The sequence below is a fragment of the Cryptomeria japonica genome, chromosome 3 (genome assembly GCF_030272615.1).
Source record: "Cryptomeria japonica chromosome 3, Sugi_1.0, whole genome shotgun sequence".
Classification (NCBI taxonomy): domain Eukaryota; kingdom Viridiplantae; phylum Streptophyta; class Pinopsida; order Cupressales; family Cupressaceae; genus Cryptomeria; species Cryptomeria japonica.
In genome coordinates, this window is record NC_081407.1 from 996,871,184 (window position 1) to 997,159,541 (window position 288,358).

A 288,358-nucleotide genomic window follows, 5' to 3' on the forward strand; every position below is an offset into this window, starting at 1 on the left:
TTTTATAATTTAAAAATCCCATATAAAAAATGCAATTTTTTTTGAAACCCACATGGCGAAAATGTTAAAAATTGATTTTTTCTACAAATAGCTACATTTTTCAAAAATCAACTAAAAAATAAACAAAGTTGGGTTTTCTCGAAGTATGTATCGGTGGACAGTAGGTCGGAGGACGCTCGTGTCGCCGAACTCACTCGAACCTATCTTGATGGTATGGGTTCGCCATTCCTTCCTCCAGAGCAAATTTTCCAAACAACTGAAGTGCACAAATGAAGAGTGGTAAAAGAAATTCACCTTTTTAAAATCACAATGGGGCATTTAAGTGGGATTTTTATTCCACTAATTTTTAATCATCTAATCAACTTGGCAGGGCAGTGTTTTCAAATTTCTTATCGGGAAATGAATCGGATCGACTCAGAAAATCTCTAAAAATCTAAAAATTGTAAAAATTTCAAAAATATTAAAAAATCGCGAAAAAATTAAAACATTGCAAAAATTATCCGATTTATCTCTTGAGGGGGCATCCTCGCATCAATATCTATCAGTCAGTGTCTGGGGCATCATATCGAGATTTATCATCTCAAACATCGAAACTGCATCATATCGAGATTTATCATCTAAAAAATCGAATCAATATCATATCGAAACCAAATCCACATTAAATCAAGATCAAATATGCATCCTATCAAAAATCAATATCAACAACATCATCGATCGAGTTTCTTTGAACCAATGCGTCGTCACACATCGCTTCAAAGAGGGGCAAAATGTATACACCTAAAAATGGTCTGAAGATAGTTAATTAAATACACAATTATTTGATTAATCCCCCTTCCCAATTAATTGAATTCACAAGCAATTTGATTAATTTCTCTATTCATCTACTAGTAAATAAATCTACATGATGTATTTAAATAGTTAATTTCATATCCCCCTTTGATTAATTGAATTAATTAATTTTCCCTCATATAAATTAATTCTTCTAATCCCTAATTAAGATTAACAAACTCAAGTTTGTTGAGATTAATTATCATTTTCCAAATTATTTGAATTTGTAAATTCAAATGAGCACATGGCTCCTAGCTTTTAATCACCTAACCTAACCATCCCCTAGCCTAACCCATTCCACCTAACCTTGGGTTTAACTAACCCTATCCTATCTTGCACATTCTAACCTCCTTATCCTAGCCTCCCATGGTGTGGATATTCTCCCCTTGAGACACGTGACACTTTTGCCACATGTCTCCCCCCTTGGACACTTGCCCTCTCATGAGCAAGGCTCCTTGACACTTGTCACCACAGAGATGACAAATTTCCCTTCCTCCAAGCTCTTCGCCAACTTCCTCAATCTTAGCCCTTGATATCTTCAGATCAGATCTGGACCGTTGATTCCTACCACCTTAGCTTTGGCCTTGGAATTCCTATAAATATCCCCCATTTTAGAGCAATAAGGATCCCTTGCATTCATATTTTTAGCATCATTACTATAGGTAATTTCCATTTCAATTATCTAGTAATTAGCATTTTGGATTAATCATAGCACATTAATCTAGTTTCTTAGATTATGCATTTCATATCATTTGCATAATCAATCATGATCAAGTAGCTACTCAACTCTTGAGTTGCCACTTTGGAGGTCATTGCTCTGTTTAGAGCCAATCAATCCAACACCTTCAAGGTCCTCAAAAATAGAGGAAAATGAGACATTTCAAGGAAGGTTTATGGTTTTCATCTTAAATTTAGTTTTCAATTAAGCTTTCCATTATGTTTTATTGTCTCATTATATGTGTATGCCTTTCTTATATACCGCATTTTTAGCATCACAGTAGTGACATTGTTAGAGAAAACAATTATATCATCAATATAGACATCACAAAAATCTTTCAAGTGCTTGAGAGCCTATTCCATTCTCCTTTGAAAATATGTTTGTGTTGTACATAAACCAAATGGCATAACATTCCATCAAATAAACCTTGTTGTATTAAAAATGTGGTTTTATACTGTTGGCAAGGGTTTGCCTATATCCTAGATTTTGTTGTCATCTTTCAATTTTTGTGTTCTAGTTCATGTCATGATCAAGGTTCATTTTGGTCAAGTTAGTTATATGGTAATTTGTATCCTCGTCTTTAAGTGTAAGGTCGATATTTTGTAAAATGTGTACCTTATTGAACTTATGTGAACCTAGTTGAACTATCATGAACTACCTTGTACTTTTTGTTTTCGTTCAAGTCGGTTATTTCTCCTTTCTTTTCAATATAGTCGGGAGTCTTTCTTGATAAATACATAAACATGCTTGAACATGTGTGAACTGACTTGAACCTTTGTGTTCAATGGGTTCATGGGGTTCAATAAGGGAGTGTTATGATTCATTTTAAACACCCAGGACTCTTCTTTCAAAGATAACAGTTGGCGCCGACTTTCCCGAGGAACATGATTGGATGTTTGTAATCATGGAAAGTTAAGTTAATGACACACATCAAAGCAGTTGCAATGGGTGGAATGAGTGAGGTGACGAAAGTTAAGAGATTGCATTTAATGCTCGTCATATCAAAATCTCTGGCATGTGTGAGGCAGATTTATTTCTCAATGAATTTAAATTTGATATATGGCACCGTTATAAGCGATGATTTTACTAGCAATTCGGTTAGTTTTTGATAAGGTGCTGGAGGTGGCGAGAGGTAAACTTTTTCTGCAAGCATAGGGATTTTAGGAATTTATTGACACAAGGTGAGTTCAGTTCTTCCATTTTCCTATTGGCTTTTACTTCTGGTTTTGTTTTCCTACTTGAGGAATCGTATTTTAATGGCTGAGTTAATGAAAGTGAAGTCTGCATTTCATTTATTCGGAAATGCTGTTAGTCTAAAATGTGTGCATCTTGAATTTAGTGACACTGCCTTGAGAGATTTTAATATGGGTGACCTCTTAGAGAGGTTAAAAAGTCAAATGTCAGAATCATTCATGACTGAGATAGCAAATAGTGGTTTGGTGGAAGCGTCAACCTTTCCTTTAGTGGTCACTTGTCCAAAATTGGTGAGGGAATGCATCTATAGGTTTGATATTAGACACCAGTGTATAAGAAAAGATGATGGTCAGGTCTTGTTAATAGTGAACTGAGAAACAATCGTCTCAGTTTTTAGAATTCCTGAGAGGGATGCATACTCTGAATTTACCCCTTCTCTCTTTGTTACAAGATTTCATGAGAAGATAGACAAGCATAGAAATGTTATTACTAGAAGTTGGTTGATTAAACCTTAGAGAGGTCATTCTTGCTTACCAAAATCGTTGAATAGAGATCATGTGAAACCCTACATTAGGGATTTGATAGTTTTATTGCATAAGGTTAAGGGAGCGACTGATTCTTATCTGTTCGCGGAATGGATGTATCGTTTCATCCAAGTCATCTTAGACAGAACCTGCTACATTGATTGGGGAGAAGTTATTGCAGAAGAGCTCCAGGATCAATTGAAACAAGCACGGTTCGGGGATAGGGATTTCTACATGTCTTCATATCTTATATATTGAAGGAATTCGAGTTTTTTTAATTCTATCCCTGTTTTCAGAGTGAAAAGGCTTTGGAAAATTATAGGCGGGTTTATGATGTTTTTACTGGAAGAATGTTTGCAGAATTGATAGGAACTCTGGAAAGAAGGATTTATGAAGAGGCTCAACAATTAATCAGAGTATACGGGAGCTACTATATTTGATATCCCCACTTCACTTACCTTCGGGTGGGTGGTTTTGAGGAGGAACCCATGAAATTGCCTCGATATGCTTTTGATTGTTTTGTGCTAGCAGAGCTTTGTAGGCAATTGGACCATGTGATTAAAAAGTATGTAGATTTAAGTGATCGTGAAGCCCTCTTTCCCCTTGAATTAGGTTCTTTTTCTTGCAAGTCATTTGCAAATGCAGCCAGTGTAGGAGTTGATTTAAAGAATTTCAATTTTGGTTTCTATCAAGCTAGGAATAGTTTTGATAATAAACTCTTTGTTGTTCGGACCTTTGAATTAGGAAAAAGTTATGCTCCTTCTGCCCATTTGGAAGATTTTTGGGGGGACTATAGAGATGAGTTTGAAGTCTGGTTAAGAGACCATAGCAGATTGAGGATTCAACAAATTATTGATTGGAAGCTGGAGGTGAATGTTGAGGGAGTTACAGATCATGACGAAGATGTCCTTGATCCTGAATTTGATAGAATCAAATCAAAGCCTTTAGATGAGATAAGTTGGTTTGAGTATGAAAGGGATGACATCGATGTCAGGGCAATAACCATAATTTAAAGAACCGTACATTGGATTTCTAGGATGAGACGATTGGATGCTCAGAGTTCAGAATCACAAATGATTAAGCAAGTTGTTTTTAGGGCTCCCGATGCTAACATTTCTGAAAATACTTGTCTTTCAGGAACAAAAACAAAAACCAAAAAATATTCTCACCATAAGAAACCCACCTCTATAGCTAAAGAGGCTATCAGATCACCTGTTTCTGTTCGTGTGACTAGATGAAGGGCCAAAACTGGTAGGAGCAAACCGCAGGTTGCAGAACACTTTATTGATCTAGACCCGGGTGAAGAAGGTGAGAAGGATAAGTTGCCAGAAGTAAGTAATTTGTCAAAGATAGATCACTTCGAGGATAACATTGATCTGGATTTTGCTGAAAACCTTGACACTTCTCGTGGTTTTAAATAACAAATTCAGGAGAAGTCTTTAATCTTAAAGGATTATGTTGTTAGTTCTCCCCAATGGCTGGTGTCTTCTATAAAAAAAAAGGAAAAATATTCTTCCCATTGCTTTTCCAATCGGCGATGTTGTGAGTAAGTATGCGACGAAAACACCTCAGCCAAAAAGGGCAAAGGCAATGACAAGGTTAGGGATTGATGATAAAACAGGTAAATGTGTGGCGGAGGTTGCGAAGCCAAAGGTTGATGGAGAAGCATCTGAGCTTTCTGCCGATAATTACCACGTGGAGAAAGTAGAGCTTGGAGTTGCTGATAGGGATACAGATAATCATCACTTTGAAGTTTCTACAAAATGCATGCTAACTCGATCACAAAAGGACGGGAAGGATAAGAAGGAGCTGAAACAAACGATCAGAGTGCTGGCGGATTACATTGATGCGATCAGTGGTGTATCTTCTTCTCCTAAGCCATTAGCTCAGTTTCTCAATCTTTTGATCCCACATCACCTGCCAGTCAAAAGTTATTGAGTCGGATCCAAAGGGGAAAGGCCATCACAACTATTTTTGATGATTGGGTGAATGAAGTCATTAATGACGGTTGCAAATTTATTCGAGAATCCAGAAAAGTGTTTGATGAAACCTCACTATTAGTAGTAGACATTCAGTCACAGGTTAAAATGTGGGAGAGTGAATAAACCAAATGGACGTCTGCCTCTTTACAGATTTATGAAATTCAAAAGTATGGAGTGGCTAAGTTTTTGACTGAAAAACCACTTAAAACAATTGATGAATCACTCTTGTTCACTAGTAAGCGTAATATTGATTGGAGGAATGAAACACTCAAGACAAGATGTGTGGAATTCATCAAGTGGGAGAAAGAATTAAAGGGAATATGTCAGAATTTGGTAGCTGAATTAAGACATATTCATACCACTTATGTCTGGGGCGATGGTCAAGTAGAAAAGAGCATGAATGTGGTTGTAAAAAATTTATGTGATGCTATGAATGAAGTTAAGAAGAATGCAACACCCACGACAACTGATTTCACAAAGGTTGCCAGAGTTGAAGTTGTATTATACATTTACGCAGATCAGTTACCTAACTACGTGGATGAAATCAAGAAGATCCGAGTAGAGGTAGAGGTGTGGAAACAGAGGATGACATCTGTTAAAATTCCTAGTGTTCCATCTTTATAGGAGTTCATCGCGGCATGCAAGAAATGGAAGGCGACACTGAATGTGAATGTCAAGGATGGTGCAACTCAAATATCCCCAACGTGTAGTTAGGATTTGTTTTCATTTATGAGGATGTGTCCTCTTTATCTCGTTCAAAAGACTTTTTCTGTTATTTTATAGTTATGTTTTCAAAATGTTTCTGTTGGTAATTGTTTACCCCAGAAAATTACTCCGTAAGGGTAAAAGAAACAATTGTTGTTATTTAAGGGATGTTTTGAAACTGAAGAAGGGTTCGGATTTTTGGAGATATCCATAAGGTTTTGGGTTTATTACTTTTTGCTATATATTTCTTTCAGAAGGATAATCATGTTGAATCATTATTTATCTTTGAATGAATGAAGAAAATAGATATTGGCTGAAAGACTTGAATCTGTGTGTTCAATCTTGAGAATTTGCCTCTTTGTGAGTTTAATTATCACTGAATCATATCTGTTTATGTGAATGATTTATCTGAGAAAGAACATTATCTAGCAATATTGATTTGCCAATTCCTTGTTTATGTGAAGTTTGAAATCTGTGAAGCTGTGTTTTCATGATCAACAAAAATATTTACGTATGTTATGTTTGTTGCCCCCTTTTTATTTTTAGTTTATAGCCTATCAAAAAAAGGGTAATTATTTTCTAGGACTTAAGTCTTCATTAAATGAGTTTCGTACTCATGTGTCGAACCTTTTATAAAGTTCACAATTCGAGTTCAAGAGGAATGCGTTCCATAAAGTTCTAAGTTGTCATTAGCATAGTCATTGAACTTGAACTTTGAACCTTTTCGGTTCAAGGTTCAAGGTTCAAGGTTCAATCGATCTTTTGTCTTGTGTTTTGCGGTTGTTTTTTTTAGTACTAGTCTGCTGGTCGCTTTGAACTTGAACCATTGAACTTTTGTTTTGAAATGGTTCAAGGTTCAAGGTTCATTCCCTTGTTTTTAAACATTCCTTTTGTCTCTTTCTGCTTGTTCACAAATGTGACTTGTTGTTATTGAACTTTGAACCAATGAACTTCTTTTAAAAAGAGTTCAAGGTTCAAAGTGATGTTTTCAAATCAGCCGATGGTGTCTTGGAAGAAAAGGCGACGCAATCAAAACAAAATTTTCCTTGGTTTTCATGTTTTCAAATTGTAATTATGGAAACAATCATGAGAAGGCACGTCGACTGTGTGGAGTTGATTTCTAATTAATAAGCATGTCAAAATTATATCAAATCACAAGTGGTTTCACACGGATGAATGAGTTGGGCCGAAGCGTGTGTTGGTTCATTTCAGTCTTTTTCGTCTTTAAATATGGGGCCTCTCAGGTAAGGTAATTATTGTTGCCGTTGGCGAAGAGTGGAGACACAAAAGGTAATTTAGCTCAGCTCTTCCAAGGGTTTCACAGTTTGATGTGTAAGACAGGTGAGTTCAATTGCTTATTTTCCCCTGCTCTGTTTAGTTCTGAAAATTGGAAAGTGTAATTCTTTGCTTCGGAGTTGAATGCTGTCTGATTGACGCAATTTAAAGCAAAAATCAGACTGATTCTGCCCAAATTGGGTCGAACATCATGCTTGGTTAGTACCCTTCCAGAGTTAGATGATACAACCTTCATTCAAGATGAGTTAGATAACTTTTTAGAGAGGGCCAAGAATCCAACAACTAATTCCATGATGGAAAAGATAGTTCACAGTGGTCTTGCTGAGGCCGCTGCATTCCCAATTGCTGCTCCTTGCCCATAATTAGTATATGCATGCATGAACCGATATGATGCTGGTAATAGGTGTATTAGAGCCAATAATGGAGACATGCTAGTGCGGATTGACAGAGAAACTGTAATGGCTACAATTGGAATTCCTCACAAAGAGCCGTATGAAGATTGGTCCATAGGAACATCATACGCATTTTTCTCTGAGAAGAGAAGTGTTTATCAGAGAGTCATAGCTAGGAATTGGCTCCTTAAAATACAAAAGGGAGGTTCTAGGTTGCCCAAACCCTTAATAAGAGAGCATTTCATCACAGAAGTTAGGAATATCGTGATCCTTTTGAACAGGCTTAAGGGGAATTCACATGCCTTCTATTGGGAGGACTGGATGTATTTTTACATTCAGGTATCATTAGCTGGTGAAAAATACCTAGACTGGGCACAAGTGATTGCTGAGAGATTGCATGAAGGGTTGAGTAATTTTGTTGGAACAGCTAATTTTCACATGACTTCATACTTGTTCTATATTTTAGCATGTATCAGATAATGGTCAGGATTACATCAGGAACCTTGGGCTAATGGAATGAAGGTCTACGAGTGCTATCCACATTTGCAAATACAGAGAGACACAAAAAATTTCTTGAGATGGAATGATGTCTTTGCAGGAAGATTAACTTTTGAACTACAAGGAAATTTGAATAATAGGATGTCACCTGAGGCATTAAAGTTGGTCACCACATATGGGAGTTGTTTCATTCAATTTCCTAGATTCACTTATATCAGAATTGGAGGCTTTGAAGATGAACCTTTTAGATTACCCAGATATGCTCTCGACAGTTACGTACTTTTAGAAGTTAGCAGACAGCTAGCTCATGTGGATAAGAGATTTAGGATGAAAAGTGAATCTGAAGCAATTTTCCCAGTTGAGCTCGGACATTATAGTTGCCAAACTATTTCTGATGCATTGAACTTAGAATTGGAACTCAAGAAGATGAATTTGCCGCCATATGTTACTCGGCAGGGGTTCGACAACAAAGAATATGCAGTGAAGCACCTGAATGTTGATGTGAACTTTTCACATATGCCCTAGCTAGAAGACTATTGGGAAGATTGCTGTGATGAATTTGAAGTCCGGAGAAGGTTATGGTCAAGGTTCACTTTACAACAAATCATTACTTTGAAATTGCCCATGAACATTACAAGAATACAAGAAGTAGAAGATGAAGATGTATTGGACCCAGAGTTCAATAAAAGAGTTCATGTGCAACCTATTCCTGAAATTGATTGGGATAGGAAAGAAGAAGAAAATATTCAGTCAAGAACCTTTAATGTAATAAGGAGAACGGAGAAATGGTTAAGAGATCATAGGCCTGGAATAAAATTTACTGCCGGCTCAGTCGAGAAATCAGTTGAGCAATCTCATGCTGTTGTACCAATTTCTTCTTCTAACATTGTTGTTGATATTGCAGGTGTCACTAGTACTCAAAGTAAAAAGGTTCAAACCAAAAGACTTAAAGAACCACTGTTTGGCCCCTCAACGGTTCGAGTCACCCGTTCCAGAAGTAAAAGGAAAGGTGCAAACATCACAGGAAAAGAAACCATCATAGTTCTTGATACTGAGGAGGCGCAAGTGATAATGGGTGAACCAGAAACAGACATTCCTGTAGCTCAAGATGCAGGTGAAGAAAAGGAGCAGCCCAGGGAAAGCCCCAATCAAGTAACTACTTTGGCTACCATGGATTCATCTGAATATCAAACGCCACCAGCAAAGATATCGTCAAACGTTTCAAGGTGGTTGGGAGCATCAATAAGTAAGAAATGCAACGTAGTCCCTATCAGTGTACCCATGGAAGATATGGTGAGCAAATGCCTCAAAAAAACACCTAAGTCTAAAAAGCTAAAAGTCGAAGCTATGCTGGAGATGGATGAGAATACAGGGCACTGGGTAGCTGAAGTGGCTAGGCCTATTTCAGACAAAGATCCAAAAAATGCAACGGAGCAGGATTTTGTTGTTGAAAAGCTTGATTTAGGAATTGCTTCAAGGGCTGCTGATGCAAAACACCTAGAGTCCTCTGCTAAACAAATGTTATCCAGAACATGGAAGGATGAGAAAGACAAACGGGAGTTGAAACAGACCGTGAAGTAGATGGCGGAGTATATTAATGCCATTCATCATCCCAGCCCACAGCCCCTGTCATAGGTTCCTCAGAATTTTGATCCTAAATCTCCCATGAACCAGAATTTGTTGGATAAGGTTCAAAGAAATCACGTGCTGGCAGAAACCTTTGAAGAGTGGCTTGAGTTCATAATTTAGAAAGGAACAGAGTATATTGCTAATCTGGTAAAGGTGTACGAGGATGCTGTGACTGTAACTCAAGAGTTTGAAACAGAAGTGTCGGCATGGGAAAAGGAAAGGAAAAAATGGGCTGTAGTACTGGTTCAAATGAGAGATGTACAGAAGTATGGTGTCGTTAACTTCCTTACAGAAAAGGTAGTAAATGATTTGGATGGCAAGGTACTACATGTGGCCAAGGAAAACATTGAATGGAGAAATTCAATCATAAAACAAGGTCATGAAGAGTCCATTAAGTTGCTAAAAGAATTGAAAGAACTCATTGCCGTGATGTAGAAAGACTTGAAGTGCATCGATGTACAACTTCTAAAGGATGACAGACCGACCATTGAACAGGTAGTAGATATGGTGCAGAATTTCAAAGGGAAAATAAATTCTGTTAAAGAATCAAAATCTTTCACCCGAGATGACTTCACCAGAGTAGCTCGCATTGAATCCATGTTGGTTGTCTGTTCAGATCACTTAGAAGTGCATAAAACTAAAGTCATGCAAGTGGGTATGGATAAAGAAGTTTGGAAGCAACGCATCCTGGACATTGGGCTCCCACATTACCAAGTAGTTCATAACTTCTCCGTGGCTCATATGGAGTGGCGAAATATACGTGGCACCACGCACACATCAGAGACAATGTAGGCCGTTTTCTGTTCTTTTAGTTATGGCTCTATTTACGGCTTGTAGCCGTTTATTTAATTTCAGTTATAGACGGTTGTCTCTTGAATTTCATATTTGCATTTTGTTTAAAAAAAAGACAATTAAGCCTGGCAGCTATATATATTTGTAAGGATGTTTTTGCGTGATATAGAATTTTTGGTGTAAAATTTGGAGGACCAGACTAATCTCACTTGTAATTTCAGTGGAATACCCATCTTTGAGTGGAATGAAATATATGATACAACTTGAGAAACCTGTGTGTTTTGAATGCGTAAAATTTTTGTTGGAATGATTATGTGTTCGTGTATTAGTTTCTTTTCTCTGATTTTTCATTTGAAGTCTGCGAATCAATTTGGTAAATGAAACTAGCTGTAAGCTTTGAATTTTCTGATTCCCCTTGTCCTGTGAGACGTGAGTGAGTGTCAATCAGAGTTCAAACATTCTTTTATCATCCTGAGAGTTAATTTCCATTTGAGATCAAATTCTTATTATGAATTTCATTATCCATCATTAAGCATTCATATTGTGTTGACTAGTGGATGTTGAAGCCTTTTGTTTACTTTCTGGTTAAAAGTGAATCACATAAAGAAAAAAAATTATTCAAAATTCATTGAATATCATTTAGGGAGCTGTGCCTTAATGCAGAGGGTAAAAACAATAATTATTTACCCAACTGTTGGTTATCATTGGTTTTCTATTTGGGCAACAGGAGTATTTATTTGTAAATTTTGAGAAATCCAATCCGTTAACCAACAATGTTCATTGCATGTTTATGAATGAATGTATTGCCTTGTTGCTTTCTGGTTAAAAGTGGGCATAACTTTATATTGAATATTTCATTGAACATTATATAAGGGAGTTGTACCTATTTTAAAATTCAGAGGGAAAAGAACAACTATGTTTTCCCAATTTGTTAGTTTACAATTGTGACTTTGTGAGGGCGTGGAGTTTAATTGAATAAAAATCAAAGAAGCATAATATGTTAATTAACATATACCTATCTTCTTCTTTAACCTTAATTTGCAAAAACCTGATTTAAAATAAAACTTTGAAAAAATCTACTTATTTGTTGCTCTTGTAATTAAATCCGAGCTAAATGGAATGATATAATTGAATGGTAATATAATGTCATTAAGAGGTTTATAGTTTATGCAAAATATCTTTTTACCTCTTTCCCTTTTAGCTCTTTTATTTACCAAAAATGCGGGACATGCAAATGGACTTTTACTCTCTCTAATGAAATTTCCTTCTACCAGCTCATTTAAATGTTCATCTATTTCTTTGACTTTAGTGGGGCTTAGAAAATATGCAAGTTCATAGTGTTTAATGGACATGCATTTTGGTCTTATCTTAATTTCATATTCTTCTTGTTCTACAGACCAGAATTCTAGAGGATTCATGCTACAACAATCTTTCTCTAATTTGAGCTAATTCCTTTTCATTTTTATCTTCTGAAACCTCCTTTGCCCATTCTTTTGTAGAATTCTTCCCTATCCCTTCCAATCTATAAGTAACTACTTTCAAAATTGGAATTTTAATTTGTTCACCTTTATTATGTAAACAGATTTGTGTTCTTCTGAGAATGAAAGGTTCATATTTGACCAGGAACAAATATCCTAGTAAAATATCACTATCCATATCATTGAATTCTACAAAATCTATAATATTCTTTACCATGAATTTTGATATGGACATCTTGTGCATACCTACCCCATTTCAATTTTTCCCCTGTAATAGAATGTCCTTTTGGTAATTCTGGCTTTGACTTACAAAATTTTTCTTGGATTGCTTTTGTTTTGGCAAAAGATCGTGTTGATCCCGAGTCAATGAATGCATCAAACTCAATGGGCTTGTATCCTTCAAAACATAAAGAAATTAGAATATGCGTAGTATTATTTGCTAGTAGCATAACAACAAAAGATTTTTCTTTTTCTTGTTCTTCAGGTTCTGTGTAGACTCTATTTATTTCAGCCTTGAGCATAAGATCTCTGATTTCTCCCACAGACTGATTGAGGTTTCTTATTTATTTTTTGTTCTTTAACCATCCTGGTTATTTCTTCCACATCATTCCTTATTAGATCTAGTTTTTTGAAGACAACATTTTGGTCATTATCTTGGTTTTTTAATATTATTCCATTCCTTGGACCAAATTCTTCTTCTGAGTCTGATTTTTTATCAAGTTCAATAAACTTGCTAGTACTATTTTTTCTTCTATTATGATGTTCTTGTTGCCATGGTCGAATTTTGTAACCAACCATTTTCTTACCATATGTTGATAATTCCTCATTTATATGTTTCATTTCTTCTTTGAGATCATTTAATTTCTTTAAGTGTCTTTTTCCTACAGTCCTTCTTTCTTCTCTAGATTCAGTCTCTTTATATGGATCTCTACTTTTTTGTGTATCATATTTTTTCTGAGTTTCACTCAATTTTTCTCTTAGAAGGCTGACTAAATAATCTCATTTCTCTTCATTAGAAGAGCTTTCTTCAAAATATACCAGCTTTTGTTTTCCTTTCTTTTACCATATTGTAAGTTTCATATCTTGTAGGAAGAGGTTCAAAATAATTATCTTCCTCAAGAAATCCTTGATATCTTGGAATAACATCCCACTCTATGTTTTGTCCTGCATATACTTTAGCTGCTACATTCATTTTTCTTTTGTAATCTATTACATAGTGGGGTCCATTGCAAATGAAACATTTGACCTGTTTTGGATCCCTTTTTGATGCAATTTTCCTTTTAAGTATATATGGTGGAGGTCTCAAACCTTTTATTTTAAATTGGTTTCTTTTGATTGGAGAGACTCTAAATTTTCTCCAGCAGTGAAAGATTTCATTTCACTAGTACAGAATGAATCAGTAACAAAGTAAGATTTCTTCTTAGGCTTTTTGCAGGAACATTTCCTTTTAAATTCTTTAACTAAAGCAAACTCCTTGGAATCCTTATTTGGGGACTTATTGCAAAATTGCTTAAGATTGCATGTAGAATTAAACTCATTATCATTCTGGCTAATTGCTTTTAAGAGACAATTTTTTTGTAGCTTATTTGCTATAAAAATTTTGAGCTCAACAAATGTGCAATTTTGGACTTGAAAACCTTTTTTGTTCATCACATAGTCTTTTGCCCAGCTTCCTAATTGACAAGGCAAGGAATTTAGATAATGTCTTTTAGCTGGCTCATTATTTAGTAGGTGAGCTTAGAACAAATACTTTTCAAAAACCAAATTATATCTATGTAGCAAGCTTAAATTCCTCAATTTTAAAGTATATAAGATTCTCGTAGCTTGCCTAGTCTTATTTTTGGTGGCTATACAAAATTCATCAATCATTTTAAATTTTAATTGTGGAAACCCGATAGTAATTATATCTTATTTTCCAAGATTTAAATTTTTAATAAAAGCTTCCTCAAAATCTTTAGTCTGATCACCTATAGAATCTGCAGAGCCCTCATCTGGCAATCCTTCCTACCAATCTCTTAACTTTCCTAAGAATAATCTCACTACATAGGCTACCTTTTGTGATTTTGTCCAAGAAGTTCTAGTATCAAAGAATTTTTCTAAGGAATCACACCATACAACAATTGCATCATAAGGATCAATCAATTCATCTATATTTTAGATATACCCATTTGTGGCCCATGGCCTTAATTGTTCAGGATGAGTTTTTGGGTGAAAGGACTGAGTGAACTATTTTCTCCCATGCTTTCATCAAAAACATCATCAATTTTGGCAAATTGTTCCCATTCTTCTTCTTCTTCTAATGTAAGTTCTATGATTGGTTCTTTTTTCTGATGCTAGATCTGAAGTATTTTCATCAGTAATGTCCATTTCTATTGTTGTTTCTTGCACAGATTCTACTTTAGAGTCTTTATGTTGTTCAACATACACAGGTTCACTAATTTGTTTAGTTATCCCATTTTCTTGTAACCAATCTATTTCTACCATAGCATTGGTGTGTTCCTTTGTGCTATGAGATTTAAGAATCTTTTCAGGTTCATCATCATCTGAAAGCCCTTTTCTTCTCTGTATGATAACTTTTCTTGAAGGTTTCGTTTGGGTTTTCTTTTTATCTTCTTCTTCAGAACTATCATATTTGGCCTGAGTTACCCTGATCTTTTTGAGATAAGCTCTAATCTTATCTAGCTTTTTAGAGACTAAATCAACCAATGTTTTGTTTTCCGATATATCTTGCTTAGTTATTTGTTGGATATGGGTTACTGAAGAGATCGTTGTATACATAGCATTTATTTGGACATGGTTGCTTTCAAAAATCTGTAGATTTCTAGAGACATCAAAAGCTATATCATCAATATTTTCTTGGGCTGATATATTCCATTGGGAAAGCCAATTTCTTTGGGCCTCAGAGTTTTTTTGTGGTTGACCAATTTTGGTATGCAACCTGGACTCGTATCTACCCCAAATTTCAGAGTCCTAATTAAGTATGGTGAATGACTCAGGGGTTGGCCATCTAACTGGTTCATAGCTTGTAAGCTCTTATTTGTTCCCCTTCATATTTATTTGAAATCTTGTTCTCCTCTCCTCTCGTGCTCTTGGGAGATTGCTTTTTTTGGCATTTTACTTATCTTAATCCCTTTTCCCTTACTATCTTGCTCAGGTTTTTCTTTTTCTTTTGGGGTAAATGCAAGCTTTAGACTCACTTGTCTTGCCAAAGCATCCATAAGCTTAGGGTTGCTACTTAGATCAGAGAGTGTTCCCATAGCAGACCTAGAAGCATAAAGATTTAAAGATTTTCCGAAAGATAGTTATCGTTTCAGGGGATATTCTGTACATGAGGTAGAGGCTTCTTCAGGGTTGTAGTCAATATATGACTTCTTTATGGAACTTGGAATGTTACCAAAATTTTGAGCCTTAGAATGTTTTCTTTAAAATTATCATTTACTGGTTGTTCAAGAATGAATACTTCTGGATCCTTAACAAGGTTTACTACAGATAGCTTCCTTCTCTAGACCTTAGCATTTAAAAATAACACATGATGAGGGGGTGTATCTAAATCTTGAAATCTTGGCCCTCTATTATCTTGGATAAGTTTTTCTATAATAGGGAAAGCAACATGAAAACCTTCAGAATCAATGTGTTTGCCATAGTGTAACAACTTATTATTCCCTTCTAGGTAAGATACTCCTGATGGGAAATTTGATGGAGGAAAAATAATATTTAGTAGACGGTATATACATCTACCTCCAATAGTGGTATAAATTGATTCATGCTGTAAATCTATGCCTTTGACGTCAAGTAACAAATAGAAAGCAAAACAAATATATTTATTGTCAAGAGAAATTGTAAATTTTGGTTTTACAACCAATCTCCCATTGCCCCTTTCAGGATCTAAAACTCCTCTAAATTGTGCAACTACTGCTTGGTCCCAAATTCAACATCTTGTCTATTAGAGAAGCAAAATATTCAGCACCAATGTCATAATTAAACTGTGGATGAACAATGATATCCATATAAGAAAATGCATATGGAAGTCTCCCTCTTCTGTCCATCTTTTAAAATCTTTGGGATCAATAAAGGGTAAGTAAACTGGATGAATGCCTTGACCTTGGACTTGCAAGTTTAACTCAGTTTGTCTTACAATAGTCATTAGCCTAGCTTTTATTCCCTTTTCAGGACAAAGATCAGTAATATGAACCTTAGGAAATTAAAATTTTTCTTTTTCATCTATCTTAACACCCTTTTCTTCAATGATATCATGCAAGGGCGCAATTCCAGACATGCTAGTATTTAAGCTCTTACGATTTGCCATCTCTTAAAATACAAGAAAGTTTTAAGATCTTAGAATTTCAATCCGTGTTTGCTACTACAATTTCTCGACTTACGACTGCCCTTCACAACGGCTCTCTGACTTCAACAACAAGTCTTACTTTTGCGGGGTCCACAACTACTTGCAAGACTTATCCTCAACTTTTCAGACTTCAAATTCTCTCAATATTTTTCAACATGACATAGTGGCCAGAGATAAACAGAGACAAATCTAGAATAGACACTGCAGAATATTTTTATTATGCTTCAAAGATGATACAATGTTGATAAAGGATTACACACACACACACACACACACACACACACACACACACACACACACACACACACACACACACATGTATGTACATGTATGTATGTATATGTATATACACATACATATATGTATGCATATGTACCTACATATATGTATGTGTATATACATATATGTACATACATGTACATACATACATATGTTTATACACACACACACACATGTATGTACATGTATGTATGTATATGTATATACACATACATATATGTATGCATATGTACCTACATATATGTATGTGTATATACATATATGTACATACATGTACATACATATATATATATATATATCCGTGTGTGTGTGTATAAACATATATATATATATATATATATATATATATATCCGTGTGTGTGTGTATAAACATATATATGTATGTACATGTATGTACATATATGTATATACACATACATATATGTAGGTACATATGCATACATATATGTATGTGTATATACATATACATACATACATGTACATACATGTGTGTGTGTGTGTGTGTGTGTGTGTGTGTGTGTGTGTGCATGTGTGCTTATATATATGTGTGTGTGTGCGTGCGTATGTATATATATGTGCTTATATATATGTATGTATGTATGTATGTGTGTGTGTATACACACACACACACATATGTATGTATGTGTATACACACACACACACATACATACATACATATGTGTGTGTGTGTGTGTACATACATACGTAACATATATACATATATGTATGTATGTGTGTGTGTCCTTGGGTCTTTTTATTTTATTTTACTGAATATTTATTGTCTTTTCCATCTTTCTCTTCTTTTTAATCTTTTAGTTATTAGGTGTTTTTTGTTTCTTATATTGTTTTGGGTTATATTTTATTTATGTTTTTTATACTCGTTTTTTGTGCCCCTTCTTACCCTCCACCTTTTTTTATTCTTTGTTAAGTTTTCAACTTACTACCTTTCATCTCTTTGGTATTCTTGTTCATCCTATGATGAATCATGGAGTGTGATTCGAAACGTCGATGATAAAAAATTGGCATATACAATTGAATCGAGAAGCAATCATTGAATATTAGAATGGATTGTGAAAAACTGATAACATTAATATAAATAAATAATGTCTTCTTTGTACACATCAAAATGTTTTTTATAATTTTTGTTATAAATGCTAGTAAGCTTCTATTTTTTTAAGAAAAGGAGGTTTCATGAAGAAAAAAAATGTGCTACGGAATCATTTGAAATCTTTTCTTAGAAAACAGAAGCTCCTACGTTTTAGACTAATATATTTAAGCGAGTGAAAATTGGGTGAAACTATAAAACATCAAAAATTTAGATTTCTATTTAAAAAAAATAAAGAAAAAATAAATTTTTTATATTGATTTTTAAAGACAAAAGTATTATACACGAGACCACCTGCTTTCTTAAATATCATTTGGAATCAAAGCTTTGAAAACAATTCAACAATTGCAATCTCTAATTTTACTATATTAAAATAATCTCACAGGGAAGGAATGCATCATTTGTTCAATCTTCGTTTAGAACTTTCTCACCGAGTCTCCATTAATAAATCATTGAACTTTCATTAACAAGATTCTTTTCAAAATACGGGAACGATGCTCTCTGCTGTTTTAACCTCCTTCAATTTGTACAGTTCAGGTCTGTCTTTACAGTCAGCCATACCGTAAGATACATTTCCAAGGGAGGCATATTAGGGAAATTTTAGACGCGCTGTTTAAAGCTCAGCTTGCAGAGAATTATCGAAAGCTTGAACTGCAGATTTTGGTTGGTAGTTTCAAGGTGCGCAAAAATGGTGCTCGCGCAGTTAGGCGGGAGAATCTCCCGCGCCATCCAGCAGATGAGCAATGCCACCATTATTGATGAGAAAGTTTTGAATGAATGTCTGAACGAGATATCGAGGGCGTTGCTGCAGGCCGATGTGCAATTCAAGATGGTCCGCGACATGCAGATTAACATTAAAAAGATTGTCAATTTGGAAGATCTCGCTGCTGGCCACAACAAAAGACGGATCATTCAACAGGTATGCTAACCCATCGTGCATCTTCCTTTCTATTAAAATTAATTTTGAACTCTATCTGGTAGGGACAATTTTTAGCGGCCAACATTTGCCATTTGTCTATTTATCTATTTAGACCATTTTCTTCTTCACAAGAATTTATCATTTGATAATAATGATTCTACTCGATTTCGAATAACAAAATTTTATTTATTTTATAATTTTGTAAATTTTCCTGTATAGGATAATCTTGTAGCTGGTATCGCTGCAGCCAACACGTTGGATGCGGTAGGACTCCATTTTGGAAGCTTTAATGCTCTTACCAATCATGCCATTTAACACACACTTTTAGTTGAGAAGTTGACATTTTTTGGGTGTAAAAGAACAAAATCTCAAAGAACTATGAAGAACGGTTTTGTATTAGGATTCGACATAAGAGACTGAGATTCCAATATTAAAGAAACATTCACCAGGACGTTTAAATTCCTTAGAATGTATGCTTCCTTAAATCGTCTCTAACCCTAACCCGAGTTGGTGCATGGGAACCTAATTTTGGAGCCACTTGCATCTGCTTCTTTGTGGAAGGGATGACAGAATTGATGTGCTTTGCTGTACCTCCAAAGGGACCTATGTAATTGTTCTAGGAGATGAAAATTCTTAATCACAAGGAATGCTGTTTTACGAATGATGTTGCAATGGAGTTCTTTCCTAGTACTACTAATGATTGCTTGATAAAAAAAATGAAAAAATAGGTAAGGGTTTAGGAATGCTAAACTAACACTAAGAATGCAAGAGTAATGGACGATTTCAAGTGAGCTCAACTAAGCTTTGCTTTAATATGCGAGAACATCTCCACAAAGCTAGTGTGATCTTCTAGGGATAGCTGATAATTTTCAAATCACTACCACAAACATAGATACCATCAAGAGGAAACATATCAATGAGGAAGTAGTAATTGAAGTCAAACTTGGCTGAATTGAGTTCAGTTGACTACGCAAGATACTTCACCGTCGATGATTTATTAGTAGTATGAACAATGAGAGCTTTACTATCAATCATGCACATGAATCTTTCATTCATCTAAGTACTTAAGCAAGTTATATTCTATGTTTTTTTGTCCTTTTTTAGATATTAAGTTCTCTCATAAAAGGATGAAGAAACAAGCAAATGCTCCAAAACACAATAATTCACCAACACTAAAATGATTTTATTATTCCTGGCAGCATCAAAGCAACATCTCAACATCAAAGCACCTTCAATGATTTTATTATTTCTGGCTGACTTCTTGGAGTTTCTTGTGCAAACATCTCAACTTTTTGTACGCTAGATGAATTGGCTGGTGATTGTGCTTCTTCCACCCTTGGCCTTTTCTGTTGAGGCTCTTCTGGCTGAACTTCTTTCCTCTTCCTTGTTCTTGATTTCTTGGGAACATTCTTTTTTTTACTATGCTCAGCTCCTTCTTGCTGGATTTCTCCTTCTTCAGCTTGGGCCTGCGATGGTCCCTCCGTGGCCTCTCTATGGGAATCCAAGTTTCCCATCAGTTGGTAGCTGATGCAAACATTTCTTTCCTTCAACGTCCCGATGTGTCGATCAATCCAATGCCTTGTGAATTTCAAAACTGGTCTAGCCAAACTATCCAGATCATCAATTTTTGGTTTCGACCAATCTGGGACCTGAATAGGCCTATCCTTCAACTTTTCAAATTTTGGCTGAACCACATCCTGATCTTCTTTAACTTGATCTGGCACTTGAATAACTTCATCAATTTTGATCATGTCAAGGGGCAATTTGGAAAACATTCTTTTCCTGATTTCAAGATCATCCTTCGCACTAGCCCAAAAGTCTTCCAGGTCAAATATGTGTTTGAATTTCATTCCAACGACCATCCTGATTTTGTTATATGGATTAAAGTAGGATTTGGTCGTATGGAACGTTAAGTGATAAAATGCCAACCCTTCAATGGACTTTTCAGCCGTCGCCAATGTCAGACACATTTCCTATGACAATAAGGAATTCAATCGATAGCTTCTCCTTCCTCTTTTGAATCTTGTTGTAGGCGGTCAATTGCTTGGTGAGCTCTAGCAACACCATTTTGTCCGTTGGATACCTTGGTAGCTTGTGCAGTTGAAAGGAAAACCCTTGGATCCGGATGTAAGTAAACTTTGGAAACTGAATGTACCAGGCTCCGAAATTCTGTATTAGCGCTTTGGCTTCTAGTGACAACCTCATGTGGAGTTCATCTTGCAATAATCTGGTTAAGTACATTGTGAAAGTATCATTCACCAACTTGAAAGAATCAGTGTTGTACAAGTGCAACTGGGGATAGCATTTGTGGACTTTCAACTGTCTTGACCCACATCCCACCGGCCCTTTTCCTGGTAGGCGTTGAAGTTACCCATCCTTACTAGCGAATAAATCACATACGAGCTCATGTAAAAGGATTGGGTCTGTTTCTGCTTCAAATTCTTCAGTTGCTCATGCAAGTAATGACTGATCAATCTTGCCCAATTGACTATCTTGTTGGCATTCATAACTTCGTTGATGAAGAAGAACATCCAGGTTTCAAATTTGAAGGCATGCAAACATCCCATAATCCTACTCAACATCATCACGGGGTCGGCATATTTTTGCTTGAAGCCAAAACTGGTGATCTGCTTGGGCATTTTTGTAATACGAGGCCTTGACTTCACCATCTAGGTTTTGTTAATAATCTCGACACATCTTTCAACACCAGCCACATATATTGCTTCCACCCTATCCTTGGTTTTATGTGTCATAGAATGATACGCCGAAATTCCAAATGTCTCACCAATTGCTTCCGTGGTTAGGTTGGCTAGAAGCTTGTCATCTAATGTTAAAATTGCCCTTCTTTCAGGATTATAATGCTTTGCACATTCTAAGATCAGCTCTGGGCATTGGACGGCTGGAGGGAAACCGTCAGCTAAGACAATTCAGCTCTTAACAAATTTGACAGCAGTGGGTTATGGAGCACGTCTAGTTGTTCTGAAAATCCTGTTCCTAAAAGCTCCTAGTTGTAAAGTCCCCAAGTTGGTATCGTTAATTTCCTTCCACTTAGAAATAATCATGGACTCTTGGAAGGAATCCTTTCATCTCGTTCTTAATCTGCGCCTGTCAGGAAGTAGCTGCAGCCTTGTTGGATTCCGCCATTCCTACAAAACAAAATAAATTAACATTAAAATCATGATAGGCATTTAAATAAAATAATGGAGAAGAAATTCCAACATGTAAATTCCTAATGTGGAATAAAATAGAACCTCTGCGAACAAGAACTTCTGGAAAATAAATAAATTCTTTGAATCTGATTTTTCTCCAACTCTCTTGGACTTCAAATTTCTCCAAAACCTGTGTGAGAAATGAATTGCAATCCTTGGTTTAAGTAGAATTTCCTTGCCAAATTACCAAGTTGGCGAGAGGTTAAACTTAGCAACTGCATTTAAAAATGCATCATACTCTCCTTGACAACGCACCATGCAAATAGGTCTTGGCATTATCGTTGAGTTCAAAAATGGAAATTTCCATAATTCCTTAAGTCATGCGTCATAAATTCAAAATATTCCCTTTTGCATGTTGCCAACTCGTTGATTGTGAAAATCTTTCCATTTCAAATTCAGAAGGATATTTTGAAAGATTTTCCTTTCCACTTAGAATTTTGACGAATTTATCCATTTGGAAAGAAATCTTGTTCGTTTGGATTTTGGAAGGAGAAAATTTGTTATCTATGAAGAATTTTTTTTGTTTTTGAATTCATCTTGTTTAGAGGGAGATTTTTGATCAATTTGTCACTTTTCCTATTTTTTATGAATTTTTTGCATTTTGAGCTCCGAAATTCAGGAGAGAGAAATTCTCTCTTTTGACCAATTTTTTCTCCTGTGCCTTGGAATTCTTCATCTTTGAATTTGTCCTTGGGCAAATTTTTTTCATTGAGAAGGAATTTTGTTTGGGAAGGAAAATTCCTATTCCTTACACCATTCTCGCGATCTACCTCCCTACTAGGCGCCAAAACCACCTAGGAAGGAATAGGAATTTTGCCTTTGGAGGAAAATTTCTCCACAAGGCCATTTTGGCTCTATGCATCCATACTTGGGCGCTAAAGTCATATGATGTAGGATTTTTACTTTGGAAGGAAAATTCCTTACTTACCCCTTCCCAGCACTCTATACTCAACCTTGGGTGCTGAACCAATGGTGTGTAGGAATTTTGGTTTGAGGAAGAATTCCTGCATGACCTAGTTTTGGCGCTCTTTACCCCTACCTGGGCGCTAAAGTCACATGGTGAAGGAATTTTTCTTGAGGAGGAAAAATCCTCCACACCCTTCATTTGGCGCCCATTCTCCATGCTTGGGCGTGGATTTCATGTTGTGGAGGAATTTAGTCTTGGAAGGAAAATTCCTCCAAGACCCCTATCTAGCGCCCATCTTTTTTTGGAATACATTTCTGCCAAGGTAAAGGATTTTCTTGATTTTCTTCCTTGGCTCAGCCATTTTTCATGTTTCCAAATTGGGATGCCATTTTTGGATTAAAGTGAATTCCTCTTTACCTTAGGAGATTTTTCGAGCTTTTCCATTACAAGAAAGAATTCCACACTTGGGCATTTCGATGATCAACTGTCTTCTTTTTCAATTTTCCGGATTTGGACAAATATTCTCAGGAATGCTGTGCCTTCAATGTCGGGACCCTTGCTTGTGATGAACCTACCAAAAATAGTCTTACTAAAAATAGTAAGTACTTCAAAATGTCAAAATTAGGGCAAACCCGGGCAGGATGACACTAAAAATAGAAACTGCTAAAAATAGTTTATATTATAGTATCCACACTGCTATCTAGTTTATGAACATTCCAATCACATATGTTCGTCTGTTTTACTTTTAGTTTTCCTCAATTTCCTGTTGCATTCTCTATCCATTTTTTTTCCACATGCATTCTTCATTTCTTAGAGTTAGGTGAAAGATAAAATTATATCAAACAATATGGAAGGTCTGTTTTTATATAATCCCATTTTGTATTGTCTTCCCAACACTCTTGATTACCTCTTCATGTGGAATAAAAAATGGACACCTTTCAGTGCTATTTACCATATACTTAAGTAGGCAAATGATATTTTCTGTCCTCAATTGTTGTGAGGCTACTACTAGCTTATTGGAATCAGGAAATTTTTTAATTGTTATATATAAGGGTCAATACAAAATCAGAAATGTGCCACTGTGCAAAGGTTTCAAAGCAATAAGTAGATTATGTCACAGCTCAACCCCCTTTTACATATAAGTAACAATTGAAGAGCACTCGAATAAACTGAGAGGGGGTGGGGGGAGGTGAATCAGTTTATTAAATACCTTTTAATTATTTTTAAAATAATATTGAACTATGCTGCTACTTAAACAACCATACACATTGCAAGTAACATGAGTGTAATGTCCCTACTTTGAAATATAATTTAATAATAAATAATAAAAAAATTAAAATACAAAAGAATAAATATAAAAATTAAAATACAAAAGAATAAATATAAAAATTAAAATTAAAATATAAAAGAATATAATTAAATATTATTTAAATTTGATTAAACCTAATGAAAGGTCAAAAGGCATGAAATGATAAGTTGTGACTCCCTCAAACGTGAGATATAAAAGAGAGGAGAAACTCATTTGAGGGGGGGGAGAATTTGAAAAATGAGAAGTGCAGATCTGATTTAAATAAGAACTGCAGATCTGATTATGAAAGGTTGTGTCCCTTTCAAAGGGTAGAAATAATGAAGAGTTGCACTCTTTCAAAAGGTGCTAATGGTGAGAGGGTGCGTCTCTTGCCAAAAGGCATGCATGATGAAGAGGTGTGACCTCTCCCTCACATTGAGAGATATAAAAGAAAGGAATAAAAGCATTCAGTAAGAGCACCATCAAGCAGATCAGATTAGAATTGTTATTATTGAGTAATAGGAAGTAACATCCTTGTTCTTGGTGGTATGCATGGGGATATATTTAATAAGTATGCTTAATATATGAAGCCTGATAATGTTCTTATGTAGAACTAATAGTAACATTAATATGGACTGCAATATGTATGACAATCATACTTAATTTCATATATATTCATAATACATGAGAAATTAGTATACTTATAGTCTAAATCATGTTATTACTATCAGTATTTAAGAAGATGGGAAGGAGATGTTTCAAAGAGGGGTAGTCTAAATCCAAGCAATAGATTAAGTCCCAAGATAGGGTGGGGATCAGGGACCCATAAGCCTTGAGGGTATAGACCCAAGATAGGGAAGGGCTTGGATCTGTAAACTTTGAGGGAACCTATTGTATTTGGTCTCTAAGCGCTTTGGTAACGTACATAAACCCTTCTCCCTTAAAACTAAATTAGTAGCAAGGTCTGATAACTATATTAAGAACTGTGCATAATGAAATTAATCATGTAATGAGAAAAATAAATAAGCAATTATTAATAACTAATAAATTGAAGAATATCAATGATTGGCTTCATGATTAGTCTCTCAATCAATTTTAGTATGTTGAAATAGATCAGGTAGGGGACATTACAAATGGTATCAGAGCTTTGATCTTGCCATCCTGCAGGGTAAAGATGAATCAATGAACCATTCTAGTTAATAAGACAGAATCTAAAAATACGTGTATTCACGTGTATGCTCCGTGTTTGCATATATCCATGTGTATGCTTCATGTTTTTGATTCATATTGGTGGATGACTTTGTTTGAGAAAATTAAAATTTACATTGCTTGAGGACAAGCAAATTTGGGAAAGGGCGGACTGTAATGTCCCTACTTTGAAATATAATTTAATAATAAATAATAAAAAAATTAAAATACAAAAGAATAAATATAAAAATTAAAATGAAAATATAAAAGAATATAATTAAATATTATTTAAATTTGATTAAACCTAATGAAAGGTCAAAAGGCGTGAAATGCTAAGTTGTGACTCCCTCAAACGTGAGATATAAAAGGGTGAAGAGAAACTCATTTGAGGGGGGGGAGAATTTGAAAAATGAGAAGTGCAGATCTGATTTAAATAAGAACTGCAGATCTGATTATGAAAGGTTGTGTCCCTTTCAAAGGGTAGAAATAATGAAGAGTTGCACTCTTTCAAAAGGTGCTAATGGTGAGAGGGTGTGTCTCTTGCCAAAAGGCATGCATGATGAAGAGGTGTGACCTCTCCCTCACATTGAGAGATATAAAAGAAAGGAATAAAAGCATTCAGTAAGAGCACCATCAAGCAGATCAGATCAGAATTGTTATTATTGAGTAATAGGAAGTAACATCCTTGTTCTTGGTGGTATGCATGGGGATATGTTTAATAAGTATGCTTAATATATGAAGCCTGATAATGTTCTTATGCATAACTAATAGTAACATTAATATGGATTGCAATATGTATGACAATCATACTTAATTTCATATATATTCATAATACATGAGAAATTAGTATACTTATAGTCTAAATCATGTTATTACTTTTAGTATTTAAGAAGATGGGAAGGAGATGTTTCAAAGAGGGGCAGTCTAAATCCAAGCAATAGATTAAGTCCCAAGATAGGGTGGGGATCAACGACCCATAAGCCTTGAGGGTATAGACCCAAGATAGGTAAGGGCTTGGATCTGTAAACTTTGAGGGAACCTACTGTATTTGGTCTCTAAGCGCTTTGGTAACATACATAAACCCTTCTCCCTTAAAACTGAAGTAGTAGCAGGGCCTAATAACTATATTAAGAACTATAAATAATGAAATTAATCATCTAATGAGGAAAATAAATAAGAACTTGTTAATAACTAATTGAAGAATATCAATCAATTTTAGTATATTGAAATAGATCAAGTAGGGGACATTACAATAAGAGACAGAAGTTTCTCGTGGAAATTCAAATTGGGAGAAAACCATGGTAGATGAATGCTTAATAGATTTCTTTTACAAATTGGTAGAGGCACCAACCCCTTCTTTAATTTGTGGGCACCAACCCACAGGAAGCACCAACTCCCCAAACTGATTTAGTGAGCACCCACCCACAAGGATAAAGCACCAATTGAAGCACCAACTCCATCAAATGAGGCACCAACCTCAAAATCTTTCAATTCTGATATAATTCTTCTTTTAATCTGCTATAATACAGATTATAAGTCTGCCACAGTCTCCACTTTTAACTTTGCTGTGAACTCTTCATAACCTCCTTGATTTGATGTAACTTTCATACATATATAGGCTTCTCTTAATTAATATAATTTCCACATTGATTACCTTTTCTGATCATATATATATATATATATATATATATATATATATATATATATATATATATAATGGACCCTTGCTGGTTCAACTCTTCAACCTGTTGTAATTTGTAGATCTTCTTGGTAATTTTTAATTATTAAGATGGTCTTTCAGAAATAGACAGAAGTTGCAAAAGAGGGTTTCTTTAATTTGCAACACATATTGAAATGATACATGAATTTAATCAACTGAAACAATGAATTGGAGAATTTAGAAGCATACCCGTAGGTCCTTAGCCAATTTATTGAAAAGAAAGAATAAATCAGCTACTTACAAAGTTCTGATTTTTTATTCTGAAACAATTCAGATCTGCTCTTATTTAATACTAAGACATCCAAACTGTGGAAGATGGCGCCAATTAATGAGCAAGCTGTGTGTTTGGGAAAAGAAGCCTCCAAACCACAGAAGAATTAACAACAAAACAGTAAATAGGGAAACCTACAACAAATCTGCCTTGTAAGAAGCCAAATCTGCCCCAATTCAATTCAATTTGACTTCTGAATGAAGTCAACCAAGCTGCAACAATTCGATTGATCTTTCGCAATCTCAAAGCTACTGAATTTTGAAGAATGCACGCTCTCCAAAACAGGTCCAAACCCTAGCCGCCATAGCCAAGTGCTCAGAAGAAAATGTCAAATGCTCAATATCAATGAATGAGGTTTAATTTCCATCTTGGCTGCCTAAATACCCAAAAGGTGTGATTTTTGGCAATTAGGGATTTAAAAATTATAACTTGCTTTTAGGGTTTCCAACTTAACCCTAAAAGCAACGTCTAGCTTAGGAGATAATAAATTTTCACTTAAATAAATTTAAGTGATGCACTTTATGATTTTATATTAATATTTCATTAAAATATTAATTGCCTGTGGAACCACTTAAAAATTCATATCTCTCATTATTGGTCGGAAACTGAATCTGTCAAAAGCTAGGGCCACAATTCGCCATGCCAATGAAAATAGGACCATGTCTATTTTTAGCAATTTTTCCCTAAAAAATAGGAAATCCTCATAAAGTGTTAGAAACTGATGAAACGAAGACCAGAACTGAACTCAACACTGAACTAGAACAAATAGATAGACTACTCCTCAAGATACTGCATTACTGACCCCTTTATCCATACCCTGTTAGCCTACCAAAAATAGGCTAACTCCTCAAACCCAAGTCCCTGACTAGGATGGGGACATTACAGTCCACCCTCCCAAAATTTGCTTGTCCTCAAGCAAACTCAATGCCAGATGCTGTAAAATGCTATCACACTCCCAATTAGCATCCTCTATCGGCAGATCCTTCCATTTAATAAAAAATTCCCTGATGACACTTCTCCGCAAATGACGCTCTCTAAACTCCAAAATGTCCTCAGGTACTAGCACTAACTTCCCCTCATCATCTAAGGGTGGTAGAGCTGCAGAAGGAACTATCTGTTGTCCCAATGCCTTCTTAAGGTGTGACACATGGAACACATTATGAACTTTACTATCAGCCGGTAAATCTAACTCATAAGCCACCTGGCCAACTTGCCTAGAAATCCTGAAAGGACCATAGTAACGTGGCTTGAGTTTCTCTGAGCCCTTCTTCCTAAGAGAGGACTGTCTGTAGGGCTATAGCATCAAATACACCATATCCCCGATCTCAAAAGATCGCGCAACCCTCCTCTGATCAGCATATTGGTTTTGTTGATTCTGAGCCTTCTGAATATTATCACGAAGTGCTCTCATAATATCCTGGTTCTCCTATAGCAGATTCCCAACACTTGGTACTCGTCAATCGCTCATCAATAAATCTAGAAAACTAGGAGCATCATATCCATACAAAGCTCTGAAAGGTGTCATCTGAATAGTCATGTGGTGTAATGTCCCCTTCTCATTGATGACCTTCCAGTGGTCCATTAGCCTATCCCTGAGACCCGTAGGCTAGGTGGAATGAAGAATGAGGAGTCCAGCTTTGATGAAACGAGGACTTACTATTTTTAGTAAGTCAGGGAATGGCTATTTTGATGATATTGTCCTACTGAGCTCTCCATGCTCTATCTTTGGGCGCGAAGATCATCCTTTCCGGAGCATTAGTTCTTGACTTACTATTTTTAGTAAGTGACAGTGTGGCATAATTCTATTTTTGGCAGTAGACAGGGTCCTGATTCTGCAGCAGTACAGTGGTCTTCCTGACTCAGTTTCATCCTAGTTTTGTCAGAAAATCAGTACGGGAGTCATGTGACGCATTTAAATATTAATTCCTTATTCTAAGGTTTAATATTTAAATTATTTTGATTAATTGCTACTAATTTATGGAATTTGGAATTAATGTCCATTATTTCCTAAGTTTGGTGAAATTCATGTGTATTAAGGGATATCGAAATTATTTGGAGGAGTATCATTTTCATATTGCATCTCTAATTTCGCCAAAAGTGGTCAACGTGGGTCCATGTCTTGGGCGTGGGGTTTGACTCTTGTATTTGGCGCTACACTTGGGTCCACATGAAGATGAAATGTAATGCAAATGAAGGAAGTGGAATTTGCATTTGAATTTGGACAGTGAAGTTATAAATATGAGCCTTGGGCTCCCATTTCAGGATCTTGAAAAAATTGTAATGTTATGCTGCTGGTTTGGCGACAAAACCTAAGGCTTTGGAGTGCATCTCCCTAGTGCTTCCCGGTTTCGTACTTGAAATACAGTACCTAGCTGTGTGTTGTATTCATCTACATTCTCAGAGCTTGCCATAGACATTTTTGGTGTTGGAGTGATTCTGGAGACATGCTGGTTTGCCTGTGGCTGAAGTACCTTTTCATTCATATCTCTCTGCTGGAGCGACGGACAATTATGGGTATCATCTCCTTCTTTCTTCCCAGCATTGGCGATAAACTTTGTGAGTTTACAGCTTGTTTGATTTAGTTTTGAATTTATTATGCTAAATCGAAATTCCTAGGTATTGCGTGGGTTTCGGCTCTTGCATTGGGATGCGTGCCAAATTTATAAGGGGTTGTTTGGGTTGTAGTTTTGATTGGTTGCTGTTGTGAGTGATATATTGTGGGTTTGGGACTGGTTTGAAAATTGATTTAGATGTATAATGAGGGAGTTATGAGCATTTTGGCATTTCCATAGGCTGCTGATTTGTAATTTCAGCCTGCAGATTGGTTGTAACAGAAATTTATGTTCTTATTGTGGAAATCTGCATTACTCTCCTTCTCTCATCTCTATTATTGTAAGGTTAGGTAGTAGTACTACTAACCAGTTCTATTTTTGTAACTCTCATCCCACTGAATAAGTGGAAGAGGCTGGCTTGCCGTCTAATAGTCAACAGCTTCGTAATTTTCAGTCCTCCCACTAAATAAGTGGTCGAGTGATAGCTTGTGTAATGGTCCTCCTGCTGCATAAGCGGTTGAGTTGAGGTTATTATGTAATTGCAGTCCTCCCGCTGAAATATTGCGGTTGAGTGATTCTTATTTTGTGTATTTCACTTGGCTGGTTTACCGCCAAGTTTCCTTGTTCTCCTGCTGGATAAGCGGAAGGGGTTGGCTTGCCGCCCAAGCATTGCATTATGTTTCAGTTTTCTTAAGCTAATGATCCCCTCAACACCGTATGCTCTCACCTTCCCACATTGGGCACTTGGTGATCAGAAAGTGGAAGGGTTACTTTCCAGTATGGTTTTAGTTATGTTTTCTAACCTTAACGGGTTAATTTCTTGTTGATGAATTGCCAGTCTTAAAAATTCAAAAAAAAAATTACTGGGATATTACAGTGGTATCAAAGCTGGTTTTCTTGCCAGCCCGTGAGAGTCAGTGGGTTCAGAAGTCTCCATGAGTGACAGAGACGTCAGACACTACAACAGAGAGCAGAAGAGACAACAGTTTCAGATTCCGATAGTGCCGGAAGATGACACTTTCTTAGAAGTACTGAGAAACAGAGGGACGGATCTAGATACTTCAGATTCAGTAGATTCAATGGCAGACAAGACTACAGAACCAAATGAGGCACTCGATAAGAAGGCAGAAAGACAATTCAATGCCATGATGGATATGATGTCTCTACTGCTGGCCAAGCTCAACCAGAACGTTGTTGGGGTCCCTAATCAGCCCAACAATGGACCGGAAGCCAGCACTTCTAACGCTCCTGTAGGCAATGGAAACGGGAGTAATAACGGGAGTAACAATGAGGTTCAGCCCCAAGGCCTTTACAACCTATATTTCTGCCAAGAGAAGTACAAGAAGCTGAAACAGAGATACCCACAGTTGATGAAATAAGGAACAGCTACATGGAGTATGCTTCTCTTCCTAGTGAGATCCGAGATATCCTAACTCTGGATCAGTTTATGAATCAGAAAATGAAGAGAGGAAGGAGGAATGACTATAAGTCTGCTGCCCCAAGAGATTATCAGCAAGCTCTTCGAAGAGTGACCTTAGCCCACTTTGATGGAAGCGCCAAGAGTACAGCTAGAGCATGGGTACAGAAGTTGGACAATTACTTGTCCTTGAGGCCTATGCCGGAGGAGGATGCCATCAAGTTTGCTACCTTGCACTTGGATATAGTGGCCCACGAATGGTGGTACCATGGGTTAGTCACCCTTGGTCATAACTTAATCACCACCTATGCTGATTTCACCAACAAGCTGATTGAGAGATTCGACACCAGGGATCTAGAGGTGAAGTTTAGAGAACTTGCACAACTCAGGCAGCAAGGTTCATTGGACACTTACGTGACTGAATTCCAAAACCTGTCAGTCATGGTGAGTAGCATCTTAGAGAAGCTGTTGGTTGTCCTTTTCACTGAAGGACTTGAAGAACCTTTGAGAGGATGGGTCAAAGCTTTTGATCCGCCCACCCTGGCAGAAGCTATTTAAAAATCTAGAAGTATGGAGTTGGCTGCCCGAAAGAGTAAAAGTCAGTCCAAGCCTTTCCCTTTCAGAAAGAACAAGAAGAAGTTCACAAATCAGACCAAGAGGTTCCCTCTGCGTATGGATGATGGGCTCCGTCAAGAGTTCCGGAGAAAGAATCTTTGTTATTCTTGCAGAGAACCTTGGGTTCCCGGACATAAGTGCCATGGAAAAGGGAATTTGCATCAGATGGAATGCTATTCAAAAGATGGATCAGATTCTGAAATTTCAGAACTGCAAACTGAAGTGGAGGAGAACGAGTATGAAGAGGCTCCTGAAGGGCCTGAATTTGGGTCAGAAGATAGAGGGGTGGTTGCTCAACTCTCGAGCATTCACAAAAATGAATCCTTCAGAGTTCGGGGTGTGATTGGAGAGCATCGTGTCATTGCTCTCAATGATATAGGTGCAACACACAACTTCATTGATGAGAGGATTGTTGCAAAAAAGGGACTAGTGGCAGAGGAAGTTGAGGGCTTCAAAGTCATGGTAGCAGATGGCTCCACTATATCCTGTAACCAAATGATTTCCAACATGTCTCTGAAGTTGGGGAATCATGAAATCAGAGATGATTTCTTTGTGGTGAGCATTGGAGGGATTGATGATGCAGTCCTCGGGATTCAATGGCTGAGATCTCTTGGTGAGATCACACTAAACCTACAGACCATGGAGCTGAAATTCATGTCTGAATGGAAGAAGGTAGTGTTGAGAGGAATGTCGCATGGGGGACTTAAAGTGGTATCCTTGAAAAGAATGGAAAGGCTGATCCGCCATAATGAGGTGGAGTGGGCAGTAGAGTGTTTGATAATGCCTTCCAATCCATTGGTAGATAAGGGCAGCTATGCCTCAGATATTTCAACAATGATCAAGGATAGAAGCAAGATCATGGTCATGCCTTCAGAACCACAAAAAGAGCACAGGAATTATCCCCATTCAAGCTTTGATAACCAAGAGAAGCAAGGTGTTCGAAAACCCACCTCCTGGCAGACCTCCTGAAAGACGTGCCGAACACATTATTGAGCTTGAAGAAGGAGCTAAGCCAGTCATGACCACTCCTTACCGATATCCTAAGAAGCAGAAGGATGAGATTGAGAAAGCAATTCAGGAATTGCTTGACATGGGTTACATATGGCCTAGCAAAAGCCCCTTTGCTTTGGCTGTTGTTTTGGTGAAAAAGAAGGATGGGACCATGCATATGTGTGTGGATTACAGAGCCCTGAATCAGAAAACCATCAAGAATCGGTATCCTATTCCGAAGATTGATGAGCTCATTGACGAGCTACATGGGGCAGTGTTCTTTTCCAAGATTGACCTCAGGTCGGGGGTACCATCAGATTAGAATGAGAGCATCAGATGTGGAGAAGACCGCTTTTAGATGCCACTTTGGGCATTTTGAGTTCCTAGGCATGCCCTTTGGTTTGACTAATGCACCTGCTACATTCCAGTCATGCATGAACATAATCTTCCAAGAATAGTTAAGGACGTTTGTTTTGATATTTTTTGATGACATACTAATATTCAGCAAATCTTGGAAAGAACATTTACAGCAGTTGGATGAAGTGTTGAGCATATTAGAATCTGAATCCCTATTTGCCAAGGAGTCCAAATGTGAGTTTGGGATGGAAGAGTTGCTCTACCTCGGTCACATTATCAATGCAGGTGGTGTGAAGGTGGATTCTGAAAAGATTAGAGCCATCATTGATTGGCGTACTCCCGAAAACATAACACATTTGAGGGGATTTTTGGGATTGTGTGGATTTTATCGGAGGTTTGTGAGGGGATATTCTCAGTTGGCTGACCCTCTCACAGATCTTACTAAGAAAGGTGCTTTCGAATGGTCTGAAGGGGCACAGGCAGTATTTGAGCAGTTTAAAAGGATCATGAGTTCTTGCCCTGTTTTAGCATTGCCTGATTTCACCAAGCCATTTGAGCTATAGTGTGATGCATCTGGAGAAGGTGTTGGTGCGGTCCTCATGCAGGATAAGCATCCTATAGTCTTTGAGAGCAGAAAGTTGAGAGGTCCTGAGAGAGTGTATTCCATTTATGACAAGGAAATGCTTGCCATAATGCATGCCCTTGCAAAGTTCAGGCAGTATCTGGTGGGGAGTAAATTTATTGTTAAGACTGATCACAATAGTCTTAAACACTTCATGCATCAGAAAGATCTGAATGAGAGACAACAGAAATGAGTGAGTAAGCTGCAGGCTTACGGTTTCGATATTGAGTATGTTAAGGGTAAAAACAATGTTGTGGCAGATGCCTTATCCAGAAGATCCCATTTAAGCTCACTTTGCGAGCTTATTGTTGATTGGCGAGAGTTGTTGCTTGCTGATTATGCCAAAAATCAGTTTGCAACCAGCCTTATAGAAGCTACTTTTCATGATGAAAGGTACAAATTGGTTGAGGGATTGATCCTATACAAGGGAAGAATTTTCATAGTAGCTGAATCTAAGTTAAAAGAGAAGATTTTGAAGACTTTCCATGACATCCCCCTTGCTGGTCACCAAGGTTATTTCAAAACATACAGGCAGATCCGGGAGAGATTCTCTTGGAAGGGACTTAAAAGTGATGTTTTGAAGTACATTAAGGAGTGTCATACATGTCAGAGGAACAAAGATGAGCACACTCTACCAGCTGGTTTGTTACAACCCTTGCCTATTCCCGGTCAAAAATGGGAGAGTATCTCCATGGATTTCATCACGGGGTTGCCTCGGGCTCAAGGGAAGGATAGTATCTATGTGGTGGTGGACAGACTCACAAAGTTTGCTCATTTCTTCACCATCACCAGCTCTTTTACAGCAACACAAGTTGCTGAAGTGTTCTTCTGGGAGGTGTTCAGATTACATGGTTTACCGAAGAACATTGTAAGTGATAGGGATAGCAAGTTCTTAAGTGCTTTTTGGCAGGAGATTTTCAGATTGTGTGGTACTATGCTCACTCCAAGCACCAATTATCACCCTCAAACTGATGGGCAGACCGAGATAGTGAATAAGTGGTTGGAAGGTTATCTTAGAAACTATGTCTCGGAGCAGCAGAATACATGGGTGAGATGGCTTCACCTAGGGGAATATTGTTACAATTCCTCCTATCACATGTCCATCCAGATGTCACCATTCATGGCACTATATGGTTATGAAGCTCCTAGCTTCGCGGAGTTGGTATTTGGTGATAGCAGAACCCCTCAGGCAAAGGATATGATGCAGCAGAGTCAGGATATTATGAGGATTCTGAGGGACAATCTCCAGCATGCAGAGAATCAGTAGAAGTTGTATGTTGATCAGCAGTGAATTGAGCGCACCTTTGAGGTAGGCGACATGGTTTATTTGAGTCTCCAGCCCTACAGACAGTCTACTCTCAAGAAGAGTGGGGTTGAGAAGTTGAAGCCATGATTCTATGGACCTTTCAGAGTTAGCAGGAGGGTTGGAGAAGTGGCGTATGAGCTGGAATTGCCAGCAAGCAGCAGGATCCATAATGTATTTCATGTGTCTTGCCTTAAGAAGGCTCTCGGACATAATGTTGTTACTTCAGCTGAGTTACCTCCGCTTGATGAGGAGGGTGAGTTGGTTTTGGTTCCTGAAGCTATCCTTGAATTCAGGGAGCGATCTTTGAGGAGAAGAGTGATCAGGGAGTACTTGATCAAATGGAAGAACCTACCAGCAGAGGATGCTACATGGGAAAATGAGGAGATTTTACTGCATCCATCCTTACAATTGCTTGAGGACAAACAATTTTGGGGAGGATGGACTGTAATGTCCCCTTCTCATTGATGACCTTCTAGTGGTCCATTAGCCTATCCCTGAGACCCGTAGGCTAGGTGGAATTAAGAATGAGGGGTCCAGCTTTGATGAAACGAGGATAGTAAGTCAGGGAATGGCTATTCTGATGATACTGTCCTACTGAGCTCTCCATGCTCTGTCTTTGGACGCGAAGATCATGCTTTCCGGAGCATTAGTTCTTGACTTACTATTTTTAGTAAGTGATAGTGTGGCATAATTCTATTTTTGGCAGTAGACAGGGTCCTGATTCTGCAGCAGTACAGTGGTCTTCCTGACTCAGTTTCATCCTAGTTTTGTCAGAAAATCAGTACGGGAGTCATGTGACGCATTTAAATATTAATTCCTTATCCTAAATATTTAAATTATTTTGATTAATTGCTACTGATTTATGGAATTTGGAATTAATGTCCATTATTTCCTAAGTTTGGTGAAATTCATGTGTATTAAGGGATATGGAAATTATTTGGAGGAGTAACATTTTCATATTGCATCTCTAATTTCGCCAAAAGTGGTCAACGTGGGTCCATGTCTTGGGTGTGGGGTTTGACTCTTGTATTTGGCGCTACACTTGGGTCCACATGAAGATGAAATGTAATGCAAATGAAGGAAGTGGAATTTGCATTTGAATTTGGACAATGAGAAGTTATAAATATGAGCCTTGGGCTCCCATTTCAGGATCTTGAAAAAATTGTAATGTTATGTTGCCGGTTTGGCGACACAACCTAAGGCTTCGGAGTGCATCTCCCTAGTGCTTCCCGGTTTCGTACTTGAAATACAGTACCTAGCTGTGTGTTGTATTCATCTACATTCTCAGAGCTTGCCATAGACATTTTTGGTGTTGGAGTGATTCTGGAGACTTGCTGGTTTGCCTGTGGCTGAAGTACCTTTTCATTCATATCTCTCTGCTGGAGCGACGGACGATTATGGGTATCATCTCCTTCTTTCTTCCTAGCATTGGCGATAAACTTTGTGAGTTTACAGCTTGTCTGATTGAGTTTTGAATTTATTATGCTAAATCGAAATTCCTAGGTATGGCGTGGGTTTTGGCTCTTGCATTGGGATGCGTGCCAAATTTATAAGGGGTTGTTTGGGTTGTAGTTTTGATTGGTTGCTGTTGTGAGTGATATATTGTGGGTTTGGGACTGGTTTAAATTGATTCGGATGTATAATGAGGGAGTTATGAGCATTTTGGCATTTCCATAGGCTGCTAATTTGTAATTTCAGCCTGCAGATTGGTTGTAACAAAAATTTATGTTCTTATTGTGGAAATCTGCATTACTCTCCTTCTCTCATCTCTATTATTGTAAGGTTAGGTAGTAGTACTACTAACCAGTTCTATTTTTGTAACTCTCATCCCACTAAATAAGTGGAAGAGGCTGGCTTGTTGCCTAATATTCAACAACTTTTTAATTTTCAGTCCTCCCACTGAATAAGTGGTCGAGTGATAGCTTGTGTAATGGTCCTCCCGATGCATAAGCGGTCGAGTTGAGGTTATTATGTAATTGCAGTCCTCCCGCTAAAATATTGCGGTTGAGTGATTCTTATTTTGTGTATCTCACTTAGCTGGTTTACCGCCAAGTTTCCTTGTTCTCTCGCTGGATAAGCGGAAGGGGCTGGCTTGCCGCCCAAGCATTGCATTATGTTTCAGTTTTCTTAAGCTAATGATCCCCTCAACACCGTATGCTCTCACCTTCCCACATTGGGCACTTGGTGATCAGAAAGTGGAAGGGTTACTTTCCAGTATGGTTTTAGTTATGTTTTCTAACCTTAACGGGTTAATTTCTTGTTGATGTATTGCTGACCTTAAAAATTCATAAAAAAAATTACTCATTAATAAATCCAGAAAACTAGGAGCATCATATCCATACAAAGCTCAGAAAGGTGTCATCTGAGTGGTCATGTGGTGAGTGGAATTATAACAATACTCGCACAAATGTAACCACTTCACCCAAGCCTTCTGCTGCCTTGAGATGTAGTTCCGTAGGTATCCCTCCACCCATTTGTTGACAATCTCTGTCTGTCCATCAGTTTGGGGGTGGTATCTGGTACTCGGAGTGAGCTTTGTCTTGCAAAGTCTGAATAACTCCTGCCAGAAGTGACCCATGAACCTACTGTCCCTATCATTGACAATACTTCGAGGTAAACCGTGCAATCTAAATACCTCACAAAAGAAAAGATCAGCCACCTGACCAGCGGAATAAGTAGTCGTGATCAGAAAAAATTGTGCATACTTAGTCAATCGATCAACCACCACATAGATGTTGTCTCTCCCTTGGGATTTTGGCAAGCCCGTAATAAAGTTCATAGGCATGCATTCCCACTTCCTGTCAGGAATAGGAAGTGGCTGTAGTAACCCTGCAGGGAAGCTGTGCTCCTGCTTGTTCTGCTGGCAAACAAAACACTCTTTGACGTACTGAAGAACATTAGACTTGAGACCCTTCCAAGAGAATCTCTCTCGTACCTGCCTATAGGTCTTAAAGTACCTAGGATGTCCAGCCATAGGTGAATCATGGAAAGTTCTCAATACTATGCATTTCACCTCAGAACCTGGGACTAAAAATATCCTCTCTTTGTAAATGATGAGGTCATCCACAAGAGAGTATCTGCTGTCCTGTACTGTTCCATCAATAATACTAGATGCCCATAGATTCTTGGCATACTCTACTATAATCAAGTGTTTCCAATCTTCATACACAGCTGCCATGGAGCTCAATTGGGGGCGGCGAGATAAAGCATCAGTAACATTGTTCCGAGTCCCTTTGACATAGGAGATGTCAAAATCTCAAGACTGTAACTTGCTGACCTACTTCTATTGATGCTCATTTAGATCCCGCTGTCCAAGAAAATGCTTCAAACTATTATGATCAGTTTTGACACAAAACTTGCTGCCAACTAAATATTGCCTGAACTTGACCATTGCATGCATGATGGCCAATATTTCCTTATCATAAATACTATAGCTCCTCTCCGGACCCCGAAGCTTCTTGCTCTCATAAGCTATGGGATGATGATCCTGCATAATTACTGCACCAATACTGTGATGTCCCCTTCTAGCTAGTGACATCATGCTAGCCAATGATTAGCCTATAATTGGACCCTCGTAGGCTAATGTGGATGGTTAGAGGGTCTTCTGAGGATTGATTCTTCTCCAACATTCAGGGAATTGGCCTTTGTTCGATATCATTTAGACTTCATTTGCCATACTTACTATGTATAGTAAGTCAGGGGTAATAGAGATGGACCCTTTCTATTTTTAGAAAGTGTGTTTGGTCACATGGGGAATTATGAGGAGAGATTCCTATTTCAGACGGCATAGCAATTTGACAAGTATTTCAAGAGATATTAAAGTTTAAGTGACTTAAGTGATTTATTTAAATATTTTAATGTTATTATAAAGTTATAAGGTAACTTATAATAATAAAGTCACTTTAATATTATAATCCTCAAACCCAAGTCCCTGAATAGGATGGGGACGTTACAATCTATATACCACACATACACACAGTAGTATCTTCCTTTCTGTTACGATTATCTCTCCAGCATTATATTCTATATCACGCATTAAAAAATGACTTCACGTGCTTTTTATATCTCTCATTATTTCATTTCTCAACTGATGTGTCTCTTTATGACCCAAAGGTTGTAATAATAATATCTTTTCATAAGTGAAAAGTCGTGTTTGTTTGCTGACTAATTTACAGCTAAATTTATTTTATATTAATTTAGGACTTTGTATTACAATATTACAAGTAATGCAAGATTAGGTTAATACCTAATCTCCTCTCACATGGTAATACGTTCTGGGCGCAGACTATTTGACTTCTTTTCTACACGATCTTTCTTTGGTTTGCATGTAACGACACATATAGATGATTCAGATTGCCATTGTCATAAAATATAATCTGCTGATCACCTCCGGTCTGTTCCAGAGAATACGATCCATGGACTTCAATTATGTATTAATATATCTTTTGTAGACAAAACTCGATCTGCCATACAATACGTAACAGCAGATCAAACACGATCTGTCTTCAAATACGTAGGCAGTCTCAGCATGATAATAACTATTTAATCTGCGTGATGATTATAATCTGAATTATAATCTTCAAATAAATACGACTTCCCATATACATATCTGCATTGGATATCTCTGGAGTATGGTCTGCCAGAATATATATATCTGCATAGATTATCTCCGGAATATGATCTGCAATCATAAGGACGATTTACCAAAATAATATATATAGTTGTGTATATTACAGATATGTAGAGCTGTTACAAGACATGAACCAATAAAGTATATTGTCTATAGATTTGTATCTATATGGTGTAATGTTATACCGTGTGTATAATGTCACAACGTGATCATAGTTAATGTATATCACAGTGATATGTGTATCAACCTCAATAGCATGCACACTTCTTTGACATCAATGACAATTTTTTCATCAACAATGTTCTTGAGGGTTTTGAAGCGTGATAGAAGAAGTATTGCTCTAAAGACCTCCAAGAGGATACCTACAAAATGGCATTGCTGGGCAGCGAATTACTATGAATCACAAAGGGAGATGACTACTTATTATTTCCTAAGAATTATGTTAAACGCTCATGTATGAATTATGATAAACACTTATAGAAGAATTGTATGGCAAGTTGCTCAAGAAGAAATAAATAGAGAAATCATTTTGAATGTTCAAACTTTCAGGAATTACATTAATTTTTTTTTTTTTTTTTTTTTTGTGAAAACATGAGTAAAGACAAAGCCCTATGATATCAAAATTGCAAAAATAGAACAACACCGTTTGTACAAAGATCACATCTTTTTAAATCTCCAGATCTCATTGAACATGAAGTAATGAATCGCAAACCATCCTTGGCAAAATCCATGAAACAAAAGCTTGCCTGAAAATCTATAAAGCAATTACGCATCATGATTTTTCCATACGACAGGCAGTGGCTGCAGCAACCATAATTTGAACATGATTCATACCATATACAACTAATTTAAGCCAATTTCATAGAGGATACTTCTTCCAATGATTAATTAGAAGAAAGAATACAAAGTCATTTCGAGTATGAATGAAACAAAAGATAATAGAATTCCTGAAAATGTACTCACAGACATTTTAGGACAGAGCTTATCAAGAAGGGTGTACAGGCTATGCATCTATCATATGATAATACTGATAATTAAGTATAGTTTTGACTTGGTTACATATCTTGTTACATGCAAGAATCAAAATAAATGTATACAGATAACACATCCACCTTGCAATTATTCAATATATTATTAATTACTTTTATCATTATGAAAATTTACTAAGGTTGATACCTTAAAATACCTTAGGCAGTGCTAGAAGTAGAACCAACGCTTCTAGCTCCATATCCATTATATTCCATCCAAAATGCATATTGTTGGCACTATTTGTAAATGTACTGTTCTGTATGAATCAGGAAAATTTTAGAAATTTGATATTACATTAGTGTTTAGAAATTAGAATAAAATAGGTCAAGATTCCAATGTAGAGCTGGCAGAATAAATTAAAGGTGGAATATGCAGCGCTAGAAGAAACTACAAGCTACATAAAAGCTAAAATCATATTAATGATACCGAGATTTTGGACTGTAGCCTCGAGTTGATTGATCTGGTGGATGTGACCATGCCTCTGAGATCATATATATCATATATATCTGGTGGATGTGAACTATGCCTCTGGTGGACGTGATCTTCTGGCCCTCTGATAATCTCTTCTAACTAATCTCTGATTGACATGATGGAAGTAGTGCCGTTATGTTGAAGCTTTGTCGTGGCTTAGGTCTTCAGAAATTTCTATTGCCTGTGTCCTTCCTTACAGATACTTCTTAGATGCTACTTCCCAAACCATAAAATGAGGCCGGTTTACATCATGCTATTTTCCGACAACTTGATATTAAAAATATTGACTGCTACATCCAAAGTTCAAGTCCTCTGTGATTAGCCAATTGGTTGTCCTTCATCCTCATGATTATTTGATCTTGTGCAAGATTTCAGTGCTAGTTGTTCTAAACGTTATTGTGTATTTTGCTAACATACTATTACCTTCACAAGTTTTTTCCATCTTTTTGTTATTGACTCCATGCAAGGTGGATGACTCATGCCTTGAGTGTATTCTTGTGGATGATTCACATATTTTTCCATGTGTGATTTTCATGCTTTGTATGCTCTATGACTTAAGTGAATTCCTGCTACTTAACTTAAGCAGATATAAGTGTATACTCCATACCTTATGTACTTCATGTGTATGCTTGATGTATTGAGTTTGTATATAGAGTGTTTACGTTGTGTGTGTTTCATATACATGCTTTGTGTAATGTTCCCAAACTATTCAACACGAGCCGTACGGTGGTGCATCAGCAAGGCCGCACGAAGTGGAGTGGAGGGGGGCTGCTATACGGTGGAGAGGCCGTACGGTGAAGAGGCCGTATGGTGGTGTGAGGTTGGATGACTGTACGGTGAAGGGAAGTTGTACGGTGGTGTGGGGTGGAGGGCGTACGGTGGAGAGGAAGGGAGTGTACGGTGTGAGTGCCGTACGGGGAAGTGAGGGAGGGGCCGTACGGTGTAAGGGCCGTACGGTGATGCCAAACAGACCATACGGTGGAACACAAGAGGGCCGTACAGTGGTGGGGAAGGTGTGCGGTGTGGCCAAAAGGAGGCTGTACGGAGGTGACAAGAAGGTCTTTCGGTGGTGCAGAGGTACGGTGAGCTTGTGTGGTGACTTCCCGGAGAACCAGATCAACAGAGACACAGCGGTAGAAGTAAACAATGATAAAATTCTAGATTTGCCAGATCCGGAACGATTACAATGACAGAATAGGGCGAGCAGTGATCCTCACCGAAATTGCAAATACCAAATAGGGAGGATCTTTCACCTCCGAAATGGCAGAAACAGAACTCCAATAGGAATTCGCACAATAGAGAAAAGATACCAAAAATTCGCATATCCCCAACAATGACTAACACGGCCAAATATATGGGCTCCGGGAAACTTCTTGAAGGGTTACAAACAGGCCGACATGACCAACCAAAACTTGCCTAATCTAATTAAATAAAAGGGCCCGAAATTTTTGTTATTAAATTTGGGCCTTACAACAAAGTAATTAGATTTATTATTTAATTACATCGGGGATATCACAGTCCTCCCGGGCCAAAAATTGCTTACCCTCAAGCAATTGCAGACTTGGATGCTCCAGAATTTGTTCGCCTTCCTAGGTGGCATCCTCAATGGGTAGATTCTTCCAGCGCATAAGGAACTCTTTGATTGTGCGTGTTCTCAACCTCTTTTCTCTGACATTGACGATCTGCGCCGGTTCCAAAATTAGTTTCCCTTCTTCGTCGATGGGTGGCAGATCCCTGGACACTGTGACACGCTGCCCGACGGCTTTTTTCAGACATGACACGTGAAAAACATTGTGAATCCGACTTCCCTCAGGAAGCTCCAATTTGTAGGCAACTTCGCCCACTCTCCGAACCACCCTGTAGGGTCCATAGAAACGTGGCTTTAGCTTCTCTTTACCACTTGTCTTCAAGGAGGATTGTCTGTGCGGTTGAAGTCGGAGGTAAACCAGATCACCAACTTCAAAATTTCGCTCCATCCGGTGTCAGTCAGCATACATCTTTTGTTGGTTCTGTGCCCTCTGCAGGTTTTCTTTGAGAGATCTCACTCTCCTGAAGCCAATCTTTGGCCATTGGTGCACGACTATCTCCCAATGCTAGGTCAACAAATGAAGAAGGTTCATAACCGTACAGTGCTTTGAAAGGTGGCATGCCTATCGACATGTGATAAGTGGTGTTGTAACAGTGTTCACCCAAATGTAACCAGCGAACCCAAGCCCTCTGTTGCATTGAGACGTAGTTCCTGAGATAACCCTCCAGCCATTTGTTCACAATCTCGGTCTATCCGTCTATCTGCGGATGGTAGCTTGTGCTGGGCGACAGCTCGGTTCCAACCAACCGAAATAACTCCATCTAGAAGGTACTCAGGAAACGGCTATCCCTGTCACTGACTATGTTTCGCGGTAAACCATGTAGGCGGAACACCTCACGGAAGAACAACTCGGCTACTTGAACTGCTTGATATCTTGTGGAGATGGCAAAAAAATGTGCATACTTGGTCAATTGGTCAACTATGACAAAAATGCAATCCTTTCCTTGCACTCTGGGGAGTCCCGTAATGAAATCCATCGAGATGCTATCCCATTTCTGGTCGGGAATTGGCAGTGGTTGCAACAGTCCGGCCGGCAAGTTATGCTCAGATTTGTTCTGCTGACAGGTGGAGCATTCCCGCACATACTGCAGAACGTCGTCCTTAAGCCCCTTCTAGGAAAACCTTTCACGGATCTGTCTATAGGTTTTCAAGTATCCTGGGTGTCCAGCCAAGGGGGAGTCGTCCAATTCCTTCAGAACCTTTTCCTTCATCTTGGATTCGGGTACCAGATAAATTCTGTCCTTGTAATAAATGATGTTGTCAACCACCTTGTATCGGTCATCCTGTAGTTGACCATCCATTAGTTCGTAGGCAAAAGTGTTCTTAGAGTATTCAACCAACAGGTATTCCTTCCAGTCCGCCGAAATCTGAGATAAAGAACATATGGTGGGCCTTCTTGACAGGGCATCAACGACCACGTTATTCTTTCCCTTCACATATTCAATGTCGAAATGAAATGCCTGGACTTTGCTCACCCATTTTTGTTGTCGTTCATTCAGATCCCTCTACTCGAAGAAGTATCCAAGCTGTTGTGATCTGTTTGCACAACAAACTTTGCTCCGACGAGGTACTGCCGAAACTTCGTCAGTGCGTGTATGATGGCGAGCATCTCCTTGTCGTAGATGGAATATAACCGCTCAACTCCCGAGAGCTTCCGGCTCTCGAACGCAACGGGGTGACGGTCTTGCAACAACACTGCTTCGATGCCTTCACCCGAGACATCACACTCCAAGATGAAAGGGCAAGTGAAGTCTGGTAGTGCCAGAACCGGACACGTGCTCATCACTTCTTTTAGTTTGTCGAAGGTCTGTTGCGCCTGTGCATTCCAATGGAAGGATCCTTTCTTTGTCAGATTTGTCAGTGGTGCCCCAAGTTGTGAAAATCCTTTCACAAACCTTCTATAATAACTGCACAAACCAAAAAATCCGCGCAACTCCGAGAGAGTCTTTGGTGGAGGCCAATCCAAAATGGCCTGAATCTTTTCTTGGTGAACTTGTACCCCCTGGGCGCTGATGACGTGACCCAAGTATAGGACCTCGGTCATTCCAAATTCACATTTGGATCTTTTGGCATACAGTGATTGTGATTCCATAATCCCCAATACTTCATCTAAATGCCCCATATGTTCCTTCCAGGTCTTGCTGTAGATGAGTATGTCATCGAAGAATACCAATAGGAACTTACGCAGTTGCTTGTTGAAGATGTGGTTCATGCAAGACTGAAAAGTGGCCGGAGCATTGGTTAATCCAAACGGCAAAACTCATAGTGTCCGTAATGGCAACGAAAGGCCGTCTTTTGCACATCTTGCTCCCTCATACGGATCTGATGGTAGCCGGAACGAAGATCAATCTTGGAGAAATAGATTGCGCCATGTAGTTCGTCCAGTAGCTCATCGATCCTGGGAATGGGGTACCTATTCTTGATAGTCTTCTTGTTTAGTGCACGGTAATCGACACACATTCTGAGAGTCCCGTCCTTCTTCTTCACCAGTACCACTGAGGACGCAAAGGGGCTAGAACTTGGCTTGATCCATCCCTTATCGAGGAGTTCCTGGATCGTTTTCTCTATCTCATCTTTGAACTTCTTCGGGTGGCGATAGGGTGTGGTGATAACGGGTTTTGCTCCCTCCTCCAACTCGATGGTGTGCTCAAACCCTCTGTGTGGGGGTATACCAGGTGAAATATCAGTGAAGACCAAACTATGCTCATCCAGAACCGACTGAAATTCCCCATCCTGATAGTGAATCGGTTGCCCTTTCACAGGTTTTGTTGAGATCAAGCAATGTGTTGCCCAGACTACGTCGTCATGTTTGAAGATGGCTTCCATCCTTTTGGCAGAAATCTCCCTTGGGCCGCCATTCGACATTCCTGTGAGAACTACCTTCCTGCCATCAACCTCGAATGAGAACTCCATCCGTTTGAAGCTCTGTGTGTACTGGTCGAGGGTCTCCATCCATTGAATGCCCAATATGACATCCGTGTCATCCAGATCCACAACAAAGAAATCATCGGTCACCGTGTAATTTCCCATGGTGATACTCAGTTGCGGAACTAGGTGAGTGCATGATAGGAGATTGCCTCCTGCCACCTTGACACCGAACCCTTCATGTTCCTTCGTACACAAGCCCCTACGGTTGACGAGTTTATGAAGTTGAGCGAGGCTCCACCGTCGAGCATAACAAGAACTCGTTGCCCTTGGAGTGTACCACGTACTCTAAATACACTGCACCTCGGAGTACCCGCCAGTGTGGCGATGAGGCCCCCCCTCCGAACCAATGTGGAGATTCTCTCCGCCAGGCTGGTTTCTTCGGCCGATTCTTCCCTTGGGGTTTTGCTTTCTTCCTACTCCTCTTCTCCATCAGACATTACTTCAATATAGTGAATCTTTCCTTTGCCCAAACATCGGTGGCCTGGTTCCCATGGTTCTTTGTAGGTGAAACACAACTTCTTCCTTTTGAGTTCCTGTCTTGTGGCTTCATCGAGCGATGACCCCTTCGGATAAGGTTTATTATCCTTCTCCTTCGGAACGAAAGGTGGTTTGGTAGGTACAAAACTTCTGGAAGAAGAGGATGTTGCCATGTTGCGGGCCTTTTTTATTGCTTCTGTGAGCGTGCTGGGGTTGAACCCTTTCACCCAACCTTTCAGTGGTTCCATCAACCCGTCTATGAACAAGACCACCAATCTCCGCTTTGAGATGTCGGTCACCAACACAGATAGTCTCTGGAATTCTGTGATGTAACTGTCCATAGATCCCGACTGCTTTAGTTGCGCCAACTCCTTGAAATTGAGTTCTGGGTCCTTCCCGTCAAATCAATCTATGAGCTTCTCTGTGAATTCAACATAGGAAGTTATCTGGTCATGGCCAAGAGTGACCATTCCATGATGCCACCATTCATGCGCGACCCCTTCCAGGTGGAGTGCTGCAAACTTGATAGCTACATCTTCAGGCATCGGGTTGAGTTGGAAGTAAGTATCTGCCTTTTGAACCTAGGCACGTGCGAAGGTCGCTCCGGCCCCATCAAAGGATGACAGGTTGATCTTGCCAACCTTCCGTTTGATGCCATTGTTATAGTGTCCAGAATGGCCCCAACTTTTGCCGCCCGAGTATTTCATCCGGAGCTCTACATAATCCTTGAAGGATATGTCCCCTTCGAGATTTGCATCCCTCCAATCTTGACTCAACTGTGCTTGCATCTCCTGAAAGGTGGGTTCTGGCTCCCCCCGTGGCGCTTCGGATTTTTGAGGAAAAGTCGGCATCAGTGGCCGTGAATGTGAGCGTTGGACGTTTGACCTTCCCGTGACAGAATCATCGCCCTGTCCATTCTGTTCTCCATTTGTTTTTCCCAAGGCCAATTGTCGTAAGGTTTCCTCCATGATTTGTTGTCATTGCTCTCCTCTGGTTAGGGTGTCGTTCAGTTGAGCTTGGCTTTTGGTTAGCTCCCTTAATAGTGCCATGACTTCTCTTGTAGGGTCCTGTGGTTCGCCCATTCGATCGGCTGAAAAGTACCTCCTTCTGGTGTACACTTGCATCCGCTACACAACAGGCTGGCAAGATCACAAGCTTTGATACCACTGTAATGTTCCCAAACTATTCAACACGAGCTGTACGGTGGTGCATCAGCAAGGCCGCACGAAGTGGAGTGGAGGGGGGCTGCTGTATGGTGGAGAGGCCGGACGGTGAAGAGGCCGTACGGTGGTGTGAGGTTGGATGACCGTACGGTGAAGGGAAGTCGTACGGTGGTGTGGGGTGGAGGGCGTACGGTGGAGAGGAAGGGAGTGTACGGTGTGAGTGCCGTACGGGGAAGTGAGGGAGGTGCCATACGGTGTAAGGGCCGTATGGTGATGCCAAACAGATTGTACGGTGGAACACAAGAGGGCTGTACGGTGGTGGGGAAGGTGTGTAGTGTGGCCAAAAGGAGGCTGTACGGAGGTGACAAGAAGGTCTTTCGGTGGTGCAGAGGTACGGTGAGCTTGTGTGGTGACTTCCCGGAGAACCAGATCAACAGAGACGCAGCGGTAGAAGTAAACAATGATAAAATTCTAGATTTGCCAGATCTGGAACGATTACAATGACAGCATAGGGTGAGCGGTGATCCTCACCGAAACTGCAAATACCAAATAGGGAGGATCTTTCACCTCCGAAATGGCAGAAACAAAACTCCAACAGGAATTCGCACAATAGAGAAAAGATACCAAAAATTCGCATATCCCCAACAATGACTAACACGGCCAAATATATGGGCTCCGGGAAACTTCCTGAAGGGTTACAAATGGGCCGACATGACCAACCAAAACTTGCCTAATCTAATTAAATAAAAGGGCCCGAAATTTTTGTTATTAAATTTGGGCCTTACAACAAAGTTATTAGATTTATTATTTAATTACATCGGGGATATCACACTTTGCACCTCCATGTGGCGTGTACGCTTCTGTGAATACTGCTAGAGGTATTACTTTTGTGTATACTTTAAGCCTTGCATGTGTTTTAATGACTTTGTGTGTATTACTTCATGCTATCCATGTCTTACATACTCTTAAGGCCTCATGCTTCATGTGTACTAAGTGTATTCAGGCTTCATGCCTCATGACCTTATGTATATTGTGCATATACTCCACATATGCTTCATATCTTCATATATCAATACACATACCTTGTATTAGGAGGTCACTCAATTTGAGAAACTTGTCAATTGCTTGAGGACAAGCAATTTCGGGAAGGGCGGACTGTCATGTCCCTTCCTTGATCATTATGTGTAACCTAAATGAAGTAATTATTATTAATTAATATAATTATTATCAACAAATGATTATTTGGAATCATTAAATATTTATTTATTTATTAAAAATTATTATTTAATAAATATTCTTGAAATATTTAATAAATTATATTATATTTGAAAATAGTATAAATAAATATTACATATTAATAACACTCATCCTGATCAATAAATAAAGTAAGCAAATACTAAGTAGACTGCTGGTGTCAGATATTGTCCCCTCAACAAGAGACAGTGATATTAGAGAGAGTGGTATCATAAGATAGCAATATTAATATAAAAAGAGCTTATCCTAAAAACATCAATTAAAAGCATGACATATGAAGGTAACATACAAGTAAGAGAATAAAGAAAGCACGATATATTTTGCAAATAATATGCAGCATGAAAGTCAATAAGAAAAGAATTGCTTAAATAGAAGACTTGTTAAAGATACAGTGATATCATAAAGAACGATAAACAGCATTGGAATATTGACAAGTCAGCAATGTAATCCAAACTAATCAGATTGACTTAGTCAAAGAGACAAACAAGGAATTGATATCCAACCGATATATAATTAAGAGGTGCAATTAAGAGATATAATTTGATTAAGGAAAATATTCTCCAAAAGATGCAATATTAAGAATTATTAACAAATCATTGACAAAGGATACGTCTACTCCCAATAAGATGCAACCCTTCGATACCCAAAGGTATTTAGTGTGGATTGAAATCATTTCCAAGAGGGGGGGGGGAGGATACGTAATACGAATGCACCAGAAATCAGTGAATAAAGAATAAAGTGTAGACTAAGTAAAGAACTTGTTTCAGATTTATATAAAGAATTTATAACGGAATTGTGAGAAGTCAGTGATTTGGTTTACGATAGATTTAAGAGGAGAAATAATGGATAAGGAAATAAGAAAAGACAAGGCCTCTGTTATTATATTGTCTGGGAATCACATTGGGGTATGGTATCAGATTAGAACAGAATTGTTATTGAGTTCCAGGCAGTGACATTTGTTTCGGGCTGGTACGCATAGGGATGTGCTTAATATGTATGCTTAATATTTGAAGCCCGATAACATTCCTATGCAGAATTTAATGGTAATATAAATCTAGATAATAATAATAATATAATTATAATTATTATAACGTTTTATAAGTTCTGCATCTGCAGTAATATAATGATAATATCTGAGAATAAATAATGTATATAAATATATATAAAGCTATATGTATATTAATAATAAATATTAGTATATAAATCAGATAGAATGTTTAAGATTATATCAGGAAGAAGCCTATGTTCTTTATTATCACTGATTGGATTCATGTTAAAGATAGTTCTGTCTCCTAATCAATTTAGTTTAAGCCAAAGTATGTCGAGATGGATTAATTATGGTTAAAACAAGCCTAAACTTAGTAGGGGACATTACAAGTGATACGATAGGAAGGGAGACGGGAGGATAGCAAGCGGACTACGGTCTAGGAGCTTCAACAACAGATTGCAGACTGCGACAGGTAAGTGATGTCTGCGGTTCACAGAGGAACACGTCCACACACATATATAGTAATGAATATTTTAATACATGTTAATGAATAGTTCTAGATATATGTTAATGAATATTTGTGAATATATGTTAATGAATAGTTAGGAATATGTTAATGAATTTTCCTGAGAACATGTTAATGAATATTTTCTGAATATATGTTACCGAATACATGTGAATATAGGAATATGTAAATGTAGATTATGGAATGAAAATGATAATGAATTGTAGAATGTAATATGAATGATGTGGCTATATGATGGAGGCTGTTGGGAAGAAATTCCCTTTGTCTAATGCAGGGGTTATGATAATCCCTGGTAGGCGGTATATACTGAGTATCTATATGCATATATGTTATGGCTTGGTTGACAAAGTTCATCCAAGAAGAGACAGATCTGGCCGGTCCTCTCTGGTAGACTTGGATGATGAGATGCATCATCCAAGGCAAGGAATTGATCATATATGATGGTCTTCCTTGGTATGGCTTGGGTGTAAGAAATTACATCCAAGACAAGAATCGAATTAACCTTCGATTTCCTGGTATGGCTTGGGTGTAAGAAATTACATCCAAGACATGAATCGAATTAACCTTCGATTTACTGGTATGGCTTGGAACCAAGATGGGTTCCAAGAAGGCGAGCTTCACAGCCGCCTAAGGACATGTCCCAGTACTGCACTCGTATCCTTATTATTAAATAAGAATTGAGATTAGTGTTAATTAAGTAATTGAAGTTTAATTGCAAATTAGATTAGTTATATATATATTTGTTGTTTTTTAACAATTTGTGTTACAGGACAATGATCTCTATCTAGTAGGGACATTACATGCCCTTATGTGGGATATTTTGTGCCAAGCAATCATTCCACAGGCAATGCCATGCTTTTTTTGTTGGTAAACTTGAGCAATTGATGTTGAATGTGGTCTCACTTTGTGTTGGTTGATGTACTAAAGATTTTTTCTTACCAATCACCTTTGATTAATTATCATCTCAGTTTCATCGAGCCAAGGCGAAAATGTTATCTTTTACAGGAGAGCTTGTTAATTTCACATTCTTCAGTGAAATGCTGGTCCTCTTTTTTGCAGGCCATTTTCAATGAACTCTGTAATATGCTGGATCCTGGGAAACCTCCTTACACACCCAAAAAAGGAAAGCCAAACATTATTATGTTCGTTGGTTTACAAGGTAAGCCAATGATGTTTGTGAATGTTGACTGTTGAAATTAATTAACTTAAATATTCTGGGGTAATTTGAGATATAGCTAGGAATGCAGAAGTCAATCACTACAGTTAGTAATGATAATTCTTTTGTTCTTTGTACTTCTGTGCTATATCTGTTCAGAGTCCTCTGAAGTTGTGTGGACGTATACTTTTTGAGCTGCACGCTTTGTTGCTTGATAATTTGCTGCACTGAACAATCACTCCTTTTAATGAAGAGGACTAATGGTTTTGTTGCTTACAATATTTTTGTCATTTAGCCACTCCCAAGACTTAAATGCTATTCATTTGCTTAAAATTTTCTTCATTCTCATGTCATGGAAAACTGTATGTTGTCGTATTTGATTCTTCCTATATCCTCTATGCCATTGATGAGACTTTTATTTGATAGTTATTTTTGAATAACATCTCTTAACTGTATCTTGCTTTGCTGATACATGCAGGTTCTGGGAAAACTACTACTTGTACAAAGTATGCTCACTACTACCAAAAGAAAGGTTGGAAGCCAGCTCTTGTCTGTGCAGATACTTTTAGAGCTGGCGCATTTGATCAGCTGAAACAGAATGCAACAAAGGCCAAGATTCCCTTCTATGGCAGGTGCATTGGCAAATTCTGAGAATGTTTCTTCTTTTGTTGAATATTAATGAAATAGAAAACCAAAATATAGTCACAACCATAGTCTGCAGACTCGGACTCGGAGAGTACTCAGCAAGCCCCAAATTTTGAACTCGGCAAAAACTCGGCAACTTAGAAAGTACTAAAACATAAGATCTCTTAAAGAAACATATTATTTTTGTAAAATTGAATCACAAAATGTATTAAATTAAAGATTGACATCTCGAAAGAGAAAATGCATGGTTTTATAGCAAAAACAACATTTGAAAAATGCATTTTAATCAGTCTTTTACCTTCGTCGACATTTTTACCCATGTTTTTTTGCGTCTATAAAAATGCAAGAGTTAAACTTATGAAAACTCGCCCAGCGAAAAAAATAGAGAGTACTCGGCAGCTTGGAGGGTACTCGCAGAATTTGCAAACTATGGTCACAACAACAGTATTCTGCATGACAACCCAAGTTTAGAATGTTGATAAAAACATGATCATGGAAAGAATATAATTTGAATATTTTTTCCTGAATTCCTAACTATTTAACGAGATGACAACCAAGATGTTACAAAATTTGTGTGCTTCCCATTCAACGAACCCAGTACAGAATAAGTGATTTGTCACCAGGAAATCCAATAATGAGAGCATGGTCTGTCTGCAACCTCGCTCACTTATCCAAGTTTATTCATGTTCTAAGGGCCCTCACATCCAAGTCTGTTCTTGCTCTGAGGCCTGACTCATCCAAGTCTGTTCTTACTTTTGTCATGTCAATCTTGAGACTTGTAATCTGAGGAAGGTAGCAATTGGCTCATGTGGCAGCTGTGCAGACTTGTATGAAATTTTTGTTGGAGAATTGTAGACATTGTTCACGTCCAATACATATAAATTTTCAGTAGCTTTAAGTCAATGATGATAGTTGCAAGAAGTTTCTAATGGGCTCCCTTATTTCTAAACAGTCTCAAAGTAAGGATCGCTTAATTTGGCAAGAAGGCACAATCCATGCTAGATTTCTCTTGTTGCTTATTTGTTAAAACGGATTTTGTTACCTACTTCTCATTAGGATTCTGGATTTCTCTTTGTGACATTGGCAGCATCACTTGTAACTCTGAGGTTTACTTTCGCAGAAAAACTATTCCTGCTCAACCAACATCAGGACATGTCTGAGCTTTTGTGATTTCTTTACCTTTGAAGATCTCTGTTTCTTTAGACTGTCAAATTATTCATTGGGCTGGATAATGAATCATAGGTTTCAGTGCAAGTTCCACCAGCTATTCTAGCTCCAAGGTTTTCCTTTCACAGTTGGACTCCATCTCAAGCAACACCAGAACATGACCTAGCTTTGGTGATTCCATTGCCCTTTTGAGATTTCTTTTTTTTACCTGAATGAAGAATTCTTCACTAGGCCAGTGAATGTGATGGAGGTTCAACCAAAGATAAAAATTGAAATTAACTAAGGTGTCGACATCCAAGGCGTCAACCCTTCTCAAGTTTTCTTGCTACTTCCTTTCAGAGTGTGAACATGTATTATCTATCTTTAATACCAAAAATGTTTTGTGTTAAATAAAATGTCAGCTAATGACTTACCCCATTTCAACACGGAAATGTAGCACATGGTTAATTGTAGGATTCCTATTTGCACATCACCTGAGCAGCCACTCTCAGCAGTCATCTTCACCATTCAAAGTCATCAGTGTGTTGAGCATAAGCTGTATACATACAGGGAACTAGGTTCAAAACTATACATGCTTTCTTATACAATGAGTCACCCTTTTGGAAAATACAAAATAGAACTTGAGTAGCAAATCATTTGAAAAATCCTTAAAAGGTAATGATTTTACTGCCATTTAGTTTAAAGTTTAAACTGATCATGACATCCCTCATCAGCCCGGATCTGCTGTCTTTGCTCCTTCTAGGAGGCTTTAGGAGGTGTAGACTGAGTAACACTTGATTATCTGATGCCCCATTTACTATTAGATCTGGCGAAGATTTTACTATCTCTACAGGGACTCAGGTAAGTGTATATCTACTTTTTCAGATATTTAGACCAGCAGTACCTGGCTCTTTTCTTTTTGTGAGTTCATCACTCTGCAGCATAGATCCCTACAAGGGGGGAGTCTAGAGGTTCTAGAGCCCCCTTATTGATCAACTCTTTTTTCCAGCCCACCAAGGCAACAAGCAACATGAAATGGCCTTTGGATAGCGATTCATATATCAAAGGTGACCAATTAACTGGGTAGTGCTTCTTGCAGCACACCATTGCTACTAAAATTACTCAAATTTCCCAGCCTACTCTCTGTTGGCAAAATGACTCTACTCATTCTTGTTGGCATGACTCAGCCCATGCTAACAACATGGACCTACTACTTACTGGTCGCCTCCTAGATCACTGGGGCAGACTCATTATGAGCTTCTTTTCTACTGTGGGAGCTACACCAGCCTTGGATGTTATGGGAGTTTCTAGAGGAACTGCATTGGCTCCTCCTAGGCTATCCTAGCATGACCTTCCGACCATGGATACTCCCTGATGAGCATTATTTCTCACAGTAGCTGATGATGGCTCAGGTGCCTCCATTTTAGATGCAGATAGGGATATTTGGTGAAATTTCCTTCCTGTCTTCACCAGCACGTGCTTTGGAGGCTCCTGTTTGCCATTAATAGCTTTTTGTTAGTGGCATGATGCTTTATTTTGTCTTATGTAGTTTTATGAGATTTCCTTCCTATAACTTTTTATTGTTAACTGCTGTAACCTCCAGTCCCATTGACCTACTTTTGGTCATATGTGGGCATTAATGTAATTACTTAATTTTCTCTTTAGTGTTTCCACCAGAATTCATTGTTAAAGACACTAAAATTTAAGACATTTTTAAAATCTGTCTTAAGTATGTTTGCTTTTAAAGGATCATGTAGGGAGATGATAGGCCAAAGCGTGTTCATTTGACATTATATTATCAGACATCTGATTTAATTAATTGGAAAGTGGCAGTTGAATAGGTGCACCTATGACCTATCAAGATGTTAGCTTTTGTGATGGGTTATTCTATATTTCATACAGTTTAAATTTTTAGTAATGTTCTGGTTTGCTGCAATTGAACTCAAATTGAAACATTTAAGGATTTGGTAGTAGTGCTCTGGTTGATTAGCGTAAGCCTAAATGTCAAATAATTGGTTTTTGATGATATATTTCAGCATGATTTTTACTTCTTTTTGTTTCCTAAAATTTATTTGATGCTGGCAGCTACACAGAAACTGATCCTGTAAAAATTGCTGAAGAGGGTGTAGAAAGATTCAAGAAGGAAAATTGCGATCTCATAATTGTGGATACAAGTGGGCGGCACAAACAAGAAGCTGCACTTTTTGAAGAAATGCGCCAAGTGTCTGAAGCAACGGTATTAACATAATTTTAGCAATAACTTTGTTGTGTGACTATCTTTTTTTTCATATAGTTTAGGTTGTTTGTAAATTATTTCATTGGTTTTGAGCTTGCAGAAACCAGATCTTGTGATATTTGTGATGGACAGTAGTATTGGACAAGCTGCATTTGATCAAGCTCAGGCGTTCAAGCAAAGTGTTTCTGTAGGTGCTGTAATTATTACTAAAATGGATGGTCATGCAAAGGGTGGTGGTGCACTCAGTGCGTAAGTACTCTGGTACATGGTTTCATATACATAGAATTTACTTTTACATATTAATGATATCTCACACAAACGATGAATTTTTTTCACGTGATTCAATGCCTTTGTAGTCTCTTGTAATGATAGATAATTCTGTGTTTTTACTTCACTCTTATTTCTACAGACTTGCTCCTAATGTTTTTGTCTTGTCCATGATTTGACATAGTATGTGTACTTTAATGTACAAGTTTCTAAAGGAATTCACTATTCTTTATGATTTGAACCCAAAAATTGAATGCTACCAAGGGATTGGTAACAAAAGGACAAAGAATAGTGCAAGGGCAGCATATGCAGAGGAAGAACCTATTGGATCACCAAGTTTATTAGGAAAAACTAAGAAGGTAAATCATTTGTAATGAGGAGAGATTTGTTGTAGATAGAAACGCTAGGGAAATTGGTGCAAATTGGGATGTAAGTGTTGTAAAGATATCATTGATAGTGGTAGTACAAACAATTTGGTTTTTGAGGAAATGGTGAATAAGTTGAAGTTGAAAAACATCCAATCCCATATAGGATCTCATGGATTCAAGATGAACATAAGATTCTTGTAAGTGAACAATGTCTGGTGAAATTTCACATAGGATCATACAATGTTGAAGTATTGTGTGATATTATGCCAATGGATGTATGTCGTATATTGTTGGTTAGGCCATGGCAGCATGTTAGGAAAGCGATTCATGATGGGAGAAAGAATACTTACATTGTGACCTAAAATGGAAAAAGGCATATCCTCATACCTTTAGAAGAAGAAAGCAAAAGGTATGCAGTAACGCCATAATGTATTTGGTAGATGGAAGAAATTTTATGGATGGACTATTACATGAAAACATTATTGCAAGGTGTGCGCCCTTGGTCTCCTTGTGTTGTGTAGCACAACGCTTAGGTTTGCGACATGGCTTAATCGCCTCCCATGGATTCATTAAGTTTCGCAATTGTATCGAGCATTAACAGGTTGATCTTTTGGTGCAATGGCAACCGTATTTCCAACAAGTGGTATTAGAGCCTGGGTGACGGGTTCAAACTCCTTGCTTATGCTGGGGAGGGGATTGTTGGAAGGTGTATGCCCTTGGTCTCCTTGTGTTGTGCGACGCAGTGCCCTGGTTCGCAACATGGCTTAACCGCCTCCCGTGGGTTCATTAAGTCTCATGGTTGTATCGGGCATTAACAGGATGATCTTTTGGTGCAACGGCAACCGTGTTTCCAACAAACATGTGCTTTATATTGATTTCAAGGAAGTGCAACATCCAAAGTGCAAAAAATATTGTTGCAAAGGAAGAAGAACCAATGCAAAATGTGTTGGCTTGATGATGATTGTAATGTATTCATCTTATGTTGTCATTGATGAAACACTCACACACACACATCATTATATTGACTACCGGTGTAACTTCAATTGTTTACACTGTCAACCGGTATGTTAGAGGTTATACTAAGAGGTTTATCTCTAACCGGTACTTTGTGTCAACCGGTATGTGCATAAGAGACAACCTGTGGTTATACTAAGTCGGCATCAAGATGGAGATCAAGTGGAGATTCAAGGATGACGGTTCATATGTTTTACTCAAACCAGTATTTGATTGTTCCAACCGGTATTCGGTAATTTTGTGATGAGTTACTAGCACCGACTGCTTGGCGGTAATTTTTGTGATGAGTTATGATCACTTGTCCAGATACACTGCACCTAGGAAATTGTGTTATGATTTCTTTAGGCCGACATGAAATCATAAGGTCTATATATTGACATTGCAATGAATTATTTCATATAAGTAAAAGTGTTATGTTATGTGCGAAGGTAAAAAGAGTTAAGTTGCAGAGTATGCAGAAGAGCAGTGTTGAATATGTTTAGAAGGATCTGATCAAGCAAGTATTGTGCTATTCAGAATGGATCAAAGCAATCCTGTTGTTATCTAACAATTACAGCAGAATCAAATCCCCTAACCGGGTAAGCTCTAATAAGCTTCAATGTATAAATCCTCTTAACAGGGTGATCCATTAGTTTGGAATCATAAATCCTCCACCGAGGTTACTCCTAACAGGGTACTACCTTTAACAGGGTATAAGCTTCTAATCAAGCTTTGGGATCTCTAACAAGATTCGCTCCTAGCAAAACACTTTGTAGACCTTAACCGGTCAGTTATCTATTACTGTAGATAGTTAACTTGTGAGTTCCATCTCACCGTGGTTTTTACCTATTTGGGTTTTCCACGTACAAACACTTGTGTTATGGTGGATGCTTTACTTTTTCTGGATGCTGTTATATCATTTTGGATTGCATGCATTGTGTTTAAGAGTTTTGTTAAGTTCATCTACTAGCTAGTGTTTGAAGTAGTTTTATTTTTGGTGTCACTGATTCACCCCCCCCTCTCAGTGCTTTTCAAGTCCATCAAAGTGAAGTATTTAAATTGTTGACATAATATCAAGATAATGTGTTAGAGAATGTGCTAGAAGGATTACCACCAATTCTGAGCATCAATCATCATTTAACCCTGATACTAGGAGCTAGTTTGCTAAACAAAGTGGTGCACAAGATGACACAAACAAAAAATGTGGAGCTAAACAAAGTGCAGTAGTTGGTGAGGAAAGAATTGATTCGAGAAAGCTTAAGCCCATGTGTGGTACCAATGGTGTTAGCACCAAGGAAAGAACAAGAATGGAGGACGTGCATAGATTCAAGAGTGATCAACAAGATCATTATCAAATGCATATTTCCATTGCCAAGGATGGACGACATTATGGATTATATGAGTGGTTGAAAATACTTAACGAAGATTGATCTGTGAAGTGGGTATCATCATATCAAAATCAAAGAGGGTGATGAATGGAAGACCTCATTTAAAACAAATGAGGGCCTATATGAGTGGTTAGTCATGCCTTTTGGGTTAACTAATGCATCAAGTACTTTCATGTGGCTTGTGAATGTGGTATTGAAGGATTTCTTGCGTATGTTTGTCATTATCACTTGGATGATATTTTGATTTTTTAGTAGGACCAAAGAAGAACATTTGTGGCACATTAGGCAAGCATTTCTGAGATTGAGGGAAGAGAAGCTGCTCATAAACATACAGAAATGTAGTTTCACGAGTGAAAGGAAAAGACAAACCCAGAAGGGCATTTGAGATCCAATATGCATCTTTAGTATTTAATGTTACTTTTAATTTAGATTTCAACATCTCAATACAAGCACATACTACTATGCAAAGTCACCGCATTCAAATTCGAATTTGAGTTCGAGAACCATAAATTCAGATGAAATTCGGCGAAGGCAAAAATTTCGGAAAAAAATTCGACATTAAATTCACCTTATATATATATTTTTTAAATATAAGTAATACATCTAATAAATTATCAAAATAGTTTAAGATTGCAAAATAAATTGAAAGCATTATGAATAGATTAAAAATAAATTAAAATAATAATAAATAAAATATATTAAATATTATTTTTTTATAAAAATTTAATATAAATTAAAACTATAAAACAATAAATAAATCTAACTCTATTGAATATTAATAACTAAAACTATATTAAAATAATAGCATTAATGTTGGTTGAAAACAAAAGCTTTTCCGTTCACCTTTCAATAATAATATAGTAGTAATCGGTAGACTATAGAACATCTTTACGAAAAACACAAAGCAAAAACCTGATGGTGGTAGTGCACTATGAGAGGGGAAAATCGTGGCTGGGTTTGGTGTATGAATTTCTGTTGAATTTTTCTGAATTTTATTAAGTTTTTATACGTTCGTCGAATACCGAATCTGAAGGAAATTTGGAGAATGAGGTGACTAAGCTACTATGCCATTAAAGGAAAAATAGGCATAGTTAATTTCCCACACATTAACCTTTAGAAGAAAGGTAATGTAGTTTGCAGATCCAAACAAATTTCGGTAGCATAACGACATGTTAATCAACACTTCAAAAAAACGCAAGAGAATAGAAAAAAGATAGACAGAAGAGAAGAAACAATGATATACGTGGGCAAAACCCTTTGAAGTAAAAAATCTCACACTCCAAAGCATCAAACCAATGTATTAATTTGCAACAATCTGTTTCAATACACTTGTAGGCTCTAATCCTTTACATGGAGTCTACATTTAGTGTCTTCTGGAGGAAATTCGAGAACATATCCCTACAAAGAACAAATTTTCGCACTCCTCTCTTAAACCCTCACAGAAGACATAAAATATATAGATGATTACAAGTTTGAAGTAGCTTCTAGACCAATGCTTCCAAATTTGGGCGCTTCATTTATGCTAAAAATAGGTATGACAGATGTTACGCACTTTACAACTATCATATAATCTGTCATATATGACAACACTTATAGATGTAAGAGAATCTATCATAAATGACTATAATTAACTAATTCCCTTACAACACATTTGTTTAGTCCCCTTCTCAGTGAGGAGTAATCAGTGGTCCATTGGCCTATTCCGGAGACCCCTAGGCTGATTGAAATGAAGAGTTAGGGTTTCCTATTTTTGTGGAGCTTTGTTTGATCCAATTGGTGTTTATCCGGTAGGGCTTCTGCAACTTCATTTGTGGATTCCTTCTGGGTTTTTCGAGAGCTTCACAGTGATATAACCTACATTTAGTTTCAAGAGGAATTATTTTTAGTAAGTTGGTGGCAGCTGCTAGGGTTTTGAGATTATTTTGATTTTTCCGAGCTCCTTCTCATGGTTCGAAAAGCAGACTGTTGGGAGTTGGTTTCGAGACTTACTATTTTTAGTAAGTACCATTTCAGGCAACTCTATTTTTAGTAGTGCAGTTCAGAGCTCTGGTGCAGTCCATCTGATGGTTTTCTAGCACTTCAATCCACAGTGGCATTGTTGAGTACTTGGTCTGCAAAATGATTTATTAAATATTAATACTTTGTCCTAAAGTTAATATTTAATTATTAATTGGATGAGTTAGGAAAGAGGGAAAATATATTCTATTCATAAGATTTTATTATTTCTCCTAAGTCAGGTGTCAAAATGGGAAAAGTGTCTTAAGTTATTACTTGTGGACCTTGGACAAGTTCAAACTTGTCTATAAGAGGGAGATTACATCTCGGGCGTTCATATGCTGGTGAAATAAAATGGAAATGCAACGCCCATTTGGGTAAAATGAAATGTCATGTAATGTGGGCGAATTTGGGAGGAGTTAAATTTGAATTTGGGTGAGCAAATGTTATAAATAAGAGCTTTGGGCTCTCATTTGGGGATCTTGTAACATTTTCATAATGAAGTGCTGCCAAAATTGTGCCAGACCTTTGCTTCGAAGTTGCGTGCTTCCTAGCTTGTACTAGTTTCGTGCTTGGGAGATAGCACCTAGCTGTGGGAGAGTCTATTTCTCATTTAGAGGAGTAGAATGAGCATCAATGTGATTGAGTTTGCTGTAATATTTTCAGTTTTCTGAGTGTGCTGTGTTTTTGGTGTGTTGCTGGGCGTATAGTGGCTGAAGCAATCTTTCAATAGTACCTCCCTACCTGTTGAGTGTTTCAATATGGGTACTGGCTCTGATTTTCTCTATTCCATAGGCAATGAAGTACTCCAAATCACAGAAGATAGTTTGCTGATCTGATTTTCCTATTGCTGGTCGAACTTTCCTGCTGGGCTGCCCCTTCCATAGCTGCATTGGGATGCGTGCAGATGGTTTCAGACTTTGAAGTTTCAGGTTTGAGGCTCTAAAATGTTCGCTTATTTCAATTGTTCATTTGCTTTTGATTTGGTGTGATTCCGAGTAGATTTGAATTAGTTATGAGCATTTTGGTGGTTCCGGTAGTGGCTGGTCTGCATGTTATTGACTTTCAGAATAAGGATCAGTAGTAGTTGCTTTATGTTTGTGTTGAGTTTGGAAGTAGTTATCATTTGTGAATAGCATTATTCATCTACTCTAATCATTTATCTCTATATTGTAAGGTTGAACAATATTACTATCAACGACTTCTGGATTGTAAAGCATACCCCGTTGAAAAGTGGAAGAGGCTGGTTTGCCGCCTACATTTGATATTTGTAATTCTGTCCTCCCGCTGGATAAGCGGTCGAGTGATATTTGTTTGTAATGGTCCTCCCACTGCATAAGCGGTCGAGTGATTTTGTTTGTAATGGTCCTCCCGCTGCATAAGCAGTTGAGTTGAGCTTTGTTGTATGTGTTCATCCGCCCACTGAGATATGCGGTAGAGTGATTCGTGCTTGGTTATGTTCTTGTTTCTCCTTGGCTGGTTTACCGCTAGGCTTTCTTGTTTCTATCCCCTTGGAAAGTCGAAGGGGCTGGCTTGCCGCCCATTATTGTAATCAGTACTTTCAGCAGTTTGCGACTAACGATCCCTTGCTACTGTATACTCTCACCCTCCCAGTTTGGGTTCTCGGTGATCAAAAGGTGTAGGGTTCTTTCTAGTTGGTTTGGATTTCATTTCTCTAACCCTAACGGGTGTTGTTGTGCTTCTAATCTTGTTGAAAAATCAATTTTTTTTTGTTGTTGTTGGGGATATTACAACATCAGAATGCAACTTGGGCGCCCATATTCTCCATGGAAGATGCCTTCTAACACTTGTTCAACTTGTCATAGGAATCTATCATTCAATAATTAGTTACATAGGTTTCTAAGATGTAGACACATGGCGAATTATCTCTATTAAAGAGGGACACCTACTTTCCTATATATGGACAAAATGCATCCTTGTCATCTTCCATGTCACCTCCTAGCATGAAGATAATTCACTGTGTCACGTCACACTAGATGACAAAATATGATGAGCAAGGAATTACAATTTTAGGCATTATTCAAATAAATACAATCCTAGGAATGGCTAAGATTGAGATTCCTTAATTCCCAAGAATGAGGATAAAATTGGAATATTTGGGTTTTCTCATTTCTGTGGAAAGATTGAAGATGGATCTAGAGAAAGTAAGAGCAATTGTTGAATGGCCTACACCATCAGACATTAGAGAGGTAATATCTTTTCATGGATTGGCACGTTTCTATAGGAAGTTCAATAGGAATTTTAGTGCCATATGCACATTGTGACAAAAACAAGGGAGATTAAAAGGAGTTCATGTGGACGTCAAGTGTACAAAGTATTCTAGGCTGACTTTGATGCTAGTGGAAATGTCGTGGTGTGTTGAGTGAAGAAGGGAGACTAATAGCGTATTTTAGTGAAAATTTGAATGATGCACGTGTTGTGCCTTGCACACACTCCCTGTCGTCGACAGGGTCCCCCCTTCTTTGTTTTCTCGTCTTGTCCTCGCTCAGGTCTTGAGTAGGAAGTTTTGTTAAATTCACAAGAGGAGTTGTAACAATTAGAAATTTAAGGCATTAAGGAGATGATCCTTCTCAAGATTGAGCCAGCCTACGTCCTAAGTCCTAAGGAATTCACCTTGAAAATTGATCGCGATTTCGTTTGCAAAGGGAAAGATGAATGAAGAATCTTTAGGGTGAAATCACAAATATTGTCAAGTCAATGTTGCTCATCAGCAAGTTTAAAGCCTGAAGCAAGAATGCCTAAGGCAAATCAAAACATACCTTTTGACAGAATTGCAAAGTGACTAGGGTAAGTGAACATAACGTTTTTCAAAAATCGCCTTCATGAGCAAAAACGTAAGCCAAAGATTCAAAAGTCGGCCTAGAGGGCCGAAATTCAAGTCAAGATGCAACTAAAAGGTTAAAATTCGGTCTCTAAGGCGAAAATGCGATCTAAAACTCAAAACTCGGCCCTCAAAGCCGAAATTCAAAACAGGGAAGGCAAAGTCGGTTTAGAAGGTAAAAATGCTAGTTTAAAGAATGTTTTTCAAAGCCGAAATTCAAAAGTTCACAAATCGGCTTTCGGGGCTGAATTAAGAGACAAAGTTTGCAAAAAGGCCCTTTGGGCCGAAAGTAGGCGAAATCTCATAAAAGACCAATTTTAGCCGAAATTTGTCAATAAAAGGATGGCAAATCGTTTAAAACTCATGTTTTAATCAAATGACCCAATTTTCTTATTTCAAACTGGAGTGGCCAAACGTAAGACAAATCACCCTTTTTGACCATTTTGGCCCGAAATCAAAGCAAATCATTTTAACTTTAATGTTGAAATTCGCGCATTTTGAGCTCATTGACCCAAAATTGGTAAGGGATGAGTTTAAAATAAAGTCAAGTTGAATTCATGCAAAATTGCTTTTGGCTCGAAAAAGCGAGAAAGAAAACTTAAACTTGCAAAATCAGCTTGTAAGCCGAAAATGACTAACCGACTAAAATCGCGCAAAGTCCTCTTGTTTGCCGAAAAGGTTAATGAAATCAAAATGCGCAATATAAGCATTTAGCCCGAAAAGGTTAATGAAATGAAAATCGCGCAACATAAGCTCATGAGCCGTAAAAAGGAGTTCAAGTTCACGAAAATAACTTTCAAGCCGAAATTTTCTTCAAACTCGCGAAATCCGTTTTTCAAGGCATAATACTCTCAAAATCGTGTCGTGGCCGAAGTTTTATTCAATGGGTAGGGGCGTTAATACTTAGTAAAAGATGAAATCGAAACCTAGAGTTGTGCATTATCACTTGTAGACCCGAATTTCGCCGAGTGCATGGGTGGATACCAAAAATCGACTCTTTGGTTTGCAAATCGAAGGCAAATAAAAATCCCACATATCTCCCAAAATTCCTGAAATTACTAATAGCAAGGCGATTTTGGCGTCAAACAAATTGTGCATTCTGTTTAAGCGTCCTGAGTTTCGCAGGAAAGGAGTTGTCCAAGATAAACTTCGCCCTTCTTCATTACAAAACTTGAATTTCTCTTTGCAGAAGGCAAACAAAACCTGAAATCGCAAGAAACAATTAATTTGAGAATTCGAAGTCATTCAAAAGCTTGGTAATACATAGGGTCTTCTTTGTCGCCGATTTCATTGAAAGCCAGGGTTGCGCAAGGAGAATATAAGCTGCCTAAAAAGATCAGTTTGCTTGAGTTGCTTAAAGGAAAGGCGATATCATTTCTTCGAACTTCAAACAAAGGGGGCTATATTGTTTGAGGCTCTAGTTTCACAGTTTTCTTTCAAACCGAAAATGAAATAGTAAATCTCAGCCCACGTGCCTTCAAATCCACCACAGCAAGCTCCTCTCAATGCGAGCTCTCCTCAACAGTAGTATTTGGCAAAGTTCCTCCTCACTGCTGTCATGTAAGTCAAAATTTATCTTCCCCATGGTTAAATTTTGAAGGAATCATTTTTGTCTTGTTTGCCTAGGGATAGTATGTAACTGCATTGTAAAGAGTCTTGAAAATTATACCCAAGCAATGGCATTTAACTGCAATTTGTCAAAATCCCTCCCCCCCAGCCGAAAATTTGAGACTTCGGGCAAAATTTAGGAATTCTGGTCCGAAACTGCGTAAACTCATTTTTTTGAAATTGCAAACACAGAATCATCTTCGAAGCAATTAGCACTCTACAAATCTGAAAACTTAAAACGCTGAATCATGCAATCCAATAACGTTTGCAACAATTCCCCATCAACAAAATCAGGAGCAATGATATTTTTAAAATTCGCTCAAACCAACCAACTTGATTTCCGAAATCCAAATTACATTTATCTCCAAAATTCAGAATTAAAATTGTTTAAGTAGCTTGTTTTAAAACGCTTTCAAATTTTAAAATTATCTAGCTACTTAACAATTTTTATTCTAACGCCATCTTCTGGCGCTGCTAACCCATATTTTCGCATTAAGGCCTGTCTCGTAATTCGTGTCCAACTGTGCAGGATAAATGCGTGAATCAGCGATAGAGTCTTCAAAGGCACTTGACGCAACCGGAGCATCACAGACTTCCAAAGTTGACATTCCCCGCAAGTTCGAGAAAATGAAGTATCAGTACCAAGATGGAGGAATCAAAGAGTCAAAGGTCCAAAGTGTGTGGGACAATAAAGGAGATACAAACTTGGGACATATCAACATTTAGGATTTCACGAACAAAATATACTCTCCTAACGCCTATGGCAAGCCCAGACGGATGTTGGAGAGCGGTATTGCCCAGGTTGCTGGTTTCCCACTAGTCGTGCAGAATTATGAATTAGTGGTCGAAGCCGCTAGGCATTATTAGCCGGAAACCAGATTAGTGGTGCTGAGAGGGATGGTAATGGCCGACTTCACACCTGAAGCCATTGGGGAAGCATTTGATATTCCGCTTCCTGATAGTCCCACTGTTGTAACCATGGATGAAGCCCAAATTGCTTATGACAAGAATCCTACTCCGTGTAAAACATTGATAAATGAAGATTGGTTCAAGGAGAGAAGACCCTTGAGCACTAGGATCGGTAAGAAGACTCATAGAAGCGATTTCCACAATGAGTATGGCGAGATGGTTACCTTTCTTAGCCGGTTCATGGGACTTCCGCAATCCAATCTCTTTGAGGAATGGATGTTCTACTTTACCGAGCAAGTCTTCGCTGGGAAATCTAAGTTTGACTTGGCTCAAATCATCAGCGATAACATTCATACACAGCTGGTTGTGCTCGGTGAGAAAAAGTATTTTGCCATGACCTCCTACTTGGTCTACATGTTTGGTCGGCACCAACCACTCCCAGGATTAATCAAAAGAGGTGAGATTGGGAATGGGCCAAATCAGGTGAAAGTATACGACTGCTATCCTCAGTTGCATTACTATGACATAGCCCAAAGAGAAAAGAACAACATTGCATATGCGATTGGTGTGAATGATGCCTTTACAATGCGCATGGTCAGATTAATGCAAGGGGGGTTGCACGTAAGGTTGTCAAAGCAGGCTACCACCCTGATTCGGAAATACGGTGCATGGTTCCTCCAGTTCCCCAGATTCACCTACATCAGAATAGCAGGCTTTGAGGGAACACCGTATCGGCTTCCACGTTACCATTAGATAGATTAGTCCTCATGGAGGTAGCAATGCAGGCACACCCAGCAGGTAGCATACTTAGGGACAAAAAGCAGTGAAGATTTACCTTCCTTACGATCATAGGTAACCTTGATGTGCACTTCAAGAATTCGGTGCAGGTTGAGGAATCATTCGATGAATTGGCGTCCTATTGCTTACAAGAACATTTCCCCAGGAAATTCTTTGATCATGCTGGATTGGGAAGAAGGCCTACGACAAGCTTTACAGGGCCAAGGCATCAATAGAGGACTATTGGAGCAAGTGTACGGATGATTTTGAAGTCCGCTGGCGGGAATATTCAAGGTTGAGTGTTCAATAAATGCGACTTTATGAGTACCGGTAGGTCTCGGATCAGGAACAGACTATGGAAATTTCTTGCAAGTCCAGGAATTTGAGGCAGTCAAGGACTTCCTGCTAGCCATTGATTGGATTTAGGACCTGTTGTGACGTTTTCACACATCGCCCCATTGCAAATGGGGACCCCTGTTTTTTGGTTTTTAGGGTTTGTTTTTTTAGGTCTTTTAGGGTTTTGTCAGTTGGCTTTTGCATTTTTGAGTGTTGTCGGGGAGATCAATAGGATAGCAGGTCCTGCTGGAGTGAAGTCCTGATCCTTAAAATTTGGCTAAGTCTGAAAGTCCTGATCCTGAAATTTGGCTAAGTCTGGAATGTCCTGATCCTGAAATTTGACTAAGTCTGGAAACTGAAAAACCTCAAAAAACTAGATTTTGCAATATAACTCGTGGAGGTCTGAAACCACTCTCAAACATCCTGAAAGTATATATGGAATATAACTTAAAGTATAAGTTCTTATACTTAAATGTTATATTCCATAAAAATTATCCTGATAGAGAGTTCAAAAAGTCAAATTTCGCTCCTGTCCTTCTCTGAGGATCCAGAGCGAATTTCGCTCCTGTCCCTCTCCAAGGGACCAAGGCAAATCGCTCCTGTCCCTCACCAAGGGACTAGGGCGAAAAGACTTATTTGAGTCATTTCTGACCTTGTTTGGTCAAATTGGAACATCAAAGGCATGGTGAAGGACGAAATGAGCATGATAGAGCATCCAGACTTGATCAAAGACAATGAAATGATGGAGTTTTTGTCTACAAAGGTAAAAGCGCTCCTGTCCCTCACCAAGGGACCAGAGCGATTTTCTTTATATACACATTTTTAGACCTTTCTTAGACTTGAACTCTTATTCATGGTGTGTAACAAGATGATATCTTCCTTAGCCAAGACATTTCATGGAGAAAAGTGAAGCATTTTGGCCTAGAAGACACAATTTGCTCCTGTCTCTCACTGAAGGACCGGAGCTTGAATTTCAAAATTGCACTGTTCTTGCAGGATCAAGACAATTTTATGATTTGAAGAGACCAAGGAAAACATGATTTATCCATTGAATATAATTTGGAAGGCTAACAAAGGACGGATAAGCTTGGATTTGCAAAATCGCTCCTGTCCCTCTCCAAGGGACGAGGGCGAAAAACCTAATATCCAGTCCTTCTCGCCAAGTTTGGACGAACCTAAGCCAAGGCGCGAATTTGAAATGATGTTTAAAATGCCTTGAGGTTGATATGATCAAGAATTTGCGCAATGGATGCAAAAGGCGCTCCTGTCCCTCACTAAAGGACCAGGGCGATTTTTATAAAATCAACAATTTCCCTTCGAGATTATGTTAAGGCAAAGTTGAGCAAGATTGGAAAGGTCTTCTAAATCATGATGAACAAAGGTTTGACTCCAAAAACTTGATGATCCTAGGCCAAATGCAAAAGGCGCTCCTGTCCCTCACTGAAGGACCAGGGCGAAAATCTCTAGAACATCAATTTTGCCTTGCAAAAAACGAGTTGAACACGCATTGAAGGGACGAAGGGGATCATTGCTAGCCCCACAACGTGAATTGGCAATTAAAAAATGAAGGATTGAGGGCAAAAGTGAAAAGGCGCTCCTGTCCCTCTCCAGGGGACCAGAGCGAAGTTATTGGCATTCACTATTTTCTACTTGGGCGTTAATATCCTCCAAATCGCATGAAATGCCAAAATTGCTAACTTTGGAATATTAGAAAAAAAAATTAATTAAATTGGCATTTAATAAATTAATTTTGGGCCTCAAAAAAATCGAATTTCTATTATAAAGGCATTTAAAATTAATTTTTTTGAAATTAAATTTAAAAGATAGAGCGCTTGAGGTATCATTTTAATATTTTGTCAAGTCGGCCTTCTTCTTTTATTAATTTTTGTTTATTTTGGGTTCTATTTTACCAAGTCGGCCTATGGAAAATGAAGTGGTAAGCGCCTATATAGTAGGGCTGTTTTGAGCGATTTTAATCAATCATTCATTCATTACTTCAAGTGCGATTTGGAAGGACAAAGAAGAAGTGCGAAAGGTGGCCTATTTGGAGCAAATTTTCCTCAAGTGTTGAAGAATTAAGGTGGTGGAGTTGATGCTTGTGAAGACTAAACGAGGCGCATTTTGCTAAAGGGAGTCTTGATCTACATTTTGCCTAGCAAATTCACCTTATTTTTGCATCTTTTTTTAGAATTAATTCTCAAGTGGAGGTATGGCGAGATCATCCTAGTCCCAATGTTGAAATTTTGAATTTTGAACTTCAAGTTTTGAAAATTGCGTAGTTAATTAGGAAATGATAACTCAAGAATTATCATGAAGTTTCCTAATTAAAATCTTGAATATTCCTTTTAAAGTTTAATTTTTAGATTTCAAGATATATTACTAATTTTGTAATGCTGTGTAGGTATCAAGATGGCGACTCCCAAGCTCGAAAGATCTACAAGTCGGAAGACTCTCCTCAAGGAAAATCAAGCCAGATCAAGGATGATCAAGCAAGGACAAGGACGACCTTCTTCGATCCAGCCTAGCATTGACAAGGGCGACCTCTTCCAATCCAGCATTCCAAGGCGAGGTACATCAATCATCCTGCACATCAAGGACACAAGAAGTTAGAACAAGGGTTCATTGAAGAAGCAGATAGTTCCAGATGAATTAATTAAAGCTAGCTTCTCAACAACATCAAGTTGAATATTTACTAAGTTACAAGTGTCAGACGAGGTGGCATCCTAGTCATCACTTCTCCAGTCAGTGTGGTCCACTTCAGCATTTCCAGATTCAATGTACCTAACTCATGGAAGGTGGCACAAACTCCGATGTACCTACCCCAGCTATCCATTGGTGGAATTTTCTAGAGAGGACATGTGTCCAAGTGTAATGTCCCCACCTTTTTAGCATCTCAGTGGAGTTCTTAGCCTTTACATTCTCCGAAGGCTAAGTGGAGAAATAAGGAGAAATTGATTAAATTAATTTCTTATTAAGTCATTAAATAAAATAAAATAAAAAAAGGTGACTTTATATTTAATTAATTTAATTTAAAGTGACTTAAGTGATTTATTTAAATATTTTAATGTTATTATAAAGTTATAAAGTAACTTTATAATAATAAAGTCACTTTAATATTATAATGTGTGAATATGTCTTTAATCCCACATTGGCCAAGAAAGTGTTCGAGCTCTCATAAGAAAGAATAAAAAGGGACTTAAGAGCTCATTTTATATCATCCATCCAGAGAATTGATATTTGTTTGTTATGAACTTGGGAGAAGAAGCCAAGGGTTTTTGATCCAGTCAGCCATTGGAGAGCGACAATTCTTCAGTGTTGCAACCATTTGAGGTGGTGAAATATCCACTGAATTTGGCATTTCAGGAGAGCTTCATTCTGGAGTTCTATTTGGGCTTTAAAAAGAAGGGAAGACATCTAGGGTATGCAGATTTTCGAATATATATCAATTGCAGACCTACAATTTCATTTGGCAGCCATTAAAAATCAGAATTGAAGCAATCATTTCAAGATACAATTGCTGCTACAGTACCCGCGCTACAGTAGACGCTACAGTAACCGCGCTACAGTAGATGCTACAGTACTCGCGCTACAGTAATCCGTGAATAGTGAAACGCTACAGTGGTGTGAATAGTGACGTGCTACAGTACTAAGAAATCAGGCATTTAATTGGCAAATTATTCGTAGCTACAGCAGGAACGTGTTTAATTGGCAGTCCATTGAAGAGTGGAGACCATCATTTGGAGCAAGCATTTTACATATCAGGTTCTCTAGTTTTGCTGTCATAAGTTTTGGAAATTACATGTTATACCTTTGTAACTATTTGGTGTGAGAATAACTAATAAAAACTTCATTATGCTGCTGCCACATAATTTCTAGTTTGCATGCCAAGTGTTTGATGATTTGTCAAGCAGCTATAGTTGTTATTTTTAGTTACTTATATGCATCAAAATCAATTGGCATATCATTTCTATGACATTGTTATTCAATCTTTCATGGTTAGAGGCATTCAAAACATTAATTGCAATGTACAAGACCCAAACAATACAAACAGAAAACTCATAACAGCAAGTACAGACTTTGCAAGACAAGTGTTTGACAAAATTCCCAAGGGTAGAAATCAATGATTTAAGGGCAAAGTTAGTAAGGGTTCTTACACCAAGCAATACAATTTTATCATTGGTCAAGCATTAAATGTTATGTAATGGTTGTAACAAACCCTAATTAGGGTTTTCATTGTTGAATCTTGGCCATTGATCTCGAATTGATCTAAGCCATCGATTTGTATTGAGGGCACTATATAAGCCCTGGCATTTCATTTTGTGTAGACAGTTAGAATATAGTTGGAAGCAGTTTGAAGACAGATAGAGAGTAGTTAGAAGGTGATTAGCTAGTTGATAGAATAGCAATTAGAGTAGAGTAGAGAGAGAAGGCAAATATTGTTGCCAAGATGTTGTTGTAAAAGACTTGTAACTTCATTGAAGAAATGGTGGAATTTATGGGTCGATTCGACAATTTGCATGGTCTCTATACTTCTCGTATTTGATTTCATGTTATTAGATGAGTGGAAGAAATGTGCTTGATTGATGGTGGAATTCGTATATCCATACTACTAGCAGTTTGTTGATTGCAGACTTGCCTTGTGTAGTTAATTGGAATCATTCAGCTTAAGCTTAACTTCAATTGTCGCTTCTTCATTGATATGCATCAACTTGATGGTGTCTATGCCTGCAGGGATGATTTGAACATCATAAAGCTTTCCTTCGAAGATCGCACTAACCTTGTGGAGATGGTCCTGGGATGTCAAAACAAGACTTAGTTAGAATTTCATGAAAGATCATTCATTGCTCCTTCATTCTTAGTATTAGAATTAGATCCTTTCCTCACCCTCCTCGTCTTTTTTTCCTTTTTTCAAATCGAAGCTAGTAAGAGCCTGTGTTCCAACAATATTCAAAGCAGATCAGACGTTCAATCATCAAATGTAAGTCCCCTTGTGATTCTAGCAAATCACATCATACCACAGAGAGCTTGTCCACACGTAGATATCCTACAACGAAGAACCTTGGAGTCATCCTGATTGATCCTTTTCCGCGATATCTTCAGCAATCAGAGGCTTTATTCAAGAGAGGATAAGGTACCTTTAGGTATTTTATTCTGTGTTTGATAGTGTACAAAATACACGTCAACAGGACCCTATCATAGATTTTGAAGTTGTCATGGAGGGTCCAAGAATATACACAAATAGCTGGCTATCCCAACAGATAGAGAGGCTAACCCATGATGAAACCCAATTTACATATAATTTGATGGGTAGTCTCGATTCTCAGTCTTCAGAAGATGAAGGGACATCAAGCGCCCCAAAAGAAGAGGTCGAGAAACCTGAAAAAAAGAGAAAGAATGCAAGAGCCAATACGGGGACTTGGACATCAAAAATGACAAGAAGGGAAAAGATGCCGATTAGGAGGCTAGAGGTTACTTCCTCATCCAAGGACCCCAGTTCAAAGGATGATGTAGTTGAACTTGACCACCTACCAACTCCACCTTCGTAGGATGATCCTATTGCATCAGAAGCAAATGAACCGCAAATGCAAAGTCAACAAGAAGTGGAGGGAAGTATCATTGATTTGGATGGGCCTGAAAATCAGGTCGAGGAAGGAGAGATTGCACCAGATCAAGGAGCTGACAAACAAGATCCCACACAGGGGAGCAGGAATGAGTTGCAGCAGGAAGGCGGCGACAAGGATGACACCACAGTTGAGGGAGAAAGGGAAGAAGATAGAACCCAAGAACCCAACAAAATTGAAGAACAACCACTATTAGCGGATACCCAACAGTTGCTCAGTGAGGTGGGAGAGAACTCAATCGTGAGTAAAGGATTGGATACTGCACCCATTCCTCCTTCTGTGTCCGATCAGTTGCAGATAGGCAGTGAATCAACTGGTGCATCCAAAGAATAGAGTGGGGATTTAGTAGTAACATTTGGACAGACAATCCCTCATGACTGGTTAATAGCCCGGGCACAACGGAAAGCAGTTGTCAAGCCACCAATTAACCTGGAGGATATCTTCTCTCGGATAGGAGAAATAAAAGCTAAAGGAAAGAAAAAGCCAAAGACTTCCTCTAGGATTACGAAAGATGAGCAAAGGAATCGTACGTTTTATATTGCCGCCCCACCTACAGACAAACCAACAGATTAGGTTGCATTGGCTGACTATAGCATCACGTCCATTCCAATAGGGCGAGGAACCAAAGAGCAGGAGAGGGAAGAATTCAAGGATTCCGTACAAAATATGCTCAAACAGCTAGATGAAATGACTACTAAGAGAGATATGTACGGAGCTCGTGCTGAGCAAGTGAGGGGTACATAGATCACCTGTTGAGACTGCTGCAACATACCACTGAGTCCCATATTCCACCATTGGCGTTAGCACAAAGGACTACTGCTGAATTTGAGGGAGTGTGTGACACCGCCAAGGCCGTTAGAAAATGGATCCAGGACATTAAAAGAAAAGGAGAGAAAATCATTATGGATGTGTGAAAAATGACCCACGATCGAGAGATCATTCGCGTCAAGGTGATTGAAGTAAAGAGAGAATGTTTCAATGTCCATGAGATGGTTGGTATGGTTTTGCCAGGCTCTTTTTTGGACCCACACTCAAATTCCCACATTGCATACTATCCTAGATCCCTATGACATCGACACTTTCAAGGAGTGGTACTGGATTGCCAACATGAAAAATGATATGAGGGACACCATAAATAAAGAGCAAGATGAGTGCGATGAAGTTTTGTCAAGCATGAAGGATGTTGGTGAAAAGATCCTCAGCGGGTTAGTTCCTACTTGGAATAGTAACATGAAAGAGAACGGTATAAGATCACAGTGGGAAGATAAACTGAGAATTGATAAAAACACGTACTCCACAAAGGACCTGGAATTTGCCAATGAGCTGCATGCAAACATATTAGGTTTTGAAGCTCGTCGATCGTTCTGGAGCGAAGAGCTTAAACATGTGGATCGCCACCGAGAGGGTATGCAGTACAAAATACGCAATCCTCCTATGCCTCCCAACAAAGAATTGTTCCAATTGTGCATAAGATTTTAGGATTACGTTTGGGTAGAACGTGCAGCAGGTCAAGACATCTGGAAGGACTACTTGCAAGAAGTTGAATTCTTGGAGAAAGAGTCTACCTTGGGGAAAGAAAAAGTGTTTTCTTAAAATATTTGTTTCTCTTAAGTTCTAAATGCACTTTTTCAGGGTGCAGTTTCTTTCCAACTACCAAAATCATTGTAGATTTTTGAGCTCCGTGCAAGTGCACTTTTTGGAGCAACTTTATGTTTGGTAGTTGGTAGTTATTAGTTAGTTGATGGTTGGTGATGATATTTTGTTATCCATTAATGGGTATGGGTAGCCATGTTTTATAGGATGAATCTGCGTCACTTGTAAGATTAAATCTTGGCCATTCATCCATTTTTGAAAGTCTATATAAGGGATGGTTTCTCCCTTATTTTGTAAGAAGTATAAGATTGTTGCTGAAACTTTGGCGAAATCTATGTAGATTTAGTGGATATTAAAGTTGTCTGGTTTCTTTGTGAGTGCATGGTCTCCTTCTTCATCTTTCATTTTTTCTGTTATGTAGTTTAATTTCAGATGACATTTTTTAGAATTATATCTGATAGAAACCTTAAGTGTTCACACCATGAAAGATTGACTGATTGTCATTTCCTCTTGCATGGTTAATCTAAACCAGTTTTATGCTCTTGTTTGGTTATTAAATATTAAATGAATGAATATCTGATTCTGAATTTATGTTTAATAGCATGAAAATCCAACTCCCATTGAAGATTGCACTAGTTTTTACAGAGTTGTGCTTCATGATGATGTTTAATCTGGTTTTTTCAAGGTTTCCGTCTATTTTTCTGAACATGCTGTCTTAGGTAGATTAATTAGACATTCTCTCTCTTTCCCTTCCCCTTTTCCCCTTTTTTTTAAATCAAAAGTTGAAGTCCAAACAACATCATGTCAAAGATAAATTTGATGAAATCAAAACCGTAGAATCTTAGGGAACCTGTGCGAACAAAACCGATTCTGTCTAATCGTAAGTCCCCTTTGTGTTTCCAGCAAAACACATCAAACTATTGAGCCATCCTGCAGTCATGACCTGACAATTGAAATCTTGAGGTCGTCCCCATTGATCAACTAAAATAGCATTAGGGATTTCCTTATCTCAAGAGAGGATAGGATACTCAACATTCTATTTTGCATTGGCCGGAGAGAGTTTTAGTGATACGACTTTAGACATGTCAACATCACGGGGTTCTATGCCATAATCCAAGCCTTGAAGAAGTAGAGACATTACCTTTTGCTGAAGGAGTTTGTGTTGTACATTGACTATCAAGCCTTACAATATTTGAGCAGTCATGGAAAGTTGAATTAGACACACATGGGATGGATGTAGTTCATGTAGAGTTCCACACTTGTGTTTGTAATTTTCTAGTCTTGAGCCTAATCATCAAGGTTGATTGCTAGCCTATTCCCTAGGTTTTTGTAGGCTAATTGGTATTGGTAAGTAGACTCCTCAAAGCTTGGAGTGCACTATTCGATCTTTTTGGTTTTCATTGATGGATTTGAGCCTAGTTGATGTTATGGATTCAACGACGCCTTCAAAAGCGTTTTCAAACTCTCATGGTGCTCTTCAAACTTCTTGGAGAGAACGTCTATTTTTAGTACGTGTCTGGGTTGGCATCGTTTTTCATACCATTAACTTAGTTATATCTTGGCATGCTTAGATCTGGTTTCCAATGCCTCGCCAATGCTTTATACAACTTGGATGGGAGTATTTAAATATACATTTAAGTGTTAATGTTTAATGTTATATTGTTTCACTTAAGTGTTATATTTTTTATGTCCCCTTAAAGTGGACGCCCAGGGGATGGTGATTTGTACATAAGACATTTTGATATTTCGAAAAGTGCTTTTTGTGGGAAATGAATTATTTTTATATTCAAATTTGCCTATTTTCCCTCCAAATCTATAAAAGGAGTTATGGGCTCTCATTTTGAATATGCAAAAGAGTACACAATGAAATGTTGCCGGATTGTATCTGCATGTTCTTCCTTGGATCTTGTGATGACAAAAACCCTCATTAGATAATTGGTTTCAGATTTGAAAGACAATCCCTAGCCGTTTCTACTTGAAGAATCATGATTGATATTCACTAAGATTGCAGGTGTGGGGTTTTAGAAAATGAAGATCTTTAAGCTCTTTGTTAAGGCCATACATCATCTTTGGATAGTGTTGTCACGTTTTCACACATCGCCCCATTGCAAATGGGGACCCCCACTTTTTTGCTTGTAGCGTAGTTTTTTAGCTTAGTCGTCTAGCTTGGCAATAATTTTGGTATCTTTCACCTCTTGCTTGTGAGGGGATGGTATGCCTTTGTTGTCAGGATGTGATCAAGTTGAGCAGTTTAGCAGCAGTCAAGTCCTCCTCTAGACTAGTTTGGAGTCTTCTCAGCTCTTAATGCTCAAGTGATAGGCGAGAGTCAAGGTATTCATCAAATGAGGCTTCACAATGTAGCTTCTAAGTCGAGTTGAGGTGTTGGTCTCAAGATAGAAGAATAGTCAAGCAAGTAGGGTACTCTAGGGTCAGGATGAGGGAGACAAGGATTGATGAAGTCTAGGTGGGTAGAGAATGGATTTCAAGAAGATTATGAGTGAAGATGAGGAAGGTATGAAAAAGAGTATAAGTTGATTTCCAAGGATAAAATCCTCACCAAAGGCAAAATTGACATCACGATGAGGATAAGTGTGGATGAAACTAAAAACTCCATGAGGTGGAGAAATCCATGACGTGCCAAAATCCACGACTTGGTGGAATCCTCGACCTAGAGGTAGGGTGCAACAATTTGTCCATAGCTTGCTCAAATCCATGACTTGAAAGGCTCAATGCTCAAGGCAAGTGAGAGGTGGGACGATCAATCAATCCGTGACCTAAGGAAATCCACAACTTGGATGCCTTTGATCAATGTGAGTCAGTGATGATCAGATGCAACGTTTATCTTTCAAATCCACACTCAGGATGATGTGCTCAACCATTCAATAAATAAGGTGAAGTGCTTGGTGAAAGTGATTTTGTACTTAGAATAATTTTGGAGAAGCAATGCAACATGAAGTCAATCGTGTAACAATACTATCTTTCACTTGGTGGAATCAATGGACTTGAGAGATGAAAATGAGTTTTGTCCACCACCTCATGAAATCCACACCTAGGCAAAATCCATGACTTGGTGACCTTGAGGTAATGGTGAACAAAGGTTGTACTTAATTGAATTTAGCCCTAGAATCCTCCAAGTTTGCAAGCAAAGGCATTGAAATGATCAACTTGAGCAAGGAATGACGGAATCAACTTGAAGTGGAAGTCATTGGGTTTGCCCTTGAGTCACCAAAATCCATGACTCATGGAATTCCACAACCTATGGAAGGCAATGATGAAGGTAAGTTGCATGGTCCCAATGTCTTGATGGACGATAATGAAAATACCTTGAGGTGAGTTGAATGAAGAAATCTTAACGATAAGGGTGAGTGATGACGATCAATCCATGACTTCCTAAAATCCATTCCTCAAGCAAGAAGATGCCAAGGTTGATGTAATGTCCCCTACCTGATCTATTTCAACATACTAAAATTGATTGAGAGACTAATCATGAAGCCAATCATTGATATTCTTCAATTTATTAGTTATTAATAATTGCTTATTTATTTTCCTCATTACATGATTAATTTCATTATGCACAGTTCTTAATATAGTTATCAGACCTTGCTACTAATTTAGTTTTAAGGGAGAAAGGTCTATGTATGTTACCAAAGCGCTTAGAGACCAAATACAATAGGCTCCCTCAAAGTTTACAGATCCAAGCCCTAACCTATCTTGGGTCTATACCCTCAAGGCTTATGGGTCGATGATCCCCACCCTATCTTGGGACTGAACCAATTGCTTGGATTTAGACTGCTCCTCTTTGGAACATCTCATCCCCATCTTCTTCAATACTGACAGTAATAACATGATTTAGACTGTAAGTATACTAACTTCTCATGTATTATGAATATATATCAAATTAAGTATGACTGTCATACATATTCCAGTCTATATTAATATTACTATTAAAATTTGCATAAGAACATTATCAGGCATCAATATTAAGCTCATCCTCATGCATACCACCAAGAGCAAGGATGTTACTGCATGTAACTTAATAACAGCTCTGATGTGCTTTGATCTGATCTAATCGATGGTGATCTCATTGGATCCTTTTGATTCCTTTCCTTTATATCTCTCAATGTGAGGGAGAGGTCACACCTCTTCATCATGCATGCCTTTTGGCAAGAGACACACCCTCTCACCATTAGCACCTTTTGAAAGAGTGCAACTCTTCATTATTTCTACCCTTTGAAAGGGACACAACCTTTCATGATCAGATCTGCAGTTCTTATTTAAATCAGATCTGCACTTCTCATTTTTCAAATTCTCCCCCGCCTCAAATGAGTTTCTCTTCTTCCTTTTATATCTCACGTTTGAGGGAGTCACAACTTATCATTTCATGCCTTTTGACCTTTCATTAGGTTTAATCAAATTTAAATAATAGTTAATTATATTCTTTTATATTTTAATTTTAATTTTTATATTTATTCTTTTGTATTTTAATTTTTTTATTATTTATTATTAAATTATATTTCAAAGTAGGGACATTACAGTCCGCCCTTATACATAAACCCTTCTCCCTTAAAACTGAAGTAGTAGCAGGGCCTAATAACTATATTAAGAACTATAAATAATGAAATTAATCATCTAATGAGGAAAATAAATAAGAACTTGCTAATAACTAATTGAAGAATATCAATCAATTTTAGTATATTGAAATAGATCAAGTAGGGGACATTACAAATGGTATCAGAGCTTTGATCTTGCCATCCTGTAGGGTAAAGATGAATCAATGAACCATTCTAGTTAGTAAGACAGAATCTAAAAATACGTGTATTCACGTGTATGCTCCGTGTTTGCATATATCCATGTGTATGCTTCGTGTTTTTGATTCATATTGGTGGATGACTTTGTTTGAGAAAATTAAAATTTACATTGCTTGAGGACAAGCAAATTTGGGAAGGGCCGACTGTAATGTCCCTACTTTGAAATATAATTTAATAATAAATAATAAAAAAATTAAAATACAAAAGAAAAAATATAAAAATTAAAATGAAAATATAAAAGAATATAATTAAATATTATTTAAATTTGATTAAACCTAATGAAAGGTCAAAAGGCCTGAAATGATAAGTTGTGACTCCCTCAAACGTGAGATATAAAAGGGAGAAGAGAAACTCATTTGAGCAGGGGGAGAATTTGAAAAATGAGAAGTGCAGATCTGATTTAAATAAGAAGTGCAGATCTGATTATGAAAGGTTGTGTCGCTTTCAAAGGGTAGAAATAATGAAGAGTTGCACTCTTTCAAAAGGTGCTAATGGTGAGAGGGTGTGTCTCTTGCCAAAAGGCATGCATGATGAAGAGGTGTGACCTCTCCCTCACATTGAGAGATATAAAAGAAAGGAATAAAAGCATTCAGTAAGAGCACCATCAAGCAGATCAGATCAGAATTGTTATTATTGAGTAATAGGAAGTAAAATCCTTGTTCTTGGTGGTATGCATGGGGATATGTTTAATAAGTATGCTTAATATATGAAGCCTGATAATGTTCTTATGTAGAACTAATAGTAACATTAATATGGACTGCAATATGTATGACAATCATACTTAATTTCATATATATTCATAATACATGAGAAATTAGTATACTTATAGTCTAAATCATGTTATTACTGTCAGTATTTAAGAAGATGGGAAGGAGATGTTTCAAAGAGGGGCAGTCTAAATCCAAGCAATAGATTAAGTCCCAAGATAGGGTGGGGATCAGCGACCCATAAGCCTTGAGGTTATAAACCCAAGATAGGTAAGGGATTGGATCTGTAAACTTTGAGGGAACCTATTGTATTTGGTCTCTAAGCGCTTTGGTAACATACATAAACCCTTCTCCCTTAAAACTGAAGTAGTAGCAGGGCCTAATAACTATAAATAATGAAATTAATCATCTAATGAGGAAAATAAAGAAGAACTTGTTAATAACTAATTGAAGAATATCAATCGATTTTAGTATATTGAAATAGTTCAAGTAGGGGACATTACAGTTGATCCATGCAGTGAAGGGGAAACAATGAACTTACTCAATCCTTGACTTGGAGAATGAAGATCAACAACATGATGAAGGTGAAGTAATTGACGAAGTGTTGGAGTTGGCAAGATTGAATGATGATGACTTTTATCCTTGAGTTGATAAAATCCACGACTTGATAAGGGTGACTCTAACATCATAATGTTTGATCAAATGAGTGACTATGTTTGGTGAAGAGTAAAGCGATCAAAGCAACCAATGACTTGAGGAAGGTTAGTAAATTATCCATGGGTCTCCAGAATCCACGACCCTCCAAAATCCACGATCAAGCAAAATCCACGACCAAGAGCAGATCAAAGTGAAATCAGACTTGCAAAACTGAGAAATCAGACTTATAAAGTGGATAATGGACCTGATTCGCACCTGAAAATCAGAAATCAGAACATCTAGAGTGTATACTAGATAAAATGTTTTTTGAAATCAAGATATATCTTTTGTATTTGATCCAAGAATTCCTTTATTTTTCAGGTCAAGAGCCAGCAGTTGGATGTATGGTGCGGGGAGGTGAACTTATCAATGACGGGGGCAAAATTTACAAGTCAAGGCGTAAGAGGCTTGAAGCAGCATCCCTTTACATCAAGGTATCACTCCAAGGATTTAATCACTACATGGGGATAGCTCTACGAACTACATGGAGGAGTTCAAGTCAAAGGCAAGTGAGATAAGGTGCAAGGGGCTGATATCACGACATGAAGAAAGACATCTCAGCAGGTTGCGGAGGTCAACGTTCATGGAAGGATATCAGCGTAGTTAATGAAGAGGTCAGCTCCAAGATAACAATAGGCATCACTGAATGAAAGATGAAGAAGAGAACAATGAGCATACAAGATCAAGAGTTAAGATATTCGAAGACATCAGAATAATGATTGTTAATGCATGATAGCTTCAGTAAGATAAATGATTGAATGAGAGATAAATGAAGTCTCTCATTCAATCATTTATCCTATCGATAAACCATCAAGATAAGTTCAAGCTATTTCATTTGATAATCATTCCTCATTTATATATATGCAATCTACTTAGTCGATCAATATCGATAATCATATTATAGCATGGCATATCAGTGATCACCGATGGTTATCGGGTTAACCATGTATCGGATGTGTTCCCAGCAATAAACAAACAATGATTATCTAAGTTGCTTTCGGGTGGCAAAGTATGCACCGCTTGACATATATAACCTTTAGTTAGTGATCGATGCTTATTAACTTAGACACCGATTCACATCGGTTAATATGCCATGCCAACATCGTTTGGCATACTTCATGAAATACCGATTGACATATACACTAAGTTACGTGGACCCTGATTAGTATCGGGCTGGTAATTAATTAAACATCGGTTGATAATATACATCAAAGGGTGCGATCAAGTAGTGTCCATATGACATGACTGGTCAAGGCACTGCTTGATCCTCCCCTCTTGCATATATATATCATTTGATATTTGTGAAGAGGATATTGAAATCGGTAAATATTCCTCTCACTTGCCAAACAAAGAAGATAGTCAGAAGTATAATAGAGATAGATAATACATAGATAATACAAATTAGAATACATCTTGCATATTGAATTGAAAATTGAACCACATTTACAATGATGAAGGAAACGTTATAACAATCGTGAATTTCCTCCGAAAATCCAAGATCACAGTTAGTATGTCAAGGAAATTCTAAGACTAGGTATACATTCCAAGGTTGAATGGTGAAACACATCATAGGGCGGAATTCCCAAGTATGATGAAGGACAAGTGAAAGTGATCAAGCCAGATAAGATGATGCAATTTGGGAATATCTCCCATCATCATCTCATTCATCGGCAATTGAAAACGTTGAGTATGAAGAGATATTGCCCAACCACAAACACTTGTGATGACTTACAAGGAATAGGCTGAGGTGGCAACAACTCACCTTCTTTCATCAATCAAAGTCAACAAGTCTAGATACATTGAACCTGATGCATCCAAGAGTGGAGCAAGTGACACATGTCACTTTATCAAATATTGTTTATCTTACCTAACCTTGATTCCTATTGGTTAGAATTCAATGATGGACATGTGTCCAAAATATGTAATCAAATCGTTGGTCAAGTATTAAATGTAATGCCAAGTTAGTTATAACTAACCCTAATTAGGGTTTTATCTTGTAATTTTGGCCATTGATATGGATTTGATCTTGGCGATTCATTTGTAAAGGGAAGTCTATAAAAGGCTTGCTCTCCTCATTTGTTAAGGTTAAGAGACATTAGATAGCAAGTAGCTAGAGGTAGAGTAGGAGAAGGCAGAAATTGTTGCCAAGGCATGCAAATAAACATACTTTTCATTGAATTTATGGTGGATAGTGGTATTTCTTCTACATATTGCATGTTTTCTTGTTATATCCTCAAATTTTAAGATAAAGTTCATTGATTATGATGGATAAGTGTGATGATATTTGATGAATCCTTCAATTCATACCATTGACACCTTGTTGATTGCAAGTTGTTTTGCATGGTTAGCCTGAAACTTATTATTATTGTGGCTAAGTTCGATTGTGAATACTTCATTTAGATTGCGCCAATATTGGGTATTTGAATGGATTGTTTACACTATGAAGATCTTTCACTACCTTATGAGCTCGCACTCTTTCATTTTCGTCATTGTCCTTAGGAATTAGGAGCTAGCATAGATTCTCTAAACCCTCTCCCCTTTTGTCCTTTTTTCATTTGAGTTCAAGTTAGGAGAAAGCATCACAAGATTGCAATATTAGATGATCAAGTTCTAGTCATATTGAAAGAGTTTCAATTGAAGTTCAAGTATAAATTTAAGTCCCATTTGTGATTATAGCAATATCACATCAACAACTAAGTCTATCCACTATATAAAGTCAAGACCCAACTATCAGAACCTTGGAGTCGTCTCATTTGATTGAACATAGTTTAGCATCTGAGAGTTCTTTGTCCAAGAGATAATAGAATACTTAGTATTTTGTTCTGTGTTGCATGAGGTCATAAAAAACACGTCAACAAATAGGTCGATATGGATGCTTGCCATGATGGAGGGAAAAAGGGTTTGCTGTGAAGGGTTTCAAAAGGTATTTTGCTCTTATTTAAGGAGTTTTTGACGTTGTTGCAGATATTGCGTTGACTTGTACCATTGCATGGGCACTTAAGATACTTGGTTTGAGGGTTTTAGGGCCAAGCACTACCTTTTCTAAGCAATGCCAAGGCTGTTTGGAGGTGTTTGGGGGTTAGGTATCATTTCCATGCGCTTTAATAGTGGATTTTCAGGAGCTATGAAGAGATTTGAATTTTTTTATGGAATCGCTCCTATTTAACCAACACCTAGTTAGTGACATAAAGGCCTCAAATTTTATATCATACCTGCAATGGTCACTATTTGTGCTATTTGGCGGCTGCTTGGCATAAGAGGAATCGCTTGACCCTCTTGGGCAATGGATATGGAAGATTGGCTTAGGTATTGTTGTTTCACACTCGCGGTTCATTATATATGTGAGACCTGCAATACATTTTAGTGTAGCTGGGTTTGATTGGAGGTTGATTTGTTAGCGCTTGGTATACTCCTTTGTAATGTCCCCTTCTCAATGATGTGCTTCGAGTGGTCCATTGGCCTATTCTGGAGACCTGTAGGCTATGTGGAATGGAGAATTAGGATTTCAAACATTGAAGAAGCGAGAACTTACTATTTTTAGTAAGTTAGGGGGTGGCTGTTTGGATGATGCTGTCTTACGGAGCTTGCCAAGCTCTATCTCTGGGTGCGAAGATCATGCTTTTCGGAGAAGTAATTCATGACTTACTATTTTTAGTAAGTGGCAGTATGGAGCATTTCTATTTTTGGCAATGGACAGGGTTCTGATCCTGCAGCAGTTCGATGGTCTTCTTTACTTCGCTTCATCCTAGTTTTGTTGATGATTAGTATGGGAGTCATAAGTGATTTAATTAAATATTATTTCCTTGTTCTAAGGTTTAATATTTAAATATTTGTATTGACTGATTAAATGTATTGAAGATGACTTAGGGAAAAATAATTATCTGATATCAATGTGTTATTTTCCTAAGTCAATGGCGTAATTTTTGGTGGCAATTTGGGATGATAAAACATCTCATGTTTTATATTTTTATGTTGCAAAAAAATGTCACCAAAGGTAAAGTTCGAACTTTGCCTAGGAAGAAGGGAAGTGGGCGCCATGTTGGGTGGAGACTTGAAATGAAATGAAAGGAGTTTGAGTTGAGTTTGGGTGCCATTTGCATTTGAATTTGGGGAAGCATGAAGTTATAAATATGAGCCTTGGGCTCTCATTTTGGCATCTTGAAAAATTGCATCGTTATGCTGCCGGATTGGCATATGAACTTGAAGCTTCGGAGTGTGGCTCCCTAGTATTACCAGTTTCGTACTTGAGACATAGTACCTAGCTGAGTGGTGTATTCTTGTGACATTTTCAGTGTGTATTTTCAGTATTTTGGAGTGTGGTGTGTTTTCTGGAGTTGCTGGTTTCCTGTGGCTGAAGCAAGTTTTCAATCATACCTCCTTGCCTGAGCGACTGGTCATTCTGGGTACTGGCTCAAACCTTCTTTATGCTATTGGCGATGTATCTTGTAAGTTTGCAACACCATATTTAGAGTTTTAGATTTTATAATGCAAATCAAAATTATCTAGCTAGGCGTGGGTTTTGATGAGTGCATTGGGTTGCGTGTAGGGTGTTTTGGGGTGTTTGGTAGCTCTTCTTTGGTTTGTTCTTAGTTGCAGCTTGTCTAGTGTTAGTTTGGGAGTGATTTGGGGTGAATTGAAGGAGATTTGAGTGAGATATGAGCAATTTAGTGAGTTTATGGGTTGCTGGTTATGCATTTCCAGCCTGCTGTTTTTTGTGTTGAGTTAGTTTGATGATCATTATCTCATGTGTTCAGCATAGTACTTCTACTCACTCTTTCCTCTCTATTGTAAAGTTAAGTAGTAGTACTACTAACCGTTCTGGATTGTATTCTTCATATCCTGCTGAAAAGTGGAAGAGGTTGGCTTGCCGCCTATATCTGATATTTTGTAACTCAGTCCTCCCGCAGCATAAGTGGTTGAGTGATATTGGTTGTAATGATCCTCCCGCTGCATAAGCGGTCGAGTTGAGTTCGTTTTGTAATTCAGTCCTCTTGCTGAAATTTTGTGGTAGAGTGATTTGTGTTGAAGTATTGTTCTCTTGGCTGGTTTACCGCCAAATTCCTTGCTTTCTCGCTGGATAAGCGGAAGGGGCCGTTTTGCCGCCCGTTATTGTATTCAACAATTCAGCAGATTATCTCTAACGATCCCTTGCTACTGTATGCTCTCACCTTCTCAGTCTGGGCTTTCGGTGATCAAAAAGTGTAGGGTTCCTTCCAGTTGTTTAGATTTCATTATTCTAACCCTAACAGGTGATTGGTGTGATTGTGATATTGCTCTGAAAAAACAAAAAAAAATTAGTGGGAATATTACATCCTTGCATCTTGGCTTTGCTTGGTGGCAAGTTTGGTTACATTGGGTGTGCGTTGGAGGGGGTAAGTGACAAATTTTGCAATAGTGGTGGGACAGTCCCACAGCTCTTATTTCTGTTACAACAGACCTGCAATGGTTTCCTTCATGCTCACTTTTGAAGGTACTTTGATGTATTTCAATGTGTTTAATCCAGCTAGTTGGTGTTGAGTTTGAAGTGAATGTGCCATTGTATTGCCCAAATTTTGTGATCAGCATTGTTAAAATTATTATATCAGCTGTTTATTTCAGTCGTTAATCATTTATTGGTGTTTCTATGTTGAAGTTCAACATTAGTAAAATCCAAAAAAAAACTAGGGTGGTTAGTACAATGTTGAAGCCAAGGAATGACAAATCGAAAAGGTTGCAGATGCATTGAGTAGAAGAAGGAACTTGTTGACAAAATTGAGGGTAGCAACAATGGGTTTTGAAGAACTCAAACACATGTATGAAGATGACCTAGACTTAGTAGAAGCTTGAAAAGAAAGTAGGGATCTAGTTGCAATAGACAAGAGTAAGTGGTTGGATTATTTCATTCAAGATGGCATGTTATTCAAAGGAAGTCAATTGTGCATTCCTAAGAGCTCAATGAGAGAGAACTTGATCAAGGAGAAACATAGTGGTGGATTTACAGGACACTTGCATTGATACAGAAGTGGCTTTGGTAGGTGAACATTATTTTTGGCCTCAAATGTACAAGGATTTTAGGAAATTTGTCGAAGAGTGTAGGACTTGACAAGTTACGAAGGGGAGTAGTCAAACTACCATATTGTATCAACCTCAAATATTACCTGAGAGACCTTGGGAGGATATCAACATGGATTTCGTATCGGGACTGCCAAAAACAAAGGGTACATGACTATTTTTTGTAGTAGTAGACAAATTTTCCAAGATGGTGCATTTTAGTCCTTGCAAGAAAACACATGATGTAGTACATGTTGCTCACTTATTTTTTAGGGAGATTGTGAGATATCATGGATGGCTGTGGAGCATGGTCTCATATAGGGACACAAAGTTCGTAGGATATTTTTGGAAAACATTATGGAAGAAGATGAAGACCAATCTAAAATTGAGTTTAGCGTTTCACCCATAGATTGATGGACAAACACATTTGGTAAACATGAGTTTTGGCAATTTCTTGCAATGCTTAGTAGGAGATATGCTAGGAAATTGGATATAATTATACTGCAAGTAGAGTTTGCATACAATTTAGTGAATTTAAGTACAAGGAAGACACCATTTGAAATTGTGACTGAATTGCAACCTAGAGTAGTAACAATTCTTAGAGACATCAGTAAGGAAGCCGAAAGAAGTGCAGAGATAGAAGAAATATGCATGGTACATGGAAACAATACACAATTAGGTAAGGGAACGCTCGGAGATAATGAACAATTACAAGGGATAGGTTGATGAATGGAGACATAAAGAATATGTTGTTGAGGATGAAGTCATGGTATATCTCAAAAAATAAAGATTTCCAAAAGGCACACACACCAAGCTAAAGATGAGGAAGTTTTGTCCATTTAAGATTTTCATAAAGTTTGATTCGAATAATGTTTATGAGGCTGAGTTGTTAGAAGCTCTTGGTATACAACAACTATTGCAGGAACCATAGGAGCAGAGAGTAGATTTTAGTAGTAGTTTTGAGCGTAGCACTAGAAACAAGCAATACGAAGAATACCTATTTGAGTGGAAAGGAAGACTAGTAGAAGACTCATCATGGATTTCACAAGCCAAGGTGGAATCCTTAGTTACTCTCTAGAATTGTTAAATTGTGGAACTCACTTTTCAAATGACCCTAGGTGTGATGCAAGAACATCCTTGTACAACTTACCGCATTTAACCATATAATCTTATTTCAGCTCACGACAGAGAATTAGAGTTGTACAATATCTCACCTATATCATATCCATATCGCATAAGTTTTGAATCAAATTATATAAAGTTATCATTGTTAGAAGATCATAGTTCAGAATAGTCAGCATTCTGTTCATCTAGTGAGGTTTGCGGAACCTTTCTATTCCTTGTGACACTCACCCAACATAGCTCAAGTTAGTATAAGACCATAGGGGCATCCAACTAGAACCACATCAAGTTTCTTCAAGACCCAATGCTTCACCAATGGATTTTGGCTGACTTATGTGTTTCATAGGACATCAAGTTTAGAACACCTTGTTGCCGATGTGACTCATTGTTAAAGCTTGGAGCTGATATATTAATGTAATCACCTCAAAAATTCATTTGGAGGACAACTAACGAAGAATTTAGCTAATCCATGAGTTGATCTTAGGAGAATAGTATTTAGCGAGTTAGCTAGTGATAGTAGTTCTTATTGTCATATCTTTGCATAGAAGCTTGTAATAAGCCTGCGAGGGCTTGTGAGCCAATCTATATTTGTAATTTGCATGTGATAGGTTGGTTAACCAAGTGTAATCATTCTATGTTATTGAATCAATGAGAAGCTATTTTAATATTCTATTTGAATTCCGCTTTGTCAAATCTAAGATGCATTGTTGGATAAGCTTTTGTTTGGGCTCTCTATTTGTGATTGCATCAAATTTGATCTCTCAAGTTATCACTAGTTGACAAAGAATTTGCTGAATTTTTAATCTATATGAAAGAGTTCTCCAAGTAACCACATGGTCCAGTCATCATGAACATACAAGAGAAGTTCGACAAATGGTTTGAGAATGGACATACATAATGAATTGTGTATGGTACGATTGCACAAACATATAAATGGGCCAAGAATGAACATACCCAATAAGTTGTTGATAGTTTGATTGTACAAACATAAAAATGCACCAAGAATGAACATGCTCAATGATTTGTGTATTGTTTGATTTTACACTGTGGAAGATGCTTATCAATTTTTCATTAAAAGTAAATTTTTTCGCCAAGAAGACAACAAAATATGGCAAGAGGTAGATTCAGATTTTTTGGAGGACAAGGCCAATCAAATGCTAGAAAAGGATGACATAACCATTGAGGTGAATGGAGCATTTCTAATGATCACTATCATGCACAAGGAGGTAGGTCATAGTCATAACCTTCAAGAGGAAGAGAATGAAGGTTCTTTGAAATATGCTTTTGGTGTGGACAGCCTAGACATAGGGATTATGAATGCTCTTACACATAAATGATAGCTATAGGAGGAATGAGGCAAACACTCACATTGTTCATGTGCATGATGAATCAATAGCATCCGCCAAGTATGGTGAAGAACTAGAACATGGAGAAGCTCTCATGATGAAGAGGGTATTGTTGTAATCTGATCCAGAAACCATCTCAGGAGCCACCACAATATAGTGGTTAAATCAATAACTGAAGCAAAGTAGATTGCAATGTGGGATGCTTCAAGAGAGATTGTACATCCTTGTAGAATTCCTGAACAATTGGAGGATGGTTAGAATGGTCCCATAATGTTGAATATTGGTAATCAAACTGCCATCCAAATTACAAAGAATGCTGGAGCAAAGTTAAAACACATGGATTTGAAATATGACTATCAGAGAATGTTGACAAGATAGAAGATTGATGATCCTAATTATTGCCACACATGTTAGAATGGTCCTACAATGTTGAATATCGGCAATCAAAGTGCCATCAAAATTGCAAAGAACTTTGGAGCAAAGTTAAAACACATGGATGAAATATCAGTATCAAAGAATGTTGACAACATATAAGATTGATGATCCTATTTATTGCCACAAATATGAACAAATAAATAGGAGAAATTCACAAATTCGTTGGATTGAGTCAAGAAATTCACACGAATTTTTGAAATGAAGGAAAAGTGAAGAAAAATCAAATTTACTTTGGATTGCAAGAGAGGTATGCTAGCATTATTGATCCAAGTACAATATGTTTGTATGTTTTATCCACCTCATTTTTGTTTAAAGTGTACGAGGTTTGTTTTGTACATTAGATAATTTTTGTTTGGTTTTAGTTTACGCATGAGATGGAAGGTGAAAGATCATTCACCTCATTTTTATCTCGTGTATGTTAGTAGAATACTAAATGTGAAGAGTCAAGCTCTTCCCCTTCCCTTAGTTCTTGTATGTAATGCTATATAATGCTATCATCTGTTACATACCAAAAAGGCTTCATATAGATTGATGCACAAGTTTATTATAGTTTCGTGGAGGTATACATCCAATGAATGCAATCAGACAAAGGGGATCACAATTGTTGAAACATGTGCAACATGAAATAAGTGTCTGAAATGCCCAAAGCAGTGAATTAAATTCAACATTGTTTGCCGGTTGCCCTGTTGGGAAAAGGTTGTCATTGATGTCAAAGGTGCTGGTCAGTTTTGTCATTGATGTCAAGGTATCTGGAAGAGTTCAATTACTGTCATGTCTATGTCTAAGCATTTTAGTTCCGGAAGGACAATGACAAGTTTTGTTGATGTGATTTGTTGCTGTATGTTTATAATATCATCGTGCATCTATTGCTGTTGAATAAGGTGATCCAGAATGTTTTGCAGAATGCTACTGAGGTTTGTCTCTCAGACTTGGTGTTCACGCTGGTAATTTGTTATGATCTGTATTCTATTGCAGTTGAGAGTTATGGCCTGTGGTTTGGAACCAAAAAAAAGTTGGTTCCAAAGTTTGAAGAGTTGAGGTTCTGTAGACAGAAATTTGAAGTGCAAGAGTGTTCACTGTGCTAAGTTGGTTGATTGGGTTGATGTTCCGGTTTGATGCGCTAGAGGAATGTAACATGTGCTCACTGGAGATTGTTGATTTTATGGTATTAGACTGAAAATAAATAGCAAAGACAAGAATTACAACACATAACAGCATAACACACAAGAACACAGTAGTACCCTGGGAAAACCTCCCTCTTGGAGGTGAAAAACCCAGCAAGAAATCTCTGATTATATTATATTAATCACATTCAGCAGATAATTACAATGGCAGGCGCTTAGGACAACTTATCTTGCACAGTATGATAACAGATCTGTCCTTAGCAGGTTCAGCAGTCTGCAACACAAGATCACCAGCTCAATATGGAGTTCACTCAGCAAAAAGAAGAGATTCGCTTCTCCTGAATGATGTTTGCACAACATAGAATGGATTCGCCTGTCCTTGATCAGGTTCGCTGACTTCAAGATCTCAATCTGCTGTTATAGGCTAATGTCCTAATGCAAATATACTTTGCTGAAGATAAGAACAAATTCGCTGAAGTATTGTAGAGATGGTTCACTGAAAGGATGATATGAACAATGATAAATACTTTGTACTTATAGGCGACTTAAGCTTTAATTCTTCAAGCCGGCTAGCATATATTAAATTACAATCAAATGTATTAGAGGTGGCGCCAAACTGAATTAGGTCCACACGTTATACATTAATATAGGTCATGCCCTATATGCAAGACACATTTGGGTTGGCCCTTATAACACGTTATATTTGTACATAACCCAAGTCACACAAGTAAGGCCTGACCCAAATCATATTACTAGTTACATTAATTTGTCGAAATGGGGCCACACGTTACATGAAGTCCTTTACATGTTACAATTATAGGGCTGACCTATAACCTGCTCAAATAGAGCCCGATACAAAGGCAAATTGCTAAGGTCAAAGACCCATTAGCAATTCGGTTGACTAGGTCGGCCCACCCAAGGGATCCGACCTAGCTATACATCAATAGAGATAGCGTGTGGATGACAGTTGAGACTAGATAAGTGTAATGTCCCCACTTTAGCAGTTGACCAAGTGTATGTGCGTTAGCCTAGCTCTACATGGTCCGAGGGCTAACGAAGGGTTTAAGGGGATCCTGGAGTGTTTTGGCCTAGTCATTTCCAGTTTGGGCCAAAACGGAGTTGATTTACTTAGTTTTAGGCATAGTTACTATTTTTAGTAAGTCAACAGGACACAACGGAGGCTAGTTTTTGTGATTGGATTCGATACTCCTCGGCGAGAGCTTTTTGACGAGCTATCACTCGCGCTATTCGGAGTCCGATTGCTAATATATTTTAATGCCTGAAGTGTTATTAAAGTAACATTTAATTTAATTGTAAAATATTAAAGTGTTACTTTAATATTTATTTTATGGGGATGTATGCAAATCAAAGGGGCACCCAAGGGAGACATAAGTGAATATTTTAATATGTTTTATATTGCACATCTTTTATCCCACATTGCTCAGGTGAGTTGGGTCGACCCTTGGAGAAAGAATAAAAGGAAGCTTTTGTGGCTTCATTCAGCAGGTTGAATATGAGAAGAAATTGATGTGTGAGTTGCAGATCCGTTCTTGGCATTAGGGGATGTCTATCCTCTCTTGTGACATTCTAGATGTCATTACTTTGGGGTTTGGCCTTTGGAATCCATTGCTATCAGCTTCATTAGCAGGCAGATTGGGTGCATCTCCAGCTACAGCAGCACTGTAGCACAGCACTATTCACGTTACTATAGCACGACACTATTCACGCCACTGTAGCACAACACTATTCACGTTACTGTAGCAGCAAGATGGGAAGTCATTGTTGGAACATTATGTCAAAAATGCTGGAGTATTTAGTGAGTTGAAAAAATTTGCTATGTATTTGATTTTATTAATTCTGGAAATAATATCATATCAGCAGTAGTTCAATCTTCATGTTGCATATTATTGTAATTTCCTTCTAGTTCATGTTATGTGATTTCAAATCTATGCAAAGACTTAAAAACAAACAAACATTTCATTTCCGAAGCTATAAGGGGATTTAAACATTAAACGGTTAAATAAGGAGTTGGATGCAAACTGTTTGACTAAATTTCTATCAGCAGTTGGTTTAGTTTCTGGGCATTCTAAGGTGTCCATTACAGTGGTATCACAGCTTGTTTTTCCGGCCATCCTGTGAGGGTTTCATGTGTCCAGCACATCAGTTTTACTTGAGGAGAAACAGGTCAAACACAAATTTACAGAATTCACCAGAGATTGAAGAGGAGGGTGACCCTTTTTGAGCACCAGCCATGGGTGACAGAGATGGGGAAAGGGGAGAACTCAGCACTAGGGAGATGCTCAGTGATTTTGCTAGGGGTCAGAGGGAGCTCCAGGCTACATTGCAGCAGATGGCTATAGCCATTACACAACATTTGACGAGAGCAGATCAAGGCAATAATGCCAACCAAGGTAATAATGGCAACCGAGGTAATAATGGCAACCAAGGTAATAATACCAATCAGGGTAATAATGCTAACCAGGGAGGTGAACAGGGTAATGAAGGTAATGGAGACGCATCGGTTAACATGGGAACCAGGACATATGCTAGAGCAGGTTCTTCTACTACGAGACCACTGATGCCACAGTTTCCTCCGAGACAGAATGACCAGAATAATGTCTGTCCTACACAACAAGAAATTCAAGATATGATTATGGATGATTGGAGGGACTCTAGCCCTGAGTTACAGGCTAAGATGATATTTAGGGAATATATGGATGTTAGACTCAAGAATATGCACATGAGAGGAAATCGACAACAAAACTATGAGATGAGGAAGAAGTTGGGAAAGTTGTCTATTCCATACTATGATGGTACAGGGAAGGCTTCAGCACGAACATGGGTCCAGAAATTAGATACTTATTTCTAGCTTAATCCCATGCTTGAGGAGGATGCGATTAAGTATGCTGCATTGCAGTTGGATGGGAGTGCACACGAGTGGTGGCACCATGGTATGGTCACATTGGGCCATAACCAGATAGACACATACGCAGAGTTCACTGAGAGGTTGATTGACAGGTTTGATACGAAGGATCCAGAACTCCATTTCAAGGAGTTAGCCCAGTTGAGACAGTGGGGTCCTATCGATAGTTACATCTCAGATTTCCAGAGTCTATCAGTGTTGGTTACAGACATTTCGGAGAGGAGGTTGATTGTACTATTTGTGGATGGATTGTCAGAGCCACTTCGTGGTTGGGTGAAGGGACATGATCCCCTCACATTGCAGGATGCCATTTGGAAGGCGAGAGATCTTGCACCTTCCGCTTCTAGTAGTAAGTTCACTCCTAAGGATCCACACTTCAAGAAGGATAAGGATAAGAAACCTCTACATAGGGATTCTCAGCCTCAGAAAAAAAGAATCAAAGAGGTTAGACAATGAGACATTGAACGAGTTGAGGCGGAAAAAACTATGTTTTCAGTGTAGGGAACCGTGGGATTTATCTCACAAGTGTCCTCTGAAGGCTAAGGCCAACCAGATGGAGTACTTCTCTCCTGAGGAGTCACAGTCAGAGGATGAGGAGCAGCAGTCAGAGTTTGATGGTGAGAGCAGTGCCACTGAGGAGGGTTCAGGGGATGAGAAGTCCCTATCTAGATTGACATGTGCTCAAAAGGTAATTACTTTTAAGGTGCGTGGCATCATACAGGGACAAAGGGTGGTTGCTTTGTTGGACACTGGGGCCACACATAATTTCATAGATTCACAGTTAGTGGCTAGGAGAGGGTGGCAAATTGAAGAACATTCAGGATTTTGAGTCATGGTAGCTAGTGGTCACAAGTTACTATGCACACAAAAGATTACAAATCTTCGCATCAGATTGGGAGATGGTTATGAGCTCTAGGATGAGTTCTATGTTGTGGACATGGGTGATTATGACGTTAGCTTAGGGATGACTTGGATGGTATCGTTGAGAGAGTTTCTCTCAACATGGAGAGAGTTGAGATGAGGTTCCAGCATGAGGGCAGGACCGTGGTACTCAGAGGATTATCAGATGGCAGTTGTAGGGTAGTTTCTTTGAGGAGGATGGAGAGGTTGTTCAGACATGATGATGTTGAGTGGGCAGCGGAGTGCTTGATTATGCCAACATCACCAGAGCCACAGGTTAAGAGTCATCTGCCTGATATGCAGGACATCCTTGATAGACATGCCAAGGTATTTGGCAGTATTCCACATGGTGTTCCTCCAGATAGGGGGATAGAGCACTTCATTGAGTTAGAAGAGAGGGCTAAGCCCATTATGATCACGCCCTATCGTCATCCAAAAAAACACAAGGATGAGATAGAGAAAGCCATCAAGGAGTTGTTGGAGATGGGGGACATTAGGCCAAGCAAAAGCCCTTTTGCTTCAGCAGTTGTTTTGGTTAAGAAGGATGGAACAAAGCACATGTGCATTGACTACAGGGCCTTGAACAAGAAAACCATTAAGAACAGGTACCCCATTCCGAGGATAGATGAGCTGATAGATGAGCTACATGGGGCATGCTTCTTCACAAAGATAGATTTGAGATCAGAGTATCATTAGATCAGTATGAGGGCAGAGGACATTGAGAAGACAACTTTTCGGTGTCACTATGGTCATTTCGAGTTTCTGGTTATGCCATTTGGGCTAACCAATGCTCCTGCTACTTTTCAGAGTTGCATGAACCATGTGTTCAGGGGGCAATTGAGGAGATTCGTTTTGATTTTATTTGACGATATTTTGGTCTTTAGCAAGTTATGGGAGGAACATTTGTAGCATCTTGAGGAGGTGCTATCTATCTTGGAGAGAGAGTCACTGTATGCCAAGGAGTCTAAGTGTGAGTCCGGGATGACAGAGCTTTTGTACCTTTGTCATATTATCAGTGAAAAGATTAGAGCTATTGTTGATTGGCCCAAGCCTACGAACCTTTCTCAGCTTAAGGGGTTCTTTGGCTTATGTGGTTTTTATAGGAGGTTTGTTAAGGGGTTTTCTCAGACAGTTGCTCCCTTGACAGATCTTACTAAGAAGGGGGCCTTCATGTGGACAGGGGCAGCATAGAGGTGTTTTGAGCATTTCAAGCAGGTGATGTCTTCATGTCCAGTCCTAGCTCTACCAAACTTCACGAAGCCTTTTGAGCTTCATTGTGATGCGTCGGGTGATGGGGTTGGAGCAGTATTGATGCAGGAGAAGCACCCCATCGCTTTTGAGAGTAGGAAGCTCCGAGGTGTGGAGAGGAGCTATTCTATTTATGATCGTGAGATGTTGGCCATCATGCATGCCTTGGCCAAATTCCGATCCTACTTGGTTGGAGGGAAGTTTGTGATCAAGACGGATCACAGCAGCATAAAGTATTTCATGAGCCAGCGAGACTTGAATGACAGGCAACAAAAGTGGGTCACTAAATTGCAGGCTTATGACTTTGACATTGAGTTTGTCAAAGGGAAGAAGAATGTAGTAGCTGATGCCTTATCCAGAAGACCTCACATTTGTGCTCTTGTAGAGATTACAGGAGATTGGAGGGATAAGATTATAGCAGAATATGTTGGAGATACTTGGGCTTCTGGTTTGATTTTAGGTACTAAACAGGATGATCGCTATGAGGTGATAGATGGATTGATCAGATTTCGGGACAGGGTTTATTTGATTCCGTCATCACAGTTGAGAGAGGTGATACTGAGGGCATTTCATGATGCGCCTCCAGCTGGGCATCCGGGGGTCTTCAAGACCTACAGGTAGATCCGAGAGCGGTTCTCATGCAGAGGGGTCAAGGATGATGTTCAAAGGTATGTCAGGGAGTGTGCAGTTTATCAGCAGAATAAGGGAGAGCACACGTTTCCTGCAGGTTTACTATAGCCGTTGCCCATTCCAGACAGGAAATGGGAAAGCATTTCTATGGACTTCATCACTGGTTTACCACGAGTGCAGGGAAGAGATGGCATTTATGTGGTGGTAGACAGATTGACGAAGTTTGCTCACTTCTTTGCTATTCCTTCTACTTACACAGCATCTCAGGGGGCAGATTTGTTCTTCAGAGAGATTTTTAGGTTGCATGGGCTACCAAGATTTATTGTTAGTGACAGGGATAGCAAGTTCATGAGCGCCTTTTGGTAGGAGTTGTTCAGGCTGTGCGGTACAGATCTTACACCTAGTACGAGCTACCATCCTCAGACAGATGGGCAGACCGAGATAGTAAATAAATGGGTGGAAGATTATATACAGAACTATGTGACTGCGCAATAGAGAGCTTGGGTCAAGTGGTTACACATGGGGAAGTATTGTTACAATACCACATATCACATGACCATCAGGATGACTCCATTTATGGCATTGTATGGGTATGAAGCACCAAGCTTCATGGATTTGGCTTTGGGGGACAACAGAGTGCCCAAAGCCAAGGATCTGTCGCAGGATAGTTAGGATATCTTGAGAGCGCTCAAGGAGAATATACATCAGGCTCAAAATCAGGAGAAGTTGTATGCTGACCAACATAGGGTAGAGCGCAATTTCGAGGTGGGGGACATGGTGTATTTGAGGCTATAGCCATATAGGTAGTCATCGCTCAAGAGGAGCGGAGAAGAGAAGCTGAAGCCTAGATTTTATGGTCCCTATAGGGTGATTCGCAGAGTGGGCAAAGTCGCCTATGAGCTTGAGCTTTCAGAGGGCAGTCGGGTACACAATGTATTTCATGTGTCTAGGCTTAAGAAAGCCATTGGTCAGAGTGTAGTACCTTTTGCAGATTTACCCCCTTTGGATGAGGAGGGGAAACTCGTGTTAGTACCTGAGGCTATTCTAGACACCAGAGAGAGGAAACTCAGAAACAGGATAGTGAAGGAGTATTTGGTCAGATGGAGAGACCTGCCGGAGGAAGATGCTACATGGGAGAATGAGCAGGTGATACAGCAGGCTAGACTGAGATTGCTTGAGGACAAGCAATTCCAAGGGGGGCGGACTGTAATGTCCCCACTTTAGCAGTTGACCAAGTGTATGTCCGTTAGCCTAGCTCTACATGGTCCGAGGGCTAACGAAGGGTTTAAGGGGATCTTGGAGTGTTTTGGCCTAGTCCTTTCCAGTTTGGGCCAAAACGGAGTTGATATACTTAGTTTCAGGCATACTTACTATTTTTAGTAAGTCAACAAGACACAACGAAGGCTAGTTTTGGTGATTGGATTCGATACTCCTCGGCGAGAGCTTTTCGACGAGCTATCACTCGCGCTATTCAGAGTCCGATTGCTAATATATTTTAATGCCTGAAGTGTTATTAAAGTAACATCTAATTTAATTGTAAAATATTAAAGTGTTACTTAAATATTTATTTTATGGGGATGTGTGCAAATCAAAGGGGCACCCAAGGGAGACATAAGTGAATATTTTAATATGTTTTATATTGCACATCTTTTATCCCACATTGCTCAGGTGAGTTGGGTCGACCCTTGGGGAAAGAATAAAAGGAAGCTTTTGTGGCTTCATTCAGCAGGTTGAATATGAGAAGAAATTGATGTGTGAGTTGCAGATACGTTCTTGGCATTAGGGGACGTCTATCCTCTCTTGTGACATTCTAGACGTCATTCCTTTGGGGTTTGGTCTTTGGAATCCATTGCTATCAGCTTCATTAGCAAGCAGATTGGGTGCTACTCCAGCTATAGCAGCATTGTAGCGCAGCACTATTCATGTTACTGTAGCACGACACTATTCACGCCACTGTAGCGCAACACTATTCACGTTACTGTAGCACGACACTATTGATGCCACTGTAGCGTGACACTATTCACGTTACTGTAGCATGACACTATTCATGTTACTGTAGTAGCAAGATGGGAAGTTATTGTTGGAACATTATGTCAAAAATGCTGGAGTATTTAGTGAGTTGAAAAAATCTGCTATGTATTTGATTTTATTAATTCTGGAAATAATATCATATCAGCAGTAGTTCAATATTCATGTTGCATATTATTGTAATTTCCTTCTAGTTCATGTTATGTGATTTCAAATCTATGCAAAGACTTTAAAACAAACAAACATTTCATTTCCAAAGCTATAAGGGGATTTAAACATTAAACGGAGAAATAAGGAGTTGGATGCAAACTGTTTGACTAAATTCCTATCAGCAATTGGTTTAGTTTTTGGGCATTCTAGGGTGTCCATTACAAAGATAGCGTGTGGATGATAGTTGAGACTAGATAAGTCTACATTGGGTAAGACATAGCATGTTCTTTCTTTTGGAGTAACATGTGGCCTTTTCGAACTAGCCCATTACATGTTTAGTTAAGGAATTTGTTTATGGCCGACTTGCAGATTATAATTATGTTTTCGGGCGACATGTGAATGTAATTATCATTGTAATTCATATATATATACTCTTGGTTCGTTTCTAGTGTGTCCGTAATTGTAAGATCCATAAGGAGAAGTTAATGTGCGAGTATATGGGTGTTGCAATGTGAGTAGCATCCCAATCATTGTGCGGTTTTATCAGAAGATGATATGTACTATGTGAGAGTGTTATGAAATTGTTCACATCAAAAGCAAGTTGTGTATTCAGTTTGAAGGTCCCTAATTCATATCTTTTGTATTTGGGTGAGATTGGTGTCTCACATGCTAAGTTGGTGCTTAGATCTTGAATTAGGTGATTGGTGTTCCCTATAGATTGGTGCTTGCATATGTATTTGGTGACTGGTGTCTCTTGTAGGTTGGTGCCTGGAAATGTATTTGGGGATTGGCATCTCTTGTAGGTTGGTGCCTACTTCATATTGTAAGTGATCTTTCATTTTGTGACATTGGATTTAGACAATAGATCCAAGAAACTATTCTCACCGTGGTTTTTCCCTTAAGGGTTTCCACGTTGTAATGTTCCCATTTGGTACCTTCCTAAGCATCAGCTATTTTTAGAGGTTAGCCTATTATTTGTGGTCCTTGTAGGCTAATGTGGTATTTAGGGGGACCTTATGGGGTAATTCAAGGTTCTTCAGCTGACACTTTGATGTCTTTTCCAGTGTTCTCTAACTCAGTTCATCAGTTGGTTTATGGTTTGCCTTCCAAGGATCATTCAAAGCTATTTGATAGACACTATTTTTAGTAAGTCATTTGGACGTTTTGGTCCCATACTTACTATTTATAGTATGTGATTTGGACGGTTGGAGGGTACCACGGCTATTATTGGGTAGTTGGTAGAATTAATTAAATGTTTCGGTATTTGCATTTATTGGAGTTAATGATTACTATTAATTTATTAAAGTTTTGACTTTAATAATCTTAAATTAATGACTTTATATCAAGGGGATAAGGAGTATTAATTGCATAAGTTATTTTAATGATTATAATTTATTAAACCTTTATGGGGGCACCAACTACATTAAATGATTAATCGAGATGACATGAAATTATAAAAGTGCATTTCATTTCCTCCAAGTCGTGGGTTTTTGAGAAGGTTATATAAGAACTTTTGAGATCTCATTAATTCATTCTTGTTTTGCAAGTTTATGAGGAGAGCTGAGAAGGGTTTGCTAGTCGTGTTGAGAGCAATGGCTTTTCGAAGACGAAGTCCCTCAAAAGGAATGATATTTGCAGGTGTGAAAGATCACCCAAGAATATCTCGCTGATAACTCCATTTCAGGGGTTGTGCTTGTGCTTCATTGGAATTCAGGGTGATAAATTTTTGTCTAGTCATATAGGAGGAATACAGAGGGCAGATCAGAAGAGGACGAATTGCAGATTAGTGGTGTTGAGCATTCATTTTGCTGGCTGTACCAATTCAAGGGCCGTCCGATTCATCTCAAGGACCTAGTGTAGGGTTTCTAGGTTTAAATGAAAACAGATTTGGATTAGAATTATCGGCAAACCCAAAGGGAACAAAATTGCAGATTTTTAGTTTGAACCTGTTGACGTGTCTGTCACGAACCCATAAATTGATGTATGAACTGATATATTAATACATATATACTTGTTAATTATTGCAAATATCGACATCAATTAATCAATTAATTAATAATCTATTTCAATTAATAAAATAAACTAGTATAATATAAATATAATATTAATATTAATATAATTAATATTAACATAATATAATCAATTTAATACTAATATAATCAATTAAGCAAAAGAATAAAATACCATATTCCAAATTGATCGTTATAATATATACCTTGTTAAAACCATTTTATTTTCCTCACTTGTAATTTATATAAATACCTTGTCCTTTTAATTTGCTTTCTTTTTGTGTGTAACTATGTGCATTACATATTCTTACACTAAAATTATTTTTAATGCATTTAGTTGTAAATTTATTTTTAATTAATAATAATTTATATATTTATACTATATTATACTTGTTTATTATTTTACTTACATACAAACTTATCTTTATATTGAAAATAATTTTTGCTTCCTTTATTTTAAATCCATCAAATATACAATTAACATTGATTAGTAATTAATGTAATTAATAAAATATTATTTATTTAAAAACATCGATCAAATATATAATAATAAACGCTATGATATGTTAGTAAATAAAATATGCGATAACATAATAATAATCGCCATAGTGTAAAAACGAAAGCATAAGCCATAATACGAATAAACTTAGGGAAGCATATTAAAATGATTTTTTTGGCAAACAATAATTTTATTTCCGAAGCGGCAACAATTATGAACAGTCACGGCTCAAAGCTGACATATAAATACGGGAAGGAGGTATAAGTAAAGCACAAGAAATAGAGGAAGGAAGTTTGGAGATAATCGCCAAAACAGGTACGCACCATAATGGTCTTGAACAACTGCTTGCAAAGTATTTCATGTCTTTGGTTATGCATACTTACGGTTCACTGAACTGGACCAAGGATTATGGGAAGTCATAACCTGGGCAAATTTCCTATCATTTCTTAGACAACAGAGTATATAAATCACAATTAATTCTTTATGCATTTCTATTTACACAGAAAGATGTTTGCAAATTCCATTTACTATGCATTCACAGTAGGGTACAACAGTAATATAATATTAATTAAACAGTGAACATCTCTGAATATGGTAGCCATATTCAGAGACATTGCGTAATGATATTTAGCAATATATGTTGATTTACTTTAGTATTGGGTAATATGTTGCTAGTTACCCTTGTAGGATGATATCTCCATAATATACCATTGCCTATAATGGACTGGGAGTTTGCTAGTGGACAGGGCAACCATCTTGGGGCTAGACCAACCATGGGAGCCTGTGGGTTGTTGCCATCCTAAGGGCAGTAATTCTACCGTCCACTATAGGAATGGGATAGGACTTGGAAATACGATCCCAACAAGAGTTTAGTCTGTATATTGCCAAAAGCTTGTATTAACAATTCAGAATTAGGAAATCTAATCTATAGTCAGTGATGTATAATCTTCTCTCTTATAGAACACAACACTAATCAAGACTACTGAAATTCCGTGACTTAGGTTCATTACAGTGTCTAAAATTGCTGGACTTGTGACTTCATTTGGCTAACGCATAATAGAATGTACTCGCTGAGTATCCTATCCTCTTTTGAGCTAAGGAAATCCCTAATGCTGTTTTTTGTTTGATCAAAGGGGATGACCTCAAGGTTTTGATTGTCAGGTCTTGACTGCGGGATTACTCAGTGGTTGATGTGATTTGCTGGGAGCATAAGGGGACTTACGATTTGCAACAAGCTGGTCTGCTGTGATTCTCGAATTACGTAATAAAGAGCAAACGGAAAGGGTTAGGAGATCTAAAACTAACAACACGGGTATGCGGGTAGACGGATTCAACATAACCAATTCCTGCTTGGCCAGAATAGCTCACAACCTTGCAGGAACGGTGAAATCTTCAAAGGGACTTGGAATATTTTCAGACTGGAGACGCACGGCTAAGCACCCAATTCTGGCGCAGCTCAGACGGACACCTGCAATTAAACTAAGCACAATTAAAGGCTCAGGTTAACCATACAAAAGGATACGCAATCAGTATATCCTCAATGGTATGAGCCTGAATCTATCAAATACTTGCATGCCCAAAATAGAAAGATCTATCTAAAATGCTGAGAGAAACCATGCATACAGGATGAAAACAAGACAATAAACACCAAATCAATGTCTATATATTGATTTCAGCTGCCTATTACAACAATTTCTGCAGTATCTCTATGCTACTGCTTAAAATCTAACCTATTCTAACTCTAAAATCTAACTCTCTCACCAGAGTCTAACTATTTAACAAAAATCTCTAACTATCTAACCCTTTACAAAAGAAAGGCCTCTGCCTTTTATAGATTTTACAATACGAACCAAAGGCTAGGATTAACTGCATCCAAGGGTCCTGATCTGCCTTCTAGAAACTAGCAGCCCTAACCCATGCCCATTAAATTCTCACTCATCCATTCAACCACAATCTCAACTACCTGCCACTATTTGGCTTCAATTTGAGTCTATCCTGTAGTTGGACATAACCGTCCACAATTGACTTGTTTCCCCTTTCTTTCAAAATATCTGATTGGGACCTATAAGCAGTTTTACAATAAAACAATTTCAGCTTTGTAGAAATTGAATTCCTGGAATTAAATCCACCTGTGTTCTTTTTCCCGAGAAGGCATACACTGGCAACATTTAGAGTGTTCTTTGGTCTTTGGTCCTGGTGGTGGACTTCATCTTTGTTCAGCGGCATGGTTCCCAATGTTTGGTTGCTCTCGCGCTCCTGCAGCGCGTTCCCACATCTTTTTTCTTTTCCAGTCTGCAGCGCCTGGCCTTGATTGCGATCCTTCTTCGATTTGCGTTTCAGGTTTTTCTCTTGGTTCTTCGATGACGTCCTGTGACCTGCGAACAACAATTTTACTTTAATAAATTAATTTGAAAAATTAAAATTAATTTAATTAATCAAACATCAAATTTTAACGTCTGGCTTCGATTTGTGGGGTTCGGGCCTTGAGAAGCTCTCTGTGAGATGTATCTTGGAATGTCGTTTTCTCTTCGAAGGTGAAATCTGATCCTTGGTCTTGATGGTGTTTGGACGATCTGAATCCACTAAAGCTTCTTGGCTGATTGGCGAAAAATTGTTCTTGCCTCCTGCGTGATTTTTGCCTTGGTTGGAATTGAAAACCTCGCGACTTCTCCTTAGTTCGGGACTTCGGCATTCTGGAGGAGTTTTATGCAAACTTTCATGTTTTCGCACTTTTACGCTTCTAATGCAAACTTCAGAGTTTTGGGAGGCTTTTCAAACTTTATACTTAAACACCCTTTGTCGAATTTCGGCATTGTAGAGTATTATTTCACAAGGTTTTTACCTTTTCGCACTTTCTTGGTTTATCACCTAAGTTCGGCGTTTTTAGTTGTTTTGCAAGCCTTTTTAAAACTTTGCGATTTTCCTCCAGATTGCGGACTTCGTGGTTTGGGGGGGATTTTCAAACTTAAAACATTTTGTACCTTTACCCTCTAATGCGAATTTCGGGCTTTTGGTTGATTTCGCAAGTTGATGAGAATTGCGATTTTCCTAGATGGCGAATTTCGGCTATTTGATTACTTTTGAAAGCTTACTTTCGAAACTTCTTACCTTTTGTATTTACCCCATAGTGCGATTTTCGGTGATTGGGAGGAGTTTGGAAACTTTATCCTTTTTTTGCACTTATACCTATCAACGCGATTTCGGCATTCAGATGGCTTTTGCGAACTTTTTAGCTTTTTAACACTTCTCGCCCATATGGCGAAAATCGAGATTTCATGTGCTTTTGAAAACCTTTTTTTTTTGACAATTTTCGCTCATATGGCGAATTTCGGGGATTGGAGAGGGTTTGAAAACTTATAAACTTTTCGCACTTTTCCCTAAAATGCAATTTTCAGCATTTTGGAGGCTTTTGCCAATTTCGGCACTTTGGGTCATTTTGCAAACTTCAGGATTTTTAGGCCTTTTGCCAATTTCAGACTTTTAAACCAGTTTGCCAATTTCTGACCTTTTAGCCAGTTTGCAAACCCTTAAAAAAAAAAATTGCAAATTACCCATTACTGGCGAATTTCACAAGACTTGGTCTTATTTCTCCCGCACAGGCAGACAAAATTTAGGGGGGGGTCCCCTGTCAACTGACGGGGTGTGTGTGCAATACGCACGACAGAACCCCAGGCCATAGAGATTTGCTGTCACTGCTGATTATTGGCTGAAGTTAAATAATTTCTAGCAATGTTATTCCTTGATGATCCTTTGTACCAGACAGAGCACAAAAACTGGGTATGTAATCATTGCAGATTTAAGCAAATATTAAGTTCTGATTTTTGGGGTGATTATTTATGAAAAAGTCTAGGAGTTGTAATTTCAATATTTTCATTATTATTTTTTGTATTTCCATTAGATGCAAAAATATCCAAAAAATCAGAAATTGTAAAACACAAAAATATCATAAAGACAAACTTCAAAATAAAATATCCAGATCAGGGTGGGATATTTCACACATACATCTGGTGTTCTTTTCTTGTGTGTTGATGTGTAATTGTGTTTACTACTTGCTTAGCTGCACTAATTATAAAGTAAGATCCCGTAATTGTTCTGATGATTTGGATTTGAGATTGGTTGTGATGCTTGGAGAAGTTATTAATGGTACTTAATGCTGATTGAGTTTGAAATTTGCATATATCAATTCAGCCCACCCCCCTGAGTATATCAGTGTGTCTAATACTCACTACAAACAAATGCTTAAAAATACTTGTATGCTAAGTGGGTTCCTTGCCTTGTAATGATTAGGAAAAATATCTTTAGTGTAATGATTGTTCTTGGAGATGATATTGAATGACTAAAAAAACATATAGGTTACTTCCCACCAGAAAGTAAAATCCAAACATGAAGCTACTCGTATGCAAGGCCGACTTTTGGAGCATAGCTGAATAAAGGAGGTAATTATTGGTCAAAATTAGATTATTGATTTCTGTGTAGAGCATAATAAGGAATTTGGTGTGGAAATTTTAAAAAAGGAAGTAAAGGAGGAGATTCAAAAGAAATTAGATAACATTCACTAAAAGAACATGATGAGGGAGGTCAAAATAAGTAAGTACAAAGCAAAAATTGCAGCTTTAGAAGAGAAGTGGAAAAAGTTAAGTGGTATCTATGGATTGGGGATGGTAGTAGGCTTGTGAGAGGCCTAGACTAAGTGATAAGTGAGAGATCACTGAGAGGGATTGAAGACACTATCTTGGGGCACGAGTACCCTTCTTGGCAACTTTGGCCCTTATTTAGTGTTAAAAGGCAAATCTAAACTCTTTCAGACGGATCTACCTACTGAGTCGCCTTATCTATGAGTACACATTACAACTGCTTGCTACCTAGCTTCGAAGGTCCTTTTGGTTTCCATTTATACTTAAAAGATTGTTATTTTTGTTGGCTTTGTTTTGTTTTGGGATGGTGGTTATTTTATTGTGTGATGCTATAGAAGGTAATTTGACCTTCCTATTTTTGCTCAAGAGAGGATTAGACTGACATAATTTAAAGAATAATCCATAAATAAGAAAGTACTTAAGGAAATGCAAGCCCCGAATTCAAATTATTTCACTCTTCGACAGATGATGAGTGTCTCCTGTATGCAACTCTTGTGTGTCTTGGGCTCTGTAATGCAATTGCAACCTCCAAGATTGGTCCCTGAAGCTCAAATCCTTGAAAAGGCCAAGTTCTATTCAAAACTCCACACTTCAAACAATTACAACCATGCACTATGAATAATCACTCAAAAAAAAAATTCTAATCTCTTTTTTATCCGTTTTTGGTTTTAGTTTATTTACACTTTCATAATTATTTGCAATGTGTTGTCACACATTTTGAAAATTTATTTGATTATGTATACTTAGAAGGAAAATAGAAGTTCAATTTGGATGAAGTAGGTGCTTTATGTTTTCTAATTTGCTTTTAATAGGTAAATTAGTTGCAGATTCTTGAATTTAGGCTTGTTCTGTGTTGAAACAAAACTTTGCACATCTTGAAAATTCATTGAATTGTGTGCATACTTAGAAGGAAAATAAAAAGTTTAGTTTGGATGAATATGATCTTCAATTCTGGTTTTGTCTTTCCATAATTAAGATTAGTTTTCATTGCTGCAGTTTTAGTTTAGCTTGATGTATTTTCTTTTAGTTAAATAGCTTAGTTTGAGGTTGTCTTGTTCTCCCTGGAGCAAAATTCCACATTGTGTTTCAGTGCGTAAAGGTGTAAAAAATGACCAAGCAATCACAATATCGGGAGAAACTGGAGCTGTTTCAAAGTAAATTATCAGGCTAAAATTAGTCATTCCCACAAGCTCAGAAATTATCTTGATGTCTAGAACCACCCTTTGAGATGAAGTGCCATTTTGAGATGGCCAGAATAGGTCAATGTCAATTCCAAATGATGTTATTTATTGCATTTTCTATTTTAGGCCATTTACTTGGAAGCAATAGACAAATGTTCTATGCCTATTAAATAGGTTTAGGATGGTAAGGTGTGATTCAAGGTTAATTAATACCGAGAGGCATTCTATAATGGCAGTAAGGGGTAGAGTGTAATGACGTGAGTGCTTTAACAAAAATTGTTATCTGTCATCTTAAATTTGACAGCTATTGACATATCAAAATACTAATATTTAATAATAAACATAATATTTGCAAAATAAGCAGCATAGAAAATTTATGTTTCCACACATATAGTAAATAAAATAGTTCTAAAGTAAAATAAAATAATATAGCTCCAAATTGATATCTTGCAGCATTTTTTTAGATAGATGTATTTAAGATATCTATACTAAATTTTTCTATGCACTCACTTTTCCTTGTGTTTGAGCAACCATTTGATTTGTTGCTTGCATGTAATGATGGGCTAGTTGCAATGTTACTTGGTTGTGGGCAACACAAAAGCAAACCTCTTACCCATACAGCAGGCTATAGTCATATTTACATGGTTGATATAGTTTGTTAGTAATGAGTAATGTAGAAGTTAAAAGTTCAAAATTTTCTTTGTTATTTTGCATTACACTACCTTCGTTTAGATACAACGTAATACCGGTGGTTCATAAAGAACTTTAATACATTGTTAGATTTCTTCAGAGGCATTTTTTATTATATGCTTATTAGTTAATGTTCTTGTACAATTATGTACCTTCTTATACAAGGGGGAGCTGAGGTCTATAATATTTGCACAAGGAGTTGCCTCATACAACAAGAGAGGATCAGCCAATGACTGAGTAAACTAAATTCCATTTGTGCAGTGTTGCAGCAACAAAGAGTCCTATTATATTTATTGGGACTGGCGAACACATGGATGAATTTGAAGTTTTCGATGTCAAGCCATTTGTTAGTCGGCTTTTAGGCAAGCATGATTGTTATTTTTAAAGATCTTTGCTTAGTAGTATTTTGATTTTTGGTGGTATTCTGTTCTTCAAAAGTAGCAATTTTGATAGGATCTCCAAATTATGTAATTTATTATCACCAGGCACAAAATTTGCTCTCCTACTTTTAAATTATTCTTTCGTGTGTAGGCATGGGAGACTGGTCTGGTTTTATGGATAAAATTCAAGAAGTTGTTCCTAAGGATCAACAGCCTGAACTCCTGCAAAAATTGTCAGAAGGCAACTTCACCCTACGAATCATGTATGAGCAGTTCCAAAACATCCTTAAAATGGGACCCATTGGTCAGGTGTGTTAGCTAGATTTGCTTCCTTTTGATTTTTCCATTTTGGCAGTTGAGTTTAATTAGTTGAAACGTCTGTTTATAAAAAGTCTAATTGCTGAATTCCTTTATTTTTAGGAGCACTAAATTGTAATTGAGTGAATTGACTTTAAAGAAACTTATGAGAAAAAAAAGGAAATATATGAGACAAACTCAGATACTGAAGTGAGAAAGGCTTGCCATGATATTTTTTTTTAATCAGAAAATGAAATGGGTGAGGCCATAAAGTGAGGGATAGCAAACCTATCATAAACTAACCTTTAATTACTATGTTAATTAAATGAATCCTCTATGTCGGTAAACTTATATACAATGCACAACATTTTATTTTTATGTCAATGTAGTTGTATAAAATAAGTACATATGACTTACATTTATGAACATTATATTAAGTATTTTAACAACTTAAATAGTGAAAATTTTGCTTGTTTTTGGATTTTAGTACATAGAAGTAGAAAGTGGTAAAAAAATGCCAAAATTGTGAAATGATAATTCGATGTTGTTATTAACAAAGGAGACAAAGGCTCCTTAAATAAGCAATTACAAGCAAAGTTTCTAAAACAGAAACTAAATACTGAAAAGAAACATTCTAAATAAGAACTAACTGTGAAAAGAAAAGATCCTAAACTAACTAATTGAATGACCATTATAGAAACATTACATAATAACTTTAATACCTCTACTAATTACCCTACAAAAGACTTGACATAATCTGCACATTTGGTCACAAATGCATAGAAGGCTGCCTCCTCCTCCTCATAACGCTCTGCGACATGAGCCTATTGCTGAGACCCTCCCTGGTTTTGCAGAACTTCTGGATATGACCAAGTTTACCAAAAATCCTGTGAACCTTCCAACATGATGTTGGATAATGAAGCCATCTCTCCCTTCATCCAGAGTAACTGAGATTAACTTCTCAAAAAACTTAGATTTTTGTTGAAAAAATCGTGCAAAAAACCCATCACGATTTTGTTTGGAAAAAAATCAGAAAACCCAGAAAAGAACAACACCCTTAATGATTTTTTTGTGGAAAAATTCTAGGTTGCCGGTTCGGGTTTGGGCACCGGTTCAGGTTTGAAGAACCGGTATGCCGGTACGACAAAATTTAAAAAGGGGTTTGGGTTCGTTAGTACAAAAACATGTAAATTTTATATATATATATATATTTTAATATTTAGCAGCCTATAAGCATGAATTAAGATTAGCATGTCACATAGCATCATATAAACAACAAAACAAACATAAAATTTTAATCATAGCATCATGATCATACCATAATAGCATCACATACATCAAGTTCAATATCAAAATGACAAAATATTCAAGTATCATTGTTTCAACTTTCAACAATTTAATGTTTAATCATCAAATGGATTATCTAAATTTCTAATTCATCCTCCTCCTCCTCCTCCTCCTCTTCCTCATCCTTCTCATCATTGGCATTGACATTGGATGAGCCAATGCCACTTGCATGTTAAGTTTGGATCAGATTTAGAAAAGCTGATGATTTTAATTTTATATGTATTCTAGATGTATAATTCAATTTGCAGAATGTTATTCTATAACTGATATCTTAATAAATTTTTGACTGCAGGAAAATATCAAACTATACACAGTTCGAATTTATCAGATTCTTGACGATGTGTGCACAGTATTTTGTCACAGGGTTATCGCTCAGAGTATTCTCACAATATTATCGATTTTCATTTGTCACATTTCAAATGAAACATGTGCGATAATATATGTATATGTTTGACGGTCACATAGGGTCATGACTCTATGTGAGTCCACAATAATCTTTGATTAGCGATAACAAATTGATTGATTATAATGCAATAACAATCGGTATAACAATTGACCGATTATATATGTAATCAATAATGGTACATAACAGTAATAATCGATCATGATATTACATTATGATTATAATGCAACTCAATAATAATCATAATGTAATATTGTCATCGATAATCAAAATACTGATCTGCAGTAGGTAGAGGATATGGATAATAATACAAATGTCCAAGGCCACTTGGACATTTGATTAGATCGGTCAAAGGAATCCAACTGAAGTTACATATCTTCAACACTCCCTCTTAGCTAGGGAGGAATCCTTCTATCCTTTACTAAGAAGCATCACCTTATGGTGATGGTATGAGTAGCCTCACTGTATGTGTAAGAGGAAGATATCACCTCACTGTGATATCAAGTATTTATGGCATGTCCATGGATATCAAGTCACATGATATCCACCATAATGTCTCTTTAGATCATATTCACCATTATGGCTTGTCCATGGATATCACGTCTCATGATATCCACCATCATGGTATATCTAAAGAAATTACTACATGGCATGTCCACGGATTTCACGTCACATGAAATCCACCATGAATATCTCTTTATGTAATATCCACCATTATGGCTTGTCCACAGATATCACGTCTCATGATATCCACCATTATGGCATATCCATAGCTATTACTACTAGAGATATTATGGCATATCCACCATAATGGTATGATCTATCAATATTGTAAAATCGTCACCTTACGATAATTATCAGAAGTACAAGTGTTCATCATTGAGAGATCGTCACCTCACAATAATGTTCACAGGGGCTCATCAAGCACTGAACCAAAGTAGTCATGGAGTCACACACATGACACTAATTATGAACCATATCAGATTAATAAGATTGCATTAATAAGAGTTTACACTTTAAACATCTTAGAGAATACATTAATACCATTAAAACAAATCAATGTTGCTGAGACTCAATCTCAACTAAGGCTACATTTTCTACCATAACAAGCTTACCTTGAAAGTATGCAAACTTTATTCTAGAAAGAGGCTTGGTGAGGATATTTGCAGTTTGTTCATCTGTACTAACATATCTCAACTGAATAACATTCCTTTCCACCATGTCTCTAACATAATGATAAGGAATCTCCATATGCTTTGTTCTGTCATGAAACACAGGATTGACGGAAAGCTTTATTCAACTCTGATTGTCACAATGGATGATAGTAGGGTCTAAGGATTGTTCAAACAATCCTACAAGAAGTTTTCTGGGCCACACAGCTTCTCAAGCCCCCATGGATGCTGCAATATACTCTGCTTCTGTGGAGTTGAGTGCAACTGAAGATTGCTTCCTACTGAACTAGGAAATCATAGCCAAACCCAAACTGAAACAACACCCTGATGTGCTTTTCCGATCAATTACACTCCCAACCCAATCAAAATCAGTATACTTTGTGAAGGTTTAGGTCCACATCATTATATTTTAAACCATATCCAATTGTGCCACGCAGGTATCTCAGAATATGCTTTGCCGCAACTAGATGTATTTGTCTTGGTTCACTCATGAACCGACTAAGTGCACTCACTTCATAACAAATATCTGGTCTAGTGTTGACCAAGTACATCAAGAACCCAATCATTTGCCTGTAAAGAGTGGGATCTGCTAAGTCTGAATAAGCTGCATCTTCTCTTAACTTATGCAAGTTTGTTTCCATAGGTGTAACCATGGACTTACAATCCATCGTTCCAAACCTTTTCAAAATGTCAATGATATACTTTCTTTGACTTAGAATGATTCCATCAGATTTCTGCCATACTTCTAAACCAAGGAAATAGTGTAATAGACCTAGATCTTTCATATCAAATTCAGATGCTAACTCTTGCTTACATTTGATAATAAGATGATCTTCTCCTGTAATTAATAAGTCGTCAACATAAAGAATTAGGATCGATATTTCTCCATTAGTTACCTTGAAATATAGGTTTGAATCTGCATCATTCTTGGAGAAACCCAAGCCCAAAAGGTAATAGTCAATCCTCTCATACCAAGCACGAGGAGCCTGTTTAAGACTATACAATGCTTTCTTTAATTTACAAACATGAGTTTCCTTTCCATGTATTACAAAACCTTCAGGTTGCTCAAGGTATACTTCTTCCTCAATTACACCATTAAGAAAGGCAGTCTTTACATCCATTTGATGGATCTTCCACCCCTTTGATGTAGCAATAGCAATCACGGTTCTAACAAAAGTATTTTGGGCAACATTGTAATGTCCCTTACTAGGTTTAGACATGTTTTAACCATAAATAATCTATTTCAATATACTTATGACTCAAGCTAAATATATTAGGTGACATCTCCACCTTAACATGAATCCAAACAGTGATATTCCACTACTCAATCAATTATCTATTAACAAATAAATTGTTCATCTATCATACATCCATAACTCTTAATGCAAGTGTCAAACCAATTGTAATATCCCCTACATGGAAACATCTCCTTTCCCAACTTCTTAAACACTAGCGGTAGTAACAAAGATAAACATATTCTCCTTCCGTTTATTGTTTTATGAACTCTTACTGATCACAATCTAATATTATCATTTGTCTGATTAAGACACTATATATATATATGAATGGATGTGTTTACAACCCTATTGATATTACATCACATATATATATATATATATATACTAACTTGATTATATACACATAAATAAATAAATTAGTTAAATAATATAATCAATTATTGATATGTTAGCTTAATGACCTGTAATATACCTTATTGGTATTAGTTATTAATATATTTAATGGGTAGTAAAGGGCAGACAGATCTGACGCAAAACAGATCTGGTCTGCCACCATTATGAATTTAAGTATTACTATTATACCAACTGCAGTCTATGTTAATATTATAATTAAATTCTGCATACAACATCATATATATATATATATAAACAATTATGCATACCACAAAGAATAAGAAGGTTACTGCAATTCTGATCTCATCACTGATCTAATGTTACTAGATGCTTCTTGTTTCCTTCCCTTGATCAATGCCTAAAAACCAATAATTATATTTAGTGGGGTGTAAGGGCAGACAGATCTGACATGCGTAAGATCTGGTCTGCCACTATATAAGAAATTAAGCAGTCTATATTAACATTACTATTAAATTCTGCATTCAAAGATTATTAGACTTCATATGTTAAACATACGTATTAAGCCATCCTCGTGCATACCACTGAGAACAAGGTGTTTGTTGTCGATGACTTCCTAATCCTTTTCCCTCCCCTCGTTGAATGATGGAAATGTCCTCTTATATCGTATGAAATGGAACGACATGTCTTATGCCCATTTCAATGTCTCCCTTCCTTCATTAATCACATCCTTCCATGACTAATTAATCGGTGTTGACTGTTGTAACCTCTTAATTATCATCGTGTTTCCTAACTCAACCACAAATGCTGACAACAATATTGTTTATTATTTGCCCTTCTAATCATCGAAGCGCTGCCTAGCAATATCGATGATTAATCTTTTGCTTGGTTAAGTTGTTATGACTTTATCGTTGTCATCTGCATATTCCAAACTTTGCCTAATATGGATGACTCTTATAACCATCGATTAGATACATTGATGATCTGGTCAAGGATGTTGAATTATTAGTCAAGGATCTCCAATAATATTATCGATGTCTCAACAAGAATAATCTTAGTCTTCTCCTTAAGTCGATAATGATGGCTGTGATTATCATGGCTTACTTAACCAATTTATTATTAATATTCTTGATTAATTATCATTGTCTACAGCTAAGGGAACGGCTCTGATACCTGTAGACCCCTTAGTCTTTATTTATTTCTCAGGTTATTGATGAGGATGAAGGCAGTTTTTATATTATTTTTGTTACATATATTTTCTGAATTTATTTATTATTATATTTGTTTATAATATTTCTAAATGTTCATAATATAATATTAATTTACTTTTATTTGAATATTTATTAGTAATAAATATTAATTTAATAAATAAATAGGTTTCAAATAATCATTCTTTGGTAATTAATTAAAAATAATAATTATTTCATTTAGGATCAAGGAGGGGACATGACAAACATGAGCAAAGGTTTCTTCGTAGTCAATTCCCTCCTTTTGAGAAAATCCTCTAGCTACAAATCTGGCTTTATATTTTTCAATACTACCATCAGCAACATGTTTAATTTTGAAGAGACATTTAGAGGAAACAACTAATTTACCTTCTGGTCTAGGTACAATGTCCCATCTTTCCAAACTTGAAGACTAGAAGCTTCTCAACACTAGTGGGTTCTGACTCAATGATTTCACTCATTAATGCAACATAGCTGGAGAATTTGTGTGGTCTTTTACTTTCCCTGAAGGTTCCTTTTGGTGCTGCAAAACCTTCAGTCTCTTGCGTCATTTTTATTGCCCAAAGAGTTCTTTTCTGGTTTACAACAATGTCTCTAGGCCCATTAGTAGGATCCAAGGGTTCATTTGGATTAACATCTTCCAGTTGTCCTCATTTTTGTTTTAAAAAATGAAGGACCATTACATGAAATTTTTGTGAAAAAAATGAAAAAATTTACTCTATGGCACACTTCCCGAGGCAAAATTTCGACTAATTCTTGGACTGGCTTAATCCTCAGTCCATCCTCGAACTACGTTTCGAATTTTGTCGAATTTTGGGTTCGTTTGCTATGTCTTTCCTTCAATTGGGTTTTAAAATCCCGACTGCAGGTGGAGAATTTTTCTTGAACTGCAAGTTTAATGATTTCCATTGTTTTGGTCTTTGTAGGGAAATTTTTAGCTTATTACATGTGGACTTTATTAAAAAATGAAAACTTGTAATTTGTTTTAAATTTCCCTTTTATTGTTTGTATTATTTTTATTGTTTTTTGGTCTTTTTTAGTTAAAATAGGGATTTTTTGGTTAAGTTACAAGTAAACTTGTAGTTCTCTCCAAAAACCCCTACTTTAATGGTTTTCACATGTAATAGGGATTTTAAACCCCCATTACATGTGTGCAAGCAATTCTAACTTGTTGTAGGGATTTTATTTCCCCTTTACAAGTGATTTTAAACTTGCATAGCTCTCCAAAAAACCCGATTTTGCTCATAAAGTGCATTTTTGAGGATTTTAAACTTGTAATTGCATTTTTAAAACCCGATTTTGCCTTGTTGATGAAAAAGTGACAATTTAAAACTCGCACTTTGTTTCCAAAAACCCGATTTTGCTTATAAAGTACATTTTTGACATTTTAAACTTGCTATTTGGTCAAAAAATCCCGATTTTGCCTAACATGTTGAAAAAGTGAAATTTTAAACTTGTTATTTCCTCCAAAAAACCTGATTTTCATTGGTTCATGCAAATTAAAACTTGTTATTGGTTCCAAAAACCCCGAATTGCAAGAGAAAACTTTTTTTGAGGATTTTAGGCAAATTTTTGTGGAGATAGAAGGCGTTTTGGATTCCTCCCTATTTTCATGCATTGGTAGACACCTTTCACGCCACATGGAGGCTAAGATTGCTGGTTTTTAGGTTTATAACAGCAAACACGTTTTTGCCAAAAAACCACGTTTTTCTTCATTAAAGATGTGCCACGAATCAGCAATCTTATGAATCGTTTTGGCTTGGTATGCTAAGGCGTTGAGGTTAGAAAGAGTCTTGGCCATTTTCCATGCCATTTCTCATGCATTTGGTGCTACGTTTTTCAGTTTTGGGCATTTTTTCAAAAACGTGGCTAGGGTTTTAGAATATGGTTAATTTCTTTTTAAGAGATTTTCTTCTTTATTTCAAAGATTAATCATCTTTTGGAGAGACATTTTCAGATTGGAGCAAAGTAAGATTTCTTTTCTTCTTGTTTCATTTTTCTTGTTTTCTTGTTTTTCCTTTCTAGTTGTAAATTTGTAAATATGTTGGTTCTTCCCCAAAAATTGGTTTTGTGAGAGAGATTTTCCCCTTTGTAAAGCAATTTTAGAATTGTATTGTTCTTACCCATTTTCCCTCTTTACTTGTATTCGGGATTTTAAATCCCGATTACAAGTTGGATGAAAATAATTGTTCTTCGCTTACGGATAAAAGATTTAACCATCTTTTGTTGAAATTCCAAGTTGCAAAGATGAGAAATACCCATTCTTTCAAAATGGGGTTTTTAGAACCAGATTACATGTTGAAAGTTCTTCCCATTTTTTTGAAGATGATCTTCCCAAAATCTTTTCATATTCATTTCCATCATCCGTACATACCATTTCATCCACTCATTTCACACCTTCATTCATTTTCCCCATTTAAAAGTCTACCTGCGGTTAGCCATCCAGAACCCGAAATTGGTCCAAAATGCATTAAAAAAACACTTGAAAATGAGTTCTAAATGTCTGATTACAAGTGCAAACTTGTAGTTACCCATTACGCATATGAGGTTGCATGTTTGTTCCCACACTTGCAAGTTAATGCTCTTGTTTTCCCCACACATGTAATGCAACTTCCAAAACCCGAAATTCACTTGTGAGCCCATTTTTGCATCAATTTATCCCTTCCCTTGTCAGTCCGGTTTGCACACACGATCTAACAAATCACTGGATTAAGGCATGGGCCTTATTTTGCAAGCAAATTTCAAGAATGAAGGATGATACAAAGAAGAAATACAACAACAATTCAAGGTTGAGAGCATAAAATGCTTTCAAGACAAAGATGGTCATGACATGAAAAGAGGAAGGCCGCCCTTTCCCTCTTGAAAATCTAGTACTACCCCAAGCAAGAAGATACGGATGCAAGTTCCCGTTTCGGTTCAAGATGTCTTTACCAATCCAGAATACTTCAACTTCTAGCATCCTGAAGTGACATGAAGATCATCACAGACAAAGAATGATGCAGTTAGAGTCGTGTCTTTAGACACATGGAATAGTTTTAGTTATGCATTTGTAATTTTGTTTTGACAAGTTACATGTAAAAGTATTTTTTGTAAAATGCGAGTTACACATTACTTGCACTTTTGTAATTACATGTAAGGCAAATACAAGTTGTGTCCGATTAGGACTGTAGTTGGAATAAGTCTTAGTTAGTTAATGAAGTGTTAGTTAGTTATTGAATAAGTCTTGGTGGTTGAGAGAATCTCTCAAGTTAGTTAAGATCCTCCCACCTTTTTCTCAAGGCTCCTCTTCTATAAATACTTGAGGGGTCTATTGTAATATCTATCTTTGGGAAAGCAAGCAAAAACTCTACCAAATTTACAGCAAGAAGTCTTTGAGCTTATGTATGTGAATTGAAAGTTTTGAAGAATAATAAGGAAGGATTACTCAAGTTTTGAGTCTTTGAGCTACATGTTTGAGTTTGAATCTTTTTATTTCTTCCATGCAGAGTGTTTCTAAAGGAGCTTAGTCTAATCTAATTTGAAGTCTTTGAGTTGCAAGTAGAGAAGATTAATTAAAATAGGAAAATCTCTAGAAGGAGCAGCAAGTCTTTGAGCTTGCGTCTATTCTTGAGGAAAAAATATTGTTTGATAATAAATAGCAGCAAGTCTTTGAGTTTGCATTTGTTCTTGTCTTTGTGTTGAAAGAATAGATTATTCCAGTCTTTGAGCTGTTGTCTTTTATTCGTTGTAAAATTTAGTATAGCAAAGGGTAGATAGGACTTCCAATAGTCAAGTCTTTGAGCTTGATATTGCTGTCCTGTCCCGAAGGAAGTGACGGGAGTCTTTGAGCTTTTAGGTAACTTCATTTCCTTTCTCTCGTTTTCATTTGAAGTTGTGACCATTATTATACATTTTCTTGCTATCACTTTTCTAAGGAGAGAAAAGGATATAGGCTTCCTTGAAGAAAGAAGGAAGACTGTTGTCCCAGCCTGTTTTTATTTCAGTTTTAGATAGATAGGGGGAGCCTTCCCTTAAATAGGAGAGTTTCATACTCACACACTATAGTTGAAGCCACAATTTTGTTTGCTTTCACGAGTGTACAAAATTTTCAACCAACAGTTTTTGGTGACTCTGCTGGGGAGAGAGAGATTTGAAGTACCTTGTTAATTTTGTCTCTAGATCTCTGGTATAAATTTGTTTGGCCTATCCGAGACACCAACACTTCCACATGTTCACGAGTCTCCCTCTAAATCTCAAGAGTATGGTCTTTTTTCATACTTTGAGGAGGCCCTTGATCTTCAATGACTATCTCATGGATATCCTTGGATTTTCTGAATGCAACATCTTCTGCAAAGATTACATCCCTACTTAACTCAATCAATTTTTGTCGTGGAATATAGATCCGATAGGCTTTAGATGTTTCACTGTAGCCTACAAAAATTCCCTTCCTGGCTGAAGGTTCTAGTTTTGGTCTTTTATCTTTTGGTATGTGTATGTATACTGGGCAACCAAAGATTCTCAAGTGGCTTATATCAGGTTTTACTCATGTGAATGCTTCTTCGGGTGTTTTGTTTCCCAAAATGCCGTGAGGGCATCTATTTTGAATATAAACAACAGTTCTAGAAGCTTCAGCCCAAAAGGAAGTATGAAGATTTTGGTCATGTATCATGGCTTTGGCTGATTCTACAATGGTCCTATTTTTCCTTTTTGCCACACCATTTTGTTGAGGGTTATAGGGAACACTAAACTCCCTCTTAATCCCAGTATCACTACAAAAGTTTCTAAAGTTATTAGAGGTATACTGTCCTCCATTATCTGATCTTAAGGTTTTGATTCTTTTTTCTGACATATTTTCTACTAGGGCTTTGAATTCCTTAAATCTCATTAGTACTTCATCAGATTCTTTACTTTTCAAAAAATGTATCCAAGTTTTCCTAGAATAGTCATCAATGAAAATAACAAAGTACAAGAACCCACCTAAGGAAGCTACTGTCATGGGGCCTCATAAGTCTGAATGAGTAAGTTCTAAAACATATTTAGATCTACTTTCACTGTTATGAAAAGTACCTTTAGTATTCTTCCCCAAGGCACATCCTTTGCAAGTTCCTTCACGTTCTTGGTTAAACTTGGGAAGTCCTATCACCATCTTTTCCATCGAAGGTAGAGCACGAAAATGAAGATGCCCCAATCTTCTATGCCAAATCTCACATGTGTTTGAAGAATCATGAATTAGTGCTTGAGAAGAAGTAGTGTAAAGTTGATAGAGACATCCATGGCAAACTCCTATAATTTGAGCCTTCTTGATGTTTGTCTTCTTGGGCCATGCTAGGACCTTGCCATCCATGAAAGCAATTTGGTAGCCTTTGTCTTCCAAGGCTGATATGGAGACCAAGTTTCGCTTAATCCTTGGTATGAATAATACATCAGTCAATTGTATGGAGATGCCTGAATTTAGTTGTAGAGTAGAGGTCCCAACTCCTTTCACTGAATAGCTAGAGTCATCTCCAATGGTAACTTTCTCATTTGATGTTTTCTCCACCAAGTTATCTAGATGTTCTCTAAATCCCGTGATGTGGCGTGATGCCCCACTATCAATTATCCAGGTGTTGTGACTGGTAGCCACATGACTTGAAAGAGCCAAATAGAAGATGAATCCATCTGAATCTCCTCGAGGAAGGGTTTCGCCAACATGTGCAATGGAAGCTTGAGGCATGGTCCTAGTAGGACATTTGATGGCATAGTGACCATATTTGTCACATATAAAACATTGTACTTCTGACATATCCTTCCTTCTCTTGGACGTAGAAACACCATTTGGTTCTTTGTCTTTCTTTCTTTTGAAGTATCCTTTCTTTCCCTTCTTCTTGGTGGAGTGTGTGGCTGGAACATGAATGTCATCATTCATGGAGCTTTGTCCAATCTCTCTTGTGATTAGTCTCGACTCTTCTTGAATGCAATCAATTTTTAGACGATCAAACTTAGGAAGTTTAGATTGTGCACTTATCCCTTGAAAGAATGATTCCCAAGAAGAAGGGAGACCATTGAGGGCCAACATGGTTAACTCTTTACTTTCAATTGTGTGACCAATGGTGGAGAGTTGGTCTTTTAGTTTTGTTATCCTCCTGAAGTATGAGTTGATAGATTCGCCCTTGATCATTTTTACATGATGGAGCTGTTGCTTTAATGCAAGAGCTCTACCAGTGTTTTTTATCTCATACATACTTTCTAATGATTTGAACATATCATAGTGTTGTGCTCGCACACACACCCCTGGTTCAGGGGATCCCCTTTTTTTTGTCTGCCTGTGTTGGAGAAATGGATGCTTCTGCAAATACCTTTTATACCTGAAAGCCAAATCACCCGAGTTTGCTATGGCTAAAATCAAATCATTCAAGGCTTTCCTAAAACTCGCGTACCCCCCCCCCTCCCCCCTCTACCCCCCCAATCCACCCGAAACTTGCAAAATGACCTCCCAAGCTGAGCTTGCAAAATGCTCTAAACCCCCGAAGTTTTCAAAGGACTCTATTTCGCCAAAGTTTGCAAATTGAGGCGTAAAGTGCTAAAAGTTAAAGTTTGCAAACCATCCTAAAAACCCAAAGATCATAACCTAGGGGAAAGTCGCGGTTTTATTAAGTTTAAAAAGAGCCAAAATCGCCGAAGTTCTCGATGCATGAAGAGGGTGAAATCTTTTAAAGTTTGCAAAGTGGCTGAGATCGCCGAAATTCGCGATCCAGAGGGTAAATCGCGAAGTTTTGTAAGGCTTGCAAAACCCGCCTAACCTCCGAAGTTCGCGATGTGTGGAAAGGCAAAATCGCAATGTTTGGAGTTTGAAAAAGCCTCTCATTTGCTGAAGTTTGCATTAGTGTTAAAATCACCGAGGTTTTCAACTGAGGCAAAAATCGCGATTTTCTAAAAAGGCTTGCAAAACCCGCCTAACCTCCGAAGTTTGCAACCTAGAGAGAGATCGCAAAGAGTTAAAGTTTGCAAACCATCGTAAAACCCCGAAGTTCGTAAAAGCCGAAATTTTAAAGTTTGCAAAAAGTCTAATCGCCGAACTTCGGCCAAGGCTCTAAAAAATAGCGAAGTTTTAAAGGGTTTGTAAACTCCGTTTTCGACGCCAAAGTTCGCGTAAGACGGAAAATCGTGAAGGAGTTTTTAAACATTGCAATCCCCCCCAAAATCCCGAAGTCTGGCATATAGCGTGGATTTTTGTGAGAGTGGCAAAAGATATAAAAGTGCCGAAATTCGCGTAAAGCTAAAATCGCAGAGCCTATAAACCCTGCGAAATGTCATAAACCCATTTTCAACGTATAACAGGTAAAATCGCAATGCCTAAGGCATGCAAGGGAAAATCACGAAGTTCATAGTTTGCAAACCTCGCTCATTTTCCAAAATTTGCAAAAGATATTAAATCGCCGAAGTTTGAAATCGCCCCCAAAGCCCCGAACTTTGTCATGAACTTTGCAAGAAGTCTAAAATTCCCGAAATTCGCATTACAAGGGTAAATTGCAAAATTTATAAAGTTTGCACGAAGTGTAAAAACGCAGAAGTTTGCATAAGGATGTTCAACTTAAAGCAAAGTTCGCTCATATCACTTCATGGCCAAGATGATAATCTCGCAAAAAGCTTCCAAAGGGCCCGAAAGGCTAAGTTGGGCATTAACACTTAAATAAAATAAAATCTCTCAAAGGTTTGATTCGCCTGAATTTCGTTCAAGAGAGCAAATTAAAGATCGGGTTTCAAGATACATCTCACAAACAGCTTCGCCAAGACTAAGCTTGACATTTAGAAATTTAATGTTTGATTTATTAAATTAATTAATTTTTCAAATTGATTTATTGAAGTAAGGTTGATTGTTTGCAGGCCACGAAACGTCTTCAGAAGGAACCAGGAAAAAGGCCTGAAACGACAGAGCCAGGCGCTGAGAGCTGAAAAAGATTCAGCATAGGATCAAAGCGATGAAGCATTGGGAACCTTGCTGCTAAACAACGATGAAGTCCACCACCGGGACGAAAGACCAAAGAACACTCCGAGTACAACAATCATGCGTTCTCAAGAAAAGTGCACAAGCTGGATTTAATTCCAGGAATTCAGTTTTAAAAACTGAAACTGTTTTAAACCTGCCTATGGGTCCCGCGCAAGATATTTTTTTGGACAATTGTGTCCAACTGCCAGATTGACCGAATTAAATCCAAATAGTGGCAGGTAGTTGGAATTGTGGTTGAATGGATGAGTGAGAATTTAATGGGCATGGGTTAAGGCTGCTAGTTTGTGGAAGGCAGATTAGCACCCTTTGATGCAGTCCATCCTAGCTTTCGATTCAATTTTGTAAATTCTATAAAAGGCAGAGGCCTTTCTTTTGTAAAGGGTTAGAGATTTTTGTTAGATAGTTAGACTCTGGTGAGAGAGTTAGATTTTAGAAGTTAGAATAGGTTAGATCTTAGCAGTAGCATAGGGATGCTGCAAAAATTGTTGTAATAGGCAATTGAACTCAATATATAGACATTGATTTGGTGTTTATTGTCTTGTTTTCATCCTGTTTGCATGGTTGCTCTCAACATTTTAGATAGATCTTTCAACAACTGAACACAATATAGCTTACACAATGATATTATGAACATTGAAAATTAAAAAAATCAGAAAATGTAAAATTAAATTACTATTTCACTTACATTCAATAGCTCCAAATTCAAAATTGATCTAAAAATCCCTTGAGACGTGGTGGTTTGTGATGAACATCTGGATGTCCTCAGCCTCTGCATACACATCTTTGGTCCATTTTATTTTAGTCCCAATCCTTTTTAGTGTATGATTGAGTGAATGTACTGCACAAGGTGTCCAAAAGATGTGATCATAGCGTTCCTCAACCAACAAACCAGCAACTCTACAATTTTTTGCATTGTCCGTTATGACTTGGACAACATTGCTGGGTCCCACTGACTCAATGGTGAAGATGAGAATATCTGCAATAAATTGGCCATCTTTTACTTGGCCCTCACAATCCACAACTTTAAAAAAAATGCCCCTTTAGGGGACACCGCTATGACATTGATCAAGGGACGATTTTTAGAATCTTTCCACCCATCTGTAACAATTGATACACCTATCTTAGCCCATGAATCCCTTATGGGTTTCAATGCATCTTCAACCCCCTTCACCTCTTTCTCCAATAATGGTCCACTTACCTTCTCATTAACACTTTTCAACATTTGCTTCCAATATGGGGAGCGAACAACATTGAAAGCCAACCCTTTTGCATATATGCACCTTGCTACATCTTGGTCAACAATGTCTCAACTCTCATTTTGAAATGCAGTTTCTAAAGGCCCCTTTGTTCTTTTGCGTGTCAGGGGTGCGTCACTTTGAGGTTCAACTATGGAAAAGAAGGGGTGGTTTTCTACTACAACATCGGGATTAGATGGGGCTTGCATTCCATTTGTTTTCTTTGGTGCGGTTTGATTCAATCTGCGGGCTTCTCTCTTTTGCCTCTTCATGCTCCCTAATATATTTCATCACCGTCTCATTTGGTATAGGTTTACCATCTTTTCTAGGACATTTTTTTATGCCTCTTCCTTTTATTCCACACAAATGGCCTACCACTTGATAATATGAACTATTACGTTCCATACCACATCCTTGGCATCTCCAACAAAATCCCCCACCTCCTGGAAGTGGTTTTATAATGTCAACATACTTCCATAGGGGATAATTTGGATCATTTCTTTGTTTTGATTGTTCATTGCCAATGGAGGAAGAGGTAGATGCCATTCTAGTTCCTATGGCAAGAAATAATATGAACATATTCAATATCAAAAACAAAAATGAATTAATGAAAAACAATTAATGTTTCATGTTTGACAATTTGTGAAACAAAAATAGTTGAAAAAAAATGTTAAAAAAACTACCTCTTGTAGCCAATGGGTGTTTGCAAATGTGTGGAAATGATGCTGCAACACTTGTTGATGCTTCAAAAATCAATCTTCAACTCCTCCTATTTGATCTTGGAAGCCAAATTTTGTTCACCCTTTCTTCAACCTGCTAGCAAAAAACTTTGTTTGCAACACAAATGAGGAGAAATGAGCCAAGTTTATGTTTTAGAAGTCACTTTTAGGGTTTATTTTTCACTTTTTCACTGGCGGATTTAAAAAAAAATAAAAATTTTGCACATAAAATGTCTTTTTGGGTCGGCCGACTATTCGACCGCCCATGTTTGACCTGGTTCGAACTGGGTCCACCCAGATTTGACCTAGCTCGAATCCGGCTTGTGGAAAATGGACCCTATCCAAACCACAGCCGGACTAGACCTGGACTAGACTGGACCAGGACTAGGGGTTTGAGGGGGCGAACTCGGTAAGCTATGAAAAAACCAGAAAACCCTCCAATTGAGAAAGAACCCATGATTTTCGTGTGAAAAATTGAGCAAAAAGCGAACATAGAAACCACAATTTTTGAAGAGAAAATCGTGCAAAACCCTCCATGATTTTTGGTGGAGAAAAATCAGAAAACCCATCCATGATTTTTGAGAAGAAAATCATACAAAACCCCCGTCTGTTCAAAAATGTTATTCGCGTCCATTATGAGTAGTAAATAGAAATAAAACTCCTTGATTTTTGTGGAGTAAATCAAGCAAAACCCTTCCATGATTTTTTGTGGATTTTTTTTTGAAAACACGAATTTTTTACGAAAAAAAATTGCCAAAAAGAACCTATGCTCTAATACCATGAAATGATAATTCGATGTTGTTATTAATAAAGGAGACAAAGGATTCTTAAATAAGCAATTACAAGCAAAGTTTCTATAACAGAAACGAAAGATCGAAAAGAATCATTGTAAATAAGAACTAACTACAAAAAGGAAAGATCCTAAACTAACTAACTAAATGGCCATTATAAAAACACTACAAAATAACTTTAACAAATGGCCTACACTATTGATTTTTTCCCCAAAAAGTGTCACAAATCGTTGAACCGTGGTCACCAACTTTTTGACGATTAAATCAGCCAAAAACACATATAAATCGCGATTAGATCAGCAAAAAAGGGGTATGAAATCTTCCCCGCAAACCATCTGCTCTGGAAACCCTAAAAAACACAAAAAATTATTAAAGGTTGTTGCACGATGTGTTAACCATCATTAGCCAACATGGGATGTGAATAAATTTGTTTGAAGGACCAAGCAGATGTACAGAAGTCAATTTATCAATAGTTTGATTTAACCATCGACAACTATAAGGAGTCAACGACTTGGCACAAGCAGTGCTACGTGAGGTAGGTGATTTAGCATTAATTTCGTTTCACATAATTTATAAAGAATGATGATACATATTTGAATGGAATTATATTGAATTATTAGTTCTATTTATATTTGATTCTCTGCTTCAAATAGTGAATATTTAAAAAGAAATTGATTAAAGGACCTCCTCTTTTAGACTGATATAGAGATGAGTACGGATATATATAACACAGTAGATCAATATCTTTTATTTTTGATCGGTAGATAACAAATTTGGGGCCTGCACACTTTATATTAATATGCTAACTAAAGATTTTACATTGAAGTTATGCTTTTCAATAAGAAAAAACAAAATGACTGTATGATTTGTTATCTCCTATTTTGCTTCATTTCTTAGTCGTGGCATCTCCAATGTAACAATGCTTGATGATTCCCATACCTGCTTCACTTCTATAGCGGTTCCTCAAGCATCTCTTTGACAAACTCCCATCTTGCCTAGGCTTGTTCCCGTTGTTGATCTTTGTTGAAATTGGTGCCCCATAATATGAAGGGTTGCATGGGGGGGTTGAGCCTGTAATAAACTTGCATCCAACAGCCCTCTTGAGAACGAAAGCCAGTGTCTGACTCAACCATTGCAATGTAAAACTCCATCCCACCTCTCTGTTTCTCCCGAACACATTCCATCATCGTCCATCCGACTTCCTCTTTTGTTCCTGATTCCATAATCTATGTTAAGAACTAAGAAGCAATGTCAACATTCGTTTTGTATTTACAATCCAAATTAAGATAATCATCACTTAGCATCATCTTTATTGCCTGCAACAACATTGGATCATTTCGTTTGAAAATATTCTCTAACCATTCATTGATCATTCTGAAAAGCACACAAAAAATATTGAGAGGTGTGGGGGGGGGGGGGGGGGGAATTAGTATTTTAGAACTTTTAAAAGCATTAAACTTTATAAAACATAGAGAGTGCAAACATCAAGACACAATCACCAATTTTCTTGTGGAAAACCCTTTTGGGTAAAAAACCAGAACACACAATCACTTTCATTACAAAATGGGCACAAACCCAGATTACACAAGTTTGAGCACCAACCCTCCTAGAAGCACCAACTCTGTCTAGCTGAAGCACCAACTTCAGTTTTAACATCAAATGCAGAACTTAAAAAAAAACTTTTTAAAAATCCACTAATCCACCTTTTACTCAGCATCAAATCAACCATCACACAGAATATGATAATCTGATGTACCAATTAGCTCGTATTTTCGCTACATTGACATATATTCTCCATGAAGTTTCACCAAGTAAAAACACGATAATCAGAACAACACGTCTAGCAGGGGCTGCACTTAATAGTTTAAAAAAAAAATTCACTAGATGCAATTGCCAAAACTTCATAAAATATTTGTTTAGAGCTTTAACACATAGAAGCTATATTCACGATTTTTAATGACTACATCCCAGAAAACTTTAATACATACGTATTTTCCTCCCTGTAAAACAAGATCCCACAAAATAGAAAATAATCACCCTTATAAATCCTCATATCGAATTGTAAATGACTGCGCTGTTTCAAGAAGGGAATAATTGCTAAATAGGGAGAAATGTTACAAAAAAAAAAGAAGCTGAAATTAGCTGCTCCATTTCACAAAACACTAAAAGGGTGAATAAATTAAAGAATCAGCTCCATAGAAAACACTAATCATTAATTTCTGATGCAGCCAAAAAGCACTAAGGAAATATGTGTACCATGTTTAGCCACTATTTTCAAAACTATCGCAGCCCATAATAAAAGTAATCATGCCTCTTTTTATCGGCTGTTTTAAAGAGTCAACCTTGAAAAAAATGACGAGGTAGATACTGCTGATTTGGCACAAGAAAGTAGATAGGCAGGCAGGAGAAGTGGACAAGCAACCAGCTCAAACACACACCCAAGCAGCTCAAGCACACACCCAAGTAGCTCAACCAGGCAACCAAGTAGCTCAAACACACAGCTATGTAGCTCAACTAGGTAGCCAAGTAGCTCAAACACACAACCAAGCAGCTCATTCCAATTCTCTATTACTTTGAGTAATCCACAAAATTTATACAACCTTTGACATCAGTGACAACATATTCAAGATACTTACCCTGAAACAATTTGGCAATCTCTCACTATCAAACTAAAATTCACCTCCATCATTTGTTGCTTTTTTCCATTGCTATGTTCCATTTATTGTCTTCACCACCATCTTACACCTCTTGCTAGTGCAACCTACCTCCCCAATGAGTACTTTCTTGTCCTTTCAATGCTTTGGCATCCGGTTGATTTAATGCTCTTAAATTCGCGTGATGCCTATTCATCATTTGTTTGCAAAATCTTGTGCCAATGATCTTCCCATATCAACTCTCCTTCACTGGTCTCTATCTTCAATACCCACCTAGCCATCTCATTGGCTAAGGAATTCGCTTCTCTATAAACGTGTGATAATTGAAATTCTTCAAATTTCTCTAATAATTCTTGAATAGGCAATAAGAACTTATTTAATTTCCAATTTGGCATCTTGTTATGCTTAATCAATTTGATACCTTTTGTGAGTTGCCTTCCAAGTGTAGTTTCATCAACTCCATTTTGCTCAATAGATTACCTTCCCAATCTCTAATTGCACAACCGGCTCGAGATGGTCCTAGATTGCCACTTAAAGCCCCATCAAAATTAGGTTTTATCCATCCTCCTATGGGTTTCCATCTAATTTCCATTTTGTTGATTTTACATGGATGAACCTGACCAAACGCACTAACGGGTGTAGTAGATATTTATCTTTTTTTCTCTGCTTCTAATGTAGAATTAACGTTATGACTTATGACACAAAGATATTTATCATTTATTCATTCGATGTTTCGGAAGGTTCTTATTTGAAATAAAATAGAACATATATTTAACTAAGTAATGACTCTATTTCATACAAAGATCAAGTGAAGAAGATATGTGTAAGCATATAAAAAGATGCGAACCATACTTCTGTAGAATGTAGGCCACTATCCAGATATTAGCCTAACAGACCAGTTCTTGACCGAGCTTTAGAAATGATAGCATTAGAGATATATATGAAACCCTCTATGGATAAACTTTTATTATTTTCACAAAGAACAAGGTATATATTAAACCATATGACGAAACCTTTCTGAAATGCTCATACAAAACCACAAGAGTTAGAATCATTTAAAGCTTCTAATATTAAAGTCATGAGTTATAGCAGAACAAGAAAGTAGTATTTATTATGATTATGAATGGTAAAATAGTAAAATGAAGTAGTTATCGAAAGTGGATGACATAAATCACTTGGATATCAATAATCAGACCTACAAGCACTGAACAGTTTTTCCAAGGCACCAATGCAGTATTTAAAGCTATGACTTAGTACATGGGAAGCCATCTGGTCAAACCCAATCCTGCAACAGTGCCCTAAATGACACCAAACCAAAGGCATCACTAAGCAAGTAACCTGTCAGTTAGTGCAAGATGGATTCAATTGGTCAAACAATTGGCAGCCAGACTCAAACTATTCATTGTAGTCATTTCTAAGTTTCCAACAAAGAAATGAATGGGAAGTTTTAGCAGGATGAATTCAAAGGCCAACTAACCCTAGAGCTAGCAGGCAATAGGTATTATAATCTGTTCAATTTTGCATTTCATCTTAAACCTAATATTAATTCTGTAGAGTTGTCTTTAATGGTAGATTTGTTGTACTTGCATATAAGTACTTGATTGTTAATGCGATTGTGTGCACACACTTCATCTAATTTTAAACTGGCATATAATATGGGCTGAACTTCTTGACTGATTACCTCAACTAAAAACAACCCCAGTAGCCAAATTTGATCTTTTTGGGGGCTTCTAGAGGCCTGAACAAAATTTTACACATATTTAGAGAATTGAACTGAAATTTGTAATTTTTACCAGAAAAGTCTTCATGCTTTAAAACTTTCTTGTGGCCTTTGATATCAAACTAAACTATAAAATCACTCAGATGACATAAATCCAACCATTAAAAACTGAATTGAAATGCTTCTGCAGATTTGATCATAATGTCAGGTTAGAAAGACTTTTCATGGACACATTGCACAACAGTTCGGGTACAACAAAGGTTAAATGCAACTGGTGTTTGAAAAAAATAACGGATTGCATTTTTTCGCTTCAAATGGCATTTGACAAAGGTAGCAGGACATGATACCACTAGTTGCACAAAATGGCCTGCAGATGTCACCAAGCTCTTCCAGGTATATCTGAGGATAGGGCAAAAAAGGAAAGAATTGGGATAGAAGTAGCTTCTAATTCTAATGATGTAAGGAGCAATCATTTAGATGAACAATGTGGTGCAAAACAATATTCAGGGAATTTGGGCAATGCATTATTCTACAACAAGTGGTCCAAACATAGGTGGAGGAAATATAAATTCTTCATTAGGACCAGGTCACGGCACAAGGGATTTCTTTAGGGAAAGCTGGAATGGATAACAGTAAAGGAAAATAAATAACTTAGTAGTCAAGGCAACCAAATACTTTCTTATGTTTTAAGTTAAATTTTATGTAATGTGACTTTTGTCACCATTTTGTAATAAGGTTAGAAAATGGACTTTGATCCGGGAAAGTTGAGTGAATCCTATCCAAAATGAAGTTTGTTTTATATTCTTAAATTTTTTAAGGTAGTTATCTAGGTAGTTACGTAGGTAGTTGTTGACGTGTCTGAAATCGCATTGCTGCAAATTCCATACGGCCAACGCAGAATAGAATAACCAGCTGAGTATCCTATCCTCTCTTGAGATAAGGAAGTCCCTAATGCTGTTTTTGGTTTGATCAAAGGGGACGACCTCAAGGTTTTGATTGTCAGGTTTTGACTGCGGAACTACTCAGTGGTTTGATGTGTTTTTGCTGGAAACACAAGGGGACTTACGATTTGCAACAAACTGATCTGCTGTGATTCTCGAATTACGCAATAAAGAGCAAAAGGAAAGGGTTAGGAGATCTAAAACTAACAACACGGGTATGCGGGTAGACGAATTGAACATAACCAATTCCTGCTTGGCCAGGATAGCTCACAACCTTGCAGGAACGGTGCAATCTTCAAAGGGACTTGGAAGATTTTCAGACTGGAGGCGCACGGCTAAGCACCCAATTCTGGCGCAGCTCAGATGGACACCTGCAATTGAACCAAGCACAATTAAAGGCTCAGGTTAACCATACAAAAGGATACACAATCAGTATATCCTCAATGGTATGAGCTTGAATCTATCAAGTACCTGCACACCCAAAATAGAAAGATCTATCTAAAATGCTAAGAGAAACCATGCAAACAGGATGAAAACAAGACAATAAACACCAAATCAATGTTTATATATTGATTTCAGCTGCCTATTACAACAATTTCTGCAGCATCTCTATGATACTGCTTAAAATCTAACCTATTCTAACTCTAAAATCTAACTCTCTCATTAGAGTCTAACTATTTAACAATCTCTAACTATCTAATCATCTAACCATCTAACCATTTACAAAAGAAAGGCCTCTGCCTTTTATAGATATTACAATTTTGAATCGAAGGCTAGGATGGACTGCATCCAAGGGTCCTGATTTGCCTTCCAGAAGCTGGCAGCTTTAACCCATGCCGAATTAATTCTCAGTTATCCAACCAGCAACTATCTCAACTACTTGCCACTATTTGGCTTTAATTCAGGTCTATCCAATCTTCTTGGTGGTTGGGAATAGTTATCCACAAAAATATCTTGTGCGGGACCCATAGGCAGTTTACAATAAAGCAGTTTCAATTTTAAAACTGAATTTCTGGACTTAAATCCAACTGTGCACTTTCTTGAGAATGCATAGACTTGCGGCATTAAGAGTGTTCTTTGGTCTTTGGTCCCGGTGGTGGACTTCAGCTTTGTGGTCTGGTGGCATGCTTCCCAATGCTTGGTTGTTCTTGCGCTCTTGCATCTTTTCTTTTCCAGTCTTCAGCGCCTGGCCTTGATTGTGATCCTTCTTCGATTTGCGTTTCAGGTCTTTCTCCTGGTTCTCCAATGACGTCCTGCGATCAATCAACCAATTTCATTTCATTAAATCAATTTGAAAAATTAAATAATTTAAATGAACAAACATTAAATTTAATTACGACGTCTGGCTTGAGAAGCTCTTTGTGAGATGTATCTTGAAAATGCTTCTCCTTACTCTTCGAATGTGAAATTTGATCCTTGGTCTTGATAGTGTTTGGGGGATTTACTTCTGCGTGATTTTACCTTTGGAGTCTTGGGCATTTTGAATGGGTTTACGACGTTTTGAAAACTTCTTATAGCGCGATTCTGGAGGTTTCAAGAGCTTCTGCAAATTTTAAAATCCTAACACTCGTGCCGTTTGGGATTTTGGAGTGTTTTGCCAACTTTCACTTTTTAACATTTTGGCTTAAAGGTCTGAATTTGGCCATTTGGGGCATTTTTGCCAACTTTTCACTTTTCAGATTTTCACTTAAAGGCCCAAATTCGGCCCTTTGGGCACTTTTTGCAACTTTTTCACTTTTCAAATTTTCACTTAAAGGCCCAAATTCGGCCCTTTGGGCACTTTTTGCAACTTAAGTGAATTTTGGACCTTTTGGGCATTTTTGCAACTTTTTAACAATTTCGGACCTCTAGCCAGTTTTTGCAACTTTTTGTAATTTCGGACCTCTAGCCGATTTTTGCAACTTTTAGCATTTTCGAACCTTATGGGCATTTTTGCAACTTAAGTGAATTTCATACCTTTTGGCACTTTTTGCAACTTTTTGCAATTTCGGACCTTTTGGCACTTTTTGCAACTTTTTCTCACAATTTCGGACCTTTTGGGCATTTTTGCAACTTACGTGAATTTCGAACCTTTTGGCACTTTTTGCAACTTTTGTGAATTTCGGACCTTATGGCACTTTTTGCAACTTTTTGCAATTTTCGGACCTTTTGGCACTTTTTGCAACTTAAGTGAATTTCGGACCTTATGGGCATTTTTGCAACTTTTTGCAATTTCGGACCTTAAGCCAGTTTTTGCAACTTTTTGCAATTTCGGACCTTTCGGGCATTTTGGCGATTTTAAACTTTTTCCTCAAGAAGTGCGAGCTTGGGCACTTGGACGAGTTTGTCAAGATCTCGCCGAAGGATCATTTTATGGAATATAACATTTAAGTATAACTTATACTTAAGTTATATTCCATATATACTTTCAGGATGTTTGAGAGTGGTTTCGGACCTCCAGGAGTTATATTGCAAATTCTAGTTTTTGGAGGATTCCAAAGTTTTCCAGACTTAGTCAAATTTCAGGATCAGGACATTCCAGACTTAGCCAAATTTCAGGGCATTTGGAGATCAAGATGACATTCCAGACTCCATCACTCACCAACTTGACCTAACTCAGACCTTCAAGGATGATATTCACTCACCAAGCAAGACACAATGAGCAACAAGAGCAAAACCAGGCCCTAAGGAAGACTCTCAAAGAAACCCTAATTGTGGGGCCCTATTGACTCACCCTGGCTCAAGCAGAGCCTGCCATCCCAGCGACTCCCCTAACAGCACTCATCATGGAAAGGCTAACAGACAAAACCTTAAAAAAAAACTAGAAAAACAAACTCCAGAAAGCAAAAAGCAGGGGTCCCATTTATGGGGCGATGTGTGAATATGTCACAACAGCCCCTAGAGGCCGAATTTGGTTTAGCGGCACTTGACCCTTCATATCCCCTTCCTCTTCCGCAAAGACAGAAAGGCACAAACCGGGGGGTCCCTGTCCAAGACGGGGATGGGTGTGTGATTCGCACAACAGTAGTTACTAGGTAGTTACAAATGTAGTTATGAAATCTCAAAGCTTATAAATAGAGCTTTAGTCTTTGTAAAAAGGGCTTAGCACTTTTCACAAAAAAATTGTACAAGGGATTTTGAATGTTATTGTTCAACAAAGTAATAGAAAGCAATTTTGGATGTGGATTCGATTTGTTCTCTAAATGTCATTGCTTATTTGTCGTATGTCTTATAAATGATGATCTTTCCTCTCCTAAGTATTATTTGTGGAAGCAACTAGTAATATTGTTAAATTCATTTATTCTGAACATATCAGTTTCTTGGTAACTTGATTCAGATATGGTGAAGCTCAAAGGTTTCTTTAAATTCCCTTGTTAAGTTAGTGCCTTTCTTTTCCTTGAGTACTTTTTGGTTAAAAGTACCACTAAAACCCAAAATTATTAATCATACGAGGGAGCTGACCCTCTCAAACGAAGAGGAAGATTGCAATTTCATAGCAATCTCTCCAACTGTTTTCATGTTTTGTCACTTTCCAATGGGAGTGAAAGAAAACTTTTAAGTGAAAAATCTGTTTACCAACAAGTCTACATACCAACTTATCAGTGCGATTTTCAGAATTTCATTAGTGGAATGAATTTTATGCATTTTACATTACAAATAGAACTGAAGTCTGTACAATTTCAGAACAATTACTTCAGGTTTTATTTAAGAATAATATAGATTTTCGGTTGAAAATTACTTTGTAAATTCTATTATGCACTGTATTATAGGAATGATGTATGCATTCTATGCTAGTAATTATTTTCTATACATTGAGTAAATGATTCTTTAGTCAAGTTGGCCAACATCGTGGGATTGTGTAGTGGTTAGCTGTCAAGGATATCTTGATTCTCTGGCCTACTACTGTTCTACTGTTTTGAGTCCTGGTCGGAACGGCCTGCTTTGGAGGTATACAGCAGTAAATTTTTGTAACACTGATGTAAACTTCTATGCCAAGCCTTAGTAATACTTGGTAAAAATACCTACTTTGCCCAAAAACCTATAGATAAACAATTATGCTACACTCACAAACAATAACATCAATTAATCACAAATCTTGTAAGGACCATCTAGTTCCAAGGAATATTTTAGTCCTGAAATCTTTTAATCTTTTTTAATAGTAAATTCTCAATTTTAAAAGTTTTGAAGAATTTTCCAAACCTTTTCCTATTGTCCTCATATTTCATTCTACCAGGGTTCAATAACACTTGTTAGTTTATAGTTGGTTGGGGTGTTTTATGTTTTATTATGTATGAGTTGCCGAGAGGTTCCCATGGGGTAGTTGGTAGTTAGTGATGGTTGGCAACCTGGCCAACTATCGGGTCTATATAATGTATGGATGGAACCTCGGCAAGTTAGCATTGTACTGGCATATTTGGAATCCAATAAATATATCATCATTCTGCCATAGCTGTTCTGTAATTGTTATCTATGCTTTAATATACATGAATGTTCTTGTTATATGAGTTGTTGGTACGTGTGGAATATCTCCGTTTACCTGTGAGTTTACCAACCTCACCGTAGGGACTAAACATTTTGGCGCCATTGCCTGTACGAACCTAGAGATAACCATGGCTGTAGGCGGAAGGAATTAATGGGCCGCCCATTCAACCAGCAATTAATTGTCATAGACAGTGACACACACGAAGAAAGTACCGAGGAAGAGGCACAAGAGGATCAGTTGACGACAGACTTGGTAGAGTTGTGGGACGTGTCAGTCACGCAGTACGTGTAGAGGGAGGCTCAGGAGAGAGCCATCTCTGAAGGCACGGTACGTGGTGAACTCACCGTCAACACTCCTGTCTTTGATCTGCTCAGGAGCATTCCAAGGTTGCTCGCCAGAAATTTGATTGCACTCCAAGACCGAAGGGAGGAAACTACACGGGAACTCCGTTGGCAACAAGTATTGCAAAGGTACAAAGAGCGGAACCGTAGGGAGGAAGAGAAAAGGGATACAAGCCGACGCCTTACCACGGACACTTAATGCCCCTACGGCCAAACAAAGACAAACGTACCACTACCACCGAAGGAGAAGACGAGGGAACCGTACGGAGATCCCTCCGCATAAAAGAATAGGCCGAGCGGAGACGACGACTAAGGGAAGTTGCTGACTCAAAGAGTCCTGAGAAATGTAGCAGAAGTCAGAGTGTGAGTCGGATTCGTAGTCGGGAGAGATAGAGACCGTGTACATGGAAGGAGTTGGAGGAGGTCGACAGGAACCTGCCACTTCCAAACGTAGCGGAGGAGGATCTCGTTGACTAGGCCACACACTCGGCATCGAGTGAAGACTCCGGAGCCGAGTCGCAGAGCAGTCCATCAGAGTATTCTGATCAAGGAGAGGAGGTGGTACGAGATTTGCACAAAGAGATCGCCAATATCTTTGAAACGACATTATCCCGCATCGGGAATTCGTCCTTGATAGAGGAAAACAAAATAGGAGGGTCAGACCCAGAAACCCCGGGAAGGAGGGACTATAGGAGTGAGGGTGACCAAAGCCCTGAGGAGAGGAGTGGATGCGTAGAAGGCTCGTGGACGGAGCAATATGGTCCAACCCGGTCAAACGCGTATGGTATCTTCTAGGCACATAATACCTTCTAGGCATATAATAACTTCCAGGCGCTACATAAAACCCTCTAGACGAAGACAATGGCAGACACTCTAGAGAAACAGAAGCTCCCAAAGTTCATGGGCGACGGGTTGGATGACCCTGTAGAACATTGTAAGACATGCGTGACCATTTGGGAGGCAAATGGCCAAGACGACCGGGATTACTGGTTGAAGGCATTTTCGGCCACCCTGCGAGGAATAGCTATTGATTGGTATACGGACCGGATGCCCAGTATAAAACATCATGGAACAACTTGAAGAAGGCTTTCTAGGAGGAGTTTAAACTCCTACGGGATGACAATGAAATCGTGGCGGAGATTTACAATACCAAGCAGGGAAAAAGTGAAAGTGTGCGGGCTTACAACAGAAGGCTGAGGGAACTGCTCAACAAAATGGAGAACCAGTCGGATGATGGCTTGAAGAAGAGATGGTTTGTTAAAGGACTGGTACCGTCCCTCAGACGAAAGATGAAGGTGGTCCCTCTGCCCTCATATGACGAAGCATACAACCATGCGATGGATATTGAACGTGAAAATAAGACATCCCGAGGGAAGCGCCGGGTGAGTGATGGTGATAGTATGGATGAAGACAACGACCGGGAATCTAAGACAGTGCAAGCACTTCGAAGGGATATGATGAGAATAATGAAAGAACTGAAGGCTGACAAAGAAAATGGCAAGGAGGGAAATGAACTGTGGTGCACTGACTGTAAGACAGAAGGGCACACTAAGGCCGCAGTTGAGGATGGCCTTGACAAATGCAGCCGGTGACACCACTGCCAACTAGGAACCCCGAACGGTGACATAACCATCTAGTACGGCTCCAGTGACGGAACCTGGTATGGATGCCATAGACCCTATGCTGCTCACAGTAAGCATTGGACGAAAACCTGTCGTGGTAGAGATGGAGATAATGGGGCAAAAGCTCACAAACACCATTGTGGATGGCGGGTCTGGCGTCAACGTGCTACCGGAAGAAACTTGGAGGGGTCTTGGCAAGCCTACCCTTTGGCCACCAACATTCCACCTTGTCGGTGCGAATCAACACGTCATTAAACTCCTCGGGACACTCATGGCACAAAAGGTGGTGATTGGTACACATCAATTCTTTCTGGACTTTGTGGTCATTCCACTGGATAGGAAAGCGTACGACGCCCTCCTCTGAAGGGGATGGCTGATCATGGCCAAAGCCAATCATAATTGGAAAAAGAATACACTCTCGATTGAGAGTGAGGGCCATAAGTATGTGATTGACCTGAGGAACTAGGCCGTCAGTGAAGAGCTTGCATCATCCGACTCCGACTTGGATGACTCAAATAAATGGGAGTGGGGTTTTGAAGGAGACAGAGGAGGGATGGAACCCAACGAGGAAGGAGTGTTGGAACTGGATGGATGCTCTGAAGATGAAACTAGTTCATTGGCCATACTCTTCCATTGGTAGATGGAGGACTACGAGGTATTCTAGTCGGAGTGCCACATGCTGCAGATATGCGAGATTGGGGAATCAAGTGGAAGTACGAAAGAGCAGTCATTTCCCCCGGAGTACGGTAGGTACTAAGAAGGGGTGGCACGGGTGGATGACACACCAGCCCACCGGTTTGAACGGGACATACCTATCAAGTACGAGGAAACTAATGTGAAAAAGTCAATCTAGGCAAGGACAAGGACCCGCAGGTGATACTCATAGGGGATGATTGGAACCTCGTACTGAAGGCGACGACTTTTAGGATATTCCTGGAGTACAAGGATGTCTTTGCTTGGACTTACAAGGACTTGAAGGGGGTACCTCCGGAACTGTGCGTACACCACATATCCCTCATACCAAAAGCCCAACCCGTACAGGATGAACAAGAACTATGCGACCAAGGTGAATGAGGAAATCAACAAAATGCTGGAGGCTGGGATCATATTTAAGGTAGAGACAAGTGACTGGGTCTCCCCAATCGTTATTTCCCTCAAGGAGGCTAACTAGATAAGGATATGCATAGATTTCAGATACCTAAACGCAGTAACAATCAAAGATACATTTCCAATCCCGTTCACGGACAACATCTTGGAAGAACTAGCCGGGCACGAGATATACACGTTTTTGGATGGGTTCTCGGGATACAATCAAATAAGTATTGCGAAAGAAGATAAGCTAAAGACTACCTTCGTGGTGGAAGAGGGGGTGTACGCCTACAATCGCATGCCCTTCGGGCTATGTAATGCACCGGCAACCTTCCAGAGAATAATTTTACACATCATTGACAAAATGTCAGTAGGGAATTTCAAAGCGTTCTTGGATGACTGGTCTATTTTCAGTGAACAGGACACTCATCTGAAGGCACTCGGAGAATGTATGGAAAGGTGTCGGAGAGCTAGGCTAGCTCTCAACTTGAAGAAGTGCAGGTTTATGGTATCGCAGGGAAAGCTCCTTGGCCACATTGTTTGTAAAGGACTAAAGACAAACCCGGACAAGATAGGGGTGATTATCAATATGGAGAGTCCGATGAATGTAACAGGGGTGAAGTCATTCTTAGGCCAAGTTGGCTACTATCAGAGATTCATCAAAGGCTTTGCGCAAGTTTCCTGGCCCCTAGACAAACTGACAAGGAAGGGGGAGACGTTCATATGGGGTATGGAGCAGGAAGGAGCCTTCAAGGAATTGAAGGATCGGCTGGTGAGTGCACTAATCTTGGTGTACCCGGATTGGAATAAAGAGTTACACATACACGTGGATGCCTCCAACTTTGCCATTGGTGCCACCCCCACACAAGTGGGGACATAGGGACTGGATCACCCCATCTTCTTCGCTAGCTGACTTTTGTCGAGGGCTGAATGGAACTACAGTTTAATGGAGAGGGAGGCACTCAGGATGGTGTATGTCATTAAGAAGTTTCGCCACTACCTGCTGGCTACCTCGTTCAAGTTTTATGTGGACCACTAGGCATTAATGTACTTGGTAAATGTACCGATCATTTAGGGTCGGGTAAGTAGATGGCTGCTACTTTTGCAAGAATTCACCTTCACCATTATTGTGCGGCTAGGGAAGTCACATGTGATAGCCGATCAACTGTTACGGATCAGGTCAGGGGAGCCGGCCGAAGGGGTAAACGAGGACTTTTCGGATGTGCACTTATTCTAGATTGCAGTACTACCATCGTGGTATGAGAAGATCTGCCAGTACCTCGCTACTTCCACATTTCCGCGGGGGATGCCACCAGGGGAACAACGGAAACTGGCACGAAAGAGTAAGACCTTCAACTGATCAATGGTCTTCTGTATAAAATGGGACCTGATCAAATCTTGAGGAGATGTGTCATGGAGGAGGAAATCCCCAATGTCTTGAAGGAAGCACATGACGGATTAGCAGGGGGACACATGGGACCTCATGCAACCGTGCGGAAAGTACTTCTGGCTGGTTTGTGGTGGCCAACTCTACACACTGATGCTCAAGAGTGGGTGGTTGGGTGTGACACTTTCTAACGTGCGGGGAAACCACTCAAATGGGACTTCATGCCCCTTTTTCCCTCCTAGTCGTAGGAGCTATTTGAAAGGTGGGGTCTAGATTTTGTGGGACCTTTGAAGGCAAGCAGTATGCATAGGTGCAAATATATTGTGGTGGCCACGGAATACCTCACTAAGTGGGCAGAAGCGAGAGCCCTACCAGATAACATTGCTCTTAGTACGACACGGTTCTTGTATGAACAAATTGTCACTAGGTACGAGATACCCCTTGTTTAGTCCTTAATGTAGGTTGGTAAAACTCACAGATAACATAATGTTTTCCACACGTACCAATTATTCATGTACCAGTACATTCATATGTCACAACATAAGTAATAATGATAACAACTTAGACCAGAAGAGTTATATCTTTATTGATTTATCCAAAATATATCCATACATAATCTCCCTTGCCGAGGTTCCATCCAAACAATATATAGACCCGACTGTTGGCCAAGTTGCCAACTGTCACCAACTCCCAACTACCCGACGGGAACCTCTCGGCGACGCAACACAACCATAAACACAACATAAACACAATTATAATTATTCTTACTAACATAAGTTATTTACCGCTAACATTAGCCCCCCCCAAAACGTAGTCGTCTGGAAGACGACTAAGACAATAAGAGCTGAAATATAAAACATAGACTAGGACCGAGAAGAGGGAGGAGGCGTCCCTGTAGTGGCCGGAGAAGAAGGTTGTTGTCCAGTGTGAAGTCTTAGGTTCTTTTCTGCCAGCAGCTGCCGTTCCCGTGCCTTCTTTACCATGTGGGCAGCTTCCAACAATTTCTTATCTTTTTGCTCCATCTATGAGGTACCGTACTGGCACCTCACATCCCCTGCCTCATCTTTTTCCGTTGGTACCGTACTGGCACATGGCGTACCAGTACATGTTGGTATCGTACCAGTTCTTGTTGGTATCGTACTAGTTCTTGTTGGTACCAGTACCTGTTGGTATCGTACCGTACCAATGTCTGTCGTATCAGAACCTGAGTCTGTCGTACCAATTCCCTGCTCCTTCGTTATGTCTTTTCCTAGTACGGCCTTTCCTGCCATTGTCTGGTCTACCGTATTGGTACCCTCCGTGGCTTCTGCTGCAAGTATAGCTAAGCTGATTTGTGGTAATGATACCCGCCGCTGTGCCAGTGGTTCTCCTTCGTTGATTTTTCAAAACAACACCCCTACTGGTCGTACGTCCCCCATGGGGCCAGCCACCGTAAGCGCTTCCTGCGGTACCAAGTGTGCCGATGATAATTTTGGAGGTGTGAACTTTACCCTCGTACTCTTCCATTGTTCCTCTGTGAGGTCATCCCTGCATACCAAATCCATCAGCCATTTCTTTTTTTCCTTGGTGAGCTTCTTGGTTGGTTTCCCTGTAGATGCCCCCTTCTCCGGTATGCCAAATACCCTCCTGAAGTCCTCTAGTTTGAATGAAACTCATATCGTGCATCCCTGGAACTGAATAATGGAAGCCCTTTCGTGTGGGTTGTATCCGGATACCATAGTCTGCAGCACTAGCTCAAAATCCTTGATGTTAAATGTGGGCATCTAGATGGCATGGTTCACCTGAGCTTTTCTGAGGGAATCCTTTATCACATGGTCGGGGAAAGTTTCCTCCCGCCAGGTGCGACATTCACTGCCAGTCACACTCTCAAAGGCTACATTCTCGGTTGTGATTCCTTCTGGATCCTTCTGCACTTTTGGCCCGATTTTGGCCTTCTTCCTGTTGCTGGTTGGATCTGTAGCTGTCATGGTTGCACTGCAACTATTTTGCCCTGTTTCCCTACCTTTCTCCCGTCCTTGGCCGTTATTATCACGGTCTGCCAGTGTGACTCGCCAATTGGTACGAACCATTATACTAGCTGCTGCCTCTCCACCATACGGATTGGTCCGTACACTTCCCTCTCCTGACCGTACAACCTCTTCAACTTTCGCAAACACTGCAGATAACTCTGTATGGATGGCACAAATTTTCCAACAAATGCTTTCAATTTTTATATGTGCATGTTCCCTTCGTGTACGAACTTCCCTGTGTCGGCCTTTGTACGGTACCGTACGGTCTTCTTCTTCATGTCCGTACATTCTTCTCCTTTGCGTCGGCAACCGTACGTTGCTGTTCAGACTTCTCAACTCGCTGTACGGTTTGCAATGTACCCCGTACGAACTATTCTGCTGTGATTATAGTACACTGTGGTGTAAATATCGTACGTCGTACAGACTGGTTCGTTGTGATCGACACAAATCGTATGGGTTAGGTGTGATCGTCGTACATCGTACGGTGCATTGTTATGTTGTCTTTGTACACCGTACACCGTATGAGATGTTTCGTTGTACCTTGCTCGCCTCGACTTCTGCTACGTTTGTACGCACAATCCGTACGGATTCGATGCTTGGTCCTCACGTGCCTTTGTTTAAGCAATCCGTACGTCGTACGGATCAACCACTAGTTCCTTCCATGCCTCCCCGCACTCGTCCGTACGGTTAGTCCGTACGTTGTACGAATTTAATCTCTCCTTTGTGCCTGGTCGTGCGGATCCTTGTCTTCTTCTTGATTTCGTCATGCTGCCAAGTCTGCTTCGATTTCTTCTCTTCAATTTGCTAAGGTGCCTCCTTAACTTCCTCTTTGCAGTAGGTTTATCTTGTTCAAACCGGTGTGTTGGTGTGACATCCACCTGTGCCATCCCTTCCTGGTACCTACCGTACTCCGGGGGAAATGATTGCTCTTCCATACCACCGCTTGATTCCCTAATCTTGCATATTTGCAGCATGTGGCACTCCGGGTGGAAGACCTCGTAGTCCTCCATCTGCCAATGGAAGAGTTCGGCCAATGAACTAGTTCCATCTTCAGAGCATCCGTCCAATTCTAGCACTCCTTCGTCGTTGGGTTCCCTCCCTCCTCCGTCTTCTTCGGAACCCCACTCCCATTTGTTTGAGTCCTCCGAGTCAAAGTCAGACGACGCAAGCTCTTCATTGACGGACTGATTCCTCAAGTCAATCACATACTTATGGCCTTCACTTTCGATTGAGAGTGTATTCTTCTTCCAGTTATGATTGGCTCTAGCCATGATCAGCCACCCCCTTCCCAGGAGGGCGTCGTACGCTTTTCTTTCCAGTGGAATGACTACGAAATCCAGAATGAATTGTTGTGTCCCGATCACTACCTTTTGTGCCATGAGAGTACCGAGAGGTTTGATACTGTGTTGGTTTGCACCGACGAGATGGAATGTTGGTGGCCAGAGAGTAGGCTTGCCAAGGCTTCTCCATGTTTCTTCTGGTAGTATGTTGACTTTGGACCCACCATCCACAATGGTGTTTATGAGCTTTTGTCCGATTATGTCCATCTCCACCATGGCAGGTTTCCGTCCAATGCTAACTGTGAGTAGCATAGGGTCCATGGCGTTCGTACCATGTTCCTTCACCGGAGTCGTACTATGTGGTTCTGTCATCGTCCGGTGTTCCTGGCCGACGGTAGTGTCACCGGCTGCATTCGTTAGGGCCATCCTCAACTGTGGCATGGTTTGTAGAAGGTCAGATAACCGTACGGGTATTGTGGTCTGTAACATCTGCTTAATGATAGTTTTCTCCGGTCCTGATTGGAGTGGTGTACTGGTAGCCGGGTGCAAGGCCCTCCGCTCTTCTGCCATCGCATGCTCGATATCCGCCCTGGGTTCCTGGAGTCTTTCCTTCTCGGTGTGAGGGTAAGGATACATGGCTTTTTTGTTTTGCAATCTTGTGGTTGCCAATACGCCTTTCCTCAGTCCTTCCACCTCCAACATATTTACCCCTTTTTGCCTTGGACAGTCTATGTCCTCATGATTCCCTGGACCGCACCATTTGGACAACAAACTTCCTGGTTCTCCCCCGTTTTGACATTCCCATGCAAAGTGACCCCATTCATTGCACTTTCTGCATTGAATCATGGGTCGTCCCTTCGCGTCGTATTGAATTCTAGTCCTTGGCGTGTTATTATTAGACCTGTTGTTACCTCGCCAATTGTTTCTATACCCTCTAGGAGAGGTGTCAGAGTTTGCTGCCGGCTTCGGAGGTGTCGCTGGCAGTGTGACTTGGTCGGGTTGGGCGTAGAGCACTTGTGTGCTCTGTGTTTTCAAGTTGTACGGGCATTCCTTAATGGAATGTCCCATTACTTGGCAGATGTCACAGAAGGCCTTGCGGGGACAACTCCCCTTAATGTGTCCTTCCGACTTGCAGTCGGTGCACCATAGGTCCTTTCCTTCCCTGTGTGACCCCTATGGTGTCACCTAATGTACACTTTATTCAACACACCAATAATAATAAAAGCATATATTAAAATAATGTTAATAAATTAAACAATGTTAAAATATTGCAAAAAGAAATAAATCATTAAAATTTATATATTAAATAAGGTTATTATAAATGTAATGTATTTAATATATTTAATACATTAAACCATGTAATGAATTTAATATATTTAATAATGGAATGTATTATCGAATGAATATAGTTAAATGCAATTAAAGATGTATAGGACAGCGGCTACCTTCCGGTCACACCCCTCCCACGGGAAGTGATGGGACGGTAGTCGCAGCCCAAGCTGCGACCACCGTCACACCCCTTCCTGCGAAGGGACCCGTGGAGGGACGCAACCCTTCCCCTCCACAGGGTATAAGGTTAACAACCACAGCAAGGGAGTCGGGAGGAGGTGACGAAGAGAGGAAGTCTACAAACTACCACGGCGGACTGCGAACAGCAAACGACAAACTACAGACTGGGAACTGCTACTGTGGGCTGCGAACAGGTAAGTGTTATCTACTAGCCACAAGGGTAAATATATGTGTGTGGACGTGTGTGCCACACACACACATATATATTACTAAATAGTCTTCCATACATAAATACATACCATTCCTTTAACAAGAATTATAGTAGGATAGTAATATTATCTCATGTGTATGTAGCAATGAATATAGGTATGTATGCAAAATATTTATATGTAGGATCATGTAAATGTAGACTTAATTTATGAATTGAAAAATGGTAATGAATTGTAGAATGTTATATGAATAATGTGGCTATATGATGGAGGCTATTGGGAGGAAATTCCCTTAGCCAAATTCAGGGATTATGATAATCCCTGGTAGGCAGTATATACTGAGTATCTATATGCATATATGTTATGGCTTGGGTGACAAAAGTTCATCCAAGAAGAGACGGATCTAGCCTGTCCTCTCTGGTAGACTTGGATGATGAGATGCATCATCTAAGGCAAGGAATTGATCATATATGATGGTTTTCCTTGGTAGGCTTGGATGTAAGATGTTACATCCAAGACAGGAATCGAATTATCCTTCGATTTCCCAAGAAGGCGAGCTTCACAGCCGCCTAAGGACATGTCCCAACACTGCACTCGTATCTTTTTTATTAAATAAGAATTGAGATTAGTTTTAATTAAATAATTGAAGTTTAATTACAAATTAGATTAGTTACATATATATATTTGTTGCATTCTAACAGTCTATTTTGCAGGTCAGTGATCTCTAACTAGTAGGGACATTACACCCTGCCACCTTCTTTGTCAGCCTTTAGTTCTTTCATCATTCTCATCATATCCCTTCAGAGTGCTTGCACGGTTTTGGACTCTCCATCACTGTCTTCATCCGTACTATCACATCGCTCACCCATCGCTTCCCTCGGGATGTCTTATTTTCGCTTTCAATATCCATCGCATGGTTGTACGCCTCATCATACGAGGGCGGGGGGACCACCTTCATCTTTCGTCTGAGGGATGGTACCAATCCTTCAACAAACCATCTCTTCTTGAGACCATCAGTCGGCAAGCTCTCCATTTTATTGAGCAGTTCCCTCAACCTTCTACTATATGCCCGCACACTTTCACTCTTTTCCTGCTTGGTATTGTAAATCTCCGCCACAATTTAATTGTCGTCCCGTAGGAGTTTGAACTCCTCTTCGAAAGCCTTTTTCAGACTGTTCCAGGACGTTTTATACTGGGCATCCAGGTCCATATACCAGTCGATGGCTATTCCTCGCAGAGTGGCTGGAAATGCCTTAAACCAGTAATCCCGATTGTCCTGGCCATTTGCCTCCCAAACGGTCACGCATGTCTTACAATGTCGTACGGGGTCCTCCGACCCGTCACCCGTGAATTTTGGAAGCTTTTGTTTCTCCGGGGTGTGTGCCATTGTTCTTGTCCGGAGGGTTTTATGTAGCGCTTGGAAATGACTATATGTCGGAAAGGTACTATGTGTCCGGGAGGTACCGTACGCTCTTGGTCTAGTTGGGCCCCTATCCGCAGGGCTTTGGTCACCCTCGCTCCTATAGTCCCTCCTTCCCAGGGTTTCTGGATCTGACCCTCTTATTTTGATGCCCTCTGACAAGGACAAATTCCTGATGCCAGATAATGTTGCTTCAAAAATAGTGGCGATCTCTTCGTGCAGGTCCCGTACCGCCTCCTCTCCTTGTTCAGAATATTCCGACGGGTTGCTCTGCGACTCGGCTCCAGAGTCCTCTTCACTTGATGTCGAGTGTGGGGCCTGGTCGGCGAGATCTTCCTCCGCTACGTCTGGAAGTGGCAGGTTCCTGGCGACCTCGACCAACTCTTTCCACGTACACGGCCTTTGTCTCTCCCGACTATGACTCCGACTCACACTTCGACTTCTGTTGTGTTTCTCCGGGCTCTTCTAGTCAGCAACCTCCCTTAGCCGTCGTCTCCTTTCGGCCTGTTCTTGTATGCAGAGAGATCTCCGTACCATTCCATCGTCTACTCCTTCGGTGGCAGTAGTACGTTTGTCTTTGTTTGGCCGTAGGGGCATCAAGTACCAGAGGTACAACGTCGGCTAGCCTCCCTCTCCTCTTCCTCCCTACAGCTCCGCTCCTCGTACCTTCAGAGTACTTGTTGTCGACAGAGTTCTCGTGCAGTTTCCTCCCTTCGGTCTTGAAGTGTAATCAGATTTTTGGAGAGTAACGTTGGAATACTTCCGAGCAGGTCAAAGACGGGAGTGCTGACAATGAGTTCACCACGTATCGTGCCTTCCGAGACGACTCTCTTCGGAGCCTCTCTTTGCACGTATTGCGTGACCGACACGTCCCACAACTCTACCAAGTCTGTTGTCAATTGATCCTCTCGTGCCTCTTCTGCGGTGCTCCCGTTGTGCGTGTCGCCGTCCACGACAATTAATTGCTGGTTGAATGGCCGAACCATTAATTCCTTCCGCCTGCCGTCATAGTTATCTCCAAGTTCGTTTAGGCAATGGCGCCAAAATGTTTAGTCCTTAATGTAGGTTGGTAAAACTCACAGATAACACAGTGTTTTCCACATGTACCAATTATTCATGTACTAGTACACTCATATGTCACAGCATAAGTAATAATGATAACAACTTAGACCAGAAGAGTTATATCTTTATTGATTTATCCAAAATATATCCATACATAATCTCCCTTGCCGAGGTTCCATCCAAACAATATATAGACCCGACGATTGGCCAATTTGCCAACTGTCACCAACTCCCAACTACCCGACAGAACCTCTCGGCGACGCAACATAACCATAAACACAACATAAACACAATTATAATTATTCTTACTAACATAAGTTATTTACCCCTAACACCCCTTCAAATCACAAGTGATCAGGGAGTGCATTTCATCAACCAAGTGATCCGTACCATGACCGTTGAGTTTAAAATTTTCCACAATCTCTCTAGCCCGTACTACCCCTGAGCAAACGGACAAGCGGAGGTGACCAACAAGGTATTGGTGTCAATAATCTATAAGTCGTGAAGGGTGGAATAGGAGTATTGGGAAGAAAGACTGCCGGTAGTACTATGGGCTTACCGCACGACCTACAAAGTCACTACAAGGCATACCCCGTTCCAGGTCATGTATAGGCATGAGGTCGTGGTACCTGCGGAAAACACTGTACCAAGCCTGTGGGTGGTAGTGGACAATAGACTTGGTGACGAAGAGAGTTCGAGTGCCAGGCTTGATAGCCTGGTAAAACTGGACGAACGAAGGGTAATGGCACTATGGGCGACGAAGGTAGCGCAACGGCGGCGGAAGTTCTGGCATGATGAACACTAGCGGCGAGTCAACTTCCGACCGGGGCAGTTGGTTTTGAAGTATAACGGCCGTAATGAACTGCGACCATGGAAGTTTAAACTTCGATCGCTTGGACCCTGTAAGATCAGGGAGGTCGGGAAGAACGGAGCAGTGAAGCTATCTACCTTAGACGACAATCCAATCAGGGACCCAGTGAATGGTTCGAAACTGAAAGTTTATAGAGAATGAAACAAACCTATAATAGTGATCAACATGCTGTGATATGCTACACAGGGAGATTGGACCATCAGGCAAAGTAGGGAAGTGGAAGAAGACCTGGTGGTGAAAGCAGAGCCTTATTGAAGGGATGAAGATTGGGCCAAACCGCTTACATTCATGGAAGAGCGACTTGTGTCGAGGCGGGTGGAAGGTGTTGCGGTTCCAAGGATCCATAAACACCCGACAATTGCGTATTTTGGGGACCCTGCTGTGTGGGTACGGATTTCAGGTCATTGGAAGAAGTGGGCCCCATATGAGGGTCTTCGAGAGGGGTATGTAGCATATGATATCGATGAAGGAGCCGAAGCCAAGAGGAAAGACGAGAATGCAAATAAGGAGGAACCTGCAAACGTGGAGGAAGAACTTGACCTAGAGGAGTACGGGGCAACCCTAGGTCCCTGCTTGAAGATGGTGCTGAAAATAGAAGACTTGTTCATGATAGCCTCTCAGCCCGACGAATTGGAAGTCGGACCAAATTCATTATATTGGGTGATATGTAACCCCGCAAGATCCCTGGAGGTGAACGGAGAAAGGGTAACATGGTACCAACAGTACTGAGGCAGGTACGTTGATGGGCCGTATAAGGGAGTGGGACCCACTCTGTGGGTGGATAAGATATGGGATCTGGAGTATGTGGAGACATGTTGTGCTAAAGAATGCTATAGGAGGATGCCGCACGTATGTATGTGGTTGCATGATTCGGAGATTAAGTTAAGGCCTCGGGATGACCCTTCAGGAGTGAAGAGGAATATAGAAGACAAGGATGCCGACCAAGGACCAAATAAAAGGTGGAAGGAAATCACAATGAATGGCAAGGGAAAAGCGAGGAAAAAATCAACTATCCACACAACGAAGAGGAAACTAAGGGGGCGAAAAGATCATTTAGAGGTGTCCAAAAAGGTGATAAGATATCCTTCAGGTCAAAAAGGGCGAACTGAACGACGGAAACAGACCCCAGGATACCTTAGTAAATTGAAGGTACGAAAAGTTGAAATTAAGAAATATTGTCGCATGAAGATTTTAAAACAGTTGTTAAAGAAGGGAGTATTACAAGTTGAAAAAGAAAAGTACGTGGAAAAATTAAAGAGGATAGGGTTAGTAAGCATTAAAAAATTAAAATGTAAAGCAAAAGTAATGGAAGTAAGGGAAAAATACATTTAATAAAAAGGCACTTATTTTATAAAAAAATAATGAAGTATTTATGCCTAACCCTAACCCTAGAAAGAGCAAGTGATTATAAAGACCCCCAAGGAGCCCATTTGTACACATCTCACGAAATAAATCGAAGCAGAAGTAGACTTGGCAGCAGGACAAAATCGAGAAGAAGAAGTCAAGGATCCGTATGACCACGCACAGAGGAGAGGTCTAATCCGTATAGCGTACGGTTTGCACGTACGGGTGGAAAAGTAGAGACACTGTACAGTGTACAGATTACCTGTACAGACGGGACAAAGGCACAATCTGAGAAAGTGAATTCGTACAGCGTACGGATTGACTGTACGGGCGGGGAAGACAGAGCGAGCAAGACATGGCGAAGTCATTCGTACGGTGTACGACCGGACCAAGCAGGCACACTGTATGGCGTACGGCGAAGGCAGGCAACCCACATGGACGACATAACGTACGGTGTACGCCAAGCAACAACAGAAAATCGTACAGCCATATCGTACGTTGCACAACGCATGATGCAAGAAATCTGTACGGGGGTTGTACCGTACAGTGCACTAGGGGATGTTAGTAAATCGTACGATCCCGTACGGATATCAGCAGGGGAAGGAACAAGGTCATACGACATCCGAACATGCAGGGACCAGTCGCATAAAAAATTTGAAGGCATATGTGTAGACATCTGTGCCATCCGTACAGAGTTGTGGGCAAAGTTCGCACAAGTTGGCAGGGAAATTGGTACGATGGTCCGTACTAGTTGGGGTGACCCTAGTCGCGCAGAAAATTCGGACTGTTATGATAACGTCGAGGAAGTAGAAAAAGACAAAGGGAAAAATCAGCATGGCAAACATAGTGCCACGATGACAGCTATGGAGCCTGGCAGCACCAACAAGAAGGCGAAGATCAGGCCAAAAGTACAAAAGGACCCGAAAGGAATTACTGTAGAAAATGTGGCCTTTGAGAGCGTGACCGACAGTGAATGCTGTGTGGGAAGAAACCCCTTCCGACCTGTTGGTGTCTGTTTTATCATCTACCAAACATTAGGATAGGATACCCGAAGGCATTCTATCCTCTCCTGAAAAATCACTACTGATTCCAAGGTCTATATGTGCGAACAAGCGACTTTAGTGGAATAGCTTCTTGGGTAGTGTATGCTGAAAATCTCAAGGGGACTTACGTTTAACAACTGCCTTTGAATTGTTGGACTTAGACGGATTTAGCAATTTTAGGCTCTTTCTTTTTTAGATTTTCTGGGATTTAGACTTTCAAAAAAGGGGAAAAGTGATAGAGCTTGAAAAGGCTAATCTAATCCTACGAACTCCAGAGACGGTATCAATTGAGTGATCTCGAGAAACCAAGCTTTAGTTCGCCACACTAGGGACAACTACACAAAGCCGGTGCAATCTTCAATAGATTGTGCTTATGATTAATACATTGGGATGCACGAAGGATGGGCTCAGACTAACTTTGGACGGTAAAATGGAAATCATCCATTTACCAAAAGTATGAGCGGAGATACACCATCAATTGACACTTATCAAATCCTTCATTCAAATTAACAACAATGAAAGCAAATCTAGATTAATTTTAACTAAGTGTTGAGGAAATTGAAACCATGCAAATCATTCAAACAATAGGGATTACAAAGCAAGCGCACATGCAATATATTATTTGGAAATGAGCTTACGCAACAATACATCAAAAACCTCACACTCTCCAAATGAGAGGAGGTAGCCTTATATAGTTTTTCAAAAATAAATGAACGGCCGAGATCAAACAGTGATCAAGGGCCCAGATTGAAAGCTACAAACCCTAATTAAGGTTTCCCAAAACTAACTCCCCTCGACCTATGAGAAAATTACATTTGGGACACTTGTCCTTCTTGTTAAATATGAACCATCAATGAAAATAGAAGGTTGTTGCATTGTGAAGTGTGCCCTTCTAGAAGCTTCTGGATAAGTCAGGTTCATCGAACCTGGACATGTTGACTTGGAACGATCTGATTGGTTGAAAGATGACGAGGCGCCACCTCAACGTGTTGGATGTCTTCCTTGAATTTTTCAATTTGTGTCAAGAAATTGTCCAAGTATGGAAATTTGATTCCTTCTTGTCACCATTTGATTCTGCTTGGGAGCTTGTCTTTTTTAATTTCTTCAGGAGATGAAATCCTTCAAGAAGTTGGAAATTTATTTAACTTTTCCATATTTTCACCAAGTCTAAGAACTTTTTCTTTCTTGATGCCTTGAGATTCTTTCAAGTGCCTCGAATTTGGAGAAGAAATCTCTTCGCAAAGTATTTCTCATACTTTGCCAAATTTTGGCCCTCTCTATACTCGGACGAACCTTGCTCGTGGTCCCGTCTTCAATTCTGAATTTGGCTTGAAGCTCCATTTGTGTTTTTTGTGACGATCCTGCCTTCAATTGCCAATTTATGTTGCGCGGGAGGAGGGTAAAAGCTCTAGATAACCCCTTGCAAATATGAAATGATGGGATCAAGTTGTTCAGGCATTCGCTATGATCATGCCCTCCCTCTCAATACCCTGACATTTGGAGAAGAATTTCTCCATGCCTTCATCATAATTGAGGAAATTGGAATTTTCTCATACTTAGCCAAATTTTGGCTATCTCCACGCTTGGATAAACTTTGCTTGTGAACTTGTCCTCAATCCTCTGTTTGGCTTGAAATTCCAGCTGCGATCTCTATGATGATCCCGCTTTTATTTCCTCCAACGACCTATAAAACCAAAGGAAAATAAGTATGAAATCTATCTTTGATTAAAGAAAATCGAGGCTGCGAACGGCTAAGTGTTTGGAGATTTTATTTCATTTTCATACTTAGCCACAAAAATGGATTTTTGTATATAAATTCTTCAATCCTAAGGATGACTGTGATCACAATCCAACACCAAGTGTTATAACTTCAAAACTCTCTTTTACTTAGTCAATAAAATGATTTTCCTTCACTAAGAATTCGAATAAATCCAGTAAAATCATTTTCAAGGACACTGAAAAAAACTTAGAAAATGCACAAATCTGCATTGTAAATTCAACTTCACCTTCGAATAGATTGAAATAAGGCTGGAAGTTTCCCAGAAAACTCAGAAAGAATTAACAATTCTTCCTTATACCAGTTGGCTTCACTCCAAAATCTGTAAAACCTTAGTCAAGAAGCTCACCCAATTGCAAGCAATATCAAGATTTTCTCCAGGTGAACTCCAATCTGCAAACACTTCACTATGCTCTCCTTAAGAATTTCAAACTTCTTGGTGTAAAAATGAAGTTACAAATGATGTATTTGTAAATGAAGTTACAAATGATGTATTTGTAAATGAAGTTGAATTCCCAATTAGAAACATGCAAAATCATCCAACTCACATTTCTAAATCTAACTCAAATCTTTTGGAAAGTGTTGTCATCTTCTTTAGTTCGAAAATCCTTTACTTATGCAAGTTTCTACATTATTTTTAGTTTATTAATTCGAACTAGGCTCATAAAATAGTATCTTCCAAAAAGTTTCTAATCTAGAACTTAGTATGAAAATCCTTCTCTTTCCAATTTTAATCGAGTTTCCATTTTGGCTTTTCAACTCAATGATCTTTGAAAATCTCTTTTTCCAACTTTCTAATTTGATTAGGAGTTCAATTTTTGAGAAGATTTGATGACATCACTCACATTCTTGTTGACTTTATTTGACTTCCAAGAGTAGGGCGGAGTTTTGAATGTTCAACTTCATGCTTGGGCGGAGTTTTATGACTTCTATCATCATGTTTGTTTGCTTGCCTTAAACTTCATTCATCCCATTCATAGGGCGGACTTTTGGAGGCTCTCTCCTTGGGCGGACTTTAGACACCTCACAACATCTTGCATGTCCAAGCGTAGGGCGGACTTCTACTTGGCACCAAGTATCACTTCATACTTAGCTAAATTTTTGTCATCACTTCTCTTTCATATTGCATCATATTAACCTCTCCATTTACTGACTTCCAATCTTCATGTTACCATCATTGATGTCTTTACATAGGGCGGAGGTTTTAGGTTCTTTGACACTATACTTGGAAGTGTTTACTAGGTAGGGTGGACTTTCTAGCTCATGGAAGGCGGACTTTCTTTCTTGTTCACTTCACATGCCTTCCTCCTAGGGCGGACTTTGAAGCACCTCCATCAAGGCGGACTTTCCTACTCCCTCTTCAAGGTGGACTTTAGGAGGGTCCCCATGATAGGGCGGACTTTTGAACTTACTATCCAAGGCGGAGTTTTAGGAACTACCCCTACATGGCGGAGTTTTGAAAGGCATCAAGGAGGGCGGACTTCGATGACATCTCCACCATAGGGCGGAGTTTGAAGGCATGACTACCAAGGCGGACTTTAGATACCTTCTCAAGGCATGGCGGAGTTTGAAGAGACAACCTCTAAGGCAGAGTTTGAGCATTCCCCATGATAGGGCGGACTTCTATGACATCTCCACCATAGGGCGGACTTTTGAGACATGGTTACTGTTGTGCGTTGCACACGCCCCCTGTCGCCGACAGGGTCCCCCTTTCCGTGGTTTGAGTTTTTTGATCGTCATCCCGAGAATCGAATCAGAGTTTCTCGTGTCTCCTCGAGCGAGTTCGTGATCAGCCCGTAAGCTGATCAACGTTGGAGTAATGAACCAATGAGCCCTTTTGACTGATCTGGCTTTCGGGCGTAAATACCGAGAGTTTGTTCCAAAATTTCAAAACTTAACATAATGCATCTCCTTTTCGGACCCCAGGTCCGAACTTGGCGAAAGTCAAGTTAAGGTAAAAAAAACGTTATGCGCTCCTCTTTTTGGATTTAAGTGTCCGAAAGTGAAAATTCAAAATTTAAAAGCGTAAGGTGGAATACCATTTTCGGACCCCAGGTCCGAAATGTCCAAAATCAAGTTAAAACGTAATGCTGCGCGACCATTTCGGACCTTAGGTCCGAACTTCAACAAAGTGAAGTTTTAAAACATTGTGCAAACATCCACTTCGGACCTTAGGTCCGAACTTCAACAAAGTGAAGTTTTAAAACATTGTGCAAACATCCACTTCGGACCTTAGGTCCGAACTTCAACAAAGTGAAGTTTTAAAACATTGTGCAAACATCCATTTCGGACCTCAGGTCCGAACTCCAACAAAGTGAAGTTTTAAAACATTGTGCAAACATCGCATTTCGGACCCTAAATGACAAAGTTAAAGTTTTTTTTTTAAAAAAAAAAGCTGCATAAACACCGTTTTCGGACCCTAAGCCCCGAAAAGGCAAAGTGAAGTTTTAAAACACTGTTCAAAAAACCGCGTTTTCGGACCCCCGCGTCCGAATGAAAAGGGCGAAGTGTAAGTTTTAAAACACATCAAATAACATACTTCGGACCCTAAGCTCCGAAAAGGGCGAAGTAAGTTTAAAAAAAAAAAAAAACGCATACCATGCATACTTCGGACCCTAGGCTCCGAAAAGGGACAAAGTTAAAGTTTTGTTTTAAGCAACATAAGCAGCGTTTTCGGACCCCCGCGTCCGAATAAAAAGGGCGAAGTGTAAGTTTTAAAACACATCAAATAACATTCTTCGGACCCTAAGCTCCGAAAGGGAAAGTGTGGTGTTTCAAAAACAACATCGAGACGCACTTCGGACCCCCGCGTCCGAATGACCAAGGGCGAAGTAAGTTTTAAAGGCATTTCTCCAGCATCGAAATGCATACTTCGGGCCCTAAGCTCCGAATGAAAAGGGCGAACTGAGGTTTTAAAAATGCAGCGCATGGCACACTTCGGACCCCCGCGTCCGAACGAAAAAGGCGAAGTGTAAGTTTTAAAACATATCAAATAACATTCTTCGGACCCTAAGCTCCGAAAGGGAAAGTGTGGTGTTTCGAAAGCAACATCGAGACGCACTTCGGACCCCCGCATTCAAGCTTCAACATCATCGGGCAAACAGCGTTTTCGGACCCTAAGCGTCCGAAATTCCAAGGTGAAAGTTTAAAAACGAAGTCCAAAAGCAAGCAAAACATTAAACGCAGAAGGCACAGTGTGTAACGCGGAGGTCAGGACGAGCAAACCCACGAAGGTTAGATTCGAACACCTCCAATTCAAAATTCGAAAGGAACTCTTAAATCCGAAAACAAGGAGGTAAGACACTGCATCATCCTCCCATCAACCATTTAAAATTCAGGTTGCTAGGCACAGAACCATGTGAAATTGATAAATCCTCTTTCATCCTCCAAACCGCGAAAATTTAAACAGGAAGGATAACCGTTGGGATTCAAATTTTGCAGGATCATCCGCTCGCCCCGCGCAACAAGGTCGGGCAATCACCCATCATTCGCTCCAATCAGGTAAGTACGCCTTATCGCGTACGGTCATTTAAAATGTGTGAATCAAATACGCAAATACGCAAAATTTGAAATGCTTAGAGTCTGCATCTCCATCATTCGAGCATCCAAAATTTAGGACTTATTCCCGGAGTTTGGCCGAAAACTGCATCTCTTTTCAAAATTCTCATGTTTTGCCTTTGTTAAAATTAATCCAAAATTCGAGAGTAAGAATGCTTAGTCATAAATCTTCAGGAATATGATGCTGTAGAAGTTAATCAGATTGTTAGCCCAGAGTGACATTTAAGCTAATCTCGGTCTGTTGAAACACTTCTGTTATTATCTAACCCGCATCATCATTCTCGTGTCACCTTGTAATCCGTGTCTGGCTGTGCAGGATAAATGCCTAAATCAGCGGCAGAATCATCAAAAACACCCGCTGCAGCAGAAACCTCACGAGCATCCAAATCAGACATCCCACGGAAGGTTGAAAGAATGAAGTATCAGTATCAGAGGGGAGGGTTAAGAGAGTCAAAGGTCCAGAGTATCTGGGACAACATTGGTGACACCGACCTTGGCCACATTGATATTCAGGATTTTAGGGATCGGGTCTTCTCACCCAATGCATATGGCAGGCCTAGGCAAATGCTGGAAAGTGGCATCGCCCAAGCAGCAGGTTTTCCTCCAGCAATCCAGAACTATGAGTTAGTAGTGGAAGCTGCTCGGCATTACGAGCCAAAGTCCAGATTAGTGCTTCTGGAAGATATCACTATTGCCGACTTCTCCCCTGAGGCTATCGGCGATGCATTTGATATCCCCTTTCCAAATAATCCCATAGCTACAACAATGGACGAGGCACAGGGGGCGTATGATATGAACCCAGCTCGATGCAGGGCACTAATTAACGAAGAATGGTTCAAAGAAAAAAGGCCTTCAAGCACCAGGATTGTGAAAAAGACCCCCAGAAGTGACTTTCATAATGAACATGGTGATATGGTCACCTTACTTAGCCGAGTCATGGGACTCCCTAAGTCCAACTACTTTGAAGAATGGATGTTCTATTTTACAGAACAGGTCTTTGCCGGAAAGTCTAAGTTTGACTGGGCTCAGATCATAAGTGATAACATCCACGCTCAGCTGATTGATCTTGAGACAAAGAAGTATTTCGCCATGACCTCCTATTTGGTCTATATGTTCGCAAAGAACCAGCCACTGCCAGGATTAATAATGAAAGGTGAGATCGGGAATGGGCCTGGTCAGGTAAAGGTTTATGATTGCTACCCGCAGCTGCACTACCAGGATATAGCTCAAAGGGAAAAGAGCAGCCCGGCTTACGCGGTTGGACAGTACGAACGTGTCAACGACGCCTTCACAATGCGCCTAGTCAGGCTAATGCAGGGAGGGTTACACATAAGGCTCTCGGAGCAAGCTACCATTTTAGTGCAGAGGTATGGGGCCTGGTTTATTCAGTTCCCAAGATTCTCCTACATCCGAATTGCTGGCTTCGAAGGTGCCCCCCTTCGACTTCCGCGGTACCCAACCGATAAAGTAGTCCTCATGGAAGTGGCAAGGCAATCACGCCCTGCCGGCATATTATTACGAGAAAGCAAGCAGGCTGGATTCGCATTTCCAATGATCATAGGCAACCATGATGTCCAATTGAGAACTCCCACCCTAGCAGAAGAGTCCCTTGCAGAGCTAGCCTCTTATGGCCTACAGGAACATTTCCCAAGAAAATGTTTCGATCATGACAATTTGGCAAAGAGAGCTTACGGTAGGCGCTACAGAGCAAAGGAGTCAATTGAAGATTACTGGAAAAATTGCTCCGATGACTACGAAGTCAGGCGACGGGAATATTCTAGATTGAGTGTGCAGCAAATGCGACTCTTTGAGTACCGTCGGGTCCCGGATCAGCTCACAGACTCGGGGAATTGTCTCCAAGTCCGGGAATTCGAAGCAGTGAGGCATCTCTTGCCAGGCGTTGATTGGTCTCAAGACCCAATCACGGATTTCGAAGCAGTCATGGCAGCCCCGGCAAGATACACAGATCAATGGTTACAACACCAGATCGAGAGGCTAGTCCATGAAGGGGTCCAGTTTACTTACCATCTGATGGGCAATTTCGACTCTCAGTCTTCCGAAGATGAAAGGACATCAGCTGAAAAACCAGAGAAAAGGAAGAAAACTAAGGCTTGCAGAGGGACTCGGACGTCCAAGAGAACAAGGAGGGAGAAGATTCCCATAAGAAGGCCAGAGACCACTTCATCTTCAGACCCCAGTTCGCTCGATGGTGCCATAGATTTGGATTGCATACCTGCTCCGCCTTCCCAGAGCGACATAGAGGCATTCCAAGCCAATGATCCTCCTGCTCCAGATATGCCGGACACCGAGCAAAAGGGCCCCAATCCGACTAAGCCGGGTGACCAGATAGAGGAAGGAGAAATCCCATCCACCCAGGGGATCGAAGTGCATGAACCTACCCAGCAGAGCCGCCATGAATTACTACTCCTCCATGCAGCCAAGGACGACTCAACTGTCGAAGGGGAACAAAGAACAGACGAGATCCATGAGCTCGAGGGAACCAAGGAGCCACCATCACAGGAAGATATCAGACAATTATTCAGTGAGATAGGGGAGAACTCAGATGCAAACAAAGAGCTTCCTCCTTCTTCCACCCCTCCGATGGCGGGACAGCTGTTAATTTGTGATCAGCCAGTTGAAAGTATGGGAGCACAAGGTGCTAACTTAACCCTATCCTCAACCCAGACAGTGCCTCAAGAGTGGCTGATCGCCAGGGCTCAGCGTAGGGCCGCCACCAAGGCGCCCATCGACCTTGAAGACATCTTCTCACGAATGGATCAAACAAAAGCAAAAGGGAAGAAGAAACCGAGAACATACTCTAAGATAACCAAGGATGGGCAAAGGAACCGCACTCTTCATATTGCTACCCCGCCCGTAAACAAGCTAGCAGATCAAATAACCCTGGCAGATTATAGCATTACGACTGTCCCCATCGGACGAGCTACAAAAGAGCAAGAAAAGGAGGAATTTAAGGACTCGGTGCAAAACATACTCAGACAGCTCGAGGAAATCACGGCTGAAAAGGACATGTATCGGGCCCGTGCTGAACAAGCCGAGGGATACATCGATAAGCTCCTACGGCCACTACACAACCCCTTTGAATCCCATATTCCCCCAATGGCATTGGCGCAGAGGACCACAACTGAATTTGAAGGAATCCTGGATACCGCAAAGGCCGTTAAGGAATGGGTGCAAGACATCAAGAAAAAAGGAGAACAGATCCTCAAAGAAGTAAAGGAAATGGCTCTCCATCGAGAGCTCACTCTCGTCAGGTTGTTAGAAGTAAAGAGAGAATCCCTCCACATGCATGAAGTAGCGGCCTCTACCCTTCCCCTCCTAAGAGCTCTTTTCTGGACACATACACAAATTCCCACACTGCCTGACATCTTGAGTCCCCATAGCATCAGTGTTCTCAAGGAATGGTATTGGACCGTCACCATGAAGAACGATGCCCAGGAAATTATTGACAAAGAAAATGACGCGTGTGAGGCGATTCTGGGGAACATGCAAGAACTAGGCAAGACCATCCTCCGATCAATGGTTTCGGGGTGGATAAATGACCTGTCCGACAGTGTAATCCGGCCGGATTGGGAGGGAAGATTGGGAGCAGATAAGGCTTCTTATTCCATTGAAGACTTAAGTTTTGCTGGTCAGTTCCATTCAGACATATTATGCTTCGAGCGTAATCGCTCCAGCTGGAAGGACGGTTTAAGGCACGTGGACCAGTATCTCGAAGGCATGCAATACAAAATTCGCCACCCTCCCATGCCACCTTTTAATCCCCTCTTCCAATTATGCATCAAGTTTCAGGAATATGTCCGCGAGGAACGAGCAGCAGGTCGTGATTTATGGCGAGAATACCTGCATGGCGAAGACCAGTTTCTGCAAAAGGAATGTGAAACCAGAATAGAGAAAGCAGTTTCTCAAAAATGCTTTTTTCCCTCCAAGTCTTAAAAAGTGCACTTTTGTCCCAAAAGGGTGACAGTTGACTTTTGGTCAACATATTGTAAAGTTTTTTGTGCACCTCCCCTTTTTGGATTATTTCAAAGTTGTAATTATCCTTTGGTAGTTATTGCTCCTTTTGAGTAGCTGTAGATATTTATCTCCCTATTTATGAGTGTGGGTCCCTCTTTTTGTAAGGATGAATCTGGGCCACTTGTTTAGATTAGATCTTGGCCATTCATCCATTTTTGGAAACCTATTTAAGGGGACTGGTTTTCCCTCATTTAGGAGGAAGTTCTTGAATTGTTGCGAAAGCTCTGAAGAAATTTTGCAGGAATTAATACAATGGATTGAAATTACCTTCAAATTTCCTTGTGAGTGCATGGTCTCCTTCTTCATTTAAATTAGAAAGCTTTTAATTATGTCTGTTCATTTTACACAGCAGTTCTTACCAAGCATCTGATAGAATCTCCACAGTCCATACCATTAGAGGATAGCTGATTGCTTTTTTTTCCTTTCTGCATGGTTAATCTGGGCTATTTTATGATTCAGTTCGATTATCAAAAGTACACGTATCATGAATATAGAAGTTCTAATATTGTATTTGGTAATATGAAAATCTGGTTTCTCCTTTGAAGATTGCACTAAGTTTATGCAAACATTGTGTCTGAATGACTGATGATGCTTAACCTGGTTTCCTGGAGTTGTCTGTCTGCTTGGGTAAATCTGTTGTCCTAGTTAATATTTACTGTTCTCTCTCGCTACCCTTCCTTTCTTTCCTCCCAATTTTATCCTTTTTTTAGGAATCCAGTCTTGCTAAATCAGCTTCAAATAAATCAACATCACCTGAAAGAAAACCAAAAGAGGTCCCTGGGAATTCGCATATGAAATTACTAATCAAACGTAAGCCCCCTTGTGTTTCCAGCATAAACACATAAAGCCACTGAGAGATCCCGCAGTCAAGACCTGACAAAAGAAACCTTGAGGTAGTCTCCTTTGATCAAACTTAGAAAACAGCATTAGAGACTTCCTTATCTCAAGAGAGAGTAGGATAATCAGTCGGCTATTCTATTCTGCGTTGGCCGTATGGAGTTTGAGCATTCACCATGATAGGGCGGACTTCTATGACATCTCCACCATAGGGCGGACTTTTGAGACATGGTTACCAAGGGCGGAGTTTGAAGGCTTCAACTTCACTATGCATGGCGGACTTTTGATGACCTTACCATCTTCACCAACAAGTTTGGGCGGACTTTGGAGAGTCCAGAAGACATGGCGGAGTTTTGAACATATCACCAAGGGCGGAGTTTCAACTACCTTCTCTAGGCATAGGGCGAAGTTTTGAAGCCTCTCAAGGCGGACTTTAGGAAGGTCTCCTTGAGGGCGGAGTTTGACGTTACCTCAAGCAAGGCATAGGGCGGAGTTCGATGCTCCCTCTTCTAAGCCTCTTTAACATACATGGCGGACTTTAGACACCTCTCAACATGGCGGACTTTTGGTCTACCTCCCAACATGGCAGACTTTTAGTCTACCTCCTCAAGCATGGCAGACTTTGAGCACCTCTCCATCATGGGGCGGAATTTAGAGCTCTCTCTTCAAGGCGGACTTTTAAAGGCTCTCAAGAGGGTGGATTATATATGAAATATAACATTTAATTATAAGTGGTATTTCAATATGTCTTTTCTCTTTCTTATACTTTAAGTTATATTTCATATATATTGTCAGGATGTTTGAGAGTAGTTTCAAATCTCTAGGACTTATAATGCAAAACCTAGTTTTTGGAGGATTCTTAAATTTTCCAGACAGTCAAATTTTAGGATCAGGATGACATTCCAGACTTAGCCAAATTTCAGGACATTTGAGGATCAGGATGATTTTTCGAGCTGATTATCCTTTGAATGTGTCATGACCCCCTAAAATATAGGAACTTAGCTTCTTGGGTCAAAACTTGAAAATTTTGGATCGCGGTCGAAGCAGGTTAGTGGTATCAATGCAAACCCTAGGTCCTGTTGACGTGTATTTTGTACACAATCATACACAGAATAAAATACCCAAGGGTACCTTATCCTCTCTTGAATAAAGTCTCTGATTGCTGAAGATGTCGCAAAAAAAGGATCAATCAGGGTGACTCCAATGTTCTTTTATGTAGGGTCTCTACGTGTGGATAAGCACCAGTGGTCGTTGTGATTGCTGTTTCATCAAGGGGGCCTTACGTATCCAAATTGCAGGAACAAGATTTCCTAATACTAATGAATTCCAAAAAAAAAAAGATCAAAAGGGTAGGGTTTGCAAGAGATAAATTCTAATCTAACCTTAAGAATGACTCAATGCGGGCAGGACTTGGTAAGATTCTACCAACTTCAATATTGCCATGAAATAACAACTCAACTGAAATTGATGCGATCTTTTAAGGTAACAAATGATCTTTCAATTCATCAAGGATCATGGACATTACCACGAAGGCACATATCCAAAGCTCAATGACGATTGAAGGTTTAAGTAATTCAAGTCTCTCCAGTTGACCACACAAGGCGTTCCTACAATCAGTAAGAAGCTAGTGGTTTGGAATGTGAATCTCACCAAAGATCAAGCCCAACACTTAGTCCTTCAAACTTAAATACTACTTTGACTAAGAATGATTCAAGAAAGTAAACAACCATGAAGATAACCACAAGAATTGCAATAAAACACCATAACCTCAATATTTTATTGATCTCAAAGCCATCATAAACAACAATTGTTTGAAATTCCTTCTTCAAAGCTCAATCTTGCTACAAAATAACTTGCTTCTCTAAAAAACTCTAAACTCTAACTATTTCTTATTGCTCTCTCTTGATTCTATATCTATATATCAAAATGAAAATGAATGAGGGTATATATAGCATCCTCAATTACAATGAATGGTCCATATCAAAAGAAGATCAATGGCCAAGATTATGACACCTAAAGCCTAATTAGGGTTTATTACAAATAGCCCCCTTTTTTTTGAACAATATTAAATGCATAGCCAAATATTAAATTTGGCACAAAAACCTAGGAGACATAGACCAATGATAATTAAGGTGCCACATCATCTATAACAACCTTTCTTCTAGAATCTTATTCCCTTTCCAATGCTCTTTCTTAGCATATGCAATGAATTTAGACACGATTCCTTCGATCTCAGCAATTGGAATCTTGGGAAGATTCCTCATTCGTTCCTCCAAGTGGATGACCTGATCGAAAGCCTTGAGAAGAGCAGTGTCCCATCCAGGTTCAAGTTCTTTGATTTTCTCAATCAGGAGCATGGTAGCAAACATCTGATCCCGTTGCTCATCTGTAATAACATTCTCATCTTTGCAAAAGATGACCTTGACTCTTTCTTCTAATTCTTGCAAATCCACATCTGTCTCAACTGCAATCCTCCTGCCAAGAATAGTACATAATACTTCAAACACTTTGTCCTGGATCGGATGGATAATCTCTTCAACTTGATTGCATTTGTTACTGATGTCCTCAAAAAGAACTTCCTTCATCTGGAGTAAAGTTGACCATTGGAGTAAACTATGAGGTCCTCCATCCATTATTTTTTTTTGTGCTAGGACCTTCCTTGATGTTTGTCTGATTACTTGCAGGACAGGAATGATAACATCTTTAGTATGAGCAAAGGCGGCTACCGTTATCATTAGGTTGTGGATGATCTCAAGAACCTGGATAGCTCGATGAATGGTCTGTATCATTCTTGTTGCAAATTCAATAGCAACTGTATGGGATTTGTCAATCCAAGAGCTCATAAGCTGGACCAAACTCCTGACTCTCTCTGCTCACTAACTGATTCAAGGGGAAGTGCCTGCGCAGGAGATACTGCTGGATCCTGACGCCTCAAAGGCTGATTGAAATGGCTAAAGTAGCCTCTCCAAGCACCGACCTCTCGCTCAAGCTTTCTATTCTTCTCCATTTCTTCTCTAAGCTTGTCCTTAAGTGCCTCAAATGAATCAGTGGCCTCATCCAACGTTTGCTCGGCTGTGAGTGGACCAAGCTCAAATGTCTCTACATCATATTCCTCCGCGAGGATCTCACCTTCATACTTGTCCACTGCTGGTGTAGCTATCTGCAATTTCCAGGATCCTGTCTCATCTCTGATCATCTTGGACATCTTAGTGGCCTTCCTCTTTTCTGTCACTTCCTGAGAATTTCCAACAAGGCTTTCTAAATCAATCACATTATCTTCGTCCTCGATCACAATCACCCTTGTCAGTCTCTCCTTTAACCAATCCGGAATGGCAAATCTTGTTTCTCTAACCTGTATCTCCTTAGGCAATGTTTCTTCTTCTCTGAGAGGAGATGTCACTTCGTCATCATTCTTGTCTTCATGTAGCTCATTAACTTGGAGAGATCGACTTGATGAACGTTGAGGTGCCTGTCCTTCTTCATGTTTATCATTCTGTACCATTGATTCCATAGATTCCTCCATTTCAAGTGTCCTCTTCTCTTGTCGAGAAGATGTGCCGGATGAATGATCTCGATTGGCCTCTTGCTTCTTCTTGGAGGATTCTCTTTTCTCAGGTCTCTCTTTTCTCTTTGAGCCTCTAGGATGGGGATTGCCTTCACTGGCGCTTCGAAGATTGCCTTCGCTCGTGCCTCTGGGATGAAGATTACCTTCACTTACACTTGCTCCTCCTTCTCCTGGCCTTTCCTCCAAAGTAAAAGTCATAGATATGCCCTGCTCTCTCAACTTTTGATGTTGCACATCAACCCATCTGCGAGTACAAGACAAAACTGGAGCCATCAAGGCATCTAGATCCAAAATTTCAGGTTCATTCCAATCTAGCCTCACTGCTTTGCTTTCTCGGTCATAAGATGATTGGAGATGTCTGCCACTGTCCTGAGCTTGGTCGGCCACTCTGTAAATTTTGCATTTCCTGATGAAGTCTAAAGGCAATCTGGAATGCATCTTTCTTTTTACTTCAAGATCATCTGAGAGATTCATCACAAAGTCCTCTACCTGAGGTTCATGTCTGTATTTCCTTCCGACTGTCTCCTCTATATACCCATAAGGATCAAAACTCTCTCTCAGGGCAAAGAATGAAAATGAATATAAGGCCAACTCCTTTTCTGCATCATCCATGGCTAGAGCATTAGGACATACCTCAACTGAATTTCCTAGTATGATAGGAACAAGAACTCCATTTCCATGCCTGTGTCTAAATGCCTTCGCATAAGCTGCCAACTGTCTAGTTACCTCAAGTAAAACTATTCTGTCTGTCTGATATCTCGGCAACATGTAGGGAGGTGAAGGACATCCATGAACTCTAATATATGTAAACTTCTGAAATTGGATGAACCAAGCACTGTACCTCTTTACAAGCTCTTGTGCATCTTGGGATAGCCGATTGTGAATCCCGCCTTGCAATGTCTTGGTGATGTTCATCGTGAAGGTATCATTGACTAACTTGTAGTCACTTCCTGGAGGATGATGCAAATGAACATAGGAATCACAAACTCTGACTTCCCTTGGCCCTCTTCCGATCACTCCTCTGTGAGGTAATCCTGCATATTCAAAACTCCTTATCAAGGCATATATGATGTATGAACTCATGTGGAAGGACTTGGTAGCCTTCAGTCTTCTTAACTGCACGTCGAAGCAATGGCTAATCATTCTAGCCCAATGAATTGTTCCTTTTCCTTGAACTATCACTTGGATGAAGTAGAACATACACTTCTCAAAATAGAAGGCTTGAGGAGCCCCTGTAACTCGGTTGAGTAGTGTTATCAAATCTCTGTACTCCTCCTGGGAGTCGATCCTGTGTGGTGTGTTCGGAATCTTGCTCAGGCGAGGACGACTCTTGAGTATCCAATTCTTGTTGATGATGCTCAAGCAAGTGTCTGGATCATCTTCGTACATGGACCTGGCTCCTTCTAAGCTTTTATAAATCATATCGTTATGTTCTGGCAGGTGAAGAGCTTCACTGATAGCCTCCTCTGAAAGATAAGCCAAAGTGTTTCCTTCCTTGGACACGATCGACCTTGATTGTGGATCATAATGGCGAGCACACTCGATCATTAACTCATGGCACTGGATTGCTGGAGGGAAGCCGACCGCCTTGATAATGCCACTTTCAATTATTCTCCTTGCGACAGGTGATGGCTTGCCAATGTAAGGGACTTCTCAAAACTTCTTCACACTAAAGTTTCCCAGGTTGGTATCTCCAATGTTGCTCCACTTTGACACGATCTTGGTCTCCAATTCTTCGTTCTTTTGATCTTCCTTCATGAGGGCTGGACGACTGGTAGATGCTCCTGCCTTCGGGGTCGCCATCGTGACACCTACACAACATTTCATAATGAGTAACAGATTTTGCAATATAGAAATATAGATTAAAATTTAAATTTAGGAAACTTCATGATAAATCCTTGAATTATCATTTCCTAAATATAACGATGCAATTTTGGAATTCAAGATTCAAAATTTAAAATTCAAGATCGAGGCTAGGACGATTCAAAATTCAAAATTTGGACAAGGGAGTTCTTGCCATACCTTTCTTGAGAACTAACTCTAAAAAGATGCAAAATTAGGAAATTCGCCTAGGCAAAATGAAGATTGGAGTCTTCAACGTGAGCTTCTCCTAGCAAATGCGCCTGCTTTATCAACTTCACCACCCTTGGGGTCTTCAACGCCTTAAGGGAAAATTCGCTCCAACTCTAACCACAAACAAAGTTTGCACTCCACCTTGGATGGAAATTTCGCTCCTCTATTGCTTCTCCAAAATCGCATGTAACAATGATTGAATGATGTTTAAAAATGCTTCAAAGTACCCTTCTTATATAGGCGCTCATCTCCTTATTCTCACATAGGCCGACTTTTGGAAATAAGGCAAATAATAAACAAAATTTAAATAAAAAGGAGGCCGACTTTTGGAAAAATATAAAAATATAACCCCAAGCGCTCTCCCTTTTTATTTAAATTAATAATTAATTAATTTAAATGCCTTTGTAATTAATAATTTCGATTTTTTAAAAGGCTAAATTAATTATTAAATGCCTTTTGCGCTATTTTTAAATGCCAATTTAATTAAATATTTCAAAGTTTTTATCGAATTTAGCATTTAATGTAATTCAAAAATTATTGGCGCCTAAACATGGGAGGAATTTGGGACATTAATCAATATCGCTCTGGTCCCTGGGAGAGGGACAGGAGCACCCATGCATTTTGGTCCTCCATTTTTCATTTTTCACGTTTGAAACTTCATCCTCTACGTCCAAAATGGGGTTCTTGCTTGGTATTTTGAGTTTAACCTATTCCATATTTGGAATGAATACCTTTTAAACCATTTTCGCCCTGGTCCCTTGGTGAGGGACAGGAGCGATTTTTTGCTTTTACTCCTTGGTCCTTGTTTTTTACATCGTCAAATCAACTTGCGAGGTAGGCAATGATCATCCTTGTTTGCTCTACGCATGCTAAACTCGTCTTTTGCAAAGCAAACTTGATATTTTGGAGATTTTCGCCCTGGTCGCTTGGTGAGGGACAGGAGCGATTTTTACATTTTAGCCAAAATTTGTCGAGTCTTGGGGTCAATTCCTTGTTTATCATCTTCCTAAAGACATTTGGGATCTTGCATGACCTTGCCTTGACGTAGTTTTTGAAGGGAACGGTTGACTTTATTGAAATCGCTTTGGTCCTTGACTGAGGGACAGGAGTGTCATTTTGTTCTTTGTGCGAACCCTTGATCATATCAACTTCCAATTGCCTTCAAAGTGAAAAATGTTGTTTCTTATTCCTTCTTGAGTCTTGCAAACGATAGTAGTACTCCAAAATACTAGGCAATAAGGCAAATTTGAGGATTTCGCTCTGGTCCCTGGGAGAGGGACAGGAGCGCCTTGGGCAATTTCATCAAGTTCCCGGGTTATTTACAACTTCGTTCTTCTTTGAGGCATTCCAAACATCTTTACCATCATGTGCCTTGGCCTGGACTCAACCAAATTCGGAAGGGAATGCTAGATAACCAAGATTTCGCCCTGGTCCCTTGGAGAGGGACAGGAGCGAACTTGCATTTATAAGCTCATTTGTGTTTCGCCAACTTTCAAAATCATCTTTGATGGATTGGTTGGGTTGCCTTTCCTTCATCCCAAGCTTGAAATTCGCCTTTCCTTGGTCCAAAACTTGTCCTTTGAGAAAATCGCTCTGGTCCCTTGGAGAGGGACAAGAGCTTCATTTGAAAATCGCCCTGGTCCCTGGGAGAGGGACAGGAGCGAACTTGTACCTTGGGTCGATTTTCTCCTTCTTGGTCTATTCAAGTTATATTCAATGGGCAAAACGTACTTTACTTGATCTCTTCCAAATCGCGAAATCATTTAATCTTGCAAGAATAAGGCAAACTTGGTGTTAAAGCTCCGGTCCTTCAGTGAGGGACAGGAGCGATTTTGTCATCTTAGCGTATTTCCTTGTTTGCAAATTACTTCAAATTATATTCAATGGACAAAACATGCCCTCCTTGATCTCTTCCAATCCAAAAATTGTCTTGGCCCTGCAAGGACAGTGCAACTTTGAGAAACAAGCTCCGGTCCTTCAGTGAGGGACAGGAGCGATTTTTGTCCTTAAGGTCAAATGTTCAACTTTTCATTGCAAACGACTAAGTCTGGGTGCTCCATTATGTTGATTTCATCCCTTATTGCGTTCTTGATGCTCCAGTTTGATTAACTAAGGCCAAAAATGATCTAAGTAAGCCATTTCGCCCTGGTCCCTGGGAGAGGGACAGGAGCGATTTGGCCTTAAACCTTAAAAAACTTGCCATTTTGAGTCTCAAAAAATCTTCAAAACCTTCAATCCATGCTCGATTGTATCTCCTGGCAACCCTGCACAAGACAAATGAAACAAGTCAATAACCAAGATGCATAAAATACCAATTTCGCCCTGGTCCCTGGGTGAGGGACAGGGGCGATTTTACCTTTATAGGCCAAAATATCAAGAATTTAGGCTTTCAGTCACTTCACAAGGCATAATCAGGTCATCTCTAAGGCCAGGGGTCAATTATCAAACTTTCCAAAATTTGGTCCAAATTCACCCGGACAAGATTGCACAATTCCATCATTAACACTTAGGTAAAATTTGAACTTGCTTTCAAAATTCCGACTGGACCTAGACAGACACACCTGACATCCTGACAGACTCATCCTATTTCAAAATTGCAATCCACGCGAGGATGCTCAATAATCTTTCAAAATTTGACTGGACTGCGGCCTGAAAATATCAAAAAAAAAGGAAACCCTAAGGCTTAGCCCTAGTCCAGACGACTCACTCACTTACCCAAAACCCTAAAAGCAGAGAGAAGAACAAGCAAAACCGAGCAAAAAAAAAAGGGTCCCCATTTTAATGGGGCGATGTGTGAAATGGTCACAACAGGTCCCCATTCCGAAAAAGCAAAAAGCAGACATCCCTAAAAAATAGGGAAAACTTTCTAAAGATAGCCATACTGGGAATTGGGCTAAAAATGCCAAAAACGAAACTTCCTATAAAAAAGGAAAAAGCAAAAAAGCAAACTTTCTAAAAATAGAAAGTTGTTCAAATTCGTCCAAATTAATTGCGATCTTCGTCCTTTGGCCCTTCTAGGCACTTTGACGGTATCTAGACTTTGGAATCACTTGGTTTGCAAAAACTAACTTTCAATCCTTAGGACGTGAATTATTCAAAACTGAGCAAGGCTTGACAAAACTGAAGCGGAAGGCCACGGGACACTAACAAAACCCTAGAAAGCAGGAAAAGAGAAGGTCCCCATTTGCAATGGGGCGATGTGTGAAAAAGGTCACAACACGACCATGTGATAAAAGATTCCCTTCGTAAATCACAGGTGGATCACGCCATTGAAATGCCGACATTCAATATCAAGGATTTCGAACCTGTGCTTCGGACTATGGTGTCTGGATACAACCGCCACAAAAGAGCCTCCATTATTCAATTCCAAGGCTGCACAGAATGGGTTTCCTTCAAGGCTGAGGACATCAAGAGGGTATTTGGTATACCCGAGAAGGGAGCATCTGCAGCAAAATCGGCCAAGAATCTCACCAAGGAGAAAAAGAAATGGTTGTTGGACTTGGTGTGCAGAGATGACCTGATGGAAGAACAATGGAAGAGTGTCTGGTCTAATAGTAGGGGACTGAAGCGTGCTTTCATTGCACCCGGGGAGTGGAGGATGTTGATGGACTTGGTGAAAAGTCGACTCACAGGGGCCAGCCGCGCATCTGATATAGCCATTTGGATGATAGGACTGCTGAATGGCATCAAGTGTGGTAAAGTTTATAACTAGGGGCAGATTTTATCTGAGAGGATTCAAGATTTCTTCAAACTGGAGCATAAAACGTTCTTTATGTCCCACCATGCCATTAGTCTGTTTTTGGATTTAGTACGTTTACAGGTACCTCCAGAGATGTGGGGTACTTTTGAACCACGCGGTAGGGTGGAACCCAACAAACCATCCATGTACTATTATGTTCACCTGGACACTCTTGGTGATGCCATACAGCCAACGAAGAGGAGGAAGCTGGACGTAGCAGTTGAGGTGGAAGAAGATAGCGGCATGGAATACTCAAATGAGGAGGCAGAGGAGGAAACAGAGGAACAGGAGAGTGGAGATGAAGGATTCCGCATGGCACCACATAATGTTGGAGAAGAAGAAGAAGCGGAGTCACAGCAACCAAAAGGGGAGGAGGAAGAGGAGCAGCTAGAGCATGGAGGATTGCGAGCACAGTGGAGAAGCACTTGGGTGAAATTTACACCCCCCAAATTACCTCCTTCAGCACACTTGGTACCAAAGGAAGCACTCACAGTGGCTAGCCCGGTAGGCGATGTGAGACCAGTTGGAGTACTGTTCAGGAAAATTGACGAAGGGGAGCCTCCAGCACAAAGACTCGTGTCGCTGCCACAAATTGGCCTGGTCGTACTCTTATCATGAACTGTACCAGCAGCAGAGCATACTACTAGACCAACAAACCGTACGGGTAGTGACTTAGGCGGCACAGGAAGGATGGACCGTACCATGGCAAAGGGACGTGCAGCATAACCCGGAGGGAGGGGTACAAGAGGTAGCCATACCAGAGGAAGCTGCACCGAAGGTAGCCATACAGGAGACAAGTACTGGTATGACATGTACTAGTACGGAGGGAGCCGTAGCAATTGAGGGCAGTACGACAATAGTAGGAGGGAAGGAGTCCGTGGATGTACTAATGGCAGACAGGGAAGGAGGGGATGGCCAAAGGGAGTTGCAGTGTTGGACACACTGGCGGATGATGAGATAGATGCATCCTTGGATGGGTGGCTCGGGTAGTTTGCACTTGCACCTCACTTGCCCACTTCGCCTTCACCCCATGACATGGCAGTTGGCCAAGGTGAGACACAGCATAGGGCCACACCTATCATCGATTAGGTCCAGGATGAGATGGCGTCTGCTGAGGAGCAGGACGACGCGACTGGGGAAAGTAGGCATGACCCGAAATTTATTGATGTAGAGGATAGTGGGCCTGGAGGACCACTGGCGGGTCTTCACATTACTCCACCAGACCCTAGAGATCTAGTAGGCTCCCTCCAGCGGTTCTTTGGAGAGTTACGAGCGATATCGGACATAGCCCGAGGTATGGCACAGTTGACTGGACAGATGGATGTCGGCAATTCAGTTGCTGCTGAAAAGCTCTTGCACTTCATGACTTCAAGATGTGAGGAGGAGTTTACATGTCACTTTGAGCAGAGGGGGTAGCCGAACAGTGTTACGCTAGAGATGGTACAGGAGTGGAAGCACATACGATTGGTGGAGGGAGTTGGCAACTTGGGGGCTAACTTGCGTAGTATGGAGGGGTTGTTCCAAGATGTCTACCTGTAGATGAGACAAAGCAAGATGGAACAACAGGCGCAACAACTGTACATAGAGAAATTGGAGAAGGAAGGGGAAAAGCGTGCGCAGTTGGCCATAGTAGAGAAGAACTTGAGGGTCGAGTTGGAGACAAAGGTGACCACTTATGAAGCCCTTTGCAGCAGGCAGGAGAAGGAAGCACAAGCACTTGCAGCACAAGTGGCTGATCTAACTCTGCAGACGGAGCAGAAGAACAAGAAACTATTGGAGGCTGCACACATGGTCAAGAAGGCACGCAAGCGGCAGCTGATTGCGGAGAAGAACCTTTGGCTCCACACAGGACGACAAACTTCTTCTTCGGCCACGGCAGGGACGCCTCCTCCCTCTCATATGTCTTAGTTTTTCTTTATGTTTTGTCATTCCAGCTCCTGTTTGTTTAGTTGTCTGGAAGACGACTACTTTTTTGGGGGAGCTGATGTTAGGGGTCAATAACACATGTTAGTTTATAGTTGGTTGGGGTGTTTTATGTTTTGTTATGTATGAGTTGCCTAGAGGTTCCCGTGGGGTAGTTGGTAGTTAGTGACGGTTGGCAACCTGACCAACTATCGGGTCTATATAATCTATGGATGGAACCTCGGCAAGTTAGCATTGTACTGGCATTTTTGGAATGCAATAAAGATCATCATTCTGCCATAGCTGTTCTATAATTGTCATCTATGCTTTAATATACATGAATGTTCTTGTTATATGAGTTGTTGGTACATGTGGAATTTCTTTGTTTACCCGTGAGTTTACCAACCTCACCGTAGGGATTAAACACATTCATTTTATACCAAAATAGGCAAATTCCTAGAGGCCAAAAAGTTATTTGATAGAGAACACACACAAGTTAATTAAGTGTTGTGTAAATTGATTTTTTTGTAACACTGATGTAAACTTGTATGGCAAGCCTTAGTAATACGTGGTAAAAAAAAGCCACTTAGCCCAAAAACCTATAGATAAACAATTAAGCTACACTCACAAACACTAACATCAATTAATTATAAATCTTGTAAGGACCATCTAGTTGCAAGGAATATTTTAGTCCTGAAATCTTTTAATCTTTTTTAGTAGTGAATTCTCAATTTTACAAGCTTTGAAGAATTTTCTAAACATTTTTCTTTTGTCCTCATATTTCATTCATTTTATACGAAAACAGGGAAATTTCTGGAGGCCAAAAAGTTATTTGATAGAGAACTAACACAAGTTGATTAATTGTTGGGTAAATTGATGTGGGTGGTAAAACACCCAGAATGTGGTAAATTTTTGTTTATTTTGGTGTCCTTGTGTTTTACAGACGGTCAATTGACAATGTGTTTTGCAGGTTTTTTCAATGATACCTGGATTTAGTGCTGAGTTAATGCCTAAAGGTCGTGAAAAAGAAAGCCAAGCACGCATTAAAAGGTTCATGACAATGATGGATTCCATGACTAATGAAGGTTTCACCCTAAACTTTTTCTCACCCTAAATTACATATTGATGAAAGAAGATTTTGGAGTATGTTATTCTATTTTACTTTAGACTGTACTTTGTGAATGTGTTATTCTATTTTACTTTAGACTGTACTTTGTGAATGGTTGTTTCTTGGTTCAAACAAGAAAGTTTCATGCTAGGGCGTAACATATTTTTTGGAGATGTCCATTTAAAAAAAATGAAAATCAGATGCTGTATATCAGTTTTTTCTCTTGTGAAAAACGGCCATTATGTTACACATTCATGGGGATAGAATTTATAATTGGCACATGGCCAAAGAATAAGGTAGGGAAACCTACAGATGGAATAATATACCAACTCCAACTTCAGTTGAATCGCTTGCCAAAGAAACACCATAATCAGGGTAGTTATCATAAGCCAGAGTCTGATAATAATTTCTAACTCGAGATGAGACCTGATAGATTTCAATAGAAACATATGATAGCACACTTGTTGGATTTTTTTGAATGTCTTTAAATATGGAATGACGCAGTCTTTCTTCTTCATCATCTCCTTCCTTTAGTCTCTATTGTAATGTGCATGCTTTCAGAAATATTAAGATACAAATATTTACATGAATTAGAAAATAATTTTTCTCAAACCCTCAACTTGAGATTCACCTCACACTTATGTGCTCCTCTACTGATTTCTTTGCAATCCTAGTCTTTGTTAGTTCCCTATCTTCTCATAGTTTTAGTGTCTATAAATACATATTCAATGCTGCTTCCTTAATCATATGGCTTGCCCCCTTGTTCTTCTTGCAATGGAAATAAACATCATTAAAATATTTGTAGTTTCAGTCTCGCTGACATCCTAACGCTTGTTACCAGTGCCTAAAGTGATCTACGTAAATTTTTTGCAGTTATTATCATCTTCCCAAATGCAACAATCTGGTCTCTTTTCTTCAAGCTTTCGTTTCTATACATGAAAAACATGAGTCCCATTCAATAATTTATATAATCACTTGAAAGAATCTTTTGTTTATTTTCTGTCATGTCTTCTTGTGATTGAATTATTTTGTTTATGATTGATATTCCAATTTTAGCAAATACATCTCTGCATTTATAACCCGTAAAATAAACAAAAACCAGTTCTTATTTTTTGTCAATTATATGGCAAGCAAGGTGTCAATTTTTTTTGTCGAGATCATGCTTGTATGTTAGTATTACATCTTCCATTGTTCTTTCCATTTAACTATACATGTCCTAACATGGGTGGCATTATCCATTGTATTTTTAGTCCTCCTTGGACTTGCTAGTTACATCTTTGAAAGATTGTTAAATTTAAATTGTCGGGAAAGGTGTTGTATAACTTGCATATAGGAATATTGAATATTTTGTAAAGTTGTAGTTCCAAACACTTCAGGTTCGAGGACTTGTAGCATGGCTCGCAATGAGGTAAATTTAGCCTTGATGACTTCAGTTGTTGATAATTTAGCTTGAAGGTATGACAAATAAATCACCATATTTTTGCTAAGTTGTTGATTCAGGTTCAGGCACTGGTTCAGGTTCAGAGAACCGGTACGGCAAAATTTTGAAAAGGGGTTTGGGTTCGCATGGCTCGCAATGAGGTAAATTTAGCCTTGGTGACTTCAGTTGATGAACCCAGGCCAAACCCACAGGCGAACAGGACCAGGACTGGTACCAGGCCCTCAGACCAGCAAACCCTGCAACTGAGTATTTTTGTATCACAAAGAAAATATGCCAAGACACTGCTTGAGAAATTTAGAATGATGGATTTCAAACCCATGTCAACACCTATGGAATCGGGATTGCAATTATCTACATCTGATACATCTCCTTAGGTGAATGCAACTCTCTATTGTCAAATGATTGGAGGTTTGATTTACTTAACATATACTAGACCAGATACCAGTTTTGCTGTTAATTATCTATCAAGATTTATGCAAGAGCCAAAAATGTGTCATTGGAAAGTAGCAAAACAGGTACTAAGGTATATACAAGGTACAATGAATCATAGTTTGGAATATAAGATGAGTGATCAATTCTTCTTGATAGAGTACACAGATGTAGATTATGCAAGTTCTATTGATGATAGGAGATCCACTTTTGGATTTTGTTTTCTTTGTGTGTTCAGGATCTATTTCATGGGGAAGTAAGAAGCAAGCCATAGTTGCTCGTTCTTCAATAGAGGCAGAATATTGTGTAGCAGTTTGTGAAGTAGTTTGATTGTGTTGCATATTAGAAGGATTGGGGGTACCACAAAACCAACCTAGAGTCCTGTATTGTGATAATTAGAGTGTTCTCAAGCTTGTTCGTAATCCAGTGTTCCGTGTAATATCCCCAACAATTTTTCAATTTGTTTCCAGTTACAATCACAACAAGAACCCATTAAGGTTAGGAATCAAGATACAATAATGCTGAAGTTGTAACCCTTCCACTTTCTGATCACCAAGTGCCCAATATGGGAAGGTGAGAGCATACGGTGTTGAGGGGATCGTTCGCTTCAAATAACTAGAAATAATACAATGCTTGGGTGGCAAGCCAGCCCCTTCCACTTTTCAGCGGGATATGGAGAATATTGAAGATCACTTGGCGGTGAACCAGCCAAGGATAATACAAGAAACTGAAGAAACAATCACTCAACCGCTTATGCAGCAGCAGGACTAGAAATGAAATTTACTATCAACTCCACCGCTTATGCAGCGGGAGGACTAGAAATGAAATTTACTATCAACTCCACCGCTTATTCAGCGGGAGGACAACATTACAAAATATTCAAAATAGGCGGCTAAGCTAGCCTCTTCCACTTACGCAGTGGGGCTCCAAACAATAATCCAAAAGATAGTTGTTAGTACTACTAACTAGCTTTACAATACACATTATGGATTATCAATACATGAAATATCACTATCCCAAAGATAGGCGGCATAGCTAGCCTCTTCCACTTATGCAGTGGGACTAACAAATAACATAACTTTGTTGTTAGTACTACTAACCAGCATTACAAATCATATAGAATGAAGAATAAAGTGCTGATAACAAGTCCAACAACTGCAACAATAATTGATACTCACTCCCAAACCAACTTAGACTACTCACACCGAAAAGCTCTTCTAACACACAACTATGAAATTCTGAAAATCAATAACACACAGAAAACACGCAGACCAGCAAGCTATGAACACCCCAAAATGCTCATAACTTCTCCAAATCAACTCCAAATAACACAAAAACGGGAGCAAATGAAAGCTATGACTAAGGCGATGCAACCGGAGACTCAAACCTGCACCGCGAACACCACAAACAGCCAACACGCAACCCAAGGTAGCCAAGAGATGGTATGGCCCAGCTGGAAAGTTCAATTTGCTGCCAAAAATCAGAAAGAACACCAAATGAAACGCCAAGGTGGAAGAATGATCGCCCTCCAGATACACTTCCAACGAGCTATTACCCAAAATAATCGATTGCACAGGCAAAGAGATACGATCGAATCTTCGCTTCAGCCACACCAAAAACCAGCAACATTGAAATCCACACCACACTGAAAATCTGAAAATGCACGCTAAAATCGAACCACACATTCAGAAGATCCAATCACAGCTAGGAGTGATGTCTCACACTCGAAGTCTGTCAAGAGCCCTAGGAGGTATTCACCCTCGAAGATTGTCTGGAGTTAATCCGACAACATAACAGTGCAAATTGTCTGAGATACCAAATGAGAAGCCCAACACTCTCATTTATAGATTTTGAGGGCTCAAATTCAAATTCACATTCCCTCCAAATGAACGCCAAATCCAAATGCACATTATTTTGAAATTACATTTCATTTCTCCTTTCTCCAAATCGACCTTCTCATAGGAGCAAATATTCTTTATAAAAATGACAATAAAATCATAATGTGGCATCCAAGGTAGATAAGTGAAATATATTATAAAATTAACTTATTTCTCCATAAGGCGTCCATCTTGCCATATTAATATTTCACTTTATAAAGTATTTTTCCTCAACAATAAATCACCCAATAAATAATTAAGGAAATGACTTATATATCAATATAACTTAAGCAATCCCTTTTAAAATAAATCGTCTAACCTTTGCCTTAAGCTATAATTTAATTTAAAACACCATTTTTCATCAAATACTGAACTTGCCAAAACAAGCTCCAAGGATATGGGGAAACAAGCTGAGAGAATTGCCCTGCCAGAAATAGTCACTGAATTGAGCTGAGGAACCATTGCCAAGAATAGCACCAAAAAATGAGGGAAGACCAACTGCTCAAACTGACCTGCCGGAAATAGCCATCTGAACAAGCTTGTTGACATCTTGCTAAAAATATAACTACTAAAAATAGTACTTACTAAAAATAGCATACTGCTAAAAATAGTAAGTGTTTCCAAAGTGATTTTAACCACATTCTGAGTAGTCGTCGCACTTACTAAAAATAGTAAGTCCAGAAAAAGTAACCCGATGCAGATGCATGTCGAACCATCTTGAAGCTCTCTGAAAACCCAGAAGGAATCCAGAATCCAAACTATCAAACTCTCACATACACCCCTTGAAAACACCAAAGAATCCTCCTAGAAAATAGGAAACCCTAATTTCTGCTCCTGACTAGCCTACGGGCCTCCGAAATAGGCTAACGGCTAGCTGAACTAATCACTGCGGAGAAGGGGACATTACATTCCGTGAACAAACCAAGCATATTGAAGTTGATTGTCACTTCATACGAGAACATGTTCAACAAAACAACATTCAACTTCAATTTTGCTCCACGCAGGAATAGCGTGTTGATATCTTCACCAAACCTCTAGCACGTTTGAAGTTTGAAACTTTCTAGGATTCTCTTATTAGTACATTAACACAATGATGTAATAAGGGGGGAATGTTGGATATTCCATCATTCGTACTCTTATAGTTTGTTTGATTGTTTATAGTTTGCTAGTATGGTATAGAATATGGTTGCATATTTTGTTACATGGTTGGACTTGTAAATGCTATTTTAAAGCATACAATTCATTGATATTATTCCTATATATTTGTAGACCTTGAGTCAAAATGGTAGGAAAAATATTATTTGTTTAATTCTTTGATAGAGAACACCATTTTTACGCGGAAAAACCACAATGAGAATCAATTTACAATATATGAAAAGATTACAATTTTGTTTTAGGCTCACTGCCAAGGAAGTACACTGCATCCAAGGACTTGCAAGCTGAAATGCACAATCCTAGGGCAAGATACAAAGGACTTGCAGATCGAGACGCACTGCCTCAAGGCAAGATACAAGATTTCTTGAGAAGATTCATAGTCTCTGAGCAAGGAACATGAAATATATGAATCAAAATGAATAGACCTTCAACAACACAGCCTATAGTAGTCTCCAAGTATGAAGCTGTCCTTGAATCTTTGTCTCAAGCAATCAACATTACAACAATCCCCACACACTTCTTCTGTCACAACTTTGCACCATTGATTCTACAAATGATATGACCATATAAGTACAATACTTACACTGATGCACACACATCTTCACAGTCATCATCAATTTGATCTTCTATACATACCATCTTCTTCATTGCAAACATCAATTAGGTCGGCCAAAACAGAGGAGAAACATAGGTCCTATCAAGTCGACCACCAAAACATAATTGTGGTAAATGCAGTCCAATATAGGAGATATAGAGGACCTAAACATCATATCACTTCTTTCTAGACAATTCACATGCAATCACATATCCTCTATGGTCGGCAACAAGGTAACCTGTAGATACACCAAGTAACACACCACTAATCGGCCCAAAACATATCTTCCAAATGAACAAGTCCAATGCGGATCCCCACACACCAAAATCAATGCAACACTATTTTCAAAGCAAGCAGAGACATCCAAGGATTCATTGCAGGGAGAAGAACACCTTATGTCACCCGAACTAGAGCAAGTACCTTAAAATACATAATTCCAATTATAATGCATCATCAAACAAACCTTCCAACATTATGCGGGGCACATAAGGATGTTCCCTGAACATCCAAAAAATTCTCAAATCCTCTTTCATCTTTCCACATCACGATCATACTAGCACAAAACAACTAATACTAAGCACTTCATTCCAGAGCGCTAGTCAAAGACAAAACACCATTATGCTTGCAGACTACCAACTTCTGAAAATTGAACTGAGACATAGCATAGACGTTGTAAACATGTCTTCCATACCACAACACTTGAAACATCAATGCGGAAAAATGTAGAGCATTTTCCGGACCAAATCTAACAGATAGCCAGATTATCAACCAACTGCGATCACCAACCATATCAGTTGCAACACCAAGGACTTGAAAAGATAGGAATGCAATGTCCACAAAGCATAAACATTATGTTCAAGTAGCATAAAATGTTTTTGGTATTTGGTTGTGCCCGCCTATAGGAGGTGAAGATAATCTCAACACCGTAGACCACCTGTAAAAACACAAGAAACCTTCCACAAGAGAGTATGCAAGAAATGAGCTTACTTGATATTACGATCTATGAGATATGATCAAATGAAATGATGTAGGTAACTAAAAGTAAATGAGATACATGACCCCATTATAACTAATTTCAAGACGTAACACCTAGGAACTAAGTTAAGTTGATTTGTGAATAGGTCCATGTTGACGTGTTTTTTATGATGGCGTCCAACACAGAATAAAGTTGCCTAACGGTTACTTCACTCTCTCTTGATCAAAGTACGGTTGCATGCTGATATAGTAGGAGAAACAGACAACCGACTCCAAGGTTCCTTTTATGTTGCAGATGTGACTCGGTTGGCCGATGTGATTGCTGGTAATCCAAGGGGCCTTACGTATGTTGAAGAAATCTATGCAAGCTCGAGAATTTATTGACACGGATGATTTGCAATGAAGCTCTAAGTTTTAGATTTTCGGATTATGAAATATGCAGAAAGTAAAAGGAATAGGGTAGAGGGAAACTAAACTAAAGGTAATCTAATCCTAGGAACAAGGAGACAGGATAAACTTGTGCAAAATCCGACCGCGCTTCGCTTCGCCAGCAAAGCACAACTTACACGAAGGCAGTGCAATCTTCAGGGGGAGTGCTAAGGATTTTCAAATCGTCAAGAGAAACCATCAGATAGAACAATCTCTTCTAACAATCGAAGTTGAACATACACATATGACGAGGCTCAGGCTAACTTTGCATGGTATGCAACAATCAGCTGCACACCAAAAGTATGAGCAGGAATTTGGCAACAAGTGATCCTATCAAATCCAATTCATCTAATTGCATGAAAACAAATCTAATCTATGAAGAGAACGAGACCATGCAAGTTCTGAAACAACACAAGAACACACCAACATTTGAACAATGTATTAAGTGTTTGCTTCAAAAACTCTTAGCAACAATCTTTGACTATAGTCTCTCCTCCATACAAATGAGGGGGTCACCCCCTTATATAGGTCTCAGCCCAGATTACATGCAAAACCCTAATTAGGGTTTGCCCAAAAGATTCTCCACACATGATGCAACAAGGTGGGAATCTGCATTAACTAACCCACTATGCCCACTTACAATAAATTTAAAAGGGCCTAAAATAGCGCCCATGATGATGATCATGCCCAAAATATAACTAACGTCGTCATAAATACCCATCACTCTTCAAGCGACGGCGACATGCAAAAAGAATCCGTCATAAAACCATTATGAGGGGACGACATGCAAGAAGATTCCCTTATCCTGTGGTGGCATGCGTTGACCGGTCCCGCGCCTAGTCAATGTTCTCTTTAGCCATAAATACGCCATCATGGTTCAGTCAAAAGACTTTCGTCCAAAAACGGACGACCATTATCTCGCTCATTAATGGCGTAAGTAATGAACCTACCGACGACGGCTTCCAATTCTCCGATGGAGACACTTGGCACAATCTCAATGTTGAATTCCATCAAGGCAATCTCCTCTTCGCTTCTGGAAAAGAAACCTTCCCAATCTACCATGGCCTCCTGTGTTTTCTTCATCATACCGGAGAATGAAGAAACATTTGCAAAATGTTCCTTGAGAAACGAACCGACGAAGAAGAAATAATGTAATTGGGATTTCAAGGAATTCACTGTTATTCCCCCATCGCTGAGTTTCCTTGAAAATAAAGCTTCCATGGCACTGAGGATTTCTTCCTGTATCCCTCTGATGGATTCCTTCAAGGTGACGGAATCAATGCTGAATTTATCAAGGGTGTTCTTCCCTGAATAGATGGTGTAGAACCATCGGGGAAAGTCGTAGGCTTCATTCTCCTGGATTACTTTCCCGTCTACCAGTGTTTGCCTTGGAGTCCTCATCAGAGCCCTGAGTCGGGAAATGGTTAAGTCTTGGTAGACATCAACATCTTCCCATAGTCCTTCCGCCGTTTCCAACCTACTTTGGAGGGCTACGAACCTCGAATGGAGCTGAGCTAGATCTTCTACAAATTTCCCTGCCTCAGCATAAACATCCTCTACCCATTCTCGGGAATTTTGTGCCATTGCCTTTGTAAGTTCCGCATCATCAATTACTTCCTTAGGAAGGAAGGGAGGGGGAGTGGATGAAGGACCTGCTTCCCTGAGGGGTTTCTTGAAACTCCTGACATACTTGCATAGAAGTTCGTTTTCCTCCTTCAGCCGCTTACACTTTGCTTTTGTTTTCAGCAATTCTCCTTCATGGCAAAGGAAGAATCGTTGAAATCTCCCATTACTTGACCGGTAGAAGCATGGCCGAGATCCACTTGTCTGATGACGTAATCTTCCTGCTTGATCTCACTCCTATCCCTATCCACAGTAGGTTCAACAATTTGCAAGGTCCGGGCTTCGGATTCTTCCCTGACTACCTTGGAAAACTTCCGGGGGGCCTTCCTTTCCGGTGGCTGATCCATCCTCTTCAATAATTCTTCTAATTCCTGAGCAGGATTGGGTTCCCCTCTTGCTTCATTTCCCAATCTGCCTACCAACCAATCCGGTGCGGGGATGGAATGGCTATACTCCCCTGCATGCTCCTGTTCTTGAGATTCCTCTTCCATTTCGCCAGGAATAGTCTCTATGAAATTATCCTGGCGAACTTCTTCCAGGCGCGGGGAAACTTCTTGCCTCTGTCTTCCTGGCTAATGATGGCCCTGTAAAGCATTGATGTTGAGTATATCAGGTGTTGGAACGTTTCCTGGAAGTGGGCCTGTGGGATGTGGGAACATTTCTACTTCTTGTACACTCGCGGAGCTGACTGGTGAATGTTCCCTTGCTGTCCTCGTTCTCTTTTGTGGAGGCTCCTCCTACTGAACCTCACGCGGGATTTCCTGTTGAGCATCCTTCGTCTTTGTTATCCTTGGCCTCTTTGGGGCACCTTTTCCTTTGTCTATCCGGGCCTCTCTTCTTGCCTGACCTTGTAAAGAGTCTTCAGTTGCCTCGCTGTGAGAATCCAAATTTCCCATCAGCTGGTATGTCAGTGGGACATGGTTTTCAACCAACTTTCTTGTCTGCTTGTCAATCCAGTGCTTAGTGAATTTTAGCACTGGCCTAGCCAAAATGTTCAAATCATCTACTTCAGGTTCCAACCAATCTGGCAACAGGATAGGTTGATCTTTTATCCTCTCGAATTCCGGTTGCATCAGATCTGAGTCTTCCTTCACCTGGTCTGGCACCTGATGGATCTCACTTATTCTGATGGTGTCGAGGGGCAGTCTGGAGTGCATTCTTCTCTGGACCTCAAAGTCATCCTCGGCACTGGCCCAATAATCCTCCAAGTGAAATCTATGTATGAATTTGACACCGGCAACCTTCCTGATCTGGCTGTAAGGATCATATTGGGCCCTGGAAGTGTAAAATGGTAGTCGGTAGAATGCCAACTCGCTTGCTGCACTTTCAGCGGCTTCCAATCCTGGGCATATCTCCATGAAATCCCCGAAGACAACTGGAAATTCAATAGATTGCTTCTTCTTCTTCTTCTGCAGTTGATCGTAGGCAGTCAATTGCCTCATGAGCTCGAGCAATATAAGCTTATCTGACGGATATCTGGGCAATTTGTAAGATTGGAAGGAAAAACCCTGTGTCCTGATGTAGGTGAACTTGGGAACTGCAGGAATGCGGCGCCATACTTCTGGACCAAAGCACTTGCTTGCGGAGACAACCTCATGTGCAACTTATTTTGCATAAGTCGTGTCAGGTACATGGTGAAGGTGTCATTCGCCAACTTGTAAGAATTCACGTTGTGGAGATGCAGCTGAGGATAGCGTTCATGTACCTTTAGCTGAGCTGGCCCGCAGCCCATGATTCCTCTTGCTAGCAGCCCATCGAATCCACCCCTTCGTGCCAGCATATAGAATAGGTAGGAACTCATGAAGAAGGACTGAGATTTTTTCTCCTACAGGGTCTTCAATTGTTCGTGCAAGTAGTGGCTGATCAATCTAGCCCAGTCAATCAATGTATTAGAATTCATGATCTCGCCAATGTAGAAGAACATCCAAGGCTCGAAGTTTACCGTGTGCGAGCATCCCATTACTCTGCTCAGCATTTTTATCATGTCCACATATTCCTGCTTGAACTCGAAGATTGTGAGAGTTTTGGGCATCTTGGAAACGTACACTCTAGGTTTCAGCAACCATTGCTTGTTGATCAAATCAGCACACCTGGTGGGGCTTGCTTCATAGACTGCTTGGGCTCCGCTGCTGGTCCTGTATGTCATGGAGTAATGTGAAGGGATTCTGAAGGCTTCACCAATCGCCTCTGGAGTCAATGTTGCCAGTAACTTGCCGTCTGGCATTGAGATTGTCTTCTGCTCCAGATTGTAACGTGCTGCGCATTCCAAGACTAGATCTGGGCACTGAATGGTGGGAGGAAAGCTAGCTGCTGCAACTATTCCGCTTCTCACAATCTTGACATCTGTCGGAGATAAATTGTGTCCTGCAGTTCCGAACATTCTTATCTTGAACGCAGCCCAGTTGAACGTGCCGAAGTTGGTATCACTGATCTCTTCCCATCTTGAATTCAACCGAGAATGGGGGAGAAAACCCTTCGTCTCTGCTTTGATCATTGCTTGCTTGGAGATAGTAGCTGTCCTGCTAGGTTCCGCCATCCTGGGAATATTTCAAAATGATGAAATAGAGACTAAGTATAGAAAACTTTTCACTTCTTTACTCTTCCTTTCCTGAATCTCGCTCGTGAAAAATAAATGTTTTATCCAACTTATATAGAATTCCCAAGAGGCATCAAACTAGTAACTGTATTTATGGTGTGTCATATTTTCCTTAATTACTATGACATGCAAGGCAGTTTCCCATGCATGTGAGTTTGAATTTAGAACCTTCCTTAAATGCTCGCAGTCATGCATCATGCTTTGGAAGATTCCTCCCGCCTACTCGTTGATTCCGTACTTTCCAATTTTGGAGGGAGACTGCAGGATCTTTCTCGGGATTTGCTCAATTCCACTTTGACTTGTCATCTCGTGCCGTCGAAGGAACTTTCCCGGCTTTTCTCCATATCCCTATTTTTTAGGGATCTTCCTAAATTTTAGGAGTCAAGTTCATTAGATGGGGAATTTCGTCCCGATTCGGAATCTATAAAAATTTCTATATTTGGTCGGGATTTGGTGTCTAAAAACAGCATAATTGAAAAATCGCTTGAGGGGAATTTTTGCTTTTATTCTTCCTTGACTCCTTGGAATCCGTGCCTTGGGCAAAAATTTCAGATTTTCTGTTTGGGTGAAATTTTACCACGCCGAGGATTCATGAATTTTCCACTTGTGAATGCCTTCATGATTTCAACGCCCCAGGCCTAACCTGGGCGCATTTTCACCCTGTCCATGGAGGCGGAAAATTGCACCTGCGAATGCCTCCTTGGTTTCAGCACCCCAAGGTTGACCTGGGCGCATTTTTGCTCTGTCCATGGAGAGGCGGAAAATTGTACCTGTGAATGCCTCCTTGGTTTCAGTGCCCCAGGCCTGACCTGGGTGCATTTTTGCTCTGTCCATGGAGAGGCGGAAAATTGTGCCTGTGAATGACTTCTTGATTTTAGCGCCCCAGGCCTGACCTGGGCACATTTTTGCTCTGCCCATGGAGAGGCGGAAAATTGCACCTGTGAATGCCTCCTTGGTTTCAGTGCCCCAGGCTTGACCTGGGCGCATTTTCGCCATGTCCGTGGAGAAGCGGAAAATCGCACCTGTGAATGCCTCCTTGGTTTCAGCGCCCTAGGCCTGACTTGGGCGCATTTTTGCTTTGTCCATGGAGAGGCGGAAAATTGTGCCTGTGAATGACTTCTTGATTTTAGCGCCCCAGGCCTGACCTGGGCGCATTTTTGCCATGTCCGTGGAGAGGCGGAATTTCCTGCTTGTGAACGACTTCCAGACTTAGAATATTTTGACCTTCCACTTCAGGGATGACTCTTCAGATTTAGCCATTTTAGACCCCTGCCTGTCTGCTTTCAACTTTCCAGATTTAGAAGTGATTGTGCATGTTGACTCTCCGTCGTCTGCTAGCCTGACCTTGCCACAAATAGACTTTCTCGAAATAGAAACTTTCCAAAATGTCAGAGTTAGAGCCCAAGACAGGGCGCAGGATGACTTACTAAAAATAGAAATTTACTAAAAATAGAAATTACTAAAAATAGTAAGTTTGATTTTTGGCAAAATGGCGACATTCTGGGACTCGGAAAAATCCCTAAAAATAGGGACTTTCTAAAAATAGAAAGTTACTCCGTTTGGGCTCAAATTTCGCTGGGAGGTCCCCTGAAGGGTCCCGACTCCAGTCGTATGCTTAGTTTTTCCGAAACCCTAACAGGAACCCCTAAAATCTAGGACAGAAGGCAAAACCCTAGAAAAAGGACAAAACAGGCCCTAGACCTCACAAAATTTGTTTGACAGAGAAGCAGATTAACCCCAACTGATTCCCAAACACCCGTAACGCGGAGAGATTGAAGAGATTGCCACTAACACACGCAAAACGAAAGCCAAACGATCGAAAAGGCCTAAAAGCAAAGGGGGGTCCCTATCTGGGATGGGGTGATGTGTGATTAGGTCACAACAGTCCACACTAGGGAATTAGTTAGGACATGACCTTATTCAGTCTAATTGCCCCCATTAAGTGCAACTTAGGAAGTAGTAGATTAGTATGCAAATGATGCAAAGATGAAGATGAATATGGGTCCCGGCTACTAGGGCATTTTATTTACCCATATACAAAAGATCTTTTACAAATGGAGTAAAGGAGACAAACCACTTGGGGAAAAACCCCTCTCCAAAAGAGAGAATGAAATATGATCAAATGATGATCAATAAGATATATTACAAAGTGTACATGAACCTTGCTTATATAGGCAAGATGAGTAGTAGGATTAAACGAGTTGTTGACATGTGTCTTAATCCTATGTCATGTAACAACCACTTAGAACAAATATTAATTGACTTAGGACACAAGAAGTAAATGAGGTACATGACCCCATTATAAGTAACTTTTTGAAATAACACCTAGGACCTAAGTTAATTTCTCAATAGGTCAATACTAAGTAATTAATTAGGAATGACCTTATTCACTATAACTCACCCCATTAAGTGCAACTTAGGTAGTAGTAGATTATTATGCAAATGATGCAAAGATGAAGATGAATATGGGTCCTGGCTACTAGGGCATTTTACGTACCCATGTAGAAAAGATCTTTCACAAACAAAGTAAAGGAGAAAAACTACTTGGGAAAAAACCCCTCTAAAAGAGAGAATGAGATATGATCAAATGATGATCAATGAGATATATTACAAAGTGTACATGAGCCTTGCTTTTATAGGGAAGATGAGTGGTAGGATTAAACGAGATGTTGACATGCATCTTAATCCCATGTCATGTGACAACCACTTAGAACAAATATTAATTGACCTAGGACACAATAATTAAATGAGGTACATGACCCCATTATAGCTAACTTCTAGAAATAATACCTAGGACCTAAGTTAACTTGTGAATAGGTTCATACTAAGTAATTAATTAGGACATGACCTTATTCACTCTAACACCCTTCCTTAAGGACCTAAGTTATTATGCAAAGATGCAAGATTATTATGGGTTCCGACTTCTAGGCCATGTAAGGTACCCATTTACAATGCAATTTCTCACAAATGAAATAAAGGAGATACCATTTGGGAAAAAAACCCCATCCAAAAGAGAGAAAAGATACAATCAAGTGATGATATATGGAAGACTCAATGATACCCTTCAACAACTAAATACATCATAAATTGATCCATCAAAAATACAATCAACCTCCCCTTCATATGAGGCATACAAGAGAGGCCATACAGCCCCACCATATAAGATAACTTGGTGCAAAAAATCATTGGAATCACTCGGTTGGAGTAAACTCTAGAGCCCTCATCTTGACAACAAATACAACATACATCTTGTGCAAAAACATTGGAAACTCTTGATCTGGAGTATCTCCGGAATCATATTAAGTAAACAAAAAAGTCGTGTTGCAAAGGAACAATTGAAAAACTCTCGGTTGGCATGACTCTAGAATTTGATTGAAGCGCAAGTTGATTGAATGATGATCTGGAACTGAAATGAAGTGCAACAATCAAAACAACACTTTCTCAAGTGACGGGATGTCCAAGTAACCCTTTAGGACACCCATCGGATAAGAACTGAAACAAAATGTACTTGGGGTCGAAACTAGAAGAAGTGTATGGATGGCTAGATAGAGCTCCCCAATACCTTTCCAACATCACAAGAATTGGGAAAATCAAAGATCGTGGCAAAAAGTAATGAACTTGAGAGCTAAAAACAAATATCTAGCTTCAAACAGCAATAAATGGCACCAAACAACAGAACTTGTAAAAATAATTCGCTCTACTGGAAAGTACAATGAACTAGCTTTTCGATGATATCTCATTTTCGAAAACCGACTCCATATTCATTAGTTATGACGATTTTACTAATTGGGGTAAAATTGCCAAAAATGGAAAAAAAGTTTAGGCCCCAAGGGGCTAGCTCCTAGGCATCCATATGACCGACCGCTATGCTATAAGAAAAAAAGACCCACCACCTGCCTATGGTGGAGAGATTGGGGGCGGTGGGCTGGTGGTAGCACCTCCCAGGCCTTTCAAGCCCCTCGTTGGTAGGTGATTGCGAGTTAAATTGCTATAAGACCAAGTGCTAGGGCTCACCTAAACCATCGATAAAAATAAACAAATTTATAAATAAAAAATGCTTTAAAAACATGTTCGTGCCATCGGCATATATAGACCAAGAACCATGTGACATGAGAAGTATGGCATAGACAGCGAGCAAAGGTACAACTGTCCAAAGCTTATGCAGGTAGAGAGGACAATGACAGCAGAATATGGCAAACAATTGCAAAGGATATTCTATTGCATGCAAGGGGAGCATTTTTTCTGCGATATGTCTGTACAGTCATACAGTATGACCAAGTACAAATCCATATGGTCATACAAAAGCTGATTTTATTCTAATGCCTTGTATGATAGTGATGGATTTTGGGCCTTTCAGATGTGATAGCAAAGTGTGTTTTGGGCCAAAGTGCTCCAAAAATTCGTTACATCCTAGGTCTAGCAACCTCCTCCCAACTTGAAACTCTCATAGATCTAGCAAAATATGTCAGAATTTGACGAAATGAAAGTGAATCCTAACTTACTTTGACACCCTAGATTGAATGCTGAGCTCAAATTTCCTTCAACACGCGCCAAGAATAACTTGCAATAGAAACCCACAAAGAGGCAAACCCCAAATTTGGTTTTTTTTCCAGCTTTTGTGATTTTCCAAGTCACCATACAATGCAAGAGAAGAGCATACTCAACTTTACTAAAAAAAACCAATATCACTCTGATACCACTGAAATATCCCCTGCTGTTTTGAGACTGAAAATGCATAGGAAATATCGTCTAACAAGTTTTATTGATCTGCTGTTCAAGTTTAAGACAGAGAATTCTGCGTGTTATGCGTTTTTGACAACTGTTATGCCTTTGCGTGTTATGCTGTTCTGCTGTCTCAGAGTCTGCAGACTTATTCAAAAGATATAAACCATACATATGCACCAAATAATGACTATTAATAACTTCTAATTGACAGCAAAATCATTAATGCAAGATGTTATGGCATTCATTTGGATACATAGGCATACACATTGACATTTCATGGAACAATTGTCACAAATCCTTAAACAACATTCAACTGAGATTTTCAACCTTATTTCCCCTTTATTTCAAAAGGTAGTAATCCAATAGGTTCATATAATTAATGACCAAGACTCTTGACATTTAGTACTCAGAATTTCTGAGAACAAAGGGCAGCCATGAACATTCAACTGTCTTAAAGGACATAAAATGATGGACAAATGAACCTGATCTGGAGTCGCCCAGCTGGATAATTGAAGAAGCAAGCAATATCTCTCCAGTTTGAGCCTTCCTCTTGCCAAATCGGATATTTCTTCAAAATTGCCCCTGTTGCTGATGCAGATGAAATATAAAATAATTCCAGCAGTCCTCAGTGCCGAATATGTGATGAAAATGATTGTCTCGAGGAAACAAATCCAAAGCACCAATACCCACAAAAATCTGCCTCTTGAATCAAGAGATATGAATGAAAATCTGAGGTTCAGTAGGTCTGTTCAACCCCCGTGGCAGACCTGATATATGTCTGAAAACTCCTTCCAATCTTCTCGAAATCACCTCCAAAATGCTTTTACATAAATCGCCTAATTTCTCCCATGCAAGTGCTGACTTCCAATGAAGGTTATGTAGCTCCAGCAAGGTAATAATAGCAAATCGTAGGTGTCAGGCCAGCCATGTACCGAAGGGACAAGAGGAAGACGGGCACGAGGCAGCAGCAAGGGCACTAAGGTCGGAGCAACAAGCCGAACGAAGTAGACGACTGAAGAAAATTGCTGAGGAAGGAAGTGGAGGGAATGGCAATGATGGCTCCACTGGTGAGGGCCAAGTTTCTATATTGATAGAAACCACGAGGAAGTGGTTGGGGGACCTTTCCCTCACGTTGGAGTAGATCGGCGACGGGAGTACAGTAGAGCCGTACACGCCATTTAGAGGTGACGAGACCAAGAGAGAAAAGGAGACCGAGACCGAGAACAGAGAAGTGGGAGATACCGGTGCGGCCGAAGGTGTCAGGAGGACACAAGGGCACGGTAGTAGAAGCAATCTGTTCGGTTCAGGCTCATCAGACCCTGGTAGCCAGAGTAACCTGGTGGGACCCAACATACCAAATTCCAGAGGGTCGAGTTCTAGAGGGCAGAGTGGGCCAAAGCCAAGGATCATAATGGTGAACAAGCAAAAGTTGCTTAAATTCACTGGAGACAGGAAGGAAGATCCTGTACGACACTGTCGTACATGTGAGACGATCTGGTCGGCCAATGGCGTGATCGACAAAGATGAATGGGTGGTGCAGTGTCCCGCCACCCTACGCGGGGTAGCCATCAATTGGTACTCCGATACAGACAAGACGAAGGTAGGTACTTGGGACGAGTTAAAGAAAGCCTTCGAGACGGAGTTTCGACTCCTTCGAGACAACAATGAAATCATCGCCAAAATCTTGTGCACAAAGTAGGGGAAGAACGATACAGTATGAGCATACAGTCGGCGACTCAAAGAGTTGCTCGAAAAGATGGATAATCAACCCGCTAACGGATTGAAAAAGCGGTGGTTCGTGGAAGGACTAAGATCCTCCCTTAGGAAGAAAATGAAGATTGTCCCTCCCACCTCGTACAAGGACGCATACAATCGAGCCATGGACGTCGAGAGTGAAGGCAAGACCTTGACGAAGAAGGATAAATCATCAGGTGATGATGTTTCCTCTGAGAGTAGCAGTGACGAGGACTCAAGCAAGAAAGTTCACGCTCTACAGAAGGACATGCATAGAATGATGAGGGAATTCAAAGCAATGAAGGGGAGCAGCAGTAAGAACGAAGGGGACTTGTGGTGCACAAATTGCAAGGAGGAAGGCCACACTAAGGGTACGTGCCCGAAGAAAGCTTTCAGTGACATTTGTCAAGTACTGGGAAACTCCACCAAGGAGTGCCCGTACAATATGAAAACAAGAAGCGCCCAAGTGCTTCTGACTCAGGAGCAACCTTCCATAGCCATGACAACCGCTAACCCACAGCAATCGATCAATACCACAGCATCTTCTGGCGGGTACAGAAACGATAGACAAGGAAGAAAAAATAACAACAATAGAAACCGTCGAGTGCAGTATGATGCAAAAGGCCGCCTGATGATACAGTGTCGATCCTGTAATGAATGGGGACACTATGCATGCGATTGTCCCAAGGGAGACACCCCTCAGCATATGTGTCGGTGGTGCGGGCCAGGAGATCATGACGACGGGAGTTGCCCGAAGTTTGGAATAAATTTGTTAACAATTGAAAAGTCCAATGAAAGGGAGACACTTGCCATCACTAGAGCACAAACGAAGAAGGCTACTTATCCTGACCCCCATATAGAGAAGGAACAAGTACAGGCAGCCAAGGCCAATATTGAGTGGGAAATGAGGAAGGAGCCCAATAAACCCCGACAAGTACATCTACTGAATCTGAACAGAACATCCTTCGACAAGTGTTGCTAACTGAGGTACCCATCAAACTCCAGGACCTCCTCAACACCATGCCTAGACTAAGAGAAGCCATCACTAATGCTATAGAAGTGTCGATTCGTACAGCAACACTTCGCACAGAGGTGTCGGTCAGCCCCTCAGCTGACCCCATGTTGTTGGCAGTGAATAGCGGGAGACACCTAGCAGTGGTGGAAATGGGGATATTGGGTACAATCCTCACTGACTCCATCATAGACGGAGGGTCTGAGGTGAATGTACTTCTTGAGGAGACTTGGCGGAAATTGGGCAAGCCAACACTATGGCCGTTGACCTTCAACCTGGTGGGTGTCGACCAACACGGTATCAAACCCATCGGGACACTCATGGCTCAACGGGTGATGATCGGCACTCAGCCCTTCATTCTCAACTTTGTGGTGATCCCCTTAAAGAAAAAGGGCTATGACGCAATCCTTGGAAGAGGTTGGCTGATTAAAGCCAAAGTAAACCACAACTGGAAGTGGAACATGCTGACCATGAAGAATGGGGGCCGGAAATTTATCCTTGACCTCCGGACATAGATGGTGAGTGAAGAAATGGCCTCTTCTTTAGATTCGGACTTCGACGGGGATTCCGAGGTGGATGAGAACAAAAAGGAGCCGAACAACGAAGGTGTCTTAGAATTGGAAGATTGTTCTAAGGATGAGGTAGGCTCGTTGAATGGGCTATTCCACTGGCAGATGGAGGACTATGAAGTCTTCCATCCTGCGTGCCATATGCTGCAAATTGAAGAGGAGCCAGGCGAGAAAGATGAGTTCCCGCCAAAATACAGGGATTATAAGGAGGGAGATGCCAGAGTGAATGACGTTCTGATGTACGAGTTTGCAAAGGATAAACCGATGTGGTACAAACACCCCACCCTGAAGGAGATGAACCTAGGGGATATTGCAACCCCTCGAAATATCTGGGTGGGAGACGATTGGAATCCCGTGCTGAAGACGACAACCTTCAAAAATTTTATGGAATACAAGTACGTGTTCGCTTGGACCTACAAAGATCTGAAAGGAGTCTCGCCCGAACTATGTGTCCATCGGATACCGTTGGCCCTTGGAGCCCAGCCGGTACAGAAGAGGCCGTACCGCATGAATAAAACCTATGCAGCTAAGGTAAACGAAGAAATCGAACGGATGTTGGAGGCTGACATCATATTTCGGGTGGAGACAAGTGAGTGGGTCTCGCCAATCGTGATCTCGCTAAAGGAGGCGGCCAACCAAATCGGCATCTACGTGGATTTTAGGTGCCTCAACGTTGTCACCATCAAGGATCCGTTCCCTATACCTTTCACAGATATCATCCTGGAGGAGGTGGCTGGCCATGAAATGTACTCATTTTTGGACAGCTTCTCGAGATACAATCAACTTTCGATAGCTGAGGAGGACAAGTTAAAGACCACCTTTGTGGTGGAGGATGGAGTATATGTGTACAACTGAATGTTGTTCGGTTTGTGCAATGCTCCAACAACATTTCAGAGGATAGTTCTCCACATCTTCGACAAAATGTTTGTGGAAACTTTAAGGCCTTCTTGGATGACTGGTCTATTTTTAGTAGCGAAGACACTCATTTGGTGGCACTGCAGGAATGCATGGAGAGATGTCGTAGGGTCAGACTGGCCTTGAATTCGAAGAAATGCAGATTTATGGTGCCGCAAGGGAAGCTGCTAGGCCACATTGTTTGCAAGGCTGGATTAAAAACTGATTCAGATAAGGTACGAGTAATTGTGGAGATGGAGTTGCCCATTGACGTGATAGGAGTAAAGTCCTTCGAAGCTCATTAAGAACTTTGCTCAACTTTTATTCTCATTGGACAAGCTGACACGGAAGGGTGAACCATACGTGTGGGGACCGACACAGGGGGAAGCATTTGATGAACTCAAGAGGAGACTGGTGGCCGCACCCATTCTGGCCTATCCAAATTGGGACCGAGAATACCACGTACATGTGGATGCCTCAAACTATGCCATTGGGGCTACACTAGCATAGAAAGGAGGACATGGGTTGGACCACCCCATATATTTTGCTAGTCGCTTGCTGTCAAAAGCCGAGAAGAATTATAGTACCACCGAGAGGGAAGCCCTCAGAATGGTCTATGTCGTACAAAAATTTTGGCACTACTTGTTGGCAACACCTTTCACTTTTTATGTGGATCACTAGGCATTGATGTACTTGGTAAATAAACCCATTATTCAAGGCAGAATAAGCAGGTGGCTACTACTCCTTCAAGAGTTCACATTCACAATAATTGTACGGCTAGGTAGGAACCATGTGATCGCAGATCAATTGTCCCGGATCAAGTCAAGAGAGCCACCTGAGGGAGTCAATGATGACTTTCCCGACACACATCTGTTCCAAATTGCCGCACTACATTCGTAGTATGCAAACATCAGGGAATATTTGTCCACTTCTCGGTTCCCAGCCGATATATATGTTACCGGGAGAGACGGAAATTGGTCCTGAGAAGTAGGACATTCCAGCTGATTAATGGGTTGTTGTACAAAATGGGACCCGGCCAAGTCCTCAGAAGGTGTGTGATGGAAGAAGAGATTTCAGGAGTGCTACGGGAAGCACACAAAGGGCCCGAAGGAGGCCACATGGGTCTAGACACCACTGCACACAAAGTATTGCTGGCAAGACAATAGTGGCCCACCCTGTATAATGATGCGCGGGAATGGGTGGTGAGTTGTGATACTTGCCAGAGGGTAGGAAAACCATTGAAGTGGGACTTTATGCCCCTCAACCCGTTCCATGCCCAAGAATTGTTTGAGCGATGGGGTCAAGATTTCATCGGACCACTGAAGGCCAGTCGTGCACGACGGTGTGGGTATATTGTGGTAGCCACTGAATATTTGACAAAGTGGGCAGAGGCACGGGCACTGCCAGATAACTCCGCTTTGAGCACTGCAAGGTTCATTTATGAACAAATCATTACGAGGTATGGCATTCCTATTCAATTGACAAGTGATCGAGGTGGGCACTTTATGGATAACGTAGTTAAGTTGCTCACTGCGAAGTTCGAGATCTTCCATTCACTGTCGAGCCCATACTATCCTAGGGCCAACGGTCAGGTAGAGGCCACTAATGAAATATTTGTATCAGTAATCTATAAATCATGCGGGGTTGAACAAGAAGACTGGGAAGAAAAGCTACCATCTGTACTATGGGCATACAGGACCATGTACAAAGTGACAACAGGGCAGACACCCTTTCAGTTGATGTACGGATAGGAGGACATTGTACCGACAGAGTTCATGGTCCCGAGTCTAAGGATAGCAATTGATAACCGGCTAGGAGACATGGAAAGCCTGCGGGAGCGACTGTATGCGTTGGGCAAGTTGGATGAACGAAAGATGATGGCCCAATGGGCCACCGAAGACCGCCCAACGACGGATAGTTTGGCATGATAAGCATATACGACGCATGGAGTTCCGTCCAGGTCAGTGGGTGTTGAAGTACAACAGGCGGAAGGAGATCAAACCTGGAAAATTCAAAGTCAGATGGTTGGGCCCATATAAAATTCACGAAGTAGCTGCGAATGGAGCCATTAAGTTGTCCACACTGGACGACCAACCAATAAAGGAGACGGTGAACGGGTCGAAATTAAAAGTCTACCATCACAGGCAACAGCGGAATGACCCAGTTCGTCCAGAGGCGGGGCCTAGCCAGACAATTTAAAAAGGTAATGATTTAAAAAAAATAAAAATGGAGAATTCACTGTACGGTCTTATCATTGAAACCATAGGGACACTGCATAAGTCGAAGAATCACACATGATGAAATTCATACGGCTCCAAAGCAAATAGTACGGTTGTCAAGAAAGGAAGACTTTCGTACGGCCATAGCTAAATCAAATTCCGTACTATCAAAGGAAGATGGAGTTGAAATTCGTACTATGGCGGGAGAGCAAATCAGAGCAAAGCGAACTCCGTACGGCCGAAGGGGTGACGAAGCGGACCGTACGGCCACAAGAGGAACATCGTACAGCTGAAGGACGTACGGAGACATCAAATCCAATTTGCAAGGGTCATACACTAAACCTGTACGGTTGAGCAATAATTCCGTACAACATAACGAAGGTTGACAGGAGCAATTGTTCGTACATTTTGAAGGATGCAATCCGTACACCGGCGGCAAATAAAGGAAGAAGACCATACATAGCAATATAGTGAGCGTGGGAGGCCCTACAACGTGACGTACAGGGTATAAGGTATAGAATAATAGGGAGAAGAATAGATCCATACCTGGCAATCCGTACAACAGGGAGAAGTCGCTATACAAGGTATAGAATAACGGAATTCAAAAGTTTATTTTGTTGGTACTAGCAATTAAAACAAATTGATGGAGTTAGGAAAACCAAGACTAGGGAAGCTGGACTGGCGAAAACGGTTGCAGCAGTTAGAGCAACCGTCTAAGTCAGGAAAGATGGCGGAAGGAAGCACGACAGGCATGGACAAGGGAAAGAGAGTATTGCAATCTAGAGAAAAAGTTGTAGGGCCAACAGACACAACAAAGGGTAAAAAGAAGACAATGTCGGTAAAGATTACATCCGACACCATTGCATTTGAAGGACTAAGTGGCAGTGTATGCAGATGTTGGTGGCTGGAGACCCCAAATAATAATTTGATTAAGTAGTCTCTCAGAAAAGCACAGGTGCACTGGGAAATTCAAATGCTTATCTTTGTGATCAGGGATTTTGAGCCCTGTCTGCGAATGATGGTGGCCACATACGACAGCGCAACAAGGGCATCAACATTCTCTTATTAATAGAGCACTGTGACAGAATCATTTGCACCTAAGGATTTTGCTAGGGTCTTTGGCATACCAGATGAGGGGAAGAAAGTAGACAAGAACGCCACTAAAATGTCGCCAGAGAGGAAGGAGCAACTGCTATAGCTGATATCTCTCAAAACAGGAATGGGCAGCGATTAAGGCACCTAAGGGCAGAGGATTGAAAAAAGCGTACATCGTTCCAAGAGAATGGCAGTGCCTGCTAGATGTCATGAAAAGCAGACTTACTGGAGCCAGCAGAGCATTGGACATGGCGGTACCCATGATTGCACTCATGAATGGACTGAGGAATGGGACGGTGTACAACTGGGCTGTCGTCTTGTCCGACAGAATTCATGAATTTCTAACCTTACGGCACAGAGCCTTTTATATGTCATTCCATGCCATTGGGTTATTCCTGGATGCTATACGCACACAAGTCTCTCCGGAGAGGCATGTTTGGAAACCTTGGGAGACGTTGGAATCTTCGTAGCCAGCTATATTCTATTGGACTCACCTGGATACCGTCACAGGCAGTAGGGAAGCCCATTCCAACAGGAAGCAAAGAAGACCACCGCAAGTAGTAGTGGTAGACAATGAGCAGGAGACAGAGACAGTTGAAGGAGATGCAGAGGAAGAGGATGATAGTAGTGCAGAGGAAGGGGAAGATTCCGATGATACTTCTAGGAGCATGCAGAGTAACAACGCATTTTGCCTTGCTAGTCGAAAAGAAGTAGAGAAAATCCTTGGTACCGAGGAGAGGTCAGGGAGTAGTGGCCACGTGGTATCTTTTGGGCACATGAAGAGAGGTATCTGTGGATTACCGGCGGGTGGAGTGCGACTTGCGGGAGTGGGTCGACTGGTGTTTGCACCAACAGTATTGACTTCGGATGGATGATTGACACCCCTCCCGGCTTCGGGGGTGACGGTGGGAGCAATACCTGTCGTGCCCATTCCAAGATTTGAGCAGTTGAGACCCCAACCTCCATTGCCGACACCCTTTAGTGTCGCCACAACAGTTCTGACGGGAGACATACTAGTGGTTCAGGCACAGAATGTGGTAGAGGGAGCTCCACCAATATCATCGGTTCACAGCGAATCTCCTTGCACTGAGTCTGTTGCATCGAGGGAGCTTGTACACAAAGAGGTGACTCCAGCGAAGGGCATGATGACCGGAATGGACATAGATGATGATGCCATCATGGATGAGTGGTTGGGTCGCTATGGGATGCCTCCTATGTCACCAGTGGGACCCCCGCCTGCCTCACCCCAGCCACGTCCTTTTCTCAAGATTGTGGACCTAGATGAGGGTAGTTCTCATCAAGAGGAGGGGCGGCAGGAGTTGGTGATGGACTTCCTGCAGGACACCGTTGGGTTTGGGGAGGAGACGAGAGATGCAGCAGTAGATGAGAGCCAGTATAGAGAGCTAGCTAGGGATCATGGAGATGTTTCTGGTGGATATGGGAGCCAGTATGGAGAGAATGGCAGCAGAGGTAAAGGCCAGTGCACGGAGATTGGCAGTCTCTATTTAGTAGTAGGCTCTCGGGCAGCCTGCAGTTGAGGGTCTCCTGGCCTTTGCCACGAGAGGGTGTGCTAAGGAGTTTGGGAGATGATTTGAGGCCAGGGGTTGGCCTGCCATGGAGACTCCGGAGATGTTGGCAGGATGGAGGTGTGAGGCACCAACTAGGGCTAGTGGAGTACACTTGTTGCTACAGAGGGTAGAGAAAGCATTTCGGGATGGCTACTACCAACTCAGGCGTACCCAGCATAGTGCATATGCAGCAGAGACAGAGCGGATGGCGGCCATCATAGCTTGGGAGGAGCTAGTCACTCGCCTGCACACGATGGAGATGGAGTTGGCACAGCAGAGGGCCTAAGCGACCAGTCTGGAGTTGGCTCATGCCAAGGTAGAAATGGCCCAAGAGACGACAGGGCAAGCACAGGAGTGGCAGAGCAAACAATCTTTGAGACCTGTCTCACATCTACCCTAGAGGAGCTGGACGGAAAGCAAAAGGAGCTCACGGAAGCGGTTGTTATGGTGAAGAAATCCAGGGAGCGAGAGTTGGTGGCTGAGCGAGATCTGAGGCATCAAACACAACAGGTGCACTAGCTAAGGGAGTAGTTGACAATGACAGCATCGTTGGCCCCTTCATCATCAGGGACACCCTCTATACCCCCTCAGCTTTGATTTTTCTTGTTTTGTCTTGGTGTCATTCACCTTTTTGTTTATAATTCATCAGGAGACGACCTTTTTGGGGAGGGGGATGATGTTTTTGGGTAATTATGTCATGTCGTAATTAGAATGTTAAGTGTGTTAAGGATCGGTGGTTACCTAACGGTTGCTGACAATTGGCACTGGGCAACTTGTACCGACACCTATATATATGTACTTGTCTCTCTATTTCAAGATGTGGATATTGCTTAAGGAAACTTTGTTTTGAATGTACTGGCATTTTGGAAGATGCCATTTTGCATTTTGCATTTTGGAATCAATGATTACAGACATATGAGTTCTTCTCACTTATATCTTTGTGTACTGTTACATTTCCTAAAGCAATATCCATGTCCTGAAATAGAGAAACAAGTACATATAAATAGGTGTCGGTACAGGTTGCCCGATGCCAACTGCCGGCAACCGTCAGGTAACCACCGACCCTTAACACACTTAACATTCTAATTACTACATGACATAATTACCCGACATCACCCCCCCAAAAAAGGTCGTCTCCTAACGACTAACAAACAAAATGGGGAATGACACCGAGACAAAACAAGAAAAATCAAAGCTGAGGGGGTACAAAGGGCGTCCCTGATGACGAAGGGGCCGACGGTGTTGCTGCCAACTACTCCCTCAGCTGGTGGACTTGTTGTGTCCGATAGCTCAAATCTCGCTCAGCCACCAACTGCCGCTCCCTTGATTTCTTCACCATAAAAACCGCTTCCATGAGCTCCTACTTTCCGTCCAACTCCTCTAGGGTAGATGTGAGATGGGTCTCAAGGGCTATCTGCTTTGCCACCTCCTGTGCTTGCCCCGCCATCTCTTGGTCGATTCTACCTTGGCACGAGCCAACTCCTCCAGACTGGTTGCTCTGGCCCTCTGTTGTGCCAACTCCATCTTCATCGTGTGCAAGCGAGTGACTAGCTCCTCCTGAGCTGTGATGGCCATAACCGCTCTGTCTCTGCTGCAGATGAACTATGCTGGGTACGCCTGAGTTGGTAGTACTCGTCCTGAAATGCTTGCTCTAGCCTCTGAAGAAGTAAGTGTACTTCACTAGCTCCAGTTGGCGCCTAGCACCTCCATCCTACCAACATCTCCGGAGTCTCCACGACAGGCCAACCCCTAGCCTCAAAACATCTCCCAAACTCCTCAGCACACCCTCCTGTGGCAAAGGCGAGGAGACCCTCAACTGCGGGTTTCCTGAGAGCCTACTCCTGAATAGAGGCTGCCAATCTCCGTGCATTGGCCTCTACCTCCGCTACCATTCTCTGCGTACTGGCTCCCATCTCCGCCAGAAACATCTCTGTGATCCCTGGCTGGCTCTCTGTAGTGGTCATCATTTGTTGCTGCATCTCTCTTGTCTCCTCCCCAAACCCAACAGTGTCCTACAGGAAGTCCATCGCCAACTCCTACCACCCCTCCTCATGATGAGAACTACCCTCATCTAGGTCCACAATCAGGGGAAAAGGACGTGGTTGGGGTGAGGCAGGCGGGGGTCCCACTGGTGACATAGGAGGCATCTCATAGCGACCAAGCCACTCATCCATGGTGGCATCATCATCATCAGTGCAAGGAGGTTCGCTGTCAACCGATGATAATGTTGGAACTCCCTTTGCCACATTCTGTGCTTGAACCATTGGTATGCCTCCTGTCGGAACTATTGTGGCGACACTAAAGGGTGTTGGCAATGGAGGTCGGGGTCTCAATTGCCCAAATCCTGGAATGGGCACGGTTGGTATTGCTCCCACCGTCACCCCCGAAGTTCGGAGGGGTGTCAATCCTCCATCCGAAGTCAATACTGCTGGTGCAAACACCAGTCGGCCCACTCCCTTAGGTTGCACTCCACCCGCCGGTAATCCACGGATACCTCTCGTCACGTGCCCAAAAGACACCACGCGGCCACTACTACCCGATCTCTCCTCTATACCAGGTGTTTTCTCTACTTTTCGACTAGCAAGGCGGAATGTGTCATTACTCTGGCTGCTCCTAGAAGAAGTATCATCGGAATCTTCCCCTTCTTCTGCACTACTATCATCCTCTTCTTGAGCCTCTTCCTCTGCATCTCCTTCAACTGTCTCTGTCTCCTGCTCATTTTCCTGACAGTACTACTTGTGGTGGTCTCCTTTGCTTCCTGTTGGAGTGGGCTTCCCCACTGCCTATGACGGTAGCCAGGTGGGTCTAATAGAATATAGTTGGCTGCGAAGATTCCAACGTCTCCCTAGGTTTTCAGACATGCCTCTCCGGAGTGACTTGTGTGTACAGCATCCAGGAATAACCCAATGGCATGGAACGACATATAAAAGGCTTTGTGCCATAAGGTCAGAAATTCATGAGTTCTGTTGGACAAGACAGCAGCCCAGTTGTACACCGTCTCATTCCTCAATCCATTCATGAGGGCAAAACACCTCCCTCCAAACAAAGCACTATCATCCAATGGAAGGTTCAAATGCACAAACAAGGAGGACCAAGCAAAATCATGGTATTAGGGTTGAAATTCTAATTTGCTTCAGACCTGAATTTTTACCAGCAACTTCATTAATTCACAATCAATTGTTCCTAGGATGAATAGCTCTCTGTCTTCAAAAGAATCGATGCAATTAGGAATCCCAAACTGCAATGCTGAAGACACCATGAACTATGCACCATGAAAATGCAACAAAACTCGATAAGCTCAATATGGAAGACTGAATTGTCTCCCACTCTCAGCAGCAACCCCTCAGAAGGTCTTTCACCCCCTCAGTTATGCTATCAGTGGGATTTTTCGTTCCCAAAGACAACTATCTGCAGAAACCCTTAGGTTCTACAAGTCCCAATCAATTCAATTCTCAACTCCTGGCTGCTTTGAAGCTCAACTTGATTGTCATGTCCCCATCCTTGAGCTAATAAACAACAAACAGGTTATCTGTTGCAAGCAGCACATATTGAGGAGATAATCTTACTCCCATAAGGACTAAGACAAGTAAATATATTGTCTTCGCATCAAGGCATAAAGACTTGCAAGCATCCAAGTTCTCATAGTTGAACAACTCTCTCACAGACTCATCGATCAGCATAACCAATAATGGATTCACATTCAGATTAATGAAGGACTGGAGACTCTCATACAAAATACTTAGCCACATGACGTCCACCCATCATACTCATTAAGGGAACATTAAGAAAGCACGACTGCCTATATCAATGCCACACTCAAACATCACTATCACACACCAACAAAGGATCAATGCCAAGATACGTCAATATGTATACCTACTTAGAGGAACGAAGACGGATATGATTAGTACGTCAATATGTCCCCACTCTTTATACCATGGCAACCCAACACCGCAATTTTGTGACGTCTCTAAAAGAGACAAAATTGTGAATGAATATTGGAAGATCATTAATTTAGAAGATTCAAGTGTGATGCTTACCATGGACCATCATTCAGGAACATTAATCATATAATCAGCAATTACAATTAAAGACCGTATCAGGCACTCTAAGGAGACTCGTGAGATAGCTTTCTGCTTAGTTGTCATATTTCATCCTCAAGGGTTCGATAATCAAAATAATATGACTTGCACTTGGAATGAAAGACAACGTATTCCCATATACAATGAATGAATAATAAGATTAGTCAAAGGTCGACAACCTAGATGATAGAACATTAATGACAAGAGGTTGTGATAGGGAGGATCTCACAAAAGAGTTGCACCTTTATTCGTAGGTAGGTAAAAGATGTTATAGTGGGCTTCCATACTTGTTCACACCCTGCTCTTGCCTAGTATCAAGTCAAACAACTAAACTCCTTTGGAATGCTCCCTAACAACTTGTTTGCTCCTATTACTCAAAAATCATGGCTGGGATTCACTAGAGTAAATCCAACCATCAAGTTGTCAAAATCTCCCACATTCACTTGCAGGGGTTTAAGATGATGTTGAGAAGGTGTTTCAATTCCCTTCATGTGGTTCTGTGACCGGTTTCTCTCCATTTCCCCATCGCTTTCTCTTGTTCCTATTTTCTAGGCCTAGTAGCCCTAAGAGCCCCTTTTAGCCCTACCTTCCCGATTTTTGCCCAATTACTCAAAAATCTTCCAAATGACTGTTTAGTCCTAAAGGTATAGTGGTGAATAATCAATAACACAGTACTACCTGCATGTACCAAGCATTCATAGAACAGAGCAATTGTACATCATAATATAAATGACAGATGATAATAATTAGACCAGAAAGTTATATCTTTATTCCGATGTCTCCAATTGTCCATACATGATCCCCTGCCAAGGTTCCAACCAAACAATATATAAACCTGACGGTTGGCCAAGTTGCCAACCGTCACCGACTCCCAACTACCCGACGGGAACCTCTCGGCAATAGCAAAACATAAACACACATAACACGCTTATAATTAATATTCGCACTAACATACGTTTTTACCCCTAACATTATCCCCCCCAAAAAACGTAGTCGTCTTCCAGACGACTTAGACAAGAGAAACTGAAATAAAACATAGCTAAGACTGAGAAGAGGGAGGAGGCATCCCTGTAGTGGTAGTAGGAGGAGGTCGTTGTCCGGCCTGAGTTTTCAGGTTCTTTTCTGCCATTAACTGTCGTTCCCGCGCTTTCTTTACCATGTGAGCTGCTTCCATTAGCTTTTTATCCTTTTGCTCCAGCTGTGAAGTGAGCGCCGCCACCGGGGCTGCCAATGCCTGTGCCTCCTTCTCTTGCATACTGCAGCGGGCTTCACATGTAGTCATCTTCAGTTCCATCTCCTTCCTCAAGCCCTTCTCTACTGTGGCCAACTTCGTCTGCTTCCTGCTCTCTTTTTCTAGGGTTACTATGTAGATCTGTTGGGCCTCTTTCTCTACTTGATGTTGCCGCATCTGTAAGTACACCTCTCGAAAAGTTCCCTCCATACTGCGGAAAGTAGTGCCTAAGGTGCCTGAACCTTCTATCAAGTGCCTGTGGGTCCAGTTCTGAATCATCTCCGGTGTACTATTATCCGGCCATCCCTGCTACTCAAGGTACTGCGTGAACTCATCTTTGCACCCGTGGGCCATAAATTGACACAGTTGTGTTGCGTCGGCTGAATTACCAACCTCCATCTATCCAGTAAGTTGAGCCATGCCGCGTGCAACATCCAAGAGTCCTTGCAGCTCCATCAGGAATCGTCTGAGTGAGCTTGCTGGGTCACTCGGATCAGGTAGTGTGATATGGAGTCCAGTGAGAGTCCCTTTCAGGCCACTGCTCTGCTCGTCCCTTCTCTGTTGCTTCTGATCAGTGGGTCTCTCATCTGGAATAGTGACCTCGGTATCTGGAGTCACGCCTTGCCTGATAGCCATGTTATGTGGTGCGGGGGAAGGGGGCAGGTGTGGGGCGAGCGCGAACTGTCGTAGCCACCCATCTAGCGACGCGTCTATATCCTCATCTGTCATAGTACCCAATGTTGCCTCTAAGTTAGCCGATGTCGTACCGGTCTTTGTTGCCATCGCACCAGCTTCCGTTACCGCTGTACTAGTTCCTGCTGCCGCCGTACCAATTTCGGTTGCCATCGTACCAGTTTCTGCAGTACCAATTTCTCCTGCCGTCGTACCAGTTTCTGCTGCCAGAACGGCCAAACCGATCTGTGGCAACGATACTCATCGTTGTGCCGGTGGCTCCCCTTCGCTAATCTTCTAAAATAGGACCCCCACTGATCGTACATCTCCTATTGGGCTGGCGACTGCAAGCGCCTCCTGAGGTACCGGGTGTGTCGAAGATAATTTTGAGGGTGTAAATTTTACCCTCGTACTCTTCCATTGTGCCTGCAATCCCCCTTGTTGCTCCTCTTCTTCATCTTCTTCCTGTTGGCACGACTCTGTTTCTTCCTCCTCTACAGTGGTGTGTTCCGACAGATGGAACCCTTCATCCCCACTTTCCTGTTCTTTCGTTTCTTCCGCTTCCTCGGAATCCTCGGCATTGCTAACCTCTTCAATTTCCACAGATGTATCTAGCCTCCTCTTCCGTGTGTGTTGTGCTATGTCGCCAAGGATGTCCAGGTGAATGTAGTAGTACATAGTGGGTTTATTTGGTTCGACCCGTCCGTGAGGTTCAAATGTCCCCCAATCCTCTGGCGATACCTGTAGGCGTACGGCATTTGGGAACAAGTTGATGGCATGATGGCACATGTAGAATGCTTTGTGTTCTAATCTCAGGAAGTCGTGAATGCGTTCTGCCAGAAGTTGCCCCCAGTTGTACACTTTCCCGTATCTAATCCCGTTCATTAACCCAATCATCCATATGGCGATGCCTGAGGCCTGGCTGGCTCCTATCAGGCGGCTTTTAACCAAGTCCATCAACATCCTCCACTCTCCTGGTGCGATAAAACTAAGCTTCATTCCCCTGCTATCGACCCAGACGCTCTTCCACTGTTCTTCTATGAGGTCGTCTTTGCACACCAGGTCTATCAACCATTTTTTCTTTTCTCTGGTAAGGTTTTTGGTTGGTTTGGCGGCAGATGCTCCTCTACCCGGTATGCCAAATACGCGGCTGGAATCCTCAAGTTTGAATGAAACCCGCACTGTGCACCCTTGGAACTGGATGACCGAAGTCCATTCGTGAGGGTTATAACCAGATACCATGGTCCGTAGGACTGGCTCAAACTCCTTAATGTTAAATATGGGCATCTGCACAGCGTGGTCAACCTGTGCTTTTTTCAGCAATTCCTTCATCACATGGTCTAGGGGGTTTTTCTCCCACCAAGTATGGCATTTACTGCCAGTCAGACTCTCAAATGCTACGTTCGCTGTCGTGAGCTCCTCTGAGTCCTTTGTTGCCTTCGATCTGCACCTGGTTTTCCTACTGCTAGCAGGCTCTGTGGCAGTCATGGTTGGACTGCAACTGCCTTTCTCTGCCCTTCTGCCCATACCCCTTCCTGAGTCGTTATTATAACCGTCTGCCAGACTGTCTCGCCATTTGGTATGGCCCATTATGTCACTTCCAGTTTCCCCGCTGTACGGTCCCTTCCTTGTGTTCTGCCTTTCGCCTCTTATACCCTTCGCCAAATGCTTGTCATACCAGTCAGTTGTTCCCGTCGTACTTCCCTGTCTGTCGCCATACGGACTTCTCCTGCCTCTGCTGGTGCTGGGTTGCACTGACCGTACACCGTATGGTGGAGATATGCCCCTTCTTCGTGTCTTGTTCGTACGACCAAGCTGTACACCGTACGGTCTTTTACTCTGGTCTTTGCAACGTTTTCCGTACGCACAAGCAATGTGTATTGAACGTCGTACACGTATGGACACACAAGCAATATGCCGTACACGTTTGGTGGATGGAAGTCGTATGCCATACGGTGGTCTTTTCTCATGCCTAATGCTTTGTACGCCATACAAGTACGGTGATCTCACGTTTTTTATTGTGCTTTGGGTGGCGTACATCGTACGGTGGTTCTTACTTAACTCCCTGGTACCCTGAATCCGTATGTCGGAAAGTATAACCTGTTGCTCACCACCTGAAATTTGTACACCGTACGACTTAGCTTGCCTTCCGTGGTTTTTGCTTGATTCCCCTGTGCTCTGAATCTGTACGTCGTACGGTATACCCTGTTGAGCAATACGTACGCTGTACAGCCCAGCTTCCTGGCACTCTTGTCTTCCAAACTGCGTACTCCGCACCCCGTACGAATTGGTCAATTCCCTCGCGCTTCCTTCTGCGTCAGTACCAGCAGTTTTGTTCAATGTTGTCTGGCTATCAGGTTTATCCCTGTCAAACTAGTGTGTTGGCGTGTCATCCACTCTTGCCATTCCTTCTTGATATCTACCATACTCTGGGGGGAAGGATTGTTCCTCCATCCCCCCGCTTGATTCTCCTAACTCGCATATTTGTAGCATGTGACATTCCAGGTGGAAGACCTCATAGTCCTCCATTTGCCAATGAAAAAGTCCTGCCATCGAACTGGCTCCATCCTCCAAACACCCGTCTAACTCTAGCACTCCTTCCTCGTCGAGTTCTTTCCCGCCTCTACCTCCTTCAGAGCCCCACTCCCATCGATTGGAATCTTTTGAATCGGAGCCTGATGACGCGAGCTCTTCGTTGACGGACTGGTTCTTGAGATCAATTATATACTTATGACCGTCACTCTCGATTGAGAGCGTATTCCTTTTCCGGTTGTGATTAGCTTTGGCCATGATCAGCCACCCCCTTCCTAGAAGAGCATTGTACGCTTTCCTTTCCAGCGGAATGACTACAAAATCCAGGAGGAACTGTTGCGTCCCAATTACCACCTTTTGTGCCATGAGGGTGCCGAGGGGTTTGATACCGTGTTGGTCGGCACCGACTAGGTGGAAGGTTGGTGGCCATAGGGTAGGCTTGCCCAGGCTTTGCCAAGTTCCCTCCGGTAGTACGTTGACTCCGGACCCGCCATCAACAATGGTGTTAGTAAGCTTCTGCCCCATTACATCCATCTCTACTACTACTGGTTTCCGCCCAGCGCCTAGCGCGAGTAGCATAGGATTCATGGCATCCGTACCAGGTTCCTTCACTGGGTCCGTACTACATGGGTCCGCCACCGTTTGGTGTTCCTGTCCAAGGGTAATGTCCATGGTTACATTTGTCAAAGCCATCCTTATCTGTGGCATGGTCTGCAGAAGGTCATACACCCGTACGGTATTGTGGTTTGTAACATCTGCTTGATGATAGTTTTTTCTGGTTCCGGCCAGACCAGCGTATCGGTGGCCAGGTGCAAGGCTCTCCGTTCTCTAGCCATCGCCCACTGGATATCTGTCCTTGCCTCCTGAAGTCTTTCTTTTTCTGTGCGAGGATCCAGGTACATGGCTTTCTTGTTTTGCAACCTTGTGATTGCCAGTACGTCTTCCTTTGATCCCTCTACATCGAGCATGTTCACCCCTTTTTGCTTTGGACAATCTATGTCCTCGTGATTCCCTGGACCGCACCATCTGCACAACAAACTTCCTACCTCACCTCCGTTTTGGCATTCTCAGGCAAATTGACCCCATCCGTTGCACTTCCTGCACTGAATCATGGGTCGCCCCTTCTCGTCGTATTGAACTCTGCTCCTTGGTGTGTTATTATTGGATCTGTTGTTCCCCCGCCGATTGTTTCTGTATCCTCCAGGTGAGGCGTTAGGGTTTGCTGTTGGCCTTGGAGGTGTTGTTGGTGGTGTGGTTTTGTCGGGTTGGACATAGAGCACTTGTGTGCTCCGTGCCTTCAAGTTGTATGGGCATTCCTTGGTGGAATGTCTCGTTATTTGGCAGATGTCACATAAGACTTTATGGGGACAACCTCCTTTAGTGTGCCCTTCCGTCTTGCAGTCAGTTCACCATAGTTCTTTTCCTTCCCTGCCACTTTCTTTGTCACCTTTTAACTCCATCATCCTCATCATATCTTTGCGGAGTGCTTGCACTGTTTTTGATCCTCCGTCGCTGTCGTCATCCGTACTCACCATCGCTGCTCCGTCGCTTCCCCCATGATGTCTTGTTTTCACTTTCAATATCCATGGCGCAATTGTATGCTTCATCGTACGATGGCAGAGGTACTACTTTCATCGTCCTTCTCAAGGATGGTACCAATCCCTCCACGAACCACCGCTTCTTGAGGCCATCTGCCGGCTGGTTCTCCATTTTGTTCAGTAGTTCCCTCAGCCGTCTGTTATATGCGCGTACGCTTTCATTTTTTCCTTGTTTGGTGTTGTAAATTTCCGCCACAATCTCGTTGTCATCCCGTAGGACTTTGAATTCTTCCTCGAAGGCCTTCTTCAGATTGCTTCAGGATGTTTCATGCTGCGCATCAAGGTCTGTGTACCAGTCAATAGCTATTCCTTGCAAAGTGGCTGGAAATGCCTTCACCCAGTAGTCTCGATCGTCCTGGCCATTTGCTTCCCAGATGGTGACACATGTCTTGCAATGCCGTACGGGATCCTCTGATCCGTCGCCCATGAATTTTGGAAATTTTTGTTTCTCCGGGGTGTGTGTCATCGTTCTTTTCTGTGTGGTTTTATGTAGTGCCTACAAATGGCTATATGCCGGGAAGGTACTATGTGTCCGGGTGGTGCCGTACGCTCCTAGTCTGGTTGGGTTCCTGCCAACCGGGCTTTGGTCACCTTCACTTCTATAGTCCCTCCTTCTCGGGGTTTTCGAATCCGATCTTCCTATTTTGATGCCCTCTGACAAGGACAAGTTTTTAATGCCGGACAACGTTGCTTCGAAAATAGTGGCGATTTCCTCGTGCAGGTCTCGTACCACCTCCTCTCCTTGTTCGGAAAATTCTGATTGGGTACTTTGTGATTTGGTTTCGGAGTCTTCTTCACTTGACGTCGAGTGTGGGGCCTGGTCGGCGAGATCTTCCTCCGCTACGTCTAGAAGTGGCAGGTTCCTGGCGACCTCGGCCAACTCCTTCCACGTACATGGTTTTTGCCTCTCCCGACTACGACTCCGACTTTTGTTGTGTTTCTCCAGACTCCTTGAGTCGGCAACCTCTCTTAGTCGCCGTCTCTTGTTGGCCTGTTCTTTTATGCGGAGGGTATCGCCGTACAGTTCCCTCGTTTACTCCTTCGGTAGTAGTGGTACGTCTGTCTTTGTTCGGCCGTAGGGGCATCAAGTGCCAGAGGTACGACGCTGACTGGCCTCCCTCTCCTCTTCCTCCCTACGACTCCGTTCCTCGTACCGTCGGAGAACTTGTTGCTGCTGAAGTTCCTTTGCTGTTCCTTCTCTTTGGTTTTGTCGTGCAATCAAGTTTCTGGCAAGTAACCTTGGAATGCTCCCGAGGAGGTCAAAGACGGGGGTGCTGATGGTGAGTTCACCACGTACCGTGCCTTTTGAGACGGCTCTCTCCTGAGCCTCTCGCTGCACGTACTGCGTGACCGACACGTCCCACAACTCTAGCAAGTCTGTTGTCAACTGATCCGCTCGTTCCTCTTCCGCGGTATTCTCCTCGTATGTGTCGCTGTCCATGACAATTAATTGCTGGTCGAATGGCCAGCCCATTAATTGCTTCCGCCTGCCGCCATAGTTATGTCCAAGTTCGTTCAAGCAACGGCGCCAAAATGTTTAGTCCTAAAGGTATAGTGGTGAATAATCAATAACACAGTACTACCTGCACGTACCAAGCATTCATAGAACAGAGCAATTGTACATCATAATATAAATGACAGATGATAATAATTAGACCAAAAAGTTATATCTTTATTCCGATGTCTCCAATTGTCCATACATGATCCCCTGTCGAGGTTCCAACCAAACAATATATAGACCCGACGGTTGGCCAAGTTGCCAACTGTCACCGACTCCCAACTACCCGACTAGAACCTCTCGGCAATAGCAAAACATAAACACACATAACACGCTTATAATTAATATTCACACTAACATACGTTTTTACCCCTAACAAGGACCCCCTAAGAGCTTTTGTGATTCGAACACCCTTTTGGACACTCTTTGAGAATCAGGAGGTAAGGTTGTCTGATACGACCGTACCAGTACGGACCTGTTGACGTGTATTTTGACCACCATCATACACAGAATAAAATACCAATAGGCATCTTATCCTCTCTTGAGAAAATAGTCTCTAACTGCTGAAGATACGCATAAAGGATCAGTTAGGTAGACTCCAAGGTTCTTTTAGTAGGGTCTCTACGTGTGGACAAGCTTCCAGCGGTATGATGTGATTTGCTGTTTCCTCCAAGGGGCCTTACGTATTCCGAAAGCTCAAGATTTTACTAAACTTAAGAAACTTTTCAAAAATAACAAAAGAGTAGGGTTTGAAAGAGGTCTAATCTAGTCTGACCCTATGAATGACTTAGTATGGACAAGACTTGGCAAGATTCAACCAACTTCAATTTTGCCATAAGATAACAACTCAATTGAAATTAGTGCGATCTTCTAAGGTAATAAAATGATATTCAATGCATCAAAGATCAAGGACACTACCACGAAGGTACATACCCAAGATGCAATAATGATTGAAGATTAAGGGATTCAAAGTATTCTCTAGTCGACCACGCAAGGCGTTCCTACAATCAGCAAGAAGCTAGTGGTTTGGATTACGAATCCTACCAAAGATCAAGTCTCACACAATGTCCTTCAAACTAACAAGCTACTTTGATTGAGCATGATTCAAGTAATTTAAACAACCATGAAGATAACTTAAGAAAGTTGCAACAAAACACCATAACTTCAATATTTTATTGAATTCCAAGTCATCATATACAACAATTGCTTGAATTCCTCTCTTCAAACTCAATCTTGCTACAAAATAAAATTGCTTCTAGCTCTAATCTCTCTTACATCAACTATTGACTATTACACTATTAACTATTACCAAATGAAATGAAAAATGGAGGTATAAATAGCATCCCCAGTTACAATGAAAGGTCCAGATCGAAAGTAGATCAACGGTCAAGATCATGACACCTAAACCCTAATTAGGGTTTGTTACAAATGGCCTCCTTTTTACTGAACAATATTAAATGCATAGCCAAATATTAAATTTTGGCACAAAAACCTAGGAGACATAAACCAATGAGAAATAAGATGTCATGTCATATGTAACAACCTTTCATCTAGAATCTTATTCCCTTTCCAATTCTCTTTCTTAGCATATGCAATGAATCTTGAAACGATTCCTTCGATTTCTGCGATTGGAATCTCGGGAAGATTCTTCATACTCTCTTCTAAGTGGATGACCTGATCGAATGCATCTAGAAGAGCTGCGTCCCATGAAGGTTCAAGTTCCTTCGTCTTTTCAATCAGGAGCATGGTGGCAAACATCTGATCATACTGCTCATCTGTAACATTTGCGTCCTTGCAAAAGATGATCTTGATTCTATCCTCTAGTTCCTGCATATCCACATCTGTCTCGACCTCGATCCTTCTGCCAAGAATGGTACGAAGTACCTCAAATACTCTGTCCTGGATCGGATTGATCACCTCCTCAACTTGGCTACATCTAGTACTGATGTCTTCAAAGAAAACATTCTTCATATGGAGTAAGGTTGACCAATGAAACAAACTGTGAGGTTCTCCATCCAAGATCTTCTCGTGCGCTAAAATCTTCCTTGATGTGTGTCTAATAACTTTCAAGACAGGAATGATAACGTCCTTGGTATGGGCGAATGCAGCTACTGTTATCATCAAATTGTGGATCATTTCAAGAACCTGGATAGCTTGATGAATAATCTTCATCATCCTTGTTACAAACTCTATAGCCACTGTATGAGATCTATCCATCCAATTACTTGTACGTTGGACCATGTTCCTGAATCTTTCTGCTTCATTGATTGATTGAAGCGGCAATGCTTGTACTGGTGATCTAACTGGATCCTGACGTCCCAAAGGTTCATTGATGTGACTGAAATATGTCCTCCATGCACCGACCTCTCGCTCAAGCTTCCTATTCTTCTCCATTTCTTCTCTAAGCTTGTCTTTCAATGCTTCAAATGAATCGGTAGCATCATCTAAAGTCTGTTTTGCAGTAGATGGTCCTAACTCAAAAGTCTGTATATCATATTCTTCTGCTAGGATCTCACCTTCATATTTGTCTACTGCCGGTGTAGCTATCTGCAGTTTTCTGGATCCAGTCTCATCTCGAATCATCTTGGACATCTTGGTAGCCTTCTTCTTTTCTGTTACTTCATGTGAGCGTCCAACAAGGCTCTCTAAATCAATTGCATTGTCCTCGTCCTCTACTACGATCACCTTGGTTAATCTTTCTTTCAACCAATCTGGGATAATCGATCTGGTTTCTTGAACTTGAATCTCTTTATGCACTATTTCTTCTTGTCTGGGAGGAGATGTTATTTCATTGTCTTCTTTGTCTTCATCTAACTCATAGTCTTGGAGAGATCCATCTGGCGAACCATGTTGTGCCTGTCCTTCTTCCTGCCTATCGTTCTGTACCATCGACTCCATGGATTCTTCCACTTGAATTGTTCTCTTCTTAGGTCTAGAAGAAGTACCGGATGATCGATCTCTGTTAGCCTCTTGTTTCTTCTTGGAAGACTCTCTCTTTCCAGGTCTCTCTTTCCTCTTCGAACCTCTTGAATGGAGATTGCCCTCACTGGCACATCGAAGGTTACCTTCACCTGAATTCCTAGGATTAGGATTGCCTTCACTCACACTAGCTCCACCTTCGGCTGGTTTTTCTTCCAAAGTGAAAGTCATGGCTATGCCTTGCTCTCTCAACTTCTGATGCTGAATGTCAACCCATCTGCGAGTACAAGACAAGACTGGTGCCATCAAAGTATCTAAATCCACAACTTCGGGCTCATTCCAATCTAACCTTATTGTTTTGCTTTCTCGATTATAGGAAGACTGAATATGTCTGCCACTGTCCTGAGCTTGGTCGGCCACTCTATAAATCTTGCATTTCCTGATGAAATCCAAAGGTAATCTAGAATGCATTTTTCGTTTCACTTCAAGATCATCTAAGAGATTCATCATAAAATCTTCAATCTGATATTCATGTCTAAACTTCCTGCCGACTGTCTCCTCTAAATGTCCACGTGGATCAAAGCTTTCTCTCAAAGCAAAAGATGAGAAAGAATACAAGGCTAACTCCTTCTCTGCGTCATCCATAGCTAAAGCATTAGGACATACCTCAACTGAATTACCCAAAATGATAGGTACTGGAACTCCATTCTGATGTCTGTGTCTGAATGCCTTCACATATGCTGCCAACTGTCTTGTTACTTCAAGTAACACAATTCTGTCTGTCGGATATCTCGGCAACATGTATGGTGGTAAAGGACATCCATGCACTCTAATATAAGTGAACTTGGGAAACTGAATGAACCAAGCACCGTACCTCTTTATGAATTCCTGGGCATCCTGAGATAACCTGTTGTGAATTCCACCCTGCAACGTCCTTGTGATGTTCATCGTGAAAGTATCATTAACCAACTTATAGTTGCTCCCTGGGGGATGATGCAAGTAGGCATAGGAATCACAAGCTCTGACCTCGCCGGGTCCTCTTCCAATCACTCCTCTATGAGGTAGTCCTGCGTATTCAACACTCCTGATCAAGGCATAGATGACATATGAACTCATGTGGAAGGACTTAGTAGCCTTGAGTCTCCTCAACTGTACGTCCAAGCAATGGCTAATCATCCTAGCCCAATGTATCGTACCTTTCCCTTGAACAATCACCTGGATGAAGTAAAACATCCACTTCTCAAAATAGAAGGCATGAGGGGCTCCTGTAACTCGGTTGAGCATGGTAATTAAATCTCTGTACTCCTCCTGGAAATCAATCCTGTGCGGTGTGTTCGGGACCTTGCTCAGACGGGGACGGCTTTTGAGTAGCCAGTTCTTATTGATAATGCTTAGACAAGCATCTGGATCATCTTCGTACATTGATCTGGCTCCTTCTATGCTCTTGTATATCATGTCCCTGTGCTCTGGAAGATGGAAAGCTTCACTTATAGCTTCTTCTGAAAGGTACGCCAAAGTGTTTCCCTCTTTGGACACAATCGTTCTGGACTGTGGATCATAGTGACGAGCACATTCGATCATCAACTCATGGCACTGAACAGCTGGAGGAAAGCCGGCCGCCTTAATGATACCACTCTCGATTATTCTCCGGGCGACAGGTGATGGCTTGCCAATGTAAGGGACCTCTCGAAACTTCTTCGTGCTAAAGTTACCCAAGTTTGTATCTCCAATGTTGCTCCACTTCGACACGATCTTGGTCTCCACTTCTTCGGTCTTCTGATCTTCTTTCATGAGAGCTGAGCGACTGGTGGATGCTCCCGCCTTTGGGGTCGCCATACCTACACAACATTTCATAATGAGAACTAGATTTTGCAATAAATAACATAGATTAGAGGATAAATTTTAGGAAACTTCATGATAAGTCTTTGAGTTATCATTTCCTAAAATAAAACGATTGAGCTAGGAATGCAAAATTCAAAATAACTCAAAATTTAAAATATGACGATGAATAAATAAAACAATAAAATCAAATTGCCATACCTCAATAGAGAGCTAATTCTAGAATGCAAAAAGAACAAAATTCGCCTAGGCAAAATTGAGGTATAGATGGTCTTCAACGTGATCTCCTCAAGATAATAATTTCGCCACCTTTTGTGTCCTTGACGTGATCTTCAAATTCCCCTTTAACGTGATCTTCAAGCCTTGGCAAATTCGCTCAATATAGATTCGCACCACCTTGGAAGTTACTAGCGCCACCTTGGATATAATTCGCACTTCTTCAAACACAACTTCGCACTTCTCCCTTTGTCTTCCAAATCGCACTTGAATGAAGATGATAAAATGATAATGTAAAAATGAAAATCATCACCTCCCTTTTATAGCGCTTACGTCTCACCTCCATATAGGCCGACTTGGTAATTAAATAAGGCATTTTAAACGATTTTTTAATAAAATAACAAGGCCGACTTACTTAAAACAATAAAATACCAAGCGCTTCCCTTTGATTTTTTTATTAATTAATTAATTAATTATTAAATGCCTTTCATTTTTAATTAATAAATTTCGATTTTTTACAAGGCAAAATAATTAATTGATACCAAGCGCAACATTTAAATGCCATTTTTAAATAAAATATCGATTTTGCTAGCATTTAAATAAATTCAAAAATGTTTATTTGAACGCCAAAATATTTTGAAAATGAAGTACACGTACCTCATCGCCCTGGTCCCTTGGAGAGGGACAGGAGCGATCCATCATGTTGGTCTTGATTTTTGCATTTTTGACGTTCAACCTCTGCATTTCTACGTTCAAATCATCATTTTTGTCGGGTCCTTCCAGTTAGATCGTCTTGCACGTGCGCATAAGTGGCTTTGGATGTATCATCGCCCTTGTCCCTTGGAGAGGGACAGGAGCGATCCTAAGGTTTTCGCTTGAAATTCTCCATCTTGATATGAACTTTTCCTTGTATCATCTTCCAAATGCCATTTAAAACCTTGTGCGTCTTTATCTTAACGTGATTTTCAAAGGATATCTTGTGTTTTGGCTAACATCGCCCTTGTCCCTTGGAGAGGGACAGGAGCGATCTTCATGTCCTGGCTTAGATTCGTAAACGTCTAACCTTTGTTCATCGTTTATTGCCTTCCAAATAGCGTCTTTTACCTTGTCCATCCTCGCCTTGCCTTGACTTTGAAGGAGTATGAGTGTTTTTGATGAAATCGCTTTGGTCCTTGTCCAAAGGACAGGAGCGATATGAGCTTTTTAGCTTGTTTGACAACATTTGGACGTTCCAAACTTTGATATATCACCTTCAAAAGACGCCTTGAACCTTGTATGACCTTGTGAAGCCTTGTCTTAACGTCATTTTTGCATAAATTGATCAATATACCCAATATCGCTCTGGTCCCTTCCTGAGGGACAGGAGCGAACTGGGTCTTAGAGTGCAAATTCCTTCAATGTGATGACCTTGGTAACTTGTGCTTGATTGAAAAGCCTTGAAACGTCCTTGCCTCCTTGTTCCTCATCTTGGAAGGTCTTGATCTTGGAGGAACGGTTTTAAACTTGAATAAGAAGCAATATCACCATCATATCGCCCTGGTCCCTTGGAGATTGGAGAGGGACAGGAGCGATTCTAGCTCTTGTGGTCTTCATTTCACTTTATCACCTTCAAAGTTATATTCAACGGGTTCGTAATGCGCCCTTCCCTTCATCCATGCCTTGGGATCGATTGAAATTGGACAAGAAAATCATGCATAACAAAAATCGCTCTGGTCCCTTCCTGAGGGACAGGAGCGAACTAGGCATTTTGGGTCCTTGCTGACGTTTCAAAATCTTCAATTTGTCTTCAATGAGTTCATTTCATCGTCTTCCTTGCCATCAAACACAAACTTGCCTTGATCTTTGCCTGAATTTTGTCCTATGAAGAATATCGCTCTGGTCCCTTGGAGAGGGACGGGAGCTATAATGTATTTCGCCCTGGTCCCTTCCTGAGGGACAGGAGCGATTTTGGCATTCTGGACCATTTTTCTTCATATTTGCTCTTCAAGTTATATTCATTTGATAAAACACCTTCCCTTAGACATCTTCAAGTCGTCAAGTCGTCAAAATCTTGCAAGGACAAAGCAAAATTTGATTTGTAGCTCCGGTCCTTCACTGAGGGACAGGAGCGATTTTGCTCCTACAGGCCAAAATAACATGATTTTACAAGTTTAATCAATTCACGAGGCGAAAACAAATCATTCTCAATGCCCGGGATCAAAAATCAAAAAAGTCAAAATTTGGTCAAAAATATTCAATTGGACAAAAATTCACATTTCATAATCAACACTTAGACAAATTTAAGCCCTGCACTCAAAATTTCAATTGAAAATAGACCAATTTGGCGAAATCATTGCATTCAAAGTTTGCATCCTAGAAAAGGAAGCTCAAAAGCTCTCAAAACTGACTGGATTCTGGCTTGAAAAGACGTTAATTAAAACCCTAAGGCTTAACCCTAAATCCAGACAACTGACTGACTAACAAAATCCTAAAAGCGAAGCGAAAAGCGAGCGAAAAAAGGGGGCCCCCATTTGCAATGGGGCGATGTGTGAAATGGTCACAACAGGACCCCAAAATGGCTCTTTTTGAGGGTTTAAGGGTTTAAGAATCTTGTCCAGTAGGGTTTGTTGATTTCCACACCCTGTCACACCTCCTTGCTTCTACTGAGACTCCATTAGGCTTTCTTCTTCCCTGCCAAACACTTGGCACAACCACATTTGATCTTCCCTGCAAGCAATGATAAGAATAACAGTCATAATCTCTAGCTGGGCTATGGCAGAGCTCGCCTAGGATATGATGGCAAATGGCTTCAAAGCAACTTCCAAGACATTAGAAAGAATATATACACTGTAGACAAGCTCCATAACTTGAATCCCAAGGGCTATTGAGCAAGCACAATGGGATTTCAAGTTGGAGCCATAGCTAGGGTCTTAATCCCTTGCTCAAACCGAGAGCAGTGCAGTTGAAGAAAATTTGTAAACAAGCACTAAACCTACACTAAGAAAGAGTAAAATCACTTCCTAAGCACCACAACAATATATACTAAACCACCATGAAAGGACAGTACCAAGATCAAACCATCTGGTACGGACTGCTATAACCAAAATTACAAAATCTTATGCAAAAATCTAAAAATTGCCTTTAAGTATTATTCAAAATTTGCTCATGGATCTTCCAACCCATTTACAATGATTTGAAAAGCATTTTATATGCCTCCTTGCTCATAACCAACCACCCATCGGTTTCTTAACCACCGATTTGATCAATTTTTGAAAAGTTGCAAAAAGTTGTCAAGCAACAATGACAACTTTTGCTCCATTTTGCATTTTTGCAACTTATGCACTTTTACTCACTCTAAACTCTCTAGGATGGTTCCCTAACATCAAACTAACATGTCCAAAAGCCTTATGAGGCCTTACAAAGATTTTTACACTATTTTGCAAAATGATGCCATTTTTGGCTTACAAGGGCACATTGGCCAAAATTGAGAAAACAAACTAACACTAGAGACAAATACACTTCAAATAACCCTAAAACACTCTTGTGGACCTACCAATAGTCCATTATTCATTCATTGATCCTATTGAGGATCATCCATTCCAAAATTTGAGAATTTAGCAAGAAATCAAAGGTGCTCCTGCACCAGGCTGCCAATCAATTAGAATAGAGATATCTCTTAAGATACTCTGACTCCTTACATACGCTACACATATACATTAGAGAAGAATATCGCATAATCTCCAATGAATATGGATCAACTAAGAATTATACAAGAAGGATAAATAATAAACAATATTAAGGTTAGTGGGTGATTCGTGAGATGGTCATTAGATTGGAGACACTGAGGAAGATATAATTCCGATGTGCAAGAAGAATGGACATTACATGTGAATATATATTTACTTACGTCCAAACCGACTATACTAATAATAACCGCAAGTCTATTTTATGCATCCATAGATGCTCATAAATAAACCTTATGACTTGGTGATAATACGGGCAATAATTGAATTACGATAAGTGAGAGTGGAAAACTCAATAAATAATACAATCATTTGGTTATTGAAATGCCCGACAATCATACGATTGTGGAGATGTTACAACAGCAACACAGAAGGCAAGGCTATCTAAGGAGAAAAGGCAATTAGAAAATATCGGCGATGGTTAAGTTAGCAAAAGCGACAATAATGAGTTATTAGCATAGTCAAACACCGATTATGAATGATGGCCACATGAAGGGATGCAATTTGTATATTGAAAGAAGGAGATGATGAGTAGACATGAGTCGTGTCTATGCAACGTAGCTTATCATCTCAAGTTAATGTATAAGAAGGCATTCATTGTGACTGTGAAGGGGAGGACTAGGATAAGGAGGATAATAAATGCAAGAAGGAAAAGAATGAAAAAGGTCATGCTTGGTATTCTAATACAGCGGATTTGTTCCTAAGAAGCCTTAGCAGATGGGAAGATCTCCATCACGTAAGAAGTGTGATATTATACTAGGAGGGAAGTTTTTATCAAAGAAACGGGACTCGGACTCGGCTCGGACTCAGCAAGGCCGACTCGGACTCGGACTCGGGACTCGGCGTCAGACTCGGCTCCAGACTCGGTTGGACTCGGGAAAGTGAAAAACTCAAGAAATTTAGAGATTTTTAAAGATTTAAAACTTGTTTCAGACACCCTTTATTGAATACACCTTAAAGACACAAAAACATCATTAAACTCGGCTCATTTGATTACATACACAAGTATACATCAATCACATAAGCATAAACGCAAATTGTAGCTGAAGAAAATAAGAAACATAGATATATAAATATTGTCAAATGTATACAATATTACAAAACTCATGGAATAAAAAATCCATGTCATCATATGATCATCATCAAATGTTTCATACAAATACCAAAGGTAAATAGTAAAACTAAATACAACTACAAGTGTACAAGCCTATGGCTGAGATGGCCGTGCACCCTCTCGCCCTGGCCCCCTGCGAAGGCGTTTAAAGTAGGTCCTGGATGATTCAGCAGCCATAGTTGCTCCCCGTGACACCATGCCATGCTCACCAACATCAGGAACGACTGTGTCATGCTCACCAACATCAGGAACGACTGTGTCATGCTCACCAACATTAGGAACAGCTGTGTCACTCTGAGTCTCAGTATTTCCTGTCTCTGCTCGTGTTCTCTGCTCCTCCTCTACCATGGCTACAGCCTCAGCCTCTATATCTACCTAGTCGATCCAATCAATGTCATCATCACTAAATACAGTTGTAGGAGTCCCAGGAGCTGTCTGATTCTCATTGGCCCACTCTGCTTCAAGATCAACCTCATCTAGAATGATAGGAGACATGTCAACTGTTGCATTCTTTCTCATTCTCAGGCGGAGGTTGTAGTGAACAAAGACGAGATCATTCATCTTCTCCACAGATAATCTATTGCGCCTCTTGGAGTGTATGTGCTCAAACATACTCCAATTGCGCTCACAACCTGATGCGCTGCATGGTTGGCTCAAGATACGAATGGCCAACTTCTGAACATTTGGTGTCTCTGGGCCAAAAAAGTTCCACCAATGATCTGAGTTTGAAATGAGAAAAATAAATAAAATCAGTCTCACTCATGAACTCATTTAACAAGTTACAATATAGTATTGAATACAACTAAAATTAAGCCTAACAATTTATTTTTACCTAGCATCATAGTTGTTCTAGCGTGTTTGGCGACAGGAGGAGAGAAGGTCTCCCCTTGTGCATCTGAGAACATCTGTAGCTCTCGAAAAAGGTCTATCTGAGAAGTACCGGCAGGTCCCATCTTCTCCATGATTGCATATAGCCCATTAAGGACCTCCGCATCAGCCTTGAAAGAAGGGATAAAACGGAATGCCGGATTCAGATAATAGGCTGCCGCATGGATGGGCCTATGTAGCTGATGATGCCATCTCCTATCAATGATCTCCCAAATGGGACCATACTTGCTCTCATCTGCTCCATAGACGAATTTGATGGCCTCCTTCGCCCTATCCATGCCCTCATATATATAGCCCATTGCAGGCTTATCTCCATCCGCAACTCGCAACAAAACCACCAAGGGCTTAACAAACTGCAAAATTGAAAATATTGTGTAATTTAGAAAAATGAGCAAATAAGAGAATACATATAATAACTTATAAAACATGAAGCTAAATTGTAGAATTTATAAAAAAATTACCTTCACTATCTCATCACAAGGGACCCAAAAGCCTTGCTCATCAAAAATGCAGTCTGCCATCTCTATTCCTGCAGGGGTGGTAGCATAGGATGAGGAAGACCACTCCTCACCAACAATCATACGTCTCAAGGCAGGCTTAGACCTAAGCATGGACTGCAATGTGAGGAAGTTTGTGGCAAATCTTGTGATTCCTGGACGATGCAACTCCTTCTGCTATGTGTATTGTCTCATAAGAGCCAACACCCATGAATGATTATATACAAATTTGCAGACATTTCTTGCCCTTTCTACACATCTCTTGACCCATGGGATTTTTCCAATATCCTCCAACATGAGGTCAATGCAATGAGCAGCACATGGAGTCCAAACTATAGATGGGTGCCTCTCCATCAATAGTCTACCTGCAGCAACATAATTTGTTGCATTGTAAATTGTAATTAATGGAGGTACAAACTACAAGATAGTAATTAATTTGCAAACAAAATTAGTTTGTAATCAAAAGTTTACCCGCAGCAACATTATTTGCTGCATTGTCGGTCACCACCTGTACCACGTTCTCCTCACCCACATCTTCAATCACCTCCTCTATCTGCTCACATAGGTAGGTGGCATTCTTGCAATGGGCGGAGGCATCAATGGACTTGATGAAAACGGTGCCCCCTGAAATAAAAAAATAAAGCTAGGTCAATGATCATTCAATAAACCATTAGATAAAAAATAAAAAATTAAAGACTATATGAAACTAAAATTAATCAATCACCTGCGGAAGAAACAAGAAAATTAAGGAGAGTTCTATTTCTCCTATCCGTCCAACCATCAGTCATGATGGTGCAACCTTTAGTGCTCCATATGTGGCGTTGTTCATCTAAATCCTTTTTCACATCATCCACCATTTGAGACAAAATGGGTCCCCTCAAATCACTCTCACTAGGGGCTTTGAACCCCGCCCCACATATGGTAATGGCATCAACCATTTGTTGCCAATAAGGAGACCTGTCACAAAGAAACTCAATGAGATAAGTTAAGTATAAAAATTAAAACAATCAAAGTTATCAAACATAAAAGTAAAACATTCACCTGGCTACAAAGAATGGAATACAGTTGTAGCTCCAAAACCTGCCAATTGTCATTTTAGCAGCATCATGGACCTCCTTGTTCCAACCCATGCCCTCAAGCGACGGTTGGGACCCAGGAGTAATGCGAGGCACAAAGAAGGAATCCAACCTAGATTTACGAATCCTAGGTCCAATGGTAACATTCCCACTATGACTACTAGTGGTAGGAGCATGAGAAGTGGCGGTGGCAGTGGCACTGCCACTTATAGAAGCAGAAGCAGAAACGGAAGCACCAGCAGTAGCAAACTGAGTGGGACGATATGGAGGTAAGGAAGAAGGGCCTCCAACACAACCTAACTGTGTCCCTCTTCCTAAAACTGTCTCTCTCCCAATGGCCGCTCGATCCTCCTTTTGTTTCTTTTTTCTTTCAATCTCCTCAACCATTACATAACAATCATGTATGGCCTCAGAGACTGCTTTTAGGCATGGTTCGGCATCATGTCCACGCACACCAGCAATATGGTATTTCAGCCTATATATACCTCCATGGAATATTGTTTTGCAAAGCATACATTTTGTTTGCCCCTTTCCTTGCCCTGGAAAATCCTCATGATATTTCCAAGCAGGGTCCTTTCTCATGGGGGGTCTAGAAGCCGAAGTAGACATTTTAGGATAGTTTTGTGAAAGTTGAAGTTGAGGCAAATAATAAAGTGAAGTTTGCTGCAATAAAACATTACAAATACAAAATAAAATTAATACATACATTCAAAAAAACTAAAGTAGGGTTTGTAAATTTTTTTTTAAAAAAATTGTAGGGTTTGTCAAACCCTACAATTTTTAAAAAAAAAATTTACAAACCCTACATACAACCCTACATAGTACAACTACATACTACATGCTACATACAAATTACAAACATACAAAAGATCTTGCATACAAGAAAATGTAAAACTTTCAAAATAAATGAATAGAAAATGGAATTTTTGCATATAAGAAACAAAATAATGTTAAAAAAAACAATCATACCTCTTACAACAAGCTTGAAATGAGCTGCAAACTCTTCCTATCCAACTCTTGATGCACCAAATCGAAACACAATGTAGCTCCAATGTGAAAAATTGAAGAAAACTTGAGCTTCCTCCTTGCTGGTTTTTCTTCTATGCACCCTTGTTTTTCTTCCCAACTCACTTTACTCTTCCTTTTTTTGCAAGTGAATGAAATGAAAGTCACTTTTAGGGCTAGAAGACAATTAACATTAAAAAACGGATTTAAAAAAACTTTACAAACTATTTTTTTTTTGACTTTTTATTTGCTGCCAACGCCGGCCGAGTCCAGGGCTCGGGACTCGTCGAGTTTGGCGATTTTGGGCCAAAATCGCCAACTCGGCGAGTCTAGCGAGTTTAGCCTCCAGACTTGGCCGAGTCCGAGTCTGAGCCCCTGGGACTTGTTTGGCCTGACTCGGACCCGGACTCGCCGAGTTTAGGCGATTTCGGGCGAGTCCCGTTTCTCTGGTTTTTATATATTGTTTTTCATTTCAGTTTGGAAGAGTTGTGGGGAGACAGGCCATGACCCATCACCGGTTGCACTCATTAGTTAGTGGAACAGCAGAAATTGCCCCTCATTCTAGCGGATATTCACTGTCAATATCAGTCATTGCAAATTGTGCGGTCATTGTAAACACAAGTATATCAACTCAACTCATTGAAGCATACTCTTAGATATATAGAATCAGAAATAACAAGCGACATTGAAAGTGTCATTTTATATAAATTTGTTTCTATATTATCAATTATATAAGTCACAAGAAAAATCAGTCTTTATAATCCATAATTAATATAAAGAATTCAAGTAATTGCCCCCTAATTTTAAGCTACCTTAGAAGGGGACATTACATTGATCTCCTTTAATACTTTTTCACCCCAACATCCAAAGCTTCTAGAAGTGACTTTATGATATAATATTTAGTTAGTCACTTTATTAAATTAATTAAATATAAAGTCATCTTTTAAATTTTAATTTATTTAATGACTTTATAAATAATTAACTTAATATTATTAATTAAAATAATTAATTAAGCTATCCATGAAAATAATAATAATTTGGACAAATAATTAAATTAATTAATTAATTCCTCTCAAAAAATGGGCACATTACACAATAGAAACCCACAAAGAGGCAAACCCCAAATTTGGTGTTTTTTTCAGCTTTTCTTATTCTCCAAGTCACCATACAATGCAAGAGAAGAGCATACTCAACTTTACTAAAAAACGAAGATATCTCATTTAGCAATATCTCTACCCTCAGATTTGATAAGAGTTTTGCATTGACATGGCTCTAATACCATGTAGGAGCTGAAGATAAGCTCAACACCCAAGATCACCTGCAAAAACACAAGAAACCTTCTACCAGAGAGTATGCAAGAAATGAGCTTGCTTGATATTAAGATCTATGAGATACGATCAAATGATGATCAATGGAATATGTTACAAAGTATACACTAGCTTTGCTTATATAGGGAAAGTGAGTAGTGTTTGCTTACAGATTTGTCCCTTTTGAAATATAATACAAAACCCTTTGCGCCCTATTAATAGAGATAAGCATGCAAAAAACAATTGGAGAAGTTGTCAATTAACTTAACAACTTTCCTATGAATTTTAGAGGTACAACTCCCTCTTATGATATAATTGGGGTTTTTACGGGGTATGCTTTTAACCAGAAAGAAGGAAAGGCAAACGTAAAAGCAAAACAAAGGAAAGAACACAAATAAATGGCTGAAAAATCCACCCATTTGTTATATATGATCAACTGTAATGGGGAATTGACAGACATTTTCCTCAGATAATGTAAATGTGTTATGACTCAAAGTTCTGTAAACATGTACATCCATAACTTAATACACAAATGAATTCAAGGAATTGAATGCAAATCTCAAAGTAAATGTCAACCAAAAGAAAATGCACGAATGCAAAGTTTCAAACAAATTTCCATCCTTAGATTCATATTCAAAAGCACAAAGTCTTTGTTTTTGCATGTATAAATTATGTTTCTGAAAAGGAAAACATGCTATCAAATACCAAAAATTAACTTAGAACAAAGCAAACTGATCGATTCTCACTTATGCATCTAAGTGCAAGGGGGATTAGTCCTCCCTTTTTTCTTCTGTCTATAGTTGTATATATCTAAAAAGAAAAAAAAGCTTCCTATAAGGTAACGGTTTCTTGGATAGAACCATTTTTACTAAAGGAGAACTGAAAGCTACCTTTAAAGTACACGTGTCATTATGCGAGTTTATAATTCAAAGCCAAAATTGGAAACTTTATCCCAACTATTCTAACCGATATTCAAACAGCAGGCAGAGTAGGACTCCTCTACATGTCAAGCTCCTTCTCATGTCTTTCGGCTTTCTCTTCCTCTTCAAGCACAAAACTCATCCGTAAGTATTCAGCATAGCTGCATTTGCATTCCCAAGCCAAATTTGCCAATCAAATAAATATGTCTTCTTGAGGATTTTCGATGGATTCTGTATCCAGCTGCATTATTGGTGTGGAGCCATCTCCTTGAAGTACCATTTTTAGCACTTAATTGTTGGGCTGATCACCCGGATTTCCGGCTGCAACATTTTCTTCTTGTAATTGGCAGTTATGATTCTCGGCTTGACTTTATATCTTTCCCATTAGTGTCACCGTCTCTCTATACCCTGCAAAACAAGTTTGTTGTTTCCACGCAAGGGCATATAGTTCGAGGATAATGTCTTCTTGTTCATTCTCTGGCTAATTTAAATCTAGGTTAACTACAAGAATCTGATCATTATGAGGCAAAACCATTTTGAGAAGGATAATTCATACTGATACGTTCCTTCGGCCAACTTTGAAGATCATAATGAACAAGTGTAAACATATTAAATGCCTTTTGCAAGAAAAGACCCATATTAAATGCTATAACTCGTGCCACCACCTTTGTATGGTTTTCACCGTTTAATTAGCCATTACGGAATTGTACATGCAAATCTTCACAGGATTATGTCTTGGAAAAAGTACAATGTATGGAGATCGGTGAATTAGAGATTTCAAAACATGATTGCACACATTCCCAAATCCTCCGATATCTCGGTGCCATTAACACAAATCCATCACTTGGTATGACCCGTTGCTTTCAAAAGGATATTAGTCACTTAGACAGATCGGGTAGTTGATTATCAGTGGAAGTGATATCGAAGTTCCCGAATTGACTGATCAGCCGATAGGTAGCAGTAATTATTATAAGAATCTCAAAGTCAAGTCTTTTTAGAACTTAGAAACCATTAAGGACAGTTCCACACTACTAACATTCTCCGACCATTACTTGAGCTAGTGTATGGGCGAGATAGATCAAGAAAATGATCTTCTTAGTAAGGTTGGAAGTAACAAGACTTGGTTCCAAAGGGGAGTTGAAGGCTGATAATGCAACATAAGATGCCCATGAGATAAATTTTCAAGGCCGAAAGTGATGATTTGAAAAATTAGTCGGGAGAGGAAAGGCGGAAACAAGTGGTAGGATTAAACAAGATGTTAATATGTGATCAGAAGAAAATCTGAAATAGTTGAAAAAATATTTTCATATTTTTTTCGTTTTTCTAGACATTAGTAAATGGCATTTTTGAAGGCCTTCAGAGCATTTTTAGCCCTTGAAAGTGGCGAAAGGTCGTTTCAAGAGCTCACCTACAACTCTTGGAAACCTTTCCAACGAGTTAAACGGCTCGTAATTTCGAGTCCCGAGTAGAAAGCTATGCCTAGTTGAAGTTACGATAAAATTTCATATTTTTTTTTTTTTGAAATTTTCGTAGGTTTTAGATTTTATTATGTAATAAACAAATGTGACTGTTGGACTTCTATTCTCAAGGGGTTTTTGTGACCCTTGGAATCTCATGAACTTCTATATGTTGGATTTTCGAATGGAATAGATTACTTTTTGGCTTGCTTCAATTCTATGCTTTCTGGTTCTTGTAAACAAAATTTACAATACCGCAGGTTCTCACTAAGGTGTTGTCATCCGAATCCATAATTCGGATTAGTGGTATCAAAGCAAGTTCGCTCCTGTATGTCATATCACACACGATCAACATATCAAAGATTGGGGTTGGAAACAAGGAATCCTTCAGACTACCTTCCTTTGAGACGCACACGATCGCAGATGGCTAAGTTGCAGACCGACGATGACATTAAAGCATTAATTGTAGATGCACTAACAAAACAACGTGAAGAAATGATGGAGCAGTTCAAGCAAATGCTGGAAAGTCATGGGTCACAAGCAAACCCACCATTCACAGGGTATACGCCATTCAAGGTGCAAGTGAATTTCGATATACCCACATTTCAAGGAAAGATCGATGCAGATGCTGTTGATGATTGGGTTTCAAAACTGGAAAGATATTTCTCTGTCAATCAGTTTTCAGATGAAGAGAAGATAACTTTCACTCTCCTCAAAGCTGAAAATCATGTGAAAGATTCGTGGGAAGCAAAGTTAGCATCCAAGCTAGTAGAAAATGGCAGCACTTTTATTTTTGATCAAAAACCCACATGGGGAGAATTCATGGAACACATAAAGGAAGAATATTTTCCTATTGATACATATGAACATAAATATATGCAGTGGCAATTGCTTTGACAGAAGAAGGACCAAATTGTTCAGGAATATACTAATATGCTTCATGCCTTAGAAGCAAAACTTGGCATCAAAGATTGTGAGAAACACCGAGTTTTGAAATATCAGAGTGGACTCCACAGGTACATCCAAACCGAAATGGAATTCCTAAACATAGAGACTTTACCTAGTGCATATAAATTTGCTACCAAAATTGAGGAGAAATTCAAACATAAAGGAAGGAGGGATAATTTCGCAAACAACAGATGGAAGGGTGAAGGTGGCAAAACTACATGGAAACAAACCTCTAAGGACCCCTCTCCCATTCACCAACAAAAAAAACATGGAGTATGAAGAAGACACAAGAAAACGGTATGTGGTGTGAATTCCATAAGAGTCCCTCGCATAATACAAAAGATTGCAGAACCATAAAAAGCTTAATGATGGAGACGCATGAAGAAGAGGCAGAATCTAAGGTGGCAGAAACTTGCACAGAAGGAAATCATGAACAGGTCATTGAGGCTGATCCATATGCCACGGTAGCTACTACAAGGATATTGCCCCGAGAGGATGAGGAGAGATTGTTCCATTCACAAATGTGAGTCGGAGGAAAAGCCCTGCACTTTATCGTTGATAGTGGAAGTCAAAAGAACCTAATATCAGTAGAGACTGTGAAAAGACTGAATCTGAAAACAACAACCCACCCGCAACCCTATTCAATGGGATGGGTTAGTCAAGGAAGAGATATCTAGGTGCACCAGCAGCGTCGCCTTTCATACTCCATAAAGCCTTTCAAAGATGAGGTAATTTGTGATGTAGCTCCCTTAGATGTTTGTGATGTTCTGTTGGGACAACCATATATGTACCAGCGACATGGTGTTTATGAGTCCAGGCCTCGCAGCCTGACCATCAGATTAGGTGAGCAGAAATACCGAATACCAGAGGTAAGCCCTGCATACACTACCTCTTTGATTAGTGCCAAGCAATGTAAGAGGTTGGTTGCCAAAACGGGAACATTCATTTTATTGATGATTCGTTTTGAAGAAGAAAGGAAATCAATTTATAATTCCCATACCATCATAAACACCACAACACTGCAGAAAATATCAATGGATCAAATTTTGATGAAATATGAAAAAATCTGTTTAAGTTACCAACTGGGGTACCTACACACTCTGCCAAGTGAGACATGCTATTGATTTGATACTGGGAACTCCATTACCTAATGAACCAGTCTATCATAGGTGAGTATTTGAGAATAATGAGATTAACAGGCAAATACAAGAATTGATTGAGAAGGGACATATTCGTCCAAGTGCATCACCTTGTGGCAGCCCCATTGTTCTAGCAAAGAAAAAGGATGGAACCTCGAGACTTTGTATTGATTATAGGGCCTTGAATAAAATTTCAGTCAAAAATAGGTATCCACTTCCCCGGATAGATGACCTCTTGGACCAGCTTAGAGGGGCCCGATTCTTCACCAAAATTGATTTGAAATCTGGGTACCATCAAATACCAATTGAATCAGCCGATGTGTGGAAGACAGCTTTCAAATCTAAAGAGGGATTGTTTGAATGGCTAGTGATGCCTTTCGGTCTAACAAATGCTCCAGTGACATTCATGAGAATGATGAATGATATACTTAGACCATTCACTGATTCCTTCGTGGTGGTATATCTTGATGACATACTCATCTTCAGCAAAACTTGGGAGGAACATTTGCAACATGTGGAAAAATTCTCTCAACCCTACAAGATCATGGGCTTTATGCAAACAAAGAAAAGTGCTCCTTTGGTATGCAGAGTATCAGATACTTAGGATATGTTATTGACAGTGAAGGTGTCCATGTTGATCCGGAGAAGATACAAGTGATTAAGGACTGGCCGTCTCCTAGAAATCTCACAGAGTTACGAAGTTTCCTTAGGTTGGCAAACTTTTATTGCAGATTTGTGATGGGATTTTCCCATCTGTCTTGGCCTCTAAATCAATCATTGAGGGGGGGGACACAAGCAAAGTTTAAATGGACAAGTGCTCAACAAGAAGCATTCGAGGGGCTAAAATGAAGGTTATGTTCTGCACCAGTTTTATCTCTTCCTGACCTACAACAGTCATTTGAAATACAAACAGATGCATCAAAATATTCTCTAGGGGCAGTCCTCATGCAGCATGGTCATCCAATTGCATATCACAGTCAAACTTTTTCTGATACAGTGCGTCGATATGCTACTTACGACAATGATGGGAAAGGGTATGGGATAGACTAGCCTAGTCTATGCTCTTTGATCCTCTCCTTGGATCACCAGGTGTTCCAACCACACCTAGGGTCTCTAGGACTTCCCTTGCTTATGGAATCCCCTGACCTTGCCCAATCCACCCACCAACAACATGTGATTCCTCTCCTAAGGTCTCACCTACTCACAAGCTTCAAAAACCCTCACATAGGCTAATAAGGGTTTAACTCTTCCTACACCTTCTTAGGTTCTAGCAAGGATAGGACAGGTCTTTGACATAGTTCTCCATCCATTCATGTGCCCCCAAGAGGTTTTGACCTTCCTACTTGTTACCGATCTCACTATTTTGCTTCTTTCCTACAAAATATGGCTACAAGGAATGTGCCCCAATTAGGCCTCCATTCCGGACTTTTAGGGCTCCCTCTTGCAAACGATGCCCAAACTTGTGAAACTTCCCAAAGGGACTGCTATTCATTTGGCAAAGGCTCAAAGATTTTCCTGGTTTTGGGCCTCCAAGTGTCCGTACACTGCCCTAGGTGAATTTAGGGGTTTTTGAGGGTTTTCATGAGGGTTTTTAGGCTTGCCAGGGTCATAGTGGGGTTTGCTGTCTTCACCACCTTGTCTGGATTGGTGGAAGCTCCTCCTTCTCACCAATGATGCTCCACACACCCCTCTACAACTCCTCCAAAGGGTGCCTCCTTCCTTGTCCTTCCTTGCTCTCACGGACCTCTGCAACCTTAACCCTTCCTAGCCGGGCACAGTCTAGTCTCGCCTAGGAGTGGGTCTTTGAAAGGCTTTCCTGCATCTTCAAGGGCCTTGCTTTCTCTGAGATACTGTACAGGGTCTGCACTCCTATTCCCCATGGTTTCATGGTGTTTCCACAATGGGGATAGGAGTTGTCAACCCATTTACACAAAACAGTCCAAAATTGGACAGTAAAGAAGAAATTTGCAAAGTATTTACAAACACACCAAAACTTGGAAAGCAAACTTAATCTAAGTGCTCAAAATGAATGTGTCAACACTAAACAAGACTCCCAATACCATTTAAGTTCCAGAACAATCCATTAACAATCCTTCATTGCTCCATTTGTGCCGACTGGCAACCAAAACACAGTCACAGTCAAGGTCTTTTTCTTTTGCCCATACAATCCGACATCCAACGCATTATTTTAGGGTTTGCAACCATATATAATGTCTTTGCCTCGGTTTGTGTGCCAAGGTTAGGGTTCTCCACGCCAAGCTAAGGTTATGACCTATTAGGTGGAAAAGTTGCATGACAACTTTGAAAAGTTGTCATGCAACTTTTTGCAACTTTTGAGCAACTTTTGCAATGTTGCTTTTCTTGACTTTTAGGCCTACATTGGGCTATCCTATGGACACAACCATGCTAAAAGGACCCCAAACTCATCAATGGGCACACATACCCTCTACTCCAAAAGAAAACTCAACCTAGACTTGTGAACCTAGGGCCTAAACTAGGACCTAAACAAGACCAATGAGCTCTTGGCTCTTATTACATTTACATGGCTTCTTAAAGAAGCAAAATCCCAACAAAATCCAAATGGAGGAAGACCTTAGAAGGGTGCTCCTGCACCAGACAAGGAACTGTATGTTATTGTTCAAGCCTGTAAGCAGTGGAAACATTACATTTTGGGTAAGGGGACTGTCATCCACACAGATCACAAACCCCTTCAATTTTTGCAAACACAAGGGAAGTTGCAGAATGATCGACATCAACGATGGTCAGCATATCTTCAACAATTTCACCTCAATATTCACCACAAGAAGGGAAGTACTAACAAAGTAGTGGACTGTTTGAGCAGGCCTCCAATTGCAGCCATAAGTATGGTTTTGAACTCATGTGATCATCAAACTAAAGCCTGGGCTTGCTTGTATGAGAACAATGTTGAATTTGCAGATGTTTATAATCAATTAGTGAAGGGACATCAAGTGAATGACTTCTATTTGCAGGATGGAATGCTTTGTCACCTTGGTCAAATTTGTGTGCCCAATGCAGAAAGCAAAAAGTTGATATGGGAAGCTCACTATAGTAAGGTTGCTGGTCACTTTGGTATAGGTAAGACTCTTGCTATACTTCAGAAGTATTTCTATTGGCCAAAATTGCGAAATGATGTTATTTCATATATTCAAGCTTGTACCGCATGTGCTATTGCTAAGCTTGCCAATCGTAAACTTGGGATGTACTCACCACTTCTTGTTCCTGAAAAACCTTGGCACTCAGTTTCTATGGACTTTATGTCTGGTCTTCCTACCACCAAAAGAAGCCATGATTGTGTGTATGTTGTGGTAGATAGGTTCTCGAAAATGGTAGTAATAGTGGCATGTAAAAAAACAATTTCTGCAAAGGACACTGCAAAGCTATTCTTTGAATACATTTGGGTTCATTTTGGTCTGCCGAATACCATTATCTCGGATAGGGACAGCAGGTTTCTTAGTAAGTTTCGGTCTACACTATGGGAAAAGATGGACACAAAATTAACAAAGTCTACTGCTTTCCACCCTCAAACAAATGGTCAAACAGAGGTAGTGAATCGGATGATCATACACATCCTACGAATGTACCACTCAAAACATCCCCGCACATGGGATGAAAGTCTTCCATATGTTCAGCATAGCTACAACAGGGCAATTCACAGTTCAACTGGTCACAGCTCATTTGAGGTTTGTCTTGGTTATCAGCCACTTGCACCCATGGACGTTGCCATACCACTTATTCAACCTGATCTGGTTCCACGTGTTGGTAAGGAGGAAGGTAAGGCAGCCCAGTTCATCGATAGAATTCATCATCTACAACAACAAGTTCATGAAATTTTGGAACACACCAATAAGAAGTATAAGGAGAGACATGATGAGCATCGTACTCCTCATAATTTTCAAGTCGGGGACAAGGTGTGGTTGCATATCCAGAAGGAACGATTGCAGGGTGCCAATAGGAAGCTTCGTCCTCTACGTTATGGGCCATACACCATCATCAAGCAAGTTGGTGATAATGCTTTTGAGCTTAATTTACCTCCATTTCTGGGTCTTCATCCAGTCTTCAATGTGGAACTCTTGAAGCCATATTTTCCTCCACTATTAGATGTTGCAAATGTGGCAGAAACAATCTCCACTACAGAATTGAATCCAAATGCAGCTACCCCATTCCAATGCGATCAGATTGTGGACACCTTGGTGAAAACACTCAAACAGCAGCAGATTTACTTGTACAAAGTGGTTCGAGCAGGGCAGATTGTTCAACAAGGAAAGTGGTTTACCAGAGCGCAGCTTCAAGAACGTTTTCCTCATCTCATTGAGTGTTGATGCAATGGGGCCCATTGCTTTCCAAGGGGGGAGTAATGATCAAAAGAAAATCTGAAATAGTTGAAAAAATATTTTCATTTTTTTTTTAGTTTTTCTAGAAATTAGTAAATGGCATTTTTGAAGGCCTTCAGGGCATTTTTAGCCCTTGAAAGCGTCCTTTCAAGATTTCACCTACAACTCTTGGAGACCTTTCCAATGAGTTAAACGGCTCGTAATTTCGAGTCCTGAGCAAAAAGTTATGCCTAGTTAAAGTTAGGATAAAATTTAATATAGTTTTTTTGAAATTTTCATAGGTTTTAGATTTTATTATGTAATAAACAAATGTGACTGTTGGACTTCGATTCTCAAGGGGTTTTTGTGACCCTTGGAATCTCATGAACTTCTATATGTTGGATTTTCAAATGGAATAGATTACTTTTTGGCTTGCTTCAATTCTATGTTTTCTGGTTCTTGTAAACAGAATTTACAATACCGCAGGTTTTCACTCAGGTGTTGTCATCTGAATCCATAATTCGGATCAACATGTGTCTCAATCCTCTATCATGTGACCACTTAGAACAAATATTAACTGACCTAGGTGACTAAAAGTAAATGAGATGCATGATCCTATTATAACTAGCTTTTTGACATAACATCTAGGACCTAAGTTAACTTAAATTGTGAATTGGTCCATGCTAAGGAATTAGTTAGGACATGACCTTATTCATTCTAACAAATATTATATTTTCTTGTCAGTTTTTAGGTAGTTGTTATGAGTCAATTGCTAGTAGTTATGGATGGTTGTGTTTGTTTGACAATTGTAGAGTTTTTTAAATAGGTTTCTCTGAGGGAAAACCATTCGATCTTGCTAGATGCTCCCTGGTCTACATTTTGTACAAGCAAAAGTTTGAATGAATAAATCAATCATTTATATTAATGTACAATTTCCTGGTATAAATTTCTTTTCTTTGTAAATTTTCCAATAAATGGTGTTACCATTTGTTAGTAAACTGTTAGCACAACAAACCAAATTTGAAAAAATAAAACATGTTTTTGATGCAGCGGATTGCCCTAACCGTAAGATGCTTCGGTTCTTAAATTATTTGAGGGTTCAGGTTTTTGGCTTTTGGATCTTTTTCCTCAAAAACATGCCACTAGCAGATGTTTTGTTCATGAAAGAAGTCAATTGACTTCTCCATTCTTTGAAGATGAATAACTCTACGGACTGGTAAAGAGCACAGTGCGATTTTCTCTTGGGTGATAAAATGAGCATTTGCTGAAGTTGTGAATAGTTTTAGACGCTCTTTCTATGTTTGCAAATGTTTACTCTTACACTAGTGCTCTTCAATGAACTTGTGAACTGCAATGTCTGTTATTGTTCTTGATTGTATTGAATTCATTTTGAAGCTTTTAAGATTTGTTGGTGTTTTAGCACTTGGGTATGTTTCTATTGTGGAAATCTTTTATTTTTTTGATGATTCTTACTTTCGGACTGTATCAAGCTTTCAAAAACTCTCTCCTGCTGTAAAATTTTCTATAATTATAATTTGCAATATGTGCGAATGGCAATGTGATCTCTTTCCAGTTTATATAGAAGTATTTGCTAGTCAGCTTTTTATTTACATTGTTAAAGGATTAACCATATTGTTGGTCTTTGTAGAACTTGATAGTGCAAATCCGAAGCTTATGACAGAGTCACGAATACTGCGTGTGGCACGTGGATCTGGTCATGCTCCGAAGGAAGTTATGGATATGCTAGAAGAGTTCAAACGCTTAGCCAAGATCTGGAGCAAGATGAAGGGACTCAAAATACCAAAGAAGGGTGATATGAGTGCATTATCTAGGAATATGAATGCTCAACATATGAGCAAAGTTCTTCCTCCCCAAATGCTGAAGCAAATTGGCGGCATGGGAGGCTTGCAGAACTTAATGAAGCAGATAGGTTCCAAAGACTTTGGAGGTATGTTCGGTGGAGACAAGTAGGCCAAATAGAGAGCATTGGTAATGATGATAGTTATTCTTTCCATCTATCAACAACTGGATGCACCAACTGCTGCATATCTGGCGCTTGTAATTTACCTTCATCTTTGCTGAAATGCTAGTGATCTCAGTAAGGTCTGGTCTGTACAGTTTTTCCAGAAAAATTGAGCCTGTAACATTTCAGCATTGACTTTAGTAAGCGTGTTCAATTTATTCTCTTTCTAAGTTGTATCAGCCTGTCCCTCTCTTCTGTATTTATGGTTCTACCTGTGAGGATTGTGCCGTGTCACTTTTTTAATTCCATGATGTTTGATGGTTTGCTAACTTTAAAACCATCTGCATAACAAACATTAGTTGAGATTAATTTGGTCATTGAGATATTTCCATCTTTGCCTGTTAGTTGCACTATTTTTTATGCTTGTTTAATTTCAAGTTTTAAGATTTGAAACATTTGGTGAGTTATGCGGCCTTAGATATAAACAAGTGATTACTGAATTGAAAGATCTTTCCAGATCCACACAAATAATTATTAGATTCTGTCAAGGGAGGATATTTATTTATGCATTCATTGAATTTTATTTTCTTATTAATCTAACCAATCATTACACGAAATTAAAGTTTTTGAACAAAAATTTTCTAGTGTATGTTTAATTTTTATTTAAATGATCATAAAATTCTCATTTTTCTTACTCCTTATTGATTTATATACAAAATAGTGAGTGCAAAATTTAATTTTTTGCAAAAAAAATGCATTTTTATTGGAAACTATTAAAAAACAAGACATAGTTAAGTTTTATTTTAATTTTAATATTTATATTTTTTTTAATTTTTTTTTTTTTAAGATTGTGAATAGGATGGTAAATTTTAATTAATATAAAAATATGTTAATATTGATAAAAAAAGATTTTAATAATTTAATGTTATGTTAAATAAATAATAATTATACTAAACTATTATGTTTGGATGTAACTTATATAAATAAATGTTATTTTAACGTAGGATGTAAGCACAACGAAATTTGTATTCTTTAAAACATATAATTTATGTCTTAAACTTATTATAAGATGTGTGTTTTTTATCTCAAAATGGCAATGTGTATACAAGAAAAATTTACTTTTGTCAAAAGCTTGAATAAATAAATAAATTTTGTTATTTGAAATTTATGTGGAGATAAAGTGAAACATCTTCATTTTTATCTAAATATTTTAATTAATATCACTAATATTCAAAATTCAATGATTTGACATGCTCCAAATTAAATCACATCAAATTTATTGTTAAAAAAGTGAATATTAAATTAAATCAAATCAATATTATTTCTATTGAGGTGGCGCAGGCTTTCAATGCTCATGGAGGTGGCACTTGGCTCCGTTGGTGTTCATACCAACGAATGAAGTGATAAGGAGATAAAAATGGAGAGATAAGGAGTCACGTGGAAAGATAAGGAGGGGGAGACATTAGGAGTGATAATGTGGAGAGATAAGGAGCGGGAGATATAAAGTGAATGGATTGATAGGAGTGGAGAGATAAGGTGTAAATGGAGTGATAAGGTGAGAGGAGCCTAGATATGGAGGTGTTAATGCCTCATCATTCAAGATAATGTACTTGGGGATGGGGTCCCCCCTTTGTGGCCCCACTGGTTCATAGCTCCAATCAAAAGCGATTACCGACACCAAAAAAAAGAAGTTATGCACATAATTTTTACATAACTTTAATATTTTATATCAAATTTATGTAAATATTAAATATATATAAATAGTAGAGTGAATATATAAAAAATAAATGTTAAATATGTATTGATATATGTATATATATTAATATGTAATACTAAATATATATCATTCTATCTATCTCTCTATATTGCCCTCTATTTATATATTTTCCTCTTCCTCCCCTTCTCTATATATTGAGCTATCTCCCTCTATTTTCTCTCTCCCTCTCTATATATTGAGCTTCCCCCTTATTTTATCTCTCCCTCTCTACCTATCTCTCTCCTCTCCCCCTCCCTCTATCTCCTCATATCTCTATCTCTCTATCACTCTATCATAGTGCCACATGTATCTCTATTTCTCCCACTCCCTCTCTCTATATATCTATCTATCTCTTCCTCTCTATCTCTCCCTCTCCTTATATACATTTTTTTATTTCTTTCTCTCTATCACTCTCTATTTGTCTATCTCTTTATCTCTATCTCTCTATTTTTATATCTCCCTCTGCATTTCTCTATCTATTTTTTTACCTCTTCCTCTCACCATCTATCATCATCTCTACTTTTATCTACTCTAAACTAAACACACTTTTGGCAGGAACTTGATGCATTGCATCTCTTGTTAATATGTTGACTAACATAGCTAAAAATTGCTTGTGTGAGAAAACTATCGAAGGAGAAATGACTATGGAAAGACCATCATGATTGTAGTCTTGTATCATGTCATGTCCCCTCTCTCCCACAATATTTAATAATATAATAAAAGTTTTTTAACATTAATTTTATATAATAATTAAGAATATAATAAAATTCATCAATATAGATATCTTAAAATACATGTATCTAAAAAGTATATAATAATTTCATGTTAGATATCAATTTGGAGTTATATTATTTAATTAGAAGTTATTTTATTTTATTTTGGAACTGTTTTATTTATTATGTGTGAAAGCATAAATTTTATGAATTCCTTATTTTGAAAATATTATGTTTATTATTAAATATTAATATTGTGACATGTAAATGATTGTCAAATTTAAAATGAAAGATAAGAGTTTTTGTTAATACGTTCATGACATTACACTTCACTCCTTTTTGCCATTGTAGAATGTCTCTCAACATTAATAAATAAATGAATAAATAAAGTTAAGTTTAAAATTTCCAACTTGACACCCAATTTTAGGACCTATGTGTCCTAAATAGTTGGTACAAAAGGAAGATAATAGTTTCATTGTGGTGGATGGATTTTAGTGTTATGTTTGTTGATTTTTAAATAAATTTACATTGAGGATGAAAACCTTATATCATAGCTTTAATGTAGGACAAAAACCATCCCTCATTTTTCTTGGCATCTCCATTTTATAAGTAGTAGATTGTGTAGACACCTAAAAATGTCTCATCGATCATGTACTAATTATTCGTCCTATTAGTTAAATAATTCTTTAATTATTTAATTAATACAATTAATCTTATTTTTCTAAACTAATTTAATCATCATTATCCACATCACTAATTATTCAATTTTCACCTCCTTAATCCTTAATCATTTAATCACTTTCTCAAATATTAATTAAATATTAATTATTTAATTAATTACGATTTAATTCCTTAATTAATTAATCTTTATTATTTAATTAATTCCATTTCTAATGATTGAATAATTTCATTTAAATTATTTAATTAATTAGTTCATGCTCCAAATCCCCAAATTCAAATTTCAACTAATTTCAATTAATTTTATTTCTTTCAAATTCGCATTTCACCAAATTTGAACTTCATCACATTTCAAATTAATGTGCATTTCAATTTCATCATTCAAAAATCATATTCAAATAAGAATGAAATTGAATTTCAATTTAAAATCTTACAACACATGTTGAAAATCATGACTGATTGATCAAATCAGTTAGCTCGGTTAACTCTCCAATCTCCACTTTTAACTATCAATCACCTTTTTCAGACTAATCAATCAATTCAGTCTTCTCTCGATCAATTTAGCTAACTAGCCAATCTATCTAGTTGACTAATCAATCAATTGAATTATCTATCCAATCAATCCACTTAACAGATCAATCAAAATGAGTTGACTAATCAATCAAAGCAGTTCAACTATTAATCAGCACTTTAGTTCTATTTCTCACCCAGTCTGTCCCAAAAATCTATAAACACCTCATTTCTCCCAATTTTCTGAATCACGATCTTTGAAATTATTGTGTCTAATCTATGTAGGAATCTCAGTGCGATATCTGAGACCCACCCACAACACAATTTTGGAGAAGTGTTGGCATTGCGTTGTCATTGATGTCAACCAGTATGGGATGTCAACTGGTATGCAAGTTGACGTTACTGGTATGCAGATTGTTGGCATGTTGATCTCAACCGGTAAGCAAGCAAAATCGGTAAGTGCGGTCTGGGATAGCATGTCCTAACTGGCAGAACAGAGAAGTGCACGATATGAAGGTTAACCGATTAGTGTATACTGGTAGCATGTTCGGTCGGTGACTGAGTTTGAACTGACACAATCAAGTGAGTTGGATGCTGACAGAGATGTCATGTGAACTCTAGGTGGTGAACATGCAGTGGTAGGTGAATGGTGCGTCGGCGAGGTAGTTGCCGACTAGGTCGATATTAAATGAAGACTGCGAAAATCACGGATCAATTGCAGAGGATTGCGGCTCAAAGCAGATCGAAAGGCAAAGATTTTATTCTTTGATATTATGATTGAAGCAGGACATCTGATCATCTTGTTGATATGGAGAGGGAAGCAGCTAGATAATTTATTGTGATCGACAAAATCAAGACCGATGAACAAGGTCCAGTTTGCTAAATATAGTAAACCTTTATAGGAAGAATAAAAAAGGACAGTTTTTTGTTGAACTGTTGCAGGTTGTCAATTCAAGAAGATGAGATCCAATTTGATATGGATTGTGGTCAGTGAAGAAAACCCTAGGCACGTAAAGTTTGAGTTTTTGTTTTGGCGGGAAAGCATGTATATAAATTTTCAAATCAAAGACTTAAGTTGATTGAGAGTATGTCGGATGTGTGATGAGAAAGTGTGATTCTACTAGGTGAGAGTTGATCAATCTGAGTGTTGATAGCAAAAATATTGAATTGACTGAGTGTTAGAAGAAGAACCGGTAAGAAGGGTTTAATCGACAAGGCTTAAGGTAACTTGTAAACTGCTACAGAACATAACAGTCCATTAAACCGACAGAGATTGAACCGGTAAGGTAGCAACAAAGAGTGAAGAAGAGCAGAGAAAGTCTGAGAGGAGATCCGACAAGGCAGAAATTGAGTTGTAGAGGATTCAGACATAAAGAATAGAGGACTGGTAGAGAAGAAGCAGTGTGACAAAAAAGAGTTCAACCGACAGAGAGAATTGGTTGCAGCAGTTACAAAACTCATTTGTAAGAAGGTGTTCATCATTGTATTGATTTTATATCTCGTTATATTTCACTGAGTGGGTGCTCGGTGCAAGGGTTGGTGCTCAGAATAGATTAGGGGTTGCTGCTCATAAATTTATAGGGGTTGGTGCCCTAAACATTGTAAAATTGTTATTTCATTGTGAGGCTAGATTGGAGCAGTAGATCTCCAGCAGCATTTCTCACTGAGGTTTTTCCCACATTGGGTTTTCCTCATATATCTGGTGTTATGTGATGTGCTCTTGTGTGTGGTTGCTTGTTGGTGTTTTCATTATCCTACCGGTTGCACACATTGTTTGAAATTGTTTATAATCACTGATTCATCCCCCTCTTTGTGATATCGTGTGTTCTACAATTGGTATCAGAGCCTTAGGTTCCCTTTTTGTAAAAGATTTCTCTAGCTTGGGTAGATTATGGTTTAAGATCACAATGGAAAGGAATGAATCCTCCTCCTCCAAAGCTCACATGTTTTATGGTACCAACTATGCCTTCTGGAGCAGAAGAATGGAAACTTTTATGCCCTCCCTAGGTTTTGATGTTTGGATGTCTGTAAAGAATGGGTATATTATCCCTAATGCTCCTCCTACAGATCCGGATGCTAAGAAGGAGTATGAAAACAATGCCAAGGCCAAGCATGCTATTCTCAGTGGTTTGTCTGATAATGAGTTTGTTAAGGTTATGAACTGCTCATCCACCAAGGAAACTTGGGATAAGTTGAAGAGATTTTTTGAAGGAGATGTCAAGGTCAAGGAGGCCAAACTGCAAACACTAAGAGGTCAGCCTGAAGGCTTGAAGATGAAAGATGAAGAAAAGATTGTTGATTATCTTCATAGATTTGATGAAATGGTGAACAGTATTAGAGGACTTGGAGAGGATATATCTAATGAAGTTATTGTCAAAAAGGTACTTAGATCCCTCACATCTAAGTATGATACAAAGGTCTCTGCAATAGAAGAAGCCAAGGATCTGAAAACCTTTTCAATGGATGAGTTATTTGGGTCCCTAACCGCTTATGAGATGAGAACAACCGGTGAAGGAACTTCAAAGAAAGAGGTTGCTTTCAACTCCATCAAAAAGGGTAAGGAAGAAATACTCATGGTGAATCTAGTGAAGACTCAGATATAGTGGTAGGAAACTTTAAGGAAGATTAAAAGAGGATCCGGTAAGTACAAATTAAAATTACCTCTCAAATGTTTTAATTGTGGTAAAATAGGACACTTTGCTTCAAAATGTCCCTATGGTGAGAATAGTGGAGAGGAGCTACAAAGCACCAGCAGACCTTCGGGTATGGATAAAAAGAAGAAATCCAACCGGCAAGAAAGAAGAAGCTACCGAAAGTAGAACAGTCTGTATACTTTTGAAGATGATGCTATAGATGATGAAGAAAGTGCCTCAGAAGAGGGTTGTTGTGAGGATGAAAGAGAAATTAATCTCTTTATGGCACTAGATTAACCGGTTGATGAAGCTAAGGAAGATGAAGACATTGAAGCTGAAGTGGACTTGGAAGGTGAGCTCATAAGTTCTCTTGAGGAGTTGAGTAAAACAAGAAGAGAACTAAAGAAGGTTAAGTATGTTGTCGCAGAAGAACAAGATCGTTTAGAGCAATCTTTGGAGGAGTCCAAGAAAACAATCTCTGATCTGAAACTCCAGTTGGAAGAAACTAAAAGGATATGTGAAGTTACATCCTCTGATTTGATAAAGAAGGAGAAGGAGCATTAGAATCTGGAAGAATAAATTGTAAGGCTCGGAAAGGAGCTTGAAAAGAGCAAGAATGAATTAAAGATGAGGAGCAAATATGAAAGCAGCACTGAAGCCTTGGACAAGATGTTAAGTAGCCAGAAGCACTCAAAAGATACCGAAGATATAGGATTTGAAGAGGGGCAAAGTTCAAACATCAAAGACACATCAGGAAAGGAGATACAGTTTACTTCTTCAAGTGAAAGTAAAGAAAAACAAACCTTTACAGTCAGCAAAGCTACTGAGAAGAAGACCTATGCTGAAGTTACTAGAAATCAGCATGTGAACCAGAAGGCTCACTCATTGTATCGGAATGCAAATCCTAAAGGCAAGCCCACGGTTGATAATGAAGGGTTCACTAAAGTCAATAACGTGAGTAGAAGATAGTCGGTGAGACAAAGGTTTGCCAGCCCCAAGAGACAATATTTGTATGTACCTAAATTCCGTGGTTACTGTTACCGGTGTAATAAGTTTGGACATAGAATTGTTGATTGTAGTTTGATGCATAAGCCCCCAACTAGTTTTGAAGGTAGAAATATGTTTGTTACACTCTGGGATATGAATTTTATTTTCTATCAGTGTAATGGGTTTGGTCATAGGAGTTATGAATGTAGGAGAAGTTTGTCGGTGTCCTACAATAATTTTTCAAATTCATCTTTCAATGTCAATGTGAAATGCTATCATTGTCTAAATTTTGGCCATATTGCAAAGCATTGCAAAATCAGGACATATAAGCAAAAGAAGTCAGTACCGGATCAAAGACCGGTACCAAAACCAGAGCAGAAAATTACAGCTGACAAAAAGAAGGAAGTCAACCAGGTTTGGGTTGAGATGGATAAGAATAAAGTAGAATCAAGTCTGATTGTACATACTGCCCTACATGCAGAAAGAAGAAATTTATGGGTTGTAGACAGTGGTTGTTCCAATCACATGACCAGAGACAAAAAGAAGTTCATCAAGTTTGATGATTGGAATGGAGGTTCGGTAAGGTTTAGAGACAATTCTTCTATCAAGATAAAAGACAAAGGTACTTTGAACATATATGGCAAATTAAAAGCACATGATGTATACTATGTGGAAGGCCTAAAACATAATTTGTTGAGTCAGATGTTTGACAAAGGATACAAGTTCACTTTTGACTCTACCGGTTGTCAGATAAGAAAGGAGAGTACTGGACAAATTTTTGCGGAAGGAAAAAGGACAGATGGAAATGTGTACAATTTGGAGGAATGCTTTGAGTCCCAATGCTTGATGGGACAAGTAGATGAGAGCTAGTTGTGGCACAAAAGATTAGGCCATATCAACTTTGATAATTTGGTTATGGTGAGAAAGAAAGTCTATGTGAGACATATACCACCAATCATCAAACCGACAAGCACCTTTTGTGATGAATGTCTAAGAGGTAAGCAGACTAAGGTTTCAAGACCAAAGAACATAATACCTCAAGGCCCTTAGAACTTGTGCATACAGATATGTGTGGTCCAAGTAGAACAAGAACTTTAGTCGGTAAAAGATACTTCATGTTGTTCATTAATGATTTTTCAAGAATGGCATGGGTCACCTTTCTACATGACAAATCACAAGCATATGAGAGGTTTAAAATATTTCAAAAAATGGTTGAGAAGGAAAGTGGATGAAAGCTAAAGTGTTTGAGACAAACCGGAGTGGTGAGTTCACATCAAATGAGTTTGTAGACTACTGTGAGAGACATGGAATCAAAAGACATTATTCAGCCCCAAGAACACCACAACAAAATGGTATTGTAGAAAGAAAAAATCAGACTATCAAGGAGATGACAAGAACTATTTTGAATGAAGAAAACATACTAGATACATACTGGAAGGAAGCAGTTCATATTGTTGTATATACATTGAACCGAGTTCAACTAAGAGTAAATAGCCGAATGACTCCTTATGAATTGTGGTATGATCAGAAGCCATCGGTCAAATACTTCAAAGTGTTTGGAAGTAAATGCTTCATCAAGAGAAATGAAGATGGTTTAAGTGGTTTTGATTCTAGGAGTGATGAAGGTATTTTCTTGGGTTACTCAACTCACAACAAGGCCTAAAAATGCTACAATAAAAGATTGAGAAGAGTCATTGAGAGTGTGCATGTAAGAGCTGATGAAGATTTTCATAAAGGCAGACAAACACAAGTAAACCAATATGATGATTCATGTGATGAAGATGAAGTGCAGTTAGAAAGTGAACTAGAAGAAGCACCTAGCAAGACCCCTAACAGATATATGCAGAAAAATCACCCGGAAGAGCAGATTATAGGTAATAAAAATGATGGTGTACAGACCAGAAGAAGACTTGTCGGGAACAATGAACAAGTGAATTTCTGCCTCATGAGTGAAATGGAACCCAAAACATTTAATGAGGCCAGCAAAAGTGAGAAATGGATGGATGCAATGGAAGAAGAGCTGCAGCAAATTGAAAAGAACATGACTTGGGAGTTAGTCCCTAGACCAACAAATAAAAATGTCATTGGTACTAAATGGGTCTACTGGAACAAGATGAATGAAGAAGGTAAGATTGTCAGGCATAAAGCAAGGTTAGTGTGCAAAGGGTTTTCTCAAGTAGAAGGAATTGATTTTGAAGATACATTTGCACCGATTGCAAGACTTGAGGCTATTAGAATGTTCTTAGCAATATTTGCCTTCAAACGATACAAGGTACATCCAATGGACATTAAGTCTGTCTTCATGAATGGTAATTTGGAAGAAGAAGTCTACATAGAACAACCAGAAGGTTTTATGTTGCATGATGATGAAACTTTTGTGTATCGATTAAAGAAAGCATTCTATGTTTTAAAGCAGGCTCTAAGAGCATGGTATTCAAGGTTGGATAAGTATCTTAAGGAGAAAGGTTTCAGAAAGGGAAGTGTAGATAGTAATTCGTACATCAAAGTTGATGGAAATCACTTGATTATTGTTGTTTTATATGTGGATGATATAATATTTGGAGGCAACAAGGATACCTTGTGTAAAGAGTTTGTTGATCAGATGCAATCAAAGTTTGAGATGTCAATTCTTGGAGAGCTGTCATATTTTATTGGTTTGCAAATTTCACAACAAGATAAAGGAATATTTATCTCTCAAATCAAGTATGTCGCAGATATATTGAATAAGTTTCAGATGGAAGATAACAAACCAATAAATACACCTATGGTGACTGGATGCAAGTTGAGCAAGGTTGATGAGTCATCGTAAGTGGATCATGCCATGTATAGATCCATGATTGGTAGTCTGTTATACCTTACTACCTCAAGACCGGATATAGTGCAGGCAGTATGTATGGTGGCAAGATTTCAAGCTGCACCTAAACAATCGCATGTGAATGTAGTAACAAGGACCTTCAAGTACCTACAAGGAACACTTAATTATGGCTTATGATATCCGAAGCAATGAGATTTCACTCTACAGGCCTACACTAATGTCTATTGGGTGGGTTGTATTGATGACCAGAAAAGCACAAGTGGTGGAGCATTCTTTTTAGGTAACTGGTTAGTTTCATGCCACAGCAAGAAGCGGGATTCAATCTCCCTATTTACTGTTGAGGAAAAGTATATTGTTGTTGCCACATGTTGTTCTCAGGTGTTATGGATGAAGCAGACCCTTAAGGACATTCAGGTAAAAATATATGACCCTATTCATATCCGATGTGATAACCCAAGTGCAATCAGCATTTCAAAGAATCTGATTATGAAGTCAAGGACAAAGCACATTGCCATCAAATACCATTTTCTCAAGGAGAAGGTTGCAGAGAAAGAGGTTAGGGTAGAATATGTCCCTACAAGTGAACAAGTTGTTGATATTTTCACAAAACCTCTACCAGAAAACACATTTGAGTATCTAATACATAAGTTAGGAGTAGTCCCACCAGCTTTCTGCACTTAAATGTGTATGGAGGTCTATAGTTCTGGGAGAGTTCACAGCCATACATTTTTTGACTCTTGGACCATATGTTGAACATAGGGGGAGATCAGGTGTTTGTGTTGTAGTTATAGCAGGTTTGAGACTTTGGGAAGTTGTCTATTCAATTTGTCTATCTACAAAATTCACAATTGGATTGTCGTGAGAAAGAGTACAGTGGTCTGACCTACTGATGTGTGAGCTCTTTGTCATTGTTTTCAAAGGGGGAGAAAGAGCCCGATTGTGAAGAAAATGTGTGTTGACATCAATGCCAAAGGGGGAGATTGTTTTCATTGATGTCAACCGCTTTGGGATGTCAACCAATATGCAAGTTGACATTACCGGTATGCAGATTGTTGGCATGTTGATGTCAACTGGTAAGCAAGCAGAACCGGTAAGTGCGGTCCGGGATAGCATGTCCTAACTGGCAGAACAGAGAAGTGCATGATATGAAGGTTAACCTGTTAGTGTATATTGATAGCATGTTTGATCAGTGACTAAGTTTGAACCAACACAATCAAGTGAGTTGGATGCTGACAGAGATGTCACGTGGACTCCAGGTGGCGAACATGCAGTGGTAGGTGAATGGTGCGTCGATGAGGTAGTTGTTGACTAGGTCGGTATTAAATGAAGACTACGGAAATTACAAATCGATTGCAGAGGATTGCAGCTCAAATAAGATCGAAAGGCAGAGATTTTACTCTTTGATATTATAATCAAAGCAAGACATCTGATCGTCTTGTTGATCTGGAGAAGGAAGCTGCTAGATCATTTATTGTGATCGACAAAATCAAGACCGATGAACAAGGTCCAATTTGCTAAATATAATAAACATTTATAGGAAGAATAAAAAAGGACAGAGCTTCTTGTTGAACTGTTGTAGGTTGTCGATTCAAGAAGATGAGATCTGATTTGTTATGGATCGTGGTCAGTGAAGAAAACCCTAGGCGTGTAAAGTTTGAGTTTTTGTTTTGGTGGGAAAGCATGTATATAAATATGCAGATCAAAGACTTAAGCTAATTGAGAGTATGTCGGATGTGTGATTATGCTAGGTGAGAATTGATAAGTCTGAGTGTTGATATCAAAAATATTGAATTGACTGAGTGTTAGAAGAAGAACCGGTAAGAAGGGTTAAATCGGCAAGGCTTAAGGTAACCGGTAAAATGTTACAGAACATAACAGTCCATTAAACCGATAGAGACTAAACCGGTAAGGTAGTAGCAGAGAGTGAAGAAGAGCAGAGAAAGTGTGAGAGGAGATCTGGCAAGGCAGAAACTAAATTGTAGAGGGTTCAGACAGAAAGAACAAAGGGTCGGTAGAGAAGAAGCAATGTGACAGAAAAGAGTTCAACCGGTAGAGAGAATCGGTTGCAGCGGTTACAAAACTCATTTGTAACAAGGTGTTTATCATTGTATTTCATTGAGTGGGTGCTCATTGCAAGGGTTGGTTCTCATAATAGATTAGGGGTTGATGCACCTTTGGGTATGTGCCCATAAATTGCTAGGGGTTGGTGCTCCTTGGGTTGGTGCCCTAAACATTGTAAAACTATTATTTCATTGTGAGGTTGGATTGGAGCAGTAGAGCTCCAACAGCATTTCTTACTGAGGTTTTTCCCACATTGGGTTTTCCTCGTATATTCGGTGTTAATCCTATGAGGATCCGGTTAGTACTAAGAAGGGGGGTGAATCAGTACTAAGACCAATTGAAATTTTAACACAAAATCAAACTTATTTCAGCTTATCTCAGATCTGAAACTATTTAACAAATATCTCAACTTTTGTAATCAAATCTAATAACCTCTTTATCAAATTTGCTTAACACATTAATCAAATCATTTACCAATACTTTCACCACCAAAGTAATCATATAAACTCGATCAATTACCGACTCATTAACCTTATCAAAAACATCAAATAATTTCTCAAACAACTTCTTATCAGTACCGGTAACCTCTGATAAACTTCTAATAAAACATCATAACCAGTGTCTCAGAAATAATGCATGAAATGAAATATAAACAAGAACATCACATGAAAAACATTCCACACAAGAACACCATAAGTTTTTCATGTGGAAACCCAAATAGGGAAAAAACCACAATAGAATTTGGCACCCACAAATATTTGTACTCTTTTGAAGTACGCCCTGTTAGGAGCTTAGCCTTGTTAGAAGCTTACAATATGCTCAGTTAAGAGCAGACCCTGTGAGGAGTCACCCGGTTAGGGTATTTGCCTTGCAACTCGATTAGGAGCTTGATGATCTGTTAGGATAAACCTCGTGACAGGATTTAACACTCTTTTGAGAGTTTCCCTGTTAGGGGACTTAAATGTTTAAGGCCTGTTAGAACCTACCCGGTCAAGGGATTTAACCTGTTGCAACTGTTAGGGAACAACAATAAGAAAATGATTTGTTTTCTTGCACTTCTCTTCTTGCTTGATCAGATCCAGTTATACTCAACACTTTGTAGCTCTCAGGCATATTTCACACTTCACTTGGACGGCTCAACACATTCTCTAAGACCACCGATACAGTAAACATCAACTGTGTCAACATAAATAGCCATCTCAACTAGGTCGGCCACAAAACCTAATTACATTATGAATTTATAATAAGATCATAAAAGATCATCGCAAATAACTATTCGTAACAATAAATTATAATGCAATATCAATCGTTGATTGGTCATAACTCATCACAGAAATCCGATTTGTATCCTCAAAACACTCTACTAAGCGTTTCGCTGATTCCCAAGAAAAACTTCCTTAAATCGCACTAAAACAACTATTAAATCTTTCACATGGGTTGTGTCATGTTACCAACTTCATGTAGACTCGTTGTCGATCACCATCATAACAGAAATCATTACCGGTTTGATAATTTCTTCACCGATCCTTAAACCCTACTAAAACCTTAGCAAAACTTCATCAGAAATTGAAACATGCCTTTCGGTAATCATCACAAGTTTTGGTTCCAGTCAGATACACCTTTCCATGATACAAGTTCACCATCCAAACCCCAAATCACCAATCATCTCCAATCGACCGATCCAATTAAAATAATTCTGCTTTACCGGTTAAAGTCCTATATCACATGCTTTAGCTCACTACCAGTAAACCCTGTCTTCCAGTAAACCAAATCACTTAGATGATAAAACAAAACATCAGGAACATCAGTTGCCAGCAATGACAACACAAATAACTGATCAAGTCATCTATTCATAGAATCTCAATCTCTTCATCACAAATAGACTTCTATCCTTTACTGGTGCAGTCATCCAACTTCAATTGCATGACCTGATCTGCATCAGTTATGCCAAATGCCAAAAATCTCCCCCTTTGGCATTGATGGTAACACTAATAAGATATACAATCAAAATAACATCATCATCATCAACTTGTTTGTCGATATCACATCTCTGATCACATCTCTGTCGGTTCTCCTTTTGTCATCTCCCCCTTAAACCAATGCTTCACTCAATCTGATCTTCAACTTCTCACATGTCTGCCAAATCTGATTTCTATTCATTTCTTCTCCCCCTTTGACAACAATGCCAAAGATGTAAATGCATCACTTATCTTCAATTCTGTTGCTGCCTCTTTCATCATCTCTGCTACATAAATCAAAAAAACTATAACAGAGCATTAAATTAGAATTTTACATAAGACTCGCTCCCCAAATGAGTATCATGTACCTTCATCAATCCTTAGTGAAAAATAAACATGAAATCCACAGGATTGATGGATCTCCATCATTTTAGTTCTTCCGGTGTAGGGGTCTAACCCCTAGTTTACTTGTAAGAAACTCAAAAGTAGCCTTCGGTAAGGGCTTAGTAAAGATATCAGCCAACTGATCTTTACTCTTCACATATTCCATCTTTACCTCCTTATCTTGAACTCTTTCCCTTAGGAAGTGATACTTTAATTCAATGTGCTTGGTTCTAGCATGAAGTATAGGATTTTTAGAAATGTTGATTGCACTTGTATTATCACAATTGATAGTCACTGGTTCTGACATATCTATCTTGAATCCTTCTAGCATATGTCTCATCCATATTGCCTGTGTACAATTCATGGATGCAGCTACATACTCAGCTTCAACTGTAGATTGAGAAACACAAGTTTTTTTCTTGCTCGTCCATGCCACTAATCTTCCTCCAAGTAGAAAAACTCCACCGGTTGTGCTTTTCTGATCATCCACATTACCTTCCCAATCAGCATCAGTAAAGATATCTAAAGTAAAATCACCTTTATAGGGATACCATAAAGCATAGTCTACTATGCCTTTGAGATACCGAAAAATCCTCTTCACAACACCATGTGACTTTCTTTAGGCTCTTTTTGAAATCTAGCAACTATCCAACATCATGAGCAATGTCTGGTCTGCTATGGACAACATAGTGTAGCTTGCCAATCATACATTTGTACTTTTTCACTAACAGCAGGGGAATCATCTTCCTTTGACAACTTGCAACCAGTCACCATCGATGTCCCTACCGGTTTGCAGTCTTCTATGCCGAAAGTCTTCAACACCTCTTTGATATACTTGGTTTGACAAATAAAGATACCATCATCCAGTTATTGGACCTGTCAGCCAATAAAGAACTTAATTTCACCGATTAGAGACATTTCAAATTCCTTTTTCATTATATCAGCAAAGTCCATACACATATCATAATTGCCACCAAAAATTATGTCATCAACAAACACTTTTGCTATCAGCATCTTGTCTCCATCAGTCTTCAAATAAATATTGTTGTCCTCACCGGTACGTTGGAATCCAATCTTGATCAAATGTGCATGCAATCTCTCATACCATGCTCATAGTGCCTACTTAAGACCATACAGTGCTTTGTGCAATTTACACACCATGTCTTTATCATCGGTCAAGTAAAATCCATCCGACTGTTCAATGTATACTTCTTCTAGAATCCCATTCAGAAAGGCTAACTTGACATCCATTTGGTATACTTTGAATCCTTTATATGCAGCAAATGCCAGCAGCATCCTTACACCTTCTAATCTAGCAACAAGTGCAAATGTCTCACCATAGTCCTCACCTTCCTCTTGAGCATACCCTTTGCAGACTAACCTTGCCTTGTTTCTTACAGTCCTTCCTTCTTCATCCAATTTATTCCTAAAGACCCATTTTGTTCCAATTACATTCATATCCTCTGGTTGAGGAACAAGTGACCATGTCTGATTCTTCTCAATTTGATCTAATTCTTCATTCATTGCCTTAACCCAGTCATCATCCTTTAGTGCTTCCTTAACTGTCTTGGGTTCAATTGTAGATATCAAACATGAATTCTCTCTGAGCTTTCTCCTGGTTTGCACACCTGCATTCTTATCACCAATTATCTGCTCTTCTGAATGATTCAATCTGACATATCTAAGTAATGCTTGTGCCAGTTCTGCATCTTCTTCATCAGGTTCTTCATCTTCTTCCTCACTGTCATCGCTCATCAGTTGAGCACCTAGTTCTGCATTTGCCGGTTGTTCATTATTCTTTGCTTCTGGTTCGATGATCACAAACTTTTCCTAATTATCATCCTTTTCAAGTTCTGATATGTTTGTACCTTCAGACTTGTCAAATAAATCATCAACTATTACATTAGCACTTTCAATAGTTTTCTTAGTTCTCTTATTGTAACATTTATATGCTTTACTCTTAGAAGAGTAACCAAGAAAAATTCCCTCATCAGATTTTGCATCAAACTTCTCAATGTAGTTATCTCTCTTGATAAAACATTGAGTTCCAAAGATTTTAAAATAACTAACACAAGGAGTTTTTCCATACCATAGCTCATAGGGTGTCTTATTGTTACCTCTTTTTACGAGTACCCAGTTTAAAGTGTATACAGCAGTACTGACTACTTCTCTCCAAAACATTTTGGATACATTACCTTGTAATAACATGGTTCTTGTAGCTTCCACTATTGTTTTGTTCATCCTTTCTACTATGTCATTCTGTTGTGGTGTCCTCAGAGCAGACAACTGTCTCTTTATACCTTGTTCATCACAATACAACAAATTCATAAGATGTGAATTCACCTCCTCGATCTGATCTTAAACACTTTAAGTTCTTACCAGTTTCCTTCTCAACCAGAGCTTTAAATGATTTAGATTTATTAAACGCTTATTATTTCTCTCTCAAAAATGTTACCCACATCATTTTAGAATAGTCATCGGTGAAGATCATGAAATACCTATCACCATAATAACTCTTTGTTCTCATCGGGCCACAGAGATCAGTATGTACCAAATATAAAACATTCTCAGAAATACCATTCTTGCTCTTGAAAGAAATAGAGGCCATCTTACCGATTTGACAATCTTTGCATATCACACTATCCGGTTTGACAAGTTGGGGTAATCCTCTTACAACACTTGACTTTCTTATCTTAATTAAATTATCAAAATTAACATGACAACATCTCTTATTCAATAACCAACTATCTTCCATTCTTGCAACCAGACAATTATTAACATTACTATTCAAATGGAATAAGTTACCTCTAGTTTTCTTCCTGGTAGCAATCAATTCACCATTACATCCAAGAATTCTGCAGACTCCATTCTTAAACTCAATCAAATAACCTTTATCATTGAGCTAACCAACACTTAAAACATTATCCTTAAGACCATCAACCCAAAATACATCATCAGCACTACTCTTTCCATTTAAAGATATAGAACCTTTACCTTTCACCATGCAAGGAGAGTTGTTTCCAAATCTAACAACACCTTCATCAAATTCATTAAGGGTTATGAAATTACTTTTGTCTCCGGTCATGTGGTGTGAAAAGCCACTATGTATAATCCATTCATCAACATTCTCCATATGAGATACTAGTGCCTTTTTATCAGACAATTCCTCCTTCATAGCTACAAACACAATTTATTTATTGTCATCTTCTTCTTTCGACTCCTCATCGGTCACACCTTCATCTACTGCAATATAACAATGTTTCTTGCCCTTTCCTTTGAATCTTCTAAAATTTTCTTTCTTATCGGTGTTAGGGCAGTTAGCAGCAATATGACCAATTTTATTACAAGAGAAACACTTTAAAGGAAGCTTTCCTTTATACTTACCACTGCTTCTTGGAAATCTCTTTGCTAACAATGCTTCAAGTTCCATCACTTGATCTTCACTGTCATCATTTCCTCAGTTGCTTCCATGACTTGTCATGCACTCATGATTTTGACATATATCTTTTCATTTTCTAGCAGATGAACCGGTAATAGAAGCTTTAAAGGCAGATTCAGTAGATTTTATCACATTATTGTCAAAATTATTTAATTCAAAAGTTGTAAGCTTACCAATCAATGAATCAACAATTACCTTATCCTTTGAAATAGATCTAAGTTCTTGGATTTTTGATACTCTTATAGCATACTGAGGTTGAAGAGTTCTAAGCATTTTACTTACTATTGTATCATCTTCTATTTTGCCTCCAGCACTCTTAATGTTGCCAATAACTTCTTTGATTCTCTGACCATACTGTCCAATATTCTCTCCTTCAAGCATTCTCATGTCATCGAACTTTCCTCTCAAGCTTTCCTCTTTGGCTCTTTGAACATGCTCATCTCCTCCATAGATTGTCTCTAACTTTTCCCAAATCACTTGCAGTTTCCAATCCTTGAACATCAATATATTCTGAATCAGATAAAGTACTTACAATAGCTTCTAGGGCTTGCATGTTATCTTGTTGTTCTTTGAGTTCATCAGGTGTGGTAGGAGCAACATATGTTGTTTCAACTTGCTTCCAATATTGTGCACCAAGCCCTTTGATGTAGATCTTCATTATATCTTTCGAGATCTTGTAGTTATCCTTATTGAACTTGGGACCCTCTTTCTTCATCATCTTGAATTCCTTAGAATCTTTTCCTCAAGTGGTTAGGCTTTTTGCATACAAAGGACCAAAGCTCTGATACCAATTGTTAATCCTATGAGGATCCGGATAGTACTGAGAGGGGGGGTTGAATCAGTACTAAGACCAATTGAAACTTTAACACAAAATCAAACTTATTTCAGCTTATCTCAGATCTAAAACTGTTTAACAAATATCTCAACTTTTGTAATCAGATCTAATAACCTCTTTATCAGATTTGCTTAACACAATAATCAAATCATTTACCAATACTTTCACCACCAAAGTAATCATATAAACTCAATCAATTACCAACTCATTAACCTTATCAAAAAGATCAAATACTTTCTCAAACAACTTCATATCAGCACCGGTAACCTCTCATAAACTTCTGATAAAACATCATAATCGGTGTCTCAGAAATAATGCATGAAATGAAATATAAACAAGAACATCACATGAAAAATATTCCACACATGAACACCGTAAGTTTTTGATGTGGAAACCCAAATAGGGAAAAAACCACGGTGGGAGTTGGCACCCACAAATATTTGTACTCTTTCGAAGTACGCCCTATTAGGAGCTTAGCCTCGTTAGAAGCTTACGATACGCCCAATTAAGAGAAGACCTTGTTAGGAGTCACCCGGTTAGGGGATTTGCCTTGCAACCCGATTAGGAGCTTGATGATATGTTAGGATAAACCTCATGAGAGGATTTAACACTCTTTTGAGAGTTGCCCTGTTAGAACCTACCCAGTCAAGGGATTTAACCTATTGCAACTGTTAGGGAACAACAGTAAGAAAATGATTTGTTTTCTTGCACTTCTCTGCTTGCTTGATTAGATCCAATTATACTCAACACTCTGCAACTTTCAGGTAGATTTCACATGTCACTTGGACATCTCAACACATTCTCTAAGACCACCAACACAATAAACATCAACTGTTGCAACATAAATAGCCATCTCAACTAGGTCGGCCACAAAACCTAATTGCATCATGAATTTATAATAAGATCACAAAAGATCATCGTAGATTGCTATCTAGATCATAACAACAAATTACAATGCAATATCAATTGTTGATTGATCATAACTCATCACGGAAATCTGATTTGTATCCTCAAAACACTCTACTAAGCGTTTCGTTGATTCCCAAGAAAATCTTCCTTAAATCACACTAAAACAGCTATTAAATATTTCATGTGGGTTGTGTCGTGTTACCAACTTCAAGTAGACTCGTTGTTGATCATCGTCATACCAGTTTGATGATTTCTTCATCGGTCCTTAAACCCTACTAAAACCTTAGCAAAACTTCATTAGAAATTGAAACATGCCTTTCGGTAATCATCACAAGTTCCGGTTCCAGTCAAATACACCTTTCCATGATATAAGTTCACCATCCAAACCGCGAATCACCAATTATCACGAATCAACCGATCCAATCAAAACAATTCTGTTTTATCGGTTAAAGTCCTATTTCACAGACTTTAGCTCATTGTCGGTAAACCCTGTCTTTCGGTAAAACAAATCACTTAGATGATAAAACAAAACATCAGGAACATCACTTGCCAGCAATGACAACACAAATAATGGATCATGTCATCTATTCATATAATCTCAATCTCTTCATCACAAATAGACTTCTATCCTTTACCGGTGCAGTCATCCAACTTCAACTGCATGACCTAATCTACATTAGCTATGACAAATGCCAACATCTAGTGTTATGTGATGTGCTCTTATATCCCAATCAATTGCACGAAGTAAAGAGCATGGAAATAGATTGTATCCATCAACCCTAGGTTTGATCGCTTCATAGTATGGATAAATTCTAGTAAGACAACATAGGGTCCCTAATAAATTTTTTAAGGATTTTGAAAGTTTGGTATTTTTTTATTTTTTTTAAGTTTTTTTATTATTATTTTGAAAGTTTTTGAAAGTTTTTTGGATTTTAAAATTTTTATTTTTTATTTTTTTGGGTTTTGAAAGTTTTTTTGAATTTTTTGGATTTTTGTTTTCATGAAAGTTGTCCAAATCATTGATTGAGGTATAAGACTTATATCGGGATTTTTCTCAATTAGGATGTATTTATTTGTCCTTAGTGTCTAGCAAGGCAAAAAGCATTATGAGCAAATGAATGAGCTGATGGGATGAAAATGGATAAATGAAGAATGGAGGCAGGGATTAGAGTTTATTTGATTTTCAATGACTATCTCACAGTGGGATTGTTGACTAGGAAAATGGAATAGAACAAGCATGATACCATAAACACTAACCACACAAGCTAATATCATGTAATTTAACCTAATCCGACCAAAAAAGCTATCAAAACGAAGTGTATAATGAAATAAACAAAACCAAACTCATCATGAAACCAAATTCACAACACTCCTTGGATGGTACTTCATTGTTTCTTCTTATTTCTCTAATATCATGTTGCTCTCATACACTAAAAATGCACAAATGTGAAAGCAAGTACGAACAAATACGATGATAACGAGAATATCGAAGAGGTATGGTTGTAAAAAAGGAGGAATGTGACCTCACTTTATATATTTTGAAGGTCATTTGAATGGATAAGATTGATTCGTAATCAACAAACAAGATTGAATGTGAGGGCTAGTTAAGTGGAGCCAAATAGGTAAGTGTTATTTGGAAGTGGAAAGGGAAATGGTATGCTAGTAGAGTTAAGTGGAGTGAAATGAGGAAGGTGAAAGAGTTGGGTGGAGTGAAGGGGAGTTAAAAGTGGAGTGATTTTAGCATGAAAAATAGATAAGTGGAGAGAATTAATAAATATAATTTATTAATTCCTCCACATGTCAATAATTAGACAATTAAATAAAACAAATTTATTTAGTTGTGATAGAAGGTGGAAAAGAATAAATAAATAAATGATATTATTTATCCTCAACGAAATATTAGGATAGGTGACCCAAATAATTAAATAATTATTTGACCCTAGAAATAGATTAGGACAAATTAATACCAAAGGGGTAGAGATTAAATAATTGACAAAATTATTTAATTAGATAGATGAGAAGAGTGTCTTAGGTCAAATCGTTAGGAGATGATCAAATAAGAGGGCATAAATAATTATTAATAAAATACTTGACATCATTTAATTAATGGAAGAATGACATAATATCAATGAATGATAAAGACCAGATGTGCAATATAGAAGACATGTTAAAAAGCGTAGCCACAAGCATTGACCATTTTTAAGTGTCTGCAAGGATAAGATGTTTATCCAAGCTAAGGAATGGATATGGCAATGCAAGGTGATGGAATGTTTCATTGAATGGAATTTGGTCCACATGAATGGGCATGTCAAGACATTTTTGAAAACATGTTTTGAATTTTATGTGCTTAGTTTTGATAAAGATCAAAGGATTGATAGGATGGAGATATGATACAAATAGGAGAATCAAGATCAAAGGTGATAATGGATTCTAGAAGTAACAAATGGATAAGATAATAGATATGGATAGAAGGGTGTGGATACGGTGAAACAAATAGGATGCATGATGCTTATGGATATCATTAACCTTATCAAGGTCAAAGGTGGAAAATGGAATATGGATGTAGATAGGGTGAATGAGGGATAATGGAGGATGTGGCAGATAGGATAGCATGAATGCAACTTTCCCCCAAGTGTAGAGTGCAAGAGGATAATGAACTACACATGACACTTGCCATGGTACTTTCCCAAGGTACCATATGAGGTCGTTTTCACCATTCAACAAGTTATTTCTCTATTTTTTGTAATGAATGAAGGGGGTGATGGAGGGTTTAAGAGAGTTGATTTTGGGAGATAGGGACCCAATATAGATTCAAAAGGTGAGAGATGTTTAGAGTGAGAAGTGAAGTAAACCTTTGAAATAGTAAGATTGGATGCCAATTTTAATTTTATCTTTAGGATTTAGTTCTTCTATAAGCAACTTAGGAATCCACATGGTTTTTTTATTTTTCTTTTTTCTTAATGGCCTTTTGTGGCTTTTTAGATATTTCATTTTGCTTTTGGATCAAATTTTTCTTTGTTTTTGCATGTATTTTAGATGGGACATGTTGGTCTTTGGATGTATGTGGGCTTTTGGAATTATGGATTTTATGCTTGGCATCCAAATATCTTTGAAGAGAATTGGAATTCATGGGTGGATATGAATGATATGGAGGTTTTTTGGAAGAGTTCATGTAAATAGGTGGTTGGAAGATTCTCAAGAATGTCTGTCTTCATTAACCTTGATTTATGGTAGGGTAATTGGATTGTGAGCTAGGGGTAATATGGATAGTGGATTCAGGGATATAAGGATCTAAGATGGATGAAAGAGATGAAGGCTTTAGTGTTGGGGTATAAGGACCTAAAAAAAAATTGGAGGATAGAGAATGTGTATGTTTGGGTATAGATGGAGAAATGTAGAGTTTAGTAGGAATACCAACATCTTGAGAGTGGAATATGTAGCTAAGGCCATGATAATTAGTATTTTCTTTTATATTAACATGTTATAATATACCTTTTTCGTGGATGCCCAACCCTTTTCCTTGACAATGCATTCTTTGACAAAAAAATTAGTAATGAGATACTTATTGTAGACACTCAAACTTGTCCAAGCCTATAGCGACATTTTATTAATCTTCTTTCTTGATGTCTCCAACTAATGTGCCCAAGTATCCTCTATGAGTAGCCAACTTCAATCTACAAGGACTTGGATCAGAGGCAAACTAACAAGATGATGATTAGGGATGAGGGGTTAATCAAGATCCTCTGTACTTTAGGCTTTGTGAAACCTGGATGGGTAAAACCTAAAGCAATGCCTTTTGGTCCTAATTCAGTTTGTCCTAGTACTGCAAAAGATATGTTCTCAATCATTTGGGTAATCAGAGGTTGTATAATTTTGAAGGATGTGGCTATATCCCTGACTAGTAAACTCTAAGGACTCTGAGACCAGATGATTCTAACTCTAAAATCTAAAAGCTTAAAATAAAACAAACATAAAAATGATATTTTCTTTGATTTATCTGAGAGATGTTAAGGCTAATAATACAAGAAATTTGATCAATGCCTATCCATTGGACAAAAGAGTCTACAACTACAGTAAAGCACATAAAACAACTGCACCATTCACAATTAGAAACATCTACTCCTTAGTGATCAATATTTGATATCAATCATAGCATAACAAGGAATTAACAAGTCATACTTGTTATCCCTTAAGCATCCCACAAAATCTCTGTATCTAATTCAAGAATTTTAATCTTCTACTTTAGAATAAGCAAAAATCAAACACACATCAACAACAAGGTGCAGAGACAAAATCAAAGACCCTTGATTATTGATTTCATACAATCTTGGAATACAACATTGGAGACAACTTGAGAATCATTGAATCAGATTCCAAGATGCTTCAAAAAGTTGCATAAGCTTCATATATTCATTGTATTCATAGAAAAGAGTTAAAACAAAATGAAAGGACTGAATAGGTCTCTATATTACAGACCTTTAGACAAATATACAATGTAATTTCTATGAAGTGCCCCGAGATAGCTACGAGACTTAAAAAAAACTCTAAAAAGTTCTTAGAGTTTTAAAATAAGGCCTTGAGTATCCTTTTATAAGAACAAAGATGCCAACAAGCTTCAGGCCTTTTAAAAGATTTTATGGTAGTAGGTAACCGCCTGACATAGAACAAAATAATTTCTTTTTTTTAGGGACTGACATGTACAAATATTCCTTTTCTCCTCTGTAGGTGGTGGTGGTTGTAGATGATCTATAGTTCTCCTTTTTTCGTGCAAGCTCACTTGTCAAGCTGGAAGATTTGATAATGTTGCAAACCTATTAAAGCCACCATGACAAAGAGCAACCTATTGCACCTTTTAATAGATATTCGTTAAATTCTAAAATATTGCAATCAAAATCCTCAATGTAGGATTACAAAATGATCATCTAACGATATTAAAATTGTTTCCTAACTTTTCTTGGCTATATAAATAAAAGAAATACAAAATTTTAAAATTGGTAGGAAACCAACGGCTAGATCCTAATTCAAAATTTTAAAACTAAAGATAAGAGACAAAGAGAAAGCAAAGAAACTAGAGCACTCCCAGTCCATCTTCCTTGATATGTTTGAGCAATGTAATATGTCCCTGGTATCCTTCATCATCTAGTATGGTTCTCATAACTTCCACCCTTGTCATCCCGCTTTCAAAATTTGATAGATAATCCATGTATGTGTAAAGATTTTTTACAACTTGTGTGTCATCTTCCAGGACATCCACCAACATAGGCTCCACAATTGTTTTGATCTCATCCTTCCACTCTAATTTTGACCTCAATATCTTCTTTCCTTCAACATCATTTTCTTCCTTGTCAAATAGAGGGGGCATGTGACAGGTCACCAAAAATTGAAAACCTGAAAGCTTAGATTTGATCTTCCTTATATAGGTCATGTGAGTAATGAAGATATGTGTAAGCACTCTTTGCTTTCATCTCAGAAACTAACCCATGTAGACAAAGAGGGATTGGCTTGATGAAACCCATCTCAAGAGAACTGGTCATCTTATGCAGAAATGAGAGAGCGCAAGCTATAAATCTCTACAACTTCAAATGAGATTTATAAAATTGTAATAATTTCCTATGCTCATCCCAGGCAATATATGCATGATCCATAATGGAAAAATTTAAATCCAATAAAGCTTGTGTCATCTTAGTGACCACCCTTTTCTCTATTTTAGTTGCATCAAATATTAACTAATCACCCTCATTCTTCAACTTGGAAATTTCAATCCTAGCTGAGTCTAGGTCATTCCTTAATCTCATGGTGTCTTCATATGAGTACTGCTGCAAAGTTGGAGGCCTATAGGTTGGCCTTGATTGCAATTGTAATTCAAGTTGCTTTACGTTTTCCTTCAAGTACTTGTTCTCTTCATTAGTTCTTACCAGAACCTTATGTGTATACTTAGCAATATTTACAAACATGTGTGTTGCCTTTGTGGTTGATGTATCTACCACCCTTTTAACAAGTAGACTCTCATAGAGTCTATCCAATTCTTGATTCATTATTGGTATCCCTATTATAGAAGATAAACACCATATAATAAGCACATCTGGATGGTCATAAGAATTTGTTCGAAAGAATAGCTTATGTGTATCCTCAGGGTCCAAATTCTCCAAATCAATGTCTCGCCTCCTCATTAAATTATAAAACACAATTTCTAACATGATATTTCATCCCTCCAAAAGTAATATCTGACTCCTTTTAACTATTTTCCTCCCCATCTTTGGAGTCATTCTTTCCAATTACTCTTTTTCATTCTTCATAATTTTGTTATTCATCCTTGATTTTTCTTCTTCACTAAGTTGGTCAAGCGGTATAGCTTCCTTCTTTTGCATTTCCTCCATAATGCTTCTAAGTAAAAAATTGTTAGAATTCTCTTGTATGGATGAATGTATCATCCCCCATGAATTCATCACAAGCAATGAGTATTACATCTCCTCCCACTTTAAAAGCATCAAGGGAACTATCAGGAGAAGGGTCCTCAATCCTTACTCCAAGTCTGGTATCAAATCTATGAGTGGTTATTGGTGGTTCAACCCAGCTATTGAATCCATCATAGGATTTGAAACACATATTTGTACCTAGAGACAAACTCTGCAATGGGGTTATTTCTCTTGGGATCTTAAGGATAAAGAAAGGTTGTTCACTTGATGAAGAAGAAGCAACCATAGGCCTTTTTGAGGTTTCTTTATTGAATGACTTTGGCGATAGTAGAGGTGCCACCAGGGGTAACTCTGAAACTTTAAAAATAGGTGGAACAATGAATGGGGGCTTATATCCAAGTGGGGGTGATGGTGGACATGGGCTATGAGGTGGGGAAGTTGGTCCAATAGGGGAACCAATGGATTGAGGTGAGTCAGGCTCATCTTGCACATGATGGGCCTCCTATTCCACTACCCTTCCTCTCTCATGAGACAACAACATCTGGTCAACATCTGGATAGGCACTAAAAATTGCCTTCATCTTCTCCTCTGGTATTACAATTGCATCCCAAGATGGGACATAATAATTATCAACTCTCTTCTTTAGATTCTCAGAGTATCGATTCTTATACCATCTCTCTTTTTGTTTGAGGACCTCACCATAGTTTGAAACATTTCTTATTAGGTCCTTCTCCTCTTCCCATTTATTTTTAGGGCTCTTTGTCTTTAGGATTTATAATAACCCCTTTGAATCATAGAATCTAGAGGCAACCTGGGGGAGATTGTACTTATTCAACATACTATCGAAAAGATCATAAGCTCTTCTATTTAGAAAATGATACATTCTTACCCTTACTTAAGAGGGAAGGAGTGGTCCCTTTTAATGCACTCCCTTGACTAGGGACTTCTCTGCCTCAAATAATTGATACATTATTTCCAAAAAAGCAACCTTGTCAAGTATATTAATGGGCAGAAGTCTTGGAGCAATAGGGTTACCAAATATTCTTCTAATGGTGTGGTCCTTAAAGTAGAACCATGACCCCCAATTATGGTCAATCTTTTTTCTTTGGTTCATAGTCCTTTGGCCTTAAAATCTTCTTGTCCCTCTCACTCAATCCCTATGACACACCCCCTTGAATAATAATCATTTCTAACAAAATTATTTTGAAATACAAAATAATTTGATTGTCCAGAATGCCTATCCCATAAATATTTCCATTCTTGGGTAGGGATGGCCTCACCCTTAACCACTGGTCCAACCCTTAGGTATGGGTGCCAAGGCCTAAGACCCTTAAAAAGAAAAATGTAATAAAGATTGAATAATACCTGAATTTTAGAGAGAGACTAGCTTTGAAATTACCAAATACTTTGTGTAACCTTTGTGTTAGCACACTTGCATAATCAAAAGGCCTATTATGATCCCTATTATGAATGCCCATATACAAAACCAACATCCAATTAGGGATGAACAATTCAACATTAATACCAAAGAGTTAGCACAGAGCAAAGTAGGTATCCTTGAAATAATTGATGAACAAATCAATGTTATAAGGTGCTTGATCCCTTGGGGTAAGGGCTCTCTCATCCATCTTCAAATGTGTTGGCCTAAAATCATGCATTTTGATTCTATAAAGTCCCTCATGAGACTTGTACTCTTTGGCCAGTTCATCCTCATTTAGAGGTCTGGTGCAGGAGCGCCTAAGGGTGAGCAAATACCCTTTTTCAATTTTGGCATAAGGACTGGTTCTAGTCCATTAGGTTGTGTATTTTGGAGCTTGGAGTGCATTTTGTTTTCTTTTTGGAGTGCATATTTTCGGCGAGACTTACCCCGATGACACCACCAACATGTGGAGTGCAACCATCGGCCATCGAAACAACTGGTTTTACCCTATCCCGATGCCCTGATGAGTATGCATAAGACCGAAGTGGACCCATCGGCTATCGGCGGAACTATTTTCTACCTACCCTGATAGCCTGATGAAGTTGCCAGCGGTTGGAGCGAGTCAAAGTGGAACCATCGGCTATCGACGGAAGTGTTTTCCACCTACCCCGATGAGTCGATGAGGTCATCAGCGGGTTGGAGCAAGTCGGAAGGAGCCAACGGCTATCAAAAAGACTAGTTTTCGTGTCACCCGATAACCCGATGGGAAAGCATACTGTGTGGAGCGCATCATCGGCTATCGGCATAACAGGTTGGGAGCTATGTAGATAACCCGATGAGGAAGTGGAGTGCACCATCAGCCATCGGCAAGAATGTTTTTTTGCTACTCTGATGACCCGATGGAAACCGATCAGGAAGTGCGCAATTGGTAAAATGTCATCGGCATCAGAGTAAGTGTTTTGATGCTACCCCGATGACCCAATAGAAAAGCAAGTGAGTTGTAAACTGCCATCGAATGTCGGAATAAGTGTTTCGGTGCTAACCTGATGACCCGATGAAAATCCAAAAATCAGTTACAGTCAGAAATCGAATGGTGTCGAGTTGAATCTTGTCTATTAGGAAAGATTCAAGACATGTTTAGGAGGCTATAAAAGACCCAATGGGAATTTTGTAACGAGGTTAGAAGGAGGCTGGATTGGGATTGTCGGATGTGTTAATTCCATAGGAACAAACTTCTTTTGAATAGCAATGTGAAGATCATTTTCTGGTTCCTTTTTCTCAGAGTTCAATTTGTGTTTATAAATAGTAAATAATGGCTTAAATCTTTAAATACTAGCGCGATAGAGTAGATGTTACTTTTTGTGTTTTGTGAGTTCCAATTTTGAAGTTGTGCCAAGCTCGGCTCTGTAGATAAAGTTGTCTTTATGTTCTTGTTTTCTGTTGGTGACAAGTAATTATAAGCATGGCTCTGTCTTGACTCTCCATCGTGGAATCCACACAACCATCGGAGGTTATCAAGAAGAACCAGCCATGTATAGTAGAGTTCTATTTGTAGTAGACCAAGGAATGACGTCGGTCGTTTCAGCAGACTAGCCCTAGGCGAGCTTGATGATAGCCCGGCTAGGTATCAGTGACCAAGAGGAATCACTTGCAGGGTAGACCAGAGTCTAGGCTGTTAGACTCAATCCAGGGGAATATGGGATCAATAGGAGAAAAGATCCAAACTTGAGAGGAAAACGACTTAGGAGAAGTCGAAGGTGCAACTAATGATAGAGGAAACCCTGCAAGGTGTCTGGTTAGATTAAGTGGAATAGTGAGTTGGTGGATTTACGAAAGTGAATTCACAAAGAGCAGAGTAATAAACCTCTGTAGTGAGGGCCTGGAGTGGATTAGGGGAATAGAGAGAAGCATTTCTGGGTTAGGCTAGGAAAAAGGCCTTGGTGTGAGTCAAGCTGACTCAAGCAATCTAGGGTCCTCCCTATCAGATTGGTATCAGAGCTAGTTAAATATTTGGGGTGAAGAGTGTAAGACTGATCTAGTATCAGAAGAAGGAGTAAAGATGGTGACCAATGCAGAATTGGCTAAGCAGGTCGCTAACCAAGAAGATGAAAACCGATTGCTCAAGGAAAGGTTGGAGCAGTTTGAGTAGAAACTAGGTGTGGTGGAAGTCAAGACATCAGAAGTGAGTGGGAAGATAGATGAGAAGGGTAAAATGTTGGCAATAGAGGATGAAGTCCCTACCCTAGACCCTATTATTGATCAAGAACCATTCTTGAAGGCTTTGAAGGCAATGAGTGGAAAGTCTTTGGAAGGAGTACCACTGTTTAGTGGCAAGATGGAAGCAGAGATGGTAATGGAATGGATAGAGGGTATGGAAAATCATTTTGAGTGTGAAGGTGTGATTGAGCCCCAAAAGGTTAAGGTGGCTAAGTCAAGAATGAGAGGTGATGTCGTTACTTGGTGGAATTTTATACAAAATGAGAGAGAAAGAGAAGGTAAGATCCCCATCTCTACTTGGAAAGGGATGGTAAGAAAAATCAGAGAGACTTATCTTCCTGAGGATTATGAAGTGCAATTGCATAGGAAAAGACAAAACCTAAGGAAAAAGGAGTTAGATGTAAGTACCTACACCGAAGAGTTCCAAAAGTTGTGTCTAAGGTCAAAGGTGATGGAGGATGAAAGCATTAGAGTAGCAAGGTATCTTAACGATCTGAGATGGAACATACAAGAGGAGTTAAGTTTGTTGAGTCCAAATACTATTCACAAATGTTATCAGTAGGCCCTGAAAGTAGAAGAAAAGAATAAGAAGAAACAGGAAAGCACTAGTAGAGGGAGAGGTAGAGGCCGAGATTCAAAAGGTTATAGAGGAAGCTACAGTGGCAGAGGAAGTGAAGTAATATCACAAGGAGAGTCAAAATTGACTGAGCAGACTAATGAATCCAATGGAAGAGGAAATTATGGTAGAGGAAGAGGTCATAACAACAACAACAGATGTAGATCTGGAAGTTCTGGCAGAGGTTCATACTTTGCAAACATGAAGTGTTACCACTATAGTAATTTTGGTCATCCTTCCTATAGGTGTCTGAAGAAGGCAACCTCATTATGTTCAGAGAAAAGAATCAATTATGTGCAAGAGGATTCTAGTAGTGTGAAGTCTTCTGAAGTAAACCTTTACTCAGAGAATGGTGAAAATCTGATGGTTAGAAGGGTGCTAATCAGGGAACCGGTTAAGGAAGAGCCTAAACAGAGGAGGTCTCTTTTCAGAGTAAGGTGCAAGATACTTGGTAAGGTCTGTAAAGTGATCATTAACTCAGGATCAATGGAAAATATCATCTCTAAAGAAGAAGTAAGTAAACTTGGGCTGAGTAGCATGCCACATAGTCATCCTTACAAGGTCACATGGTTGAATAAAGGACAAGATGTGCTAGTAAATGAACAAGTATGGGTTGAATTTGCAATTGGGAAATAATCGGATAGAATTTTATGTGATGTCCTACCCATGGATGCCTGTCATTTGTTGCTAGGCAAACCATGGCAATTTGATAGAAAAGCTATCCACGACAGAGAAAAGAACTCCTATGCATTCACAAAGGAAGGGATGACATACAAGATTCAATCTTTGGTAGAGGATGAAGGAACCAAGACTAGTGGTCCTAATGTGTTGTTGGTCGGAGGAAAAGAATTTTTGAGAGATCTCAAGAAAGGAGATGGAGAAAATTATGCTCTCTTAGTGAAACCTAGTCAAGAAAAGAAGACGGAACAAGAAAGTTTACCTCAAGAGGCATTATGAGTGATGAAACACCCGCAATGCTACCTCCTCCTAGAACAGTAAGTCACCAGATAGACTTTTTACCTGGAGCATCACTGTCTAATAAGGCTGCATATAAGATGACTCGTGAACAAAACAAAGAAGTGGCAAGACAAGTACAAGAGCTGCTTGATCAAGGTCTAATCAAAAAAAGTATAAGCCCATGTGTTGTGCCAGTGGTCTTAGAAACCAAGAAAGGAGGTAAATGGAGATTATGTACTGATTCTCGGGCAATAAACAAAATCACCATAAGATACAGATTTCCTATCCCTGGAATTGAGGATTTAATGGATTATCTTGGAGAAGCAAAGTATTTTACTAAGTTGGATTTAAAGAGTGGATATCACCAAATCTGGATTAAAGAATGTGATGAATGGAAAAAAACTTTTAATACTACAGAGGGGTTATATGAGTGGTTAGTTATGTCATTTGGGCTCACTAACGCCCCTAGTACCTTCATGAGGTTGATAAATGAGGTGTTGAAGGATTACATAGGTAGATTTGTAGTGTTATACCTTGATGATATCCTCATATTCAGTAAAACAGAGGAAGAGCATCTTGAACACTTGCAAATTGTATTAAGGAAATTGCATGAGGAACAGTTGGCAATCAATCTTGAAAAATGTGAATTCATGAAATATGAACTCATTTATCTGGGTTTTGTAGTATCCCAAGGTACTTTGGAAATGGATCCTAGCAAGGTGGAAGCAATACAGAGTTGGCCTACACCGAAAACTGCTACTGAGGTAAGAAGTTTTCATGGACTTGCCCAATTTTATAGGAAGTTCATTCGAGGTTTTAGTGAAATTTGTGCTCTTGTTCTTGATACAATTAAGGGTGGGTTGAAAACTAAGTTTAGGTGGACTAAAGAAGTCGACCAGGGGTTTGAGTTGCTAAAAAAGGGGATAGCTACCCAACCCCATCCTAGTTTTACCAAGTTTTAATAAGTTGTTTACCTTAGAATGTGATGCTAGTCATATAGTAGTAGGAGTTGTTTTAAACCAAGAGGGAAGACCAGTAGCATTCTATAGTGAGAAATTGAATGACACCAAGAAGAGATACTCATCCTATGACTTAGAATTTTATGCCTTAGTGCAAGCTCTTAGGAAGTGGAGGCATTATCTTTTGCCCAAATAATTTGTAGTGTTTACAGATAACCAAGCCTTGACTTTTATCAATTCTCAAGAAAAGTTGAGCAATAGACACATCAAATGGATAGAATACCTACAGGCATACACTTTCACTATCAAGCACAAAAAGGAACAGTTGAACAAGGTAGCAGATGCCTTAAGTAGAAAACTTATCACTGTTCAAGAAGTGACTTTGCAGAGCATAGGTGTGGAGACTTTCAAGGAGCTTTACAAACAAGATGAAGACTTTTCTGAGGTATACAAGGTATGCAGTGAGTTTAATAATCATTGCAATAGCCAGTATGCAGATTACACATTGCAGAGCGGTCTTTTGTTTAAGGGATGTCAATTATGTGTGCCAAGGGGATATATGAGGGAAAATATCATACAGGAAAAACATAATGGAAGTCTTAGTGGACATTTTGGTCTGAATAAAACACTTGAATTGGTGCAAAGATTTTATTATTGGCCGAAAATGCATAAAGATATCAGGAAGTATGTTGAGCAGTGTATTGTGTGTCAGAAAGCCAAGGGTACTAGTTCAAATGCTGGACTTATCCAACCTATGTTGGACTATACCAACCTTTACCAATTCCCAAAAGACTGTGGGAGTGCATCAACATGGATTTTATTGTGGGTTTTCTAAAAACCAAGACTGGCCTGGATAGTATTTTTGTCATTGTTGATCGGTTTAGTAAAATGAGTCATTTTGTTCCATGCAAGACTACGCATGATGGTAGTTACATTGCACATTTATTTTTCAAAGAGGTGGTAAGAATTCATGGGCTGCCTCTCAGTATAGTTTCAGACAGGGATGTGAAGTTTATGGGACACTTTTGGAAAATTTTGTGGACAAGACTGGGAACTAACCTTTCATTTGGTTCTGCGTACCATCCGTAGATAGATGGTCAAACTGAGGTCATTAACCGAGTATTGGGTAATCTTCTGAGGTGTCTGATGAAAGAGTATGGATAGATGTGGGATCAAGTGCTACCACAGGCAGAATTTGTATATAATGATAGTGTCAACAGAACTACAAGTAAGAGTCCTTTTGAGATTGTTTATGGACTCCACCCACGCGGTGTTTGTGAACTTCGAGATTTGGGAAGCCTGGAAGGAAGAAGTCAGCATGCAGAGGATTTCACTTAGTCTATGAAAGAGGTGCATGAATAAGTGCAGAGAACCTTGATTGACACTACGCAAAGGATTAAGGCTAAAGTAGAGGAGAGGAGAAAAGACATTCAATTTGCAGTGGGATACATGGTTATGGTACATCTGAACAAGGAAAGATTGTAGAAGGGAGTCCCTAGTAAGCTTCAAATGAGGAGAATAGGACCTTGCAAAATTTTGGCTAAGTATGGCTCCAATGCTTATAAGGTAGATTTACCTACATATTTGGCATTGTCCCTTGTGTTTAATGCCCAAGACTTGGTTTAGTTTAAAGGTCCTGTAGCAGTGCCAGATGGACCGAATCCAAAAGGGAACACTACTCTCAATGATATTTTGGTACCAACTATTTCTAAACCATAGGTGGAAAAAAATTTAGATTCCAGGTTGAAGAAGCAAACAAGGCATGGCGTGTATATAGAACACTTAATCAAGTGGCGCAACTTACCTGAAGCCAAAGCCACTTGGGTTGCAGAATCCGATTTCAAAAGACTGGGCATTGATGTCGCCTTGCTACCCCCAAGGGAGACTTGATTTTTTGTGTGGGAAGTATGGTGCAGGAGCACCTAAGGGTGAGAAAATACCCTTTTTCAATTTTGGTATAAGGACTGGTTCTAGTCCATTAGGTTGTCTATTTTGGAGCTTGGAGTGCATTTTGTTTTCTTTTTGGAGTGCATGTTTTCGGCGAGACTTACCCCGATGACACTGACAACATGTGGAGCGTAACCATCGGCCAATGGAACAACTGGTTTTACCCTATCTCAATGCCCCGACGAGTATGCGTAAGATCAGAGTGGACCCATCGGCTATCGATAGAACTATTTTCTACCTATCCTGATAGCCCGATGAAGTCGCCAGCGGTTGGAGTGAGTCAAATTGGTACCATCAGCTATCGGCGGAAGTGTTTTCCACCTACCCCGATGAGTTGATGAGGTCGCCAGCGGGTTGGAGCAAGTCGGAAGGAGCGATCGGCTATCAGAAAGACTATTTTTCATGTCACCCGATAACCTGATGGGAAAGCATATTGTGTGGAGTGCATCATCGGCTATCGGCATAACAGGTTGGGAGCCATGTAGATAACCTGATGAGGAAGTGAAGCGCACCATCAGCCATCGGCAAGAATGTTTTTTTGCTACTTCGATGACCTGATGGAAACCGACGAGGAAGTGCGCAATTGGTAAAATGTCATCGGACATCGGAGTAAGTGTTTTGATGCTACCTCGACAACCCGATAGAAAAGCAAGTGAGTTGTAAACTGCCATCAGATGTCGGAATAAGTGTTTCGGTGCTAACCCGATGACCCGATGAAAATCCAAAAATCAGTTACAGTCAGAAACTGAATGTTGTCGAGATGAGTCTCATCTATTAGGAAAGATTCAAGACATGTTTAGGAGGCTATAAAAGACCCAATGGGCATTCTGTAACAAGGTTAGAAGGAAGTTGGATTGGGATTGTCGGATGTGTTAATTCCACAGGAACAAACTTCTTTTGAATAGCAATGTGAAGATTGTTTTCTGGTTCCTTTTTCTCAGAATTCAATTTGTGTTTGTAAATAGTGTTTAATGGCTTAAATCTTTAAATACCAGCATGATAGAGTAGATGTTACTTTTATGTGTTTTGTGAGTTCCAATTTTGAAGTCATTCCAAGCTCGGCTCTGTAGATAAAGTTGTCTTTCTGTTCTTGTTTTATGTTGGTGACAAGTAATTATAAACATGGCTATGTCTTGATTCTCCATCGTGGGATCCACATGACCATTGGAGGTTATCAAGAAGAGATAGTCATGTACAGTAGAGTTCTATTTGTAGCAGACCAGGGAATGGAGTCGGTCATTTTAGCAGATTGGCCCTAGGCGAGCTTGATGATATCCCGGCTAGGTATCAGTGACGAGGAGGAATCACTTGCATGGTAGATCGGAGTCTAGGTTGTTAGCCTCAATCCAAGGGAATATGGGATCAATAGGAGAAAATATCCAAACTTGAGAGGAAAACGACTTAGGAGAAGTCAAAGGTGCAACTAATGATAGAGGAAAACCTGCAAGGTGTCTGGTTAGATTCAGTGGAATGGTGAGTTGGTGGATTTACGAAAGTGAATTCATAAAGAGAAGAGTAATAAACCTCAGTAGTGAGGGCCTAGAGTGTATTAGGGGAATAGAGAGAAGCATTCTTGGGTTAGGCTAAGAAAAAGGCCTTTGTGTGAGTCAAGCTAACTCAAGCAATCTAGGGTCCTCCCTATCAAGGTCATTTTGCTTCATCCAACATAAAAACCTCTTCAATTATTTTCTTATTGAGAGCAAGTAATATTCCTCCATCCTTAGCAACAAATTCTCTTACATGAAGTCTATAATTGTCTGAAATTGTTGTGACTAGGTCAATATTCAAAAAAACATTAGGTGCAATTAGCCTTTCCAAGTTCAAATTCCAAATATTACATACTGGAATGTATTCCTTCCTCTTGTTATAACATCTTCTTCAAAGGTTAAAACTTGAGAACTCCACAATTGGAATGTATTCCTTCCTCTTGTATTCCTTCCTCTTGTTATAACTCAAGCAATCTAGGGTCCTCCCTATCAAGGTCATTTTGCTTCATCCAACATAAAAACCTCTTCAATTATTTTCTTATTGAGAGCAAGTAATCTTCCTCCATCCTTAGCAACAAATTCTCTTACATGAAGTCTATAATTGTCTGCAATTGTTGTGACTAGGTCAATATTCAAAAAAACATTAGGTGCAATTAGCCTTTCCAAGTTCAAATTCCAAATATTACATACTAGAATGTATTCCTTCCTCTTGTTATAACATCTTCTTCAAAGGTTAAAACTTGAGAACTCCACAATTGGATCTCTACATGTAGCTGAATAGTCAATCAAAAACTCTTCAAGCCTAGCACTGACCTTAGCTCGTTTTTGTGTGTCTATTGATCCAGGAAGCTGAGAAATTATCTCATATGAGAACTTCCTCTTATCATTGCTGGAAGATTCGACCATTTCTATTTTTAGGGTTTTGACAAATAGAGACTTATTACCCGCAATTAGAGTTTTTAATCTAAGTAGCATAAATTAGTATAATAGTGCTCAATTAAGCAGAATTATGAACAAAATTCAAAGTGAGGTAGGAGAGAAAATCATTAAAGCACAAGGATAAGCACAACATTTACCCTTAATAAATCCCTAACACGTAAAAATTTATCATAGAGATAACAGAGAATGCAAGAATTATCATAATATGCAGAGTAAGAGCAAAGTGAAAAGATCTCACCAAGAATTCAACTTATAACAGTGGAATTGGTTCATTAATTCTAGGTACATCACTATTTGGTTGGGGCAAATTAGCCATTATAATTCCTATTTGAACATTGTGATAGCAACAACTATTTATCTATTTCAGGTTGTGACCAATAAAAATAAGACATGTCACCATGTGATCCACTTTTATGCATTTGCAGACTTGCCGTAATTGAGCATCTTTTTTTAGTCACGTAACAGTTCACCAATCATATCTCACCAACTCATGGTAACATAAGCACTATTTAGGTTCTACCGCTTGATTGATTTTGAGGTTGTGGAGTTAGCTCATACGAGTTGTTCTAGCTAATCTCACAATTGTGCAAGCGTTTCTATTTATCGATCGCCTTTAATATGATCATTCTTTTATTCTTCTGATCGAAATGAGTTGCTTGGGACCAAATGGACCTTCACCTAGGTTTATTACATCTGGAAAAATTTTATGGGTCCATGTATGCTAATCTATTTGCAATGTGGGTCATCATGCCACATTGACAAGGCGGGCTTCCAGACTTAAGGTTATCATGCATCTTACATTAATTGCACAACCGCGTAGAAATCTGGGTCTTCAATCAAAGACAAAGATGCATAGGTCAAAATGATTGGTACTTTGACCATGGGCTTGTGGGCTTAACACTAGTGAGCACTTTTTAGTAATCGCACAGTTGTGCGTGAATCTAGGTCATAGATTTGGACAAACGCGCACGATAGTAGAAGGGTGAAAATCAAAGTAAACTAGATACACTAACACTTGGGGCCGGTCAAAACAACATTAGAAAAGACATAATTAGTAACTCAGACAACCAGGAACCGCCTACAAGGGATCAACTTAAAAAAATAACGAGGCAAAAGAAATATTTTCATACATAGGCTCTAGGGTTTAAGGTTTAAGGTAACTAAAGGAAACAAACCAAACCTGCATTTATACCTCAAAATATAGAAAGAAATGCTTCTCTTGGAACAAAATTTTTACCTCCCAACAGTGGCTCTAATTGGGGATAGACAGCTAAGAAATTTGTTATGAGAAACCAGATCTCTAAGTGTGCAGACCAGAAGAATCGAAAAGAAAAAAGAAAAAAAACTATAGAAAATATACACAAAATGGTGATTTCTTTTGGATAATTGAAGAATTTCTCCAGAAACTACCCATGTAGAGGCAATTCCAGATTCTTTCCATCAACATCTTGTAGAAAGTATGAATATTCTCCATGTTATCCAGCCATGATATATGATCCAAGCTAGAGGGCATCAAACTTACCATGCTTTCATTTAGCCTGAGCCCTTGCATTCCACATGAGGACCATGTCACTTATGTCAAATGACCTTTGGATTTCTTTATTGTCAAATAAATATTTCGCTTGTTGTTGCATCCTCAGATTTCTTTTATGAGCATCTCTCCTGCATTCTTCTAGTTTTGTGAACTACATAATCCTTTCTTGCATTGGGTCAGAGATGTCATTATCATATTCATGTATAAACTTATAAATAAGAAACAAATTATTTACAGGGAGGCTTGCATCTGTCCCATAAACTAATTCAAATAGTGACTTCCCAGTAGCCTTTTTTATAGTCACTCTATCTGCCCATAAAGTAATTTTGAGTTTTGAGTCCCAAGCCTTCTTGTTTTTATCTAAAACTCTCTTAATGATGTTCATGAGACTTTTGTTACTTGACTTGGGTTTTCTATTTCTTTGAGGGCGATAAGGCATGGAATACGACAATTGTATGCCATATGGATCACAAAATTGAACAAATTCATCAGATATAAAACACATAGCATTATCCATAACCAATCTAACAGGAACATTGAATCTAATGATAATATTATCAAGGATATCCTCGACAACCTTACTTATATCCCTTCTAGTTGGGATTGCCTCAATCCACTTAGTAAAATAATTAATGGCTACCAGGATCCACTTATGCCTCCCACTAGGTGGTTGGTTGATTCATCTATGAAATCAATTCCCCATTGGTAAAATGGGGCATCTGATGGAACATGTCTGAGTGGTAAAGCACTTGATAATTCCAACTTCCCTTAAAAAATTTGACATGATTCACATTTTTGAACCATCTTGTGTGTGTCTGCAAAAAGAGTAGGCCAATAGTATCTCGCCCTCAAAATATTATGGGTTATGGTTTTCATAATATGATAGCCACCACAAACACCTTCATGCATTTGGTTTAGAACCTTTTCTGCCTAATATTCATCCAAACAAAATAACAATACACCATCCTTGTTTTTCCAATATAGACCCCCCTGAATAAAGGCATTCCTTTGGGCTTGTAGCTTCAAGGTTCTCTTTTGATTATCAATGAAGTTGTCAGGGAATCTCATAGTCCTTAGGTAAAAAATTATATTTGAATACCATGAAAACCTTTCTAGATTACATACCTTATCCTCCAAAGTTTGGACAAAATTAATCTAAGTTGCCTTTGGAAGTTAACTTTTTCCATTAGCTTTGCTAAGCCTTGACATCTGACAATTTGGGTAATTTGAATATCAATATTTAACTCTTGGATCCTATTAATCCATCCACATCTTCATCTTGTTGTTTTAGTTTGAACAAAAACATCTTTGATTGTTGCATTAGGAACATAAGCAAAAACCAGAGATCCTACCAGATAAGGCCTAAAGATTTTAATGGCTTTAACAAGAGCATAATCTTGTTTTTCAAATGAGTCATATTTCAACTCAGCTACTTGTAAAGATTTAATAAAAATGTTATGGGTTGTTCATGGTTTTGTGAATTCTTTTGAAGCAAGACTCTTGTTATGGTGTGATATGAAGTAAAAGAAAACAACTAAAATGGCTTGGAGAAATCAAGAGAAATTAGGACAAGGGCCTCTTTGATAGCTCTCTTAATGGCTTGAAAAGCTTCAATTGTAGGGTCATCCCATAGAATAACTACATTCTTTTTCAACATCTTAGAGATAGGACTAACTATTTTAGCAAAATTCATAATGAATTTTCTTAAAAAAATTATTTGACCAAAGAAATACTGTATTTCTTTTACCATATTAGGGATAGGGATCTTATCAATTACAACTACCCTATCAGGGTCTATCCTTATTCCATTTTTTGAAACAATATGTCTTAACAATTTCCCCTCTATCACTCCAAATGTACATTTTTTAAGGTTCAAAGAAATCCCATATTCAAGAGCTCTATCAAATATTCTTTGCAAATGGAGACAATGATATTTTTCCTTCTTGGAGTAAGTTGTCAAATCATCTTGATATACAACCAAAATTGCATCAGTGAGTCATACAAATATAACATCCATGTCTCTTTGAAAAGTGGCCCCTGCATTCATTAGTCCAAAAGGAATCCTCACATACACATAGGTCCCCCATGGAGTAGTGAAGGTTATCTTAAATTGTTCAGATTCCTTGACCTTAACTTGATTATACCCTAAAAATACATCCATCATGGATAACAACTCACATCCAATCACTTTTTGCAACATAACTTCCATATTGGGCAAGGGTAATTGTCTTTTACAGAGGAGACATTGAGGTTCATAAAATCAACACAATCTAATATCCCCATTTTTGTTCTAACTGGAACTAAGTTGGATACCCAAGTTGAGTGTCTTATGGGCTTGATAATCCCTCCATCTCTAAGCTTGGGTAATCCCTTTTGCATTTTGGTGGCCAAAGTAGGATTTATAGGTCTTTGTTTCTATCTAAATGGTTTGGCATTAGGTTTCAGAGGATTATCATGTTGAAAAATGTCCTCCCTACAGGCTTCTAGATCATCATAGGACCAAGTAAATACATGTTTGTACTTCCTCAATAAAGCAACAAGCTTAGGTTTGATTTTTGCATTCAATCTCTTCCCAATAAAAACCTTACTTGGAGAGATATATGTATCCAAATTTACCTCTTTTAAGTTTTCATCCTTATTTGGTGCACTCTTAGTTGTGTTCCTATCATTAATCAAATATCATTTCTAATGCAAACAATCCCCTAGAAATATTGTTAGTTCTCAACTGGATAACTTCATTTCCAAAAAGGGTCTATTTGTCATTTACAACCTGGACTAATGAATTACAATCAATTTCTTGTTATCCATACCCATCCATACATTGCAAAAACATTAATAGGTTAGTATCATCTTCAAACACCTGCCAATTATATACATCATCTGACAGTGAAGGCCTAGTTTTAATTTCAATTTTTGATATTCCCACAAGTGTTATATCCGGTCCTTTTAAGGCAACATTTGCAAGGAAATATGCCATTATATTCTTACTCCTCTCTATCCATTCAATAGAAAATGCAACAAAACATTCAAGTGTGCCCCAAACAACATGCCTATATTATTTTAACCTCTTATTCTTTGAAGAGTATTTAGATCTAACCTAAGACACAATGAGTTCTAGATCTCCAAATGCCCTGAGAAACTTTATTCCATGTTTCTTAGCGATGTTAATTCCCAAAAGCAAGGCTTCATATTCTACAATGTTTGTGCATTCAAAATTCGGGAGGAAATAATATCTAAAAGTTTTTTCTGTGTGGAGACATAAATATCCTGTACCTGATCCTTCTTTGGAGCATGCCCCATCAAAATACATGTTCCATAAACCTTGTTGGTCATTTTGCAACTCGATACCAATAGCATCAATGTTCCTTAATAGTAATTATGGTTGATCCACCTTGAAATGGTCAATATCCAAATCATAAAAGCATACAAGTTCATCTGACAAAACATCTTCTATGGCCATAGAAAACCTAAGTTCTCTACAAATTTTGACATATTTACCTTTTATGGGGATGGTGGCAAATGAAATATCTAGCTACATATGTCCACCAACAGCTGCAGCCCACTATCTTGACAATAATATACCATATTGAGAAGGGATATCAACCACAATTACATCCATCTTATACAGTTCCTTAAGATATGTAGCAAATCTTAACTATAAATCCTTAATCACCCTAAAAATTGGAATTGCCCTATTGTCCATAGTATAACACTATCCATAAGCAGTGTCAACCCCTAATCATATTTGCTTCATTATTCCAAGAGGCATGATGTTAATTGCATCCCCTAAATCCAACATACATTTTTTTACTAGCTTATTGTTGATAAGGAGTGTTATATGGAAAGGGTCAACCTAAGAAGGAGTCCTATCAATAATTGTTCCTAAGTAAACCTGGGGGGTTTCATACTTCCATCCTAAATTCCATCTACCCAATTTATCTTTTGTGTAGATCTATGACCCTCATTGTTTACATCACCCTTATTTGATGCTCTTAAAGTGCTAACAATCATAGATAAAACCACATTCCTATGATCTTGTATTTTTATTAATTCAAGAAATGCACTAGAATTTTTATCCGGTTTAATGCATGCACCATATCAAAACTTTGTATATTGAGAATATTAGATGACAAAGAAGGTTTGCATACCTTTGTTTTTTATGTCATCTCCTTTTATATGGAAGGTGATGGTTTTGCAGCATCTTGGACAGGAGTATTCTTAGGTATCTTCTCCTTATTGTGAACATCGTTTGGGAGGTCAAATTGAATCTTCTTCTGACTCTTGCCATAAATTCCCTTAGTAGTTTGGGAAGGTTGTTCTGGTTGACTTGTTTACTTAAAGAAAAGGCCCATTGGTCTTCCTTGATTTGCACCCACCACTTTGTTTCTCAAGTTGTAAATACTCTTACCTTGTTGAATTGCAACAATAGCAAGAGATATGATTTATTCATCAGAAGGCCTCCTCAGTCCAATATTTCCATTAGCAAAGGGAGGAGGGATCTTCTGATGTCTTGTTTCCATTGATCCTTCATCATCAAAAAAGATTTGTTGATGGTAGGTTTTGATCCTATATCTTTGTATGTTCGTATCAACCATATCCCCTTCTTCTTCAGAGGACACATCACTATATTTATTGAAATGTTTAGTTGACAACATATTTATAGTGTGTGCATCTTGGTGGTATTCATCAACATAGTCCTCTTCAATTGGATCTAACTATTGAAGAGATTACGCAATTGCACATCCATTAGGAGGGTGTGGCAATTAGCAAGCAAGGTGACGAGTCACCTTTTTGATCTTTTTATATGAACTCTATGTTGAATTAGAAGTGCCATTTTATTTCATGATTAAGACATTGTGATTATGATAGATATAAGCCTTTTTGTGTTTGACTTAATAGCCTTGTTATCTACTAGATAGTCTTATAAATGATATAAGAAATCTATATTAATGATATAGAAATGTTTGATTGAATGCTGACTAAAGGAAATATTATGCATATGTATGTTGTGCATGTTTACCTCGGTGTGTGCAGCTAGTAAGTAAGACTGAGTCAACAAGGGACATCAGTTGTTGTTTCATGGAGTTGTAGTCACAAACAGATGGAATTAGTTGAACTAATCAAGCCAGTAGCAGATGCTTTAATAAGACTCCCAATTGCAGTTGAGACAATCGATTGTTTCAGAACATGTGCTGGATAATCGAGGATATCTAGAGAGAGATTTGTTCTATATTTGTGCATGAGACTAAGTCTTGAGATGATTCATTTTCCTATGTATTTACTTTCAATAAGAGTTGTCCTCCTAGTTTGTTGGGAGTGGATTGGCTGAGTAATAAGTTAGTTATAGAATTTCTTATATATCCATCGACTTAAGGATGGAGTAATGTAATGCAATTTTATCTTTTTCAGAACTTAGTATATTTTGTTTACAATCTAAATAAAGAGTAAGAGACTTCATTTATGTCATCATTATTGTCAAAGAATCAATATGTCAATGATGTTGTCATACTTCCTAGATTTGGTTAGGATTTCAAAAGCTTGTCCAGAGGGGCCCAATTGGGGAGCATTCCAACTTTATCACTGTAGTCACATAAATCTGTCCATTTTAATTAAATGAATAGTTCGTATTTATTTGATTAAAATCCACTAGACATCAGTTAATTAAATTAATATTTAATTAATTCATCTTCAAACATTCTCCTATTAGTTAAATAAATTATTCAATTTATTTTAATTAATTCATTAAACCAAATTCACAATCAATTAAATGAATACATTCTATTTATTCAATTTAATCATCTTTCCTCTTTTAAATAAATTAAATAAAACATTTATTTAAATCATTTATTCCCCCCCACTTGCATTTTCCTACATCTCCCACTTGCCTCCTAAATCCCCTTCCTAAATTCTTCTAGAACCTATCTAATCCTAATCAATTAGCCTAATCCATCCCCTAATTATTGTCACATTCCTAAGCAACTTGGAGTCACTTCTCAAAGACTTCAAAGTATTTGAAAAGCATTTAATGCTTTGTGTGTTCAACAATTTAACCTCTAAAGTCTTCTAAACCACTTATGGCTCTTACATGACCATTTATGGTTAACCCCTAACTCAACCCTCATATGACTCATGTGTCTCCTCAAGCATTTATTGCTTTTGACCATGGTTATCCCTTTTACCTTTGCACAAGAGTTTATCCATTGGATAAAAGCTTTATTCTTTGAATAAAGAATTTATTCACTCAACCCAACCTTGACCTTAACTCCCAAGTTAACCTTTAGGTCATGTCAAGCATTTAATGCTTATTCCCTCTCCTCTCAACCCATCTCATATTGACACTTGTCATCCTGGGATTGGGTTGAAAGTCCTCACATGGATTGAATATCATTCAATCCTGACCCTTGTTGAGATTAATCAATCTCAACCATCCATTGCTCCATTTTTCCTATAAATAGAGCCCATTTCTTCATAATCCAAATCCTAAAAACCTGTATGCATCTAAGTTATAGAGAATTTTAGAGAGCATTTAGCATATCTTACTCATATTCACTCTTTTGGTTAAAATTAACAAATAGCATTTAGATAACTCATCCTTATTTGGTTATTAAGCTTGCATTTGCATAATTTTCATAATCATCTACAATCTTGAACCTCCATAAGCATCCACAGTGCAAAAAGCTGCTGAGAGCTACACTAATTTGGAACTTGGAGAGGAAAGGAACAAGGGAGAAGGAGCTAAGAGCATGGTAGAAGGCATTTGGAGATGCCTTGTTGTATTTACTTCCATAGTTAAATATTTTATCATGTTTTTAGTGTCTCTCTTGGTATGCCTACTTAGACTAGTTTTTGGTTGATTAACACTAACTCTTCTTTGTTTCTTGTGTTTTTGTGTGTTATACAACCACAGGTTTTAGTCTAACCTTGCCCCATTTTGTAGAGCATCATTTGGTGATGGTGGTGGTGGGGATGGTGGTGGTGGGGATGGAGGAGGTGGTGATGGATGAGGAGGAGGAGGGGGTGGTGGGTTTGGAGGAGGTGGTGGTTTCGGAGGTGGAGGTGGGGGTAGTGGTGATGGTGGTGCAACATCCGGTCAAAGTGGCATCTGAGAGAGCATTTTGTATGCATGTATTTTATCAATTGGATTGTACCTTGGATGGCTCTTGGTAGCCAATTTTTGGACTTCATTGTACTCTGATACTTGTATATTTGTGGCGATATGATATGATATATGAGGAGATCCCATATTTTGTGTTGATATGCATGTTGATGATATGTATGGATGTTTATGCAGGATGATGATTTTATGATTTTATGCTCAGATGGATAGTTGTACTTGCTATATGTATGTGTTTATGAGATGATTCCTATATGCATGTTTTTACGATGATTTATTTTTACATGATGTCTATATGCATATTTTATGATGTGATGCTAATATGTGAATGCAGGTTGATATGCATGAATGATTTATGTATGTGTTTGGTGACATAATGTCTTATGTATGTAATGCCATGATGGTTATGTGTGCATAATGCAATGATGATTATGAGGGTACTTTGGATTTTATTTTGATGAGACAATGTAATGATGCTAATGTAATGTGTGGAATGAATGATGTATATATGTAAATGCATCTAGATGGTTTGTTAGATGAATGTAATATGGATAAAAAAATGTAAAGTAAAAATGTTTACATGATGATTTCTAAATAATGCATATGGATAATGTATGAACCAATGTTGAGGCAAATGATTTTGTTTGATGTTTCTAAATGTTAGAAAATATGATGAAGTGAAATGATAATGCGATGATAATGCAACTCATGAATAATTGCACCTTAATGCAATTAAAAAGTAGAATGAATGCATGTTTGTAATGAATCCTAAATGAAATGAAATGAATGAGTATAAGAATATACTAAATGGATAAATGAATGCACTTAACTAATGGATAGATAAATAGATGTATGGAACGATAAATGATGATAAATGATGATTGGTAACTGACACTAAATGAATGCATAGTAATGGCTAATACAATCAAGGACAATGTTATCATATGAATGAATCTAAATGTCATGATTATGCAATGATGAAATGATATAATAAGACTAATGTCAATAATGATAATGGACTATATGTAATTTTATGCAACTAAATGATATGAAATGCACTCGAGGCAAACGCAACTAAATGTAATGATGATGATATGATCATGATAGATGAATGCAAGGTTGTTTAGACTATGCATGATGCAATGATGATGTATCAAAGTACTCTGTCGTGATTGTATCCAAGACCAACTCAATTTTCACATAACTGCTCACATTAACTTTGTTCACACTTGCATACAAAACCATGCATATGAATAATGAATGAGTAAATGGATGGGCGATATGGAATGGAATGCAATATAAACAGATGAGATGGAATGACGATCCATAGTGCTTTATTTTCATTATTGAGCTTTAAAATGTTGTAAGAAAATACAAGCATCTTTACATAATGATGCAAGATGACCTAAGTATTCCTTACATGAATTTTGATATAGCAAGTTAATACAAGAAACTTGATATAATGGATCAAGTTGACCTGAGTATTGCTTGCGGAACAGACAAGGATTATCTCCTTTCATGCATGACTTGGAACGTCCTCCTTGATCTTTTGCCAATCATATCCCGAGACAAGTTCATACCGTAGTAATAGATAAACCATTATCGAGTTTGGATGAGGCAGTGGGAACCAAGGATGGAGCATGGTACCTGCAAGCAAACAACATATATAAAGAATAAAGAATATGGACCCTCGATAATGGTTCATGCTCATATGGTCGAGGTATACGCTATATTCAGCAAGCCGTAGTGATCTATGACTGTATTTCACATAAGATCACGTAGCTTGGTGAACTTCCCACATAGACACCATTAGGACATGCCCCAGTACTTCATCAGAATAATTCGCAGAAGATACACAAACAATGTTGTAGGAACCTGATATATATAAATAACCCACAAATCAAACAAGTATTTGATAGCTTAAACAGAATTTTCTTGTCAAAGAAAAATGTTATCTTGTCTTTGTTTTGGTAAGGAAGGATGTATCCTTGTTAAGACAGTTTGCCTGTTTGATGTTGAGTGTTTGGTTGATCGGATAAGTGGTCAGTTGTTTGAGTTTTTTCACAATGTTTCCTTGGTATCGGCTTGAATTCGTATATACAAAGCATTGCCATGTTTTTGTTTGTTTGATGTTTTCTGATGTTTTTGGATTTTGTGAGATAGTTTTGAATGAAGAACTCAATGAATCACACAATAATGTAGAATCCACTTCCATTAACTAGATTAAGGGCATTGCCCTCGGTTTTTAAACATGACTATGAAAAAGCGGGATGCGAGACGCATAAAATACTATCTTGGATTGTAGATCAATAACAAGTCGTGGTTTGGACAGATGGATAAATAGATGAAATGAATGTGATTGCAACAAATCTGAAAGACAATGGAGCCATAGCCTTTACGAGTGGCACCCGTTTGCCAGGTTTTCACCATCGTACTTACCCAAGGTGTCACCGGAGTGTTTGTTCACCGTTTGGATGCATGATTTTTCTTTACTATTTTGATGTTTTTGTATTTTCTTCAGGACATTGATCTGAATGTTTTTGGTGTTTTCGTCGGTATGCATGGGAGATTGATTCTTTGTGCAGCTCATGTATAAAACTTTTTAAGGTGCACGTTGTTGATTAGATCTGCTAGCGGTTCTCCTTCTGAAGTAGCCAACTGATATGCCCTGGACCCAAATACAGCAGTGATAACATATGGACCCAGCCAGTTTGATTCAAACTTCCCCTGATGTTCTCTGTTTGGTTGATTACGAGGATTCTCCCGAAGAACAAGATCACCTACCTCAAATGTACGAGGTCTAACTCGGTGATTATAGCTTTTGCTCATGCGCTACTGATAGGCCTTGAGGTGATTGTATGCAGCTTGTTGTTTCTCATCAAGTAGCTCTAAGTCTTGAAGACGTGATACTCTATATGATTCATCATCTATGAGATTATGAAAGGAAACCCGTAGAGATGGTATGTCGACCTCGATAGGTAAGATAGCTTTTGCGCCATAGACTAGTGAGTCGGGAGTTGCGTCTGTAGGGGTTTGAATGCTAGTTTGATATGCCCATAGTGTTGGATACAATTGAACATGCCAATCATGGCCAGAATCATTGACTGTCTTTTTGAGGATTCTTAATATGTTCTTGTTTGATGCTTCAGCCTGACCATTTCCTTGTGGGTAATAGGGAGTGGAAAAGCGGTGTTGGATGTGAAATTTCTCACAGAGCTCACGAACATCCTAATTTTTGAATGGAAGTCTATTATTTGTGATGATGGAAATGGGTACACCATACCGGGAGATGATGTAATTAAGGATGAATGAGGTGATCTTCTTGTTGGTAACTTGGGTAAGTGGAATAGCTTCGATCCACTTTGTGAAGTATTCGGTAGCGGTAATAATGAATTTGTGGTCGTTGGATGAAGATGGATGGATTTTACCCAACAGGTCAAGTCCCCATTGACAAAAAGGCCATGGTGTTGTGATTGGTTGCAATTCATGTGCTGGTGCATGTATCAGATCTCCATGAACTTGCCATTTTTTGCATTTTCTGACAGAGTAATAAGAGTATTTTTCCATTGATGGCCAATAGTATCCAGTGCACATGAGTTTCTTGGCTAGTGACGGACCACTTGCATGAGTTCCACAAATTCCTTCATGTACCTCTTCCAAGGCCTTTGTTATCTCATCCTATTCTAGACATCGAAGGAGAGTACCATCAAGACTGCGTCGGGATAGGGTTTCAACGATAATGGTATATCGAGCGGTTTGGCGAATGAAGGTTTTATATTGGTTATTTGATTGGTCAGGAGGAAGTGTGTGATCGTGGAGGTAGGTATAGAACTCACCATACCATGGGGATTTAGAACCAGCAAGGCAACATATCATCTCGGATTCGGGGATATCATAAGTAGGAATCCAAAGTTGTTCTACCAAGAACTCGTAGCGTGTTGAATTCTGTGGAAGATCTAGGAAAGATGTGCTGGTAGCCATAGTGTCAGCAGCTCGATTCTGATCTCTGGGTATCTGCTCAAAGGTGATAGTAGTGTGATGTTTTTAATTTGTCCACCATTTGTTTGTAGGGCATGAGTTTATCATCCTTGGTCTGATATTCATCTGTTGCTTGTCGAATGACCAGTTGGGAGTCGCCATATACTTGTAGTTCTTATAACTTCCATTGTATGGCTAGTCTGAGTCCTGTGATCAAGGCCTCATATTCAGCTATGTTTTTTGTACATAGAAATGTGAGCCTGTAAGACTTCGAGATGTTGTCACCTTGAGGTGTGATAAACAAAATGACTACCCCCAAGCCATGCCTAGTGTATGAACCATCAAAGTATAGTTTCCATGGTTGTGCTACTGTGATCATGAATATCTCTTCATCTGGAAAATTGGAAATGAGAGGATGATCGCCTATGAGGGGAGCATCGGCCAACTAATCTGCAATAACTTGACCCTTAATAGCCTTACGGTCCACATACTCGATGTCAAATTCACTTAGAATCATCACCCATTTGGCCAAGCGGCCTATCAATGCTGCTTTGTTGAGTAAGTACTTTAGTGTATCAATCTTTGCGATGAGTTGTACTTTATGTGTCAACAGATAGTGCCTCAGTTTAGTGGCTGTCAAGATCACTGCTAGGCAAGCTCGCTCAATAGGTGTGTAATTGAGTTCGTAGCCAACCAGTGTGCGAGAGATGTAGTAAACAACACACTCTTTCCTGTTTGCATTGTGTTGTGCCAGTAGTACACCCAATGTTGTACTTGTTGCCGATATATAGAGTAATAAAGGCCTACTTGGATCTGGTGGAATCAACAATGGTGTATTCATGAGATAGTCTTTAAGCATCTGGAATGCTTGCTGGCATTTGGTATCCCATTGAAAGTGGATGTTCTTGTGTAACAGGTGGGTAAATGGGTGACACTTATTTGCCAGTTGTGCAATGAATCTTCGGATGGATTGTAGACGCCCTTGTAATGTCCTTAGTTGACTGATGTTCTTTGGGAGGTGGCATGTCCATGATTGCTTTGACCTTTGCAGGATCAACCTCAATACCTTTGCTTGAGACAATGTATCTTAGAAGCTTCCCTGAGGTTACTCCAAAGACACATTTCTTTGGGTTGAGTTGAACATGATATTGTTCTAGTCTATCAAAGATTTTCTCTAATATGTCCAAATGACCTTCTCTTGTGAGTGATTTTGCCAGTAAGTCATCAACATAATCTTTCATTATAGTATGCATCATGTCATGGAAGATGGTGGTCATTGCTCATTGATAGGTCACTCCTGCATTTTTTAGACCAAAAGGCATTACATTCCAGCAGTATGTTCCCCATGGACATGTGAAGGTCGTCTTATGTTGGTCCTCTGGTGCAATTTTTATCTAATTGTACCTTGAAAATCCATCCATGAGTGAAAGCATGGCATGCCCTACCGTTAGGTCCACTATTATGTCGATGTTTGGTAGGGGGAAGTCATCTTTAGGACATTCTTTGTTCAAATCTTTGAAGTTGGTACAGATACGGATGCCTCCATTTGGTTTTCCGACAAGCACATTATTGGACATCCAATTTGCATAATCAATTGGTCGAATGAAACCAACATCCAGGAGTTTCTTAATTTCTACTTTGACTAGTACTACGATCTAGGGATGCATCTTGTGAAGCTTCTTCTTGATGGGTTTGGCTCCTTCTGCAATGGTGAGGTGATGCATGACTAAATCAGGATCAAGACCAAGCATTCTGCATATGACCATGTGAAGTTGATTTGACACTTCTGGAAGAACTCTACAAACTTAGGTTGTTCCTCTAGAGTTAAAAGAGATGCCATATGTATGTGGTGAGGTGTTTCAAGAGTCCCCACATTGTATTCTTTTGTTTCCTCGATGAGAATATTGATCTTTCTTGTTATGTACTAGAAGGGAGAATGTTAAACCTTTCATCCACCGCACCTCAAAGAGGTTTTCACCATTGGATACGCTCTTTCTTTTTACTTTTGTAGGACCAAACAGTGCCACAGTGTGGTTTTCACTAAAATATCCATGTTTTATTGTTATATTTTTGCAGCTGAAAGGTTTGGCATCTGCCCTGAAGTATGTTGCGCTATTAAGTTCAATGGCAAATCCAGCTTTGTGATCCCTGCTTGGTATGTTATCTTGTAGTTCTAAAAAGTCAATGATCACCTCATCATTTTGGAAATGGTCAAGACATGGGGGATTAGGTTGGTTCCATTCAATGAGTTCAGGATGGATAATGGGAATTACCTCATCGATTAGGTTAAGTTCATTAGATGTGTCAGTGAGGGTTAAGACATTGTGGTGAAGGTCATTGATGGTACTCTCCCTGTCAGAATCAGGCGTAGGATGTGACGTAGGGTCTGTGGAAGAAGTTTCCAGCTCAGGAACCCAAGAGGTCTTTATCTATGCTTCTCCATAAACAGGGATGTCTTTGCGGGGTGGAGATAGTGATGTGTCTTCCTCATCTGAAGTATTAAGTTGGACGGAATCAAATTCCCACTCATGTGAATCAGTCTCTGAGTCACTTTCCAGTAGCCGATTATTGTACCATACGGGGATATCCTTTGATTTAAACACTGCAGGTGTGATTGGTTGATGTACCTTTGGAGGTAAAATGATTGGTGTTGCAGGAAGGATTATGGGGATCAATGAATCTGATACGGGGAGTATCGATAGTGTTGACTTTTTTGCTTTTGTTGGAACTGTTGGTGTCATAGATATTGTTGTAGGTTCTGATACAGTTGCTACTGCTAATGGTGCTATTGATGTTATTGTTGCTGCTGATGGGGTTACTGGTTTGATTAGTGGGATGATGGGTGTTGCAAATGGTTCTACTAGGATTTTTAGCCTCAATGGGGCAGTTGCTATGGTGTTTGACGCTGCTTTTATAAACAATGGTGACCTCTTTGTAACAGGCTGATATAGTGGTTTGCTAGGTTTCCCTTTGAATCTGAGCTTAGGAAGAATCACCTTTTAAAAGCCTAGGCCAGTGTTATCTTTGGGCTTTAATTCTGGCTGCAGTGGTTCATGTTGTCCTTGCTTGCAAGGTCCTAGAGCACTCTAACCATCATAACCCAATCTTTTCATAATGAGAAGGCCTTTGCCATACTGATCTATGGGAAGCTTATCTTGCAGAATATCGGTGGTGATGGGATCTTTATAGATCCATTTTGCTAAGTCCTCATCTCTGGTCTCTTCTTCTTGACTCTTTCCAAGGATGAATGGTGTCAAAGTACATGTTGGCTTGACCAGTGGCGTTTGAAGTAACCATTGAGGTTTACCATGAGTTCTAGGAGAAGTGGGCATTTGTCCAACACAAAAGAGTTGGCTCAAATTGTACTCCCCAGGACCTTCCTCTGCTATTTCATTTTGAGCTTTTCTTGCTTGTGTATAGTGGTGTTTGAACTGGAAAGAGAGGCTGGACTTACATATGATGTGGAGGAGATGGCTTCTCTATTGTTGGGAATGGTAATCTCTGGTTGATGACTTATATTATGACAATATGGAAAGGGGTTTGCATCGCCCAAGATTGTGATTTCTATACCATTATGCGGGAACTTGATACACTGATGGTAGGTGGATGGAACGGCTTGCATGGCGTGTATCCAAGGTCTTCCTAATAATAAATTGTACGGAAAAGGAAGGTCTAGAACTTGATAGATGATGTGTTTCACCACAGGGCCCACTTGGATTGGTAGCACAACAGCCCCTTTGGATGAACGCTCTGCATCATCATAGGCTTTGATTGTGATCTTCTTGTGGGGATCCACTGATTCAATTGCATATCCCAAAGCTGTGACTAATTGTAGCATACAGATATTCAGGCCTGCTCCATTATCGATCAAGACTTTCTTGATCCTATGTTGGTTGATAAACCATTCAATGTGGAGTGAAGCATTGTGAGGTTGCTGGAAGGATGCATTATCACTTTCAGAGAAAGTGAGACAAGGTGACGATCTTAGGTTTCCAACCATAGCTTGGAACTGATCTATATTTAGGTTTGTAGGGACTGACGCCTCTTGGAGAGCTTGATCCAAGATTGTTTTATGGGATGGAGATAGGTGCAATAGCTCTAAGATAGATATTAGTGCAGGCATTTTGTCTAATTTGTCCACAAGGTTATACTACTTTGGGATAGATGGGGTGCCTTGTGGAGTTGCTTTTATGGTAATCTTGCTGCGACGTGTAACAACATTGCAAGTGGAGCTAAGATTTTTGATGGTTATAGTTGCAATCTGTTCACTGGCATCATATAGGTGATTCACAGTGTAATTATACGCGGTTTGCGTATAATCAGTAGTATCTGTGTTTCTTCCTGAAGTGGAAGGACCCCTTTGATCTTGTGATGGAAGTGGATTTTTAAACATGAGATGATCATTGTTTGTTGTCTTTGGGTTATGTCCTTCAATTTCGATTTCACCTCGGTCAATAAGATCTTGAATAAGATCTTTCAATCTGTGACAATTGCTTGTCTTATGCCCTTTCCTCTGATGGGAATCACAATGTTCAGTATCTCTCCACCATGAAGGTTCGACTTGAGGTTCATAATTTGATGTTTTGAGTAAGGTAACCATATTTTGAGAAACCAACTGACATAACACTATTTCGATGGGTTCCCCTAAGGGAGTGTATGTTCATTTTGGTTTAAAATTTTGTTGACATTGTCTAGGTTCCTCTTGAGATGTGTTGCATCCTTGATTTGGAGGAGCAACTATGTTATTCTTGGGTGGGGGGTTCTGTCCTGCAAATCAAACCACAAGTTGTGCACTTTTGATAGTTCTTGCATCCATAACCCCGTCGTTGATGACGTTTTTGTTTTTGTTCCAGAAGTTAGGCTTGTCACTATTGAAGCGTGGGTGAGGGCCATCCTTTGGTTCATTATATATTTTGATAAGCCCTTTTTTGATGAGAGCCCACTCACATTTTAAGCCTTTGGTGATCATGTCATTGAAAGAGTCTATGTCTTTTACGTCTAGGTGAAATTCCATTTCGTCATTTAAGTTGGAAATAAATATTTCCACTAGTTCTTGTTCAGGTAACTGAAGAGAACGTCTACTAGACATTTGACGCCATCGTTGCAGAAAGACTGAAAATAGCTCACCTGTTTTTTGTTTAGTGTTACATAGATCAGCCATTGTGATATCACGTTCAATGTTGTGTGAGTAATGTACCAATAATTTCTGGATGAGTTCTTCAAATGTCCTAATGCCACCTAGTAATCAGGAAAACCATGATGTGGTTGTTCCTCCCAAGCTTTGAAGAAAAAGTCGCATTAGGT

The 288,358-nt window shown here is 39.3% G+C and overlaps 2 protein-coding genes across 2 annotated transcripts; one reads left to right on the forward strand and one right to left on the reverse strand.

Annotated features, from left to right (window-relative positions):
• Window positions 1-18,135: 18,135 nt before the first annotated feature.
• LOC131045306 (signal recognition particle subunit SRP54 2) lies at window positions 18,136-234,247 on the forward strand. The gene is made up of 9 exons (XM_057978872.2): window positions 18,136-18,684; window positions 51,240-51,339; window positions 51,815-51,968; window positions 55,213-55,363; window positions 55,464-55,612; window positions 107,482-107,582; window positions 107,752-107,909; window positions 171,765-171,879; window positions 233,478-234,247. Exons 1-9 carry the CDS (start codon window positions 18,454-18,456, stop codon window positions 233,798-233,800), a joined length of 1,482 nt encoding a protein of 493 aa, XP_057834855.1. The 5' UTR covers window positions 18,136-18,453; the 3' UTR covers window positions 233,801-234,247.
• Window positions 218,630-219,815, reverse strand: LOC131873920 (uncharacterized). Its single transcript, XM_059217094.1, has 3 exons — window positions 219,611-219,815; window positions 219,094-219,502; window positions 218,630-218,980 (listed from the first exon to the last, which is right to left on the reverse strand). The coding sequence occupies exons 1-3, from the start codon at window positions 219,758-219,760 to the stop codon at window positions 218,637-218,639; spliced, it is 903 nt and encodes a 300-aa protein (XP_059073077.1). The 5' UTR covers window positions 219,761-219,815; the 3' UTR covers window positions 218,630-218,636.
• Window positions 234,248-288,358: the final 54,111 nt, after the last annotated feature.

Excerpts from the sequence above, each read along its gene's own strand:
- LOC131045306 (XM_057978872.2), top strand. The coding sequence starts at position 18,454 with ATGGTGCTCGCGCAGTTAGGCGGGAGAATCTCCCGCGCCATCCAGCAG. Across the intron at positions 55,364-55,463 it reads GCCAAGTGTCTGAAGCAACG|AAACCAGATCTTGTGATATT; the intron begins GTATTAACATAA and ends TTGAGCTTGCAG. Across the intron at positions 107,910-171,764 it reads AAATGGGACCCATTGGTCAG|GTTTTTTCAATGATACCTGG; the intron begins GTGTGTTAGCTA and ends TGTGTTTTGCAG.
- LOC131873920 (XM_059217094.1), bottom strand. The coding sequence starts at position 219,760 with ATGCTTAGGTCTAAGCCTGCCTTGAGACGTATGATTGTTGGTGAGGAG. Across the intron at positions 219,503-219,610 it reads CTTGTGATGAGATAGTGAAG|TTTGTTAAGCCCTTGGTGGT; the intron begins GTAATTTTTTTA and ends TCAATTTTGCAG. Across the intron at positions 218,981-219,093 it reads TAGAACAACTATGATGCTAG|ATCATTGGTGGAACTTTTTT; the intron begins GTAAAAATAAAT and ends TTTCAAACTCAG.